Source organism: Aythya ferina (genome assembly GCF_964211825.1).
Source record: "Aythya ferina genome assembly, chromosome: 2".
NCBI lineage: Eukaryota > Metazoa > Chordata > Aves > Anseriformes > Anatidae > Aythya > Aythya ferina.
The window spans coordinates 288682-500322 of record NC_140297.1 but is presented as its reverse complement, the minus strand read 5'-3'; the positions used below and the strand labels follow the sequence as shown (position 1 = coordinate 500322).

At 48.1% G+C, this 211641-nt stretch overlaps 7 protein-coding genes across 34 annotated transcripts in view; 3 read left to right on the top strand and 4 right to left on the bottom strand.

Annotated features, from left to right (window-relative positions):
* AGAP3 (ArfGAP with GTPase domain, ankyrin repeat and PH domain 3) overlaps positions 1-35726 on the top strand; it is a 129413-nt gene extending 93687 nt beyond the window's left edge. For all 3 annotated transcript variants that reach the window (XM_084508968.1, XM_084508967.1, XM_084508966.1), the window contains 7 exons: positions 16430-16603; positions 20962-21123; positions 31232-31386; positions 31900-31990; positions 32609-32831; positions 33904-34159; positions 34421-35726. In XM_084508968.1, the coding sequence (XP_084365094.1) occupies positions 16430-16603; positions 20962-21123; positions 31232-31386; positions 31900-31990; positions 32609-32831; positions 33904-34159; positions 34421-34648 (1289 nt within the window). In that variant the 3' untranslated portion in view covers positions 34649-35726. The remainder of the gene's footprint in view (positions 1-16429; positions 16604-20961; positions 21124-31231; positions 31387-31899; positions 31991-32608; positions 32832-33903; positions 34160-34420) is intronic.
* An 8759-nt stretch (positions 35727-44485) lies between these two features.
* Positions 44486-51204, bottom strand: GBX1 (gastrulation brain homeobox 1). The gene is made up of 2 exons (XM_084512136.1): positions 50636-51204; positions 44486-45249 (listed from the first exon to the last, which is right to left on the bottom strand). The coding sequence occupies exons 1-2, from the start codon at positions 51093-51095 to the stop codon at positions 44729-44731; spliced, it is 981 nt and encodes a 326-aa protein (XP_084368262.1). The 5' UTR covers positions 51096-51204; the 3' UTR covers positions 44486-44728.
* A 17188-nt stretch (positions 51205-68392) lies between these two features.
* Positions 68393-78117, bottom strand: ASB10 (ankyrin repeat and SOCS box containing 10). Of its 2 annotated transcripts, none has more exons than XM_084508355.1 (5): positions 77742-78117; positions 71695-71962; positions 70639-71143; positions 69223-69336; positions 68393-68997 (listed from the first exon to the last, which is right to left on the bottom strand). In XM_084508355.1, the coding sequence occupies exons 1-5, from the start codon at positions 78055-78057 to the stop codon at positions 68812-68814; spliced, it is 1389 nt and encodes a 462-aa protein (XP_084364481.1). In that variant the 5' UTR covers positions 78058-78117; the 3' UTR covers positions 68393-68811. The 2 variants fall into 2 exon arrangements, with proteins under 2 accessions (XP_084364481.1, XP_084364482.1); XM_084508356.1 differs by lacking the exon at positions 77742-78117 and adding an exon at positions 73170-77696.
* Positions 78118-86612: 8495 nt separating this feature from the next.
* On the bottom strand, positions 86613-88478 carry H2BK1 (H2B.K variant histone 1). The gene is made up of 2 exons (XM_084508354.1): positions 87933-88478; positions 86613-87286 (listed from the first exon to the last, which is right to left on the bottom strand). Exons 1-2 carry the CDS (start codon positions 88104-88106, stop codon positions 87050-87052), a joined length of 411 nt encoding a protein of 136 aa, XP_084364480.1. The 5' UTR covers positions 88107-88478; the 3' UTR covers positions 86613-87049.
* Positions 88479-93591: 5113 nt separating this feature from the next.
* Positions 93592-103848, bottom strand: LOC311431122 (ATP-binding cassette sub-family F member 2). The gene is made up of 15 exons (XM_084508353.1): positions 103709-103848; positions 103292-103465; positions 101119-101331; positions 100159-100341; positions 99671-99842; positions 99422-99517; positions 98150-98252; positions 97967-98062; positions 97750-97869; positions 97190-97279; positions 96866-96976; positions 96577-96639; positions 95995-96123; positions 94956-95159; positions 93592-94193 (listed from the first exon to the last, which is right to left on the bottom strand). The coding sequence occupies exons 2-15, from the start codon at positions 103443-103445 to the stop codon at positions 94056-94058; spliced, it is 1872 nt and encodes a 623-aa protein (XP_084364479.1). The 5' UTR covers positions 103446-103465; positions 103709-103848; the 3' UTR covers positions 93592-94055.
* A 358-nt stretch (positions 103849-104206) lies between these two features.
* CHPF2 (chondroitin polymerizing factor 2) lies at positions 104207-108127 on the top strand. Its single transcript, XM_084508352.1, has 4 exons — positions 104207-104615; positions 105178-105742; positions 106155-106337; positions 106611-108127. Exons 1-4 carry the CDS (start codon positions 104341-104343, stop codon positions 107871-107873), a joined length of 2286 nt encoding a protein of 761 aa, XP_084364478.1. The 5' UTR covers positions 104207-104340; the 3' UTR covers positions 107874-108127.
* A 5743-nt stretch (positions 108128-113870) lies between these two features.
* Positions 113871-205189, top strand: SMARCD3 (SWI/SNF related BAF chromatin remodeling complex subunit D3). 25 transcript variants are annotated; one of them, XM_084511986.1, is made up of 17 exons: positions 113871-113907; positions 115048-115582; positions 116874-117067; positions 156895-157112; positions 160214-160256; positions 174669-174791; positions 175298-175339; positions 185956-186078; positions 187404-187499; positions 187943-188044; positions 190005-190166; positions 190481-190578; positions 192772-192876; positions 197714-197849; positions 202379-202501; positions 204513-204614; positions 204713-205189. In XM_084511986.1, the coding sequence occupies exons 4-17, from the start codon at positions 156904-156906 to the stop codon at positions 204764-204766; spliced, it is 1518 nt and encodes a 505-aa protein (XP_084368112.1). In that variant the 5' UTR covers positions 113871-113907; positions 115048-115582; positions 116874-117067; positions 156895-156903; the 3' UTR covers positions 204767-205189. The 25 variants fall into 25 exon arrangements, with proteins under 25 accessions (XP_084368112.1, XP_084368122.1, XP_084368111.1 ...); XM_084512004.1 differs by lacking the exons at positions 113871-113907; positions 115048-115582; positions 116874-117067 and adding exons at positions 146657-147071; positions 150903-151056; positions 151151-151180; XM_084511985.1 differs by lacking the exon at positions 113871-113907 and having other exon boundaries at positions 113959-115588.
* The last annotated feature ends 6452 nt before the right edge of the window (positions 205190-211641 follow it).

Genomic DNA, 211641 nt, shown 5'->3' with positions numbered 1-211641 from the left:
GTGCAAGCTCCCCTTGCCCAGCCCGGCCCCCAAGGGACAGGCCTCACGGGGGTGCTCATGGGGTGCCTCACGGTGGGCTCACGGTGGGCTCGGCCTGCATGTGCCTGAGCAGCCCAGCTGGCTCCAGCATGGGAGCTCGAGAGCTGATGGAGGTACTCGTAGCTCAGCCAGAGGACAGCTGGGTCCTCGTCACTGCAGGACAAATGAGGGTGTGGGGCATGAACGTGAACCCAAGCAGAGCCTCCCACCAGAGACAAGCTCCAAAATGCTCTCCTTGGGCTACAGAACCAAGGAGAGCATTTTGAGCTTGTCTCTGGTGGTGGAGGCTCTGCTTGGGGTGCACGTTCATGCCCCACACCCTCCATTTGTCCTGCAGTGACGAGGACCAGGCTCGGTGCTCTGGCTGAGCTACTCGTCGGGCTCGGCTGCATGCCAGCCCAGCTCTGGTGCTGGGAGCCAGAGCTGGGCTTCCACACAGCTGCAGGACTTGTGCTGGCGGCCAGCAGCACGTGTCCTTGTCCCTTCCAGAGCCAGGAGCCGGGGAGCGTGCTGGCACGGGGCGAGCAGGAGGAGAGCGCCTCGCCGGCACCCGGCTGGCCGCGGGAGCGGGGGAGCATCGTGGCGCGGGGCCCCCTGATGCTCTGCCTCTGCAGAGTGAGGGATTGGCTCCCCCAGGCCGGGGTTGCTGAGCCTGCTGTGATCATGTCACGTCGGGCTCCGTCGATGTTAACATCTCATTATCTTTGTTACTGTAATTACATTATCCGCTGCTTTATGCAGAATTATTCTCTGAGGACTAATTGATGGATCCATGTTTAATTCATTAATCATTAGCATCAAATTCGACAATTACAGTGCACACTGATTGTGGAATTTCAAATGTAATGAGGGAAGAATTAACAAAGAAAAGGGAAAACCTGTTTCCCTGGCATACCGCTGCTCGCCGTGGGGGACAATGACATTGAGGGAAGAAGAGGCAGCAGAGAGCAGGGTGGCGCGGGTCATGGCAGACAGGAGGCTGGTGGGATTGCCTTGTGCCTTTCTCCTGCTTGGGGCTGCACAACACATTCTTCCAGATCAGAGCAGGGCTGATAATCTCATACAAAAGAAAGGGCGCTTGGGCATTACCTAGGAGAATCGTAGCTCTCACTTCCTGAACAAATTTACCATGTCCACCCCACAGCAGTCTGTGGGTATAGGTACAGAGCATCAGGCCCCGAGGTGGTGGGTTCTGTGTACAGCTGCTCCCTGACTGGCAGGGAAAGCCAAGTCAACGTCTGGTGTCTTCAGAAGGAGCTTACTGCCCAAGAGCCTGTAGCTGGTCAGTTCCCTGGGTGCTACACAGGAATTTGTTGTGTGGGGCCCTTGAAGACATTCCACGCTTCTTCTTACAGCGTATGCCTACCTCTCCTTGTCTCTGCACTTCTCTGTGGGACCTTTGTTCCTCCCAGTAATGGGCTGAAGGGTTGTTTGTAGTCTGAGGATGAAGCACAGATCAGGGATTTAGTAGAATTTATCTGTAATTAATACATTTCATCATGAATCATGTATAAAATACTACAAATTCATATTTATATTATAAATATTATAAATTCACTATAGCATTCAGATGGTAACGCCTTACGAATGTTTATCTGGCTGCCTCAAGTAGGAGGATGCATCCAAAATGTGAAGTTGGAGCCACTGCATTCAATGCTGTGCATTGAAGAGAAGCTAGAAATTGCCTGGATTTCACAGGGAGAGGAGGAATCTGGCAGGAGCTCAAAGGGATTACGTGAGGCAGGACAGGTCCTACACACCTTGATGCCCGGTTCTTGCAGCTGGTGGAAGACCAAAGGACTGAGATAGGCTGGATCAGCTCGAGGTTGTATTTTCTAAGCGTACGCTAGAGTTACGATGGATTCGTGTTTCCAAATGTTGTAATTCTGATCTCTCAGCTGTTATTATTTTTTCCTGAAGAAAGGGAACTGAGGCAAAGAGAAGACAAATCCAAAATCCTCAAAAGCATCCGTTGTGTGCCCTAAGTTTGGAGCCTAAGAGCTGCCGTTCTATCCCCAGGAACTTAGTCTTTTTTCAGCCCTTCAGAGTGTAGTTTTGAGCACTGAGCTCCTGTTTATCAGTCCTCAGAGTCCCCACCTGGGCACTCAGAACAGGAGGAACACATTATTAGTGTCTGTTTTTGACAAGTGTTGGTATAAGTGACTTGAACAGTAGCACTGGGAATTTTGCAGCAGGGTATGGATTAGATCCCAGGTCCCCAAAGGAAGCATTCAGCTCCGTAACCTTGGGTTGTCCCCGCTTTCCCTGCTGCCTTCTGCATTGTTCTTCTGGGCACCTTGATCCTGGAAGACGTTTTTCAGAGGTCCTGCGGACTGGAGGGTACTTCACTGCCCTGTCACCCTCAGGTGCGTGCTGGCCCCAGCCATGCGGGCACCGCAGTGCCTGTGCAGGGGTTGCAGTCGCTGAGCAGAGCAGTTGGTCGCAGCGCCGCATGGTGCTGCGGGCAGCGGGACAGGGGCTGTGGAGCAGCAGTGGGTGAAGGTGTGCTGGCTGCACTGCACCCGTTGCTGCGGGTGTGAGGTGCTGCTGTATCCCACAGCACGTGTTCTTGTTTTGTTTCACCTGGAAGGCATCCATGTCGTGTGCTCAGAGACTGCTCAGCCACCTGAGCCCAGGAAGCTGCCCTGGCCTGGGCAAGATGCCGACACGGCTCCAAGGCCATCGCTCCCAGAGCAGGACCAGAGCTCCTGGCGGAGCAGGAATGGTGGAGTGGCCCTGATCCAGTGCCCCCTTCCTGCCCTCTGCAAATGCTCACCTGGGTGTGCAGGGAACGCAGGGTGTATCTCCCGGCTCCTCCTGCTGCAGGGTGCCTGCTGTGGGCTCAGCCTCGCTGCTGCAGGAGCTGAGCTGCAGCCGCAGGTAAGGTGCTGTTGCTGTCTGCCCATGCACAGCCACCAGCAGGAAACTGATTTCTGGACAAGGGGCCCCGTCCTGCTGAAAGGATTCACCATTACCTGTCTGTGGTGGCTGACAGTATTCCATACATCGTAAAAGTGTTCATTTTCTGTGTGTTTTACAGAGACCACGAACTCCAGCCCGTCCCCAGCTCTCACCCAGCAGCACGTGCCCTGGACGTGCAGGGGGATGCTGGGCAGAGCAGCCAGCTGCTGCCAGCCCTGTCTCTGGAGGCTGGCCATTTGTGGGCCACCTCACCAGCTGCCAGGCTCCATGGCCCCCTTGCAGCAGCGACCCAGGTTGTCTCTTGGTTGGGGACTCCCAAGTGACTGGCAGACTGCTGCTGTCTCTCAGTTCTTCCATCTGCAGAGCAGGCACGGTTGTGCAGAGCGCTGCTGCTTCCCGGAGGGGCACTGCAGCACTGGCACTGCAGCGTGCTCTGTGCCCTGCATCCCGGTGGCGAGGGATGGTGCGTTGCCGTGCTTCTGAAATTGCTGAGCAAGGCCGCTGCCACAGGGTGCTACCAAGATGTGCCACGTCACGGTGGCAGTCGTATTTATGGTACTGCAACATACCGCATCCTGAGGTTTAGGATGGTTTTGTCTCCCTTCAGACAGTCAGCTGACTCATTCTAGCCTGTATGTAGGCAGCTGGATGATTTTTCCAGACTAACTCTGTCCTGGTGGGAGGAAGGAAATGCTTTCTGCTAGTGATGAAGTCAGATAAGCAAAGTGTTTGAGGTTTATCTGAAATGGTGAAGGTGTATACCAGCACCGCAGGTCTGAATTGGGGCATGCTGTGGTACATCAGCTGAGACTGCTGATCTGTTGGTTGTAAAGTGGAAAGGCAAACTGAGCTCTCAGCTGAGTTATCCTGGACTCTGCATGAATATGCAAAGTTGTTACCGAGTTGTGCAAATTGGATTGTTCTTGCACCAGCCAGGAGAGGAGAGGTGGGGGTGTATCTGAGGCAGAGCAGCACGGAGCCGCTCAGATGAGATCTGTTTTGAAAACCTGGGTTGTGTACAGTCCACAGCAGTGCCTTGCCTGCCAGCCTGCGTTCTCCAGGATCCATCCTCATCACATGTGCAGACCATTTTATCTGCACTTCAACTATGAGGTGAAAATACTGGTAGTCTATTCAGTCAAACAGAAAAATTACTGCTGCTGTACCATTTTCCAGCCTTTCTGGAGTCTGCAGACATTTGCAAAGATGTTACCGTTCGCAGAGAGCCGATTACCCTACTGCCTTCGGCGTGTTAAGTAGCTTCAGCTCTCGGTTTCCATAAGGCTGTCGTGCTCCTTTCCTCAGAGCATGGCTTGTCTGTGGAGCCGGTGAGCCTGGCACTGGGCCTGGGAGCGGAGCTGCCCACTCCCACCATTTCTCGGAGCCATAAAAGCTGTCTTTTTATCGTGAAAATGAGGTTTCAGCTCCTGCTTGGTGCATGCCCAGGGTTCTGTACGTGCATGGGGAGAAGGGCAGCACCTTCTTGCTTTGGGCTTTATTTTCCAGAAATCTGGCTGCTGTTCTCAATTTTGACCTGCCAGTTGTAGAGGTTTCTGTCCAGAATCCCTTCCATGTTTGCCTGTCTTCTAGCAAGCTGCTCCCGTGTCCCTCTGTTCTGCGTGCACACCCGGAGCCTTGCTGCTGGGGAGGTTACAGCGCTCAGCTCCCTGCACTCGGGCTGGGCATCACGGACCCTCCTTGCTGTGAGCTCTCTCAAAAGGCCACTTCTTTGATGTGTGACAGGCTCTCTGGATAGTCCTCTCCCAGTTTTCACCCTCACTCACAGCTGTCCTCCAGCATACCCAACCTTTCTATTTTTTCATTCTGCAGTCCAACAGCCCAGCTCTCAGCACCTGTGCAGGGATGGGTGGTCAGGCCCGTTTGCACAGCCGCCTGCCTCGTCAGCCCTAGGTTACTACTCACCCATTTCTACTCACACAGGCCCTGCAGCAAGGCCAATCTTCTCAGTCACCGAGTGGTGTATTGCAGCTCCAGTCGGGCCCATCGCTCACCACAGATGATCTTTAGGCCCTGGCCCTGGTGTGACTCACATGCAGTCGGCAGCCTTGTCCCTAGGAGCAGGCAGGGCAGGCGTGCTCAGACCGCAGAGCATCGCTGGGTGGGCTCCATCCATCACCCGTGCTCAGAGGAGGTGCAGCACCTTGATCTGGGTGCTCCAACGTCCCCCCAGGAAGGACCCGCGAGAGCAGCCCTGTGCTGCGGAGGTGGCCGCTGCTGCTGAGAGCATCCAGCCCCATGACACCACCACAACCCGGCTCTGCAGCCCATCGGGGGGCCAGGGGGGCTGTTTGCCCCTGGTCCCGGTGAGACCGTGCCCAGCTGCCTCCCCCGGGGGCACGAGCGAGGCCGGGCAGGGAGCAGCTGGGGGAAGGGGAGCACGGGGGGAGCTGCCAGTGCCTGCTCCCCCCACCTCAGCTCTGCCCTCCCTGACGGGAAACCAGAGATTGATTTTCTCCAGCCCAACAGTATAATCACTAACCCTAATTAGAGATAATTACTGGGACTTGATACACTTATTACTTGCTAGAACACTAAAGGAGCTGAGCAGGGAAGAAGGCCTCGGAGAAAGTGAGGAGGAGAGGAACAGGGAAGAGAAAAGAAGAGGGCAAACAAAACACTGATGATCAGAGCCCTGCCCAGGGACGGTGGAAGTGCCGAGGGAAGCCAGATGGGCTCACGGCTTCGTGGCGCAGGGGAAGCGAGCCAGACCCGTCGGCTGCGGTTGCAGCAATGAGCATTCTGCATTTCTGAACATCTGGCTGGGGGTGTCTTGCACAGGGCACCTGGAAAAATGAAGAGAGTATAATTAGTAGCCACCTGTGAAAATCTCAGTATAAATAACTTGCCCAGTGTTGCCAAGGAAAGCTGGGGTAACAGGGTAGCTGGTATTCTTCCATAGAGGACCGAGGACATTTTCCTCTTCCAGAGTTCTTTTCCTTCCACACAGGCCCCACTTGTGCTGCAAAGAAGAGAGTTCTTCCTGAGGGGCACACAGCCTGGTGCCTGGGGCTCTGTTCTGGTGCTGGGCAGGGAGGTGCCCTGGGGGGCAGTGCAAAAACCCATTGCTCGCAGGAGAGGGGCTGCCATCCTGGGCTCGCTGGAAGTAGAGTTTTTCATAGGAATGAATCCTGTTGTTGAGGCTCTGCCTGGAGCCACAGGGTGGATCCGTGCTCTTTGCTCTACGCAGTCTGGTGGGCAGAAGCCTTCAGCCACAGGTCCTAGGGACCTGCGCAGCACTTCAGGCTCTGATGATGCTGTCCATGCCGGGTCATGATGTTACTGTGTGTTAGCCTCAGTGGGCAAAACAAGCAGGAGTGTATGAAACATGTTATGAGCAAACAGCTTTAGACGTGGAAGTTATGTAAGAAAATAAAATGCAATTCTAGCTTAAGCTGAAATGGTCTTTTCAGCTGCTAGCATTCGTGAGCTGTGTGCAAATGCTTCGGGATGGTTTTTCATCGTTCGCAGCAACGTTTGTGCAGGTCCACGCTTCTGCAGCAAACCCAGAGAGTTTGGGGTTTGCTTCCCTCCTTACTTGAGGTTTATTCCAGACTCAGCTTGCTGCTGCAGACTGTAAATGCAAATGGTGATTTGTGGCATCGCAACTCGTCATTAATGTCAGCCTCCCACCCCAGCCATGGTGATCTCTTTTGGACTTTTCAGCTGCACAGCATTTCTTCTGTTTTGTATTTTAAGCAGTGTAACTTGTACATACATTCTCTGTAGCTTATGATTTCAGGTTTACACAGAGAATGAGTGACACCTCTGGTCATATTAACAGACCAGAAGAGAGAACCAAAACAAGCAAGATTTTTTCATCCACTTTCCGTTTCTCATTCCCAGCACTTTGGTTTGTTTGTCTCAGAAACAGTTTCTGAAGTATTTCACTAAAACATGTTGGAGAGTAAATTACATTATCATGGTGATATCACTGGAGGACTTGGGCAAGAGACACAAGAGGCTCCTCAGCTTTTCTGAATCCTGCAGATTCAAAAGAACCAGTGCAGCCCCTGTGGAAAATGCTGTAGTTACCCTTACCTAAGCAGGCACGGAGGACAAATCACAAAACTAAAAATCAGTAGTGACTTAGGTACACGTAACCCTTGACTCCGTTGTACTGTGTTCAGGCAAAGTAGAATTCAAATCAGACATAGAGTATTGAACACGCAGACACACACACAGATACATGCATGCACGCAAAAATATATATCTGAGCCAATTTCACAACCCTGAAAGCAATTATGAGCCAGATCATTTGGGAGAAAGAACTTAAACAGAAAAAATGTGGAGCATAATTAGGAGTTTTAAAAGAACATTTTACATTTACCAAAAAGTTAAAAGAAAGGCTGCACTGCTTAAGAACATACTAATCTAGGTTAAGAGGAGATGTGAACTGTTCACTCTCCCTCTGTCCAGCTAGTGACAGAATACACAGGAACAAAAGCAAGTGGAAGGGAATAAGCAGTATCGTGCTAAAATATTTCATACATCTGTGTATCTGTATATGCATGTATATAAAAAGCAATAAAAGTAACAGCATAATAAAGTAATCAGTAGGCATTGAGTAGAAGTTGGAAGCTGCAGTAGGTAGATAATTGATAACACAAGTGTGGTCCTGCATGGCCAGCTGGAACCACGGGTAGAGGCTTTCCTGCCATTTAGCCCTTTGCCAGAGCTCTGCAGACTAACATCCGCCACAAGTGATTAATTATGAGCAGCCCTCGAAGTGACCCTTTTGGCTTTGTGGGAAGCATTCCAGCTCCTGACGTTCCCAGGCTTGCTCCGGTTACAGACACACAAAAGGTTTGTTTCACCATTTTATTTGGGTTCATTGCTTGCAGAGCAGTTGTGCACCTTGTGCCGGCCAGATCCCCGACTACGTTCAGTAGCAGCTGGATTTAGGGAAGAGGTTAGATACATTTGGCAAATCAGGCTCTTCATTAAGAACACAGAAACAAAGTCACCACTGAGATAGGAATACCAGCAAACCCACAGTTGTGTGCTGCTCTCCACCGTTTCTCCACGGGGGTATCAGTGCCTCGGCTGATGGGGAAGCTGACACTGCATACCACATCTAAGAGCTTCTTGGCGTGGGGGCTTTTGCCTGGGTTTGTCATCTTTGCTGCCTTTCTCCTCGAGGGAAAGCTTGCTTTCCTTCTCTCCCATAGCCATGTTAGTTGCAAAAAGATAAACCTTGCATTTTGGCTCCACCTCCAGCACAGATCCAAATGCTGAGCTCAGAGCAGCTCCTGTGTCCTCCTTGTGCTTTGTCCTCTTCTGGTCTCAGAGGTGCAGCATGGAAATGCAGCAGCACCTCCTTCTCCCCTGCCACATGCGTTTGGACTTGAGGCTTCCCTGTACTTGGTGGGCCTCTGCTGAAGTGGCTGCCCTGTCCGCAATATTGCGTATTTTTTAGCTCATGCATCATGAGAATAGTCGCTGTTCATGCCTTACCAGCTTCTTAATCTTCATCTTTTGCATGTTCCATGGAGACCTTAAATAACGTCTGAATTTAAGTGATGGATTTAGTGTTTGAAACTCTTCTCTCAGCTCACCTTCCCCCTTCTTTGCTGATTACAGGAGCGTACACCATGGTGGTTGCACAAGGGTTACAAGAAAAGTAACCAGCAGAGTTAAAAACAGTGAAAAGTTTTTTTCAAGTTTATTAGGAACTAATGAATCCTAAAAACAGTGTTGGTTCATTACTATATGGAGATAATAGAACGTGTAATAAAGAAAAAAAAAAAACACACGTTCAGTAAACACTTCTGTTTGGTATGTGGGAAGAGGCAAGATGATGTATCTTATCACAGAATGATGAATTCTTCATATTCCAACTGTAATTAGGAAGCAAATTAAACAGCAGGTAGGAGATTTAGACATGTTTGAATCAGCAAGTGTGAATTATTTAATTCAGGAATTTTAGAAAATCTGGTCAAGGTCTTTCTCAAATGCTTATTGTGACTGTATATTTGGGGATTGGGAGGGCTTCTAGAGGGCTAAAGTTCATGAATTTTGGGTGCTCACAGTAAGAGGTTGAAACCAATAGGTTGGAAAAGGCTTAGAATATCTGTAAAAACAATGAAATGCTTGCAAAATGCACCTTGTAATGAAAAAAACAAGGAGCTCTATTTGCTTAGTTTATCAGCGAAAAGGTTAAGAGATTATTTCAACACTGTTTGTAAGTACCTATATAGAAACAAAAATTTGATAATAGAGAGCTCTTTATTAGATAAAAATATACCAAGATCCAATGACTGATAGCTGAAGCAAGACGATTCAGACTAGAAATAAGGTGCAAATTTTAACGGTGTGAGTAATTAACCATCGGAACAACTTATCAAGAGTTACTGTGATTTCTCTGTCACTGACAATATCATAATCAAGATGAGAAGATTTTCTAAAAGATATGTTGTAGGAGTAAATTAATGGAAGACTCGTGATGCAATTTTACGCTATGCAGAAAAGATCAGGCAGCCGAGGTCTGCTCCTGGCTGTTCCTGACCGCGCTGCCCAGTGCTGTGCAGCTGCTGCCCAGGCTGGGTTCACGGGGTGCCCACATGTACCTGGGTTCACGGGGTGCCCACGGGTACCTGGGTTCATGGGGTGCCCACGGGTACCTGGTTGTGCTCCCACAGGCTCTGTGTGCTGTGGCTGGGCACTTGGTGTGGGCAGGCGTGGGCTGGAGCAGGACCGAGCTGCTGCAGCTGCCCACCGTTCCCCTGCTGATGGAGTGCTCCTGGGGTCTGAGGGGTTTGGGGAGCAGCCACAGCTAATTCCTGCTTGCAGGCTTCTGCAGTTTGCTGGGTTCCTGCTGACAGCACACGGAGCAGCCACCATCTGAACCAAAGATGAGTTTAGTGTGTCAGCGTGAGGTGCTGTGGCTGATCTCACATGCCTGTGAGGTCCTCACAGAGGCGTCTGGACTGTGCAGAGCTGTTTCTCCTGGCGGCTGCTCCCAGCACAGGGCAGTGCTGGTCGGAGCTGGCTGTTACATAACCCCTTACCACATGCATATGTCCAAAAATGTGCTCTCCAAAGACTTCGCTAAGAAAGGAGGGAGATTCTGCTTGTGTCAGAGCATCTGTGAGGCCCAGTGAAAGGCAGTGGCTCCCACTGTGTGCAAGCTGGCAGATCCTGATGGCCTTGCTAAGAAGCAGGGCTGGGAAACCTCAGTTGCCTGCAGTTTGGATCAGTGATTTCACACAGACATTCGCTGCTGGCAGAACTGGGAAGGACATCTGTCATCCCAGATCATGTCCCACCAGGCTTGTGGGGCTGTCTAGGTGCTTGCTTGGCGTTGTGGCCACCTCCCAAGAAGACCTTGCTGTTGTGTCTTTCAAATGACGTGTCTGTATCTTGGTGTGTTTCAGTCTTGTTACCGGTAGGAATAGTTCAAGAGGAAGGAACTGAAAGCAGCAGGTACTGTGTGGTTCACAAAACCAACCTGATGTGGATGCTTCTGGCTCTGGACGTGCACTGGAGGGGTGGGGGCAGCTTTGAGAAAGGCAGCCGTGGGGTGCTCCCAGGATAGCTGCATTCCTGCGCGCGTGGCAGCTGACCGCCCATTGATGGGAAGCGGTGAATTATGTCCTTACCAGCAGGGATTTCACAGGCAGGCAGCCTAACTAGGCTCATTGGCTTTTGCTTCCCCTCAAGAACCAGTTGGCCTCTAGGAACTGAGGAGTTTCCCACCAGCTGGAGGTGGGTTTCCATCCAGCCCCCTGCTTGGAGTGCAGGGCTTCTGCGGCTGTACCACGCACGTGGCTTCTGGGGAGGCTCTGGGACGTGCTCTGGCTGCAGACACCAACAGAATGCCTGAGAGTCATTACACGTGTGTGACTTTCAGTAATTCTAGCTTTTAGGGAGGATAAATGATGATCACTTGGCAACAAGTACCTTAAAGTTTTGTTTAATGGGAGGTGGTAACGGTTGGTCTTTCGGACAGGGTTTGGCAGATAGCTCCTAGTGGTGTGCCGAGAGTGCTATTAGCCTGTTGCAGTGCAAAACAAAGTGAGGTCTGCTCAGCGACAGGGTGCCCTCCCTGGGACATCTCCATCACCATCTCATACCTTATGGCCTGCAGCCTCTGCTGCAAAGCCGCCTCTTTGTGGTGTGTGGAGGAGGCATCCCCCTCCCTGAGCCAGAGCAGGGCCAAGGCCTGTGCTGTACTTGGCCGTATAGCAAGGGGACTTCCCAGGCTGCTGCCCTGCTCGTGCCACTTTCACTTTGTACCACACCCGGGCCCCCCGAACAAACCCTTCCTGCACGCCGCAGCCGCCACTCATCATGTCAGCCCAGGAGAGCCGGGGGGTCCCCCCAAAACATAACCACAGGCAACCGGCCGGCCGTGCCCTAGTCCCTGGGTGGGGGTGTCAGGGGATCAACGGGTTTGTGTTTCTGGGGGCAGCAGAGCATACCAGCAGGCTGAGCTAAGATGGGGTGTCCAGCCAGCCTCCCGACTTCGCTGCAGAAATGGCCAAAAACAGCTGCCACCATGGCATCAGCCAGTGCTGGTGGTGACTTCACACACAGATAAATAGCACTTTGGGATAATCCAGCTGAGACATGATGAACGCGCACAGAACTGAGGCCAAGCTATATCCACAGGATGAGGCCCAGTCTCCTGCTTAGGCAAAGATGATGACCCCATCCATGACTAATTGTGCAGGGCCAGAACACAGCTCCGGCACAGGAACAGAGTGAAGCTCTCTCCAGACAGCAGTGACCGGGTCAGAGGTCTGCGCCTTCAGATTTCACGGTACATGCTGACATGAGCCAGCGACCAGCACTGGGCAAGGAAGGCCGAGGGAGCCCCGGGCTGCCTGGGGGCCGGTACTGTCCCAGGCAGAGGGAGGGGACCCTGCCCCAGAGGGGACCCTGCTCCTCAGCTCCGTGCTGGTGAGACACCCCTGGAGTGCAGGGTCTGGTGTTGGGTCCCCAGTGCAGGAGGGACCTGGACACGCTGAGGAGAGCCCGGTGTGGGGCTGGGAAGATGCCACAGGGCCCGGAGCCCCTCTGCTGTGAGGAGAAGCCGGGAGAGCTGGGGCTGCTCAGCCTGGAGCAGAGGAGGCTCCGGGGATCCCAGCCATGGCCGGCAGCACCTGCAGGGAGGTGCTGAGAGGCCCCAGGCCCAGCCTGGAACCCGGGAGGCTCCCCCTGCCCCCCAGCAGCACGGCCATGCTGGGTGGGGGCCGGAGCCCTGGCCCAGGCTGCCCCCAGAGGGGCTGGGGGCTGCTCCCTGCACAGCTCCAGCAGCGCCTGCCCCTGGGGCTGGGCACCAGCTCTGGGGGCTGCTGGAGCACGGCTGGGACCAGAGGGACCCTGAGGACCCTGACAGCATCAACAGTTCTGTGAGTCTGTGATGTGGCTCACTGTGAGCTTACTCAGGAGTAGGTGTTGGACAGTGGTGGAGGGTGGAGCTGGTGGGTCACGGCTTGGTTTCTTCCGTGCTGCTCACATTGTTGTATTTCAAGGAAGATAAGTACGTCGTCCTTCCCTGAGTGGGGCTATCAAGATTGTAGGTATTTCAGTGTTACTCCTATTAAAAAATAAGTGACTTAGCGTGTCCGTCCGTTTTGTGCTGTTTCTGCTGGCGGTCTGTAGCAGAGCAGGACAGAAGGATGTAGGATGTGGGCAGGTAGGCTACAAGAGTCAGAAGGAATGGAAAGTCACTTTTGCTGCTTGTACCTGTTGCAGCTTGAATTATTTTTTTCCCGAGGTGGTAGGATGTGCCTGAGGATGTCGGTGAGGTGTAGGTGGTGCTCGCAGAATTCTTCCTGCTCCGGTGGTGTCAGTCAGGAAGCCCAGACCAGTGCAGATGTTCTTGCCACCAAGGTGTAATACAAATCCCGTGGAAACCAGTACATATTTCCCAGGCTTTTCTGAATCAGGACTGTTAGTTCTGGGGTGCATATCTCTGCTCTTTGTACTAAATAAATTTTGTTGTGTTTTTGTTAGCTCACTTTTCAAATCCTGCATTATATCCTCATCTTCTTGGTCCTGGGAGTGCTTCCAACATAATGTCACCAGCAAATTTCACCAGAACTTGTGCATTATTTTGCCAAATCACTGTTGAAAAAATGAAATGAGATTTGTCCAAAGGTCCTCGAGTGACTCTGCAAGTATCTCCTTCGCAACAGACAGCACCCATTTGTGCTAACTCACCTTCCCTCAGTTCTCTGTGTCTGCACCTTAATGAAGAATTTCCAGTTTGCACTGAACTAATGTTTTACTGAGGCTGCCCATCTGCCATGCTCCACACTGTGAAAAATGATGTTCAGTTTTTAGGTCATTTTCCATTTACTGCTATGTCATCAATTAGGCTTTTTTTTTTTTTTGAATTTTGAGGAAACAGCGATTGGAAGAGCTTTGCTTGAGGGACTGTAGGCAGGGTCACGGAGAGTTCAGTTCCCGGGACTTTGGCTCAGAGACGCAGTTAGTATTTTACATGTAGCCCTTTTATTTACCTTTCACTTCACTTGACTGATTTAAAAGGAGCTTGTCATGCAACTGCTGGTGGTGTCACTTTCAAAGAGTGTGATTTTGGAGAGCTCTAGGCTTGCTGGGACCGACTTGCAGATCCTCGAGACAAGCTGGAGTTTGGCGGCCGAGAGGTCAGCAAACCGAGGGAGCAGCCGAGCTGCGAGGACAGCCCTCTGCAGCTGGGTGAGTCCAGGCACCTGGTGGAAAGCTCAGGCATCTCCTGCAGAGACTGCAGAGCTTGATGGATGCTGTACCTGGAAGTCATAGCAGCACCGTGTCATCGCAAAATTAAATTTTCAAATTAGCTTTGTGCCTTCGTGACACATGCTGCTGGCAAGGCAGGCAGTGGATCTGGGCGTCTGATGCTGGGTGCAGGCTCCGGGCGCATCGTTGGGTTTCCCACACGTCTTCATCTGCACGCGCTTTGTGTCCTGCGGGCCTGGCACGGGTCACAACCCCGCAGCTGTGGCTGCTTGCCCCAGCAACGTGGTTTGTTCAGGAGTGGTCACTGGCAAGCAGGGCACTCCCTGCTGTCAGATCTCTTCTGTGCCTGTCCTCACCCACCATGGGATGTGTTTGGAGGGTGGCTTGGCCGTGGCGGTGGGTGGTCAGGACAGGGGCACTGTGAGCCCAGTGCCGCGTGGAAGGGCACGTGCCTGCAGTGGGGAGCGCTCCCAGTGCTCAGGGAGCAAATCGGGGCACACCGGGGCTCTGCAGGGTTCTTCCCTCTGCGGCACCCCGATGTTTGCCTCCCTCCCCTCCCTGGCTGTGCAATGCACACCTTGCGCTGCATGCAGCCTGGCACAGGGGTGGCCAGCACTGTCTGAAATGTGGGGCAGCCTGTCCCCTCCCCTCCCTTCCCCTCCCCTATTCCCCTCCCCTATTTCTCTCCCTGTCCCGTTCCATCCCATCCCAGCAGCCTGGTTCCCAGGACCCAGCCCCTCCTGGTCCCAGGAGAGCAGCCTTGTCCCTGCTCCAGTGGCAGCAGGCTCCCTCCCACGAGGAGGCAAGAGGAGATGGATGCGGCAGTCAGGAGCAGAGCGCCAGCTAATTACCCTTCCGAGTGTGTCTTGTAAATTAAGGGCTAATTAGAGGCAAAGTCAGTGTCATGGTTTTACACGTGTTTCTGTGGCGCTGAACAAGGGAGGGAGGGGGAGCGTGCAGCAGCGGGGCTGGAGGCGGGCAAGGCGGCGGCACCGCGCTTGGGTGGCTCGGGGCCACGGGCACCCAGCCCCACGGCCTCGCGCCAGCACTGCGGGGTGCTGGGACCCCCGGTGGGGTGCTGGGACCCCCGGCAGGGCAGGCAGCCCCTGTGCTGTGCAGCGAGGAGCGCCAGAGAAGAGGGCAGGGGCACCCGCCCTGCCTTCAGCCTGTGCCCTGGCCACCCGGCGCAGCCAGTGCCCGCCGTGAGGGGAGGTCTGGGCCTCCTGAGATGAAGTTCTGGTGCTCCGCAGCCTCAGGCAGCACTCTAGCACTGGTGACAGTCGAGTCACATTTTTTAGGTTTTTGTGGAATTGGCAGAAAACATAACTTCTTGTACAATGACATAACACAACAGAAACATAACGTCTTGTACAGTAACGTAACAGAAACATAACTTCTTGCACAAAACCTGGGGCAGCACATGGGGAGTTTACAGTGCCCTGCTCTTTTTGGAAGGTCCTGCCCTGAGGTGCTGGAGGACAAAATGAAGCTGACTTTACATGACACAGGCTCGGTTGAATGAGCTACCCTGGCTGTAGCAGATCCAGCTAGGGATCTGCTCACATGAGGATTCATCTGCTGCCCTCCAGCCTGCTCCTGTGACCGGCCCCCGTTTAAACGCCAGCCTGGTGGCAGCAGCAGGCTGCGGGCTCTCCTCACCCGCTGGGCTCCGCAGCCGGAGCTGCTCAGCACGTCCTGCCCTCGTCCTGCCCTCGGTCCTGCCCTCGCCCGTAGCCACAAGGGCTGGGCTGGAAGCCCCAGCTCAGCACCTGCACCTGCAGGCATGGGAGGAGGACAGAGGAGGACAGGTAGCGTCAGCACAGGGAAACAGACGAAAGGGACGGTTCACTCACCCCAAGATCCCAGAGTGCTTGTTCTGGCAGTGGCTGGAGCTGAATGCAGGAGGGGGTAAGGTGTAGGAAAGTGCTTGCAGTTGGCAGGTTTGGATCAGTCCCCCTGGGGCAGAGTCTTCCTCCCAGACAGATTGCCTGGAGCCCCAGCAGCAGGGGTATCTGTGTAGTACCTTAGAAATTGTGGATATTGTAATCCAGAAACATTTGACCCATTCTGAATCTGTGAGTGATCTTGTCTTCTATGGCTGCCTGTGGTCCCCAAAACATTCCTTTCCTGGGGGTTCAAGCTCCTGAGCTGCAGCTCAAGGGGGTTCTAGCCAGTGGGAAGAGGTGCTCCCATGTGCGATCCCTACAGATGTCTGCTCCCCTGCTTGTCCCTTTGATGTCCTCCATGGGATTTTCCTATTCACTCCTGATGCCTCCAGGCAGGGTTTTTTCTAGGGACATGCAGGCAGTGAAGTTGAGAGAGGACGGGCACATGGGCTGTGGGGTGGGCTGGTGTTTGGCCAGGTGCCTGAGGCTATGGTGGAGATTTTAAGCGCACGGTGAACTCCAACTGCAAAAGCTGGCTGGAGGGGGAGGCTACGTGCCAGGACGCCTGGCTGCGCGTCCCAGCAATGTAGGGAACCCTACGTAGGGAACCAGCAACGTTGGGTAACCCTAACCCCGAGGTGGGATCCACTGGCTTGGGTGTCCCTCTGAGAAGTGCTGTGTGCTGGGCAGTGCCTGTCACCTCTGGGGGTGATGCGCTGGCACCACTTGGTAGAGATGAGCCAGACAGAGCCTGTCACGCAGGGCCACCTGGGGACGTGTCACATCGGGTGCAGGACAGCTCTGCCTTCTTCCATTGTGTCCTTCTTCCAGAACAGCAGCTGGTCTGTGCTAACCTCGTGGCTCTCTTGCAGGTGCTCCCCACTCCACCAGCAGCACCTCCCTGCACTCGGAGCGCTCCATCAGCGGCATCAACCTGGTGGGCTTCAGCTCGAAGCCTGACGGCATGCACCAGCGCTCCTACTCCGTCTCCAGCGCGGACCAGTGGAACGAGGCCGTGGCCATCCCCGGCAGCTGCCCCAACCCCTGTAAGTAGCACTCCTGCCCCGTTCCCTCAGCTGCAGCAGGCGGGGAGGGTTGTTCAGGTGACGGGGCAGTCCTGAGCCCAGGAGTTGTGCAGGGGTGTCAGATGCAGCCTTTGGGAGCTTGCTGGGACTGTCCCACCACCATGAGGGTCAGCCGGCAGCGTCCAGGCTGCAAGGAGAAGCTCTCCCTCAGGGCATGGTGAAGCAAGGACCTCTCCTTCGCGGCAGGACTGCTCTGACCGCTTTCCTTTGCCTGCCCCCCTCTTGCCTCACTGCGCAAGGAGAAACCATCGCTTTCCCCCATCTCCGCTCCTCGTCAGCATCCCCCTCTGCCAGGTTTTGGGGCAGTTGAACGAATAGGAGTAATTCCTGTCTCTTGTGCACACACTGAGCGCGTCCCGCCCCCTCCCCCCACGCTCACTCGCTCTCTGTGATGTTTCAGGACAGTTGAGTGAATTAAAATAATTCATACATTTCCCAACGTAGCCACTTTGCCGAATTGGAAAATAAATGCTTTTGTGCTGCATTCATCACTCCTTCGTTCCTGGCTCTGCCGCCGCACTAAAAAAGCAGTTAAATGCACATCAAGAGTGGAGGAGCCATTTCCATGCCTGCTCGCCCCTTGTAGTTCTCATTAGCGCGGCAGCCGCCCCCCCGCTCGGTCCCAGGGGCTTTCGCAGTTTAAAGAGAGCCTCTTTATGATCATTACCGGAGTCCGACTGTGCGGGCGCCATTTGCAGCTGAGGAGGCTCCTCATTTGTAACTGTGAAAAACTATCAATTTCAGCGCGCCTGATGCAGCGGCTCCATCATTGGCCCCATCAGCTCCCTGCTGGAAGCGAATTAATCAGACTGTTACTGCTGATGGGGCAGCGCAGGCGACGGGAGCGGAAGGGCGCAGCTCTGAGCATTAATGTGCCGCCAGCCCCCCCGCCCCTCGCCTCGGACACGGGGCGCAGCCGGGCCGCCGCCGCTCCTCCAGCACCCGAGGAGTGGGGCACGGGGGGGCTGCTCCCTGCGCTGCTCTGGGAACGGGCGCAGCCCCACGGGCAGTCCCCCTGCCCGGGCAGGGGCACGGGGCACCCCACGGCCTGAGCCCCGCTGCGGGAGCCGTGCCCGCAGTGGCAGCCGCCTCTTGTGGGGCTGCCGGGAGGGCCCCGAGCCGCTGCAGGTCAGCCGTGGTGCACAGGGGCGGCCGGGCAGTGCTGCTGTCGGCACACACGCTACCTTTGCACAGGTGAATTCTGGACAGCCGAGCCTCTGCCTGCACAGCCCCCGTGCAGGGCCTGCAGGGCTGCTCCTCCTGGCAGCCCTCATGCTCCCCCCGAGCCCCACGGCAGGGCCCCACAGGGCTGCGCTCTGCGTTCTGCTCACCCTGGCTCTCTCTGGGGTGTCAGAGAACTGCGAGCCAGCCTCTGCTCCCCAACCCCAGAGCGAGCTGCCTGTTTCATGCAAAGCAGCCACTGACGGGCACGCACGGAGCTGAGATGCTGCCACCTCTTCCCGTGACGCAGAGGGGTGAAATGCCAACTCCTGCTAATTGTGCTTCGAGCTCTGGTGGCCTCTTGACCACTCTGTATGGGTACCACTGTGCCCTGCTGTGCCCCAGGGCCAGGCTCACCCTGCCCTGCTCTGTGTTAGCCACCCAGGGGTGTCACTGGCTGAGCTGTGCTGAAGGGGCTGCAGGTATGAGGAGTGACGTGCCCAGCTGTCCTGGAAACCTGGGCAGCATCAGCATCTGCTCACAGCTCCTGACTCTGTCTCTGGCACACTGGCAGGGAAAGCCAACACCTCAGCACCAGCCTCCTGTCTGCAGAGCTCATCAGGGGCATCGAGGAGGGGCTGGGGCCCGGCAGAGCCCTGCAGCGAGCCCCAGCCTTGGGGCACAGTGAGCAGAGAGTCGTCTCTGGGCTCTTGCCCTGCCCTGGGCTGCGTGCCCAGCAGGCTGCTGGCTGTGCTGGCTGTGAGGGATGGAGCATTTTGGGGGGCAGGTGGGACCCTCGGCGGGGTGCATCCTGTGTGTGGAGCTGGGCCGAGCTGAGCAGCGTGCCTGGCACACGCTGCTGAGCCACCTCGTGCCCCTTGCACCCACGTGTCGCAGGGTCTGCACAGCCCCAGCCCAACCTCTGCACTGGATTTCCAGCTCCCCGCAGCAGGGCAGGATGTGCAACACCTCTCTGCTCAGAGTCAAAGAGGTTCCTGGGTGCATGCAGAGGGTGTGGGCTGCCTGCTCCTCGAGATGTGCTGCCTCCTCCTCTTGCACCCTGGCAAGCTGATGGCAGATGTACAGCTCAGAGCAGACGTGCCCTGGTGCAGTCCTTGTTTGTCCTTTATCGGGCAGCCTCTGCAGCCCACCTGGGGGGACCCAGGGCTGCCATAAGGCCAGCTGGTTTGGAGAGAGGAAGCAGGAGGGTGCTGCTTGTGCACACGGAGGGGTTCCCGTGGTGAGATGGGTGCCTGGAAACCCTAGGGTGGGTTGGCGGAGCTCACTGCTGTCCTGCTGGGGAGAGATCTATTTCTGATCTGGAGGGTGTGTGTTTCCTTCTGCCCCTTCCCCTGCCGCGGGCCCCGGCAGCCCCCAGCCCCCAGCTTTTTGGCTTCAGCTGCTGGGCTGTAAGAAGAGCAGGGACGTGGGAGGTGTCGGGCTCGTTGCAGCCTGCAGGCGCATTAGTGGAAGCTGCAGAAGGACCTTCATGTGAAGCCTGGAGGGGAGCAGGGTGCCAGTGGTGTACGGTTTGGCCCAGGGGTGTCATGAGCAGGTGGGCAGCAGAGTCAGGCTGGATGCACCACGGGTAGCCTCAGACAAGAAAGTTCAGGTCCCCTTTGACATCCAGGCTGGGAGATGAAGGTGCCTCACACCTGCTCCACACATAGTCCTGCTGAACAGCATCAGTAATACATATTTATAAAATGAACTCTGATTTTATTAGATTTCTCTCTCTTAATTGTCAAGGGTGAGCTATTTCCCTGTGGATAAATAACAGAAACACCCTGATAGTGTGTGTCAAATCCAGCAGAAACCAGAGATGGAAAAGCTCTGACACCACATCCTCTCCCAGCCATGTGAGGGGGGCAGCGGCTGCACCCAGACCTCTGCATGGGGCAGCTCCTGGCTGTCTGTAGCCCTCTCTGCCCCGCTGCTGGGCTTTGATCTCACTGCAGCGAGATGGACCAAGTCCCTGGGAGCCAGCCTGGCTGAACTGGGCTGAAAACGGAGAGCGGAGGCAAGGCTGGAGCGGCACAAGGGCTTGCCAAGTCACAGGCAGTCCCCGCTGCTGGAGGGTGCTGCCCTTGTTAGCCACCGTGATTGCTTTCTTCCTTTCAGGTGCCATCAAAAGTGGGAATGGGAGGTTGGGGCTTGATGGGAGATGCCAGGTTGTCGTAGAGAGCTGCCCAGGACAGAGGCGGGATGGGAGCAGGGTGTCCAGACGTGCCCCGGGGGTAGGTGGATGCTGGAGAGACAGGAGTGCATTTCGGAGAGGGTTAACAGTGCAGCAAGGGCTCCTGCGCCTCGTTGCCTTCCCCGGAGTCTGCATTTTTATGCTGATTGGAAGCCTGCGCTGTGTGTGCTGCTGAAATTGAATGTCAGGCTTTTGATTTTGTTGCTGGTCTCTAATGAAATTTGACATTTAATGGTGAGTGCAGCGGCAGCGTGTGTGTGTGTGATCGGAGCTTGATTAGCGCGCTCTAATTGACAGTAATTAGGCAGCTCCCTGATTGTTTCTAATTCTGCTATTAATTGTAAGGAACAGTATGATTGAGGATAAATTTGGTGCGTTGCTGCTGGGGATGCAGCTTCTTCAGCTCCGTATCGGAAGCCTATTGAGACCATCATGCTTAGGTTCCTGAGTGTGGCAACCCCAGTCACCCCGTCTGGCGGAGCGGTGCTGGGGGGAGCAGTGCTCCCACAGCGCTGCTGTGAGTCCCGGGGCTGCGGTCTGCACCTGGAGGGCCCCGAGCACCTCCCGGGCTGCCCCTTCTCAGGGTGCAGGCATCGCCCAGCGGGTGCTGCCACTGCACCGTGCGCGCTGGTAATGTCCTGGCCAGCGTGCCCTGTCAGGCTGCCCCTGGGGGCCTGCCCCAAACACATTGGTGCCAGCGCTGTCCCTGTCTTGCCCGTCCCAGCTGAGTCCCTGTGCAGAGCAGCTCCGGGCTGACCCTGCAGAGCTGGCCCCGAGCTGGGCCGGCTGCTGGAGCTGCTCCTGCCGCAGGGCTGTGTGTGGCTCCTGCCCTGCCTCGTGGGGCCGGGTGGTTTTGAGCCCGGCAGAGCACTGCCGCTGTGCCCAGGACACTTGCTTGTCTCTGGGAGGAGCGGGCTGCCCCTGTCTCGCTGTACGTGACTTTCTTTGTCTTTGTCCCCAGCTAACGGCACCGCCGATTCTCTCAGCTCCAGCCCGAACATTTCCAACGCTGCCAGCCCCAAGCTGGAGCCGCCTCCATCACCGCATGCGAACAGGAAGAAGCATCGCAGGAAAAAGAGCACAGGGACCACTCGGCCCGATGGCCCCAGCACAGCAGCAGAAGGTAGGCGAGGCGGTCTGCTCCCCGGGGGCAGCTCAGTGCGTTGGGCACCAACACCTCCTGGCGGGGGGCTCGGGGCACTCCGAGTCCGAGCTGGCTGGTGCTTTGGCAGGGAGAAGCAAGCAGCCCTGCTTGGTCTGCCCAGGGCTGCTCACCTGCAGTGCCTGCAGGACTGCCATCATGCCTGTGACTGCACAGACTATTAGTGGCAGCAGTAATTACTAACTGTGTTAGGAGAGCTGGGAGCACACCATATAGTTCAAGTGTGCTTAACTGCTGAAGGTGTACAGACAGTTTCTGCCATAAAGCCTGTTAACGGTTTGCCTGTAAATTTGCCACACTTGCATCATTTAAAGGTCCTGTGCTGTCCACCTGCCTCAAGCTGAGGGTTTTTTGGAAAAGTTCATCTGCTTCAGGAAACCAGCTGAAGAAGTATATGTTGCTTTGCCTATGTGAGAATTACTGATGGTATTTCTGTTAAGAAATGTTGGTATCTCTGTGATTTCTGAAGAGGGACTTGAAGCTTGGCAGGGAGCTTTGTGAAAAGTAATCTGTATTTGTCCAGGTAGAGAAAAACTTGGCAACCATGTTCTCCAAAGCCTACACCTACGGTTAGCTGCTGTGGAAAATGCAGTCCTCAGGCTTTAAGATTTGATTTTGCCCTCAGTCACTGTGTCCCACAGCAGCCAATATGCTTTTGTAGTAAACCAAAATAAGGTTTTAATTGGGATGGCTAAAGATGGGGAGAGGGATTAAGTACAAGCTTTTGAAACGAATGACCACTGTAAAACAAAACAGAAAGCGGAGCCTAGCCTATGTCTAACAACGCACACTGCAGCTGTCCTGGCATCTTGCTCCAAATCACAGCTCAGCCTGTAAACAGTGCCCAGGTTTCCTGTGCTAGAACAACTCCTCATCAGTTCTCCCTCCTAGAAATATTGTGGTGCTGATCTGCAGGGGAGTTCAGCAGTTCTGTTGTTCAGTATTTTCTGTTGTAGTTGAGCTTCACCTGAAAAGCGCAGACCTTAGAGAAGACTTTCCCTTCGTGGTGGATGATTCAGACATCCTGAGCATCTCACAGAGAGCAAGAAGTAGGATTTGTACTTACATGTTGTTAAACTGATACTTTTTTAAGTACGGATAGATGTTGACTCTTCAGAGGTTTCACTGCCTTTCCCCAGGTCTGTCCTCAGTTTGCAGTTCTCAGTCCAGTACCTTGACCAACAGAGAGATGTGTTCTGTACATACCTGAAATGTAGGATATCAGTGTGCAGTGATCTGAGATCTGAAGTTACACAAAATTAAATACAATTTCTTAGTGGAGAAAGTAATTACAAACAGGTACACTTTTATAAGGCGGTGACGCAGACCCTGTAATCAGGACAGCTGATTGTTGCCCCCTGCCTTGGCTGCCCAGTCCAGCCTTCCCCGTTTTTCTGTCATTCCACAGGAAGTTTTATTTCAGACATGTGCCCACTTGTGCTTTCCTTCCCCGTTGGGCAGTGTCCTTGGGTCGTGGAGTGACTGAGACTGCACGTAGTGACAGTGCCGTGCCATATAACGTGTCCGAGGGCATCGGGATGTCTTCTGCTACTCCCTGTCCCGGTCCTTGACCATGGCATTGTGCTGGGCAGTGATACCCAGGCCCTGTCTGGGGTTGATCATTTAGAACCCTGCCATGCGTTGGAGTAATGTATTTTTTCCCTACAATGTGCACTACCTCGCATTTATCAACACGGAACGTCATTTCCCAGTGAAGTGTCAGTTACCTAACCTCATTTGTCACTGCGCAGACCTCGCGCACAACCGCTGCTCCTGCCAGAAGCCTCTGGCACCAGAATGGGGAGCAGGAGAGAGACCTGCCCAGAGACCTGCCCAGGGACCTGCCCAGGGACCTGCCCAGGGACCTGCAGCACTGTCACTGGGACACGTGGCAGGGGCTGCTGAGCCTGCTCCAGCACGGCGATGGGGAGGGAGCGGTGAGGACGTGGCTGCGAGGAATCACCAGGGCACGGCAGAGGCATGCCCACATCACGGGCATGATCAATGACTTATGTCACGGGCTGGTGTCCACAAGTACGTCTGATTCTTCACTGAATCTTTTTTTAGCTGCTTTTGAACATTTACCAGCAGTTTTTTTCACAGCGGGATCAGCTGAGCTTTTTGCTTTCACACAGTCAACACGGTGAAAGTGCGAGAACTGCTGTGCACAGAGCAGGGCTGCCGCGCTCTGTGGCCAGGCTGGCACACGCGGGCATCCCTCCGGTGCTCGTGGCGCTGCGGCAGGGACGGTGCTGGTAGGAATGCCACCCTGGGAGGGACATGGGGAACAGCCTGGGGGACAGCAGGACTCCCCAGGAGCCTGCCCCAGCACCGTGCCAGTGCAGGGATCAGTCACTGCCTCCAGGGGCTGACCAAACTCCTGCCAGGAGACCTCGTGGCCACACCAGGGGCCAGGCTCAGCTCGCCGTCACAGCCTGGCCGGTGGTGCTGTCCAGGCACAAGAACTGAGGGGCAGGCGGCTCGGGCTGCAGCCAGGCTGCCTTGGGGTGGGCCCAGCCCAAACCTGCGTGTGCAGGGCACGAGCGACTCAGGTTAGCATCCTGGGAAAGTTGGTGAGGTCTGGGGATAAATTGCCATCAGTTTATCTCATTTAGGAGGTAATCAGAGCCAGGGACGTGCGGAGCAATTGAATCTTAGTTGTTCTGAAGTATCATAAATCAAACGAGCTGTTGCTTTTTTACATGGTCGCATGTTAAAGAGAGCGCAGTGTCAGGCTGCTAGGGAGCATCAGCAAACTATGGCAAGCGTGGTATTGGGCTGCCGGGGATGTCACCAAACCCGAGAGTGCGGCGCAGGCTGTCAGGAAGCACCCACAGGCTGGCAAACGTGGTGTCAGGCTGTCAGGAACGCTGCAGCCCCGGGGAAGAGCTCGTCACCGTCACTGTCACCGGGGTTGTGGCGTCGGGCTGCAGGGACCACTGGGGAGGTCTGCTCGCAGTCGCAGCCCAGCGCTGCCCCAGCACTGCCCCGGCCCGGCTCAGCCAAGCCCAGGGCCCCTGCTGCAGCCCAGCCGCCTCCGTGCCCCACACCTCGGCCCCTTTTTGTGGGGCGGGGGGCCCGGGAGCCACCAAGCATGTCTGACGGCGGGAGCACCTTCGCGACGCTCCCTACGCCAGCATCCCCATGGCTGCCAGAGCTCCGGGGATAATGAACTTCTCATGTGCTTAAAGAGTGATGCAGGGTGCATGGCGAGAAGCTGACAGCCCCTTAATGTGCTTCTCAGTGGCGGCCAAACGACGCGGTTTTGTCTTTGTTTTTTAGTTTTAAAACCCACGGGAAATTGATGGCCAGTAAAGAGTTGTGTTGGGGCGATGTGCGTGATTAATACCAACTGTCAGGGGCTGTCGGAGGCCGATCTCGGCGAGCTGGGAGCGCGGGGCTGAGCTGCGCTTAGCAGATTGCTGGGGATTCCAGCTGCTATTGCTCAGCTCCCGCCTGCCCCACACAGCTTGTGTCACCCGCGCTCCCTTCCGCCAAGCCTCTTAATTCAGTGCTAACAAGTCTCTCCTGCTCGTTACAGCCCCTGCTCCATCCCGGCGGGAGGAACGCAGCCTGTGCCTGGGCATCGCCGGGCCATGGCCGATCCCCGCCTCCACTGCCCCTCTCCTGGGGTCCCTGGGGCCCTGTACGGCTCTGCGTTGCCCCCCAGGAGACCCTTGTAGGTGCACCCCTAACACGCCGGTGTCTGTTGCTGTGAGCACACGCCATGAAGCCATGCCATCAGTGCCCTCCCTCCCCATGTCCCCAGCACACACGCATGCTGTGTCGCCCTGCTGGTGCCTCAGCCCCACGGTGCCACCTGCGCACCCTGCAGCAGGTACCCAGCAGTGACACCCCTGGTCCCTGGGGCGACCCCCCGGTGTACCCTGCATCCCCCAGGAGCATCGTCCCTTCCTGGCTACGTTGGCTTGGCTGCCTTCTCTGTCCGTCCCCTCCGTGCACACACGCACACGTGCACGCACACGCCTGGTGCCCCTGAAGGTGTTCTCTGTTGCCCGGCTGTGTTGGTGTCTGTGGGGGTGTCACGGCACAGAGCCGCCCCAGCCCTGCTGCCCCACACAGAGCCCCGTGGGCAGGGCGGGCAGCCCGGGGTGGTGGGAAGGCTGCAGCTCAGCCTGGGGCCCTGCGGGGGTCTCGGGGCACTGGGACAGAAGCGCTGTGGGGTCTCCATAGCAATGTTCTTGCTGCGGCTCTCCTGGCGGCTCGTCGCTGTGGAGGGGGCCTGTCCCCGTTGCACTAATACAGGTTAGGAATATTGGGTTTAATGATCTGCAAAATGAGGAGGCAGCGAGCTGACATTTACGAATGGTGCTGCATCCTTCTCTTCCCAGACGCCTGCTAATTTGTTGATATCCCAAACACCTCATAATGATGTGGTACAGTGGCAGCTTGCAAACAAGCATCCCGAGGCTGGGGGGCCTGCTGGCTGCCCAGCTCCTGGACACCTCACGGACTTAGCAGCATGAGAGCAAAGCTGGGCCACTGCCGGCAGGAGCAGCCCCCGGTCCCTTGCCACTTGCCATGCTCTGAAAGTGTCCCCTGCCTCCTCCTGGGTGACCACCCCACTCCCCAGGGCATCCAGGAGCACCTCTGCTGCACCAGCTCAAAGGGAGAACGGATGGGGTGAGGAGAGGGCGGCGTGGAGGAGAGACTGGAAGTGGCCAGGACACGGGGAGAGGAGGTGGAAGAGGAGACGGCTGCCCCAGGAGCAGGGCATGGCTCAGTACGGCCATGCCTTGTTTCGCTGGTGGTGGTGGGGATCCTCCACCTCCTTCCTGGACCTGCTCTGGCTGGGGTGCATGGGGAGGCGTCCTGTACCATCTCACACTGTCCCACACCGTCCTGCACCATCCAGCATGGACAAGGCTGCGTCTCTGCTGAGGGGGGCAGGAGCCAGCAGGGGAGCTGGCTGCCAGGGCGGGCTGTCTGTGCCTGGAGTGCTGGCTGGCAAGAGCTCCCTGCTGCCAGCCTGGGAAGTGCTGCCCTGTGCCGTGTGCCTGGCGTGGGGAGCGCAGGGCAGCCCCGTGCCTGGAGTGCCAGGGGAAGCATGGTCCTGCTGCGCTGTGGGGTACCTGCCCTTCGCAGAGCAGGACAGATCCCTGCACCCAGCTGAGTACCAAAGCTAGAGTGGTTCCAGCCACCTCGAAGCACCATTTCTGCTCAAAGCTGTGCTTCCTCCCACTGGGCACAGAGCAAAGGATCTTGGCACGAGCTGTGAGCACAACACTCCTGTCCCCTTCTGCCCGTGCTGCTGCCACTCGCCAGCATCCTCTGCTGCTTTGGCAGGCAGCAGTGACAGGTCCAGCAGTCTGCCCGTCACCTCAGCTCCAGGGCACCTTTGGGCAGCCGAGCTCTGTCCTGACCTGGCTCCTCGGCAGGGCTGTTCCCTTAGCCTCTTCCTTTCCCCCGTGCTGGTTCCTGGCGCTGTGTGCAGGATATCTCAGTTCTCCTGTTTCTTCCTCAGCCCCTCGGTGCTCTTCTGCTGGCCGGGAGGGGATGCTTCCTCCCAGGGCTGGCGTGGTGGCGGTGGGGGCTGCTGGCTTCCCTGCTCTGCCACGGCAGGCTGCTGAAGGGTGAGCCCTCGAGGCTGCTGCACAAGTCCTCCAGCCCTCTCAGCTTGGTGACTCGGCCGCTGGTTGTGTCTGGATGCTGCTTGGCCCCGGCCCGTCCCGGCTGCCGTGAAGTGCCCTCGTTAATTTTGCTCTCATTTGGAGCACTCATTGCTGGGCAGCGTTGGAGCTGGGTCAGGGGGTTAACACCCATTAGCAGAGCCGGCTCGCACCATACTCTGCTCAGCAACTCTTCACGGAGCTCAGTCTTTAAAACATCATCAAAAAATCATCAAGAGGGAGAGAGACAAGCTCGTTCATTTCCACTGCCCACTAATTCTAATGGAGCTGGCATAATGGACTCCCACCAGCACGCCCGCAGGCAGCCTCTGGCCAGGGAGAGGGGCTCTGCCTTCACCCAGGGCCAGCCCTGCCCCTGCCCCAGGGCAGAGGGAAGGACCGGAGCCTTCCCCTGCTGCTGGCACTGCCGGGTGCTGTCCTCCCCGAGCACATGGCACAGGGCTCGCTGCCAGATCTGTACCAGCAGAGGTGGTGCGACTCCTCCTGCCTCATCTGCTTTGTGCTGCCCGTTCACCTGGCCAAAAACGCCCCCACCGCATCAGAGATCTGTGCCGCTCCCCAGAAGAACCTGAAGAAGCCCCGTGCTGTCCCAGAAGCTGATGTCTCACCTGATCCAACTTGTGCAGCCCCTCCAGGTTGCTCAGGAGCCTGTCCCAGACCACCTGAGAAGCCGGCTCTGCACACCACGGGAGCCACCGAGTCCTCAGTTCACTTCCCAGCTCTGCCGGCCCCTGCCTGTGGCTCTGCCGCTGCCATCCCGCAGCTCCCTGCTCTCCTCCCAGAGCCGAGCTGCTCCCAAGCCTCCGGAGAGCTCTGGTCCTGCAGCGCTGTCCTGCCCTGCTGCAAGGAAAGAAAAGGGATGTTTTCTCCTGCGAAAAGGCCCCTTGGTGTGGAAGAAAAGCTGTTGTCCTTTGTTAGTTCCTCCAGGGCTGTGCTGAGAGCAGCAGGCCCTTTGTTCAGAGCAAAGCTGGAATCCACGAGGCACAAAGGAGGAAGGGGAACAGAGGTCTGGCAGTTTGTGATGCCAGCACCGGGGCTTTGGGCTTTGGACCACTGCCGGGGGCTAGGGCCAGGGAACTCCAGGGCTTCAGGATGCCCCCAGCTGCAGCAGCGGGAACGTCTTTCCAAGGGGGGCCAAAGCCCCAGAAATCTCACTGTTATGCCGCTGTCAGGCACGGGCAGCCCAGCAGGAGGGCAGCACCTGCCCCACCTCATGAACATCCCAGGCACAGGACCACGAGACTGGTGCCCAGCCCGGTGCAGCATCCCCGCAGAGCAGCCTCTAACGGGGCAGGCACTGCAGAGCGGGCATGCATTGGCCTCAGCTCTACCAGGGAGCAGGCTGGTGCAGGAAGGCTTGGGCTGAGGTTTGTGCTCAGTGGAGAGGTTCTGAGCAAGCGAGAGAGAGGAACAAGGCTGATGGAGTCACCTGAGCCCATGGCAGGAGCCACGAGCATGTCCTGCAGCCTGCCAGCCTGCCTGCTGCGGTCCAGTTGGGAGCAGGAGCAGCCCCGCAGCACCTGAAGAGCATCAGACAGCACCTCTGGGTCCAGGTCCTGGCTGGCCTGGGCTCTGCAACACACTGACAGCAGCCACAGGTAGCTCAGACCAGGGACGGGAGAGGTGTACTGAGGACAGGGCCCCATAACTGAGGACAAGGCCCCATAAAGCAGGTGCCCTGCTAGCGGCTTTGCCAATCACTGCTCCAACAGGGTGGCCAAATCCAAGATTTTGGAACTGCAAATGCTCTCCTAAGCACCTGGCTAGCCGCTGCTCCCCAGGGAGAGGTGCCACCCCTTCCTCCTTGGCTATTCATGCGTAGCCCCAGGCAGCATGAGATTGCAGCAATGGGTCCTGCAGCTTTTGGGGCCGGGATCTGTGCTCTTGTACCGCCGGGTGGGCACAGGGGCAGGCGGCACTGCCTCGGAGAGCTGGAGCGCAGCCCCGGTCTGCGGGTCCTGCTGACAGGTTGTGACAGGGCAAGAGGTGGGTGCAGCTGCTGGCTTGTGAGTGGGCTGGAGCCAAGCAGGGGCCTGGGGACCCCTCTGAGAGCAGCCGTGGCAGGGTCCTGCATCGCCGGGCTGCCGCTGCCATCGGGTGCCCCCGGCCCTTGCCCAGGATGTGGCAATGCTCACAGGCAGGGCAGCGCCGTCTGGCCAGGGAGGCAGGGGCAGTGACTTGGCTGTCACCACCCATTTCTTCTCCCTCTGTTCAGAAGTTACTGGATGTATATTTTTCTAGAATCTTGTTTTTGAACTGGCTTTTGCAGCCCTTGGAGCCTGCACAGCAAACGTCCTTAGGGTAGGAGGCGTGCTGCCTGCAGGGAGCTCCCCAGAGCAGTGATTTTGTGGTGTCTGTTCAGTGGTGGGAGCTGGAGGGAGGGACAAAAGGTTGGGCAAGCTTCATCTCCCCGTGGGGCAACTGCATCGCAGAGGGGTACAGGTCCGGCCGTGTGACCGCCAGCACCTCCTGTCGTGTCCCCTGCTGCTGCCCCAGGCAGTTGCAGCCACGTTTCCCCAGAAGTCCCGAGCTGAGCCCAGGATGAAGTGCATGAAACAGCTTCCCCTTCCTGTCTGGTAAGGGCAAACCAGTTGGCACTTCACCTGGAGTCATTTGGTCCTCCCTTGAGGCCAAGCCTTGCATTCCTGCACCGGTCGATCCCATCAGCACTGATGACCTCCAGGCCCCACAAAGTCCCCACAGGTGCTGCTGGGCTCGGTGCAGGACGCAGCACGGAGTGCCCTCAGCAATGGTACGGGGCAGGCATCTTCCCAGCAAGGTTTCACTTAGGTTTTAACCCCCAAGAAATGCAAGACCCTGAGCCTGCCGTGAGGAGCATGGCACTCTCCACCAGGGCACAGCAGCAGGAGCAGCCTTCTGCCTTCAGGTGGCTCTGCAGTGAGCAGGTGAACATGGGTGGAAAGAGAAGAGGGGTGGGTGCTGCGCCTGGTACGTGCTAACGCCGGCGGTGGTGCCTCCAAAGGAGGCAAGAGCCTAGCAAGGGAGGAAGGGCTGTGCCTCCTCCCTCTCCCGTTAAGCTGTCCTTCCTCGAGGAGCCTCTCCGGGGCTGCAGGCATTTTCGGAGGGGGTGCTTGTGGACACAGACTGGTCCAGCCCCCACCACGCTGCCCAGCGGCCCCCGAGGCGTGCAGTGCCTGTGGTGGGGCAGATGGGACCCGGCTGGCAGCCGCCTCCTGCCTGGGCACTGCAGGTTCCTCCTGGCTGCCCCTCGCAGCTGGAGCCCTCCTGGCACCCCCCAGGTCTGCCCCGCGGGACCCCCACCCCCTGCCTTGCCACGGACCAGGCTGCGCCCCTCGGCCTCTGCGCTGCCTCTGGAGCCGTGCAGTTGACTCCCTGCTTTTAATAGAGAGCTGGGAAGGCACATTATGGAGATGAGGGTGTTATTTGCATAACGCTAATTAGGTAATTACAAATCATTTTGCTATGAGCTGAAGCGTGTGCTGTGACATAACGTTTATTAGTCATTCCATTCAGGCCCCGCTTAGTTAAGTCATTTACTGCACTAACTACTGAAGTTGGCAATAAAAGGTAAATGCTGGTGCCTGGGTGGGGAGGAGGCAGCGCGCCCCACGTTCGGCTCTTACCCCTGTGGGGTGGGATGGCCAGGGCTGAGCCCAGCTCGGGCAGCCCGGGCTGGGAGGGAGTTAGAGCAGGCAGAGCAGCAGGCAGAGAAGACCGCATTTTAAGCCTGGCTTTTCATCCTACTTGGCTGTTCTGGGGCTATTTCCTTAGCTCCAGGGGGTCTAAGGTACTTCACCAGGAACTCACTGCCCGTGCTGCCAGCTCTGCCACCCGGTGCCTGTGCTCTGACCCCCCCCGAGCACGCACCAGGCAGCCTGCATCTGTAGGGTGCTCGAACCTGCCCTCTGGGTGCCTGCACTCCGAGCAGCCTGTGGGGCTCAGCAAAGATGCTCTCCCCGAAGATGAGAAGTCAGGAGTTCGGTTCCACGTGTTTCACAGCTCGGGAAGGTCTTTAATAACGAGGCTGCATCTTCTGGGACTGCCTCTTCTGGGGCTGCTGGTGGGCACAGAGCCTGGTGCTGTGCAGAGCAGTGGCTGGGGGGTCATTGGAGCAGGCTGCCCCCAGGAGCAGCGGGGTTGTTGGGGCAGCAACCCGCAGAGGGGCTGCTCCCACCACTCAAGAGACCAGCAGCTTTCTCTGGAGGGTGGGATGTGCCACGGCTGCTCATGTGCAGAGGAGCGAGCCCGCACAGGCAGAGCTGTGCAAGCAGTGTCAGGGCTGGGCAGAGCTCCGGGTCCTCCCTGCAGGCTCTGCCTATCCCAGCTCAGGACGCTGCTGGCCATGGCCTGCCCGTGGTCACTGCTGTGCCCCCAGGGACTGCCATGTGCAGCCCTCTCCTTCCCTGACCTGTGCCACGGACGCCTTTCTCTTCCAGAACCAGATGAGCCATTTGAGTTCATTATCGTGTCCCTGACGGGCCAGACGTGGCTCTTTGAGGCCTCAACATCTGAGGAGCGAGAGCTTTGGGTCCAGGCCATTGAGAGCCAGATCCTGGCCAGCCTGCAGGGCTGCGAGAGCAGCAAAAACAAGGTAGGAGGCTTCAGCCAAGTTCTTTTGGGGTTCCACGTCTCTGTCACCCACTTCGCTGCATCCATGCCTGTTCCAGGCTTGCCTGTCCAGGCTGGCTCCAGTCCTGACCCCTCTGCTCCCAGGCAGGGTTGGATCCCACCCCTGGGACTGCGCTGCTCCCTCTTTGGGTTTCTGTCCCCTCTCTGAGTTCCCAGTCCCCTCTCTGAGTTTCCCGTCCCCTCCCCACCCTGGCTGTGGCCCCACGGAGCTCCTTCTCCTGCATTGCTCCCCCCTCCACAGCCCTGCTGCTCACTCCCTGTCCTGGCCCTCCAGCCCTTGCTCCCCCAGCTGCCCCCAGCCACACGTGGGGATCCCTCCAGGCTGTGTGTGAGCACCCCCACAGGGGGTGACCCCCCAGACCCCCCAGCCGTGCTGTCAGAGCATGGTCCTGGTGCTCCCTGACAGCCTCTGGGGGTCGGTGAGAGCACAGGGGGGGCAGCCTGGCCTGAAGGGCTTCCTGCGGTCTCCTTGCAGGCTCGGCTGGGCAGCCAGGGTGACGCACAGGCCATGCAGGCCGTCCGCACCGCGCGTGGGAACAGCTTCTGTGTGGACTGCGATGCCCCCAGTAAGAGATAAGGGAGGGGAAGGGAAGGGAAGGGAGGGGAGGGGAAGGGAAGGGAAGGGAAGGGAAGGGAAGGGAAGGGAAGGGAAGGGAAGGGAAGGGAAGGGAAGGGAAGGGAAGGGAAGGGAAGGGAAGGGAAGGGAAGGGAAGGGAAGGGAAGGGAAGGGAAGGGAAGGGAAGGGAAGGGAAGGGAAGGGAAGGGAAGGGAAGGGAAGGGAAGGGAAGGGAAGGGAAGGGAAGGGAAGGGAAGGGAAGGGAAGGGAAGGGAAGGGAAGGGAAGGGAAGGGAAGGGAAGGGAAGGGAAGGGAAGGGAAGGGAAGGGAAGGGAACTCTGCCACCACCTCCCTTAACCCTGAGGGTCCTGAGGGTCCCCTGCTCTGTGGAGCTGTTTTGTCCCCTCTTGCAAGGAGCCATTCCTCAGGGATAGGAGGTGCCCTGTGACACTCACCCACCTCCATGCTGGTCTGCGGCTCCTTTCTGACCAGCCTGGGGTCCTTGCTCCCTGTGCTGCTGGGGGCACTGCGTCTGGAAGGGAGCTGGTGGGGTCACAGGGGGAGACGGGCCAGTGAGCCCATGCTGCCGTTAACTCTGCCCCACTGATCCCGGTCTTGCCACCTGCAGATCCAGACTGGGCGAGTCTGAACCTGGGCTCCCTCATGTGCATCGAGTGCTCCGGGATCCATCGCAACCTGGGCACGCACCTGTCCCGCGTGCGCTCCCTGGACCTGGACGACTGGCCCAGCGAGCTCCTCATGGTCATGACGGCCATCGGCAACGCCCTGGCCAACGCTGTCTGGGAAGGAGCTGTGGAAGGCTACCCCAAACCCACCCCTGAGAGCAGCCGGTAAGGGAGATGGGGGGGGGACTGCAGAGATGCTTCTCAGGCAACCACACCGGGAGGCTTGAGGGCACCAGGGAGGCTGGGAGCAGCCAGCCCAGCGGAGCGGTGGGCAGGAACCCACAGGCTGCTCCAGTGACTGGGTCCTGCCTGCTGTCCCGACACCAGAAGCCCTCTGCTGCTTCCCCCGTGGGCCCGCAGGGCTCCGTGGCCAGCCGAAGGCACGCGATGGCTGCTGGAGCCACGGCCGGCTGCAAAGCAGAAGGGGTTAACAGAGCCGGCTTGGCAGCGCCGTGTGGGTCTCAGGGGTGCGTCCCTTTCAGGCCCTTGTCTGTCCCTATCGGAGCGACTCTCCTGTCACTCATCCCGACAAGAGCCCATTCTGAGGCTTATCAACGGATAAGAGCGGGTCAGGGGGCGGCGGGAGTGAGCATGCTCGGCGCGGGGCATTGATGGCCGCCCGCCAGATGCAGATGGATAGAATGGCAGCAGATAGCGGCGGCACGGCACGCATCGATCCGCCCGGCCCCGCAGCCCCAGGCGGGACGGACGCTGCCGCAGCCTTTGTTTGCACCAGGCGAGACGGCAGCAGCGATAAGGCCCTCCCGTGGCACGGGGCTGCTGTGCGCAGCAGCTAACCTTTTCTTGCCGCTGGCCGAGGCCCGCACGCAGGCATGGGACAGAGTCCCCAGGCTGGCACGTAATGGACAGGCAGGACAGCGTGCGGGGCGCCAGCGTGGGGTGCGGGTGTCCCTGTGCGGAGTGGCAGCGGTGGGGTCGGGCTGTGGGATGCAGGAGCTGTGTGTGCAGGGCCCTCAGTGCACAGGGCACACCAGGAGCCCTAAGAAGGTGCAGTGGGACCTGTGTGTGTCAGGCTTGGGCCTGGAGGAGAGTGACACGCACAGGGCCCCAGTGACAGACGTGTGTGTGATGGGACACAGCAGGGAGCACGCAAGGATGCCCGCGTGTGAGACACACACACTGCTGACACGCGGTGCGTTTGGGGTAGCGGTGCTGGTGCCCGGTCCCCTGTGCACACAGCAGCCACTGGTGACAGTGACGGTGTCCCACCTGGCAGGGAGGAGAAGGAGCGCTGGATCCGGGCCAAGTACGAACAGAAGCTCTTCCTGGCTCCACTGCCCCAGTCGGACATCCCGCTGGGGCAGCAGCTGCTGCGGGCAGTGGTGGAGGATGACCTGCGCCTCGTGGTGACGCTGCTGGCACATGGCACCAAGGAGGAGGTGAATGAGACCTACGGGGACGGAGACGGGCGCACGGCGCTGCATCTCTCCTGCGCCATGGCCAACGTAGTCTTCACGCAGCTGCTCATCTGGGTAAGGCAGGGCCCCCAGCCTCCACCGCAGCCCTTCTGGGCCTGCCCCGGTGCTTCCCTGCCCCCAGGTCTTGGGGATACCCCTTGTCCATCCTCTTCCTGTGTGTTCCTGCAGGGCACTGCCCTGGCCACCCTTCATCTTTCCCTGTCTGCCCACCCTAGTGCCATGGAGCCCCTCTGCCGGTGCCAGTGCTCTTGCTGCACCAGCCCCGTGCCCACGGGCCTCGTGGTACTGCTGACAGCCGCTTTCTCTCCTGCACAGTACGGGGTGGATGTGAAGAGCCGGGACGCTCGGGGCCTCACCCCGCTGGCCTATGCCCGGCGAGCCGGCAGCCAGGAGTGCATCGACATCCTGCTGCAGCACGGGTGTCCCAGCGACAGCGCCGTCACCACGCTGACCCCCAGCCTGCCCCGCCGCAACACCAACGCCAACAACAACGCCTGCACCACGTTGCTGGCTGAGCTCGGCTCCAGCCCCAGCGCCGTCTAGCTCCCCTCAGGCCCTCCACTCACCGTGCGGCTCCTTCCAGCCCTGCTGGCGTCCAAGGCCACCAGAGCACGTCCGAGGGGCCGCTCACTGCACCCGCTGTGCTCATCCTGCGCCAGGCCCCCTGTTCTGGCTCGGGCAGCCAGCAGCACACTACTCTTTGCCTGGGTCCTGTGTATTCTGCCTGTGCAGCTGGAAAGGGGGAGCTGTGCAGACCCAGAGCTGTCAGCCTGCGGAGGTACCCCACAGCCACCAGGATGGGGGATTCAGTACACCCTGTTCTCATGACCGGTACAGGGGGAGGAGAGGCGGTTTCTGTGTGCCTCCCCACCACCACACTCACTTGTAGATAGTGCAGGGGCTGCAGCGGTTTGGGGATGCTGCCCTCCTGCACAGCCGGTACTGGGGGTGGCGGTCGCTGCACCTGCTCTCCTGGGCAGTAGGGCAGCTCGGACACGTCCCTCCTGCCCTCCTGTGCTGTGCACCCCAGTGCGGGGGGGCAGGTGGGGGGCAGTGGTAGGTGCACGTTTCTCCACCACCCCCGTTTGTTCCTCTATGCTTCTGGCCAGTAGAGGAGGGATCCCCTCGCTGGTACCGCTCCCCTGCGTGCTGATGTAAAGGGAGCATCTCTCTCATGCAATCCCATGGACGTCGACCTTCCCAGCCTCCCTGGTGACCCAGAAGGGCAAGAGGATTGTCACCCTGGGCCCCCCAGCTGTGTCTGTCTGTCTGTAGAGTCACTGTCCCTCCAGGTTCAAGCCCCAAAGCCATACACAGTGTCTCCAACAGCACATCCCCACTGGCTCCTGCTGCTGCCCAGGCGGGGCTGGACTCCGGCTGAGCAAGAGGAGAGAGGAGATGAGCATCTCCCTTGTTTTTGGGCCAAGCCTGCAGCTGAGCGCTGGAATTTCCGAGGCTTTGGACGCTGCTGTGGAACGTCTCCATCACTCGTGTATAAAATGTACATTGGAAATATTTATATGGACACTCTGTATATACTGTTTCTTTGCCATGAATTGCCCTGTGTGTGTTACCTGCAGCAAAGGAGATAAAGGCCAATAAAGCAACCCACCTCCTGCCAGCCTGGCATTTCCGCGTGCTGCTTTTTGGGCCTCCAGTGCAGCCTCCGGCATGTTTCTTCCTGCTTTGAGGAGCTCTGGTGTTTTTTCAGCCCAGACTGGCAGACGACCAGCCCTTCCTTCTCCAGCTCCGGAGCTGGTAACCAGCACGCTGGGCTGAGCTGGGCCCCCCCGTGGCTGTGTCACGGCATCCCCGGGTGCTGTGGGATACCACAGGGACGTGTTCCAGGGAATGTGCAGTGGGATTGGGAACGGGCACATCACAGACGTGCACTAGGCAGGGGACACTCCAGATCAAAAGCGCTGGGACCAGTTGGTCCCTCAACACAGTACGGCGAGTTTAAACAGAGGTGGTTTGGGGCTCCACGGGGATCCATTGACCCCCCCCTTGCCACGCCTGCATCCAGGCTGTGCACTGTGCCATGCTACGGGCTGTGCACTGGGCGCTGGGCTAGGGCTGGTGGTGCTGGGAGGAAAGGACACATCAGGACAGCCCCCAGATCCCCTGCCACAAGTGCTCCACCGCAATCCCCTTCCAGCCCTGCTCCTCCTCCGTGGCAGGGGCTGCCCCACTGCTGCCTGCTGGTGATGGCCCAGGCCCTTCCCCCGGCCCATAACTCATCTCCATGTGTGCCAGCGTCCTGCTGCCGGTCCCCATCCCGGTCCTGGCGCGGGGTCTGACCGTTCTCAGCAGTGCTCAGAGCCAGGCCGGGCTGTCCCCAGGCCCACGCCTGCCCCTCGTGCCCGGCCCCCCGCTGCCCGGCGCACACCGGTGCCTCCACACGCGTGCCCTGGCCCCGGCCCCAGCCCGGTGCTGGGTTTGGTTAATTTCCTGGCGACTGCATTAGCGGGAATGGAAGCCGAGGGACGGCAGCTCCTCTGGGGCCCATTAATCATCCCCCTCAGACAAGCTGCCTTGATTACAAGTGGCAAGAAATTCATTAGGGCTGCGGCTCTGACAACTTTTATCTGCGCGGCTGGATCTGACTCATTAGGCAGCCAAATTAAAGCCATGATGGGCCCTGATGAAATTCACTGCTTGTTTATCTTGTGCGATCTGATACATCTGCCCATACATCATCTCCCGCGCGGGATCCCGCCCGGCCCAGCCCCGGCGCCTCCCTTCCCATCCCAGCCCTGCCCCAGCTGCCGGGGTGCCCCCGGCCCGGGCACGTCCTGCACCCGGCTTTGTCCCGGGGCTGAGGGCCTCAGCCCAGCCCCTCGCCTGTCCCCACACCTCACCTTCAGGGTCTGCCCCGAGGCCAGTTTTGGGCGCTGTGGCTGTGCTGATGGGGGCCATGCGAAGTCAATCCTGGGGCCAAGTGGACATGAGCAGCCCCCCCAAACCCTCTGCCCCCCGTCCACACAGTTCCCATGAAGGCATGCAGCCACCCCCCAGGGCCCCCGCAGCCCCGTTCAGGTTCTGCTGACGATGGCACCACCAACCCAGCCCTGCTGCTGCCCACATCCTGCAAATGATCCCCAGGGAACCAGGGGCTACCCCTCTGCTTGTGCCAGCAGCTCCCCCATCATGGCAGCGGCACTGGGCCCCAGTATTATCCCACTGCACGAGCCCATCTCAGCCCCAGTATGGGTTCGTGTGGTCCTGGGCTGGGCTGAGACAGGAGCAGCTCGGGCGGGTGCCAGGCAGGGCACAGGCCACCCTCTGCTCCCAGTACAGCCCTGCACGACCAGGGGCCCTTATTGCCCGCAGGGACCACGGCAGCTCCTTGGCAGCCGCACACAGACACTACCGCAGCCAGCCTGCACTGTGGAGCTGCAGCAGAGGCTGCGGAGGGGTGCAGGAGCTGCAGGGCAGGAGCAGGGGATGCAGTTCACGCCATCAACATGCCCGTGGTGTGCAGCCTCAGGATGGAGTCCTGCCATGCCTCTGTGTTGGAGCAGCACACACTGCTGGCACCGGCCCCATGGGGCATGGCTGGCCTGCAAAGCCCCACGGGCCCTGTCCCAGCCCCAGCCGAGCTGGGACATTCCCCGGTGACGGTGGGCCAGGAGCAGCTGTGGCGTGGGGCAGCACTGTTCAGCCTCACGGCAGCTGCAGCCACGCACCACCACAGGGCAAGGGGGCGGCTGCTACTGAGCCTTGTCCAGGGCTGCCGCTGCATCACCCTCTTTGCCATGAACAAAGGTGGGACCTCGTGTGCTTCTGCAGGGCAGAGCTGAAGAAGCTGCATGGGGAAAGCCGCCTGCACCATGAGCGGGCACTTCTTTACTGGGACAGAGCACTGGGACAGGCTGGCCAGTGAGGTTGTGCAGTCTCCTTCTCCGGAGATACTCAAAACACGCCTGGATGCCATCCTGCACAAGGTGCTCTGGATGATCCTGCTCAGCAGGGGGGTTGGACTGGGTGATCTTCAGAGGTCCCTTCCAACCTCGGCCGTTCTGTGATTCTGTGCACCAGACACCAGTGGACTCAGACATCCACTGGGGCAGCAGTGGCTTGGTGCTGCATGGCACAGCCCCTCCAGGATGCAGCTGTCCCCTGGGCCATCTGCCTGATATTGCCCTGTAGTGCTATCCCCACCCTCACCACAGTCCCTGCTGGGCTGTCCCCGTGCACCCAGCACCACAGAGCTCCCCAGCACCCTGTGTGCCCAACTGCAGTATGGCTCCCTGCAGTGCAGCAGCGTTATCACAGCTGCCTACGTGATACCTTGAGGAGTCCCGGGGGTGAGGCTGTGCCAGCAGAGGCTCTGCTCTGTGGCTGTGGCAGGCACCCAGCAGGGTACAGCCTGGCAGCTTGTGGGTATTTCAGGGTGCATAGGGGCCAGAGATGGGAAGCAGCACAGAGGCCAGGGCTGAAAGCATGGGAGAAACAGGACAGCAGGGGTGAGGGATCAATGACTGGGCCGGCTGCTTGTTAATTTCAATGGGAACTACAAACCAGGCTTTTTGCCCCAGCCTTATGTCCCTTGAATTAATACCGGATACCCACAGAGCACCTGCGCTGTGCTGACTACCTAGATGCACATTTCCAGGCCTACTGCTGGGCATTTCCCTGCCTCCCCAGCATGGCTGTGCTCAGCGATGGCAGCAGGGTGCTCCCTGCCCAGGCAGCTCGGAGGCCAGGCAGCCACGGGCAGCCTGGGTCGGGGCAGCAGGTAGCAGAGCGCCCGCTGGTCTGTCCTGCGCAAGGCTCAGGGGCTGTGCAGAAGGTGGACATTTGCTGTGCCAGGGCAAACCCATCCCAGCCCTTTTCCAGAAAGATGCTTGTCCCAAAGGGCTCTTCTGCAGAAGGTGTTGGTGAGCTGCCTTGTGCAGGTGCAGGCTGCAGGGACAGACCCGGTGTGCAAGAGGTTTGGAAGGGCTGAGCAGACTCAGCACAGCACAGCGGGTACCGGTGCTTGCTCAGACATGGGGCTGAGCAGCTCCTTCAGGGCACTGCACCCTCCTCTCAGCAGCACCTGAATGAACTGGGGAACAGAGGCTGTGTGGGTTGGCACAGGGAAGACAGCGTGGTTGAAGCAAAGTCAAACATCCCAGCATGTGTGAAAGCCCAGCTCAGCCGTGCAGCACGGCGCCTGCGCAGAGAGCTGCAGGGGAGCAGCCACGTGCCTGTGGGGCAGCACTGGGAGCTGGCGGGTGGGGGAGCTCTGGGCAGCACCCAGTAGGTGGGTGCGGGGACTGTGGGCAGCACTGGCTGTGTGCAGAGGTGATTTTACAACAGATGGCCAGAGCAGAGATCTTTCTGCTGCTCTGCACTTCTGTGTTTCCAGTCAGCTCTGCCTCTGAGAGCTGAGGCATGACAATGTCCTAGCTCCCTGGGTCTGTGCTTGCCAAGATCTGCCACCAGCATACCCCACTACCGCACCTGCACCCCCTGCCCATAACTTCCCCCTGCTTAGGTGGATTTGGCAGCCCTGGCTGTACAGAGAGCATTGGGCACTGCAGGCACGTGAAGTGCTTCACAACTCACCCAGCGCCTGAATGAGCCACGGCAAAGCAGTGGTCCCTCTGGCCGTGGTCCCTCTCACCTCCCAAGCCCCAGTTCCAGCATGCCCTTCACAACTTCCTGCAAGTCTTGGGTTCTTTCCCTTTGGTGCTGAAGGCACACCCACCAGGAGTTTGCTACCAAATCCCCTCTGCAGCTGCACCCTGAGCTCTGCAGGTGCTGCAGGGCTGGCTGTGGAGGCTTTGCAGACGGTCAGAGAGCTCCTGGCCCTTCCCTGGTGCCAGGCTGGTGGGAAGGGAGGTTGTTCCTCTCCTGCCCATGTACCCTAACAGAGACAATTTCTCCCCATGGGAGTATAGGTTCTCTGCATTGCAGGAGTCTTGCAGTGATGACATCCATATCCTGCAGTGATGACACCCATATTGCATGGTGCAATTTGCCTCAAAGGGTGTGCCCCAAGCAGCTGGGTGCATCAACCTCCCACCTCCCCCAGGCTGTGCATCCTTGCTGCAGGGTGGGTACAAGTGTGGTGCCAGCCGTTTCCCCAGACCTTGGCCAGGCACTCCTGGGAGTCCAGGAACATGGTGAGCAGCTCCCTGGGGACACCCCCAAACACACACACACACATCCCCATGGCACAGGCTCCCTTGCAGGACAGCAGAAAAGAGCACAGTGCAGCATTCCTCTGCCCCGCACCGTCTGCTTGTTCTGGGGTCAGAGGGCCCACAGCAGCCACTGCTGCACACCAGCTCTGAAAATAAAAGCATGGCATGACCGCCTGGGAAGCTTCTCTGTGAGCCACTGGCAGCTCCATTAAGCATCTGAGCAAGTCCTGGACAGGCAAATTAACAAACAGCAGCACCAGCACTGTGCTGTGGCCTAGCAAATCTTCATTCAACCTCACTGTTAGAAAATGCTGTGAACCATCTTTGTTGTATGGTAAACCTGGTCCTGAGAGGGGACCACTGAGTCAACAGATATCTCGTGGGACACAATCGCTACGTCTTTCCTAGTTCTTTAAGAACCATTTTCTAGGCAAATGAGTGAGCAGGTCTGTGTCAAATTTGTTCTTTTGTAAAGGATGAAATTGTCCTCATGAGGGAAAAAAAAGGTCTTGTATGTATATGTATATATGTAGAAACATGTAGAAATAAATGCATGCCCATATATATACAATCTCTATGTAGCTACATCTGTATCTTCCTTTTAATGTCTGTGTGTGTGTATGTACAAATGTACGTACCTACACATTTGGGTACCACATAACAGATTTTACTCCCAGACACACGTCAGCAGACACAAGCTGATATGTGGGAAATTCCAGCTTGGTACAAGGAAAAACAAGTACTGGGAAGGTGGTCAGACACTGGACCAGGGGCCCTAAGACCTTGTGGGATTGCCATCCTTGGAGATCCTTGAAGTCAGCTGGACAAGTTTCTCAGCATCCTTAGCCAACCAGGCTGGCTTTGAGCAGGAGCTGGAACAGAGACCTCCACAGCTCCCTTCCTATCTGCATGGCCCTGTCACACAAGGGCCTGTCTTTACTGCCCAGCTTTTCTTTGTTGCTCCCCTCCAGCCCCCCCACACCTCTCACCCCCACTTCCCCTTGTCTAAATGTTGCAGCACCTCTAGCTCCAGCCTTGGAGCACCCTCTGCCCCAGCATCTCTTCTGCCGGGGAGGTGCTGGAGCCATCTCACGCAGTGCCGTTCACTGGAGCGTTGCAGTGCTGTGCTCTGGGCTGTGCAAGAGGCAGCAGCCTCACTGCGATGCACGAGGTTCACGGGGAGCTCCGTTCTGCACAGCGCAAGGAGCACTGTGCTGCTCTGCAGCTCTCTCCAGCACTCCTGGTGACAGCAGTGAATCTGTCACTTCCAGCAGCACCAGGCTGAGCTTCAGCTCTGCGCAGCACTTTCAGTTATATTAACACCAGTGTTTGGAGGGTTGCATTTTGTAGTGGCTCTTGGACTGTGAAGGACCAAAAAAAAAAAAATTATTTATTTTTTTAAAATGAACTTCTGAGCAGCTGAAAGCTCTGTTTTGCTGATCTAGTCTCCAGGCAGTCCATGCACAAGTGTGCAGCCACAGCAGGGGCACTTAGCACTCAGAGTTCATGATGGTGATGGTGTGGTGCAGAGTGGGGGGAGATGGGATAAGAACACAACAAACTGACACTGACATTGGGGCAGGACAAACCAAACCACAGCATCAGCTAGAAATACAAAGTGAGAAAAGGCAGTTCTTGGACCCTAAAATGAGCTTTAAGTCCTTTCAGTGACACTGTCCCCAACCCTGGAGCTGTGGGAAATTTTCAGAGCCCCATATTTAATATTGTACTGCTGTGCCATGCTAGGTTGCTGTGGCACAGACCCCTCGTGTGGGCCCATTTATAGTAACAGAGCACTGCTTATTGCTGCATAATTCTTTTATTATTCGTTCTCCCCCCTTCTCCAGTCTGGCCCAGATGTACGTGTATCAGCTCATGTGCAGGAGCTGATGCAATTGCTGCAAATGGCATTTTGTCCCATTTGGTAGCCGTGTAGGGTAGGTAAGTTAATGTTCTCCCAAGAAGGGAGAAGCAAGGAATACCAGAGCCGTGGTCCTCAGGGGCAGCGCAGCTGGGAGCAGCTCCCCGAGGACATCCACCTCCCCGATCCAGAGCGAAGGCCAACAGATGCTGCTACCCGAGCAGGACGAGCCCACCCTGGGAACACTGCTGCTCTGCAGCTCAGTGGCACAGGGGACCGAGGCAGAATTTGTCCAGCCACGGCTGCAAGAAGCCAGCTGTGCTCTGCTGCCCCAGCAGGTGCTGAGAATCCATGTCATGAAAGGATCCTGCAGAACCGTCTCAGGACCTGCCACAGACATCTCCCTGGAAACAGGCGCCCACCTGGGACATCCAGGAGCACAGCTTTGTTGCAGCAGTTGCTCTGAGCTGCGGCTGCCCCCACACAGGCTAGCCACAGCCAGGAGCCTCAGGACAGGCAGAGCCACTCACCGGTTCTCTGCAGGTCCAGGAGAACTCAGCTGTGCAGGCTGAGCATGGAGCCGTGCTACCAATTAAGAGAATACCTCTGCTGAAAAGGAAAAGGCTGTGGAAGGGGCCTGCCCCAGGCAGCGTGGAGATGTGCCAGCCCTTGCTGTGGCATCAGGGCAGGCACCTAGGAGGGTGCATCTGAATATCAGGAAGCACGTCTGTGCTGTGCACGTCCCAGAGCACTGGCACAGGTTTCTCACAGAAGCTGGGGAGCCTTCCTCCTTAGAGATGTCCCAAAGACACCTGGACATGGTGCTGGGTACCATGCTCTGGGTGGCCCTGCTAGAGCAAGGGTTGGACCAGATGGACCTAGAGGTGTCTCCAACGTCAGCCATTCTCTAACTGTGATTCTGTAATTCTGTGAAGTCAGCTTCTGGCTGTCAGGGGTGCCTCCCACTCTTAAAAGCTGTGTCTCCAAGGGAGGGGTGCCAATGACCAGCTGGACCCCATATAACCCAAACTCCACGTCAAAACTCAGAGAAATCCTGCCTGGCATCCCAGCAGCAGCATCCTACACACTTGGAGAGAGCCTTCTCCCTGTCCAGGAGCCGCTGGTGGGATTGCAATAGGTGTTGCTACCACACAAGCTCCCTGGCTGATGTTCTCCAAACCAGCAACAAAGGCCTTCCTGGCTGGACACCCAGCTGGCAGTGGACCCACATGGCTGCCTGCTCTGCTGACAGTGTGCAGCTGGACCCTGCACAAAACTGGCTCTTCATCAGGCATTGGGGCTGGGTTCAGATACGAGACACCTCCTGGCTTCAGAAGCAGCATCTCATGCAGCGGCTCTCATGAACAGGACTGCTCTAGCTAGCCTAGATACAAGAGCTCAGGGAGACTGAAACTCCTCTCCTGCATCAGCACAGTGAAACCCAGCTCCTGCTGCAGGTTGGAGCAGAAGACACAGTGCCAGTGCCAGCACTGTCTCGTCCACCCTGGCCCTGTGCTCACTGCTGCACATCAGGAGAAGCAGCAGCTGGGAGTGGTGAGACAGCCTGAGATTTTCAAGGAAAGGCAAGACCCTTACCTTCCCCTCCACGCAGCTGTGGGGCAGGCAGCCCGGGCACCCAGCAGTGCCCCAGGGATCAGTGACAATAAGGCACTGGAGCTGCAGGAGGATTTCCCCATTTATTCCCCATGCTGCAATCAGCTGGGGGGGGGAGTGAGGGAGGGGCTCCTCGGGGTTGAGGGAGGAGGAAAGGCTCCAGGGCACGTCTCCAGCAGCAGGCAGCGTGGCTCCAAAGAGCAGGAGGGCACTGCGCCACGGGGCCTTGGAGGTGCCGGCAGCAGAAACGTGCACAAGAGCTGGTGCAGGGCTTCGGGGCAGTCCTGGGGACAGCGGGCAGGGGCAGGGGCTGCAGGGGGATGCAAGCATGGACCTCTGCTCCTCTGCTCAGCCCATGGCCAGCCAGGGCCTGGGACTCGTAGCAGGTCTGCAGGAGAGGGCTTTTCCTGCTGGAGGGTGGCGATCTGACCTCGTGCCGTCTGACCTGGGGGGCTGCTCCTGCACAGGGGCCCGGGAGACTCAAGACACCGGCTACCCCGAGCAGGGCAGGGGACACAGCTGTGTCGGGAGTCCAGGGGCAGGCTCGGCTCGGGCAGGCTGCAGCCAGCGGGGCCTCCGGGGGCGGCGACGGACGGCCCCGGCCCCGGCCCCCTCCCGTGTCTCTGCACCGGCGTCGGACCAGGCCCGACGGCGCCCGGACTCCACCGCTGCTCCCCGCCGTGCCCACGGGCCCCGGCCCCGGCCGCACGTCCTCCCCGGCCCGCGGCAGACCCTCGCGTGGCTCCATAGAAAATAATTTATTGAAATCACAGCTATACATGGGCGGGCGCTCCTGCACAGCGCGGCCCCGGCCCGGCGCGGCCGGAGGCAGGGCCAGGACACGCGGGGGCCCGCGCTCCCCGCGGCTCGGACGGACGGACTCGCTGCCGTATGTACAGAGTTTACACGGAATAAATAAGGGACATGTACAGAGGAATGCGGGCTGCCCCGGCTCCCCCCCCGCGCTGCCGGCGGCCCTCCCGCCCCAGGGTCCGAGAGCCCCGACGGCGCTCAGGGCCGGGCGCCCTGCTCGATCTGCTGGTGCTGGCTGCGCACGGCGAAGCGGTTGACGTGCACGGGGATGGGCACCACGATCTTGGGGTTGCGGACGGGCTCTCCCGAGCGGTTGCTCACGTTGCCCGCCTTGATGCGTTTCCACTTGGCGCGGCGGTTCTGGAACCAGATCTTCACCTGCACCTCGCTGAGCTTCAGGGCGTGCGCGATCTGGGAGCGCTCCGTCAGGCTCAGGTACTTCTTGCAGTGAAACTCCTTCTCCAGCTCCAGCAGCTGCTCGCTCGTGAAGGCCGTGCGCCGCCGGCGGCTCTTGCCGGCCCCGGAGCCCGGCGGGGTCTGCTCGGCCGCGGGGCCGCCCTTGCCCTTGCCCTTGGTGCCCAGCGCGGCGGCGGCCGAGCCGTCCAGGAAGGGCTCCTCCTCGCTGTCGCCCGCCGAGCTCTCCTCCTCCCGCTCGCTGCACGGCGTGGCCGCCGACTTCACCTCCAGCTTCTCCTCGTCCGAGCTGTACGCCTTCCCGTCTGCGGGGCACACAGCGTCAGCGCCCGCCCCCGCGCTCCCCGGAGCCGCGGCCCCGGCGCGGGGGCTCCCGACCCCCTCCGCCCCCCCCCCCCGGCGGCCGCATCCCGCGGGCCCCGCGCCGTCCCCGCCGCCCCGGGGCCGCCCGCGCCGTCCCCCGCGGACGCGGCTTCCCCAGCAGCAGGCGTTGTCGCGGGGTGCCGCTGCCCCGGAGCCCCGCACGCTCAGCCCCGCGCTGCCCGCAGCCCAGACCCGTTGCATGCGCAGGCATCGCGGGGAGCGAGGCACCCCCGGCACCTGCCGCCACCCGCAACCCGGCTGGAGCAGCATCCGTGCCTCATCACAGCAGAGCACATAGCAGTCCTCCCAGGGCTTGTCCAGACCTCTGCATCCTGACAAAATCTGTGCTTGGTCCCTGAGCTCAGCCCTCCCTCTGCCCCATCCCACTGCATCTATTCGGGTTCATCCAGAACAGGGCCGGCCCAGAGGAGCCGAACGTTCCTGGAGACAGCAGCCTGAGCCGGTTCCAGGCAGCAAACCTTTCTGCAGGGCTCCACAGCACATGGAGCATCCTGCTGCCATCTCCCCGTTCCTGGCCCTGCACTACAGCAGAGGTGCAGCCAGGGAACAGCATGCTTAGGCAGCTGATGATCTAGGCTTAGCTTCCCCTGCCATTCTGTGCAGGGGAGGAGGTTAGAGGCTGCTAGCGTCACCCAACAGACAGGACCTCATTCTGGGCCACCCACACAGGAGGAAGAATTCGAACCACAGGAGACATCTGTGTTATGTTGCCTGCAAGAATACTGGTAGAATATGGGGGGGGGGGGGGATCCACCTTCTTGCTGCTTTCTTGTGATCCAAGCCGGTGCCTCCTGAATGGCTAAACAGCCATGGAGCAAAGGAGAACATTGGTGGGAACAATGGGGAAGAAAGAAGCTTGGAAGCCAGTCGCTTCCCTGATAGAAAGGCTCCAGCAAAGACCTCACAGGAGACAGAGGTCCTGTCCATAGCCAGGGGTGATGAAGGGAGAGGATCCATGGTCACCCACAAGGAGATGAAAAAGTTTTGCCATCATGCCAAGACTAGAAGAGATCAGCAAACTCCAAGCTGAACCCAAAGGCAGGAACTGCTGCTGAGCTAGTCCTGAAGCACTACCAGTCAATATAATCCTACACACAGGAGCAGCAGCAGCTCTCCAAACTTCTAAGCAGTCTCCAGGGAATGGCACAAGCACTCTGGGCCACTGGAGCTCCAGAAAGCTCACTTCATTCTCAGTGGGGAAGGGAGGACAGCCCTCAGATGCCTGAAGGTGCAGGGTTGTGAGCACACCAGCAGCAGCTGTAAGAAACTGCCTGAGCCCAGGAGACCTTCTTGTGAGTCTGAATGTTGGGGAGAGCCTACATCCCCTGTCAGTCCTGCAGCAAGTCTGTGACTTCCAGAGAGCAGGTGAGTGACTTTGGAGATCTAGAATTTTGTCTCTGTTCCTCCTGTATTACACAGAAGAAACACCTTCATCTCTATTTTGCTGCAGAAGAATAGACAGACCTTTCTTCATGAGGGCCTAAGGGTAGGGAGAAATCTTCCATATGCACAGGAGTGTAGTAAAGACCTAGAAAATTTGTGCTTGGGGGACTGAGGAGCAGCAGCAGGTGGCATGAAGCACTTTGGCTGTCGGTGCATGGTCTCCTGCAAGCATTAACTCTGCTCAGGAAAATGAGAGCTTTCATTTCTGTGTACCCCTTCTGCCCACCGGAGCACAAGGACTGACAAGGTAAGAAAGCTCTTCTGAGGACATCATTGTCTTCACCAAGAGTACCCATAAGTCCTGCCCTGACTCTGCTCTTCCCTGCTGATGGAGGATGGGATCAGCAGCCACCCTATCAGACAGTACTGATCTGGGTGTTTGCTCTTGTAGGTCCCGACTGGACCAAGGGACTGGAGAAACTCTGAGCTACCAACTGTAATGTGTCACCTTGTAAAACACGTACTATCTCTGGATACACTTGTCTTAGCCAGGCCCCAGATTTTAAAGTCTCTGACTAGTTTGTATCTTACAGAAGATTGAGTTGCCAGTAAGGAACTCAGAACCACATGACGGAGTCTAAACTGTTTTTTTTACAAAGAAAATTGTTATGTTGGTCTGCTAATCACCTGGCATGTCCTCATCAAGGAGGTAGTGGAGGCAGCAGAACCTACCCATTAGGTGGGGAGGTACACGGAGATTTTCAAAGGCCTTTGAGCAGGTTGAGAAGCTGTCACGAAGCAAAGTATTGTGCCTTTGAAAAATCGACAAGAGCGCAGTAGACCAAGAATAAGATTGATCCATCTCTTTGCTCTTCACAAAGTCCCAGCTGTTCATTGATCTTATTATGGACTTGATAAGCACAGTGATGAGAGACTGGTGAGTATTACAGGTAGCAACATTATTCAAGCAGGATCAGGGGAACCCAGATCAAGAACGGGTGTTGTGACAGCCAGATGAGCACTGTGTTGATAAACACTCAAGAGCTCCTTGTCATGCTCATAGGAAACAACTTAAAGCTTCCGATCCTAACTGAACATGGATTTACTACATCAACTAAGGAGACTTTGGATGTTGGTGGAGACCTCTGCAACTCCGGAACAAATGTGCTCTCAGAGGAGGTGTGGAGGACTGAGGGCATTGAATACCATTGACTGCCTGGGGGTCACACTCCTTGTTGTAGCTGTAGTTACAGAGCAGCCTCCAGGCTTTTCTGCTTCTTACTACCAGTTTCCCCTACGTGACACTCCCCTCCCAACAAGTGTGGCAAGAACTGGTAGCAAGTTTGAAACACAGTAGATGCAGAGAGAGGTCCTAAAATAGAGCATTGACTCATTTGACTGATCTGGCAAGCAACTGACTTTGTCTCTGCAGGCACATGTGTGATGGAGGTGCCAATGGAGTCTAGGGACAGAATTATACCCTGAAGAGGGTATGATTGATGTCAGCAAGACAGACAAAAGGAGCTACTTCACATGGTTCTTCTACAGATGAGAGATCTGTGGAACACCTTGCCCCAGGAAGTGGTTGATGCCAAGTTTGTCCCTCCTTTCTGGTGTACTCCAAGGGAGACTAGATAAGGTCAAAGAAGAAGAATTGGTCAGAGGTTACTCAATATAGAGAAACAAAAGCTAGCTTGGGAAGCCACTGAAGTGCAGGTGGCTGGATGCTGGGGAAGTGTCATTTTTGGAAAGTATTGCACGGGCTTGTGCTCTCTTACTTTTCGCTGGACAACTGCTCTTCATCAGGGTCATGGACAGGATGCTAGAGCAAACTGCACTATAGGTGATTTTAGGAATCTCCTGATATGAATCATCTTTCTCTGACTTTCTCAACAGTGAAAAAAAAAACCACACAGCTACCATCCTGGTTTACATCTGAGCTGGTTGATAAAATAAGCCCTATTGTCCATCTGCAAGGGACGGGTACAGTCAGGAGAAACATTAGGTAAAGGAAAAGACAGACACATTTGATCTGACACATCTTCTTGGGCCTGGGCAGAGGAGCCCACACAGCTCCACATGGGCAGAAGGACAAGCATCTTTTGTGGCTCCAGAGCAAGCACAGTGCTGAGAGACAGCCAATATGCAGCAGTGAGCAAACAGCAGCAACAAGACATATTTCCTTCCATCACACGAAGCAGTCACAACAGGGTGAGCCTTAGAGATACAATTTCTCAATTTCAGAAATGTCCAATTTTCAGAACAGCTCATCTGAGTCCCTCAGGAGGAGAGAACATGTTGGGCTTATGTACAGAGGAGCCATGGAGGGAGATCAAGCACAGTACAGTTCATTTCCCTATAGACCAAGAGGCTGTGGTCATACAGACAGCGGGTGGCCTGGGCAGTTCTGCCCCCTGAGGAGGCTTTCCAAACAAATGTGAGTCTGCACTTGGTTTTCAACTCAGCACAGAGGCCTGGGAGCACCGAAGCATCACCAAAGCCTCTGTAAAATAAAGGCAGCAGGGAGGCAAAATGCTCCAGTTGTCCTAAACTGGGTTCCAGGGGTACCTGAATGGGGTATTCTGACCAAAGAAGAAGGCAGGGCAAGACACGGGCTTACCAAGGAGAGGCCAAAGGGAGGATGAAGAACAAGTAGCCGAGCACTGCAAAAAGCACCAAAGACTGCTCAGCACGCATCCATGCCGGGAAGCCTATGAGACAAAGGTGGATCTCGGGGCTGACCAGGGGAGGCAGCTCTCAGGACCGACAGGCCGTGCCAAAGAAAGCCGGGGGCTGGTTTGTCTCAGTCTCCCCGCAGAAGAGAAGCCTCAATCCCTGCGCTGAAGGAGTGGAGGTGGAAGAGAGCAAGAGCTGGAGCTGGCCGAGAAATACGGAGCAACAAGTCACCGAGGCTGGCGCCCGCACATTCGGGAGCGGCACGGCTCACAAAGGAGAGAGCCCCGCGGCTACGCCACAGCAGCGGGAGCAGCCCGCGGCCGGCACCGAGCGCTATCGCAGGAGCGAAGCCGCCGCCTGCCCGCGCCGTCGGGCAAAGCCGGCGCCGAGGCTGCGGGCACAGCGGCACGGGGCGGCAGGCGGGCAGGAAGGGCAGAGGGGCTCCGGGCGGCGCTGCCGCCGGGCCACGAGAGCTGCCCCGCATCGCGGGCTCGGGAGGGGCTGGGGGCGCCGGGATGCCGCGGCGGGACCCGGCCCGGGGTGGGCTTGCGGGCTCGCCCGCACACGGTTCCGGCCGTGCCCGGAGATCCTTGCCCCGCGGTCCGCCCGGGACGCGGCGCCGTGCCGGGGACACTGCGCGGCTGACACTGAGCGGGACCGGGACCCGCCGCGGCCGCCCGGCGGCCCCTCCGCCTCGCTCGCCCCGGGCCGGGTGCCAGCACCTCGGAGAGCTCCGCGCCGCCGGGCCGGGATCGGCTCCGGGAGCCCGCTCCGCTCCGCCCCGTCCCGCCGGGCCGCCCTGCGCCGGGGCCCCGAGCGGCGGCTCTCGCCCTCCCCGCGGGCCGGACGCGGCGGGGGGAGTTTGGCTCCGAGCCGCCAAAGTTGCGCTCGCTGCAGAGCGGCGGAGGCGGTCCGGAGCGGAACGGACACGGTCCTCCCGGCTCGAACCGACGGGACGGACCGGGGGCAGGTCCCTCCCGCCCGCCGCCACGGCCATCGCTGCCCGGCCGTCCCGTCCGCCGCACCCCGGTCCCAGCGCACCCGGCTCCGGGGATCCTACCCCGGGGAGCTCGGAGGCCGGCAGTACCGCCCGCCCGCAGCCATCGCTGGAGAAGCGGGCAGAGCCCGAAGAGGGGCCGGGCGGGCGGCGCTGCCCCCGGCGGGGGCCCCTCGGGGCTGCGGGACCGGACGGCGATCGCAGCAGGCGACTGGCAACCCCCGGCCGGGGCCGGCCCGCGCCGCTCTTACCTGCCAGGCCGGGGAAGGGGTCCGGGAAGTGCAGCGGCGGCTCGGGCGGCCCCTTGTCGCGCCCCGGGGGCAGCTCCTCCGCCTCCAGGCCCTCGGCGCCCCGCCGGCAGCCGGCGTCGGGGTTGGCGCGCGGCGGGGGCAGCTCCTGCGGCGGGTAGAAGCCGTCGGGGGGCTCAGAGAAGCTGGGCAGGGCCGTGGTGAGCGCCACCATGGAGGGCACGGCCTGGCCCAGACTGGCGCAGAAGGTGTTGGTGAGGCGGCCGGCGAAGGAGGCCAGCGGCGCCAGCGGCGGCAGCCCCGACTGCAGGGGCGCGTGGGACAGCGCCTGCGGCAGCACCAGCGGCCGGTACGGCATGAACATGGGGTAGCCGGTGTAGAGCAGGTGCCCGGAGCGCGGCGGCGGCGTCCCGATGAGCGAGTCGATGGAGAAGGCGGTCCCCTGGCCGCTGGGTCTCTGCATGGCGAGCGGGCGCCGCCGGCTCAGCCGGCACCAACTTTCCGGCGAGCTCGGGCCGCCGCCAACTCGCCGCGCCGCCGCCGCCGCCGCCGCCGCCGCCGGGCCCCGCCGCGGCCCCGGCCCCGGCCCGCGCCCGCCGCCTCCCGTGGGCTCCGGCGCCCGGCGAGAGCTGCCGCCCGCCCGCCCGCTCGCTGGCTCGGCGCGGCGGAGTGGAGGCGCGCTCGGAGCCGCCCGCCCGCCCGCCCCGCCGCGGGGGGGCCGGGCCGGGCCGCGGAGGGGAGGGGTGGGGAGGGGAGGCGGGCGGGGGTGTCGCCCTCTGCTCTCATCCATCTTCCGCACATCACGGTCGAGTTCCTCCTTCAGCGCCCGCTCCGCCGGGGCAGGGCTCCCCGCTCCCCCCGGCGCAGCCGGCCCCTGGGAAGGCGCCTCCCCCTCCCGCCTCATCAGCTGTTATTAATGGTGATTGATGATTAGCAATTACGGGGCCAGCACAAGGGCGCTTTTGTGGGGGACGGGACGGGGCTGCGCCGCGCGGCACAGCGTTCCTCGGGCCGCCCCCGGGCCCGGGACAGCGGACGGGGCGAGCCAGCCCTGCTCCGCTCCGGCCCTGCCGTCCCCCGAAGTCGGCCCAGGCCGGCGCTCCCGACGGCTCCCGGCCGCTGGCTGCGGGCGGGATGGAGAACCCCGAAGGACCAAGCCCTCGCTAGGCACCGGCCGGGTCTCGCCGGGCTCCCGCCGCGCAGCGCTGGGGGCAGCGCCCGTCTCTGCCCCGGGCGCGGCGGGGCTCGGCCGCCCGCTGCTGGCCCCCGAACCTCCGCGGCGGGCTCGGAGCGGGGCTCCGCGGGGCGAGCAGCCGCGGGCGAGGGCGCCGCGGGGCCGGCGGGCGGCTCGAGGACGCGCTCTGCGAGCTCGGCCGCGCTCCAGCCGGGGACCGGGTGTCCTGCGCCGGAGGAGGGCTCCCGGTACCCGGCTCCGTCGGGGTAGAGCCGGGCAGGAGGCAGCGAGCGCACGGACTTCCCGAGGCCAGCCGTGGCTGGGGTCTGCCAGCCTGCCTGCGCTGCCCTGTAACTGCACAAAGCCGCTGGGGTCTGCCTCTCCTGCCAGCTCGCGGAGTGTGATGCAGCTGCACCTACGGACTGGCTGCCGATGGGCCCTTCTGTGCGCGATCTGCAGAGTAAGTGAGACCAGCACAAGCTCCTGCACTGCTGTGAGAGCTCCACAGCTCTGCCCTGCTTCGGTGTGCGTCGTGGGGAGCATGGCCTAGCTCCTGCGGGGAGTCCCCATATTAAAGTGGAGTATTTATGACCCCACTCGGCACTTTCACTGTGCTTTTGTCTACTGGTCAGAAGAAGCGCCTTCAGACCAGTCACCAGCACTGTCAGAAGAGGTAGTCACTGGGCATGTAACCCACCAAACATCGAGGAAGGCACAGCCCTGCTTTGAAAGAACATCAGCATCAGTATTGCCACCTTAAGCACTTAGAAGCAGAGAAATGTTGGAGCTGAAGTCATGTCTAAGCTCACTCTGACGGTATCTGCAGTGGCACAGCTATGTGCCAGACCTCCAGCAATCACCCAAGGTAGTCCTCTGCTGAGGACTGCTGTGTCTGCTTGCACTTACCCTCTGACTGGGGGTGCACTACTCTCTGCTTGTCTCCCCAGGATCCCTGGTTACATCTGTGTAAATGCACAGATTTCCATCTTCATATAACCTCTCCTACTCTATTCCCAGGGGGATCTGGGGCACCATTTTGTTGCAGCCTTCAATTATGTGTTCTGTGTGGGACATGATGGTCCAACCATGTAAGTGGACATTTGAATCCTGTGTGGAGCATGTAAATGAAGGTGAATAGGCCCATCAGGCTGACGACATGGTCCTCAACTTTCCTCCACTAAACAGGCACAATCTGAATTCCTACAGAAAGCCTTTCCTTTCTGCATGTTTTTATACCTTTCTCTGTGGTACATCCTTCTAATCTCAAGGAAACAGCCCTCTGTGGCAAGAGCTGCACTGTCCCCAGAGACAAAGGTGTGGAAAAACTAATGCTAAAATAATCATACAGGCTCAAATAAAGATGAGGCCTGGCAAGAGGGATCCCTCTCACCACTCCCATGCAGGCACCTCCCGCTGACTGATGGCGCTTGGATCACCAAGGAAGAGAAGTGCTTGTAGGGCACAGGGCAACTAGCCCCTTCTCTAGGACAAGGGCCCAGGTTCCAGGCTGAGAAGGAGGCTGGCAGTGAACAGCGTTTGGATGAATTCCACCTTAGAGAACAGCTGTGGCACCAAAAGGTATATAAAGTCTGCAAGTCAGCATCCACGTTTTATCTGTCCTTGGCCCAACTCTCCTGTCCCATCCACCATATGGCTCTGTGGGAAAGGAACCTCCACATTGAAGTCATCTTCATGGGCAGAATTTGGGTTCATTTTACTGCTAACTTACTTACATGTAAGTTAGCAAGGTTGAGAGCAACAAGGAATTGCTATCTTATGTGACTTTGCTGGGGAAACCCGGAGAGGTGGGGAATGAAATACAGCTCTCACACAGAAGAACGATTGCCTATGCCCAAAAGGGCAGGTCCTTCCTGAAACCAGTAACGCAAGTTGCCACACTGACCTCTGCAAATCAGTAGCTTACACGCTGCAAGTCCCTAAATATGTCCCCGAGTAGAAGATTCTGCTTACCTGCTCACACACTTGTGTTACCTGCAGCACTTGTCCCTCTGCAGACACTGACTCTCAGTTTACCAATGCCAGGAACAGCAAGGAAAGGATGATCTGGTAGGGAAGGGAAGCCACAAAGCAAGAATTGCAGTAAGGCAGGTGGGGTAGTGGTCTCACTGACAAGGATGAAGTCCGACAAAACTCTAAGAAAAGTGATCAGAACAAATCTGCTGACAGTAACCAGAGTCACCAATAGTCAAATGATCCCCCAGCAAGCCCCAGCTTCCAAGTGGCAAGGAAGTCCCAGAGCAAGCCAGAAAGTCAAGTCAGTGGGTCAGGATTGATGTTGGCATCAGGGATGTACAAGGTCAGACACAAGCTGTACCTCCAGCTTGGGCCAGGCAGAGGCTAAAGGTGAGAGCCCATGCTTAGAAGCAGATCCTTAGCCAAAGACGGGTAGGCCCTTGCTGAGGCCCCCCAAGGACAGACAGCCGCATTGCCTAAGTTGGCTCTGACTCCAGAGAGCCAAACCACCAGGAGGAGGGAAATGGCAACTTCACATGGCCCTGACAGCTTACTCCACTCAGGTTCACTTTGTCTCATGAGATTTGCAGTTAAGTAAGGTAGAAGTTCATTTACCAAATCATAAAACAAAGAAACAGAGAAGGCTGAGGGACTTGAAACAAGGTTTGCAAGAAAAAAAAAAAAAAAAAAAAAAAAAAAAAAAAAAAACAAATATTGTATGCTACTGCACACATTGCACAAGATACAGTTTGAGAGTTCTCACAACTGCCACCCTTGCAGGGTGAGCCAGACTGGAAGGGTGAGGGGTCCAAGCTGCATGTGATAACTCTACCGCCCCTTAGACCTCCAGGGGCTTCCTCTCTTTCTGCATCCTATGTATAACCTTCCACAGTTTTTCAGCCTGGTGCAAATGCAGTTTCCATGGCTTCCACTTGAGGCTCAGACATCCACTGTTCAGTACTCTCCCTGCACATTTCTCCCTCCCAACATGCTTTCCCTGCAGGGAGCCACTCTATTCCATTTTATCAGGCTCCATCCCCCACTTTGCAGGTATCTAGCATGTTCCTTTAACATCCCTCAAGATACACTGCCCAACACACCAGCTACATGAGAAATATTAATTGCAAGTGCACTTTGTAATGCCCCTGGTTTCACTGCACCCTCAGCAACTGACAGCTCTCAGGACCTTGCTGGTTACGTTATCAGGCGCTGAAATAGAGTTTCAGGAGGAAGCCTGATCTCTCCCTTATGTCTGGAGATTGTTGCGTCACAGCTCTGTGTTTATCTGCCTCAGCACTTGGCCCGTGGTCTCACTATGCTGGGCCATGAGTACCTCCTTCCCCAGTCTGCCTTTGCTTCCATCCCTCTTTCTGTCTGCTTTCAGGATTAGAACCTCTGAGGCGCCTTCTTTCTCTTGTCTGTTCCTTGCTGCAGGCACATGAGAATAGAAGTCAGTATACCTGCATTTCTGGAGTCAGTAAGCAAGAGTGGACAGTGTTCTGCTGCTCAGCCCTTGACGATTTGGACAGTGTCTATGCTGAGGATGGTACACGACCTGTCTGGTCAGCACAGAGGATCTGGCATGGCTTCAACTGCTCAGGCACAGGCTTCCTGGGAGAAAACTATCAGCCTTGAATATGTCCTTGCTGGGCACATGCAAAATGGGATCCTCAAAGGCGTGCAGTTTAGGAAAAGTTGGTCACATGCTACTGGGCAGAATCATCCAGGCCAGCCCTCCTTCCTGTACTGCTAACTGCTGCTCCGGCGTGTGGTGTCGAGAGTGTCCTCCTGGACACAGACTGTTCGCTAAGTAGAGGCCAAGGGTCTGCCATGTGCCTTAATCTCACCCTGGGGATTATTTGAATTAATTTTTGCTGCAGCTGTGAAGGGAAAAATTCAGTCTGAGACAGACACAGCATGGCAAACCACAACTGCAACAGTTAAAGTTTAATAACTGACTCTCAAATGAAAGCAGGTCTTTCTAATGCAAACTGCTATGCAACCTTAACTTTATGCCTCTACCTGCTCCACTTACAATCTGTACACAGAATCTAGCACAACAGGACTGAATCTGGTCGTGGCCTCTAGGCATTCCTGCAGTATAGCTAGTAAACATATTAAAAGCAAAGGTAATGTTGCAAAATGAGTCACTCAGAGTTTGGAAAATCTAGAGAACGGGCTAGCTTTGGCTGTGCTGTTGCGTTAACAGAAGCTAGGCTTGTTTTAGGCACAGACTCTGCTGTTCGACTGTATCCATGAAGTGGCCCACTACAAAACAACGCTTGAGCAGGCTCTGTCAGCACACTCAATCTGGTGGGTAACAGCCAGCATGCCAGTCCTGCCCTAGTGTGCAGTCTGGATGCAAGGAGCAGGCAGGCGGTTGCTGCTGGCTTCTGCAAGTGCAGTCTTACAGGTTTCCACCTCATTGCTGAGTTGCCCCCTTGTGATTCTGTCTTCAACTTTGTACCATAAAACCTGTCTGTAGCAGCTGTGGAGCCACCCTCTTATGCCTTGGGACATTGGTCTGGCAGCATCATAGCTGGAATAAGAACCCAGGATCTTCATTAATAGTAGAAGCATTTCTAGGTGCATAATTTTGTTGCTGAAGAGACCTTAGGGACATTAAAAGGCTACTCCTAAGGTCTTGGCCCAAGCCAGCATTTCTGAAATAGGGATAGAGTATAACTTAAAGAGAGGAAAACTCAGAGTGGTCCATTTTAGGACTTGGGGCCAGAACTAGCATGCCATCACAAACCTTTCTGCACAAGAGGTCCTGATGACATGCATCCCAGGGTCCTGAGGGAACTGGCTGATGTAGATGCCAAGCCTCTCTCCATCATACATGTATTTGAAAAGTCCTGGCAGTCAGGTGAAGTCCCTGATGACAAAAAAGGAAACATCTCTCCCATTTTTAAAAAGGATAGAAAGGAAGACCCAGGGAACTACAGACCAACGAGCCTCACCTCTGTGCCTGGGAAGACCATGGAACAGATCCTTCTGGAAGCAATGTCAAGGCAAATGCAAGACAAAGAGGTGATCTGAGACAGCCAGGATGGCTTCACCAAGGGCAAGTCATGCCTGACCAATCTGCTGCCCTTCTACCATAGAGTGACTGCATCAGTTGACAAGAGAAGACCAACCGATGTCATCTACCTGGATTTCTGTAAGGTCTGTGACACAGTCCCACATGACATCCTGATCTCCAAATCGGAGAGAGATGGATTGGAAAGGTGGACCATCCAGTGCATAAGGAATTGGCTTGAAGGTCGAACCCAGAGAGTGGTGGTCAATGGCTCTATGTCCAGGTGGAGGCTGGTGATGAGCTTACACATTAGCAAAAGCATCTCCACACTTTCAAGGTGGAATGCAAGGTCTGAAGTTATTTGGTTGTCCTGGTTGCTCCCATTTTTTATGTTCCCAGCTAGTAGCTTACATGGAAACCACTATTTTTTCACTAATGGTAATACAGTGCAGAATAGCAGGATGACTTCTGCCTTGGTTGCTCATGTTTTACATAGTCTTTCTGAGTGAAAACTTCTCAACAGAGACTGATCCAATCCTAGCATACATGTTCTTTTTTTCTTAAAGTGTATAAATGGCATTTGATGGCATGGAGGTGTTACTTCTCTTTAGATTATGAGATTGGATTGTCTAGTGCATTGCTTCCTGAGCATTCATTTAAGAGTATTTTGTCTTGGGCTTTGTTAGCCATCTTAGTTGATGGCTGGGGCCCCCAGCCCAAGAAGGATGTGAATCTGTTAGAATGGGTCCAGAGTAGGGCCACTAAGATGATCAGATGGCTGGAACCCCTCTCCTATGAAAAAAGGCTGAGAGAGCTGGGAATGTTCAGCCTAAAGCAGAGAAGGCTCCAGGGTAAGGATTTTCAATACTTAAAGGAAGCTTATAAAAAAGACGGGGAGTAACTTTTTCCTTGAGCAGATAATGATAGAACAAGAGGGAATGGTTTTAAACTAAAAAAGGGAAGATTTAGATTAGAGGTTAGGAGCAAATTCTTCACTCAGAAAGTGGTGAGGCACTGGAACAGGTTGCCCAGAGAGGTTGTGGATGCCCCATCCCTGGAGGTGTTCAAGACCAGGTTGGATGAGGCCCTGGACAACCTGATCTAGTGGGTGGCATCCCTGCCTATGGTAGGGGGTTTGGAACTAGATGATCTTTCTGGTTCCTTCCAACCCGAGCTGTTCTATGATATGATATAAGGGCAGAAGTGACAGTGGCCAGTCTTGTGCACCAACCTCTGTGACCTCTGTGGTTCAGCAGAGTGCCTAGAAGCAGCCCTTAAGTTGGGTTTTCCTGATTTGACTTCTCATTTTCCCATGCTGACAAGGGAAATCTTTCTTCCTAGCCAGGAAGAGCTCCCAGCAGGACCTGCAGTGGCTCAACACATGCCAAAGCAGCACAACTCTTGTGAGGCTTTCACAAAGGAATACTTTCTAAGAGATGGTGAGTGAAGGCTTCTGGGTTTACTAGGGGCACACAGGCCATCTAAGGTGCCAACCAACTGTTTCAGCAGCCAGGGTGACATCAGTCAATCCAGGCACATCTGCACAATCTCTCCTTGCCCTTCTGCCCCAGGGTCCACAGGTGAAACAAAAAAAAACACAGGCAATGCACATGTGAAGCACTCCCATCCTCACCAGGTGTCAGGTCTACTAAGCAAGAATTAAGCCATGCCCTATGCCACTGAGTGGAGCTCATTCCTGTTTGTGGGACTTCAGCCTTTCTTGGCACCCCTCGTGACTCCTGCACCCAGCACTGGACCCACACTGTGGGCAGATTTCCTGTGCAGAGCACTTTAAAATGGTCTTAGAGTTCATTAGCAACTGCTCTGACTTGACAGAGCCAACTCAACCTCCATGGCTTTGTGACCTTGAGCTCCCTGGGATCCTTCTCTTGCTTCCTTCCATATCTGGCTGCCTGTGCCCTACAGGAATAGGCTGCTCAGTGGACACAGACCTGTGAGCGTGGGGATATGGGGCAATTGCCACAGTAGTGGGGTCTGCAGGCAAGCACCTAGCAGAGACTGTGGTGATTACAGATCCCAGGTAGCAAGTTGCACTTGTCCTTCTCCAGCCTGACTGAGGGGCAGCAATGCACAAAACAGTAAGAACAGGGGGACAGCCTGCCGGGACTGACCACTTCAGCAGGAAACTGGGGTGAGCACTTCAACTCACTCAGAAACACATGAATTCAAATTGGAAGATAGCACTGTTGCCTGACTTGTCTGCACCTGAAAATGGTCTCTTATTTTGATTTCTTCACTCCTGGATAAAGTAAGAGCCTTCACACATCTCTTTGATGATTGTTCTGTTCAGGAGAGATAACACTTCCTTCATCCTGGGTTTTGACTCCTCCTGCTCTGGGAGAGCAACGCTAGCCAGACACTTCAGATAATTTCTCGGGATCCTAAGGCACAGGGCTGGCTTATATCGGCACTGCTGTGATACTGCCTTATTGTTATTCTGGCACCAGGTGCAGCTGAAAGTTATTACTTTCTTTTGGCTTGTGTTTGTACAGCAGACCAAGACTGGGCATTCCTGGCAACATTCCCAAAGTAATGCCCACACCTGGGCTGCAAAGTTGCCTTCATTTACTACCTGAATAAGCTCTCCTAGGGGCATCGACACACCCACTCCATCTAGGACAGCTCCTCAATTGCATCATGACTGTTCCCCATGGAGATCAGAGACATTGTTCAGGAAGTATAGCTGGCATCAGACAGAAAGGAGAGAAGAGGAAGACATAAAGAAAGAGCAAAGCAAGGATGAGATCTCCAGAGGAAAACTGTCACCTGGAAGTCACCAGGTTCATGAAAAGAAAACTGCTCATGGCAGTCCAGGGTTCTCAACAGGAGAGATGGGGCCCATTTTTTAAGACAGCATACCTGACACATTGTCAGCTCCTGACTTCAAGGAGGGGAGCAGGGGGCAGGGATATCACTGCATAAGGTGCCCTTTAGAGGTTACCAAGGAGACTTTTTCAAATCATAGAATCATAGAATAGAATCATAGAATATCCCAAGTGGGAAGGTACCCATAAGGATCATCGAGTCCAAAATGCCAGAGGGCATTCACTCCCAGGTAATAGGGTGGTGCATGTTGCCATAAGGCAACATACATGTGTCTAGCTCATGAACAGATGGTCTCTCCTAGGAGCTAAGCCTGATACCTCTTGTGCTTTTAGCCTAAAAGAAGCTAAGTGCATTGCTCTGCTCTAGCAGACATGAGCATGACTCTGAATGCTTTCATTTTAGCTGGCTGCATGACACCCATGATCTACAAGTCACTATATGAACATATGTTTCACAGCTATCCCTCACTAGCAAAGAGACTATAAAAGATCATATTCTTGGGGTGCAGGATGCAGGATTCAGAGTAAAATTTGTTATGCAACACAATCCAGGCTGGCACCTGAATAACACTGATATCGCTCTCTTCTGATGAGAATATGGTACTGGCTTATCACAATATCAAGTGGCCCTAAATTCTATACCACCAGCATCTTGTGTGGCTGCTTAGCGTACAAGAACAGTCCTGCTAGTCATTAGGTCTGCATTATCAAGTGTAGGGCTCTCGTCATTCAGTCACAGCACCACTGAACCACAGAACAGTTGAGGTTGGAAGAGCATCTTGTCCAACCCCCCCCCCCCCCAGCAGAATCACCCAGAGCAGGTTGCCCAGCATCACATCCAGGTGGCTTCTGAGGATCAACAAGGAGGGAGACTCCACAACCTCTGTTAGAAACCTGGCCCAGTGTTCTGTCACCCTCACAATAAAGAAGTGCTTCCTGATCTTCAGGGAGAAACTCGTGTTCCAGTTTATTCCTGTTGACTCTTGTCCTGGCACTGGGCACTATTGAAAAGGGCTCCATTCTGTCCTCTTTTCACTCTCCCTACAGGTATTGCTGGACATGAATGGGAACCCCCTGAGCCTCCTCTTCTTCAGGCTGAGCAGTCCCAGCTCTCCCATCGTCTCCTCATAGCAGAGATGCTCACATTATTTTCCATGTTTAGATATTGTTATTTTGTCATGTGGTTTTCCCTTCTTTAGAATATAAAGCTCCTGTCCTTGAGGCTCTTTTTGTTGGCCATTTCCTAGACTTCTCATCATTCTTGATGTCTTCTGCTCCCACCACAGCCTGCCCACTATGCTGTGGTCACACTTCCAGAAGAAAAGATTGATGCAGCAGTTTGTTGCAGACCAGACCCTAATCTGTGCGTGCCATGACAGCTGCGCCTTTTCTGCGCAGCACATGGTACAATCGTTCCCTCAGATCTCAGCCTGCACCATCTCTGGCAGGTTGGGCCTTGCTATGGCTTTTAGAGCTGGGCTTTGCTGCCTCTAGGGGAGAACTTGTTTTTTGTTCTGCTGGAGCTGCAGCTGGGGCTGTTTTCTGCAGATTTCTGCAGTGTTTTCTGCAGATTAAAAAGGCATGATGGCTATTGCTATGAGTCCTTAACAACTCTGGAGTAGTGCCAGATGCAGGATGGCCCTCCAGATAAACCCTGTAAGTATCACTGCAGTTTCAGTACAGATTTCTGACTCTGAATAGGGTTTTCTGACAAGTTATACTTTCCCCTAGCAGTACTTCATTCTACACTATTTTTTTTTTTCTTAATTCTGTTATGAGATCTTTATGTGAAAAATAATGGAATTAAAGAAATCAAGGCACATGACATTTGCTCCCTCTGTCCCTTTCCCACAGGCTCTCTAGCCTGATGCAGAAGGAAACCAGCTTGGTCTGACCAACTCTGCATATTAGCTGAGCTCCCTGTTATTTTCCAGGCACTTCCAAATTGTTTAGTTTCTTGCTGCAATATTCTCCAGGAATAGAAGTGAGGCTGACCAGGCACAGGACAAAATTTAGGAAATCACAGGCTAGTACCAGAAACACACTTGCATTTGGCCTAAGCCCATGCAGCCAAGGAGCCTGAGCAGCAGCCCTGCAGCCAGGAGCACAGTTCTTGGAGGTCGGTGGGAAGGCACAGATGTGAACAGCATTGCTGCTGGCTGGTGATGAGCCAGAGGCATGTAGCACGGGCTGCCAGGTCCTGAGGAGCACCTGTGAGGTACCTGTGATACCTCAGGAGCATCAGCAGCTGTGTGGGAGCAGAGCTGTGGGAAGCATTCAGAGCTGCACAGCTAATGATGAAATACTGCAAGCACTCGGCACCAGGAGAGCAGCTGTAGGACCAAACCAGTCACCAGAGTGAGTGCAGCAAAGAGTTTTGCATGGGCTGCACTGCTGTGTGGGGCTGTGGCCTGGGGCAAATGCTGAGGCTTCTACTGTCATGAGACAAAGACCCTGGGAGAATAAGAATGTCATGGATAACCTCCTCAGGTGGGTCTCCATAAGGACCTCACCACAGCAGTCTGGTGAGAAGGCTGACTGTGTGTCACATCCAGTCCTGAGGTCCTTTGGCACTCCACAAACAGCGCCCAATCCCACAGGGTGATGCATGCACAGTGCTTCAAAATGGCTGAAGTTCCAAAGACAAAGCTTTTGAGTGAAATTGAATAACAGCAAATATTTAAATAAAATTATGAGCTACCATCACCTTTTTTTTTTTTTTTCCCAGAATGTATATATATATATTTTTCTTCAGAAACCAGCATAGGCAGCAAATTCAGAGCAAGGAAGCGGATAAAGCCAGCACAAACAAGAAGTTATAAAATGCAGGAAACTAAGGGGATTTCAGAGACATCAATGAAGTATCTGTGAACAAAGCTGTTAAGGGAAATGTGAAGCTGTTTAATTACCCTGGGGCCAAACATAGTCCCAGCAGTGATGGAGGCCAGTGGTAGACCACTATGGGAGAGTGACAAGGCTATGGATTACAGAGCTGTAATTAAGTAGTCCGATCTCCCTGGGATTGGGCTAAGCACCGTGCAGGATGAATTCTGGTCTGGACTAGGGCAGGACTGAGGATGATTTTTAAAAAAGACAAAGATGAGAAATCTAAATCCATCATGATAAGCTATTCTAAGAGGCAGTTAACTAGTAGATTAATTACCCTTGCTATGAAAAATGTATTTCTAATCTGTGTTTTCCCAGCTTCAATTTCCAGCCATTGGACCTAGTTTTGACTCTAAGTGCCAGTCAGAAGAACAGGCAATGATGAATAAATTCTGCACCTGCCGCACACCTTACCCCTCTCATCAGAAAGTTTGGTAATGCACAGCTGAGGACCACGAGGATCTCCTGGCAGAGTGTTGTCAGCCCTCCCTGCCCAGGACCACAGAACAAGCACCTAGAACTGCATGCCAGACTCCAAGGATGAACCACAGTGTGTCTGCCCACCACATTGCCCAGCTTTCTACTGCCACACATCACTGGCAATCTATCACTCTCACTCATGGCTCTTCTTTGAACCCTGCCCAGTAGGTTGTTGTTGTTGTTGTTTGTTTGTTTGCTTTTTTAAACATGAACCCCAGAGCAGGATTCCCCTGCGGCAGAGATTCCAAAGATTGCAGTGTCTGGGCACCTGCCCCAGGTTCTTGTGTATAAAAACAAGAATCCAATATATATTTCTGCTCTGTGTTTGAAACAGAAATGATGGCTAACATTCATATTTTACAGTGGTAATAATATACTGTCTATTCCATCAGTAATTAAGGAAGATGATGAAGAGAAACTAAGTAAAAATTTTTATAATCTGCATGAGGATAACCTGCATCCAAGAGTTTTTAATTGGCTAATCAGTTCAATGAAAAACTTTTTTTTTCTTTATGACAAATCACGGCACACTGAGGAACTTAAGATAACTGTAAAAAGGAAAATCCAATGTCTTACCAGTATTTAAATGTTATCACATGGGTATCCAAGAAACTGTAGAGCAGTTAGTTCAACATAGATTCCAAGCAATCATGCATAAACAGACAAGGGATGTTCTGGTTGAAGTAGTAAAAGCTAGAGCCCCAATGAATATTATTTACCATTTTTAAGTAAAAGAGTGTCCTGGTTTCAGTTAGAACAGAATTAATTTTCTTCCTAGTAGCTGGTGGAATGCTGTGTTTTGGCTTAGGATGAGAAGAGTGCTGATAACACCCCGATGTTTTAATTGTTGCAGAGCAGTGCTTATACCAAGTCAAGGACACCTCAGACTTTTGCTCTGTCCTGCCAACAGGCAGGCTGGGGGTGCAGTAAGAGCTGGGAGGGGACAGACCCAGGACAGGTCACCCAAACTAGCCAAAGGGGTATTCCATACCATCTGACGTCATGCTAAACAATATATAGGGGTGGCTAGCCGGGGGGAGGGGGCCGGACTGCTCGGGGTTAAGCTGGGCATCGGTCAGCGGGTGGTGAGCAATTGCATTGTGCATCACTTGTTTGTACATATTATTATTAGTAGTACTATTATCATCATTGTATTATTATTATTATTATTATTATTTTCCTGTCTTATTAAACTGTCTTTATCTCACGGGCTTCACTTTCCATTTCTCTCCCCCGTCCCAGAGAGGGAGGGGGGAGGGTGAGCGAACGGCTGCGTGGTGTTTAGCTGCCAGCCGGGTTAAACCACGACAAAGAGGTATTTACAAATGTTTGTTGTTGTTTTGTTGTTGTTGTTGTTGTTTTGTTGGTGGTAGGTTTTTGGTGCTGGTTTTTGTTTGTTTGTTTGTTTTTAGTAAATCTACAAGTTTGATAGAGCTAACTACATAGATACGACATGCTTGGACTCTTGCAAGTCATTTGACTTAGCTCTGCATGATATTCTACTAAGAAAAATTATCTGTCTGCTACAGTCCATGTGATCAGTATTAATGGGCTTGAAGGAACTGAGTAACTGAGAAGAGTTATTCTATATAATTCTTTGACAGGTATATTCCTAGCTGCATTCTATTCACATCAATGCTATACATTATTAGCAATCAGGGAGAAAATAAATAACAGTTTCCAGTAGAATTATTGAGGTGGTAAAAATGAAATGTTGGGATGGCGAAAGTATTAGGTGACACTTGCCTAAGACAACCTAACTGCATTACTTGAAACATCAGGGTCACAAAAAAACTGCTTCATTATACCTAAGTAATAGGTGTAACATATAAGCAAGAAGAATGTGGAGTTCATTTAAAACAGAGACTGCATCCTGGACAGCATTAAGTCTGAGAAAAAATTAGAGGTTTTGACATATGTCATCTGAACACATGAGGTGCTGAATGGGAGTGCATCACTTCCAAAGCACCCCCTCCTGTACTACGTATCATAGAATCATAGAATGGACTGGGTTGGAAGGGACCTCAAGGATTATCCAGTTCCAGCCCCCCTGGACATAGGCAGGGATGCCACCCACTAGATCAGGTTGCCCAGGGCCTCATCCAACCTGGTCTTGAACACCTCCAGGGATGGGGCATCCACAACCTCTCTGGGCAACCTGTTCCAGTGCCTCACCACTTTCTGAGTGAAGAATTTGCTCCTAACCTCTAATCTAAATCTTCCCTTTTTTAGTTTAAAACCATTCCCTCTTGTACTATCATTATCTATCTAATAAAGAGTCCTTCATCCTTTTTATAAGCCCCCTTTAAGTATTGAAAAGCCACAATGAGGTCACCCCGAAGCCTTCTCTTCTTTAGGCTGAACATCCCCAGCCCTCTCAGCTTTTCTTCATAGGAGAGGTGCTCTAGCCCTCTGATCATCTTTGTGGCCCTTATAAATCAAGAACTGTCAAATATGAATCTAAGGTTCCTGAGGCTACTTTATCTGCACTGCTAAGAATAACTCTCACAAAACCATAGTGCAATCCCATTTGAACGCTGGGCACAGTACTAGTCTCCTCATCTCGGAGTGATGATGCACTAAGATCAGTGAAGGGACAGGGAAGTTCTGTGCTTGTGGTTAAGGGGTGGGTGACAGTTTCTACAGTCAAATAGAATTCCAGCCTGAGTAAGGAGAAACATGATGGTGATCTGTAACGTCTTGACTAGTGTGAAGAAGATCATAGACTATTGTGACTATAGTTGCCCACAGATTCTTTGAATGTAAGAGTTAAAAAGCATCCAATGATACAAGGTGACAGCATGAAGACAAATAAAAGGAGTGGATCAACACAATGGCAAATAAGATATGAACTTTTTGCTATAAGGATATCATAATTCTCAAACTTACATGGGTCCAAAAAGCTACTGGTTAAATTTATGAAAGAGGAAAAAAAAATCTAGGGCTGCTAAATATGTCCTTCCTGACTCAAAAGTACCTGGAATGCAAATTAAGGAGCTTGGGACTTGAGGGTCAGTATTCCTAGGAAAGGGCTTTTCCATGCTTGCTTTGTCCTCATACCCTTATATAAATACCAGAATGGGTTATTTAGTCCATCCAGTGTGTCATGTCATACTTTTTACTGAGGAACAGGAAAAATGAAGTAAGAGTCAAACAGATACTTAAGACCAGGAAGCCTATAGGGAGATATTTGGTGGAGACTGATCTTTCAGATTTGGGGGTGCTGACTGATTCTTACCTGCACATGAGCCAGCAGCGTGCCCAGGTGGTCCAGAGGAGGGTTACATGTCCAGAGAAGGGCTATGAAGCTGGTGAAGGGTCTGGAACCCAAGTCCTATGAGGAGCGGCTGAGGGAGCTGGGGTTGTTTAGTCTGGAGGAGGCTTAGAGGAGACCTCATTGCTCTCTACAACTACCTGAAAGAAAGGTGTGGGGAGATGGGGTTGGCATCTTCTTGAAGATAACTAGTGATAGGACTAGAGGGAATGGCCTCAAGTTGTGCCAGGGGAGCTTCAGGTTGGAAAATAGGAGACATTTCTCAGAAAGAGCAGTCAGGCTTTGGGAAGGGTTGCCCAGGGGGGTAGTGGAGTCATCGTTCCTGGGGTGTTTAAGGAAAGGTTGAACGTGGTGCTTAGGGACAGGGTTTAATGGTGACATTGTTGGTAGGGGGATGGTGGTACCAGATGATCTTGGAGGTCTTTTCCAACCTTAATGATTCTATGATTGTATGAAGGGGATAGTAGGAATATGCAATGCTTTGACTGCAACAGAGAGGGGCAGCACGAGACCCAGTGGCTTCAGCTAGGATGGAAACTTCTGTCTAGAAATGGGATGCTTCTTTTTTTTTTTTTTTCTCCTGGGCATAGCATGCACAGGGGACATGGCTCGTGGCCGTGGGCTCATGTTACTTCAGCCAGTCACGAGGGTGTCTCTTGCTGACTGCTCTGCCCAAAACCCCAGGTGAATGCCGAAGCAGAAACAACAGCGCATACCCAAGAGACATTCCCAGTGACCCTTAAATTCAGTCCTATCCCATCCTTATGAAGATGATACTATCTTAGTGGCTGAGTACACATTATTGAACAAACACTACTGCAGGACAGTGCTGGAAAGAAGGACAGTAAACCAGCCCCACATGCACTGGTCTGCAGGCTGTTTTCATGCCAAGGCTATGGGACCTGCTCCCATAAACAGATCACCCTGAGCAGCCATGTGAGTATGGACAGCTGGGAGGTGGTGACTTCAGGCTGAATTCCTGCTCTGGTTCAAGGCAAATGCATTCCCGATGCATTGTATGAGTAAGGGTTATTACCCAGGGTATTCAAAAGCTTTCACTCCCTGCTCCCCTCATCCCTGTTTTGCAGACAGTCTTAGTACATCACCTCAAGCCAGTATCTCACATCCCTGCCCACAGGTGTCATAAAGCAGGTTGCTAATCCTTTTTGAGTTATACCATCTCTACAGTGAGTGTATTACCCAGACACAGACTGTCAACACCAGCTTCCCGGCACTTTGTGAGCATAGGACCACACTTTCCTATTGTATCCCATTAGCATTCATGCTGTGGTGCATCACTGGTTATTGTGGTGCATCACATTGTTATTTCAAGCTTGCTACTTCAGAGCAGCATGGACTAGCTGTGCAAAGAGGTGATAATTAGGGGAGTAGAGCTATACCCTGTATCCACACAGATGCAGAAAAAGACAGAAGCTCTGGGTATGTCAAACTGCTTAGCCTTCAAATATGTGTGTTCCAGTGCCCTGGTGTTGATGTGGACATTAAGAGGCCTGAGACGACCAGTGCACAAAGAGGAGCACATTGTAGTGCTGTCCTAGTGCATCTTCTGCCAGCCAGCAGCAGTTCAGGCATTCCCTGAGGCAGAAGCAGGAACAGGATTAGCTTCCAGGAAATTGTTAAAGGCTGGTTAGTGCTCTGATCTCTTTATAACCTCAAATTTAAATTGCAGAAGCAAATGTTATCCTTTACCTTGTTCACAGTGCAGCACAGCCCAGGCACCAGCATGTGGCCTTGCATCAGGCTCTGGCAGACGCTGGCTGGGCTGTCACAGGGGCCATCTGCTCTGTACCCAGGGGACTAGTGCTCTCAGAGTGCATATCCTACTCACCCCAAACCCAAGTGCCCAGTACTGGCACGAGCACTGTTGTCCTGCCCTAAGCAGGACAACCTCAGACATTGCAACTGCATGGGAAGTGTTTGTTTCGGAGGCCTCGTTCCTACACCCATCACATTTGTTTCTGGTCCTTTGAGGAGCACGTGAATGCATAGGTCTGAGTGCACCTGCTGCTACACAGGGATAGTCTCATGGCTAAGCCCTATCAGGCAATCTTCAAGGCAAGGCAGAAGTTGTACTCTGGTAGGCATAAAGACTAGGGTTTATTCCAAACTCCCTTGTGTACAAACTGTAAACTACTTGACAAAAGACAAGTTCCCAACAAATGCCCAGGGCAGCAGAGCCTCCTGGTTCAGTTAGAATTTGTAGATCTGAGAAAAACTGAGATCAATCCAGCACATTTGCTCCTGGTCCCACAAAATGCCCTAATCATCATCTCTTGCTTTTCTTAGTGAGTCCGGAGCTTGTCTTCTTTAGGCTGGGTGAACAGAATGCTCCAAAATGGGTGCAGGAGACAGAGCACAAGGCTGGCGGGGACAGCAGCAGGTTTGGCAGAGGGGGGCTGACACAGTATGGCAGGAGGGAAGGGGTTATCTGGAAAGGCACAGGCTGTGCTGGTAGGGGTGGAACATCTGAACAGAGAGACAGTGGGACTCAAACCCCAGCCCTTAGTAGAGAACATCCTCAAAGCTGAGCAGCAGGAACCGGTGCAAGGTGCTTGGCAGGTGCAGCTGGGACAGGACTGGAAGCAAACGGCCCTCCAGGAAGGTTCTGAGTGCACAGCGAGCCAGGTGCTGCAAGGAGCGAGGTCTTTGCTCCAGCGAGAAAAGTGACTGGTAGAAACGTGGGTATTTCTACAGGGAGAGAAGAGAGGATGAGATGCAGACAACGCTGAAGATCCTACTCTGGGAGCAGAGGCAAAGCCAGGCAGTCCATTGCCTCAGCTACCCAGGTGCACCCTTTCTACCCCCAACAGCACTGCCCTCTGCCCTGCAAGGCACTCAGCCTAGCCTGGCCCTGTCCTAATTCCCCCAGCACATCCCACGATGGCCTCCAGCCAGCAGCGTGCCTTCTCTCACCTGCACGACCTCCGCTGGAACCGCCTCCACCCAGTCTGCGGAGACACGCACATGGTCATAGCTGTTCATCAGGACCTCGATGACACGCGGGCAGGCATGGCAGTACCGCAGCACCTGCACCAGGGAGACAGCGGATGAACCCAGCTCTGCAGGACACACTTCTGTCTTCTAAAAAGCTGCGCATACTCCAAAACAACCTCGGTAAATCTGGAGAATGAGCATCCTTCCTTTAAACTGCCCTGGGAGATCAAAGCCACTGATGGTGGAAAGCACCAGAGCACTGCTCCTGCAGCCAGGGCGACCCCCCAACCACACGGCTGGGCCCTGCAGCCTCTGCTCAGCTGCAGGGGCTGACGCATGGGGCTGGGATGCAGCGCCCTTCACCTGCCCTACCACTAAAAGCAGCTCACAAGCAACCACCTCCCTGCTCCTTACCTCGCATCTGGTCAGAACAAGAGCTGTTTGGGGCAAGGACAGACCCCCCATTTTGTGTGCAGCTCCTGCTACAACATACCACGCCTCTCACAAGGGCTACGCAAGGGTCTCAGGGCTGTGTTGTGCCTGTTCTGCACAAGGCTGCAGACATCCTGTGCCTGTGCTGTGCACACTGGTAGTCCCAGTGCTGTGCTCATCAGCTACTACACCAAGCCCCAGAAAGAAACCACAAATATTTCATGTGATACAAATCTCCGTTGTGTACCATGCCTACGTTTTCACAACATAGGTGCAATGAACACGCTGTGTTGGTGTCTCTTATGCCACCAGCACGGTCTTGGGAGCACACCCTACCCATGCATAGCTGCACCCAGCAGAGCCCCCGCGGGTCTTGGTTCCCACTCCCTATGGCCCAGGCCAGCAGTAGCTGTCAGAGTCTATTCCGGCTGTACGAGTGATCCTCATTATCTGGCGTTAATAGGAGATTAATTAGTGTTAATTGTTGATTTTCCTGTATTTTCCCAAAGGGGAGAGCAATCTGCTGATCTCCGGGCTGGGTAATTATTGCACTGCTCAGGAATTAAGACAAGAAATTAACCCTTTGTTTGCTGATGTCTTGCTGAGGCAGCATGAGCTGGAGGGTATGCCCCAGAGAGAAGAAACACCACCTGAGAGTAAGGGGGCTGGCACTTTCTAGGGCAAGTGATTATGGAAACTGTATAGGGACTGCCCATACAGCTTGGCAGACAGGTGTGGGAGTGCCCTACAGAAGAACACACTCTTGGAGAAAACTTCAGGGAATCCTTTACCAGTAACACCCCTTCCCTCTCCCCCAGTCCTTGGAAGAGTCAGGAAGGACAGCAAGCAAGCTGGTGCAGAACAAGCACTGCTGTGACAGGCACATCCTTCTTCTCACTGAGGCCCCAACGCTCATAGCTTTCCCTTCCCACCACATGCCCAGTAGAGCTGTGAGCCCTGCACCTTGAGGAGGGAGCCAGGCCAGATGCGGATGGCACCGTAGTTGAGCAGGGCTTGCACCACAAGCTCCGGATGGTGATCTAGCTTGTATGCAGTTGCTTGCAGGATATTGTGCAGTGCCGTGTTCCCACTGTAGTTCATGATGTTGACGTGTGCACCCCGGGCCAGTAGTAACTCTGCTATTTGAGCATTGGCATTCTTGCAGGCCAAGTGAAGTGGGTGCTGACGGTCCCTGTCTGCAGCGTTGATGCTAGCACCACTTTCCACCAGCAGCTGGCAGACCCTGTAGTAGCGCTCCATGTCCTGGGGCTGGTGGGGCTGAGCACAGGCAGCATTCAGTGGCGTCTGCCCCTCCTCATTCTTTGCCTCCAGCTCTGCCCCATGGCGCAGCAGCAGGCGGACGTGGTCTATTAGGCCATGCCGTGCTGCCACATGCAGTGCTGTGTCACATTCCTCTTCTGTCTGGCTGTTCACCCTGGCACCATGCTGCAGCAGCTGCTGGACACACCTGTGTGGGCCAAGAGCACTCAGTGACAGACTTTGCTCCCCGGCTCCCATCCTACCTGCCACCTTCCCACGTCCCCTTCTCTGTACCATCCCGTGGCTTTCACATTTCCCAAGAGTCCCCAAATCCCTGTTCCTCCTACCCTGGAGCAGTGGTTTTAAGCCACTATGACTGGTTAGCAGAGACACTGTCACCCTAATTCCACCTAACTTTCCACAGGTGTTTAGTAAGTGCCAGCACACCCAGAGTCTGCACCCACATCCATCTGCACATGCATTCCCAAAGTTTTGCAGTGTGAACCATCAGCTCTGCACTGCTGATGGGTAGCAAGGAGGCAGCACCAAGTTCAGTTGCATCAGCTCTGAGGCCTGGAGCTTGACATCATCTGTCAGACATCAGAGGTGGTCCTGGTCCAGGAGCATGCAGTGAGGCCACCCCATGCAGCAGCCATCGCTGCAACCACCAGCACACCTGCAGGGATGAGTAATGACCCCTTCTACACAGGATGAGGATCAAGGAGGGGAGGCCCCTTGCAGCCTCTGAGCAGAACTCACTCGATAGATTCTGGGCTCTTGCAGAGATGCATGGGCTTGTAGCCATCCTCAGAGACAGCCTCGGGGTCAGCACCAAAGCTGAGCAGCAGGCTCACGCAGTCAGTACTGGCTGCTGCACAAGCCTCATGCAGGGCAGTCTTACCCCCCGGTGCAAAGTTGACGGCAGCGCCCCTGAGCAGGAGGAGCCGCAGGCAATCTGTGTAGCCCCGGCTGGCTGTGATGTGCAGTGGCGTGGTGAGCTCCTGCTCATAGCTCAGAGACCACAGTCCTGCAGAGAAAGAGGGGTCAGGGAGTCACATCCAGCACTGGGCCCAGCGCTGTCCTTTTGCCCAGGGTACCCAATGTACATCCTCTCTTGACAATCTGGGGTTTCCTCTCAAGGGACTGCCTGCCTCTTCCTGCTAGTCACCAAGGTCCCTGCCTTGGGACCAGCATGTCAAAGGCACAGGATGGCTGGCGTCTGTCCCTGAGGCTGCACAGCCTTTCAGGAGCAGGAGCCTCAGAGCCAAGGCCCTTCCCAGGGGTTGGACTTTTCACCTGCAGCTCATTTATGCAGCAAAGGGCTTCTGTTGGCAGGAGAGCAGTGGATGAAGGGCCCAGGGGCACAAGCAGGGCTGAAAGCAGCAAGGCGGCTGGGAAAAGCAGCATGCACAAAGCACCACAAATAGAAGAAACAGGCAGTAAAACAAAAGGATCCCAGAGCAGGCTGCCACATACCCAGGAGACAGAGATGAGCCCTGAGTATGGCACAGGCACGCAAGCCTCAGCAGAGATGGTCATCTAGGGCCTACAACAGAACAAGGGTCTGAAACCTGCCAACTCTCAAAGATGCTGACCCAGCTAGAACCACTGCTGCGCTGGTGCAGTCTGCTGGCAGTCTGCAGCTGCTACAGAAAAAGGGCTTAAATCATGCTTCTTGCTGCCTCTCCAGGCTGGGCTGGAGGTCCTAGACTGCAGGATCATTGGACACTGCTTTGCTCTCATCTCTTTTTTGCAGAAGCAGTATACACCTAGTGTTTTTGTAGAGCTAGGTTCAAACTGAACCACCTGAAGGACGCAACACAAGGCTTTGACAATTCCTTGCTCAGCACAACCCACAGTGAGAATCAGAAGCCCCTGTAGCCAGCACAGGCTGCCCACAGACCAGGCACTTACTCAGTGCCAGGCTACAGGTCTGGTCACAGAAGGAGCACAACCTGGAGCCTGAATGTCCTGCATCAGGTGAGGAAACCCTGAGTTTCTCCTAAACTTGCATAAGCCCCTGCTAGAAGGGGTGGGTATGCAGGACACACCTCGCACTCCCAAACACATGCACACAGGAGGACCCAGCTACATCCCAGTACTCTGACTCCCATTCCCACTCCTTCATAGCCAAAACAAGACCCATGACACACAATCCCGGCAGCAGTAACGCCCTGTAGCATAAGCAAATGGCTCTGAGCGCCTGCTCAGCAGGCCCCGCTGCCCCCACATACTCAGCCGGCGGAAGTTGAAGCGGTAATCCTTCCACTCCTCCAGGTTGCTGGTGTCAAACACCGCACTGGGACTCAGCCGGTGCTGAGGGCTGCTGAGGACCTCAGCCAAAGTCCCCCGGTCCCCAGCCAGCAGGGCCTGCCAATAGGCCTGTGCAGGGCCCGTTGCTTTCCGCGTGCAGATGGGCTCCTGATGCTCATCCCTTCTGCCTGTGAGGCTGCCCATGCTGCAGCGCCCAGCCTCAGCAGAAGCCAGGGCTGGCCTTGTTGCTACCTCCACTGCCAGGCTCTGAGCCTGTGGGCACAGCCACACCAGTGCCCTGTGCTCCGTGCCGAAGGGCTGCCTGCCTGGGAGTGAGGACGTGTCACATCGCTGCTTGGCCCAAGCTGGAAGCAGCTCAGGTCTCAGCCGCTCTATTCTGGGAAAGCTTGTGACCAAGTGGCTGGGCCAAGAAGCAGGGCAGGACACTCCTGACAGGCAGCAGTGCTCTGCAGCCACTGGCTATGCAGGAGAAGCCCCCATACAGGGCAGGGCAGGGCAGGGCAGCAGCATAGCTTGTAGGGTAGAAGACGATACAGAACACCACTAAAAGGACAGAAAGGGAGTAGTCTGCATCGTCATCCAGTTGCTGTCCAGACCACAACAGCACAACACAGCTGCCTCCATGCACCCGCAGCATCCATCCACCCAACCCTCATCTCCCTCAAGCACTGCACCCTCATTTTCTAGTTCCACCCAAGGCCATGGCACTAGACAGGTTTTTAAACAAGTCACAGGAGAGTTCTTTTTGATCAAAGCTTACAGCCAAAGGACTGTTAGAAATAATGCAAGAGTGGGAAGGTCATTACAAGAGAAGTGAAAACATAGATGGTAATTACTCTTTAGACTTCTACCTACTTTTCCTTGAAATTCAGCCTTGCAGAGAGCTCCTGCACAGTTCTAGTACTGTTTTTTGTTTTGTTTTTTGTCCATCCTCTGACAGTTCCCTCACTGTTTTCCTTTAACCCTAAGCAGCATTTTTCCTGTCCCCACTTAGTGGCAGAAACCCATCCTGCCCCTACGTTGGTTACAGAACAGCACACTTTGCTCACAGTTCTTGTCACCATATTTTTTTCAGACCACGTATTCTAACAAACACACTAAACTGCTTAGAAGACCAGTCGTATTTAAATTTTTGTCATAGAATTATTCAGATCTTGGAGCTAAAAACACGTTAACTGACCCCAGCAAACCATCAAGCAACAATTACATTGGAGACCAGAGAAGAGTATAAAATTGGGAACTTTACCCTTCTCAGTAATGGGAATCACAGAACGGCTGGGGTTGGAAGGGATCTCTGAAGATCATCTAGTCCAACCCTCCTGCTGGGCAGGATCACCTAGAGCATCTTGCACAGGATGGCATCCAGGTGGGTTTTGAGTATCTCCGGAGAAGGAGATTCCACAACCTCACTGGGCAACCTGTTGCAGTGTTCTGTCACCCTCACAGTACAGAAGTGCCCCCTCACACTGAGCCAGAACCTCCTGTGCTTCAGTTTGTGGCCATTGCCTCTCATCCTTTCACTGAGCAAAACTGAAAAGAGACCGGTTCCATCCTCTCAACGCCCCCCTCAGATAATTATATGCATTGATGAGGTCTCCCCTCAGCCTTCTCTTTTCCAGGCTAAACAGGCCCAGCTCTCTCCGCCTGTCCTTATACGACAGGTGCTCCAGTCCTCTAATCATCTCCATAGCCCTTCTCTGGACCCACCCAGGTAGCTCCATGTCCCTCTTGTACTGGGGAGCCCAGAACTGGACATGATACTCCAGTTAAGGCCTCACCAGGGCTGAGTAGAGAGGGACTGGCCTGTAGTTGCCTGGGTCCTCCTTCTTGCCTTTTTGAAGACTGGCGTGACATTGGCTTTTTTCCAGTCCTCGGGCACCTCTCCTGTTCTCCACAACCTTTCAAAGACGATGGAGAGTGACCTAGCAATAACATTGGGCAGCTCCTTCAGCACCCATGAGTACATTCCATTGGGGCCCATGGATCTGTGGACGTCAAGTTTGCTTAGATGATCTCTGACCCAATCCTCTTTGACCAAGGGAAAGTCCACCTTTCTCTGGACTTCCTCTCTTGTATCCAGGGTCTGAGATTCCTGAGGGCTGATCTTAGCAGTAAGGACTGAAGCAAAAAAGGCATTCAGCAACTCTGCCTTCTCCATATCCTTTGTCACCAGGGCATCCATTCCATTCAGCAGTGGGCCAACATTTTTCCCAGTCTTTCTTTTTCTACTGATGTATATGAAGAAACCATTCTTGTTGTCCTTGACATTCCTTGCCAGATCTAATTCCAAATGGGTCTCTGCTTTCCTTGTCACTTCCCCTCACACTCTGACAGTGTCCCTAGATTCCTCCCAAATGGCCTGTCCCTTTTTCCACATGCTGTAAACTTCCTTAAAAATAAATGATCACACTCTGTACTGACATTCTGCAGCATCCTTTTTATGTGCAGACTTCAGTACTAGTAGTCTAGGTATAATGGAGTGCATGAGAGGGTAAAAAGAGGGAAGCCCTTGGCAGATTTCCTTACCTCATGGGATCCTCAATTTCCCCAAAGATATAAACAGGTATACAACAAGGGAATGGGTTTCCCAATCATAAAAGCACAGCCAGGGAGTCAAAAGACTGTATGAGTTAATGTCAGTAACAGTGTACAATTTACAGCTCCTCTGGGCTCCTTAAAATATCATTAGGGATGACTCAAGAAATACCAGGTCACTAGAATCCATTTTTAAGGTCACTGTCTTGGTATGTTTTAGGAAATTGTCCCTACACATCAGAGTAAAGTGTAACCAAAGCCTTAGGTATCTTGTCTGATACATTTTGCAGTATATTTTTGGTCTGTGCTTGATGAACAAACTTGCTTGCTTGGGTTTTTCACACCTTGAATATTTGGTGATAAAAGCAATTTCTGGGTGAAGTTGTTTTACATGAACTGTCCAGTTTTCTTTGGGGCACAATTTTTTACAAGCAGATTGACTTGCTGTTAAAGTGTTTTTCAGCCCAACACCAGGTGTGTGTTAAAAATGTGCAATTAATAGTTTTCTGACAAGTGGTCTCACCAAGTTATTACACCAAGGGTAATAACTTTTGTATTTTCTTCCTAAGTAGACTGTAACAATTCAAAACACACATGTAAAAATATTGGAACTCAGCAAATAATCTTCACCACCTAAGAAGTATCAGCATTTGCATCTGTAAGCCTACCCTATCTCTTTGTCTCTTGCTAGGATGAATTCCCACAGAACTTAGTAATGATCAAGCTTTATCACTGTGCTCTATAGCCTTGTGTCAGGACACTTGAAAAGAGCCCACACTTTTGGCAAGTGACCTTCATCACTGGCTCTTCCATTCTGACACATTGGGGCTTTCACCATCAGCCCTCTGCATAAAGCAGTGATGTAATTATGTCCCCTCAACACTTGACACTGTCTTAAATTCTGTGTGTCTGCCTGCACCACACTACTATCACGCAGCAGCAAGGACATACACACTTCCAAACTGCTAACTTTGACAGAGCCTACAACAGTTATGTTGCTTATTGAAAAGTTTGTAGATGACACTGATGAGCATGTAAGCAAAAGGTATTGAAGAGCATAGAAGCACGTGTGGTAGCTGCAAGATGTATTTGGGCAAGTTATGATGAGGTGCACAGATAGGAGGAAACACCAAGGATGACCAGCTTCTACCTCCTGTCACTCAGGACAGACTTGCTTGTACCATCTCTGAGATAGATGAGATTTCTGCTCACCTTCTCCAGTCCATCTCACAGAACAGAACAGATTGACAGCTTGAGGGGTGCAACCTCTACATGTGAAAGAAAGCAAAACTAAGCTTGGTGTGAATGCTTCTGTTCTGGAGCAAAGGTGGTGTTAACCCTCCTACATCAATCCCCCTGCAGCTTCCTAAAGGCAGTGTTTGGAGTAGGGATCGCAGTGGCTCTGCTTCACACTTTAAAGTCACCAGAGCAGAATTGTGACTTGGTGCCCAAGCAGAAGCCCACAAGGCTAAAGCGCAGCTATACCTATTACTCAGGGTATAGGCTGAGCTGTGCATGAAGGACACTGCTACAACCTGTTCCCAAAGCATGTCACAGGCTCCAGTTCCTAATGAACAAGAGTAATAGACCCAACTTAAGATACAAGAGAGAAAGAATCCTTATGCCACCTGATGTGTTCTCACCCAAGCACACTCATCACATAACACATACTTCACTTCTATCCCAGCAACCTCTAGCAGGACAGTCCTGATGTTTTTCTGCTCCTGAAGCCTTTTCAAGGACCATATTCTCACCACTTCCCAGCAGACATACCTCTGATCTCCTTTAGAAAGCTAGCTATATATTGTTGTATAATCCTAGAATCCCCCTTCCTCATCCAAAAGCTGTTTTTTTTCCCCCAAGTCCCTGTTCCACAACTCCATCTCCACCACTGTGTATTCCCCTCAACAGTTTTCTCGGCTGTCTGTGCTCTTTCTCTGGTCCCTGTTCACAGCATTTCCCACCACTGCTGACACATCCCAGTTCCACACACCCACCAAATTTCCTACTAGTCCAGCGCAGCTCATCACCCTTGGTCTCAATGATGAGATTAACAGCTGCGTTCCTGCTGAAGTACTTCTGCACCCTCTCCAGGTCCCCAGTGAAGAGCGCGTTCTGGACGAGCAGGTCCCGGCACTCCAGTGGCTCCGAGCGGCTTCTCAGATAACCCTGGCCAGCTGGGCTCCGGCTGCACTCACGGTGGTGGTATTGGGGTCTTACTTGTCGAGAGTACTTCCACTGATCCAGCTGCTCCTCATCCATTTGCACTGAGTGTTGTGCAGCAGAGGTGAAGGGAAAGGTGCAGTCCGTCATGTAGAATGCACAGGACAAGCCCAAACCTCACAATAAATAAGCTGCAGCCAAGAGCTTCTTGTCCAAGGCTGTGTCTTTTATGGGTTGCTCCCAAGTTCCAGATCCCCAGCGCCTGGCTGGATTCAGGCACAGGCCTGACTCACCCAGTATAAATAGTCCTGCTTGGCAGCTCCCCTACAGCACCTCCCTGCCGTCCAGGAGTTTATTTTCAGCTGCTGGATGCAGGCACCAGCACAGATGAGGCACATGTCAGAGACAGCAGACATACAGTTCCAAAACACCTGCCAAGGGCAAGGACACCTCTTACTAGATCAGGCTGCCCAGGGCAAAATCCAACCTGGTCTTCAAAACCTCCAGGGATGGGGCATCCACAACCTCTCTGGGCAACCTGTTCCAGTGCCTCACCACCTTCTGTGTGAAGAATTCCCTTCTAACCTCTAATCTAAATCTTCCCTTTTTTAGTTTAAAACCATTCCCTCTTGTCCAATCATTATCTGCCCAAGAAAAAAACTACTCTCCATCTTTTTTATAAGCCTCTTTCACGTACTGAAAAGCCACAATGAGGTCACCCCGCAGTCTTCTCTGCTTTAGGCTGAACATCCCCAGCTCTCTCAGCTTTTCTTCATAGGAGAGGAGATCTAGCCCTCTGATCATCTTCGTGGCCCTCCTCTGGACCCGTTCTAACAGATCCACGTTCTTCATCTAGGGATCCCAGATGTGAACACAGCACTCCAAGTGGGAGCTCACAAAGGCAGAGCAGAGGGGGACAGTCACCTTCCCCCACTCGTGGCCACTCCTCTGTTGATGTAGCCCAGGATGCAGTTGACCTTCTGGGCTGCAAGCACACGCTGCTGGCTCATGTCAAGCATTTCATCCACCAGAATCCCCAAGTCCTTCTCTGCAGGGCTGCTTTCAATGAGTTTTTCTCCCAGTCTGCACTCATATCTGGGATTGCCCCAAACCAGGTGCAGCACCCTGCACTTGGACTTGTTGAACCTCATTGGGTTCACATGGGCCCATTCTCAAGCTTGTGCAGGTCCCTTTGGATGGCATCCTTTCCCTCTCTTGTGCTGACTGCACCACTCAGCTTGGTGTCATCTGCAAACTTGCTGAGGGTGCACTCCATCCCACTGTCCATGTTGTTGATATTAAACAGCACTGTTCTCAAGAGAGCCCGCTGAGGGACACCACTCACCACCAGCTTCCACCTGGACATAGAACCACTGACCACCACTCTCTGGGTTCGACCTTCAAGCCAATTCCTTGTGCACTGAATGGGTTTGACCTTCCAATCCATCTGTTGCGTTTGGATCAGCCACTGCCAGGTCTTTGAACAAAGTGAGAGGACAGCGTGGCAAGAATGGGTGGAGAAAGCATGACAGAGAACAGAGAGGCTCCTCTGTTAAGATGAGGGACTCAGAACAACAGCCCTAACTCACAGGAGCCCCTGAGGAGGTGTATTCCAGCCTCAGGGCGCTTAGAGTACAGAAAAGCTGAATTCCTATAGAGATGAGGAAAAGGACAAACTAAGGAGAAGTCTTAGTTCCTTTCCAGCCTGTCTTTCCAGCTCCTGCTGCTCCTGTAACTGGAAGCAGTGGGGTTATGCTTACCCCAGCCATGGCCCTGGGCACAAAATCCAAACGTAGTCTTTCACCCATTCATGCTGTCTGCAACCATCCAGGAAAGGGGTCCTGAAGAACACTGGCTGCTGGGCTGAGGCCAGGTCCCTAACCATCACATCAAGCACACTGGGAGAAGGCAGGCAGTGCTTTTCTACTCAGGAAGTTTCACAGACCTTGAGGTGAGAAGGTGCATGTTTCTTTGCAATAGCTACTGCTACAGAATTTCTTCTCGCCACCATGACTAACAACAACAAAAAAATAGTCCCACAAAACACAACCACACACAGCCTCCCCCTTCCCAAAAAACCCACTGACTTCCTCCCAGCAGAGCATGTTCTTCATATTTAGCAGGACTCTGGCACCTGCCCTGGTCCCACAGCAGAAGAGGCCCCTTCTCAGTCTGCCTGACACGCGACAGGAGGGAAGTCAGGACCATATATGTTCCCTCAGCACTGTCATCTGGCAGGAGTTGTCCAGCTACTGGCGCAGGCTTTAGCTTCAAATCCAGTTCACTGAACCCACCACATGCATCGTATCAGGTTGCATAGCCTGCGTGGGGAAAAAAAGTAGACTCCTCCTCACTGGTTTTGTATATTACTTTGTATATCAGTTCCACGGGGGCTGTCTGATGTAGAGATCAGCAGCACCCAGTCCTCCATCTCCAGTTAATTCAGGGCCTTTAGCAAGTCCTTCCTCAGATGCTTTGTATTTGCCTGTGAGGAAGAAAAGGGTCCTCAAAGGATCACAGTAAATGGGATCATGTGCAATCTGACGACCCACGGCTGATCACAGACATGTACAAGGATGTCTCCTCATACATCCAAGGAAAGAAGATGTACATGCTTGAAAACTACATATTGCAGTTGTGTTCAGTTATCTTCTAAACACTGTTGCTGTTATCGCAAGAGATTTGTTTTAGCTCTTACTAAATCATTTATTTGTTTCATCATTAAGCACGCCTTGTGTTTGGGCCAAGATGAACAGATTGAAATCAGAAACTTAACAGCATATTTCTTGTATGGTATAACAGAGCCTGTGAGACATTTTGGAATATCAGGTACTCAGACACTGTAGTTCAGAGGATCAAGTTCTGGCTGCAGGTTTGCAGGGGGTCAGCAGCCGACCATGATTGGGAAGGCACTCCCTAGAGAGTGCACGAGAACCCCTGCCAGAAGCAGGGACCACTCACTGGCTGTTGGTACATCTCCAGCTGTCACAACTTCCCCACAAGAGGCAGTAATTAAGGACAAAGCAAGGAGAATAAAGTTGAGTTGAGCTCCCTTACTTGGATACTTTGTGTACGGGAGGAGGACAAAGTGGTACCAGGAGCCTTGTAGTCCAACGCAGTATTTCTGTTTTGCACAGGCCGGGAGGAGAACGGGAGGGCACCCATTCAGCAGAGAGGAATGGCAGCAGAAGGAGAGCGGTGATGACACCCTCCCATTCAGACACTCACCAGCACTCAGGGAACCACTGCTGGAGCTGCTGCTCCATCTGCTCCCTCATGCCTACTGTGTCCAACTCATGCAGCTTCCCATGGACATACAATAGCATGTGCTGGTACTCAGCTTCGTAGTCAGCCCTGTGTGGGTGCTGCAATTCTTTCCCCAGCTGTACCCACAACAGAGCAGCTGAAATCCTTGGGTTTGCAGGGTCCTGCAAAAACACAAGTGCAAGAGCTTGCTGGAGAGTAGGCATGGCTCTGTATTGACCATGGAGCACAGGTGAAGGACATCTGGGAGACAGTCCCGTCACCAGGCAGGCCACACATATCCCCATTCCAAAGGCCAGCACTCCACCGTGCTGGCCACGTCCCCTGCTACTCTTGCTGCAGATAACACCAGGCCTGCCTTATCAAGTAAATTTCTCCCTTGTGCCAAGCAGAAGCAGCCATGGTGGGGAAGAAACATTAGGAGCATCAGAAAGAGGTTGTGTGGGGAGCGAGCAGCGTGCGTGTAAACGAGCCTGTAACGAGTTTGTAATATGCATGTGTGGCACGGCCTGCGCAGCGTCATCACAATGGCATAGGCACTTTCCCGCCTCATTGCCTCCCAAATGGATTTTAAATATCATTCCGAGGACACAATTATTTAAAACGCTGAACTAAACACTCGCTAATGGGAAAACGGCGTGTGGCCTGCAGCAGCCATTCCTCATGGGGCCACTCTGCCCATGTCATCCCCTTCTCCAGCCCCACACCCTTCATGGGGCCACATGGAAGCCTCCTCTTCCTCCCACCCAGAGACCATATAGGATACCACTAGGTAACTCTCTGAAGCCTATTGAGTACATGGGAATACATTTTTCACTCTCCTTCCATTTCTGTCCTCAGGTCACAGAGAAGCTCTCTGCTCTGCCCCAAGTTTCTCAGCACCAGGGGCACGGTGAGCCTGCTACTGGGGCTCTGAACAGTCCCTGGCTGCAGCTCCATATGCAAGTATCAGGGCCTTAGCAGGCAGCAGGTCTTTCAGTCTTCCTCCATGTTTGGCAGGAGGCAATGCAGGGCAAGAACAGGCCATTAGAACAGGCATGCTTTCTGACCCACATTGTTATCTGGCCCTAGAAATTACAGATATCAAAGAAGACTGACTTTCTCACAAAAATGACTTGGGAATAACTGTCCCATTCCCGCTCCACAGTCCTTGGCAGAGGAGATGAAGGAAGCAACATTATTGTTGGCTACATCCAGGACTCCAGAGTGAACAGAGTACGAAGAGAGACAACAAACAAGGAAACAAACTATTTGCAACAATCCTTGCTGGGGAGAGCATAGATGGAGAACAGCTCTAAGAATGCCATGGATCCTTAGTCCCTTTACAGTGTTGGCAGTATCAGGAATAACAAAGCCTCAGACAGCAATGTGTGTGTTCATGGGGGATTGTCTGTCTAGCCTTTGATCATCATTCATTTCCCATTCTCCAGGCAGGGATTCTGGGCTGCCATGAGTTAGGGACTTGACATTATTCGGAGAAAACACCATCTCAGACCAAACCAGAATAGGGAAGGGACATAGACCAGCACTGACCCCACTCTCCATCTCCTGCAGCTGAGAATAGAGAGGAAGAGAGTCACTGTCCCTTGCTGTGCTGGTACCCTGGCTGCACTTCAGAGGTTCATCCTTTAATAGCTTTGGCATCACCAGAGCTATCCATCACCAGCTTGTTTTCCTCTGAGTGCTGAACCATTCCTGCCTATGCTATTTGGAACAGCATCTAATGATGCACCAGAGCAGCCACCTGGCAGCACTGCTGCCAAGGGACACAACAACATGGGAATAGAAATGCACACAGGTCTGCACACTGGTGCTAGCCTCCATTGCCCAAAAAGCTCCCTCCCTCCAGACCTGCCCCACTCATCACAGACCAGTAAAATGTGCCCCATGGTCCTCCACCCTATGAGAGAAAAGAGCACAGACTAATAAGTCATTGTTCTTATGCAAAAAGAAAGCAGACCACACAGGAATTACTGATATTTTTCTGAACACTTTGCTCGATTCAGTTTATCAAGCTATAGTGTTCTTTTGGAGGATTTGAGAAGTGCACCAAAGCAAAAAAGAAGCTGCTTTTGGACCATGGGCATGTTCAGTTTAGTAAGATCAAAGCAGGTGGACATGGGGCCAGGAATGTACAATGTGACAGTGCTGCACTGCAGTAATAAGAGCTCACTGGGACACTTGGAAAAAAGACAGACTTGCACAGACTGAGGCAGTCCCATGACACTTTGGAAGAGTACCTGCATGGGCTCCAAGCTAACATTTGCTTCTTACTGGCTTCTGGATCACTCTTACAGCAACCAATTTCCCTGCTGTTTGGCACAGGGAAAATCTCCCTCCTCCCAAAACAACTTCATTCAGACCTCTCATGATCCAACAGAGCACCAGGGCACAAACAGCCATGGAGCCACAAGTCCAGTCTGGAAGAAGCTGAGCTGTGAAGCTGTCCTCACAAAAGCATCAGAGAAGCATAAAGAGTAGCCCCTCCAGAGATAGACCACATACAACATCTTGTGCAGGTTTATCAGAGCAGCTTCATGTGGACATGGCCCCTGCACAGGGGCAGTCGAACCTGCCCCCATGGGGGAAATGCAGAAAAGACAATCTGGACAGGTTCAGTGCAGAACCAAGCATCTCCTTCTGCCACCCAAGCTTGATGCATCTGTGCTGTAGGCCCTTCCATATCTGAGAAAACAGTGATGTAGAAGGGACATGGGGCCAATCACCAATTCCATCCTTTTTGGTCCCTAGGAAAAAAAAAAAAAAAAAAAAAAAAAAAAACAGTGTTGGAGACATGAAGCAGGAGTGGGATACACCAATTGCAGTATTGGACAACCAAGCACCTGCACCACTAAAGCCTTACCCCTTTGGGGCTCACCCAGTGCTAGATGCTCTACTGGACCTGTCAGGAGACTGCCACTCTTGTCTCCCAGTATAACAGCACCTTGCCCACACAGTGTGCCAGCTACCTGCTAAGGAAACCAGGCTACCACAGAGGGTAAGTTACATGGTCCAAAGGCAGTCTGCTTGGAGCTAGGCAGCACCAGGCTTCTGCTCATGAAGAAATACGTTTGAGATCAGGCAGTCGGAGAGAACCACCTTCAGGGCAGAAGCAGAACTGCAGTTCCGAGCTCTGTACGGGCACTCTTCCATCCCACAAAAAGCATGACTGCACATCTGGGGCCGGGGAAACCAAAGTGCCGCTGGGGAGATGCAGACGCTGTGGCATAGGGAGCAACAGCACAGCCCAGGCGAGGAGAGGGACTGCTGACCTTTCAGATGCAAAATGGCAGCATGCCCACAACCCGGCTCTTCAGCTGGACTCTCCCAGGCCTGTTTCCAACACTCCACATCCCGTCGAATCTCCCCCATGAACCTGTCTCACAGGCACCCCAGGTACATCTGCTCTTCCAGCTGCACCAGCTGCACAGCCATCCCACAGCACGGCTGGCTGCAACTGCTGGAGGGAATAAAGAGACCACAGCCCTGTCAGGTGAGAGACTGCTCTAACACTTGTGCTCCAGACCAGTTCCAGTTTACGTGGCAGGGCGCTACAGGAAAAGAGCACTATTCAATGCTGTCCTACAGTCAGAAGGAAACAGAGCACCCAGTACAACCTCATCATCCCCCTTCTCCATACTGGAGCAATAGGGCTGGGACCAGAGGTGATGTGTTCAGTCCCAGTTCTGCCACCTCCTGTACTCCAGGAGCATCTTGTCCGTGGCCCCGGCTGCTGAGGCACACTGACCCTGATCACACAGACAAGCACCTGTCATGGCTCCATAGCTCATGAGACTCGTCACCACCTCACAAGCCCTGTGAAATCTGAGACTGCCCCACACACAGTAACCTGAGTTCCACCACAGCTCCGGTCCTCCTCCTCCTGATACTCCTACCCCTGTTTTTGCTGCCACTGGGAGACCTTGGAATGGGAACATCCAGTCCCACCATCAAGGTGGCAAAGCTCCACTATGTCTCAGCTCAGAGCATAGCCCACATCTTTCCTCTATTCTACCACAGACCCAGAGGTAACAGCTCCATGTAGAAACCTGGGGGCAGCTTTGTAAATCAGCTCACCACCATTAGTCTGGACACAGCACTCACTCTCAGCCCTTTGGGCTGCACAAGCCCCACGTAGACCACTATAGCAAACAATCCACTAATGTTCCCTTCAGGGCCTCACTCGGGTAAGAAGTACCTGGGATTACAAACTTCCTTGTCAGCTTGAGAAGTGGCCAGGACCAGTCATTAACATAATGATCTGAGGCAGAGCACAGGACCCTCAGTCCCAGCACAGTTTATAACCCCGCTGAACAAAGCTCCCTCTAAAGCCATTGGAAGCAATAAGAGAGATGACATCTAGTTCTGTAAAGAAAATCCCCTTTTTGTCTCCTGCCAGTCCAGCTGCTTTTTGCACTATTTCTTTTCCCCATACCTGAAAGGGAGAATTTTTCACTAGGACAAAATAGACTTTTGAAAATTGCTTATAAGAAAAACTCCACCCACTGTAAACTTTCCCCGTGTCAGTGGGACTTCTGTCTCTACTCTGGTACAAATAGATAAACTGAATGCTGATAACTTGGACTGGTGCAAAGAGGCTGTTCTGGTTTCAGTTAGGACAGAGTTAATTTTCTTCCTAGTAGCTGGTGGAATGCTGTGTTTTGGCTTAGGATGAGAAGAGTGCTGATAACACCCCGATGTTTTAATTGTTGCAGAGCAGTGCTTACACCAAGCCAAGGACGTCTCAGCATCTTGCTCTTTCCTGCCAACAGGCAGGCTGGGGGTGCAGTAAGAGCTGGGGGGGGACAGACCCAGGACAGGTGACCCAAACTTGCCAAAGGGGTATTCCATACCATCTGACGTCATGCTAAACAACATATAGTGGTGGCTAGCCAGTGGAGAGGGCCGGACTGCTCGGGGTTAGGCTGGGCATCGGTCAGCGGGTGGTGAGCAATTGCATTGTGCATCACTAGTTTGTACACATTATGAGTAGTAGTACTATTATTGTTGTTGTTATTATTATTTTCCTGTCTTATTAAACTGTCTTTATCTCAACTCACAGGCTTCACTTTCCCATTTCTCTCCCCATCTCAGAGAAGGAGGGGGTAGGGTGAGCGAACAGCTGTGTGGTGTTTAGCTGCCAACCAGGTTAAACCATGACAGAGGCCCAGCACAGTTGGGAAGCACTATAGGAACCTCCAAGGCAACATAAGATTTTTGCAATCAGTAGCCCAAAAACTGAAAAAAGGAGTTTGGAGAACTGTGGTGGAACCCACCCTCTTCGCAGAATGACCCTACCTTTCTTCAAGAAAGCTCTGAAGCCTCTACTTGGTTTTATTCATTTTCAAAGAACAGCTGTCCATCCAGTCCAACCAAACAATCCTGATGTCCATAGGTCAAACTAACCTTTGCATTATAAATTATGAGGCAAAGACATTATCTGTGTTTTTAAAGTGTATTTGCAGATTTTGCTTTTACTGTTACATCAGACCAAATACCAAATCCCACAGGACTCCACAAGAAGTAGAGTCACCATCCATGATCTACGTTAACAATTTTCTGAGAGCTAGATAGCTCAGAAACAACTATGTGCTACTTGGGTGCTCTAGTTAACATATAGAACTAATTAAAGCCAAAGCAATTCTTTCTAAAAATTAGAAGTGACAAGACTGTGACATTATCTATTAAGTTGATGATTTGATACAATCTTCTCTATATAAACCACTTCAATTACTTATGTTCCAAACCTTTAAGTTTAGGCTGCACAGGCCACACCAGTGCCCACGCCCAACAGTGACACCCCCCCTCAACACAACCCCACAGAGCCATGACAGATGGGGTGCAGCCAAGGCAGAGAGGTTTAATTGCAGCCCAGTGGTCACTTGCTGCTGGTGTACTTGGTGACAGCCTTGGTGCCCTCAGAGACAGCATGCTTGGCCAGCTCGCCAGGCAGCAGGAGCCGCACAGCCGTCTGCACCTCACGGCTGGTGATGGTGGAGCGGTGGTTGTACTGGGCCAGGTGTGAGGCCTCTGAAGCCAGCCGCTCGAAGATATCATTGACAAAGGAGTTCATGATGCTCATGGCCTTGGAGGAGATGCCAGTGTCAGGGTGCACCTGTGAAACGGTAACCAAATGCTGTGTCATATCACCATCACCAGGCAGTGAGACCCCACACTCCCAAGAAAAGGGCCCTCCTTCCTCTTCCCCTCCCACCCCCTGGATTCTCATGTTGCATTCCAGTTCCATTGGACTGAAGAGGTCCTTGTGGTACTGCATTGGCTATAACATTGCACTGCCAGGAGCCTCTGAACAGTCCCACAGGGAAAACAATCCTACAAGGAGCGTAGGTGCCCCATTGCCCCATGCTATGGCCACCTCTCCAAAGACTTTCTCCTCTCCCCAACATAGGCTGACAAGTCTCAAAATCTCCAGAAATTATGAAGTTTTTAATACTTACTCATAGGGAGGATGACAGGTATAACTGATTTCTACTCAGTTACTTCCTTATACAGAGCCATACAGTAGAGTTCATTCTGCCTATGAAACCCTTTCTGATCCAGATCCGTCTCATCTCCTACTGAGAGATTTGTTGCCACACCCCATTTTATACTCAGCTGGAGTTCTATACTGTCTCACTCTTTTTTTTTATCTCACTAAAAAGCACGTTTTCCTCTTTTCCTTTTTACAGAGCTAACACACAGTGAGCAGAAGTAGTTTTACATGTGAAACAGTTCTTACCACTAGAGAAACATTTACTCACTTGCTTCAGTACTTTGTAGATATAAACTGAATAGGTTTCCTTTCTCTTGGGCTTCCTCTTAGACTTCCTATCTCCAGAAGTGGAAGCATGACCACCACGCTTCTTCCCAGCCTCTGCACTCATCTTAGCCCCTTCCCCTGAGCAAGCTCTAACAGAGCAACCATGAGCTACCATGGGTTAGTTATATAGCAAAGGCAGCAGTCCTTCACATGCCTCAGGTGCAGTCCCCAGGGAGTGTGAGGGATGCACATCTGTGGCTGATGATTCCACTTGGCACTAACCACAGGGCAGCTGGCCTTAAAGGCACTTGGAATTAACTGATTCAATTAAACTTTCAGACCTGAGAAGCTTGAGGGTAATACTGGCAAAGACATGCATAAGAACAGTAGTGTCCCATTCACATGGGGCAGAAGCACCAGAGAAGAGCTAATTCTGGGTCTGATGAAAAGATGGTTCCTGCTTTGGTGGAAGGGTGTAAAGTGAAGTACTCAAGGTATTGGATCCAGAATCAAATGTGTTGGGCCGCTGTCCTGGTTTCAGTTAGAACAGAGTTAATTTTCTTCCTAGTAGCTGGTAGAATGCTATGTTTTGGCTTAGGATGAGAAGAGTGCTGATAACACCCCGATGTTTTAATTGTTGCAGAGCAGTGCTTATACCAAGCCAAGGACATCTCAGCCTTTTGCTCTGTCCTGCCAACAGGCAGGCTGGGGGTGCAGCAAGAGCTGGGAGGGGACAGACCCAGGACAGCCACCTCTGTGCTGTGGCACAGGTGGTACAGTCAGTTGAGACTCGGTAAATGATTGTAACATTGGTCTAGTGACTGAATGATAGCATTGAACAACCTCCTAACAGCCAGTGTTCCTCCCACAGTAGATTCTGACTCTGTTCTTATTGGTGGCACGCACTGGGCACGAACCTGCAGATAACATCTCACCCAGTCTGGGCTGGGTCATCCTGCCTGCTTCATACAACAGAGAATCTTCAAGGGAAGGACGGAAGGAAAGCAGTGGGAGGAGAGGGCCAACATCCTGAGTGTGTGTTTGATCTGTCTTGGAAACCAATGATCACACTAGTGGTGATAATTATGACGCAGAAATTAGGCTGTGCCAGGGAAAAAAGGAAAGAAAAAAAAATCCAGCAACATAGTAGAGCTGTGTTACTTTAGTCTGAACAGAAGAGAAAATGAAGCCTTTCTCTCAGCAGGCACCAAAACACATATTTTGCAAAATTGTAATACTAATATATACCTCCAGCTGAGGGGACGTCCATATCTCTGCAGTGCCCTGCACACTGTCTCCTATGCAGGGGCTTACGTTATATTGCTCACATGGCAAATCCTTAGCAAGTCTCATCTTCCAAGGGCTGAGCCTGGGAGACATCCTGCATCAGTCACTGTCGGTAGGGCCAATAGCATTTCACTGAATTCAGTTTTGTTCTAGGTCTGTCCTCGTGGGGAGGCATCTGATGGCCCCTCCCTAGTGCAAATAGAAGTCACAGTGACAGAGGGATTTCTTGCACCCATCAACTGAAACGTGAATGAACGTGTGGGACATGCATGCCAGCACATCTGTGGAGGGGAATAAGAGGGAAGAAATGGGAATGTGGAGGCTTGGGCACAGAAGGTAAGAGGTAGCAAGATCCTTCTGGGAATAGAAGTAGCATATACATTGATGTCTGTCAACATCAAGAGATAGTGGATGGTTCATACTGGGAGGAAGGAGCTGGCAACATCACCACTTTTCTTTTGCAAGAGGCCATGCACTGGTTAAGTACAGCACAGGGCTTCCCTCTCTGATGTATGCTCTACCCACCAAATGATTTACCAAGCTGTAAATGGTAGAGATGCTTTAGCTGGGTGTGGAGTGTTCTCTGTGACTGGAACTATTTACCTTTTCCGTAAGTTAGAGCACGCAAAAGATCTCCAATGCTAATGAAGTTTTTATGTGTTATAAGTGATACCTGTCCCCAGCTACAGCTGTGTCTGGCATTGGCAGTTATACACACGTATTTTTTCTGTATTGTTTTTATTGTTTTTGTTTTGTTTTGTTTTGTTTTCTGAGAAAATGTTAAGTTAGAAGGAAACCCTTTGATGGACATGGATCAGTGACAGCATTGAACACTGGGATCCATCATATAGCAAGGATGGAAGCTCATCCACTCAGCAGTATAATCAAATTTGTGTTTCCGTATTTATGGAATTAACACATTCTTACTACTTTTGCACAAATCCGTTTCCCTATATTACATGTGCTAATGGCTGTCCGTTCTGGAAGCTGTGTTTGGCTTGACTTATCATTGTACTACTTTTGTGATGTATGTATTGACCACAGTGATGAGGGAATCACACAACTGCACTTGAAGTTATATCTGCCACTTCTAGTTGTAGCTGTGTTATAGGCAACTTCTTTGTCAGACTACAGGCAAGAGTAATTGTGCATAGGCTCTAGGACAGTTCTTTTACCATTCAAGCAGATAAGGAGCAATTTTCTTAATTTGTCTAGATACAGTTTTGCTTTTGTGCATGATTAGACAAGCCCTAGCTGAAACACTGCAAAATGCCATTGCCCTGGCTAGTGTCTGCCTCTCATACAGCAATCAGTACTCCAGGACATACGTCTGCCAGAGCTGCTTCAGTGCAGTCTAACAAACTGTCACCACTGAACAGGTTTAAATCAAGGCTGAAAAACTAGATTGCTAAAACATGCATAGATATTCAATTTTACAAATCCTGGCATACTGTGACCTCTAGTGCATTTAGAGCTACTTCTGCTTTGAACATGTAGCTATGGACTTGTTTGCTAAATCAGGAATCTGTCTGCAACTCAATTTCTTCTCTTGCTTTGTAGCAGCAGACAGCTAACATAACTCTCCTATTTGCTTGTGGTGCTTTTACTCAGGCAGGCATCTGAGCTGCACCACCACCACTCTCTCACGCCTCCTCCTCCAAGGGAGAAGAAAAGAGAGGAGGAGAAAATATGATGAAAAGGGCTCAAGCGTTGAGATAAGGACAGGGAGATCACTCAACAATTATCATCACAGGCAAAACAGATGCAGCATAAGGAGATTAATAAAATCTATTACCTATTACTAACAAGCTAGAGCAGTGAGAAACTAACTAACTAACTAAATAAATAAATCTCCCCTCTACCCAACCTCTTCTGTGACCTCCCCCTGAGTGGCGCAGAGGAACAGGGAGTGGGAGCTGTGGTCAGTCCCTGATGCTTTGTCTCTGCCACTCCTTCACCTGCCCCTGCTCCCTGTGGGGTCCCTCCCACGGGATGCCATCCTTCCCAAACTGAGCCTGTGGGGGCTGCCCACAGGCAGCAGCTCCTCAAGCACTGCTCCCACACAGCTCCATCCCCAGGAGCAAACTGCTCCAGCACGTGTCCCCATGGGTGGCAGCTCCCCCCAGCCCCCTGCTCCATGTGGGCTCCTCTCCACGGGCTGCAGCTCCGGCCCGGGGCCTGCTCCTGCGGGGGCTCTCCATGGGCCGCAGCCTCCTCCAGGCCACATCCACCTGCTCCACCAGGGGCTCCTCCACCCATAGGGGGGCTGCAGCGTGGAGATCTGCTCCGGGTGGGACCCATGGGTGCAGGGGAACAGCCTGCTCCACCAGGGGCCTCTCCCTGCACAGGCTGCAGGGGAACTGCTGCTGTGTGCCTGGAGCACCTCCTGTCCCCCTTCACTGACCTCGGTGTCTGCAGGGCTCTCTCACCCAGCTGCTGTTGTGCAGCAGTTTTTTCCCTTTCTCTGCTTTCCCAGGGGCAAACAACATTGCTCATTGGCCCAGCTCTGGGCAGCAGCGGGTCCCTTTGGAGCTGTCTGGAACTGTTCCTTACCTAACATGGGGCAGCTTCTGCTTTCTCCTCACAGAGGCCACCCCTGCAGCCCCCCACTACCAAAACCTTGCCATGTAAACCCAATACATTGCTCCATCGCCTAATAAGAATTCTCCAATCACACCTGCTCTCTCATTCCAATATTACTATGCCCTCCTCAGAATTTACCACTCCCAGAGAATTCAGTCTAAGATTATAACCTGCATTTATTATTGCCACCATGGTCCTTGAGTACACAGATACGAAATGTGCTGATAGAGTCACTGCCAAGCCTTTACTAAGAATAAGCAACAGCAAAAGGAACAGCTGTAGCCTCAGGCAAGACTTCCAGACCTCATCATTCTCATAGCTACTTTGCAACCCTTTTCAACTCACCAACATCTTTTTAAAACCTAGAGAGCAGAACTAACGAAGACTTGCACTCATCGATTCTCATTTTAAATTCTGTCCTACCAGTCAGTCTTACCCTACTTACTTGTGTGCGGCTTGCTTTTTCTCCTTTACTACCTCTGTTAGCTTCCAGGTACCACACTATGACATACTCATTCAAGTGACCTTTCAGTGCATTCTAGACTTCTCTGCAAAGCTAACTTAAACAACATTTATATTAATCTGCATTATTTTCGTAGAAAACACTTTTTTCCCCCTCAATCTCCAATCATTGCTAAAAACACTGAAAAAAATAAATGTTCTGCAGTATCTAGTGGAAGCAGCTCTTCCTGTGACATTTGTCCTGTGGATGATACACGATGCTTCCACAGCAGCAGTCTACAACTTTGATGGTCCCTTTGGAAAAAGCAAGGGAATACTTCCATAGAATAGCTCAGGTCGGAAGGGACACCTTAAAGATCATCTGGTTCCAAACCCCCTGTTTATGGGCAGAGAAGACTTTTTTGAGCAAAATTACTTTGTTCAAAAGGCCAGAGCCACAGACAGCATCTGAGAAACTATAACTACATTTTTGTCTTGTTCTTCAAATTCTCTGTCAATGTGTCCTGTTGGAATAGGTTATTGGATTACACGAACCTTTCGTATGACCAGTGCTGCCACACACGTGTCATAAGTAATGAAAATGATAGCTCATGATCATAAGAAGGTATTTAGTTTGATTTGCTACTTTTTTAGTGCCTTCTCATTGTTTTAAAAATACATGAAGAAGTATTTTATTCAATAAATTATTCAAGCTGCTGTGGCAAAATGCAGTTTAAACAACAGCTTTTAAAAAAATTGTCAGGAACAACAAGAAAGAAAAGTTAAACTAACTATAGCTGATTAGTCTTGTTTAGTTAAACCCGGAAGGAAGAAATAATTAGTTCATAGTCCAAAAATCCAGATTTAATAAGAGCCTCATATTAGATCCACAGAATTCAAGATGAAGGAAAAAAGATGCATCTAAGTTGCTCTGTTGTAGAGAACAAGTGCTGGTATTCTATAGATCTATGTTGACTCTCTAATTTCAAATCTTCGGAACCCTTTAAAGTTGTATTTGTTAACAAGAGGAAAAAAAAAAAAAAAAAAAAAAAAAAAGCATGTGTGGCTTGCTCCCCCTTCTGTCATTATCTGGAAAACCCAGTGTTCAATGTGTGAATTAGCAGTTTTCCCAGCTTCAAGAATCGTCATACTCTGCTCTGTACAATTCCAGAGCCCAGTATTCACACCTTCATTTATACCACAAATTCTGGTCATAACAAGAGGACTTTGGTAATAGTAAAGAAACAAACCCTCACTTCATATGAGAGCCCTGCATCCTTACTCGTAAAGCTCAGTACTGGCTGATTTGCCCCAGCATGCCCCAATAACTACTACAGCTCACAAAACAAGACTGTTCTTCCCTCTTTATTGACTGATCAGGCAGATCTGTTAATTACACTGTTAAATAATAGTTAAAAACAAACCAAGGCCAGAGGAGTTTGAAGTGAAGTATCTAAACCGAAGCAGAAATTGGGAAGGAGGAGGCAGGGTAAGCTGGGCTGGGGTCTTCACTTCTGTATCACTGCAACTCAGACACCCTAACTGCCACGACCCCAGACCGTTAGATTCCAAGGCCTGGCTCAGATGGGACATCATCTAAGTATGGAAATGGTTGCCCAAATGCAGCCAGATCAGGAGAGAAGAGATCTGTCCAGATACAGAGGTGCAAGGCAAGTCAAGGGAAAGCAGTATTGCAGCAATCCTAGAACACAGCCACAGAGATAGCAGCAGTCCCATTCCAGTCGGCAGGTGAGTGAGTCATGTTGGCCACTGTCAGTCTCCACAGAGAGCACCTGACCGACTGCTCTAGAGCTCACACATTGTGGGTCTTCTTGGTGAGCTGTGGATCTTCATCCACCAACTTTGACTTGAGATGTTCCTTATAGGCGAGGATGTCACCTTGCCACTTTGTGATTGTCTGCTTCTCACAGACCCAGATCTCCTGTGCAACCTAGAAGCAAATACACAAGGAAAGGAAGGTTTGTAGTGCAGCATTTTATAATCTTACCAAAAATATAAAATTAACCAAAATCTACTCTCTGAAGGAGAGAGAGTCTATTAAGCAAGGAGAGAGTCTATTGAGTTTTACATATTTGACTACCAAAGATATCTGCAGTGAAATACCCCACCTGGTGTTTTCTGAATAATTTATACAGGATTTTAGAACTAACAGTCCTTGAACCCTCTACATTTATTTTTTTCGTTCATGGAATAAGAAATTCACTTCCTGCTAAGCTGGGAATCGGAAAAGGTAGTTCTTGACATGAACTACGCAGATATGCTGCACTGCATATCGCACAAAAATAAAATTGTATCTGAACTTGCAGACAAAGCTATAGTTGATAAATCAACACCTGATATTTCTGTGTATATGGAGTGACCTCCTTAACATGTAGAGATGGAGTGATAAAGAAAACTGCTAGAACTACTCCAGTATCATGTAAAACAATCTAGTTAAAGCATCCACATGTGTCATGATTTCCATTTAACTTACTCTTCATTTTTAGCACTTTTTTTTTCTTTCACATGCCTACAATGTTTTCCAAGGTTAGGTAATTATTCCACATGAACATGGCAAGGGAATCATATGCAGTGATATTTCTCACTCACATATCTTTTCAGGATAAGGAACAGCTGAAAACAGTTGAAAACATCTTGCTTTAATTACTCAGTGTTGGAAAGTTGGTTTGCCAAAATTCACCACTCTTCTTACCTGCTGGATGAGTCTGAAGTCATGGCTGACAAGCATCATTCCTCCTTCAAATTCATTGATAGCATCTGCCAGAGCATCTATTGTTTCTATGTCCAAATGGTTGGTGGGTTCATCGAGGAAAAGCATGTGAGGATTCTGCCAGGCCAGCCATGCAAAGCACACGCGGCACTTCTGCCCATCAGAGAGGTTCCGAATGGGGCTCACCTGACAAACACAGACACTATTTGCAGCTCTGCAGGGTACCTTACAGCACCAGCTCCTAGATGCCACACTGACCACAAAATATTCACAGTTCAAACTGTGTTTGCTGCAGCTACATGACACAAGAGGACAAATGTAGGCTTACAACTAGACTAGGCTTCCTTTACCAGCAAAACAAGTGAATTCCAAAGGCTTCTGAAAAAGGGGTGTCCATAGCAAGATTCAGCTTGTGTTAGAGGTTCCAAAGGAAAGTTAATTGAGATCTGCCTAATGTTCATTGCATCCTGACAAAAGCCTAAACCTACTCTCAACTTCTTGAGTGACAAATGGAGAACAGTGTAAAAATCAAGGCTAACTGCAGTGATGATGACAACTCCCACCAAAATGTAAATACAGGAGGGTGGAGTGTTTAGTTAGAGCACCACTAGAGATTCAACGCTCATTTGCTTGAACCATGTGTTCCCCACACCCAGCTGAGAATATGTTCTGGCATTTCTGACTGGCATTCATCTCAGAAATAGAGATAAGCAACCTGGTTCAAGTTATAATTGAAATATAATTGAGGCTAGCACTATGCCATAACCCTTGTTCCTTCACCTGGGTTCCGAGGAGGTCACACATTTCAACCCATAAATTGCTGCAACGCAAAATAAGTTACTGTGAGCCATGAGTTATTTTTTCTCCAATTTTAAAGACAGAGATGGAAAAATCATTTAGATGCTGTGGTGCACCATGCTGCATTCTGCATCACACTGCCAGGTATCTGTAGAACAACAGAAAATGCAACAGCTCTACTTCCTTAATGCATAAAAAGAAAACTTCAACAGCTCATACTGACCTGCTGCTTCCCTGTCAGACCATATCTGCCAATGATTTTTCTCATCTCCTCCTTCTCCTTGATCTCTGGGTAGCATTTCATCATGTATTCCAAGGGCGAGAGGTCTAAGTCCAATTGCTCTTGCAAGTGCTAACAGAGAACAAAAGCCAGCTTCAGGCTGTGCATGCCACCCATCTCCCCCCTTATACCTCTCTGGTGCCAGCAAAGCAGCAGAATCCATGAGATGATAACCCCACCCCTGGCATGTTCACTGTGCTGAAACGTTATGGAAGCAGCCTCCATTTCAGGAGCAGGAGTGCTGCTTCAGAATAGCGTGCTTGTCCAATATCAAGCATGGGACAACCATCTCTCCAGTAAAAGGTGAGAGGCTAAAAAAAAGGACCACAGCAAGCCACTTTTCAGGGCAAAAACATTGGCTAGAGTCCATTCTGCCAAAAGAACAGCTCCCTCCCCAAGCTCAAGGCATGGAAAACCAGCAGCAGGATGGGCCTTTAGAAGCAGAAATAGAGGGACAAGATTCCCCGTTCCTGTCAGTTTTTTTCCTCAGCATTTCATGTCCATGGTAGTTGCTGTAGGGAGTACCTGGTGGTATCTACCAATCTTTACATGTGAGTGCTTGCGGATCATCCCGTCTGTGGGCAGCAGCTACAAAGAAAAGACAGAAGTATTTCACCATAAATTCCCTTCTTTCACTGTATGCCAGCCCTCTGCATGTCTGAACATATAGCATGACAGCAAAAGCCCTATACTGCAGCAAAACTTCAGGATTTCCAAAGTCTGATAGGGGTGCTCTCACAAATAAATGCAGCTTCATTGAAGACTACTCGAAGAATAAAGGGACAGAACAGGTTAGACAATGCTGGGAGCATACCTCTCCTGTGAGCAGTTTCAGCAGTGTTGACTTTCCAGCTCCATTGGGTCCAACAAGAGCTACACGGGTATCCAGGTCAATCCCAAACTCCAAGTTATTATAGATCCATGGCTGCAAACCACATAAATTATGACATATTATGCCTTTCCATTACTACTTAGACTCCACATGCTGCACCTGTAAAGCTCTGTCTTCAGCAGACTCAGCATTAACACTGCCAAGAAATCTGATCCACCTGATTAGAAAACTTACCCAAAAGCCCCCATTACAAGGCAGAGGATACAAGTAAACTCCATACAACCCATGCACACTCGCTATACTCACCCCGTCCTTGGTGTATTTGAAGCTTACATTCTGCACCATGATGACAGGAGGGGGGATTTTTCCACAGGGAGGGAAATAGAATGACAAAGTCTGTCAACATAGAATATCCACTTGTTAGACACCCTGGAGCACATACAGATCAATCCCTTTATTTCACGCCCTGTTCCCTCTGGCAACTCACTCACAGGTTTATCTGCTGGCTAATGATTCCCTATTTCTTTTCCTTTGAAGCAAATGGGTGCTTATACTTTTCAAATTATCAGGAGCTGCTCTGAGCATCCTCCCTGATCTTCTCCAACTTTCAGACATTCATTTCTGTGTCTACAAAATGGCCTTACTGGTATGACAAATCCCCTTCTCTCCATTGGAAGAAAAAAAAAAAAAGTCTCCTCCTTCCACTCTTCAGCAATATCCTATATTCAGTACAGGAATCTGGAAGGGAATCCTACTTTTGCTCTCAGCTGTGTCAGCCATTCCTGCCATCGGCTAAAGTTCATTTTGCTTATCTGGCCCAACTTTCCTACACTGATCTCTAGATGCAATCCCACATTTGATCCCACCTTATCGTTCACCACTCTCTCTGTCAATCCAGAAGCCATCATTTTTTGAAGGGTCTTCTCCTTGCTCTGAGCTTGCCTGGCCAGTTTTGCGCTACCATGACCAAATCGCGCAATGTAATTCTGCAACGAAATACAGAGTTAGCCAAAAGCCATGATACAAAGGCTAGAGGTGCATGGCTGCATAGGCAGGAAGATGTTCATGCAACTAGGCAGATACCTTCATGTGTGCAATCTGATCTTGTTCCCAGTGGAAACGCTTCATTTGGTTTTCTTCTAGTTCCAAGCGAGTCTTTACATATTGATCATAATTTCCCTAGAGAGAGAGACCACAAAACATCAGACATGCCCCAGAGCAGAGTTCCTCTGTTTCTGTTAGTTGCACAAGACACCATTCACTCACTGTGTAGTACTTCAGTTTGCGGTTGTGCATGTGGATTATGTTGGTGCAGACACCATTCAAGAAGTCCTGGGAGTGGGATATCAGCACAAGGATCCGCTTGAACCTGTGGCACCACAAAACTTAATAGAGACCAAGCTAGGAAAAGAATTGCTTGTTGGCCCTGATGGTGACAAAGGATTTACATGCAACAGATCTCTCTTGTTTACAGCCAGATTAAGAACAAAAAGATAGAAGCCTTAGAGATGCTTCAGGAAATTTGCAGTAAAGCAGCAATGATCAGCTTTCTAAGACATCCTTCATCATAAGGCACTCTTCATCCATATTCATGAAGAGTCGAGAGCTGGCTACCTTTGTGGTGGATTACTACTGCTACTGATGCAGAACTCCATTGGTGTCACACTTCTAAGAAGTTTCAACTTTTGCTTCTCATTTTCACCTTTTTACAGCCTGCCATCTCTTAGGTTCTCTATCACAGGTTCGTTTCCAAGTTGGTAAAATGACTGGCTAAAGCCTCTTCCCAAAAAGAGAGAGGTTCAGATTACTTTCCTAAAACACCTGATATATAAAACAGACAAAAGGTTCAACTGACAGCTGAAAGAATCATCTCTGTAAATGAAAAGCCCTTCTCGTGCTTATACACACAGTCCTTTTAACACACAACCCAAATAACCTAGACTTCACAGCTATTCCTAGATCTTTTGCCTTAAGCATTAACATTTTAACTTTGTTTAACAAAAAACAGTTGCATCCACATACTAGAACAAGATGAAACCAACAGATACAGACACTACAGTTGAAGAGAAAAACAATATGCAAAAAGCTGTGCTGGAGGCCAGGTCTAGAAAGTTTACACTACTGGTACAGCACATGGTTCTGGTACATGCCTCCCAGGTCTGCTCCTGGCTTTCAGGAAGCAAGTTTAACCTGTACCAGTATTTCTCACTTTTTTCACTAAGGAAGAGACAGACTTATCTTGAATTCTTTACCCTTGCATCAAGAACCGTAACATTTAGCAGCAAGCACGAGGTATCATAGAATCATAGAAATACGAGATTGGAAAGGACCTACAAGATCATCTAGTCCAACCGCCCTCCTATCACCAATACTACCCACTAAGCTACTAAAAATATGTAAGTACAATTAGTAATGCAGTATAGTTACATAGCCACAAGAACTACAGACAGTTACTCTTGTAGCACTTGCTCACGTGCTGACAAGATGTTCCAGCAGAAAACTACAACCTACGGAAGCTGCAAACTCCTTCATGCTTACGTTTTCAGCTCTTCTTCCAACCACACACAGGCATCCAAGTCAAGGTGGTTTGTGGGCTCATCTAGCAGCAGCATGAATGGACGAATGAAGAGGGCTCTAAAAGGAGAGGGGAGATGACAGCACAGGGTAAATGCAGGTACCCAAAGCCTCTCAGCTCTCCTCTGAGTTCTTAGAACTGTGTGTGTGGCTTTGCAGCATCAGGATCAGACAGGCATTTTCCCAGGAGGCAGCAGGCAGCATACCACTCACCTAGCAAGAGCCACCCTCATTCGCCAGCCACCACTAAAGTCCTTCAGCTTCTTCCTCTGCATGGCTGGTGTAAACCCCAGGCCGTGCAGGATACGTGAGGCCCGTGCTTCTGCCTTGTCAGCGTCCAGCTCCTCCAGACGTTCATACAACTCCATGAGTTTCTCACACTCCGCTGAAAAAGAGCCTGTCTGTCAGCACTTCTAACAGTAATTGGCTCTCAGCTGCACATCTGTACAGCTGAGATAGCTCATAGTCCATCTGCTTCATCACTAGTCAGCCCCATCCACTCCTATGACTTAGACGCTTCTTAAGAAGTCGCATTGGGTAATTTCATCTAAAGAAGTGGACTTTTCAACTAGTACCGGGCAGCTGGGAGAAAAAGTAATATGTAAAAACTCTGCCAAGGAACCCAGGTAAGACCCTTTCTTCAGTGGGAAGGGAAAGTGGAAGAAATGTCCCTTGTCCACAGGGACTCTGAAAAGCTTTACCATCCTCATGAGCCAGACGCTCTGCCTCTCGTTCTAACATGGCTCTCTCTGTATCCACCTCCATCACACATTGTAGAGGGGTCTTGTCACTGGGAGGCATCTCTCGGGTCAGGTGATAGATGTCAATGTGCTCTGGAATGGGCACTTCTCGTTTCCCAATAGCTGACAAAAGCATGGATTTCCCTGTGTGCAGACAGACACTCCACAATTATTTTTATTCAGTAAGATATGTCACAAAGAAACAGACAAAATGCAGTCAGATCCCACTGATTCCCTCGTTTTCCAACCCAAGAAAATCCTTAGGAATTTCTTGCCTATGAGGAATTAGAGACCTAGCAGAGCCATTGTAGTTCAGCCCTTACCCAGACTTAGGGAGCTGTATTTCTGCTGTGTATTTCCTGCTGTCTAACCAGGTCTAACATCTGTTACCAGGACACCAGACTCTACAGACTTCTAACACATAGGAACGTAATGAACTTATCACTAAAGAGCCTGATATGACCTCACCACTCTCACTAGCTCATCAATTACACCCATATTCTGCATCTCTCTATGTACAGCACCAGCTTCTCCAGTGGTTAGACAGCTGTTTTCCCATTCAGACTAGATTTCCCTACTCTTCCATACTATGCAAGTTCTCTGGCTAGTAGCATCATCACTGATTTTATTGACACTGTTAAACAAAGCCTCCATACAGGAATCAGAGGTTCACAGAGCCCAGGCATCCCACTCTAGTCTCCACAGAAAGTCTAAATGCTTAGTCCAAAGGCAGGATGCAACCCCATAGTCCTAGTAGCAACTGGTCTTGCTGGGTGGGGAGATGTGGGAGGTGAAACCATCATGCCTAACAGTCTTTTTTCTGGCTTCCAGCATTTACCACCCGAATGTGTCCAGCTTCTCAGCAGCACAGAACCTTCACCGAGCTCCAAGAAACCCGTCACTCTGTGCCCTACAGCTTACCAATTCCATTGAGTCCAATCAGGCCGTAGCGCCTCCCAGAATTCAGCTCAAGTTTTGTATCGCTCAGCAGCTCCTGGCCATGGAAGGTCAGCGAGAGGTTAATGATGTGCACATCAGTGCTGTTGGGATGGGAAGCCAGCACTCCTGTCACAGCACGGGCAGCAGCTTTCTTTAATTCAAAGTCCTCCATCTCCTTCGTAAGAGCATCCACCTCTATATGTAGAGACAGACCAGAAGGATTACTGAATTACAAACACACGAGAAGCCTCTGGCTGGGGGGGGGGGTTGGGACCAGATGATCTTTGAGGTCCCTTCCAACCCAGGCCATTCTGATTCCATAAGCCCCTAAACCAATATCAGCAGGATGAAAAAAACAACCAGTGTCTCTTTCTACAAAAATATCAAGGAAGCCCAGAGATGATGGCACTCAATTTTCAGCTCAGCAAATGGACATCAAATGGTCTAAGAGGAAGTTTCACCCGCTCTAAAAATAATAGCTGACCATTAAAACCCGGTGAGTAGTCAGAACAGCCAACCTGTTGTCCATGCACAGTAGGACTAACCCTCAATGCAGAAAGGGCTGGGGCAGGGGAAGGGCTTAAACACTTTTGGTTGCAAGTTTAAAGGCAGGGATGGCCTAAATAGAACTTGGGCAGGAAACAAGCAGCAGGTAAGATGTGAGAAAAGAAGCAGCAACGTTAGAAGAGGCCCTACCAGCTCCTAAGGTAACACGTCCATTTGTAGACTCCCTCTTCCTCTCCTCCTACAGCAAAAGCAAACATTTCCTGCCTTGCTAACGTCCCTCTTGCAGCCCTGAGTTACAGCCCGATTTTTACTGCTCCGCGAGGCCCTGCCTGCCAGCCGAAGAAGCGTTAGGGATCGTAGCAAGGCTCGGAGCAGAGACCCGGTGTTCAGGTCAGCAGGGGACACCGCCTGGCTGCCTCCATCGCACGCAGCCCCTACAGACGGCAGGGCCGCAGCCGCTGCAGCGGGAGGGGAGCAGCCGGCACGGGGCGCGCCGCCCCCGCCGGGCCCCCCCCGCTCCCGGAGCGCTGCAAGTGCGGGTCCCGCGCCGCCGCCGCGCGGCCCGGGCTCCGCCAATCGGAGGGCGACATGCAAATGAGCCGGGGGAGCGGGCGGCGATTGGCCGGCTCGGGCCGGCAGCGGGCCGGGCGGGCGCCGAGACCCCGCCCGCGGCCGGCGGCACCGGGCGGGCACGGGGCGGGCGCGGGGCGGGCGCTGCCCGCGGGCACCGCCGGGGTCCCGCGGTCGGAGCGCGGCCGCGCAGCGCCCGTGCCGGCGGCACCAGCAGGCAGCAGGCTGGCGAGGTTCACGGGGGTGCCGGCACAACCTGGATCCCGGGGAAGCATCCTCCGGTGTGACCCCCGGCCTCGGGCTGCCCCGGATCCGGCACCCGGTGCCTCCTGAAGCACCGCGCTGCTGACACACCCTGAAGTCTTCGCTGTCTGGAGAAAAACTGGCGTGCCCGACAGTCCATGGGTCACCAGGCAGCTGAACCAAGGACATGAATAAACTCTACCAACGAGCTTTACCTTGCCTACTTCCCTCAGGGGGGTTAGGCTCTGCAAACCAGGTGCACCCCAGAAAAACAGCTGAGCTGAAGTTCATAACAACAGCATTATTTTTAGTTAAGAAACCAGACCCTACAGTAGTGTCTGCAGAACAAAAAAAAAAAAAAAAAAGAAGAAAAAGAAAAAGCGGCTCTGGACATCAAATACCAGATCAGGACAGTATCAGCTTGGGAAGGAAATGATGCCACCAGCACCCTCTGCCTTCAATCAGCAACCTCAAGAGAGAATCTAGGGAACACTTCAGCCACACTGTACAAAGCCACCGCACAGCTCACAGGTGTCCTGCTGGCTCTGAAGGGAGGGAGCAGCCCTGACAGCAGACCCCGCAGCGGGCCCGGCCCAGCACAGGAGCAAGCCCGCAGGGCACTCCCTGAGGAAGAACAAGCGCCGCGATTCACCAGTTCACGGGCACGGCCAACCGCGTACGGCTGCTGCCCGCCAGCAGGCCCCGGCTGCACGGGGCACACAGACCGACCGGGCCGACCCCACGGGGCGCAGCGCCACGGGCCGGGCACCCCCCGGCGGCTGCGCTCGCGAGTCCCGGCGGGGCCGGGCAGCACCGCGCCGCGGCCGCCCCTCACCTGGCAGCGCCGTTCCGTTGGCCTCCGGGGGCCGGGCCTCCTGCGGCTCCGTCCCGGCATCGCCGTTCTCCTCCGGGGCGCGGCGGGGCCGCTGCCGGGCCTTGGCCGCCTCCTTCTTCTTGGCCGCCTTCTTCTTGGCCAGGTCCGAGGGCATGGCGAGGCGCAGGGGAGCGGCTGCGGGGGGACACGGGCCCGTTAGGCCGCGCCGATCCGGGCCGCCCCGCCCCACTTCTCCGCCCCAGCCCGGAGCACGCGGCGCCGCCGGGCCCGGCCGAGGGCCGCCCGCTGCGCTCTGGGCCGCCCGCCCCGCGCCTCCGCACCCACCCCCCCGCCCGGCCCGGCCCGGCCCGCCCCGCCCTGCCCCGTTCCGTTCCGTTCCCCCCCGCCCCCAGCCAGGCCCGGCCCCGCCGCCCGTACCGGCCGCTCGGCGCTTTCCTTCTGTCGCAACAGGACAGCTGCCACCGCGTGCGCACGCCCCGCCCCCCGGCGCAGCGGCCAATCGGAGCGCGAGACGTCACCCGCGCCGGGCGGCCGCGCCGCGCTGCGGAGGGGGGGCCGCGCTCCCGCCCCCGGCCGGCCCCGCGCGCGCGGGCGGCTCCCGGGCACTGCGCGTCCCGGCGTGCACCGCGCCGCCCGCCCGGGCCCCGCCCCAGGCGCGCTACCATAGAGCCGGCGCGGGCGGCGGGTAGAGCGGCCGCCGCGGCACCATAGAGGAAAGCGGAAGCGGAAGCGCGAAGGTGGCGATGAGGCGGCTGAGGTGGCAGCGGCGGGAGCGCGGCCGGGTGGCAGCCGCTGGCACGGAGCTCCGGGACGGGCCCGGCCCTGCCGCGGGCTCGCCCTGCCCGCCGCTGGGAGCGCCCCGCGGCCGCTGACCCGCGCGCACTGAGGCCGCTGCCCGCAGGCCCCGCCGCCCGCCCCGCGGCCCCGCGCCGGCGATGTCCCAGGGCCGCCGGAGCGGCTCCGTGAGCCCGTCCTGCCGGTAGCGGGCCGGGGGCCGCTCGCCGGGAGCGGACCGGAGCGGAGCGGACCCCCCGCGGCCGGGCACCGCCATGCGCCTGGCCGCGCTGCTGGCCGCGCTGCGGCCCGTGCTGCCGCTCGTGCTGGGCCTGTCCCTGGGCTGCAGCCTGAGCCTGCTGCGCGCCTCCTGGAGCCACGGCGCCGGCGAGGACCCGTGCCTGGGGGCGGCGGGCCGGGCCGGGCCCCCCGCCGGCGGAGCGCAACCGGAGGCGGAGGATGGGCGGCCGGGCCAGGGTCACGAGGACTTCAGGCCTAGGATTGTGCCGTACTACAGGGACCCCAACAAGCCTTACAAGAAAGTGCTCAGGTAAAATCAGTGCTTTTCTTCCGAGGAAAATAACTTCGTGTGAATGACGTTTGGAGCTCTACAGCTTCAAATCAGTTGTTTAAAAAACAAAAAAGTTGTAACAGCATGAGGTAATGGCCTAGTTTGCTATCTTGAAGGAGTGCAGAAATGAATTAAAAAAATCTTAGACTGAGATACATGTGTCTAATATAATGTGTTAAATTACACTTAAAAACACATTAATCAGTCTACTCATTAGACTTCTAAGCCATTAGTAATAACTTGTATCACTTGTTAGTAGTTACCTCTATTTTTTTTTTTGACTTGCACAGTTTCCAGGATTGCAGAAGTAATGCAAGGCTGTAGGTTCCTTGAAGGAAGGAAGTGTTTTTTAAAAAACGTGACTTTTACTAGTGAGTCTGCTCTTAAAGCTCTCCTTTCAGGCTTAACTGTTCTCGCTATCAATAGATTCTAACAGATAAAGACTTATGCCAAGTGATGGAGCAGTTACAGAGGTAACTTAACTTATGAGGATGTTCTGACACTAAATTAGTGTACTTCAATTTTTATCCTTCCCTTACAGAACTCGCTACATCCAGACAGAATTGGGATTCCATGAGAGACTGTTTGTGGCAGTGCTGACTTCCAAGGCTACCCTCAATACGTTGGCAGTGGCAGTGAACAAGACTGTAGCCCATCACTTCCCACGCCTGCTGTATTTCACAGGGTTGCGCAGTGCCAAGGTGCCTCATGGCATGGTGCTTGTGGCCCATGGAGACGAGCGTCCTATCTGGCTGATGTACGAGACCATGTACTATATCCATCAGCACTTTGGTTCTGACTACGACTGGTTCTACATCATGCAGGATGACACCTATGCACAGGCTGAACAGGTCAAGGCTCTGGTGACACACCTAAGCATTAACCAAGATGTCTACCTGGGACGAGCAGAGGAGTTCATCGGGGGAGATGAGCAGGCCCGCTATTGCCACGGTGGCTTTGGCTACCTGCTGTCCCGCAGCCTGCTTCTGAAGCTCCACCCGCACCTGGACAGCTGCCGCAATGAGATCCTTAGTGTGCGCCCAGACGAGTGGCTGGGGCGTTGCATCATTGATTTCCTGGGTATCTCTTGTATTTCCCAGCTTCAGGTACTACCTCCCTCCCCAGCTTTTTGTGTTAGCTAAGTCTGACAGAACCCATGCTCTTGCTAGTCCCTGCTGCTCAGCAAAGGAACTCCTCTGCGAGCCCCCACTGGGTTAGGAGAGGAAAGGGCTGTCTGGTGTGGTGGCACAAGGGAGACACCCATAATGAAAGCTGAGAAGTTGGGGGAGAGAGCACATGCTTTGCTTTTTGGAGGGTGGATAAAGGGTGCATTGGTACTAAGAAGTAAACAGGCATGTAATTTATGGAGGTCGGGTATGGAGGGTAGCTGTTGTGTTCTTGTCTCTGGGTACTGCACTCGGCACAGAGAGAGAGGCGGATGCATGTCTCAGGTGAGGGAAGGCTTTGCTGTGAACATTAGAGTTCCATGCCAATCTTCCTGGCTTTTGTTCACTTCAGGGTCAGCATTATCACACTTATGAATTGGCCAAAAATGCTGAGCCAGAAAAGGAGGAAGAAGAGGAGTTCCAAGCAGCTCTTGCTGTGCACCCTGTTTCTGACGTGACATTGATGTACCGGCTGCACAAGCACTTCAGCAGGATCCAGCTGGAGAGAGCCTACCAGGAGATCCAGGAACTCCAGGTATGTGGTGAGGGATATCTGTAAATATTGCTCATCCAAGCAGGTTTCCTTTTCTTCCAACTCTGTCATAGAAGATTGTTTCTGTTTGTAGGTGGCTGTCAGCCAGGCACAGGAGATAGTCCTGCATCTTAGAAGTAGCACTTCAGATACCATGCTGTCCAAAAGCTGGTGTGATGCTATCAGGATATGCTTCTAGGTGGTGATGCAGGTCTGGGTGGGAAGTGGACAGGACCTTCCTTGAGAAAGTGTCATTATGTGTTCTTTTTTGCACAGATGCAGATCAGGAATCTGACATCACTGACTCCTGCAGGTGAGGCAGGCTTGACGTGGCCTGTGGGGATTAATGCCCCATTTCTTCCAAAGACACGTTTTGAGGTAATCAGCTGGGACTACTTCACTGAGCAGTACCTCTTCTCCTGTCCTGATGGCTCTCCCAAGTGCGAGCTCTCTGGAGCCAGCAAAGCAGACGTCAGTGACATTATTGAGTCAGCACTTGAGCAACTTAACAGTCGCTACCAGCCCTCACTTCGCTTCAGCAAGCGGCAGTTGCTGAATGGCTACCGGCGTTTTGACCCCACACGGGGCATGGAGTATACCCTGGACCTACTGCTGGAGGCGGTGACCCAAAAGGGCCACAGTCACGTTCTGGTCAAACGAGTGAGCTTGGTGCGGCCCTTAAGTAAGGTAGAAATTATTCCCATGCCATATGTGACAGAGGCCACGCGGGTGCAACTGGTGCTTCCATTGACAGTACAGGACTTGGATTTTGTGGCGAACTTCCTGGATATGTATGCTATGAACACACTGGACACACATGATAACGCCTTGCTGACTTTGCTTTTCATCTACCATCCGTACGATGCTCAGCGAGTCAGCCAAGTGGATGTATTTGCTGGAGTCAAGACCATGGTAGCAGAACTGGAGAAACGCTATGCAGAAGTTAAAATCCCCTGGATTAGTGTCAAAACTGAGGTGCCATCGCAAGTGAAACTCATGGATATAGTCTCAAAGAAGCACCCTGTGGACACTCTGTTCTTCTTGGCCAGTGTCTGGACGGAAATCAACATGGAGTTCCTGAACCGGTGCCGAATGAATACTATCAGCAATTGGCAGGTCTTTTTCCCAGTGCATTTTCAGGAGTTCAACCCTGCACTGGTATACCGTGGTGAGCAGACTGCTTCCTCCAGCACCGACTTCCTGAGGGACGGGCACTTTGACAGACATTCCTTTGCTGAGGCCTGCTTTTACAACTCTGACTACATGACAGCACGTACCAAGCTAGCAGCTGATATCCTGGACCGAGATGAGGTGCTGGAGGGCATGGAGGTATTTGATGTCTTCCTCCACTATTCTGGTTTGCACTTATTTCGGGCTGTGGAGCCGGGGCTAGTGCAGAAATATGCACTGAGGAGCTGCAATCCCCGGCTCAGTGAGGAGTTATACCACCGCTGTGTCCTCAGTAACTTGGAAGGGCTTGCATCACGCTCACATTTAGCCATGGCCCTCTTTGAGCAGGAACAGGCCAACAGTACTTGAGAGACTGGGAACATCAAGAGTTACTCAGCACCTTAACACTTGTCACTTTCCATCCCCTTCCTGGCCTAGCCGTGGGTGAAGGGCATGTGAGGTCAAGGGAGGAGGGAGGCTTTCCTAGCCTTGCTCTGCAGCACAGGCATGGGCTGTGGAGAGAGGCAGTTCTTGTGGGGTTTTATTTTTTTTGTGTGGACTCCTTTGTTTTGTTTTTGTTGTTTTACTGCTTTTTTTAATCAATAAAGATTTCTTTCCAAGCAGAGTGATATAGCTTTAAACTTTATAGGCTCTGGGATGAGGGATGGGAAAAAATGCTGTGGAGTTGATTTTAATTTAAGCTATGCAATTCTGACAAGCAGTGCAGGTGGTGAATATGAGATGTGTACTGAAGCAAGGTTACCTTGGCTATGCTACCCTTGGTGCTGTTGTTCCACCCTATCATGTTTGCCTTCATGCATTCATTTTCAAGGAGACAAACACAGTTTGTCTAGTTTGCTACTGGACAAAACTGTTCAGTGCATGTCTATTTTGTTGTTTGCCTCCTGCAACTGCAGAACATTGATTTTGCTTTGTGATCTGGGAAGGTAAAGGAACCATCAAAGACTGTGAAAACAAGCAGCTGTAAAACTTCCTTGTTATGAGTGGTTGCATTCTTCCAACCACTGTTTTGCTGGTCCATTGTGATCCTAGCAGAAGAGGCATTTGGATTGCATAAGGAAATATTTAAAATGTTATGTGTTGAAGAGAACACGAAAGAGAGAATAGTGTAGATATTCTCTTACATATACTTAGATACTGGAAACCATGAGTAGTGTAGCATTAGCTCCGATCTGCATGCAGCACTCCAATCAGATCCTAGCTGTGGAACAGATTCTCCCATTTTGTCCATTAGAGCTATTAGAGGATTTTCATATAAGAAAACAACTCTGTCAGGAAGGATATTTGTATGAGAATTTATTTTACGTGAAGTCAAGGCACACAGGTGGTGTAATTCTCAATATGAGAAGGTATTTCCAGGCTCTTCTGTCACAGTGAGCCATTAAGTTTTTTCTGTGGCTGAGGATTTTGTGCAGCACAACACAGGCCTGAAGGCCATGCTGGACTTGCAAGCACAGCACAGGTCTGCACCTACTCCAGGTAACTTACCTGGAAAGGAAAGGAAAATCATTTGAATGCAATTATTTAATTATTAAACAGGTTACAGGTTCCCTCATAGACCAGGAAGCACTTCAGCGCTGTACAGATGACAGAGCCCTAGCACAGGATGCTCAGAGAGGTTGTGGAGTCTCACTTCTTGCCAATCTTCAAAAGCCACCTAGATGCCCAGTGCAGCCTGCTTTGAGTGGCCCTGTTGGAGCAGGGGTTGGACCATTCTACCAACGTCAACCAATCTGTGAAGTTACAGAACAAATGAATCAAGTGAGTTCAGAATTGTTTGGCATATCAAATAAGAGCCAGTTGTTGGATTTGGGCGCTTCTCGTTAGGTCGAAGGGGGGGCAGCTCGTCACCCATTGTTGTTTGACCTTTTAATTGATGTTTTGCAAGCAAATGTAAGATCTCTATTGACAAAACCTGCATGTGGTATAAAAAATGTGTACTGTGGAAACAGGTATTAAGAAAGGGTAACACCAGAAAGTAGTGCGTAGCAGAGTAAGGTTATTAAAACAGATTTTGTCTTAAAACATTCAAATACAGTTACATGCTTGGTGTAAATAAAGGCATACCACTTCCCCAGAAAGGATGTAACAAAAAGAAAAGTAAGTCTGAAAAGAATTTGTACTGATGGCGATTAGGTTGCCAATTGGCATTAATTTAACCAGGACACACTATTTTAGGCTCTAAAATACAGAGCTCTCACAGCCCTGAAAAGTTTACTGTTTAAGATATGAAATAATGGATTTATACAGGTAGACAATCTTGAGGAAACAAGTGTTGTTGATTTGAGACAGCAATAACGCCCCTGAGAGATGCAGAGCTTTCTGAAATCTGAGAGATGCGGAACTTTCATTGCATAAAAGTTGTGAGGTGATCTGATTGGAGTGTACAAGTACATAAACTGACTAAAAATGCTGGATGCTAAAGAGATTTTTAATTGGGTGGGGTTAAGGGATAAGCACCAGAACCAACAGCTTTGAACTGAAACAAATAATTTCAGCTGAAAATAGGCATATGCTTATAGTGATGTGATTAACTAGTGAAATTACAAAGCAGTAGTTTTTCTAGTAAGTTAGAATTTGTCTGGTTTGTTACAGAGATCATTGGGGTCCCATATGAAGTGACCTGTCATACGTACAGGCAGAATTATTTGTCCTTCATGGGCTTAAATTTCATGACTAAATAGTGGATGAAAATTGCAAAAGAGAAATTGATCAAAGGCTATTAAGTACAAAGCCAACACCTCTGTCACAGTTGGTCTCTGAATCAAAAAATACTGTGAGCTAGGACAGCATGGCAGGAGCTACTGCTATAGGTCTGCCCTGTTTTATGGTCTTCTCTAGGCATTCATTATTAGCTACTGTCAGAAACAGAATAAAAGAGTCAGAGGTACTTATGATTTGACCCTGCACCAACGTTTTATGTCATTATCTGAAAAGAAGGAACGGTCTTTTTCAAGGACGCTCTTTAGTTCAGCCAGAGATGATGAACTGTATGAAGGTCATGACATAGAATTCTTGGACTGTACCGGGGTCATGGACTGGTCAAGAAGACAAATCACTGTGAGTGTAAAATTCAACTTTGTAAAACTCAGAAAATGCATGCCCTCATTAGCTGTCTGTTGTGTCTGCAACTGTGTTTATTCTGTTGTGCTCCAGGTACATGTACTGTTGTGTATACTTCACTTTCTTCACGCTCCATGTACTTGAATATTCTTTCTTGTCTTCAGTTGCAGTAGGGGTAACTTGCTCCTCTGGATGTGCAAGACAGGCTTGCTTAACCCTTACCGTGTACATCAATCTTCTCCAAGACTCTGGAATATAAATAATGTGACCTTTCCAGGTAAGGGGGATGTGCAGCCCCTCTCATCTGGGCAACCTGCATGGTTTGCCACTCTACTCCCCTGCCAGTCCTAAGCAGCTCAGTTGTGTACATATAATCCCTAGAATGGCTGCAGACATCTCAGTCACAGCCAACAGCATTCTGAATTTTCCCACTGCAAAGTGGTTCACAGCTTGTTGCTGGCACTCTGGAATGTGTAAAAATAACCTGCAGGTGGTCTAGGCTGTTCCATAGGCAAGGTTTGGAGTTACTGTAGGTCAAAATCAGATGACCAGATACTGAGAACAATATAATCTCATCAACAGGTACATATTTCCCTGTCAAAATCAAAGTATTCTTTCTCAGCACAGTCCTCTATTCTTTACTCCAGAATGAAGACTTATTTTCTGAGGAACTTGCTCTATTATTGAGCTTCGAGAATTACCTAGTCACATAGCTCATGAAACATACTTTCCAGTACTTCAAAACACAGCTGTGCTTGCTTGCTTAGTTTCCTGCTAGTGGTCCTGGTCTGAGCCACCTAATCTTTCTTACAACACCATCTCGGGGCCCTCATGAGTCATGTCCCTTAGGCAAAGGTAGTCACTCTCTCTTGCATTCCTGTATCAGATTATCTTTCCTGGATATACACAGCCCTTACATATCTTCTCAATATGCATTCTAAGCCTTTTCTTCCAGGATGCTCAAAGATGGCAGTTTCTGGACTACAGGTAATGCAAAAAACTTTATATTTACTACTGTATTTCCAGTGCAAACAGCTGTGGCAAGAAGGCAGCTAACAGTGTTATTGGCTGCGTTAGGCAAAGTATCGCTACCAGGTCAAGAGAGGTGATCCTTCTTGGAAGTGGTGAGGCCACACCTGGAGGGCTGGGTCCAGCTCTGGGCCACCCCAGTACAAAAGAGACCTGGACACACTGGAGTCCAGTGTAGGGCCACAGAGATGCTGCAAGGCCTGGAGCCCCTCTGCTGTGAGGAGAAGCCGGGAGAACTGGGGCTGCTCAGCCTGGAGCACAGGAGGCTCCGGGGATCCCAGCCATGGCCGGCAGCACCTGCAGGGAGGTGCCGAGAGGCCCCGGGCCCAGCCTGGAGCCCAGGAGGCTCCCCCTGCCCCCCAGCAGCACGGCCATGCTGGGAGGAGGCCGGAGCCCTGGCCCAGGCTGCCCCCAGAGGGGCTGGGGGCTGCTCCCTGCATAGCTCCAGCAGCGCCTGCCCCTGGGGCTGGGCACCAGCTCTGGGGGCTGCTGGAGCACCGCTGGGACCAGAGGGACCCTGAGGACCCTGACAGCGTCAACAGTTCTGTGAGTCTGTGAAAAGCTTGAGAATACATGTATGACATGCAGGAAAAACACATTCTGAAGGCACATCAATATATATCCCCAATTTGAAAATACCCAGTAAGATATGAATCCACCTCATAATCTTTCCAAGATTTTATTTTCGTTTTTAGGCTTACACCATTTCTGAACACCTGGAGTTGGAAATATTGCTTGGCTTCTGCTCATCTGACACTCCTTTTAAACTAAGTTGTTTCCCTCTACCCCTTTCTCATAGCTCTTTGGAGCATCACACAGAATCACTCACTCTGTGCCCATCCGATACTAACTCCCCTGCTCACCCCTCATTGTTTCCAGTGCTTCTCCAACTTAAGTCAGACTCTCTTCAGTGCCTCTTCAAATTATTCCTTGAAAGTGTGTTTCATACATATTTTCCACTGGATATTCACTAACGTTCCTTGTATTTTCTCATTATTACTGGCATACTGTATCAGATCTACAGCCCACCAGACCCAGCGTCCTCACTTAAGGGCTAGTACCAAAAAAAAAAAAAAAATTAAAAAAAAAGGCAAATTTAGGGTGATAATTCTTGGCAGAGACGAGTTTTGGATTTGACATGTTACACATGCTTCGAAGCCTTTCTCTTCCCGCGTTCACTTTTAAAGCACGGCTACTCTGGGCAATACCAGTCCCGAATCTCTCGCCGTGTGCCGGTCGCTCGGTGCCCTGGCGGTGCCCGCGGCCACCCTCGCTCGGCACGGGGCAGAAGCGCTGAGCGCACCCCCGGGGACCTCTCCGGAGCCGGCGGCCCCCGGCCCTGCCCCGCGGCCCTCGCTCCCCTCCCGGCGCTGCCCGCCCCGGCCCCGGCCCCGCCGCCGGGTGGGTGCGGGTGGGCGGAGCGGGCGGCGAGCGGCGCGGCCGCCGGGTGGCCGGAGCAGGGCGGGCGGCCCGGGGCCGGCTGTGCGGCGGAGCCCGAGCCGCCCGACGGCCGGGAGCGGAGGGAGCGCGGCCGGCGGCGGGGCCGCTGCCGCCGCTGCCGGGCCGGGTGGCGGCGGGCGGAGGCGCTGTGGTGCGCGCGAGAGCCGCGGCGGCGGGGCCGGCTGCGGCGGCGAGGGGGCTGCGGCGGGGCGAGGGGCGCTGCGGCGGCGAGCGGGTGGCGCTGTGGGAGCGAGGGGCGCCCAGGCGGTGAGCGAGGGGCGCTGCGGCGGTGAGAGGGGGGCTGCGGGACGGGGGCTGCGGGAGGGGGGCGGTGGCGGCGGGGCTGGGGCGGGGAGCGACGGGCGTGCTGGGGAGCGACGGGCGGCGGGGGCCGTGGCCGCGGGCCCGCAGCTGCCCGGCCGTTTCCCGAGGCTGCCCCTCGCCGGAGCGCTGTCCGGCGGCTGCGGGGCCGGCGGCGCCCCGGGGCCGGGAGCAGCGCGGCCGCTGTCCCCGCCCGTCTGCAGGAGGAGCTCCGCGCCCCCCCCCCCCGGAGGGTTCGAAGCGGTCGCGGGGACCGCGGAGCCGCCGGACCCTGCAGCCGAAGCGGCGCTAACACGCGAAAGGCCGGAGCGCGGCCGGGCAGGGGGCCCGTCCCGGTCCCAGCCCCGTGCAGGCGGCCCCGGTGCCGCGCTGCCGGCCCTGCGCGGGGGGCGCTTGCCGCGCACTTTGCAGACGGTCCCTGCGCCGCTCTCCGCAGCGCCGCGCAGGCGCCCCGCGCCCGGTGCTGGAGCGGCGGCCCCGGCGCGAGCGGGAGAGCGGCGCGGCGGGGAGGAGGAGCGTGGACGGGACGGTGAGCGCCTCGCCCCCGGCCCCGCCGCCCCTCGCCCCGGCCATCCGCCCGCCTCCACCCCGCCCCGGGCGCCCGCGGGAGCTCCGGCCGCGGGACGCCTCCGCCCGGCCGCTGCCCCCCGCCGGCGGCACCCCGGCGCCGGGCGCGGACCCCGCGCTCCGCCGCTGCCCGCGGGACGCTCCCGGCGGGGGGGGGACCGGCGGAGCCCTCGCCGCCCCCGAGGGAGCGGACCGCGCCGCCCGCCCGTGCCCCCTCCGCGCCGCTCCGCCGCCCCCGCTCGGCTCCGCCGCGCTGCCCCTGCTCGTCGCGCTCGGGCTCGGGCTCGGCGCCGCCGCCGGCCTGGCCCCCAGCGGTTTTCTTGTCGCGCGCCCCCCACACCCCCGGAACGGGCTGCGGCGGCTTCGCCGTGTCGGAGGGAGCCGGTCAGATCGCGGCGGGGAAGGCAGGTGGAGAGGGGGAGCCCCGCGCTCGTCTGCCGCCCCCAAACGGGGGCTGCGAGCCCCCTCGGGAGCTTTTTCCTGCGCGCGGTCGGGTCCTCCCATCGGAGAGGCGAGCGCTCGCCCAGGCCGCCGTGGGGGGGTCCTGTGGAGCAGAGGGTCCCCTTCCCCAGACCCTGGCCCCGGGGACACGCTGCGCCCCAGCGCTGCCTCGCAGCCAGCTGACGGGTGTCTGCAGCGCTCCGCGAGCATCCAGCCTTCTGCGTGCGGGAGACACGCTCAAATAAAAAAGGAGTTATTTGTCATGCTGCCTTTGAGCTGGCCCCAGTTTTCTTTCAGAGGGTAACACGTAGTCCCAGATACTTACTGAAAACAAGCTGACCCAAATCTGACCGCTGCTCTGTATGGCCCGCATCTCCTTGACTCCCACTTTGGCACCACCTGCTGCTGGAGGTTGCCGCTTTCTCCCTCCCTCCTGTCCCCTGGGTCCTGAACTCTCTTCCATTTCCCCTCTCAGCGTGACCTGTGGAGGAGGACCCTGTGTGCATCTACCCCTGGAACTGGTCTCCCACTAACACTTTTAAATCATTTTTTGAGTGAAACTAACCTCTGCCCTTGAATGGAAAACACTCATTGGAAGTGGAGACTTCTGGCACATATCCTGGGGTGACTGGTGATTTTCATAATCTCCTACCTTATGCAGATTGACACTCCAGGAAGGCCCATGCTCCCTGAACTTCCTTCCAGAAGAGATCAACAGCCAAACTGCGATGCAACATCTACTTTGCTGGCTTTCCTCAGGATGGTGGGGAGCAAGAGCTTCTTTGATTCTCCTTACCTCCCCTTTGAGAAGCACAGACACCCACCTAAGGAGAGAGATCCTCTGTGCCAATTCCTGCTGGAGAGACTTTTGTTTTTTTTGGAAGCTGCTGCTCTGTGCTGCTTACTTTGCTAGGAGATTAGGTCATTTCCAAGCCCTAGCCTTCATCCAGGCTGTGACCTGGTATTGTCAGCACTGCGCTTCTTGGAGACACCAACTTAATAGCACTGCACATCCAGAGGAGTCCTGCTGCTTCAGAAAATAACCAGTTCCCTGGTGCTGCCTCAGGAACAATCAACAACCTATTGTTCACCATAGGGACACCACCATGAGAAACCAGCCCTTCTTCCCTGGCAGAATCTCCTGCTTTCTGGCTGTGGGGAAGAAACTCCCAGCCTGGCCCTGCTCCTCAGGCAGGGTGAGGGTGAGATTCGTGGCATTGTCAGCCTTTGGTTTCCTCCTTTTCTGCAGTGCTGCAGTGATTTTCCTTTCTGTACCTCATGTACTCTCTCACTTTGCTCTCCTGGCCCAGCCCTTCTTCCTTGCACTGCTTCCATTGCTGTGTTCTAACTCAGCCGCTGCTTTCTGAGACTCTATCCTTCCTTATCTTTGTCTCTATTCTAAGTAGAATTCACCATAATCTTTCTGCCCCTGTTTTGGCCTTGCTGAACTGAGAGCCTTGTTACAGTCCCTAATGGAGCTGTTTGCTCTTATGCTGACCAGCACTGCCTAGCCTGGCATTGTGATGCTTGTATTTCCCTTTCTTGCCTATCTCTTCTCTGAACAGCTGCTCCTAACTGTATCACTAGGTGTGGGCTTACGCCCATGAATGCTGTGAGTGCTGGTGTTCACATCTGTTCTGCTGTAATGCTTCTGTCCTTCATCACCTACAGTGAAGAGATGTCAAAAAGAACACTGTTCTGTATGGACAGGTACAGCTGGCTCAGCTCTTCCCAAGGAGCAGCTGTCTTTTCCTTCTTACCTCGGCTCACCTGCTCAGGGACCTGTCATGAATATGTATCCACTGAAGCTGCCTGACTGTACCCTGGATCTGTGGGATCATTAGTTATCCTACTCTACAACACTCTCGCCAGCCTACCAAGGCAGCTGATAGTGCCTGCTGAGATGCTATGGTAGTCTGACAGCCATTAAAGATACAATTTTTTAAGAGTGAAAGCAAGCTGACTTGGTTAAAGTTCCTGAGCTGGCCTTCTTTCCCAAGGTTGCCAGGGATGTCATAGGGCAGAAATGTAATTGAGAACATCCATGTGAGAAAGTACCCTTGCTTCTCGTTTAGACTAGACAAATTGCAGGGATCTCTTCCAGTCTTAACCATTCTGTGGTTCTTACTAAAGTAAGCCTCAACATGTTGACAGATTATAGGCAAGTGTTGTACTTCCATATTTTCTCCCACCTTCCCAAATATAAGCTGGCTTCAGTCTGAAAGTTGAATAGCTTGTAAATGTGGCCTAGTGCCTGGGCAAAAGTACCTTACTGGCAACATGGATGTGCACCTGTCTGCAGTTGTCTGCCGGGAAGTCTTTAATCGCTGTCTGTTGCATCTTTCCTTTCTTGATCTTTCTCTCTCTCTTTCTCTTCCTTTGACTTGTGCTGTCTTTGAAGTGTCTCATGGGTTGGTCTGTTCTAGGAAGTTCTATTTTTATTATATACTGCTTCTCTCTCACTCCGTATGTATTTTCTTTTTTCAGAGCTGGATCCAAATGCATCTTCGGCCTGCTGTCTTAAAGCTGTTCCTGCTTCAGGTCGTTTAGAATATCTTCTGCTAATTCATCATGACATAATATCTGGTTTCGTGCCCCATCCTGTTGGATAAGTTTGCTGTTCACTCTTGGTCTATACAGAGGTGACTCCAGGTGTTCATCATCTACCTAGTTGGGTACAGGTAGGTTTTAGCCCTTTGAAAAGTGACCTGTTCTAGGTGGGAAGAATGTGACTTATATTGATACTGGAAAATATTTGGACATCTGGAAAATGTTATTTTGTGAAATAAGTTCTGAATTGCCTTCTAGCTGCTATTGATCTCATCTGGTCTTTTTATTAGTCAGCTTCTCTTCTGATAGTTTCTACTACTGCTGTCAGGGACGCAGATGATGAGGCAAAGTAGACTGGTTCAGATCAAGTAATATTAGAGAATGCAGTTGCTAAGAGCAGGCCTAATAGAGGAAAGAATGAAGAAGATGAAGTAGCAGATATTCTCTCAGGTGGCTTATTATCCAAGTAGCTACAAGTAAATGTGATTAGTTCATGTCAGATGGTTATTGATTTATAGGGTTGCCCTGTGTTTTACAGAGATTTAAATTAGCTTGGTTAGCTCTTACCAGCTGTTAGGCTTCTCTAGTGCCTGCTGTTGCTGGATATGCACTGGTCATCTCTGTGATAAGGTACTCAGATCTGACTCTCCAGTCTACTTTCTACCATTAGTTCCAATCCTCTTGTTGCTTCCACTAGTAAATAACCAGCTTCATCCACCTATCTTTTCCTCAGCCAATGCACAATACATCTGTAAGGGACTTTCGCTTTCCTACAGCTGGATCGGTGCCTTTTTGCCTTTTATAGCCTGGACAGGTCATTTCATTGGTAGAGTGCCTACTAGTAAAACAAAACCTATTTTGCATTGGAAACAAGTAGACTAACGTATAACTTTCTGATTTTAAGATAAATTATGTTTGTTATTGCCATCTTGTTTGGCCTGTTGACAACCATATTGCTTAGTCTGCCGCAGCATAGTTATGAACTTTGGACATGGCTTTTTATCTGTTGGCTGAGCTAAGGAAAGTCTGGTACAGAGAGTTACTATTAGTAGTTTACTGATCATGACTTACATGAACCTAAGAACTGTGTTGCACTAAGTCACACCAAAGCATCCTGTCTCTGAATAGTACTAGATACGTGAAAAAAAAAAAAAAAAGAAAAAAAAAAAGAACAGGAAAACAAGGCAAATACTGAATGTTTTTCCAGTCAATTGGAATCAGTAGTTTGGGCTAAATAGTCTTAGAAAATCATACAAATTATTATGTCTGCTTTTTCAATGTTAAGTTATCTTCACTGGAAGGAATTGTTCCATTTTCCTGGTCTAGAGTTGTCTAGCTTTATTTTCAGTGCATTTACTTTTCTGTGATTATGTTTTCTGTTACTATTCTGTCCTTTTCTGTTCAACTGAATGTTCTCTTGGATTCTGAATACAAGGATGACTATAAGACCATTCACTTTGGCCTTTTCTTAAAGGTAGTGGGCACTCGAATCCAGTTTACAGCTGTTGCTGGTTAACGGTATGCCTTTTAGGAAGGCAGTTTGATAGTTCCTGTCATTCAGGCTCCAAATTACAGAAGGATGAGGATACTTGGTGGAGGGGGGACCAGACAAAAAGGTGTGTGACTGCAGGGCCTTGACAAAATAAATTGTAAGTAAAGGCAATGAGAATAATAATCTGTTAATCAGAGGAAGCTCGTTTTTGATTTTCTTACTTGTGTTTGTACTTGTGGATGGTGTTGGTTCAGGGTACCTATTGAATGCAAGACAGCAAATATGGCAAAATGCTTTTTCTAACTAATGCCTAGGAAAGTTTATTTCCTTTTCAGCTCTGATTCACCATTCTATTTGTTTCCCTTCCAGTAACTGTCAAATGCTGTGTCCTCTATGATGAGTAACTTGTTAGAAGCCATTGATATTAAAGTTAATGCAGAGTATACCTGCTAATTCAGTCTGACTTTCTGCAGACAGCTTGCTCCACAACCCTGTCTGAAATCAGAAGAGTTTATGTATTAAAACTCTTTTAATTGATCTTAATCTCAATTAAAGATAAGGTGTTAACTTTAAACTTCAGTACTCTTAATCACTTGGAGCTCACTTCTCTTCCAGTGTGATATTGCCACAGTGGTTTCCAGAGTACTTGAGTTAACGCCTGGAATTTGCTGATCTCCCCTTAAATTGAATAGCATTCAAGCAACTTAGCTTTTCTGGAAGGGTGGGATTGGAGGAATTGAATGGTTCTGACTTAAAAATATAAAGCATTGAGAGTTCTGGCACTACACCACAGGAATTATTCAGGTTTTTAATTTATACAGAAATGTCGTAAGTGCATAGAAACAGGCAAATAACTGCAACTTTCATACTTTTTCTTCTGGCTTACAGAATTATTGTTGTGTTATCCATAACATGTTTGTAACATAGATAGTGGCTAGTAGGTCTTGTTCAGGAGGTGTTACTCAGAGGTCATCAAATGGGGTTTGCTTGATTTTCATGAATTGACAGCCTGAGTTGCTCTTGTGAAGAGTGGGGCTGTGGTCAGTCCCTGATGCTTTGTCTCTGCCACTCCTTCACCTGCCCCTGCTCCCTGTGGGGTCCCTCCCACGGGATGCCATCCTTCCCAAACTGAGCCTGTGGGGGCTGCCCACAGGCAGCAGCTCCTCAAGCACTGCTCCCACACAGCTCAGTCCCACGGGGTCCATCCCCCAGTCCCAAACTGCTCCAGCATGGGTCCCCCACGGGTGGGCAGCAGCTCCCCCCAGCCCCCTGCTCCATGTGGGCTCCTCTCCATAGGCTGCAGCTCCGGCCCGGGGCCTGCTCCTGTGGGGGCTCTCCATGGGCTGCAGCCTCCTCCAGGCCACATCCACCTGCTCCACCGGGGGCTCCTCCACCCATAGGGGGGCTGCAGCATGAAGATCTGCTCCAGGTGGGACCCATGGGTGCAGGGGGACAGCCTGCTCCACCAGGGGCCTCTCCCTGCACAGGCTGCAGGGGAACTGCTGCTGTGTGCCTGGAGCACCTCCTGTCCCCCTTCACTGACCTCGGTGTCTGCAGGGCTCTCTCACCCAGCTGCTGTTGTGCAGCAGTTTTTTCCCTTTCTCTGCTTTCCCAGGGGCAAACAACATTGCTCATTGGCCCAGCTCTGGGCAGCAGCGGGTCCCTTTGGAGCTGTCTGGAACTGTTCCTTACCTAACATGGGGCAGCTTCTGCTTTCTCCTCACAGAGGCCACCCCTGCAGCTCCCCACTACCAAAACCTTGCCATGTAAACACACTACACTAACCACTTTTCTTTGATTCTGTAAGTATTCTGTTAGTGATGTCTGTTATATTCTGTCTGTCCTACAGGCAAGGGGTGCAGGTTCCAGCAGTGCCAGTTGTGCTTATGTAGAAGAGAGTGCCATTGTAATTGTCTGAGAGGAATGTCAATTTTATTTTATTTTTTTTCGCTGTGCTCCTAGCTGGAATGTGCTATGTGGCAATGCTTTGTAGGTGTTGTGGTTTAACCTGACCGGCAGCTAAACACCACACAGCTGTTCGTTCACTCTCCCCCCTCCCTCTCTGGGATAGGGGAGAGAAACGGGTAAGTGAAGCCTGTGAGTTGAGATAAAGACAGTTTATTAAGTCAGGAAAATAATGACAATAATAATAATAGTACTACTAACAATAATGTGTACAAACAAGTGATGCACAATGCAATTGCTCGCCACCCGCTGACCGATGCCCAGCCTATCCCTGAGCAGTCTGGCCTCCCACGCTGGCTAGCCACCCCTATATATTGTTTAGAATGACCCCAGATGGGATGGAATACCCCTGTGGCCAGTTTGGGTCAGCTGCTCTGGGTCTGTCCCCTCCCAGCTCTTGCTGCACCCCCAGCCTGCCTGCTGGCAGGACAGAGTGAGGAGCTGAAAAGTCCTTGGCTTGGTGTAAGCACTGCTCTGCAACAATTAAAACATCAGCATGTTATCAGCACTCTTCTCATCCTAAGCCAAAACACAGCACCCTACTAGCTACTAGGAGGAAAATTAACTCTGTCCTAACTGAAACCAGGACAGTAGCATAGTTTGTATGGTGACAGCTTTTGGCCGCCGGTTCTTGTTCTTGTTCTTTTTTTTTTTTTTTTTTACCTTCCCTATATAAATTAAAAGTCCTTCAGTACCTGAAATTTCGTGAGTTTGTTTGTACTTACACTGAATGTACTTAAACAGCACAATGGTGTCAACTCAAAACATTGTGTTTAGTTCATTAAATATGTTGCATTATTTAAGACTTTCATGGTCAACATGTTTCAGACCTCTGGATTGTTTCAACTTTTCTGTGAATTGTACTTGACACTACTTTACCCAGTGTTCCCACATGGACTTCTCTAGTGGCAAAGGCATGTGGAGAAAATCATCCCTCTCTCCTTAGTTTCTTCTCTTCATAAATCCAAGAGTTTCTCTGACTCTCTTTGCCACAGTAGGATAGGTAATTCGGTTTGAGTTGTTTTCCCACTGTGGTCCCTACTTCCAGTTCAGAGTTTCTGCTTTTCAAGATAAAATCTCTTGCTTTAGGGGGATGTTCTTTATCCTTTGTTCCTAGATTGTTCCTTGCATTTCAGTACACACATTATTTGAATGAATCTGTCTTAATAAGATGTTGTTTAGGTCTTGATACAATAGATCTGTCCTACACTCCAGTTTACTAGAGGTGATTTTGTATTAATTTCCCATATGCTGAATGACACTGATGAATATTGTCTGACTAATCCTTCCCTGTGGAGGTACCTTTGCTTTTAACTACATTTCCCAACTGACACTTGCTCTTTGCTTTGTGACAGCAGATTGGGGACGTTATTGATATTTCATAGTGCTTATTAAAAAAAATAGTCCAATACACTGCCACCTCCCTAGAACAGTCTTTCAAATATCTCATGATTAGTGCTAAGCAATAAGCTGCCCCTCACAGAAGGTTTGTGTTAGTTCTCAGTAGAGTTCGGCTTTTGTTCTGTGGGCTTTGCTTTTTGGAAACAAACAAGCAGGGACTGCCAGGAATGCCAACACTAGGTCTCCAGTATTACATGTTGGGTCCCAACTGAGTGTGGTGGAACATATGAGACATCTGCTGTTACAGCTTTTCTGTGGACTACTGGCTACTTCCTCTCTCAGTCATCCTCTAAAGTATGTGGTGGTGTGTGTCTTCTGGCTGTATGGCATGTAAAGTTTTTGCTGTGTGGTCTTAGGGTCAAGAAAACTGGATGCTCCATATGTAACTGACGCATTTATACATCTTTAATGTCTCTTGGCAAGTGCCATAGGCTAACTATATGCTGCATGAAAAAGCTTATGTTGATTTTGATTTTATTGCCCCCTGTTTTTTTGGTGGTCACCTAGATCTTCTGTAACAAGGTAATGTACTCCTAGTTTTGTCTCAGTAGTAGTCTTAAATCTGTACACTTTTCTCCTCAAAAAGTGTACAGCCCTTTTTTTTTCCTGAAAAAAAAAAAATCTTTTTTCAGTTCCTCTTCATAAGATAATTATTTCATAGCTGGTTTTCTTATATTTGTATCTTTATTAATTATGCCGTATACTTTCTTGAGATGTGACCAACATTGCCTACAATACGATAAGAGGAAGAGAGAATTGCTGTCTGTAATACCTTCTGTCAGGCTGTCTATAAATCCTTCACATTTAATTCTCAGTGAATGCTTCTATCAAGTACTGCAGCCATCTTTCTGTGCTGGTGTATTTAACATCATAAATCGTACACAAAGTTGTAATTAGTTGCATCCTGTCTTTTGTTCAAAGAATTAGTGTCCTGTTTGTGTCATAAGTATGCCATTGCAGAGAAGGAGTCAGAATGTCTTCTGCAGAGGCAAACAGTGCCCCACAAGTCTATTATGTTCTTATTCTATTGTCTGTTGTGCCCTTGTTCTATTAGGGTTAGAATTCTTCGAAGAATCATGTGAATAAGAGCAGGCCTGTCAGTGCATTGTCCTTAAGTCTTTTGAAAATGCTCTCAGTGAGGTTTCTGAAGAACGTAAAGGCTAATAAGGGACGTATATAGTCAATAAGGAAAATTCCACATAAATAGTTAGGAAAAGTAGGAAATATAAGTGTACACAAAAGGTGAGAGCGCACCTCTCCTTGATTAAGATTATCCTCTCAAGGATATTTTCGGTGCAAAGGGGATAACAACGAAATAGGCAATGTGCTAAACAAAACCACAAAGACACAAACTGCTAGTTCAAGGGATAATGGAGACAAAGACCAAATGTCTGCAGTCACTCAATGATGAGCTATTAAGAAACTACGGGCATAACTTTGGAGAGGATTTCCCTGGACTTGGTAATTGATAATAAGGTGGAAATAAGAGGAACATCAGGGTTTGGAATATTTGAGGAGGCTTGTGGAATTATGCAAAACTTACTAGGAAATGTTTGGGGGGGGGGAGAGAAGCAAAGTGAGAGGGTAGACAGAAGAGGGTATGAAAAAGGTCACTTGCATGCACACAGTAGCTGGTCAGTACATTTTTCTGGCTGAGACCTGTGCCTGATTGTCACAGTCTATCCTATCTTTCTATTAAATCTGTTCTTAACTTTCTGTGTAATCTCTCTACCCTATGTGTGAGTTCTCTAAAGAATAGGTGCCACAAACTGGCAAGACTGACGTGAGTGTATACCAGCAACTGGAGTCAGACCCGGGGGTGCAGCCATCCCTGGACTGTGGTGTCGGCCACGGGAGAAAGTGGTTGTCTCAGTGTGAGTAGCTAGAGGGCCCATCTCTTGGGAGCATCTTCACAGATCTCAAAGACTTTGTGTCTGGAATGGCAGCTACTGTGGGGACCAGCATGAGTGAATTTGGGGCCAACAAGTGAGTCAAACTGGGAGTGTAGGCACCCCTGGGCTTTGTTTCTAGCAGCTGGAGTGAGGGGGAGTCTCAGGGCTAGCCAGAGCAGGTAAGGATCTCAAGTTCCACCACTGGGTCTGGCATGTGTCCCAAGCACCAGCTACTGTGGGGGACTGAGGTGAGTGAAATGAGTGAGTGTCTCAGCAGCTGCAGGTCACAGCCCATGTACCAGGTGCCAGCTACAGAAGAGGAGCGTGTGTCTTTCCTAGACCTGGTGTGTGTGGCAGGGGTGGTATGTGTAATCTGCTGGCAGATCTCAAGCAAACTGAGGACTTGTCAGTAGATAGGTGGTCCAGTGTCTGGGCAGGCCTATGAGATGAACAGAGGGCTTGTACTGTACTTGGGGTCCGCAAGTGTGGGGCGCTATATTGGGCAAAATCGGCAGGCTTTGTAGGAGTGACTCTATAGCAGAAAGTCACAGATTGCCCTGTGCTGGTCATAGCTGCTTCCAGCCAGCTGAGCAATGTACAAAATGGATCCACCACACACCAAAACTAGAACCAATCAGAGGAGCACAGGACACCTCTCTGAAAATATTTAAGAAAGGGCGGTAGTTGCCAGGCACAAGGGGAGACACCCAAGCAGAGGCAGGAGAGATGCTGGAAGAAAGATGCCCAAGCAGGGACAAGCAGTGTTGCTGGAGCAGAGCATGAGAAGTGCAAGAGCAGAAAAGATATCCAAGAAGGGTGAGGAAACACCAGAGCAGAATGGGAGAGACACCTGAGGAAACGGAAGGTGTACAAGAGGAGTTGCTTGATTAGGAGTGAGGACACAAAAGGAGAAGGTGTACCTGTAAGGCACTATGGCCCATTGAAGAACCAATTATGAATAAGAAGCAAAAGAGCTGAAAAAAGAAAAGGAACCCCTATGCATTGACCCCCATCTCCTGCACTTCCTGCTGCCTCACCAAAGGGACTGAATGTGACATCTGGCAGGGGGATTGGAAACTGAAAAGTGGGAAGGGGAAACATCCAGAGTGAGACTAAAGTGTTTTCCCTATGTGTTATCTTTATTCCTCAGTACTAGAATCAGTAATTAAAGGTTTGTTAGTTGCCACTAAATTAAATTAAGCAAAATTCCATGACTGGAGGCTTTTTTTGCCTCTTGTTGCGGTTTAACCCAGGCAGGCAGCTGAACACCACACAGCTGCTCACTCACTGCCCCATAGTGGGATAGGAAAAGAATCAGAAAGTTAGAAGTGCAAAATCTTGTGGGTTGAGATAAAGGCAGTTTAACTGGTAAAGCAAAAGCTGCTTGCAAGCAAAGCAAACCAAGGAATTCCTTCCCTGCCTCCCATCAGCAGGCAGGTGTTCAGCCACGTCCAGGAAAGCAGGGCTCGTCGTGTGTTACGGTTTCTTGGGAAGACAAACGCCATCACTCCGAAAGTCCCCCATTCATCCTTCTTTGTTCCAGATCTTATTGCATGATGCGTATGGGCAGCTTTGGGTTAGGTCTCCCAGCTGTGTCCCCCCCAGGTCTCGGTACACCCCTAGCCAGCTCAACAACAAGGCAGCATGAGAAGCAGAAATGTCCTTGGCTCTGTGAGAGCACTGCTCAGCAGCAACCAAAATGTCAGTGTGTCATCACTACTAGTGTCACCAGAAGTCCAAAATGCAGCATCAAATGAGCCTCTATGAAGAAAATTAACTATCCCAGCCAAAATCAGAACACTTGCCATGGGTGTCTATGAGATGGGTGTATGACTACCTGCATCTTTTTGCTAGCAAAGTAAAAGCAGGACTGGCTGGCAAGCTGGAGACCCATGGAGTGGGTATGAGGTTGATATCCAGGTATCCAGGCTGGGGTATCAGGTGGGCAGAAGGGGTGTGTGATACTCAAGGGATCCATGAATGTTTATGGGCTTTTGAATCTAAAGAGTGGCAGCAGGTATGCTTTCAGTAGTTAACGTCAATCCTGGTAAGCTGGAGAGGAGTACTTGGCTGCCTGGTACTTATGTTTTTTGTGAGAACTGGCATGTGGGTACTGCTGAAGGCACAACAGTCTTCAGACACCTTCTCAGTGTAACTGCTGTGTCAGCATTCTCCACATGTCTGAGTGTGTGCATGCAAACTCGGACTCATTAGTGACTGAGCCTGCAAATGGGAAAACAGCAGCTGTGTCCACTGGCCTGGAGCAGAGACTGCGGAGTCTTCAGGCACACTGGGCTGGAATCTCTGGGCTCTGGCACTGCTTGAGGGGTGGTTGCTCGTTGGCTGCATCCCTTAGCAGGAAACAGGAGTACGGATAACTGTTCAGTTTTCGTGACAGAAGGACTACCATTTTGGTCCCCTGTTGGTGGCCAGTGTATTATATAAATGATTTCTAAAGAGGTAAATAACATAGCAATAAAATTAGCTGACGATGTGGCATTATTCAGTGTAGTAGAACCTAAACCTGTTTCTTAAGAACTTTGGACAAGTTTGAAAAAACCTTGATGATAATATGTCAGAATGAACGTTGATCTTATCGATGTTTACATGTATCTTAAGTGTGGGAGACAGAGGGATTTGGCCAACCTCTTTTCAGTGGTTTGTGGGAACAGGACAAGGGGCAATGGCCACAAAATGGAGCACAGGAAGTTCCGCACCAACATGTGAAAGAACTTCTTCACAGTGAGGGTGATGGAGCACTGGAACAGGCTGCCCAGGGAGGTCGTGGGGTCTCCTTCTCCGGAGATATTCAAGGTCTGTCTGGACTCCCACCTGGGCAACCTGCTCTAGGGAAACTGCTTTGGCAGGGGGTTGGACTCGATGATCTCTCGAGGTCCCTTCCAACCCCTACAATTCTGTGATTCTGTGAACCGAATGTTGATGAGTTTATATGTAAAGTGTGTAGAGAAAATAAGTCTGCTAATGTAGCCATGTTGTTGTCCAAACTATCTGCTTTGTCTCGGGAAAGAAATCTTAGCATCTTTATAGATCTCCACAAATATCAATTTAATGTTAGCCATTAAAATGGAAAATCCAATGTTAGATATTATAGGAAAAGAATCAACAAAACTGATTTTTTTATTATAAAGCTATGAAACTCCATGGCTTACCTATATGGTGAATGCAGTTCTATATCCCTTAAGATTTATTAAGTAGTAGAAATCGTAGAATTCTAGAAAAGGTGATGAGGATAGTGAGAAGTTGGGAGATTCCATCAGAGGAGGTATGTGAGAATTCTTTAGAAAAAAAGACAAAGACAAGTATGCTAGAGATCTATAAAGCCATCGGGGGTGGGGAAAGCAAGTTGCTATTTATAGAATATATGGACATGTCATGAAATTATCAGGCAAGAGGCTTAAAACAAACACAAAGGGATATTTTTCATGTCATGCCCAATTAGATCATGGCATTTATTACTAAAAGATGTTTTAACTCTATACTATAGATGAATTTAAACAAAGGTGTTACATTGCTGGCTGTTAAACATGGTAGTCCAAGCTCAGGAAGTTAATAAACTATAACAGTTTAAAAAAGGAAGGTTATACAAGAGGAATAGGTATGTCTTGTTTCTTGCAATAGTAGTAGTATTGTGGCTATGATGCTCTATCCATATATTCAAAAGACAAAGGTTTTAATGCAGTGGAGTATGGTTATTTGAATATCTGATGAATATTTATTTGAATCTCTGATGTAGCTGCAGAAAAGGCCAGTCACAAGCGGTGTCCGTCAGGGGTCAGTCTTGGGACCTGTGCTCTTCAACATCTTTATCAATGATATAGATGACAGAATCAAGCGCACCCTCAGCAAGTTTGCAGATGACACCAAGCTGAGTGGTGCAGTTGATAAAACAGAGGGAAGCGACGCCATCCAGGGGGGCCTGGACAGGCTGGAGAATTGGGCCCATGAGAACCTGATGAGGTTCAACAAGGCCAAGTGCAAGGTGTTGCAATTGGGCTGGGGCACTCCCAGGTATTTTTACAGACTGGGCAAAGAAGAACTTGAGAGCAGCTCTACAGAGTAGGACTTGGGGGTCCTGATGGACGAGAAGCTGGACATGAGCTGGCAGCGTGCACTTGCAGCCTCAAGGCCAACTGCGTCCTGGGCTGCATCAAAAAAGGGGAGGCCAGCAGGGAGAGGGAGGGGATTGTCCCCCTCCACTCTGCTCTTGTGAGACCCCACCTGGAGCACTGCGTGCAAGCCTGGTGCCCCCAGCGCAAGAAGGATGTGGAGCTCTCGGAACAGGTCCAGAGGAGAGCCACACAGATGATCAGAGGGCTGGAGCACCTCTCCTATGAAGAAAGGTTGAGGGAACTGGGCTTGTTTAGCTTGGAGAAGAGAAGGCTCCAGGGAGACCTCATTGTGGCCTTCCAGTACTTGAAGGGAGCATATAAACAGGAGGGGGAACGCCTGTTTACATGTGTTGGTAGTGGTAGGACAAGGGGGAATGGTTTTAAATTAAGACGGGAGATCTAGGTTAGAAATCAGGAGAAAGTTTTTCACTTAGAAGGTGGTGAGGCGCTGAAACAGGTTGCCCAGAGAGGTTGTGGATGCCCCATCACTGGAGGTGTTCAAGGCCAGGCTGGATGCGGGTCTGGGCAGCCTGCTCTAGTTAGTGGTTGACAGCCCTGCCCAGAGCAGGGGGGTTGAAACCGGATGATCTTTAAGGTTCTTTTCAACCCAGGCCATTCTACGATTCTATGAAAATAAATTTATTATTATTTTATTTATTATAGTCTTTCTTGAGCATCTGGTACTAATTATTGGCTAAGTGGACGTTTGGTCTGAGATCTGATGCCAGAAATGTGTATTTTTCCACAGTCTTCATTAAAAATACAAGGACAGTAAGTGATAAATACTTCTTTTATTCCAAATGTCAGTCCTTGTTAAGCAGCTTTGAAGAAAATAAAGCGTTTAAACAGTATAGCTGTAACTCCCCCCATCTTTGAGTGTGTGGTTTCTTTAGTGTATTAGCTCTCGGAACTTACATAGTTTTCCCATACCTGTGCAAGTCGTCTGGACTGATTTAAAACTGAATATAAAAATACTTTGGTTCTGTTTATGGAGTGTACTTTAGATGGGAAGAGGAGTGAAGTTAGAACTTTTTTTGGGAAATCAATTTTCACCAAAATAAGGCAAAACTTCAAAAGCCTGATTGTGTTTTTCTTAGCAAGTTGTGCTGTGGGTGTTCTGTCTGATGTGGATAGTTGGGGTGCCTGGAAGCGGTTGGTAAGATTAGGGTTTTCTTTGAGTTTCTTACAAGTATGAAGGTGCTTTGGAGGGAAGCAGAACAGAGATGTCTCAGATTATATCATCTATTAGGCCTGGATCATAGAATCACCGAATGGTTTGGGTTGAAAAGGAACTCGAAGCCCTTCTAGTTCCACCTCCCCTGCCATGCACAGGCACCTCCCACCAGCCCAGGCTGCCCCCAGCCCCTTGGGCACTGCCAGCAATGGGGCATCCACAGCTCCTGGGGGCAGCCTCCTGCAGTGCCTCACTGCCCTCAATATGATTAATATCTTCCAAACATCTAATCTAAATATACCCTCTTTTACCTTAAAGCCATCACCCCGTGTCCTATCCCTACACCCCCTGCCCAAGAGTCCCTCCCCAGCCCTCCTGCAGGCCCTGAAGGCCGCTGTGAGGTCTCCCCACAGCCTTCTCCTCTCCAGGCTGAGCAACCCCAACCCCCTCGGCCTCTCCTCACAGCAGAGCTGCCCAAACCTCCGAGCATCCTCGAGCATCCTCGTGGCCTCCTCTGGACTTGCCCCAGCAGCTCCACATCCCAGTGCTGGGGCCCCAGAAGGAAGGCAGTGCCCAGGGAGGGTCTCATGAGAGCCTGCTGGTTGCGCTGCTGCTGGTGCAGCCCAGGGCATGCTTGGTTTTGTGGGCTGTGAGGTCACAGTGCCCGCTCCATGTAATACTGAGAAAACTCACTCTTACTGAAGGGCTGGCACTGAGCTAGCAACATGTAGCAATCTTGCTGTTGTTCTTTTCCTGATTATGCTACGTTAACACAAATAAGTTTATTTCAAATGCCTACAAACACAGCTAGTTACAAGTGAATCTTATTGTGAATTTTCTTCACCTTTCCTGCTTCCTTCTTTGTAAAATTGTTTTCAACTGCTCTGCTTTCTTCTTTGAAAACGTTTAAGTTATAGTCTCACATAATTCAGCTTTATTGCTAAATTCCATTTAATAAGCTCCCAATCTGTCCTGGCTGCTTATTCCTGTTTCTTGTAGTAGTTTTTCTCCCCTCACTGTTTTGCTGTAGCAACTTGTGGGACCTGTAAATGAGGTTAAGACTGGTTCTCAACCTGAGCAGTATTCTCCCATCACTGTACTTCTCTGTTACCTCTAACTTGTGAAAAAAATATTGAAACATGAGGAGAACAAGGGATGTGTAGCCCAGCTAAAATAAGTGAGGCAGTGTTCTTCAGCTAGTGCTGCTTTTGACCTAATCATTGCTCATGGAGTCTGCTCAGCAGTTTTTTTATCACAGCAACCAATTGAAGAGTAGCAGCTTACAAACACCAGTAATTGTACATTTCAGTACTGTACATTTCAGTACTTGTTAAATAGCTGTTACTCAAAACGCTTTTTATTTTATTCTGTGATTTCTCGGTTTAAATTCTGTCACCCTGCATTACTAGTACATAAAGAAGACATGGTTTATTTGATTAACTGTCTATGTCTATATCTGAACTAGTCCTCATAAGTTTCATTTACAGTGAGTAGAGAATTATAACATTTTCGTGATGATTGCTCATATTTTTAGGATTTATGTGTGCATGAAAGGCATGTTACTTCAGGTCAGTGAAAGAGCATATGCAGAAGTACTACAATCCATGTTTGTATACTTATATATTGAATCACAGAATATCTGAGTTGGAAGAGACTGACAATGATCATCAAGTCCAACTTCTGTGTCTCAAAAGGACCACCCAAAAAATCAGACTATGTGTCTGAGAGTGTTGTCCAAACACTTCTTGAACTCAGGCAGGCTCGGTGCCATGACCACTTCCCTAGGGAGCCTGTTCCAGTGCCTGACCACCTTCTCAGTGACGAACATTTTCCTGATAGCCGGTCTGAACCTTCCTGTCACAGCTTCAAGCCGATCTCTTGGGTCCTGTTGCTGGTCCCCAGAGAGCAGAGCTCAGCACCTGCCTCTCTTCTCCCCCTTGGGAGGAAGTTGTAGACTGTGATGGGGTCTCCCCTCATCTCTTCTCCACGCTGAACAATCCAAGCAATTTCAGCCACTCCTCATATGTCTTCCCCTCTAGACCCTTTACCACTTTTATTGCCCTCCTTCGGACACTCTCTAACAGTTTTATATCATTGTTATACTGTGGTACTCAGAACTGCACACAGTACTTGAGGTGAGGCTGCACCAGCGCCGAGCAGAGCAGAACAATCGCTTCCTTTGACCAGCTAGCAATGCTGTCCTTGATGCACCCCAGGATACGGTTGGCCCTTCCGGCCACCAAGGCACGCTGCTGGCTCGTGCTCAGCTTGCTGTCGATCAAAATCCCCAGATCCCTTTCTTCTGGCTGCTCTCCAGCATCTCATCCCCCAGTCTGTATGACCAGGGTTGCCCCTTTCCAGGTGCAGAATCTGACACTTGCTGTTGTTAAACTTTATGTTGTTGGTGATTGCACGGCTCTCTAATTTGTCCAGACCTCTCTGCAAGGCCTCACCACCCTTGATGGAGTCAACAGCTCCATCCAATTTGGTATCGTCCATGAATTTGCTTAAAAAACCTTCAAGTCCTTCATCCAAATCATTTATGAAAACATTGAGGAGGACTGGTCCTAAAATGGAGCCCTGGGGAACCCCACTAGTGACAGGTCAACAGCCTGATGTAACCCCATTTAGAAGAACGCTCAGGGCCCAAATTGCCAGCTAATTGCTCATCCATCTTATTATACTTTTATCTAACTGTATTCTTGTCATTTTGTCCAGAAGAATACTGTGAGAGACAGTATTGAAAGCTTTACTGAAATTCAAAAAGATTATAACAACAACTGGCTTCCCTTGATCAACTAGATGGATGCAGGAGCTGAAGGCATCTTCAGCAAGTTTGGTGATGATACTAAACCGGGAGGTGCTGTTGACTCTCTCAAGAACAAGAGGCCTTGCAGAGGGATCTAGATAGACTGGAGCATTGGGCAGTCAGCAGCAGCATGAAATTCAGCAAGGGTAAATGCTGGGTTCTGCACCTCGGATGGAGTGACATTCCAGTGTTACGTATAAGTACCACCTCATGACAACACTCTGCAGATTTGCATTTTGTTGGAGCTTTCACTTATTTTACCTTCTATTCTGCATTACTTCTGTTTTTTATCTTTCTTTGTAAAGCCAGTGGCAGTGGTAAGATTTCTTAGATATCACAGGCTCAGGTAATTCTCCTTCTGAGGCTCAAAACTCCCTTTGAAGAACTCTACTGCTTTGTTTACTCAACAAAGTCCTCAGGGGCTGTGCAGTGCAGGGGTGGATGTATTTCTTGACTGGTTTAAGCACTTGTTACAGACTATGTCTGTGAACTGGTGTTGGAGCTGTGCAGGCACTGAGGTTACAGAGTAGAGTCTTTGGATGCAGGTGTAAATATATGGAAGGAGATGTAAGATGACATAATTAATGCAGTGATGAATACTGGGGAGGAGGGGGAATGGTTTTAAACTGAAAGAGGATAGATTTAGATTAGATGTTAGGAAGAAATTCTTCACTGTAAGGCTGAAGCACAGACTGCCCTGAGAAGCTGTGGATACCCCATCCCTGGAGTTGTTCAAGGCCATGTTGGTTGGGGCCTTGGCCAACCTGATCTAGTGGGTGGCATCCCTGCCCATGGCACGGGGGTTAGAACTAGGTGGTCTTTAAGGTCCCTTCCAACCTGAGCCATTCTATGAATGCGGACTCTTTACAGTTGATGTATACATTAGGTTCCTTTTAACACCTGTAGTTTTTAGTGTGGTAATATACAAGGATCATGTAGTCAGAAACAAAGATGAGTTTGTATCGTTGCAAATGGCCTTTGGGATTGTGGTAGTGAAGGAATTAAATAGTCCAAGAAGGATGCCATTCTAGAGACTTTATTACATTTTACTGTAATAAAGGTTCAGCTTCAAGTAGTTGTATTTCAAAAAGACTGTTGGAATATGGAAATGTGTTCAGAAGAGACATATAAAGAGATTAAAGGTGTAGTTAAAACTGTTTTAGATTGCGTCCTTGTGGTCACTCACTGTATTTAGTTTACCCGTCAGAGTTTGATAGAGGGATTTTGTCCTGATCTTGAAGAATCTAAATGAGGAAGATAGCAATGTCATTTTATCCGAGGGCATGGATTCCTAGTCTGATATATGTAGCACATAGTAATTAACTTGCAGGATAAATCTGCTCCTACCTAAACCTTCCCCTGCACCTGAAAGATCAGGAAGATTACTTGGGGTTCTATGTCACTTACCCTTGCCCCCAGTACCCTAGTCCCTCTTGATTTGTTCCATGACTCCTTAGGCAGTGTTGTTATTTGCCATGTGGATGAGCAGCAAGGGGTGATGGTTCAAGGCCTGGACAAGCCTCAGTGGTGTCCCTGCAACATCCTGGATCAAGGTCTGTAGTTAACAAACCTCGTGTGACAGCACGATTGGCAGATGATTGCAGAAATGTGTCCAACAATTGTCATGCGCCTTTTTCTCTGTGTGTTAATGCATGGTCCAGCACAGGTGGCTCTGAAATCTTCCTTAGAACGTGGAACTTGTTCCCCTTGACTGTTAGGGCAATACACTGGTTCTGTAAATTTGGATATACAGGTGGAGAAGGCGCCCTTCTGCTGACAGAAATCCCAAGTTTCAAGGCTCCCCCAGTATGGGAGACTCCATCCATTGCTTCTTTGAACAATAGTCTCCAGCTGTTCCTCTTTCCCTGCATCAGATGAGCAAGGGCTCACTATTTCCATATCAGTTGCCACTCCCTCCCCAGACTGCTAATTCTCAACTGCCAGGCTACCATATTTTGTTTGATTGGCTTTTTGTTTGTTTTTCTTCCTAAATGGACGGGGTAAAATTTGTATGAGGGAGGAAAGAGTCTCAAAAGAGAATCTGTGGCAGTCAGGTGGACACTTCTTGCCTGCAGCCCCTTTTGCTCCTCCACAGAAGCTTGAGAAATGTTCCGCTAAGCTTGCGGTGCTGCTCCTGCCTTGTTGCAGTGCAGATCCTCCCTCCGCTCAAATCCTGCACTGCAGAATTTTGCATCAGTTAACTGCTAAAGGCTGCCACACAGGGGCAGTAGGAAACTGCATGGGGCACTCCGTCTGTGCTGACCATGGCTTCACTTGACTGACTGCAAGCTCTGAAGCGTTTTAGTAATCAGTCTCTTTGTCTGTGCACTACCATCCAGCGCTACTGCCCTCCTGAGGCCTCAAGTGTACAGAGAGCCCTTTGATTTTTACAAACATGTTTTCCATGTAAAAATAGCAGAAGTGGTGGAATATGGAGGAGAGATGAACACTGGAATTTCCACACAGCTTTTCTTTAAGTACAGATCCATACCAAAGGAAACCCCTGGAGAGAAAGGAATTGTTTCTACTGCATGTTAGGTCAGTGAAAGTGAATCCAAAAAATTGCCAGAACAATAGCAGGAAAGACTGCCAGGCATATGGAGGTGTTTAATTTGGCAATGCCACTTTAAAATGTTGGTATCAAAGCCAGTTATTGGAAATAATCTGTTGCGTTATATCAAAGTGCTTAAAGCAGGTTCTGAAAAACAGGAGCAGGGAGAATGATGGACATGTTTAACTGGGAGGGAGGTGCTTGTGCCTATGCAAAACTCCTTATGATCTTAAGATGCTGAAATGCTTTGGGGACAATGTTCACCAGTCTGAAAAAGCAGAGACTGTGTCTCCTCGGCAACAGGAAAGGCATGCATCTGTTCCCATGGAAATACTCTGCGAAGGCTTTACAGGGAAGATTCTGTTCAGAGCTCAACAGCGCAGGCTCCAGGCTTCTTGTTGACTGTACCTGAAACGGAGGCTGTCTGCACTAGGTGCTCTGATCCTGCAGCTGACAGAGTGAGCTATGAATAGTGTGGCACTGTACCTGGCTCCCTGTGTAAAACAAGGCAATTGTGCGCTGTTGTTCCCATCCAAGGAGTTTCTTCCTCAGTCACAAATTGCCACTACTTAAGACTTGTTTGCAACTTTTCATAAGAAAAGTAGCTGAAGAGGCATCAGAATTTCCTAGTACTAATTCTTTCAAAAGAGTAGACAGACAAATATGAAAAAAACAGGAAACAAAGTGTACACAGAGAGTCTTTATCTGGGCACTCCTTTCTTATGCCTGAAGGGAGAAAAGGAGAGCTGTGTAATAGTGACAGGTCTACTCGCACTAGATCTACCAAACAAGAAACTGTTAATACAAATTATATGTAACAGGCACCACTTCTTCTAAACCCATTGTAATGCTCTTCTAAAGGAGCAGACTTAGATCTAGCAGGGATGAAGGGATGATAAGCGGGATCCAAACATTGTTTGTTTGTTTGTTTTAATATGTGGAATGCAGACGCAGTAGTGGAACAGTGGTGAATTCAAAGTGACTGCAAAAATTTTAGAAGCAGCATTCTGTATGTGTTTGTATATATTATGTATAGACATTAATAAGCAGTGTTTGTTCTTCAGTTTTTAAGTTTCTTCATCCATCCATCCATCCATCCATCCATCCATCCATCCATCCATCCATCCATCCATCCAATCACAGCCTCCACTCCTGAGCTATCACTTCTTTAGAATTCAGTGAATGTTCAGGATCAGAAAGGATATAGCGCAGCACTAACAGTTACTGTGTAGGTGATATTGCAGCTTTCTGTGAGGGGGAAGAGGTTTAGGAGCTGGTAACTGCACTGTTGCGACAGGAATCAAGAGAATTTGTTAAATCTTTGTAAGTCTTAAGAAGAGTCTTAAGTCTCTTTCATGCTTTGTCTTTGGGTCCCTGCTGCAGTCAGGTTCCTAAGCATTTTTATTTTGTGAGACTGCAAAAGGATTAGAAGCTGAAAGACTGTTAACTATTTTAGATGTATGTAGTCTATTCTTCAACAGCTGCCAGACAGAATGGAGTCATTTTCTGAAGGTAGTCTAGACTTTGGTTTGAAATGTCAGAGAGCTGTGTCCTGTAAGCATGCAAGAGGGTCCACTGAATTGGTACTTTGATAGATAAATGGGGTTAACGTATAAAGGAGGACATAGGAAAGAACAATTAAAAGCCTTCAAAAAAGGCCATAACAAGGAGAAGGGTGTAGGCCTGCAACTGATTGTTCTCTAACTTATTTCTAAAGATGAATTGTGATTGTTGACTTTTTGCAACAGCTTGGTAGAGGCAAAGCATCCCAGAGTTAAGTGAGATGATAAATAAATGGGAAAGCTGTTGTAGGTGGGGTAAAATCAGCAAATGGATAAGACAGAGGGATGCAGAAAAAGTGGATTTTATCAGAGTAAAAAGTACTTGCCAAGTTCAGAACAGACAGAATTGTAGTGGCAGGAATTTGATTAGGAAGAGAAAGGATTAACCCAAATGGCAGAAGGAGGTGGAGAAACTGGGAAAAAAAAAAAAAAAAGGCATTAAAACAATCTGGTAAGTGGAAGAATTGTTACAAGTCAGATGAAGTAGCAAAGGAATCAGTTATGTTATAGACAAAAGAAGCTTTTCTAAAGAACAGAACTATGACAAGCGTTTTCTTTGTAACTTTTTTCTTCCTATATTCTGCTTGCCTTATTTCTTATGGGTGAAATGTTAGTGGTTGACTTTCCATTACATATACTTTACACTATATTTTTAACTTTGTTTTATACTTGTTTAGAGTAGGTAAATATCATACTCCAGGTTAATATCTGAGATCTTAACTACGTAAATTTAAAGAAATAATCTTTATAAATATATATATCTTTGGGTTTATAATGAAAATTTAGAAATTCTTTCTCTGTATAACCTTAGCAGAGAGTTGTGCCTATTTGCCATCACTTTTATAAGTAACATTCAGCATTGCTGTATCATATGTGCACGTACTTGTTTGTCTGTAGCATCTGAGTGCTAGGGAATCTCTTTGAAGAATGAAGCACATTTGCTTCCTAAAAGAGAATAGAGTAAAATTTCCTACAAGAACATTGTTTCTATGGTTTCAAGTTGCAGGCTGAGTATAAATTGGTCAGGAAACAGGTGCTGCTGATGGGGTGCAGAGAGTAGGAATTTGGTGGCTATTCAAAATAAGCATGGCTAGACAGCTGGTGCGCCAAGTCCACTGCCTATCATGATGATTAGTGCTCTCTCTGTTCCTGTGCTCCCTTTCTATTTCCATCTGTTAACTTCACTTCTAAACTATAAAGGCCAAAGACCATATAGTTTTATCTGTTCCGCCTAGTACTCTCGAACCCTAGACACAACCAAGCACCAAGAATGGGAAGAACTGTGGAATGTGACAGGTAATATGATATAACATGCACTGAGTAACTCTTTTCCCTGCCACAGTTCACATCCACACACGAACACACCTCTCTGCTATTTGAGTCTTACCAGCATATTCCTGCAAATTATTTTTTTTTTGAACACTGTAATGATTCAACTTATGTTTCTTCTACCCTCTGCAATTTTAAGGTGCAGTTAACAAGTCCCTTGTCATTTAGATCTATTTATTTTTCTTCCTCTGGGAGTACAGGCAGTATATTACTGTGCATATTGTACAGTTCCATGACCTTATTGCCAAATGCAGTTTGTTGCTCTGAGCTGTTCTCTGTCAACTTGCTGTGTCTATAGTATGGTGAGAGATGAGGAGGGGAAGCACTGTATTGTGCTGGAGATGGATGTTTTCCAGTTTTGCAACACTCAGTTGCTGAAAAAGAGCCTGTTTGAAAACTTAATTGTCCAGCTGAAGCCTGAGCACTGTAATTATGTCCCTGTGCCATCAGTTGCTGTGCCTAGCGTTTCCATATTCTTGTGATTTCATGTATGTATTTATGTACTAGGAGAATGGAAAGCTGAAAAGGTTAGAAAACTGTCTTACCTTCTACTGTAGACATATAATTCTTTCACCTCAGGATTTATCTTCCACTGCCTGCTTGTGTTTTTCCAGCCTAAATCTTCCAACATTTTAGACCCACTTGCTTTTTTTTCAATCCTCTGTCCTTACTGGCTGTGAAACTTCCCCAAAATCTTTTGAGAATTTAATCATGTCTTTTATTCCCTTGTTTAGATCTCTGAAGATGGTAAAAACAAACAAAATAACAAAAGACACAAAATACCCTCTTGTGTATAACAACCATTGTCAGAGTCTTTAGTAGCTAATTTTTCTTCCACTTGTTTTTATCATGTTTACAACATTTTGTTTATAACCTCTCAGCCAATTTTTATTTTGCTTAGAAGTAACATACAAATTATGTTCATGTTAAGAATTTCAGACATATGTTTTACTACATTACATTCAAGTTACATTTGCCATTTTACCACTGGCTGCCATTTTCCAAAGTCATTGATGTTTGCTGTAATTATGTACCGTTTGAGATTAACATTGACTTTTCTTGGGGGTAATCTGTTTGTAATTGTTGTAATTATTCTGCCAAATAAAATCATTTAAAAAGACACTTGGGCCTTGTCTGGCAATGCTTTTTTTTTTTTTTTTTTTTTTTTATAATCAACAATATTACTTACCACTTTCAGTTCCATTGTGCTCTAAGTCTGTTGTGGTTTTATTCACTTAATAATTGTTCTACTAGTTTAGTTGAAATGAGAGGTGAATTTATTAGCTGGTCTACGCCAAGACAGCTCTGTTTTCCTTCTTTGGTTATGTGCTTTCTCCACTCTCCTAGTGCTTTTTCTTAGACTCTTTCTCACGTCTTATATAGCTTTGTTTATTAATACATTCTTCAGTCAGTATTTACTTATTATCAATTTGCTCAAACTATAGATACTTCTCAAATGATTTTCACTGAGACCAAGACGTAATTGTATCATTATTAATATTAATCAAAATGGGCTTTCAAAAAATCTTTTTTCCTGATAAAGAAATAGGAAATCCTGTTGGTTTTCCTATATTACAGAAGGGCAAGTGTACTCTAGACAGTTGCATTAGTCTGATCCTAAGTTCATACAAAGCTCAAGGATAAATTTTGAAAGGGAAAATAACTGAGAATGAGGAAGATATAATGCTAGATAGGATTAAAAAAAAAAAAAAAAAAAAAAAAGCTAATGTTTACTAATCTAATAGTTTTCTCAGCTAATTTTCTAAGCAAAGGAAACAGTATATGTCTTATTTATCTAGACTTCAGCGAAGCCTTTGATGCAGTGCTATCTGAAAATTTTGTTTGGATTCAGAAAACAGATAATAACGGAAGAATTGCAAGGCAGGTGAGGAAAGATGACAATGAAGACAGATTGTAGTTTCTTTAGGATTTATCTCGGGATTGATGCTGTTTGATATTTTTGCTGATGCCTATGGCACAAAAAAATAGGAAGTGTAATAATGAAATTTGTTGATGATGCCAATTAGGCAGGTATCATTGAATCAGAAGAGAGTAAGTTATCATATTGAACTAGATGTTCAATATGATGAAATCATATTTCTGGATGAAATCAGATGAACTCTGAATCACAGAATCATAAAATGGTTTGGGTTTGAAGGGACCTTAACGATCATCTAGTTCCAACCTCTGATGACAATACAGTGCACAGTCATGCTGTCATGGACTTGTAACAGGAATCAGCACTGTAAGCTGGAGGCTTACCTAATGACAGTGAATTAAGAAGGCGAAAAAAAATAGTGTATGAGCCCAGTTGCAGGAGAATTTGGGGTTATTACCATCAAGAATATAGTGGAAAGTAGCTGGGAAGCTAGGAAAGTTTGACTGAGTGTTCTGCTGATGAGAGAAGTATTAATACCATACCAGTACCTGGCCTTTGAGATTACAATCCTGTTTATCCACGTTCCTGACAGGTTAACTGGGGCTGACAGAGGAAAACCCAATGGAATGATGAGAAATTGGCATTTTTATTTGAAGAGACCAAATACAAGTTTCACTTGTTTAACGTAGCAAAAGGATGGCAGAGTGTGGTTATGACTGCTGTCTGTAAATGCTTCAAGACATAAATAATAAACATAAAGAAGAACCGCTAGGGACAAAGCTGGTAGAACAAATGAGAATAGCTAGATGTACTTAAAAGTAATTCAAATAATTTTTTTAGCAGATGTCCTATAGGAATACCAAGCCTTAAAGTTCAATGCAGTAACTTTATGTCTGAAAAAATTATATACTACATAGCTGCTTTTGATTATACAGCGCTAGACTTTGACCCAGTGGTTCCCCCATCTGTGTTCTGTCCATTAGTCATGGCAGGTGAGTTCTTCATGATGCTGCTACCAAACGTACTCCAAACTGATCATTCTGATCAACAATCATGAAGCTGTTCAAATACCAACTATCAACTACCTACCCCTTTTTGGTCTAGGGGGCAATAAATGTATGTGTGTAGGGGGGCTGTTGGCTGGTCTTTTTTTTTGGTTCCCAAGGATTCCCTACCAAGGATTCCTCTGTTTTGTCCACCTTTGAAAAACAGAAATCCATACCCCCAACAGTCTCCTCTATTTTCCTTGGCCCTTGGCTTGGAAATGAAAGGATTAGCGTGGACTGCATGTACCACTTAGCTTCTCTGCTAAGAGGACGTGAAAAACCATGCACAGATATCACTGGACATGCTGTGGAAAATATATTTTGGGAGGATGGGAAAGTGAAGGCAGAGGCACAGTGGGGCCTAGTAGCTTACTGTGAGGTCACAGGACTGTGCAGGGTTGAGTAAAATGCAAGTATAGTTGATATTTGCATCCTATATTGTTACATATATTTTCCTCCATCTTTTGGTGTCCCTGCTCTTGCCTGTGATTGCTTTTAAAGTAGTCAGGACATAAGTTTTTAATTATGTCTGTCTCTGCAGAATATTATTTGGAACCTCTAGAGACAACACTTTTCTTTGCCTTTATTTATTTTTTATTGCCTTTATTTCAAGTCTTCTTTCTTTATGCATTCTACAAATTGCTTCATTCCAGATAGATTTGAAAAAACAGTTAGTGAAAAGATCTAATTTAAAAGGGTATGTCTATGACACAGTTACGTAAAATAGTAGTTGAAGATCCATGAGTCAAGAAGAATGTAAAAGGCTAGAGTATAAAAGCCGTATGATACTTGGTAAGTTTCAAAGGAGAACTGGCATCAATTTGCATATGCAAATTCTTTATTCCTATATTGTTGTAGCAATCAGATATGTATTCTTTTTCCAAAATAGAAAAAAAATTAAGAGACCGTTTTTGATCAGCTTAAGCTTGTTTGCAGCAGATCTGCACAGTCTGACAAGAAAAAACATTCCAGCTAGAGAAAAGCCGTATCTTTGTCATGTGAAATTCCATACAGTTCATGGAGGCAAACAGAGCAAAAGGGACCTTTGGGAGTTAGTTATTTGTCCTGACCCAAGTTAGAATCAACACCAACTACATCACTCTGAGCAGATGCTTGTCTAACCTGTTCCTAAAGACCTTCAGTGATGGAGATTCCCATCCTTTAAGTGTTCAAGGCCAGGCTGGATGGAGCTTTGAGCAACCAGGTCTAGTGGAAGGTGTCTGTACCCATGGGACCATGGCCAGGGGGTTGGAACTAGATGATCTTTAAGGTTGCTTCCAACCCAAACTATTCTGTGATTCTATGAAACATCTGTACCTTTCCTGCTGTACTCTTCCTTAATATCTAATCTAAATCTTCCTGGGGAAAATTTCAATCCATTAGTTCTCGTACTATGGATACGGAGAGTAGCTCTTTTTCGATTTGCAGCAGCATTTTGGCTGTAATTTTCTCTTTCCCTCCTTAGACTTTACAGTTCTTGTCACACTTACTGTTCTCCCCTGAACCATCTTTCTCCCACACAGATTTTCCTTGACACACGGAGTCCCAAATTGCAAAGAATAGTCTGGTCGAGACAACAATTCAGATAGCAGAAGAATTACTTCGGAAGGGAAGGGTTTCTCAGCAATATTTGAAAAATTTAATTTTGCAGCTTTAGGGAAATCTTGAGCTGCGGCCATTTGTGCCCTGCAGAGGAGGAGGAGGGGTGGGGAAGAATACAGACAAAATGTGCAGAAGAAGAATATGAATCTAGAACCCATTGTCACTGCTTATGTTGCCACCAAGGGGATGAGAGAAGTGGGGCAGCTCTCACTGTTACTGCTCTTATGGCTTTTTTTTTTTTTTTTGTCTCTTTTACTTTGTGTCAGTGTAGTACTGTTAATTCACATTCAACTTACGATGTTGTACCACCAAACATTTTTTTCTGAAAAAAATAGTCAGTTGTTCTCCTTCCTCTGTTTATGTATTTGTTGATTCCTGTCTTGATGTGGAAGCTTGTGCCGTTTCTGATTGAATTTATCCCATTCTTTCAAACCATGTCGCCAGCTTCTCAGGATTTTAATTTTGATCCTCTTTCACAGCATACCTCAAACCCCTCCAAACTGTATGTTGCTAGGAAATTTAATAAGCATGTTCTCTAGTTCATTATCTGTATTGTTAACGAGAATACTAAATAATTTTGAACTCAAGTACATATTGTCATTTCTTTAGAATAAGCAGAGCCTCAATCTAGGGACATTTTCTGTCTGTTTCTCAGTACATTTTCTACACCATATTGCATAAATTTCAAAACTGTTGAGAATAACTTTCTGAGCCTTGTTGACTTAAGTGAAAACTGTATTCCCCTTTGTAGCAAACCATGTAGCAAACCGTGCCCCTTTGTAGCTAACATTATTTTCATGTACTTCTTTAATTATGTGTATGTAGATCAAAAAAATGAAAGCTGCAAGCATATCCCAAAACAACTTGTACCTTATCTTTTGTAGCCTGACCAGTGTAGTTTAACAATTTTAAAAGCTTGAATACCAGTATAGAAGTAAAAAAAAAAAAAAAAAAAAAAAAAAAAAAGAAAAGGTGGCCTCCTAAAGCTCAAGTAAGGAGGAAGAATGTCAGGCTTTCCTTGAAATGAAATGTGTTAGGAATATAGTACAAAGTGAGGCTGGAGAGAGCAATGGAGGGATGAAAGGAGGTCCCCACAGTGTGCTCGGCCTCCAGGAACTAGTAAAGGCACTATACAAGCACTGCAGAGTCAGTCCTATGCCACTGTCATGTAGACCACAAATGGCTGGGAGCTGCCAAGATAGTCATAGCAGCTGGGGAAGAGAACGATACTGGGGTTGAACCATGCACTTTTTTTAGAACACAGTTGTTATCATAGAATCACAGTATGGTTTGGGCTGGGAGCAACCTTAAAGATCACCTAGTTCCAACCCCCCTGGGCATGGTCCCATGGGCCATACCTTCCATTAGACCAGGTTGCTCAAAGCTCCATCCAATGTGACCTTGAACACTACTAGGGATGGGACATCCACAACTTCTCTGGGCAATTTGTTCCAGTCTCACCACACTCTATTTCTTCCAAATATCTAGTCTAAACCTACCCTCTTTTAGTTTAAAGCCACTGCTCCTTGTCCTATTACTACACTCCCTGATAAAGAGTCCAATAAAGACTAAAGATAAAAAGATAAAGATCTGAAGATAAAGTTTTCTATGCTTTTATGAGAAAATGTGGGAAAAAGAAATTATTTAAAATAAAATTGTATGAAAATTTGGGAGAAGCCATTCTTGCGCTGTAAGCTTCATCCTTTTGTGTCGAGGTATTACACTCTCATTGTCCTTCACAGCATTGTGGTGTGTGGAAGAACACAGGAAATAATTAATTCTTAGCTGGGTAATGTTGGTCAAGGTAATTCCATCCATATGTATCTTAGTTTCCACTTTAAAAAAAAACAGTATAAATATATATATGTTTTCTGAAGTACTTTGAGAGCTGCAATAGTACTAAGAAAGAGCTGAGTCTTACTCCTACATAATTGGTTTTTCCTTCAGGACTTTTACTCATGCATTCTGTGGCTGCAGTGGATGCCATTCCGTAACTGTCAAATGGCTGACCTTGTAATCTGACATTCAAGAAATCTCTTTTTCTTACAAGAACGTCCAGGTAGAATACACTACATACGCTATTGTATTCCACCGAAATTCATTAACGCTTCCTAACAGATCCTCGTGCTTCATCATGCAATGAAAACGCCGGTTCTTCATGGGGAGGGGAGCAGCTGTACCTCATTACCCTAACTGATTAGGTATTATATATAATATGTTAAACAAGAAGTCCTAAAACCTGCATTCCTAACGCCAACCGTCTTGGTTCCGCAGCGCTGGCCACGCAGGACCGGGCCGGGGCCGGAGCCCGTGCAGCGGGCGCTGGGGGCAGCGCTGCCGGCCGCGCCCGGGGCCGGCCTCGGAAGGCGGGCGCGGGGCCGGGGCTCGCAGCGTGTCCGCTCTGCCCGCTCCCCGCAGCCCGGCTTCGGCGGCGCCTTCTCGGGGGCGGCTCCGGCCCGGCGCTGCCCGCAGCCCCGAGCTCCGTCCCCAGCGGACCGGCGGAGCCGTCCCCGGCCCGCGCAGCGTCCCCCTCCCCCCCCCCCGCCGGGCCACGCGGCCCCGCGCCTCTCTCCGCACCCCGGCCGCCCCGGGGCGTGCGGGCTCTCGCTGCCGGTCGCAGCCCCCGGGGCGCCGGCTCGGCGCGGCAGGGGTTAAGGCCGCTCCCTCCCGCCTGCCCGGCCGCCTCCGCCCGCGCGTCCCCCGCTAGGCCACGGCTGACCTTCACGGCAGCCGCGCCGGGCATGCGCGCGGCCGCGCTCGGGGCCTGCGGGCGGCCCGGCCGGGGCCCGCTTGGGTCCGGCGCGGCCCCGGGCGGGCGGCACGGCCCGGCCCGGCTCGGCTCTGCCTCGCCCGGCTCGGCTCGGCGCCCGACCGCGGCGCGCTCGGGACCGCGGCTGGCGCACGCCCTGCCCGTGCCGGGCGCGCCGTTGCCGTTCGGTGCCGATGGTGCTGGCGGAGGAGCGCGGGGGGACGCGAGGGGGGACTGCGCGCCGCGCCGCAGCCGGCAGCCGCGCCCCGCCACAGCCGCGGCCGGGGGCGGGGGGGGCGGCGGCGGCCTCGTCCGCCGGCCTCGTCCTGCGGCGCGGAGCCCCGCGGGGGGCGGGCAGGGCCTCGTGGTGCGCGGGGCCCGAGCCGCGGGGTGCGGCGCGGCCGGGCGGCGCTGCGGCTCGCAGGCGCTCGGGGCTGCTGGCGGTTGTTTGCCTGAAGCCTTCTGGAGCAAACCGCTACTTGAGCGTGCCTCGAGCTGCGCGGGGCCATTTCGTGAAGTAGCGTGGTAATGGGGTTCCTCGTCAGGGACGGGAGTAGCAGGCTCTGCACGGGCTCGGGTCGGCAGCCCCACCGCGGGGAAAGCTGCCGCTTCCCCACCAAGTGCGGCAGCCGAATGTTGGTGTGGACTTTAAAGAAAAAGCCTGTCGTCTTGCAGGGAGGTTGAGAAGGGGCTCACAAGATGGGAGCCAGTGTTAACTGTGAGTTCTCGTGATCTAAAAAAAACTTGAGTACACAGTCCCAGTGCCACCTTGCCAAGCATGCTGACACGTAACAGTTTGGTTCCAGATCACAAGTACCATCAATTCCAGTCAACCAGAACCTCAGGAACCATTTAGTTCATGTCCTGAATAAGGTTGTGCTGCTTTGCGAGGCATACTGCTTCTGAAGGACTGAGAGGGGGAGGGGAGATGTAACACCCACTCTCCCGAAATTTCTGTAATTCCTGTGGGTATCGCAGCACAGCAGTGCCTGGGTTGGGGTCACCCTGAGAATCAGTGGAGATTGTTGTCTTCATCCCCGTGTTCAAAAGGCCGTATGATCTTCATGATCTGCTCTTCACTGCTAGCAAATATGGTGCCTTTCCTGAGCTTGTTTTTATTACTGGTGGAAGGCAGCAATTTATTTATTTGTTTCAGATCTGATTCTCCTCTGTTTGCAGTCTTGCCAGAAAATTCACAGCCCCTAGACAAGAATTTCAAGCAGAGGAATAGAATAAACCCCTCTCGTAACCTGGCAACATCTCCTCTATTGCTGTGTCAGGCAGACTGGGAAACATCAGCCCCTCGCAAGCTGCAGACACACATGGAGCTGTCGGTAAGCAGATCGTGCCCCAGGCCACTGCTGCCTGCTCTGCCATGTTGAAGGAGCCAGCACTGCTGCTTGCGGAATGGCCGCTGTGCTGCCGGCACCCGGTGCCATACTAGCTCACGTCCAGGGCCACTGGAGCAGCAAGCGGTCATGGAGGCAGCCCCTTCCTGTGGGTGGCAGGTGGGCTCCACATTCCCAGCAGTGTTCCAGGATGACATGCGTTGCTGTGCAGGGCTTTGTGTGATAAGCAGCGAGCTGCTGATGTCTCATGGCAGCTGTGGTGTTAATAATTTGTCTGCATCTGTCAGTCACCTGGGGGTCTCTAATGGATCCGTCACAGCTGTATCAAAGCATCCCGAGGGCGGCCACCCCGCCAGTGAGGCTAGGAGCGAGGAAGCGAGGCAGGCGCTGTGCCGTCGCCATGCTGCCCCCCCGCCCCCTGCCTCCCGCTCTTCTCACACTCTTTCTTTCCCCTTGCTCTCACACGCTGTCCTTCCCTGTTCCCAGCTCTCTGCCTCCTGCTGTTTCTGCCTTGTCCGAAGGGGATAGTTCTCAGCCTTGCATGCTGGAAACGCTGCCAGCGAATGTTTCTGTGTGCTGCCTGCCAGGTCCCTGGGGAAAAGGCCTGGAAATGCAGCGCGGGAGGAGCAGTGGGAGCAAGGGAAAGCCATTGTTTCTCACTGCTCGCCTGCTGCATTTTCTAATGGGAAAACTCCCTCCGCGAGGTACCGAGTTTATGTCGCTGTGAGGCTGCCCCCTCCCCCTTGCCCCAGAATTTACCATCCCCTCGCGCTGAGGAGGAGAGGCTGCAGAGCCACTGCGAAAAAGCTGAGGCGTGTTTTCAATTTGCCTCCTGCTTATCTCTGGTGTTTGGACAGAGAGGTTTAAAAAGCTGGATTTTCTGTCCCTGCAGAGTAAACACACACAACCCAGCAGCACAAACTATTTCTGGCTTATCAGTGGAGGAATGCAGCAGCTGAGGCTTAGCGCGAGTGGGCCGTCAGCAAGGCCCTGAAGGGGCCCCCTCCCCACTCCGCGCTATTAGAAGTGTGAGAGCCCAGCAGGACTCAGAGGGGAGAGTTGGAGAAAAAGGCAGAAAAGGGAAAGAAAGAGGAAGAGAGAGAGTGAGAGAGGCTGAGCAGACCCTGATGGCTACAGACGAAGTTACAGGAGGGGCTCGCAAAGCTACGAAAAGCAAACTTTTTGAGTTTCTGGTCCATGGGGTGGTGAGTCGGGAAAGTTAGTGAGCTGGCTGGCTCTGAATAGAGGGATGAGTGGAAACTGGAGGCTCTGTGCTGGGCTGGATCGGCTCCTGCAGTGTGCTCTTGGGGCGGTGGTAACTGCCTTGCCAGCAGAGCACCGGGGTCTGTGAAACCCCCAGAATATGCACCGATTCATTGATAATATCGGCTTGTGTCTGGGGGGTTGTGTGCTGTGATTTTTGCTTTGATTCTCCATGACTGGTGAATGGCATGCTATTGAGCCTGACCATGGTGCAGAATCTGCACTGGATCTGACCCAAATGGGCTTGTAGGACACTTTGTTCTGTAATCAAACTTGTGTTTTGAAAAACAATTCTGATGCAAGCCTGATGAAGTCTTGTGGTACTGCGCTCTGGTTCTTGTCTTCAGTCTGGGCTCTAATGTATCCTCTGGCTACTTAACAGGTGACTTTCAGGGGCTTGAAGAGATTAGCTGGCAGATCTGTAACAGTCTATGGGCACTCATCCATGAGAGAATTTCAGGGTGCCATGCTTATTAAATGAATACTTAATGTCTTTAGAAAGATGTCCTGCTTTTGTTTAAAGAATTAAGGCTTCGATCTCCATTTAAGGGGAAATGCTAATCCTGTTTTTCTGCCATTGGAAATGATGTTCTTTAAATGTCTCTCTAATGGTTGAAAGCAATCGCCATTTACAGCATTTGGATTTCTTGTATTGATATACATTTAACAAAAATAAGACCCAATGGGTGCAGATATTGTTTGGACAGAGATAGTCTGTTTTCTCTTGAGGATTCTAGCACCTTCTGTGAGACCTTTTTGAAGACATCAGCTGGACAGTCTTGTGCAAAGGTCATAGAAATCTGGGGGAGCTCACTGCAGGCCTCTAAGTTATCTCCATAATTCAGGCTTACCCCAGATGTGTTGAATCCAGCTTGTGTCCTTCAGATCCTGAGTACGGTGAGGCTTGCGAGGCTGAGGACTTCTCAGTGGCATTCTGGTTTTGTGAGAACAGCGAACAGGTGATGTGGTACCAGTGTACAGGAGCAGTCTAGTTTGCATTGCTAGATGGGCAGATGGGCAGGAATGATTGAATAGCAGGTGTGCGGGTCTGTAATGGTGGTTTCATTGTGGACATGTGAGTTTATTAAGATGACCATAGTTGGGCAGAACCATAGGCAAGGTGGAAGGGGTGTGTGTATTTTTCCTTTTCCAGGGCTTCTGCTGGTATTTGCACACCAGTGGTCTTCCTTCAGTAACAGGAAGAGTTGCTGAGTTAGTTGGGTGAATTTGCTTCTTTCCCATGTAGGTGTGAAAGAAGCATGTTAGCCTCTTAAGCATGGGAATTTTTAATTTGGACCAGAATAAATGTAGTAGAACTTATTTCCATTATTTATCTGGATGCTAGAAGAGTCAGACTTGTCAGCACTGGGTGTTTAGCTACTAGTGGCATCGTACTTGTATATGTGTATTACCCTGCATACCTGCTTTTGTTCATCATCTTTTCATTACCTTAGTGAGGCTAGGGATTCTTGTCTGTTGTTCTCTTGCTGGAACACCTCTTCTAAGACCCTCTTCTCCTGTAGTTCTGCTTTTGCTTCTGTGTTTGTTCTTCACCTCTAGTTTCTTCCCGATCTCAGAATCAGTTTGATCAAAACAGATTGAGGTAGTCAGTCTTCCATTACTTACAAAAGATAAAATAAAATAAAAAAGTTATAACTTCATTTTATCTCTTCAAGTCCAGTATCCTACCAAAGGGAATGAGCCATCACAACCATTACCCTGAGTTCACACATTGCAGAGTCTGGTTACCACATACACTATGTCTGCACCTGAATGAATTAATTGAAAATTCAAAATGAATAGCAAACTTTTACAGAATTCCTTGGAATCAGATTATGCCCCCATTTCAGGGAAAAACTCCCTCTCAAATTATTTATATTTTATCTTCAATAAAATTATTTATTTGGTTATTAAAGGCATTATTATTATTTTTCAAAAATGGGGGTATGTAAATAGGGGTGGAAAGTTGTGAGAAAAATTCTGTTATGTGAACACTTAAATGGAAAGGAGAATTTTGTGATATTTACTAAGGACAGTTAGATTTTGGATTCATTTGATCTTTCTGGAAACATATGTTCTTTTGCTGAGGTCACTTTGCCCTTTGCTCTTGTGCATTTCATCTTGCCTTTGTTCTTTTCCGTATTGCTAGCTTAGAAGATGTCTTCTTCCCTGTTTGTGTCATTCAGATAGGATGCCTCTGTAATGTAAGATCTCTTAATGGTTAAAAATCTTAAGTGCAATACTCTATCCTGCTTAAATTCTTGATAGTTCGTTACACCTCTGCTCAGCAGTTCTTCTAGAAAGAGTAGATTTCTTTCAGTTATTTATTTTAACAATTTTCTAACTCCTGGTCTGTGGCATCAGGGTCCTGCACATTGTTTCTGTGGGAAGAGAGAAAGGAATTTTTTTCAAAGGTTTCATCCCTCACTTTGTCATTTTTTCCCCTCTCTGCTCTATTTCTAGCACTTTTATGGATATATACAGCTTTAATGACTACATTTATGCTGATTTATCTTATTCTTGATGTGTTTTCTACTGTCCAGTAGTACGTTTCAGGCTTTCTTTGACATTTCCCTCTGGGTGTTCAGCTTTTACTTTAAATTCTGTTGACCAAAACCAAGATATTAATCTCTGCAGGCCATTCCTCTTCTCAGTTTCTTCCATCCTCCAGATCCTATCATAGGCCGCCCTGTTGGCTGGATCCCTTCACTGGATGTTTTCCTTGTCTCCTTTTTCTTTTTTTTTTTTTTTTTTTTTTTTCCTTTCTTTCTCAAATAAGTATCTTCACATATAGCCTTGAGAAGATCCATAGTGCAGATCTTGTCAAAGCTTTTGTCCAGATGTCTGTCCTTTTGTGACTCAATTGCAGCAATCTTCTCTTTGGTACCGTGTACTGTTGACCTTGCCGGTGTCATCTTCCCACAAGAAGCTGCTGAGAAGTTCGTTTTCTTGTCCAGTTGTTCTGACCTTTTTAATTTGTTTTCTTTTTTCTATTACCACTTTATCTTCCTTCCAAAACCAATCTTCTTTCCTTTCATACACAAGATATACCTATAAAGGTCTATGTCCCTTTTTTAAACTATCAAGTCGTATCTGTATTTACAATATACTTGTTGTCAATTCAAATCACTTTCTTCCCTTAGTTATTCTTATTCTTTGCCCCCTGTGCTGTGCTTGGGAAGCTCTTAAAATAAGTCCTTACACGTATTTAGTTTCTGCTAATATGTGCTTTTACATAGCTTCTGCTAATCTTTACAGTTTAATACCAGTTATGCATTAAAAAATAGATTAAAGGACGGGTCTGGCTTTCCAATGATGTGTATGGGGTGTTTAATAGATTCACCAGTGTTATGGAAAAGGGGATGAGCAGTGAATTTCATAAACAAATTTTGCATCTTCTCATACATAAATGAACTATAACCATGCAGGAGGAAGTCTTGGATGTTATTGTGGGCTGCCTAGTATATAGCAGCAGCCACTGGTACTAAAAAAGCAAGTAAAATGTTAGCTTCATTAAGAAATGGGGCAGAGAATAATACAGAAGGTATTGCCAATCTGTTGGCGCATACTTATCAGATTTACTTTTTTTCATTTTGGTCTCGTGTAGCCATGCTCATTTGTGTGATAAATAAGCAAAAGGAGGGGTAACTCAGGGAGCAGTGATAGTGGGAGGCCTGTGAAGACTTCATCAGCAAGAGAATGGGAAATTTGGAGTGGTTAGGCCTTGTAGGAAATGATTATTTTTTTTTTTTTTTTTGGTCATAATATCTAAGGATAGAGATTGATTAGGAAAGTTGTGAAATCTCTGACACTGGAGGCTCTTAGGAACTGGTTAAAGGAGTAAACATCTGTCTAAGATGATGGAGATACTGGTGACACTTTATTCAGGCTAGGAAGAACTGGATGACCTCAAGGACTCATATTTCAGTATGTTATGGTATTTGTTTTATTATAACAGGAAGAACTAGAGATACTTTCCCCAAATTGAAGAGTGGTCTATTTTCTTTCAGCTGGTCATCAGTCTGCAGAGATCACTACCAGAAGTAGTAAGGTGAAGAGATTACTAGGTTTGAAAAAATTGAACTTCATTAATGAGAAATATCTTACTAATTTTTATATTATCGTGGATATAAATACTATCTTGTCAGAGCATGAACACTAGAAAGGGTAAAAGAAAGCCTCATGAACCATCGTCATTGGGCAGTTTGTTCCACTTTCCTAATACAGAGTGGTCTGTACATCTGTCTGTGCTAGGACATTTTCAGAGAACAGTTTCTGGAACGAAGTCACTGGTTTACTGCATACGTATTTTCTGTTTTGTTCAGCAAGGAGATGCTTGGGGTGTGTGCAGGGCAGCCTGAGGAATTCAAGTGATGTTACCACAGTGAAAAAACGTGATTGGGAGATGGTACTTAAAGAAGTCTGGTGGAGTAAAAACATTGTACAGCATTCAGTCCTTTCAGTTCAAACCATTCTCTGATTCTATGTTGACTTGATTAGTCTTTTCTTGGTTCTAGCCATGATGTTGCAGAGCTCTGTTCTCTCTCCCTTCCCAAGACCCTCCCAAACTCGTTTACAGAGTGAAGAGGCATATTCTCCTAGTTGTTCTTCCCACAAAATCCACTCCGTATCACATTAGATCACTATAGTGGGTGTGATCAGATCTACTAAAACCAGCAAGCTGATGGAACTCAAAGCTAGTATATTGGCTTTGTCTGTTTCAGTTCCAAAGGCTGGTTTTGTTTTATTTTTTTGTTATAGTTGTTTTGTTTTTGTTTTAACTGTGTACATTTGAGTGCTTTGGGGTTTGGTATCTAGTTGTTCAGAGTTCTGGATGGACGTGCGTGAAATAGAAAGGTGGTCACTGACCTTGTGTCTCAAGTTACAATTCACAGTTTTGTAAATGTAGTGTTTACCAAGTTAAAGATTTTTGGATTGTTATGAACATTTTTCAAAATGGGTGGAACTTGGAAGTCACAGCTGTGGAGCACTTGGACCCTGATTCTAGGATATGAGTGCTTTGGGGAAATGGAGGAAGGTAAATATAGTAGATGAGCAGTAAGAATGGAAATACTGATATTTCTGCTTACTAAGTCTTTAAAAGACTTAGAGACATTTAAAAAACAGGAAGCCATATGAGGTCATACCTGTAGTTATTAGAGGAGAGGAGAGAAGATGTCTACAAGTTCGTTTCTTATACTTAAAAGAATCTGTTTCACTGTTGGGGAACCATTTGTGCAGTCAGGAACCTGTTGCCACCAGGCAATATTATATGTTGATGTCTCTTGAGAAAAACGTCTGCAGTGGAAATATATAGAACACCTCTCCACTGCTGTTTCAATTCTTCCATCAGAAATTACAAGTTTACTTGAAGAATGACAAAGAAAAGGATGGAAAAGGCAATTCTCTAATGTAACAGGATGTTTAGGAGGGAAAGAAAGTAGAAAAGCCAAATGTGTGGCTTAAGAAGCTGTGCAGTAGAAGGTAGTGAAAGAGATTTAGCAGCAGTTGTTGGGGAGGTGGTCTTTTTGCACTGTCAGTGTGCTCAGTTTTGGAACGATGTATGCTAGGCCAATGATGGACTGTTTACAGATGCAGAAGCAGTGAGGAATGCAGGCAATCAACAGAATTCTTAGGGACCAGCATGCATGTGTTAAATATTGGTTGTGTACCTTTCTCTGTGTGCTGTACTGTTTGGCCTTGTCTAGCTGCTTTGCGAGCAGACGAACTCAACTCATTGCTTCGTCTGCTGAGAGCTGTAAGCGTGGTTCCTTCAGCTGGGGACATACTGTGGTCTTCCTTGTTTGTTATGCCCCACAGTGCTTTTGCCCTCTTTCCAGTAATGTTTGAAGTAGTGCAGAGTAACACGTGTATGGAATCAATAGAGGAAAAAAGGGGGTAGGTCTGTGTGTGTGGATGGAGGTTGAGTAGGAGCATCTGAGATAGTGATCTCCTAGGAAAAAGAATGTGTTAGTACTGTTCTGCTCTGCAGCCTCCACCATGGATGATATTTGTTCAGGACAGCTTCCATTCCTCTGATAACATGAGGAAGAGGGGAGAGAGAGATCCTAAGCTGTAGCCAGTGGCACTTCACAGATCTCTTTCAAAAGATGTAATTGTACTGTAATACTCTTTAGTGTTGTGGCAATTTCTTTTTTTTTTTTTTTTTTTTTTTTGTTTTTTCATTTTGTCATGATTGTGAAAACCTGTGGTTTTTTTCTGCCACTGTGTTCTTTCTCACGTGTTTGAGAGCAAAATAAACTGTTAGGTAAGGTAATTGCTTGTGTGTTCTCCTTTTACAAAAGTTTAGCTAGGGAAAGCATTTCTATATCTGTTGGGAGTCTGGTGGGCTTATGTCAGTGAGATGGCAGCTGCATAGTGAGTAAGATTTTATCTGTATATGATACTGGAGATAGGAGTATGAGAAGTTAAGGGAAAGAGTGAGGCACATAAATGAGTGAGATTGCATATGCTGTCCACAGTGTTGCTGCTCTTGCTAGAGCTGTCTCATTTTTCTGTTTCATGCTTTCTCTACCTTTCTCTGTTTTACTGCTTAACAAAGGGAACTGAAGAAAGTTCAAAGATCTCAAATTTAGATCAAGACTAGATCTGGCTTGCTGATCTTGTTCTCCAGGCTTTAAGGTGTTCTTTATGAGAATCAGAGGAGTGGGTTTGCAGTCTGGTCCTTGTGGCCAGACAGTCTCCAGAGGAGATGAACATGAGATGACTATGTCCAGGATCTTGACTCTTCTGAATGCCTGTCAAATGTCCCAGGATGATTGACAGGCAACAGCCGGCCTAATAGTCTGTTCTTTGCTGGAAGAAGGCCACAATTTGTAGATTGACAGACAACAGAAAGATCTTAAATACAGTCTCAAGTGTGAAGCCCATTCCAGGCCATTTGTTTCTGCAGACTCTGCTTGGGTCAGGGAATGGGAAAGAAGAGAGTTGCTCTGTTCCAGCAGTCTTCATAGCTCAGTGTTGATGGGAGACAATGTTTTCAGCTCTGCACAGAGCCTCAGTTTTGCCTCTTTGCTGTCTCTTGCTACTGCTCTGCTCAATGGTCATAACCACAATCAGTCTCCTACATGAATACTTCCTGAATCCACCTGCTTGGCTGATGTTGCTGGTCTCTCTCCTATTTCAACATTCCCTCTCTGCCCAAACCAGTGATAGCCATTGCTTCCTTACTGATTGTTTCCCTTCTTTCTTTCTTCCTTTTTCTTCGTGCATCCAAACACAAAGAATATTTAAGACTTGTGATGATCAGGGAGGGCACTGAATTGGGGTTTTGGGGACTACAGAGAACTTGGGTGGGTAATCTGGAGAGGCAGCTAAGCACTGTTGCTTCCAGCTTTCAGCCAGAATAGGTGCTTTGTTACTGTAAAATGTAACAGTCAGAGCATAATATAAGAGCTGCTTTTCTGGCTCAGAGGAAAGGTCCCTCCAGGCCTGCAGTGCTATCCCTAACAACAACCATAACAGATGGCTACAATAGACAGAGAGAAGGGCAGGTGTGTAGAACATCAGTCTTCAAAAATTTTTGATTGTGCACCCTTATCATTAAAAATTCTTGAGCATGCACCCTCCATATGTATGTATTTATTTATAAATTCTATATATGAACTCCCGTACCACTACGTACATTATAAAACAAACAGATATATATATATTTTTTTTTTTTTAAAAGGATAAAGATGAAACTCCATTTAAAAAAATGTTAATGGTACAAAAAAATATTTACTTCTTGCACCTTGGTGGATTGTCTTGTGCACCCTCTGGGGTGCATACATTCCACTTTAGAGACCACTAGAACACTTCTTCTGTTTACTTTCTTGGTCTTTGACTGTTGATAACTCAGAGAAATTTCTGAGCCAAACCTGTTTCCCATGTCTTCAGCATCCCTTTGAAAAGCAGTTCCATGGGTTCACTACCCACTGTGTGGCAAAACACCGTTTTGTTTGTCTGTGAGCCTGACTCCTCATGTGTTTCTCTGATGGCCAAGGTTTATGTACTAGTAGGGGCAGTGAACAGTCAATCCCCATCTGCCCTCTCCAGGCCACTTGTGATTTTGCAGAGTTCTTGCAAATGCCACCTTAGATTACCTTCGGTCATCTGTTTCCAGGTGGAAGAGTCATAGTATATTTGATTTTACTTACGTGAGTACTATTGCATATCTTAATTTTTCCATACCATTCTTTGTATTTTTTTCATGTCTAATCTACACTCAGCAGAAAACAGAACTGAACACAGTATTCACCGTACTGGCAAACCATGAACAATGGTGTAGTGATGTTCTCCGTTCCTTTCCTTGTCATTTCTATTATTTAATGGCTGATGATTTTTATAGAGGTGTCTATGTAAAAATCTTACTTTTGTTGGGCAACAGTCAGCTTAGAGTACGTTGTTCTGTATGTGTTGATTGGATTGATTTCTTCCATGTAAATCACTTGTAATATGTATTGAAATCCATTTTCATCCTCCTTTTACTTGTGCAGTCAGTCTCCTTAAGTCCTCCTGCAGTTCTTTGAAGCTGGTCTTCATCCTTGCCAGCCTGAATAACTTAACATCATCTACAATTTTTTTGCTTCCTTACTTTCTCTCTCTCTCTTTTTTTTTTTTTTTTAAGGTTGCTTCTGAATATGCTGAAAAGCATGGGTCCCAGAAAAACTCCTTTTATTGTCAGAAACATTTACTTTTTCCCCGTTTCTATACTTTAACCAATTACTTGCCTATAACGGATGCCATGGCCTTTTGGTTTCCTTGGAAGACTTTCTAGAGGGAGTTTAGAATTTCAAAAGACTTTTATGTATGATCATTCTTTTTCATGTGTTGGTTTAGATGCATATAGTGTGTGTGCATGTCTGTATTTTCACAAATACATAAATATTTATAATAAATGTTTTGGTAATTCTTAGAATGAAACTAAGTTCTCTCTGTTTTAAATTAAGTTTTATGAGTGGCAATTATTTTAATGGTCTTTTACCTTGAGGAATATAAACTAGGATTTACCATTGACTTTGCTATATGTCTAGTACATCATTAAGCTTGTGGTCTCACCTAAAGTGTCTGCTCCAGAGCATGCTGAAGTCAACATAAATGTCAGGACTTTCAAATGCCTAAAGGAGCTGCTGGCAAACTGTCGCTGTCTCTCTCTCTCTCTCTCTCTCTCTTTTTTTTTTAATTATAGAGCCTTGATTGGAAAGATGACCTTTTCTTAAAGAATTCTTGTCACTTCATGAGCTTACGGTGCTCTCCAGTGTAGGTGGAGGCAAGGGCTCTTAATGGAAAATGTTTTAGCATAGCATTTCCGTAGTTCAGCTTTGCTTGTTACAACATCCCTTATGAGCAAAGCAACCTGCTAGTCACTGCAAAATCTGAAGTGCTGTGGATGTGAGCTTGCTTGTGGCTTTGTTTAGTGTGTGGACTGCTCCAATTTGAACTGTGTATAGCATGCCATGTCAGCTTTAGTCTGAAGGTAGAGCAATCTACTGTAATCTGGCCTGGGTGCTACTGACCACTGAGTGTTTTCCCTAGCCTAGAATTTCTCATCTCTGTTTCCTGTCTACTTTATCACAGAGTTCCTCTTTACAGTGTCCATGAAATTCCTATTCAGATCTCTTGCACTTTGCGTTGCTGCATAGTGTTTAGAAGGATGGTAAAAATTGGGAACTTGCTGGAGCTAGTGTCTGGTTATGTACAAATGTTGCAGCTGAGGAAGCAGGGACCAAACTGGCTCTTCTTTCTGTTTTGCTTCTTCCCTAGCGACCTGGGATGCCATCAGGAGCTCGAATGCCCCATCAGGGGGCTCCCATGGGTCCCCCAGGTCCCCCATATGTTGGAAGCCCCTCAGTGAGACCTGGGATGCCCCAGACTGTGATGGAAACAACAAGAAAACGCACTGCGCCACAGCAGGTCCAGCAACAACAGGTGCAGCAGCAAGTGCAACAGCAGCAGCAAGCTACCCAGAATCGAACTAGGAGGTGAGTATTCCAGGAAGGAAGCAATGGAAAACAATTTGAGGAAGAAAAATTATTGATCTCTGTTTAGCAATAGGTAAGACCATTAAGATTGAATGAGACAGACCAGAAGATTTATATAATGTCAGTTTCTTAAAACTGGCAAAAAAAAAAAAAAAAGGTAAATTTTACTCTGTATTTTGTGAATGGTCTCTGAACAAGTTGACCATTACTAATTTCTTGTTTTGCAGTTAAAATGCTTTTTTTACCTTGCAAGTGTATTGGGCTATAAATCTGGCCATTACATTTAGCTTGTAAAGTTAATGAACAATTCTTTTCTAATATACTACATCGATTTTATAATTTGTTGTCTGCTTTGTATAGTTTCTCTGATTTCTGACTGGCTAAGAAAATGGTTTATAAGCAAGGGACAAGTGGAAAAGATTGTTGGTTGGTAATATGAACTCTTGTACTATGGTCACTAAGCAGACTGTTCATAACACTTGCAGTTTTCCTAGGCATTGCTACATGTAAAGTAGAGAGATAATCATGGGAAATAATTTCCCAGAATTAGAGGGACTTCTAAAATGAGCTTTGTTTTTAATTTATGTCCACTTCATGCAGTGCTGAGTGCACTCTCTCTTAAATAATAGTTCTCCAATTTCTTTTTGCAACTTATTAGACCTTATCAGAAAGGAGTTACCAAGTGTGAGCCAGTTCCCAATAAACAGATAGGGTGCAGTCTGCCTTTGCAGTCTGCAGATAGGGGGCTGTCTGCCATTTGCAAAGTCATTATAGGTATATATAGATTCAGACATTGTTCTGGTGGTGTCATCATATCTACTTGTAGGTAAATGTGACTTCCTATGCTCAGTGCTTCAGGAGCCCTGCTCTGTCCAGGGTGTATGCCTTGGGTCAGCAAGCCAGACTTGGGAATGTTTGTATCTGGGATGCATCTGGAAAGGACTCCAATACCGAGAGTATTAATATATTAAGATTGAATAAGTTTAAATACAGAAGGAATGTGTGTGGGTGCAGCATGTGAGCACAAGAGATACATGTGCGTCATGGAGGCCTTGCCCAGCACTAGCCAAAATGCACATTCCACAGTACTTCCCAGGAGATTCTTCAGGAAACTGCAGAAAATAATGCCCAGCCTTTAAATATACAACCTGAAAAATGGCCACAACTGGATAATTGAATTAAACTTCACTCACCAGTTTCCAGGGATCATTAAAGAAGAATAGTTTGTTACCTAAAAGTTGATGTCAAAAGCCACAGAATAAAGCAATTCCCCCTCCCAGTTCTTAATTTTAACATTTACAGCAGTAATCACAACTGTGGTGAGGGCAGCTTACACCAGTGCTTGTTAGGTACTCTGAAAAGTTTCTCTGTTTCTTCTGCCATGCCTTTCCTCCAGATAATGTTTTCAGTGTTTTCCCCTTGTTCATTTCTACCTCCCTGTCATTTCCCATTGAAACTTTCCTAGTTTTTCAGGCAAACTTTTCTGGCACCTTGGGTCCCAATTCTTGGATTAATTGAGCCCAATGTTGTATGGCACAAAAGGGCCAAGATGGTGTAATCTTCCTTTCTTGGCAGGTTTAGAAGACTAAAAGCAGGTAAATCTTTCTGTAACAGACTCCTGGAGAACTTTTGAGAACCATGTTTTTTGTGGGGTTGCCTTGTTTGTTATTTTCTTTATAACTGAAAGCATAGGGGTTGCTGTGGGTGCATATTCCACTTCCTTTGGGAGGATGCGTTTTGCTCAGGCATTGCTTCCAGAATCTGAAGAGTTCAGTGCAGATTTGATTTTTGTCAGTTGTGGAAGGTCTTGGAGATTTAAACCATGTAACGTTCTAGTCCCATTATTTCTGTGCTTTAAAAAGAGACATAGTTCACCTGTGAAAGTGGATACAACTGTGTAAATGAATTTTCTACCCCAAGAGAGGATGTAGTTTGCACCTCCAAGCAGAGTTTCTCAGGGTTGGCTTATGTGGAGATGAAGAAGAATCTGTTATTTCAGGCCAGGCTTACTATTAGCAAATGCAGGAAGGGAGTATGCTGCACTGATGTGTGTGGAAACAGCCTTTATGTGGACATGGCTGATGACAGACTTCCAGGATGGAAACAGTAAGGAAGGGCATCCTTGTGACATGGCAGACTGGCAGCAGGCGGTTGTCTTTCTCCCATTTTTCTGTCACAGATGGAGTGATTCATCTCCTCTTTAAGATAAAGGCCTTGCAAATTACAGAGGTGAAGAGTAAGGCCTGAATTCTCTCTTGGCCTTGCTAGAGAAAGCTAGGTGACAGTTTGATGGGAACAAATGCTTTTTAGAATCTGAGGAATTCAAAAGACGATATATTTGGCAGTCTTCCTAACAGTACCATTTCTTAGGCTTATATAAATTTGGCTGTATGCATATGAACAAAAGGAGTGTTTTTAAAAGCATACATATGTAAATGTGCTTGTGTCTGGGTATGGACACATTATGCATATGCCCTAGAGGAACGCAGATATCTTCCCACATACATGTTCATAAAGATGAACAAGCATGGAGACATAAACTCACTTACCTTTGTAGATCACTCACTTCAGTAAAACAATTGTGTATACGTAGGGAAGGGTGCATATATTTGTGTTTTCATATGCAAATGAACATCAGCACTCAATTTTGGGCATGAATGAATACATACTCAGATCAGTTTGAACAAGTTCATGTTTTCAGTTTACAGGCACTCACCTCTTGTGTGTGTGCATAGGTATGTCTGTGCACACTTCCACACACGTGCAGTGTCTGTCTCCATGCTCTTTCTGTATCTATAGACGACATGCACATGCACTTGCATACATTGCCGCCCTGCACCATAGAAGATGCTGTGATCAAAGAACTTGTGCACTTCTTTCCAAGATGCATAACAGACAGCTCTGATTTGTTCTTAGCTAACTACCTCCCCAGGCTGCTGAGAGAAGGGGTCCTAGGTCCTGGGCATGGGTGAGACCCTTTTGCTGATGCATGCACAGCTGTGCACCAGCATGTGGAGATGTCAGGATAATTTAGCAGGTGGCCTCGTTACTCCTAGATCTGTCACCATGGTAACGTGTTTTTTTCTTTAAAAAATGTACAGTGCCAAGAGGAGGAAGATGGCTGACAAAATTCTCCCTCAGAGGGTGAGTCGCTTTCATTTCCTATTCCCTTCACAATCAGTTCAGCATCTTAGTGTAATTAGAGGGATTTTAGAAAATACTTTCACTTTTTGTTTAAAAATCTAATTAAAAAGTAAGTAGGCAGTGGGTGAAAGTCTAGAGAGCAAGGCTGGGGCTAGGGCTGGGGGCTGGGAGTGTGGAGTACAACCCGGCCTGTCATCCTCTTGCATTGGGTTAGCTGTGCCAGCACTGCCACTTGCTGGATGGACAGTGGTGCTGGTCTGTGAGGTACATGACTTGATGATGCTGGGGCCCTCTGGATCTTAAAGATGTTTTTGATCAATTTTTGAGGCTGGCCAAAAATTGGTTCGGAGTGCAGATGTTCCTGCAGGAGACGAGCTTGTTGTTAGGTCTTTCTGGCCCAGTAGACCTGCCAGGTTCTAATTTTTGCAGTTGTGTCTTAGTACGAGTGAATCCACATAAACAACAGAGTTCAAGGGGCCTGTACTGTTCAGACAGATAATAACTCTTATCCTTGCAGGTATGTCTAGGTTTTAGTGGGTGTCTATGCTTGATCCTCAATGTTTAAATGTTCTACTTCCTTCTCAAACATCAGCATTTCTCTCTACTCTCCTTCTCTTTCATTATTCCCAGACTTTTCTGTTCCTGTACTCTCTGTAGTACAGTTCCCCTAAAACATACACGCTCCCAAAAAGCAAGGTTCTTTAGTCTTCTAAACACACACACTCATCACACTGTAGTCCCAGTTTCTTTGGCTTCTGGTGCTCTTTCTGGGCTCAGAATTCCTTTCACAGTTATGTGGATCTCCACTTCCTCTTCAAATCTACCTTTCAGCTACTAGTGTAAACCCGAACTTGATGGCAACCTTCAGATTCTCTTCTGTGACATTCCAAAGGTACCTAGTTACAACCAACTGAAGGTGAACCCACTTTGATACTCCTGATACCAAATTATCACTTCTCGTGTTGTAACTCCTGCCACCCCCTGAAAGCACAGTCTTTAGTAGGTTACCCATTTGTTTTTTCATGCTGCTGTCTTGAAAGAACTAAGCTACCATGAAATTCAGACCTTTGAACTACTTGCAGTCTCCATGCTGTTTGTGTTGAAAGTTTCATTCCTGCTTTGCTTGTAGTCTGTACTTTCTTAAACAAGACATGTAGCTGCCATTCTGTCTCACAAATTGTTTTCAGAGACAATTATATATCCTGTATGGTGAAACTATCATTGTAAATGTGTGTCCATTTGAAGGCTTTTTTTTTTTTTCTGTCCTGGTGCCTTTATAAGATGAAAAGGTCTCAGATAGAACAGAGGTAACCAAAATTATTTGGCAACAGAAGACTTATGCCTCTTTAGCAAATCCATGATAATTTTTAATAGGTAGAGCATACATTTTGATATGTCAAAAAGCTATACACAGATACTAGCACCTTTCAGAACCACGCTGTTACCAAGTCTTCCTGCCTTTCAGTATCTTTGTTGCTGTCAGCCAATAATTTTAACTGATGCAATGATTAGACAACACAAATTGCTAGAGTCCTGTCTGCAATAGAGTTTTATGAGTGCAGTTGAAGTGGTGGTATCAATGATATGATTTTGTGTCTGAATTAAGGTACTCCATTAGGCTGCTGTCTGTGTATCAGAACCTCCTAACTCCCACCAGTCATGAGATGGGAAGATGCTGTGTACATTAGTGTCCTGTCAAGTGGAAGATTTGCACTGGTGGGTATTGAAAGCAAGCAAAACACAGGGTAAAACTTCTAGCTTTCCAAAGCTAGTTCTAGATTATTTTCCAGCCATTGGGCATCTGTTTCCAGCTTTTTGCAGTCTCTTGCCTTCTGGTAACTGTGATGGAAAGAGGTGTTGATATTAAACACATTTTACTCTTGAGAACCAGCTTACGTAATAGAAGATGGAAAATGAGGTGAGTTCTCAGTGTTGGTTACTATGCTAGTCAGGAAATTGCACAGATGCACTGCTACTGGACTTCCAGACTCTGATCAAGCTTGTGCTTCATTTTGCAGCATGTTTCTAGCTGGGAAGGGTTGCACATATTCTACAGTTTAGCTATTTGACAAGGACTTTGTTTTGCATAGATATAATTGTACAAGAACAGTTCAGTCTAGCAAACTATTGTGTATAGGAAGATAGGATTATCGAACCCCAGGGGACCTCCTGGCACATCCAGTTTGATTCACCTGCCATAGAAGCCATGTCACACAGTTGCTGTCTCAAGACTAGCTAGCTTCCTTACCTCTGAAATATTTTAGATTTGGCAGCTCCCACACTTTTTTTTGGTTAGGCTCAGCAAAGCAAGTGGTTTTAGTTTTCCAAGTAAGAGTGCCTCCCTATGATTCTAATCATCACAGTCCTTCGTTGTATCTATTCCACACTAATTTCACACCTTTTGAACTTCTTTAATTTTACCTCTCAGGAGACCACAACTATATATAGTATTCTAGATTACCAGTATCACCGATACTTGAATAAAATTAATGCATTTTTGTGTCTACTGGAAAGAGGTAGTGATACCCCATTACGATCAGATTTTCTTTATTACGGCCTTCCTGCATTGATATAGCATGCAGTCATTCTATGACTGACTAGTACTCAGAAATATTTCTACTTCTTTTCTTTGTAACTGGCAATTTCCCATATTAGAGTAGGAATTGTTGGTATAGAATCATAGAATCATAGAATATCCTGAGTTGGAAGGGACCCTTAAGGATCATCAAGTCCAACTCTTGACACCGCACAGGTCTACCCAAAAGTTCAGACCATGTGCCTAAGTTCACAGTCCAATCTCTTCTTAAATAATAGACTCTAAGGAACATAATCTTGTGCTTTGTAATATTATTGTTCATCCCATTTCTATTATACAGTTCTCAGCTTCCTTATACTCTTTGTACTATCCTCTGCCTTGTATTGACAATACCACCAAATTTGTCATTATTAAGTTTTGTTAACATACTTCTAATCTCGTGTCTCGGTTTCTACCTCAAGCCACATCTGCCTTTAGAGAAACATGACTGCATACCAGATTGCCCCTTTTCTTTCTCCAGGGCATTCTTCCTCATTACTGCTGGTCAATGTATGTCTTTCTCTTAGTTCTGAGTCATTGCGTGTTTTCCAGGCTCTGTGACTGTGATTGACTGTTCTGTTTTTTCAGCTTCTATGCCTACTTTATAATGCAAGAAGCTCTACTAAAAATTCTTCTGACTCCACAGCTATTCATGTCTTTGCTTTCACCCATTAAGCTTGCTGAGTGGAGCACAACTTCCAGACAGCAAGCTATGTCTCCTTTGGTGGGATGCTTGCGTCGTACTATTGGCTACACTTTCTCAGTGCTTCCCTCTGAGGACTTCTTGTCTGTTTGTGTTGATGGGTTTTCGTACACTCATCCTTCAATTTTCATCCTCTTTTCTTCACCTTTATAAAGATAATCAGTCAACTCCTGCTGCTGTTCACTGACCACCATATAGGAGTCCTCTGCTGAACTCTCATACCATAATAGCTGTCCTGTTGTTGTTTATTCACTGCATGTCTGTTGTCCACCTTTTTCTCTATCTGTGTCAACCAGAAGTGTTACTGTGAATCTGCTGCTATTCATTCATAAGGAAAAAATGGTGAGGAATGTGATAATCAGTGGCAGCCTTAGCTTTAGCAACTGTGAAATAATGAAGTTCAAAATCCTGAAGGGAATGAGAAAGAGAACAAGTAAAGTGTAGACCCTGTATTTCAGACAAGCAGAGCTTGCATTATTCAGGGAACCGGTAGGTGTGATCCCATGGGAGGCAACTCTGAAGAGCAAAGTAGCTCAGGGAATCTGGAAGGTCTTTAAGGGCAGCCTCCTTCATGCCCAAGAGCATCCAGATATGCAAGAAAATGTGTAGATTTATGAGGAGCCCAGATTGATAAGCAGGGAACTTGGAGTGCAGCACCCAGTATCAAAAGGCAGTATACAGGAAGTGGAAGCAGGGACAGGCTAAAGGAGGAATTTGGAAACATTGCCTGGGCAAGTAGGGATTGGTATCAGAAAAGTCAAAGCTCAGATGTAGTTGAGACTTGCAGGCAACATCAAGGACAACAAGAGCTTTCACTGGCACATTAGTAATAAAAAGCTGACCAAGGAAAATGTGGGCCTGGTGCTGTATGGGGTAGGTGATATAGAGATGAATGACACAGATAAGGCTGAGTTACTCAGATCCTTCTTTGTCTCAGCCCGCACTTAAAATGTCTCCCATACCTCTGTGATCAGTTAACATGTTCAAAAGTAATGACCAGTAATAGACAGGGATTGAGCCAGGGATTATATGAGGTAACTCAACCCGTACAAGCCCATCAACAGGCTGCATCCACAGTGCTAAAGGAACTGTCCGATGTCCTTGCAAGGTTATTCTCTATCACCTTTGAAGTGTTGTGGAAATCAGGATAGGTCCTTGATGACTAGAGAAGGGCAGTTTTTGCACCCATCTTCATAGAAGACTGAAAGAACAACCCAGGGAACTGCTGGCTAATCAGTCTCACCTTGGTCCCTGGGAAAATTGTTGAGCAAGTCCTATTTGAAACACATTTTGGGGCATGTGAAGGAGAAGGTGCTAACTGGGAGCAGTGAACATCGATTTACCAAGGGTAAATCATGCTTGACTAACCTGATTGCATCTTCTATTAAAATGACTGAATCTGTGAGCAAGAGATAGTAATGCATATCATTTACCTTGGCTTTTGAAAAGTTTTCAACATTGTCTGCCACAATATTCATATATCCAAGTTGTTACATTTTGATCTAGATGGGTGGACAACCAGACAGGTAAAAATATGGTTGGATGATTGGACTTAGAGGGTAGTGGCTAATGGGTCACACTACAAGGAAGGCAGTGACAAGCTGAGTACTGCAGTGATATGTCCTGGCAGCTGTTCTGTTTAGCATCTTTATCAGTGACCTGGAGGAGGCAGTTGATATGCTTGCTCACAGTATTTGCAGATGATGGGGCGGGGGCAGCAGTTGGTACACTTGAAGGCAGGCTGCCATGCACAGGAAGCTGGACAGGCTGGAGAAATGGGCTGACAGGAACATCATGAATGGTGGCTACAATGGTGATCTGGGCTGTTGTGTCCCCATGTCTTACATTCTTTGCTTCTAATATTTTGACTGTTCAAATACATTTAATAATTTGTGTTGTCTTCTCCCAGATCACCATGGTATAGATCCATAGTGCTCTGTTCTCTATTTCCAGTATTGCCGTTGAATTTCACTTGTAGATTCTGTTCATTACATTAAGTTATAAAAGCTCCAGAACCATTCCTCTTCTTTATATCTGTCATTTTATTTGTCTGCTTATTGCTGCTCATCATGCCTTGATCATGACTTGATTAATTTACCCACAGTGAGTTTTGGTCACTTCCATCAGAAGCTGTGATCTCATTAGCATCCCCTGGTATAGATAAATAACTGCTTGCTTTATTGTGCACTTCATTGTACTTGTTCAGTACTGTAACATTTCTGCAGCCCAGTCAGCAAACTCAGAAACAGCTTTTTCTGCAAGTGTGTTGCAGTCTTTTCAGGTCATTATTAACGTAAAATGTTAGTGCATTTACATCTCTCTTTTATGCTTTCCTGAATCATTTAAAGAAAAATACCAAGTCAAAGATGTTGAAAGATGTAAGGTTTCATATATCGTTTGGCCACGATGAAAACTGAATCACTGTCTTACTGCCTTTTTTTTTTTTTTCCTTCCTATTTCTTCAGGGTACCCATGGCCATTAATTGTTTTTTATCTTTGTCTCACTGAATTCCTTAAAATGTTGTTGTGAAGGTCCCTCTAAGCAACACTTTTAAGCCTAAAATATCTTTTTTTTTCCTTTATCCATTTTGACATCTTCAAGGAATGGGTGGGACAAAATTTTCTTGCAAAGTGACACAGCTCAATCTGTTGATACTTAGAAGGCTAAATTTGAAATTCATATGGTGCTTTCAAGTACTCCTCCAGCCACAGCAGTAATGAGCTTGGAATGGACACAGTAGATCAGTCTTGACATAATGTGTATCTTTCTCTTTAGCCTGGCAGACTAGAGCAGAGTTGTTTCTTTGGTGTGCTTGAGAAAGTTTAGCCTAGATTTAGATGCCCATGACTCTTTATTTCATAACTGGGAAATGTTCATGATATTCTGCTCAAAATGTTGTAGGGGAATCAGAGTAAATCTCTTTAAAGCTTACATGTATGTTTTAGCTGCTCATAACAGGCATATCTGTCCTGATTCCATGGTTCTTCTTTACTTTAAATCAAAATACTATTCATCTTTTTGGTTTTATTCCTGTAATTCTGTGATTATAAACAACTAAATATTTTATCTTGTCAAATTCTTTTTCTTTAGCTAATGTTTTGTTTTGTATTTTTGATAATGAGATAGCCAGACTAAAGGTAATATTCTAAATGAATTTACAAATGCATCATGCCCCAACATGATTGCATATTAGGATGATGATGATTATGATGGAGCTGGGGGGTAAGTAAGGAAAAGAAGTAAGAGTTAAGGAAATGGCAAAGCAAAAGCAGAGGAAAAAAAGTTTTATGAATTAGAACACTATTTTTTGGGAGTTGGGAAGTGTAGACTGGGGATTCCACCTCTGTGCTAAGGAATGCTGGATTAGATTACACTCTGCTGCACTTTCATTACTGGGCAGCTTCACCTCTGCTTTGTCTGACTACACTGTCTTGAAAAGTGATACTATGTGTTATCCCTGCTTCCCAGTAGTCTAATCCAGAATCTCAACACTTTGATGCTTAGAAACTTTTCAGATTTAAAATCTTAATTAATCAATGTTCAGCTTAAATTCATTTTTTGGAATAGCATATCTTTAGCTTAAAATCATTTTTGTTTCTGAGATAAAAGAAAACTTTCAAATCTTTTGAAACTTGAAAATCAGAATTGTCATATGACTCGCATTCTCCTGGCTTACCAAATAATATCTTAGAGCATGGCTAGAAAGTATATATATATATACAGCCTGCATCTGCAGTATAAAACACATAAGCATGCAACTCAACACTTCTTCTCCAAGCCTTGGAAGCCCTGAGAAAATAATTTTTGACATTATTTATTTAGTAGGAAAGGCAGCCAATGAAAGTCATAACTTTCTGGGGAAGTTTTTATGACACTAATTTGTTTTACAGTGCAATGGGGACTTTGTGCCGAGGATCAGTGGTGAGATTTCACTCTGGTGATCTGCATCCTAGTCAGAAGGGAATATGATTCTTGAGAAGGGGTGGGGATGGATGGACAGAAAATTTTTTGTCTGTGAGTCTGTGTGTCTGTGTTCGTGTCCATCTATCCATAGGGATGGAAGAGGGGAAGTCTGCCATAGCACTGGTGGGAGGAAGTGTATGTGTACCCTAAAAGAAGTGCTTGAAGCTATGACTTTTTAGATTTCATTCCTCAGTTTGTCACAGTGGTTCTGGTTTGGTTTTGAAGAACATGCTCTCACAGTTCACACTACTCAATTCTTTCTCTCTATTACATTCCTTATGTATGTTACATTACAGTTAGTTACCTAAACTGGCAGCACATCCAAAGTCTGTTATTAGCATATTTCATTAGCTCACTTTTGGGGATTTTTCTTCTTTTTCTTTGCAAGGTTGGTACTAAGGCAGTTGGCCCCGTGATCAGTCTTTAATGAACTCCGGTGACAGCTGTAGGCTGATAATTCTCAGCTCAGTTCCTCATCCTGACCTCTTTGGCTAGGTGCTATGTACTGTGTAACTCTTGCACTAAACACCCTATCCTCTTCATCCACAGTTCCATGCACAGTGCTTCATAAGGTGCCTTACTCAATTCCTTATAAAGTTATTGAAAGTCATTTTCACCCCTCTATGATGAATTATCTTGGCTTGTTACTGTATTCCCACAGTTTTTCTAAAGCTTTATTAAAATTGGCACTCCAGTCCATATTATTCCTATCTTGATTTTGAAAGATTTTAAGGCCACCAAAACATAGTTTTTAATTAAGTCCCGCTTTATTCAACCAGAGGTGTAACTGCCCTTTCCAGTACACTCATGAACTTAAGTGTTTGCTTTGCCTGCCCACAAAGACTTCTTAATTATTTCTGAACTTTTACTTTCAAGAGCTGTTTGTCTATATCAGGATTCTGATATATCTGCTCATAGATAAAACATAGGACTAGAAGGATCTCTTGGTGATGAACAGAGTACTTCTACAATGAATCACATTCTATAAACTTTGTCATAACCAGCAAGGCTCTGTCTTAAACATGAATTCAAGGTACTGTGGGCAAGAACCTGCTGGAGGGCTATTCAAGAAAATCATGTTTCTGATCAAAACCTTCCTCAGAATTCTAGCATGGGGTTATTGACAAATCTCTTGATACAAGAAAAAATGAGCAGATTGGATCACATAAATTTTCAGATTTATACAGATAGTAGATTTGTACAGATTCATAGCTGCTACATCTAGCTGTATAAAAAGATAAATTGCTTCAGTAAACAAACTTTATTGAGAGTCCCTATTGCTGTATGGATTCTCTATTCTCATTTACTTTCTGTCATTGTTGATGTCCTCCATGTTTTTTGATTCAGTGATATCCTTAAATACATTAATGGTAGTTTATCTTTTTCTAGTGATTCCTTCAGAACTCTCCTGAGGAACTGCAAGCCTTGTCTGCATATGTGCTATACGTATTACCTGTGCATTTTACTTGAAATTAAATGTTTTATATAAAACATGCATTCACAGTTGTGCAGTATGAAGTAAAAAATAACTGTGATTTAGTCTCTGTTACATATAGAAAAATGTAAGCTGGAAGTGACCAGTGGAGGTCATGCAGACTAGTCCTTAAAGACAAAAAAGATTCACTGAATATCAAGCAAAAACATGATTTGGATTGATAATTGTTTAAACCTTAGTAATCACAAAATAATTTGGAACAGCCGAACTTCTGAAGGTCATGCAGAGCAACCGTTTCTCAGAAAAAAATGGTTCAAGTGACGTTGTTCAGGAACACGTCTGGTCAGTTCTGAATACCTCCAAGGCTGAACATGCCACGGAATCTTTTGGCAACCTGTTCCAGTGTTTTAGTATCATCATGGTTCCTTCTATTGAGTCAGTTTCCCATGTTGCAAGGTGTATCTGTTGCCTTTCATCCTGTTGCTGTGCACCTCCAAGAAGAGCCTTGCTCTGTCTTCTCTGCACCTTCCCATAGGGCAGTTGCACTCAGCAATAGGCTGTCCTCTTCCCTGCCTTTTCTCAAGGCTGGACAAATGCAACTCTTGCAGCTTCTCTTGGCAGGCATGTGCTCCAGCCCCCAGTCATCCTTGTGGCCTGCTGTGGGGCTCACTCCAGTACATCACAAGTCTTTCTGGTCCTGTGTGCAGAAGTCCAGATGCAGTTTTCCAAGTTTGGCAAAGCCTCTTTCCTTGGCTTGATGGCATCTCTTAGGCTAATACTGCCCATTTTGTGGTCAGCCTTTATCAAAGCCGGGTTACCTCAGACTCATTCTCCACTTACCGTCCATGAGGACCCCCAGGTCTTCTCCTGCAAAGTTGTTTTCTACTCAATTGACGCCCACCTGTACCAGTGCATGGGGTTATTCTAGCCCAGGAGCAGCACTTTGTATTTGCCTGTGTTGAACTTCATGATGTTGAAGTGCCATCCTCTTTCTGCAACTTGTCAAGGTCTCTCCCAATAGCCCTGCTCTCCCAGCTCTGTCCCAGGCTCAGGGGCCAGGGAGGCCTGAGGGCACAACCTGCCAGGAGAAATGGAGACAAAAACAGCACTCGCCCTTTTCCATAGCTTTTGACTTGAGCAGCAGACCCAGGTCGTCCTTAGTCTTCCTTCTCCTGATGACTCGCTTGCAGAAGGCTTTCTTGCTGCCTGAAACATGCCTTGCTAGGTTCAGTTCCAGCTGAGTTTTGCCTTTCCTAATTTCCTGCTTTTATGCTTGGGTGCTACCATTCTGTTTCTGCTGGGTAGGGCATCCCTACTCCCACCTCCATACAGTCCTTTTTTGCACTTGAGGCCCGTCAGGAATCCAGTGCTTAATTTTACTGGCCTCCTGCCAGGCTTGCTCAACTCTCTGTGCATTGGTCTGGATCATTCCCCTTTGCTTTGAAAATATTGTCACTGAAGTTCAGTTGACTTCCCTAAGTCCCTATGTCCTTTGGGGATCATAGGATATCATGCTATAGAATCTTTCCAGGCAGATACGTGAACATGTTAAAACCTGCTCTCCTGAAGTCCTAATCTTGCTTCCTTCTCAAAGGATCCCAAACTCCACTATCTCATTTTTACTGTAGACAGGGCTGTCCTTAATCTTCAAATCCACAAACAGTTCTTCCTTCCTTGTTTGTAACAGGTTCAGCAGTCAGCTTGCTTATAACCTCTGTCAATAAATTGTTATCAATCCAACTCAGGAATCTCCTATAGTGTTCATGCCCAGTGATAACTAACTGGATCTCAAGGTGGTTAGTCCCACATGAGCATGAAGGCCTATAACAATGCGACTTCCTCCAGATGTCTAAAAGGCTTTGTCTCCTCCTTGATCAGGTGGTCTGTAGGAGATGCATTCCACAGTATCAGCTGTTCCAATGCAACTCTTAGCATTCAGATAAAGTCTTTGCTTAGCGTGCTTGTTGTCTTTACCTTCCAAGACGTCATACTCTGCCAGTCGTAAAAGCTATCCCATGATGTTTCTCATATCCAAGAGACTGTAGCATTGCAGTTGTTTATTGACTTCCAATTCCATTTGTTTGTTTGTTTCACAAGCTGTGTGCTTTTGTTTGCAGGTAAACATGGTTGGGCTCCACACTGTGCTGCTTTTACAAGGAAGGTGTGAAAGCCCTTTCCCATCATGATGTTCACTGCTCCCTACCTCACTGCCCCCATTCTTCTACTTTTTGCATTCTTTTGTCACCTTCAGTAAAAAAAATAATAATAAAAAAATAGTAATAAATAATAATCCATGGTAATAAAGGATAAATGTGTGGAAATTAATAGCATTATCTTATTTCTAATTTTTAAATTTTTACATTGAATTTTCACAGTAGGAAAAAAAGAACTCCAAACCCAAGAAAGACCCTATCTTACTAATGTTAATAAGAATTTGCTTCAGTTATCCATATAATTCTAAGAGAAGGTTTAATTTACATGCTTCAAGACCTCAGATGATGAGATGCTGCTGCTAGGTGATTTTTGTTGCTTCTTAAAATAGATGAAGGCCAGAATGGAGAATTCAGCTCTTGAAATACTCTTTACACATTTATACTTACAACTTTTGTTTAAAAAAAAAAAAAAAAAAAGAGAGGAGACTTGCACGTAGCTATGAGCTTTTCAGTTATGGGAAACAATGCAAGAAGAAACACATAGGCTGCACAGATCCTATCAAGAAAACAAAAATGAATTACATACTACTGGATGGAGTGAGTGCAAAAATATCTTCAACTTTTTGAGCTAGTATCTAGGAGAAACAAAGAAAATATTATTTGTGATGTGTTACTGTTGGAGTTTGCCTTTAATAGTCATCTAATTATTGAGGGGAAACTGGGAAAGAGTATGGGATTGGACCATTATCATGCTACCCCAAAATTATTTGAATACTAGGCTGAGAAAGCAAAAAGACTGTAAGAGCAGCCAAAACTGAGCTGAACTAGAACTTTGTTCTAGTTCAGTATCCTGTCTTCACTGTGGTTGTAACACATACCTACAAGAGGCTACAAACATGGGCAAGTATGTATAATTCTTCTCCCAAATACTTTCCCAACCTACAGCCATTTGCAGTTCAGGGAATTATAAGCAATATTAACTTTGTTGGCTAATTTTAGAGTGCTTATGCTTTCATAAATGATGTTTAACATCCAGTTTGGTTATAGACAGAATAGGAAATAGGAATATATTTCTAAAGGGTATAAAAATACCCTTTTGCTTGCACATGGTAAGAGATGTAAAAGTGTGGAATAGAAATATTTATTGATGATTACTGCTGTTTCTACAAACTTACTAGAAATTTCTTCATGTCCTGGGTCCAGTACCTTAAGAATCATAGGAGAAGTTGCATCACAGCAGTAGTATATGCTTGATCTTGAAGGCTGTGTGGGCCAGCTCCCTGCTTCATTGTGTGCATATGAGTTCATGAACTGACTGTGCCATGACTCAGAAGTAAAAGGCTGAAACTGGGTCCAGACTTTTTAAGTGACAGCAGTACATACAGCATGATTCATTTCCTCTGTGTTGAAGGAGCTGAGGAATCTTTTGTTCTCTGTGGGATAGAGTCATGGGGGTATTTTCTTGCATCCTGAGATTTGTATTCACTATGGGGAGGAAGAGGAAGTATTTCCTAGTTGTCTATTCTGCAAGCTGTCTGGCAACTCCTTGATGTTTCTATGGCAATGCTTGCTCTTTGTGATTTTCTTCTAAAAATGTTTGTGTTCTTTTATTATTCTGTTGATAGTAAGAGTTTGTGGAAGAATACAAGCAGTTAAAATACAGTGGTTCAGCTAAAGCTGAACAGAATTTCATGGAATAAAAACAAAGCATTTATTTGGCTCACAGTTTCTGTTTTTCCAAAGTGTCAGTCTTGCTGCAAATAGTACAGGTGTTCTAGCATCTCAAATCAAACAAACAAATAATTAATGTTGAAAGAGACATTTATTTGGTAGTCTTGATCAGTCTAAATATATTAGGCAGTGATTGCTTCTCTTCACCCTGGGAAAGGAAGTGATGACAGAACCTGTCAACCCATGAAAAATGTATGAGCAGTATGGAGAAGGTGCACAGGGAATACCTGCTCAGTGCTGCTCCGGCTCTACAAGAAGATGGCAAACAAATGGCAGGTTCAAAATGAGCAAAAAGAATATTTCATGCACTGCCTGTATAGAGGTTCTGGAACACTGCCTGAGGCTACTGTAGGTGCTAAAGAACATCAACTTTCAACTTTTCAAAACATCAACATTAGGGCAGATGAATTCTTGGAATGACTTGGTGCAGTTGTTCTTATACCATTGCAACAGTTAAATATTTTAATTATACAAATGAAAGCTGGAGTATCATAAAAATAGACAAGGCAGTCAAGTAGAGTTTTTTATACGCAACATAGAGTTCCCTTTTTGTGGTTTGCTTTCCTGAGTTACTCCAAATTAAGAACTAACCTTTTTGTGTACGGTTATATTTGCCCATTTCTAAGCTCAGGTCTTTTTTCGGTCTTTCTATTTACATAGAGTCACAGAATGGTAGCGGTAGGAAGGGACCACTGGAGGTCATCTGATCCAGCCCCCTCCCTGGCTCAAGCAAGGCCTCCTAGGGGAGGTTCCCCAGGACCGTGTCCAGACAGCTTTTGAATATCGCTGAGGAGGAAGACTCCACAACCTCTATGAGAAACCTGGGCCAGTGCTTGGTCAATCTCACTGTAAAAAAAGTGCTTCCTGATGTTCAGGGGGAACTTTGTGCATTCCAGTTTGTGCCCATTCCCTCTTGTCCTGGCAATGGGCACCCCACTGAGAAAAGCATGGTTCTGTCCTCTTTGCACCTTCTTTTCAGGTATTTGCAGACACTGATGTGATCTCCCTTAACTTTCTCTTCTCCAGACTGAACAGTCCCAGCTTTCTCAGCCTCTCCTTGTAAGAGAGGTACTCCAGTCCCTTCATCATCTTTGTGACTTTTTGCTGGGCTTTCTCCAGTACATCCCTGCCTGTCTCCTACTGAGTAGAAACTTCTGACTCTATCTTCCTCCTAACCTACTTCCTATCACCTCCTCTGCTAACTTTTCTGGAATAAGGAATGTAAAATGGGGTTTTATCAATAGAGGTAGTGTGGTTTAGCCAATATATTAAATACTAATAAACGTTAGCAAGATTGTAAGTTAATGCATAGCTAGTCATGTTGAAAATTAAATTTGAAGGTCAATTTCACCTCAGCCAAGAAGATGCAGTAACAAAGGTTGCCTTCCTAAATTGCAGTTTGGGCTTATGATGGGTAACACTTGTGGGGTTTTTTGTTTGTTTAAAGAAACACAAAGAACATGAACATCCACAACTTTATTTTTAATCTAGAGAGGTACAGCACTTTTTTAGCTTAAACAGGATAAATTTAAAGTACTTTACATTTCCAGCAGTGGTTTCTAGGCTTTTTGTAACTAATCCTCACTTGAAAAAAAATCAGCAGTAGCTCAGGACTTGTGGATCCATTTGAGGTCTTCCAAAGTTCATTAGCTCTAATTCCATGCTCCAGCTTTTCAGTCATATGCTTCTACCATGCCACTGAGACCTGTCCCACTAGTTGGGTACTGCTGTCTTAGAGATAATGCCTTCTGAGCACATCTGTCTAACAGCTGGGAAGGTGTCAGTATTACTGCTCAGGAACGTAGCAGATTCTTGCTTCCAGTGCTTGGATATTCCTTGCTTCATTCTCAGATCCGGGAGCTGGTTCCTGAGTCCCAGGCCTACATGGATCTGTTGGCCTTTGAACGCAAACTAGACCAGACCATTATGCGGAAGCGTGTGGATATTCAGGAAGCGCTGAAGAGGCCAATGAAGGTATGTCATGAAAAATTTCTAGATTGAGTTAGGGGAAAAAATTACTCTTTGTCTTAAATGGTGGAATGATCTTTCCAGTAAATGTCCTGTTAACAGAGACATTTTTAAATGGATCACACAAAGCTCCTAAGAATAAGCATCTGGGAGCAGAGTGTATGGAAAAATGATGGAGAAAATTCTGTGGGTATTACCAGCTATAGCTTCTCAAAGCCTTTAATAAATGGAATAATAGCTTCTAGATAAGTAAATACTGCTGGAGGAATTTTGTATTTGAATGTTTAGAAAGGAGAAAATAAAGGTTTAGAGGGGTGTGCTGAAGAGATATATTAAATTTCTTATTAGAATTCAGTTAAAATCTAAAATTGTGGAATAACAAAACAATGGGGAGAATTACAGAAAAGTTGTTAAAGTTCTTGCAAAAGTGTATACATTTACATAGTCTATAAAAAAAAAAGGATGATTCATATAAGAAAAGGATGGGTTAAATTTTCTGCAATTTCTTTTAGATCGAGTCCAGAACTTCCCTGTTCATGTATCCTACTGAAAAGGTATTTTCCTCAGCATTCTGATGCTGTTTCACTGAATTGTTAAAAAAAAAAAAAAAAAAAAAAAAAAAAAAAAAGGTTAGGAAGGAACTGTGGAAATCCTATAATGATATAATGGTTTGGGTTGGAAGGGACCTTAAAGATCATCTAGTTCCAACCCCCCTGCCCTAGGCAGGGACACCTCCCACTAGACCTTGTTGCTCAAAGCCCCATCCAGCCTGGCCTTAAACACTTCTGGGGATGTAGCATCCACAGCTTCTCTGGGCAACCTGTTCCAATGTCTCACCACCCTCCGAGTGAAGAATTTTCTCCTTGTATCTAATCTAAACCTACCTTCTTCTGGTCATCTAGTTCAACCTCCTGCTCAAACAGGGTTCAGCGTTTTGATTATATCTAAGGACAGAGGTCTAACAGCTTCTTCAGGCAGCCTGAATGTTTGGCCACTCTCATGGTGAAGAATTTCTTTTCATATGTTTTAATTAAGTTCTTATTGCTGTTGAATGCACATATTCATATAGTAAATCCTGTAGTATGAAGGATTTCATGGTTGAATACCTGTGAAGTAAAGCTGTCATCCTTGTCTGTGGTGGCTGTTAGCCCAATTAAGATTCCATTCTGTTCGTCTATGTACAGTTATCTTATAAGATGTGGAAGGCTTTTACATCTAATGTTTTTCCAATTGAAATTTATGAATCAAAAAAATATATATAGAAAAATTAAGTTCTATGAACATGCATGTTTTACAAATAGGAAACTGAAGTTTGGATGGTTTAAATCACAAGTTTGTAGTCCAAAATGGTTCCATATAGTAGATTGGACTCTCAGCAGGAATAGCTTGTGTTAGCTTAAAGTGCATAAAACACCACTATTTTAAAACAATATGGAACCTGACCATGTTTAAAAGGAATAGAAAATTTAGACTTGCAGGAAGATATTTACTCAGTGGCAAACTCTTTACCCATGGAATTGAACAGTGCATGTGGCTCCAGCTGTAAGCTAGACAGTGGAGATTTTCAGGGCCTATAATGGGGAAGAGTATAGGAGGCACAACAATACAGAAAACATATACAAAAAAATCTGTTTCTATCCAGAGCTCAGCAAATGCATTTTAAATATGAGTTAATGATCTAGGTTACATCTGAATCTGTTTCTAAAGAATAATCAAACAGATGTTTCTTAAATTTGTGTCTAGATTTTGAGTGTAGCAGTTGAAAAATTCAAGATCTGTCAAAATAGAGCTAAGCCTAGATAAATTTGAGGTGTTCTGAAGTTGAGTGTTTTCATTTTATTATGGTTCAAACATTGGTAACAGCAATAAAACTTATATCTGCACTTCCATCCTTATCAAAGCTCTCACAATTTTGAAATATTTTTGTTAGAACAAAAGTTCCCAAACTGGGATTGTAATCATGGAAAAAATTTAAACTTGTCTTAGATATGTGATAATATATAGGAAATATGCAGGACTACTCAGAATTATCAGTTGTAAGTGCAATAATTATATTGGTCACAGTGATCGGGTTGTAGCTAGGAAGGGTCTTTGGAAACCAAAGATGGCCTGTGTCGCTCTGGATTTTTGTTTTGTTTTGTTTTGTTTTGTTTTGTTTTTTTCCCCTCTATGTTGGTAGATTACTTATTCTGTAGAAATTTGGGGTGGAGATGATTCAAACATTTTTGATTGAGAACAGTGCATAAAATACGCTGTACCTGTCTGTTTTTCTTTGATCTTGTGTGAACAGCTAAACTGTTGAAATAGATGACAGCTGTGGGTTTGCTCACAAAGTAAGGAGGAGACCTTATTTTTTTTCTGAGGTTGGTTAAGGGGAGGTGATGGCCTTAAGCCACTGCTAGCTCACTTTACCACTGCTAACAGCCCCTCTTAGCTGCCAAATTTTCCAGTCCAGTTCCTGTCTTACCTTTTTTCTACCTCTTAGGTACTCTACTCTTCCTATGTTTGTATTACGTTCTCGGACTACACCTATCACAAGAGTCTCAGAATTCCTAATAATAGAATCATTAAATCATAGAATACCCCAAGTTGGAAGGGACCCACGAGGATCATCGAGTCCAACTCCCAATTCCGCATCCACAAAGCAGCATTTGCTTCATGCCACTTGTGGCAAGAGTCCCTGCACTGACATTATGAAAGAGCTACCTGTTAATGTGTTCAGAATTCCAGAAAGGATGTTGGAGGAGGGAGTTAGGCAGATGGGAGGTATGGACTGCAGTGTGAATTGATGTACAGATACAGCAAGCTCCATGGCCTGAAGGAAGCAGAAGCCATATTGTTTAACTCAAAATGAGTGGATATAATTAAAGAAGAATGAGTTAGTGAAAATATGGACAGCTGGGGCCATGGTGAACATTAGGAGTGGGATTTACTGGGTCAAGTACAGCCATCTACACTGCGTTTATTTGTATGCATGTTAATCACTTTGGGCTTCCTTTACAGTCAGATTTAGTCAGTGTAGGCACAGTTCCTCTCATATAGAAGTATATATCGATATAGAAGTATATAATTATAAATATTGAAGTAGATATTTAAAATAAGATAGAAAAAATGTGCCCTAAAAAGTGCCTGTTTCTCTCCATTGTCTAAGCCTGGGATAACTAGTCAGTTGCAAAAGCAAGGCTTCCACTCCAAAACAAGCCACAGACAATAGTTTGATTTCTGACCCAAACCAGAGACTATCACTCTTTCATGGTGAACTGATGGGGGAGTTTGAGTTTACCATACCTGTGTGCAGTTGCAGTACCTCAAACTAAGTGATGTGCTCCGAGATTCTTCATTCTCAGGTTCAAAAAGAACCTAAAAGGAAGTGTCTGAATATAGACAGTGTCTAAATGCATCTCCCTGGTTTTGTAGATTGAAATTCTTTCCTCATTTTCAGATTTTAAGATGACTAAGGAATTGCTGTCGGATTGCTGGTAGAAGGGAATGTGCATTTTTTTCTGAAATTCTAAGGTTTCTGCACATCCCTCTGTCCTCTCAGGAGAGTTTTTGTTTGTTTGCTTGTTTGTTTTTGTTTTCCTCAGAATACATTGTGTACACAGCATCTCATATCTGAGCTTTGTAGTTCAGTCATTCTAAGAAAGTCCCGTGTTTTCCTTCTGTTGGGTTCTAAATGTAGAGCATCCAATCCTATGTTGATTATAAAAGTCTTGTACATAATATGATGTGACTAACTGGGAAAAAAAAAATCTTAAGTTACTAGTTAGAATTTCCAGTATCAATAGAAAAGTTCTGATGTTACTGCAGAAGACCCTAATGACATCCCACCTGATTGTTGAAGCTGGAATACATCATCATCAATGTTCAAAATTACATCAACGTTCAAAAAGAACAGTTCACACTAGAGTGATTGGGGGGGGAGGGGGGAGGAAAGCTTCTGGATCACTTAGGGAAAGGAAGATACTTCCTGAATGTCACCTGGGTGTCACAAAGAAGGTTGTGAGGGACGGGGAATGACTGGGAAAGATTTTGGTAGAGGGGGAGAAAAGTATTGCCATTTAGGCTAAAGGACAATGCTGACACAAGAACAAATGGGGAAAAGGTGACTGTGAATAAATGTTAGGCTTGAACTTAGAAAGAGTTTGTACTTTTCAGAGGAGCAAAATTCCTCTAAGTCAGGGAGGAGTAACAAAGACCTTGTTTTTTAAATTGTATCTTCATGATTTTCTGAAAGGCATTGCATGATTATGACACGTCACCTGCACTTCACTGTTGCCCTCAGCTCAGTGACCCTAGGGCTGTTGGTGTACTCCATCAAGTACTACAATGGTTTTGATAAGGTATGTTAGAACACTTTAAGAGAAATATCTGTACAAGACATTTAAAGTAGAAATACATTGTAGGCAAAACAGAATATATGGCAGTTTCATCTTTACTCATCAGCCATAAAATTTTCAAATTAAAAAAAAAGCCAAAGAGCTTACAGTTTCCCTAGTGTGAGAAGGTAAGTCTGGCAACAGATCCTCTTGATTATACTCTTGATTAGTAGGTGGTCATACATTGGAAGAGATGGCTTATGGCTTGTGGTTGTCTTCCCATTCCTAGCCTTAACTTGTATGTTGGTCTTCAGTCACCCAATCTTTGAGGGTCACCTTGGAGTCAGAGGGTTTTGGGTGAATCCACCTCCTTTTGGGTACTCCTAAATTTGGCCCTCAGAGTTCACAGTTGTCTTCCCTAGTCCTATCTGGTGATTCTTACATGTTGTTACTGAGAGGACTGTGTTGCCAATGGTACCACACCAATATGTGTTACTGAATTACTGATTGAATTATTGGATGGGTAGTTACACGCTTTCAGAAACTGTGCCCACAGCCTAACCATACTATCCTGCTTTCAACTCGTTAGGACTGAATCAAGCCACTAGGGTAAAAAGCTTATCATTCTCAAAAAAAGGCAAAGTCTGCATGCATTCTAAATCCATCACACGCTAACTTAAGTATTTGATGAGAACATGCTTAAATCTTTCTTACTCACCCCTCTTCTCTCGGCTACAGTGACAACAGGAATTATAAGGCTGGTGTAGATCCAAGCTCGTTACTAGTAGAGACCAATTATAGAATCACATAATCACAGAGTGGTTGAGGTTGGAAGGGCCCTCCGGAGGTCATCTTGTCCAGCTCCCTCCCCTGCTCAAATGGGACCACCTAGAGCAGGTTGCCCAGAACCATGTCCAAACGGCTTTTGAATATCTCCAAGAAGGAGGCTCCACAGCCTCTCTGGCCAACCTGTGCCAGTGGTAAATACTTCAAAGGAAGGTGCCAGAAACCCTGCAACTGTAGGTAGCAGCTCCACCTAAATTCCAGTAATCAGAGATCAGTTTATATTAAGACACAAAAAAGTTTGATGTCTCTTTTAAAAAATTTGGTATATATTGGTATGACTGGATATTCCTGGGATCTGTCCATACATAGCCACTCCAGCACCTTCTCTCTCTCTCTAGCATTCTCATTTTCTCTTTTTTTCCCCTTTTCTCTTTTTTCTTTTTCTTTTCCTTTTTTCTCTTTTTCCCCTTCTTCTCTTTTTTTTTTCTTTTCCTTTTCCTTTTCTTTTTCCAAAAAGCTTTGTCTTCAGTCCAACATGCATTAGTTCAAAAATAGACCAGTTGAGACTGAGAAGTGAGTATATGTATGACCATTAGAGCAAGATATAAGAGACATAATAGATTTTTCATTGTATCAAGTCTTTAAGTCAACACTGGATGTCCTTTAAAGAGAGCTGTCCTGTTCAATGGATGTTGAGAGTCTGTTGCACAAGAAATTGAACTAGACAAAGTCTTCTGGCTTAAAAATCTGCAAGTTTTAAATCTATGTTCATGTAACAGTTAGTTCTACAGTTTAATTACAGTTCATTAGGCTTTGTATAGCTATCATGAAACATTCCTCCATCGGCCAGGTTTGAATTTATTGTCTTTTGGCATAATTTGTGTTCTGCTGTTTTGTGTTGTGGCATAAGAAAAATGCAAACATCTAATCTTCTTCTTCAGATCAGCCTGTATTTCGAATATATCTTTCAGGTTCTTCAATATTCTCTTTTTAGGTGAAAAAATTAAGTCTTCCCAATCACTGTACAGAAGGAGTTTTTCTGTACACCTGGTCATTCTTATCACCTGCCAGGATACACATTGTGCATCTCTTCCTCAGCGAGTACAGTAGAAAACTGCAAAATAAGACGCTATAATTGCTTTTGCAGGCTACTGGTCATAATATTCTCCATTTTATTCCTCAACAATATTTTTTTACCCTTTTGGAGTTTTTGTTGTTGAAGAACACTTGTAACTAGTGGCCATTGTTCTTTTTGTCTCATCTGATACTTTATCTTCCACTGTTTTTTTTGTTTGTTTGTTTGTTTTTTTGCTTCCTAAAAAGTTTGTGAGACCACCAGTCTATATGCAAAGAAAGAAATACAGATTTTTTTATGCTGTATTGAGGCACATGGAAATTCAACCTTAAGATGTGCATAGAGCTCAAGACAATACTACCCAGGGGTTTGGCAGCCAGATTTCTTTAATTCAGACAACAATAGATAGCCAGCTTATGACTGTGGTAAGACAGAGAAGAAGCTGTAGTCCTGCTCCAGCATTTCTGTCAGCCTCTTGTTTTGATCTGTTTAATTCCACATGAGCTCTCCTGCCATTTGTGCTGCTGTCACAGGTGAGACCTTTGCAGCAGTTCGTGGCTGACCAATCTTCTGTCACTGGTGGCTCTTTTTTCCTTTTCTTATTCACAAGGAGAAATTGTAAGTAAAATACAATGCTTTGGGGAGTTGTTTTTTCTTTTTAATATGATTGCAATTTAAAGTCATTTTGCTGAATACAAGTCAAAAAAGCATGTTAAAAGATGTGTATCTTAAAAGAATAAGCAGATTAAGCATTTATTGATTTTTGGTCAAGATTTGATTTATAACATCAATCAAGTCTACATGAAGTTCCCCTCTCATTTAGCTTTGTCTTTGTGGATGGTAAAACTTCAGTGTGTTTGAAGAGATGAAATGTGATGCTTCCTTCTTGCTATAGAGCATTATCTTTTCCCTCTAGTTTTTGTTACAAAGTACTGAGAGTCCTACGTGTAAAAAACAAGGCCACAGTTTGTTTTTTGTTTTTCTGTTCTCTGAGAAGCCTCCATACGGAGGGAAGGATAGATTTTAAGTCTTTGGTAGAATATGTATTGCTTGGAATTTCTGCAGAATTTCCTTCTGTAGGAAGGAAAGTAGCTTCTCGTCCAAGAATATTGCACTGCTGTATTTAAACTGCAAAATAACCAATTGTACCTAACTGACATAGGATCATTTCTTGCCTGGATGAGATGGAGTTGCTTAGCTGGAGATAGAAGAATATATCATTCTCAGAGCCTTCTGGATTTGCACTTGACATTATTGTGGAACCTCAGAGTACTGTCAAGAAGTGAATTTGAGCGCAGTGATTCTGGGTGCGTCTTCAACGTAGGAGACATTATGATCTGTACAGTGTCTGTAGAACCCCAGCCTGTGCTGTCTTCATATTCTTCTTTCTTGAATTCAGTTTTCTTCCAAGACTGGACATCCTTGTGATAGCGTTATTGCTGTAAGCACTGAAGTCTTAGCTCATTGGGTAGATCCCTTCAGGAAGGATTCATACTAAACCTGTGTTTATAAAAGTATAAAAGGATCTTGCTTCATCAGGTGAGACAGTAGTGGCTCAGAATTGTCAGGAGAAAGTCGTGACAGAGGAAATGGAGCCTACTGATCCAAATAACATCTTTGTAGGGCTATGATTCTGATGTTTTGCTAGAGATTTCTTAATGTATTTTCTTTACATGCCAGAAGAAGGAAAAGATGGAGCAGTAACCTATAAAGTAACAAACAGGAGGTGAACATGGTGGCTGCAGCCTCAGAGAGGTAGTTGTGGAGGCTGGCACATTTCCAAGTCAGTACAGTGCTGCACAGAGAAGAATGTGTTTGGCTGTTCAAGCAATGTTCATTGCCCAAATACCTTTTTCACTTTTTTTGGGGGGGCTGCTTACCAGAATGTCTTTGGCAGATCTGGCTGCATTCTGCAGGTCAGGTCTAGAGATTTTGATTGTGACAATTATCATCGCTGACACATGTTTGCAGTTCATTATGTAAATTCTCTTTAAAGGGTGGTAGCACAGCTGCATAGAGGAAGGCTGGTGTTTGCCATGTCCTAAGGTGAATTTGGCCTGCTAGAGCCCTCACAGGGAGGGGGAGATTGTTCCATATGGATTGCAGGGCTGGGTAGTCAGAGAGGCAAACAGGGTAAAGGACTGCCACATAGAAGAAGGCTGAAGCACAAGCAGAAATTTGGAGATGTTTGAGACAGAAAGCAGTAGCAGAAACACAGCTGGATCTTAGAGAATAAAAAGATAGAATTCTCTGTGTCTCCTCAGAAGTGACTCTGCAGAGTTTTCTGCAACCCAGCAAGTTACTGAGAGTTGCTAGACTAAGGGCAACCATGAAGAAATTATTATTACTATTACTATTTTATTTTTTTTAAGTATTAAAAAAGAAGGAAAAAAAAAAAAAACACCAAAAAATGTGAGTTTTCTTTCTTTATGATCCCTTATGCCATTTCAGGTTCTAATAAATTTTTAAATTAAATTTAAAGCCCCTTTGCTGTTGGTGTTCTATTGCAGCTGTGCAGTTGCTGTTTGATTCCTTAGGTGTTTGTTATGAGTCAGGATCAAGGATATTTCTTTGTGTTGCATATATGAGATAATCATTGTCTTAATAGTGTTGCAAATTTGCAGTATCTGTTTGATCAAACTTGAAGACAACCCACAGGGTGCAGGTTACACATTTCGCTTATCAGATGGAATATCTTTGCTTAGTAGAGACTAAAGGCTCGGCTTTCCACCAGATTTACTGGTTGGCAGTAGTGACTACAACTTTAAAGATAGTCATTACATAGGATTTTTATTCATAATTATTCTAAGTTCCTTTCTGATGGCAGTGTAGAAGTGGGCTGACTTATCAGGGTTACAGTGAGGAAAGGATTATGTTTTTAAACTTGAGAAAGAGAACTTGTTGCATAGAAAGAAAGACCGTAAATTGAAGAGAGAAATGTAGGAGAAATTAATGATAAGCTGACTCTGACTTTGGCAGAGCAGGGAAAGTACAGGGAACACAGCAGGAGACCAGTCCTGAAATGTAAGCTGCACCTGACTTGTGCGTGACTTGAAAGAAAAATGGTAACAGTGGAAAGTATTGAAGGAGAGATTTTTGTATTATATAGTGGAATTAGGCATTGTTGCTAACTCTGGTGAACTAAGGAACCTAGAACCTGAAAGCCAGGAGAAAGGAAGACATCTAAAATACTCAGATGTGAACAAGAATGTTATTGCAGAGAATGATCATAGTGATGAGACGTCAGGCTTTTGAGGAAACAGATACAGTTCCTACCTGAACATGGAGAGGTATGAGGAGTGGGTGAGTTGCCGGAGTAAAAGCAGTAGTGGACATAATGCATTGGAAATCAAAAGAAGAGGAAATAGAATCAGTGATATAAAACTGAAATATCTGTAGAGCATCCAGAAGGAACTATTAAGGAGGAAAAAAAAAAAAAGCTGCTTATATACATAGATACAGTTTTGCAAATAATCCAGGTGGGGATAAAATTTAAGACAAACATAAAATTTGCAGGTTAATATGAAGAATTGTGAATTTAGAAATGTGAAGTCTTTCACTAGTCCTTCACAGCAAAGAAAGATTCTGGGGTGTTAAAAAAAATATATATATATATAGTGAAAGAGTACTTCAGCAACAGAAATCGTGTAGGATGGGATGCAGAAAGAATAAGGATTTCCAGGATTTTTTTAAACCTACCTGCCTGTTCTCACCTGTGTCAACCCGTCATTTTCTAGACTCTTGGCACTTCTGAAAACCCTATTCTATCTTGCTGCATACTATTGACCCTCCATTTTAATCAAACCTTTCTGTCACTGTGTCTCTGGATTTGTAGTAATTTTCTTGTTCCATGTGGGCCATACAGCTCTTCCTCCCATATTCCGCTGTGCTGTAGCAGGTTTTCAGTTCTCTGACCTCGTATATGTAATTTGCATCTTCTGTTCTATAGACTTACATCTCTCCCGTACCTCTTTGTGTGTGTCTACCTCTGTGTGTGTGTGTATGTATGAGAGCTTTACAAGACTGCTCCTTTTTTATGTTAGGTGAAGGTTGTTTTGACTGCATTAATTTGATGACTTCAGCCTTTTTGCTATTATATTATAGACAGATATTTGAGATTAGAATCTCAAATGAATTTGGGTGATATCTCTTCAGGAATCCATGCATCAATCCGTGGCCAAGTTTTCCACATAGTGCATGGGAGAGAAGGGCACTGAAGAATAAGGTAGCCATAAGACAGTACAGTGACTGGGAAACTCTCAGATAGCCTGTAAAAATGACAATAGGTAGGCATGATTCTCTCTCTTAAAGACTTGAGCACCTAGCTTAGGGATGAAGCACAGTGCCTTCCTCCACACAGGTCTCACAGCATGTTGGAGCTGCGATCTGTTTGATTAGAGTGAAAGAGAGTTAAAAAGGAAGGTTAGGAAGCAGGGACACGTCAGTGTCAATGTCGGGGCAAGAGGGTGTGGAAGACTATACCAAGCTCTACATGATGGTGGAATGAAGATGGACGGAGATGTGTGGAGCATGTAATATGAAGCATTAGCTGGATTTGTGAATGCCATTTACAAATCTGAACTGATACAGCTGTGAAAGACATTCACGTAGCAAAAGGTGTGCAGCTGAATTTTATCTAGCTAGTATCCAGGAAGAAAGGGCATTGTGTGGTGCTTTTCTTAAAATGATTTCTCAAATATATAAACCAGAAGTACAGGTTAGATAGCCCTCAAGGGCTTGGCCCTGCAAACTCCTGCCTTTCTCCACTTACAGCAAATTCTTAGTGTGTTTATATTACCAATTGGTTTTGAAAAGAAGTACCAGATTCAGCTCTTCAGTGAATTTTCTTATGCATAACCAAATCTTAAATTCTCATGTAACCTGGTCCAACATGCAGATTTTGTACTAAAAGTGTGATATTTCACGTGGCTGCCTCAAGTCCTGGACTTAATCTGGATATGTACTTTTCTTTTTTCTATTTGTGTAACAGCAAAAGCGGAAACTGAGACTTTATATCTCCAACACATTTAATCCTGCAAAATCTGACGCTGATGACTCTGATGGCAGCATCGCATCATGGGAGCTTCGAGTGGAGGGGAAGCTCCTGGATGATGTAAGACTTACCTGTGCTTCAGTGGGGCTGGCAAGGATCTAGAGATTGTCCTGTAGGGTTGTGATGGACTTTACTGGGGTCATTAACTCAGACATCTCCGAATGGCAGCATTGGCTTGTTTTTGCTGGGAAGACACCATGTCCAACAGAAGGAGTGAAGGATACAAAAACATAGTGGGAATGTTGGAGAGAATTGGGGAGGGCAGCAGGAAATAGAGCAGACTTAAGGACAGAACAGGTACGATGAGTGGGAGAGAATACTGCTTGAAAGATATGGCAGGATTCAGGCCACGATAGGAGTGGTAAGTCAGGTCTAGAGCAGGCCATTGCATATGGTGAGTGCAAGAGGATGTATGGATGGTCAGAGCAAGGATGGAAAAAAGGTTTTATTAACTAGGTGATCAGAAACCCCTGTGATGGATTTCACTTTCCTCTGGGAGGGCTGAACTTTCCTAATAAAGGTGTCACCTATTCACTTTACAAGAAAAGTATTTGGTAAGATAAACAGATGGAGATTGTACTTGTGTGGAGACAGAAAAATGTTTAAGACATGCCTATCTTTCTGGAGATAACAATACATGAATCAGGATCAGAATCTTGCTAGAAAATGGAGGGTAAACAAACTGCAGCATCTGGAAACTGAAGTTAGACAAATTCAGATTAGTAATTAGAGCATAGATTTTAACAACAACAAAAAACTTTATTGGATAAACTTGCCAATTTTTATTGTGGATCTTCAGTTACTAGCAAATTTTAAATCAAAGAAGTATGTACTTCCAAAATATCTTCTGCATTAGGTAAGAAATCCATTTAAATGCTGTGGACTGTATTCTCCAGAAAGTCAGAATATATGACATAGACCTCCCAGCTTTTAATTTAGACAATATAAACTGCACAGTAAATGGTGAATACTGCTAATTAAATGAAAAGGCAAAATGTAAAGGAAGTACTTTTACTTAGGGTATGACTAATCTGTAAAAACTTACTGCTATCTGATAAGTCAGAACAATAACTTGGCATTTATTAAAAAAAATACAAACTGTTAAAATAAAAGGCATACAGTTATCTTGTTCACATCAAAAGACAGTTCTTTATGATAACATTAAGACAGTCAGGGAAATCTTTCCTTCAGTGTATACTGTTCTACCACTTCTAGATTTTTGCATATTTCCCTGCATTTATCAGAGGGAAATCTCAATTAGATTGTTCACTCTTGTGATCTATATGGGAGTTAAAGTTCAAGAGAAAGAGAAAGCTCGAAAAGGAAGCACAGAACACGGGGTAATATATGCAGTATATGCATTTCCTTTTGTTTTGATTATACAGCTAAGCAAGCAGAAACGGAAGTTCTCATCATTTTTTAAGAGTCTAGTCATTGAACTGGACAAAGATCTTTATGGACCTGACAACCACCTTGTGGAGGTAAGAAGTTAATGCACCTTTGCAACAAACCCAGTACTATAACAGATGAACAGCTATGTGCCTGTTATCTGCCTTGTTTAAGTTACCTTGCATTCACTGACTTATTTAAGGTGTTTTCAAAGGTTTCAGAATTACAGATGTAGTAGTGATGTAGGGTATCTCTTAAAAGAAGAATATATGTAATTAAAACATTTGTGCGCATTTGTCCTGACAAGTAAAGCATACTAGCATCACAACAGGCTGTACTGTAAGAGCAGAGCAAGAAATGGTGGAGATTTTGCTCGTTTGTTTGTTTTGTTTTTTTGTTTGTTTGTTTAATTGCAAGATCTTAAGGAGTCTTGTTACTTGTCTTATTCTTGCTTGGAGTGCTGTGCAAGATTCACATACAGTTTCCCATATCAGTGAAAAAAAACTGACCATGTTAATTTTATTTCCTTTGGCAGTGGCACAGAACTCCCACAACTCAGGAGACTGATGGCTTCCAGGTGAAAAGACCTGGTGATGTCAGTGTGCGGTGCACATTACTCCTCATGTTGGATTACCAGGTCAGTGTGTTGCTTTTGCTATGGAGAATACATCCATTGCAGCATAGAACAAATTCATCAAAACAAAGCAAATTCATCCCCTTACATACCTCAAAAGATAATATATTTGGAAACAAAACTTCACGTGGTTGAAAGAGGTTAGAATGATACCAAACTGCCAGATGATTTAAAATATTAAGGGGACACAAAGTAAGTTTTTACTGTAGTCTAGCAAAATATTATTCTTGGCATGATGGTGATTAGTAACACCTGCAGAAAGTATATGCATTTCCTCCTCAGGCTTCTTACAACATAGTCAGATAAGATGCACATGAGGTGTGTGTGTGGGGGGGGTGTCCTACACATTGCGGTTCAAAAGAGTGGCTATTGCTAGCGATGCCTGAACCAGCTGTGTAGCTGTGGCAGCATTTTTTTCAGAGCAGACCACACAGATTTCTGGGGTTATTAAACTTTGGTTACATTGTCACTATAATCTGGTATAAAACGTTGCCCTGGAAGGGATAGACTCAAGTCCAGGCATTTCTTCTTCCTCTTTTGTCAGTACTAGTTTGATTGTATTAGTAATATTTGTGGGCTGAACACACAACAAAAAAAGTTAGGGAATTGATTCATTTCAGAGTTAGCAAAGCTTAGTTCCAAATCAGTTTTCTGATTGCAGTCACGGGAAACAAACAAAAAACAACAAAAAGCAAAGGAGGATAAATAAGGATATTCTGCAAAAAGGGAAATAAAGGAAATGGAAACAGAAAAGGAAAGGGAAAGGGGAGTGGGAAGGGAAGGGAAGGGAAGGGAAGGGAAGGGAAGGGAAGGGAAGGGAAGGGAAGGGAAGGGAAGGGAAGGGAAGGGAAGGGAGAGGTCACTGTCTTAAGGAAAAGGATAAAAATGCACTGCTGCGAAGAGATAGGATCTCCCTTTTCAATGGCAGTTCAGTCTTAGATACTTTTTTATTGTATAACTTTAAGAATTCATTGTGCGCCATTCGCTTCCGCCTCCCCAATGCAAATGGCATCTATCCAGAATAAAGACACTACATATAATGTTTATAGGAAATTTTACTTATCTTAGGGAGTGTGTGAGCTAACTGGGATACCAATAGAGCCAGTAAGAATCCTTATGGCTAGGAAAATATCATTAGAGTTTGTTATGTTCACCATTACTATAAATTTATTCTTTTAAATAGATGTTCTCTTATCCTGAAGTCTTGTCTTGTTATAAATCTGGCTTTGGGTGTCCAGGCGCACCCAACAAGGTAATCCTTGCTGAAGAATGTGACAAATATTAAACATGAGCATGGGTACACCTGAAGAAGCACCAGACTCTAAGGTATCTAAGGAATTAGAGATGTAAAAGAGAGTAATTGAAGAATTGTAACACAGAGGTCAGGAGAAGAAATATATTCCATTGAGTAGTTGTGGTCAGGTAAATTTTCTGTTTTGCAGCAGAATGTTGGGAACATGCTGGGAAAACAGAGTACCAAGGGAATTTGTTGGTAGGAGGCAGCTGATCAATTGTTAGGAACAGCAGAAGCATCATCCTGACTTCATGCTCCCTATCTGGTTAATCTCCAGTATTTCAGAGGAAGGACCATTCTTCTTCATCTCCTGCTTCCTAAAGTCAGATTATGCATGAACAGTAAACAGGAAAATTATTTTCTGACTCTGCAAGCACCTCGTTATCTAAAGCATAAGCACCTCGTTATCTAAAGCATGTGATTCAGGTAGTCTTTGTGCATAGCACATGAACAATGTTTGTCTTTCTTTTTCAAATGCTAGACATAGCTGTTCCAGAGCATGACCGTGGTACACATCCGGGTAGTTTACATTTCTATAACCTACCACTGAATGGGGTATTTCACCAGAGGAACAAAGTCCCTAAAGAACTGAAGCTGAAAATCTCTATCAGTGCATGCATCTACTTTTTTCTCCATTGCCATCTGTCTCTTCTTCTCTTCCTGTTGCAGCCTCCACAGTTTAAACTGGACCCACGATTAGCACGTTTGCTGGGGATACACACACAGACCCGATCTGCCATCATCCAGGCTCTCTGGCAGTACATCAAAACAAATAAGCTGCAAGACTCCCATGACAAGGAATACATTAATTGTGACAAGTACTTCCAGCAGGTAACTCCTATTTGGACACAGCTATTCAGAGGCAATCAATAATATCCATCTGCAAATTTTGGATGGACAGAAATTACTGAATTTTGTTTTCCCTTAATAATTTGCAGTTTCTTCAGTGCTGAATGGCTTTCAACAGACACTGTAACAAATATAGTAAATGCCTCCATGTGCAGTGTTGTCAAAAAACACATCAAGGTGGTTCCTCACTCCTAAAAAAGTCATAGCCTTTCCAAGAAGAAAGGGTCTAATTGATTTACTTGTTTAATTGCAAATTAGGTTTTGGACAAGGATAATATGCTTTTATTATATTCCAGATCTTTGACTGTCCCCGGCTAAAGTTTTCTGAAATTCCTCAGAGACTCACTAACCTACTGCTGCCACCAGACCCTATAGTGATAAACCATATCATCAGGTAAGCTGATCAGTCAGCTCAGCACTGTCACATGCAAATCATACACTGTCTAAAACAGAGAAACTGCTATGGTTGCCGGGACCAGAATCCAGGTTTTCTAACATCCAAGTGAGTGCTTTGGACTGTGTGTTAATTCTTTATGTCTGTAAAGTTATGAATTATTTTCAGTAGAGTGGCACCAATTCTCTAGGAAAATGCAGTATTTCCTACATCTTTTATCCATACTAAAATGTCATTGGGAAAGTGGGCCAGGTTTCTTTCTTAAAGGGATTAAAAAAGAGTTCAAATCCACTCAGAGGAAAAAAAGAGGAATTGAATTACGGTATTGTACATCATGGGCAATCATTCTAACTGCTGAGTTATTATGTAAAAAGTACAACAGTATAACATTTCAAATACAGTGGCCACTCCATGCATGCTTCGTTGGGATTGGATCGGCTCTTTGGGTGCTAGTCCTACTCTAAGAATGACAGCTAGACAGAGATCCTCAAGAGAGTTAAGCTAAAAAAATGCCTAGATTCAGAGAAGGTCATCATGACCAAGATACTGAGCTTCCTGTCATCCTCGTCAAAAAAAGGTATATTTCTGGTGGAGCTAATACACAATTTTCAGGTATCTTAGGACACTTCCAGCACATTCCATATTTAACGGACAGCTTGGAAGGATGGAAGAGACTCTTGGAGATCACAAATTTGCTTTTGGATATTTCAGTCTTTCCTAATTTCCTTGGGGTCTTGGTCAAAACTCCGATTGTGAGTATTTAAACAGTATCATTAACTGAGCTTAGGGATTTGATTTCATACAGAATATTGACAACAAATATTCCTGAACATGCTTAAAATGCAAAGAAGTCCTGGGGGCAAGATCATGTCTGTTAGATAGAAGCTAAAGAAGAGGACCTTGTGTGTAGTAGCTTCTCTGATACACTGTGTGCATCATGCAGCACCTGGCAATATTACTCTGCAGTGACATAGTGACATAAAGCTGTGGATAGGGGGAAGTATTAATGTGCTGAGAGTAGGTGATACTTTTGCAATAGAGTCTTTACAGTCTCAGGCAAAGCAAATAGAAATCTGGCACTGAATGTAATGGGAGTAAGTAAATTTTCAGACTGCTAAAGGAACAGAATAGTGTAGAGTAGAAGGTATCATTTGTGGTCATCTGAGGCTCCTCCCCTCCCAACAGCATTTTAGTCCTGCTCTTCAGACACCATCCATGCTTTTTGTTAAAGAAAATAACAAAAATGCAATGGAAATTAAATAGAGTTAAACAGAAAGCTGTTAGTATGGGTAAATACTTTAAATGGCAGATAGACTGAAAGAGGATGCAGTAGAAAATAGTAGTGTTTTTATCTCTGCAATACTGAGTGCACCAGATTTAAAACTCGTAGAAGTAAAATATTCTTACCTGAGCTCAATCTAGAGCTGGAGCTTTTCTTGAATTTTACTCCTCATTGTTGCTGACAGACTTGAAATCAGAGGTAGAAAGAGAAACACATGACATTTCCCATTTCTGCAAAGAAACAAGTCATCTCCCACACTCTTAACATTGCACAAGAATACTACAAAGCGTAGGTCTCCAATATTCTTATATTGCAAACAAGTTAGTATTTGATTCCTCCCTTTTGATTACCATCATGATTTATATAAAAATTAAAAAAAAAAAAAAATCTTACATTGAGTCAGTATCCCATGTTACAAGGGGTATCTGTTGCCTGTTGCTGTGCACCTCCAAGAAGAGCCTTGCTCTGTCTTCACTGTACATAGGGCAGTTGCACTCAGCAATAGGATCTCCTCTTCTCTGTCTCTTCTCAAGGCTGGACAAATGCAACTCTTGCAGCTTCTCTTGGTGTAGGCATTAGGTATTACAAAGCCCTGGAAGCAGTAGTAAAGGACTCAGGAGCACAGGTAGATTTTTCATCAGTCCTGCCAGTCAAAGGGGAGGGGATTAAAAAGGCCAGTTGAATCTGGCAAATCAACAGATAGTTGCGTGACTGGTGCCGCAGGCAGGGGTTCAGCTAGCTAGACCATGGGACTCTCTTTGAGAAACCTGGTCTGCTGGGGGCTGATGGGGATCCACCTGTCAGAGAAGTGGAAAAAGCATCTTTGATCATAGGCTTGCCAAGCTGGTGAAGAGGGCTTTAAACTATAGTTGCCAGGGGAGGGGAATCTCAATCCATCCCTCTCCTCCCAGTTTGATGCCAGTGTCAGTGACAGATGCCCAGAGTCTGGAGGAGGGTCACAAATCAGCAGAAGAGAACCTGAAGACCAGCACAGAAGAAGTCCACCACTCCAGCCAGTAAGTCAGCTTCATCACGGGCCCAACTTAAATGTCTGTATGCTAATGCACATAAACAGATAGAAGCCTCATGTTCGTAAGCCCTGGTTCTCATGGAGGACTTCAGCCCCCCTGACATCTGTTGGAGGGACAGCACAGTAGGGCCTAGGCAATCCAGGAAGTTCCTGGAATGCACTGATGACATCCTTCTCCAAGTGACAGAGAAGCCAACAAGGAGAGGTGCTATGCTGGATCTCATTCTCACAAACAAGGAGGGTCTAGAGGGGAATGTGAAACTCAAAGGCCACCTTAGCCGAAGCAATCATGAAATGGTGCAGTTTTGGATTCTGAATGAAGCAAGGAGGGAGCACAGCAAACTTGCTACCCTGGAATTTGGGAGAGCAGACTTTGTCCTCTTCAGGGATCTGCTTGGTAGAGTACCATGGGACAAAGGCCTGGAGGAAGAAGTGGTTAAGAAGTCATAGAATCACAGAATAATTTGGGTTAGAAAAGATCTTAAAGATCATGTAGTTCCTTGGGCAACCTATTCCAGTGCCTCACCATCATCTGAGTAAAGAATTTCCTTCTTAGAGCTAATCAAAACCAACTCTTTTTAGTTTAAAGCTGTTATTCCTTGTCCTATCACTACACTCCCTGACAAAGAGTTGAACAGTTTCCCAGGGAAGTTGTGGATGCTCCATCCCTGGAAGTGTTCAAGGTCAGGTTGGATGGGGCCTTGAGCAACCTGATCTAGCGGGATGTGTCCCTTCACATGGCAGGGGGGTTGGAATTAGATGATCTGTAAGGTCCTTTCAAGCCCAAACTATTCTGTGATTCCATGTGCTCCAGTCCCTAGCCATTCTCATGGCCTGATGAGGGGCTCACTACAATATGTCATGTCTTCCTGGTCCTGCACTCAGAAGTCAAGATGCACAAGTGTGGCATAGCAGGGAATAGGTTCTTTCCTTTCCAGAGCTGATTTCTGCTCAGTTGATGCCCACCTGTACCAGTGCATGGCATTGTTCAGAGCAGAACTTTGTATTTGCCTGTGTTGAACCTTATGATGTTGAATTGCTGTCCTCTTTATTCAACTTGTCAAGGTTTTTCACAATAGCCCTGCTCCCCCAACTCCGTCCTAGGCTCAGGGGCGAGGGAGGCCTGAGAACACAACTTACCAGGACAAATGGAGGCAAAAACAGCATTGAGCACCTTGCCCTTTTCCATGTCTTCTAACACCTGAAGGTTATCTTGTCCAACCGCCTCCCTGGCTCATGCAGGGCTCCTTAGAGCAAGTTGCCCAGGACTATGTCCAGGCAGCTTTTGAGGATCTCCAAAGAGGGAGATTCCACAATGTCTGTGCCAGTGCTTGGTCACTTCTCACAGTAAAGATGTGCTTCCCGATGTTCAGGGGGAACCTTCTGTACTCAAGTTTGTGCATATTGCCACTCATCTCTGTCCACTTCAGACCATTGAAAAGAGCCTGGTTCTGTCCTCCTTGCATACTGTCTTCAGGTATTTATATCTACAAGGGTAACCCCCCCCCCCCCCGAGCTTTCTCTTCTCCAGACCGAACAGTTCCAGCACTCTCAGCCTTTTCTTTTAGCAGAGCTGCTCCAGTCCCTTCATCATCCTCATGGCTCTTTTCTACACTCTGTCCAGTATGTCCATGTCTCTCTTGTGTTAAGGAGCCTAGAACTGGGCACAGGATTCCAGGTGTGGACTCACCAGTGCTGAATACAGAGGGAGAGGATTATTCCTCTCAACCTGCTGGAAACACTTGTAATGTAAATCCATCCGTGCAAGACCTCCTTCTCCCCAAGATCTAACAAGTTCAATTAGATCCTGAGTCCTTTTTTTTTTTTTTTTTTTATTACTACCTGCAGCAGGTGCACACAACCGAGATATTTCAAAAATAATGTTCTGAAGGAGCATTTTTATATTACAAGTGACCATGACTGAAGTATGATTTATCAGCTACTGGGTTGACAAAGTTTTCTTGCTAAGAAATTTCAACTTAAAGCTAAAGAGAAAATGGCAATTAAGCCTAAAACCCAACAAGTTAAAGCCTAACACAGTCCTCAGGGTTAAAGCCTAAACCCCAGTCCACAGGATACTCCACCTCCCAACCTGGAAGTTTGAGACAAGGAGCAGAACTCCCTCAAAGTTCAGGTGGAAATAGTTAGAGACCTGCAGCTCCACCTGGACTGTCACAAGTCCATTGGGCCAGATGGGATCCACCTAAGGGTGCTGAGGGAGTTTGTGGGTGTGATTGCTGGGCTGCTTTCCATCATCTATCAGCAGTCGTGGTCATCCGGAGAGGTCCCGGATGATGATTGGAGACCTGCTAACATGACGTCCATCTATAAGAAGAGTTGTAAGGAAGACCTGGGCGACTGCAGGCCTGTCAGCTTGATGTTGGTGCCAGGGAAGGTGATGGAACAGGTCATCTTGAGTGTAATCACACAGCGTGTGCAAGACAACCTGGGGCTCAGGCCCAGTCAACATGGGCTCATGAGAGGCAAGTCCTGCCTGACCAGCCTCATCTCCTTCTATGACCGGGTGACCTGTCTGGATGAGGGAAAGGCTGTTGACGTGGTCTACCTAGACTTCAGCAAGGCCTTTGACACAGTCTGCCAAAGTATTCTCCTGGAGAAGGGGGCAGCCCATGGCTCAGGCAGGTATACGCTTTGCTGGGTTAAAAACTGGCTGGATGGCCAAGCCCAGAGAGTGGTGGTGAATGGAGTGAAATCCAGCTGGCGACCAGTCACAAGTGGTGTTCCCCAGGGGTCAATGTTGGGGCCCATTCTCTTTAATATTAATATTTAATTAATTATTTGGATGAGGGAATTGAGTGCACCCTCAGTAAGGTTGCAGACAATGCCAAGTTAGGGGGAAGTACTGATCTGCCAGAGGGTAGGAATGCCCTGCAGAGGGACCTGGAAAGGTTGAATCGATGGGTAAGGGCCAATAGGATGAGGTTCAACATGGCTAAGTGCCAGGTCCTGCACTTCGGCCATAATAACCCCATCTAGCACTACAGGCTTGGGGCAGAGTGGCTGGAAAGCTGTGCAGAGGAGAAGGACATGGGAGTATTGGTTGATAGTCAGCTGAATATGAGCCAGCAGTGTGCTCAGATGGCCAAGAAGGCCAACAGCATCCTGGCTTGTATCAGAAGCAGTGTGGCCAGCAGGGCTAGGGAAGCGATTGTTCCCCTGTACTCGGCTCTGGTGAGGCCACACCTCGAGTACTGTGTTCAGTTTTGGGCCCCTCGCTACAAGAAGGACATCGAGGTGCTCAAGCATGTCCAGAGAAGGGCAGTGAAGCTGGTGAGGGGTCTGGAGAGCAAGTCCTGCGAGGAGCGGCTGAAGGAGCTGGGCTTGTTCAGCCTGGAGAAGAGGAGGCTCAGGGGCGACCTTATCGCTCTCTACAGGTACCTGGTTTAACCCAGCCGGCAGCTAAACACCACACAGCCGTTCGCTCACCCTCCCCCCTCCCTCTCTGGGACGGGGGAGAGAAATGGAAAGTGAAGCCCATGAGTTGAGATAAAGACAGTTTAATAAGACAGGATAATAATAATAATAATAATAATAATAATAATAATAATAATACAATGATAATAGTACTACTAGTAATAATGTGTACAAACAAGTGATGCACAATGCAATTGCTCACCACCCACTGACCGATGCCCAGCCTAACCCCGAGCAGTCCAGCCCCCCTCCCCCGGCTAGCCACCCCTATATATTGTTTAGCATGATGTCAGATGGTATGGAATACCCCTTTGGCTAGTTTGGGTGACCTGTCCTGGGTCTGTCCCCTCCCAGCTCTTGCTGCACCCCCAGCCTGCCCATTGGCAGGACAGAGCAAGAAGCTGAGATGTCCTTAGTATAAGCACTGCTCTGCAACAATTAAAACATCGGGGTGTTATCAGCACTCTTCTCATCTTAAGCCAAAACATAGCATTCTACCAGCTACTAGGAAAAAAATTAACTCTGTTCTAACTGAAACCAGGACAGTACCTTAAAGCAGGCTGTAGCGAGGTGGGTATTGGTCTATTCTCCCACGTGCCTTGTGATAGGACAAGGGGGAAGGGGCTGAAGTTGCACTGGGGAGGTTTTGGTTGGAAATTAGGAGATATTTCTTCTCAGAAAGGCATTTCTTCTCAGTTAGGCATTGGAACGGGTTGACCAGGGAGGTGGCAGAGTCACCGTCCCTGGGGGTGTTTAAGGAAAGGTTGGACCTGGTGCTTAGGGACATGGTTTAGTGGGTGATACTGGTGGTAGGGGGATGGTTGGGCCAGATGATCTTGGAGGTCCTTGCCAACCTAGATGATTCTATGATTCTATGATTCCTCAGTCCTAGGTGCAGAACCCTTTACCCTTGCTCAATTTCATTGCTGATTGCCCAGTGTTTCAGTCTGTTTAGATCCCTCTGCAAGGCCTCTTGTTCCTAGAGAGTCAACAGCACCTCCCAGTTTAGTATCATCACCAAACTTGCTGAAGATGCCTTCAGCTCCTGCATCCAGATCATTGATAAAAATGTTGAACAGAACTGGCTGTAGAACTGAGCCCTGGGAAACACTGCTAGTGACTGTCTGCCAGAGAGATGTAGCCACACATCACTACAACACTTTGAACTCTAGTGTTTAACCAGTTCATCACCAGCTACCAGCCAGTTCACCACCACCGATATATATATATGATGCATGTATACATAATATGTGTAAAGGTACCCTGTTCTTAAAGTCTTCTCACAGCATCTGCAACAGTTTTTTTGAAAGAGTATTTTCTGGTCTGGATGGCTATTTACTCTGACTCATTATGCCAGTTTTCACAATCTTCTATTATCCTCTCCATAGTGTTGACCCTAATGATCAGAAGAAGACGGCTTGTTATGACATAGATGTAGAAGTTGAAGACCCATTGAAGGGACAGATGAGTAGTTTTCTTCTCTCAACAGCTAATCAACAGGAGATTACAGCATTGGACAACAAGGTACTGCCCCAGTATCACGTGGCATATGTATACACGTTTTATAACTTCCTGAGGGTTTGGTGCCGTATATCAAAGGGACTAATGTGAGAAAGGGATTGCTCATTTAGATGTGCTTTCAAGGGTTGAATAAGTCACATGCAATGGAAATACAGTGGGGTGGGTGGGGTTTGCTCTTAGGATTTAATCCAGGGCCTGATATAGTTGTAAAAATGTTACAAGTGTTTCGCAGGCAGCATAATGAGTACCCTGGCAGGCAACACAAATTATGTGCCACTCTAGGTGCTGTAGGATTTCAGATCTTTCTGAACTAGTTAGTAGATCTAGTGTGCTCTGTGGAAAACTAACATGTCTTGTTTGCAACTAAAAACATGTTAGAGCAGGCAATGTGGATCAAGCATGGTCTTCCAAGGTATGTGTTAGGAGAATTAGGCTGGATCTTACAGCCTGAGAGAGGCAAGGCTGCCAAAGCTCCATTATCCCAGATCCAACCAGCAACGAGGCTGAGCATGTATTCCCAGTAGGCATGCACACACACACATGCACCCGTGCGTGTGTATATGCCACATATATATATATACATGTATATATACATGGCCAGCCACACAGATCAACACGGTCAGGATACAGAGAGACCTCACATGAACACAAAGATAACCAATAATCTCATTCTGGTCCTCTCTCTGGCTGAACTCCGTGGAGGGCCGCTAGTGGGGGTATGTCCCTCTGGCAGCTGGTCTCGGACACTTTGTCTACCCACTAGCTGCCTCTGGATCCCAGTCTCCCAGTTGCTGGCACTTGGCCATACAAGCCCCAGAGGCTGCAGCCCCACTCCCAGTGTTCATACAGACACAGGCACATCCACACAGGCATACACATCCACACAGAGGCACAAACATACCCATATACACACACATACATTCGCAGTTGGCTGGGAGTCTCTTGGTCCCCCAGTTGCCACTTCCCTGTGGTCTTACCCTTCGATGTGTGCACACATACAAACACCACTGGGTCTTGTCCCTAGCGACCCTCAGACCCCACGGTCCCTCCAGTGGCTGGCTGAGATTCCTTTGGTCTGTCTGACTGCCAGCTTCTCCTGTGGTCTCATCCTTACAGACATATACCCCACCATGGCTCCCAGACCACCTTACCTACTTGCTGACTAGTTCAGCTTGTTCTTTGCCAGTGCTCACACATTCACGCATCTGCACTGCTGCAGGTGCCAGCACTGAGGCACGTGGGCCTCCAAACCATGGTCTTGCTGCAGTTGCTGGCACATAGAGCTCCCCCCATGCATAAAAGTAGAGTTCCTCACTCAGGAGAAGAGTTAAAAATGGAATCTGGTAACACAGTAGGACAGATAGCTCTGGTCAGGCATAGAGATGGCTGGACAAGCATATCAATGAGCAAATCGTTTACACACAACCAGTGATTTTTAGCCCTTTATATATCTATTTTCCCACAGTTGTGCCTCCCTGAATCACGTAGATCCATCCCTTTTCCCGCATTTGATTAATTCCCTAAAAGTGCCATGTCAAGTGCAATCCCAAGATGCTGTTACCCTAGATCCTATAATGTGTCCCATAACACATAGGCAGCAACCCTCCAAAAATGCTCTGGTGTTCAGACTTTGTGGATGTTGTTGTTGGATTGCTCCATGAAGTTCAATATTACAAAAGGAATCATTTAGCTCACGTAGGTGGATATTCTATATATTTTAAGATGGAGCTTCAGCTTTTAACTTTTTTAACTTCAGTTTAGCAGTGCATTTTATGTTCAAGATGCCTTTATATAATCATTCCTGCTCTTCAAATTTGTATAAATGGGCAGAGTTTGACTACCTAGCCTTTTCCTCAGCACACAAGTTTATCAAGTTTGTCCTCAGTGCACAAGAGACCCATTACTCTTTTTTTTTATTATTTAATGAGGTTCCTTAGTTAACACAGTCAAATCACCACCTAGTATTTTACATCCAGATCTTACTTTCTTCTAATCTGGCACAAAAAAAAAAAAAAAAAAAAAAAAAAAAAAAAAAGATGCAGCTTTGAAAATATAAGAAGTAGACGATTAAGACTGGCATCACAGATTTTTTTTTCTTTTTGTTATGCTGAGAATCAGAAGCAACTAAGGAGAGTAAAGAAGGTGTTTGGTAAGCATAGCAAGCAGCAGCAGCCTTCTTCTGGATATAAATAAGGTGGGATTACAGTTAGCAAGACCAAAGAGAAAAATGTAATTGTAATTAAAACGTATTACAGGAATTTTAACTTCTGCATCTTATGATATGAAAATCTCTATCTTAGAAAAAATATGAGAAAAAAAAATTAAAGTCAGACATTATTTGGATATGGGAACCAGAGATGCTAAAAAATTGAAGATGAGAACAAAGTTGCCTAGGCTGAGTTAGAGAAGTAGAGGGAAAGTTTTGATACTCAAAAGACTTGGGGTTATGAAGAAGGATTAGCTGTGGAAGAATAACAGGAGCAATTTTTTTTGCGGAAGTGCAAATTGATAAGTCTGTATCCATCCTAGTTGCCCCATCCCTGGAAGTGATGAATGCCAGGTTGGATGGGGCTTTGAGCAACCTGGTCTGGTGGAAGGTGCCCCTGCCATGGCAAGGGGGGTTGGAAGTAGATGATCTTGAAGGTACCTTCAAGACTATAGGTCCCTAGAAGGTCCCTAGACTATAACATTTTATTGAGAGGTCATAGTGTCTTGCTATATTGATATGAGGGAAAGCTAAGAGAATCTCATATTCTTTTAGTGTGCTGGGCATTGCACTGCTGCAGAGCAGCTCACTAGACTAGCTGCAACTGTAGAAAATTAATAGTAGAAAAATCACTTGGAACGGTTTTGCAGAATTGTTTCCTGGTTTATTGAACAAAGATTATGTGCACTTAAAATAACCATACCTCTCTTATAGCAGTGGTGAGCTCTGCAGGCTGCATTAGGGATTCATGTCAAGGCAAGAGGACCATTAGCCAGTTTTTTGCACAAGTGTAAATGGCTGATTTGCCCTGGCAAGGGATAAATAAAAGTGGTTCCACAAACCAAGGGAAGAAGTGTGATATCATGGACCAGAGATTATTCATGTGATACAGAGTCATGCTAAGTTTCTGTTTGTTTACATCTAACACGAATTTGTTAAACTGTTGTCCTCATACTGTTTTAAAGAGAGTTTGGATACCAGCAGTCCTGCAGATTTTTGGTAACCGTTGCAAGATCTGTTGTTCTGTGGTTCTTGGAAAAGGTCAAAGCAAAAGGTTTCAGCAGAGCAGCTGCTCAGCCAGTTAGTTTCCAGCCTATATGTGCTTTCATGCAGCATGCTAAGGATTATTATGTTTCCAGTCCAGCTCCCCCTTTACCATGTCTTTATCACCTTTTTATTGAGCATTTTCTGCAGCAGAGTGCAAGCTGTGATTAGTGAAGTTACTGAAGTCACTTCTGGGTAAGTCATCTAGTGGAAAACTGGTGCACACCAATAGGAGATTTCTCTCTAGCATTGGCTATATCATTTTCCCACATGAGGAACGTTTTAAGTTGACAGCCGTTCTCTTCTGTTAACATACCATACAGTTCTGCCTACAATGCCCTTAGTGGCATAGCCAGATCATGGGAGGATTATTTTCCTCCCTCTGTGTCTGGCCACAGTAGATGTTTTGGCAAAATAGATGTGGACAGGAGATTTAACAAGATGGGTCTGCAATCTCAAAACAGAATTTTAGAGAAACAGGATAGTAAGAGGTTGCTTTTCTGTTTGGGTATGTGCAAATGATTCATTACTTGTCCTCCCATTGATCACAATTGATTTTGTTTTCCAGGTTGATTAACATACCTTGACTCCTCTTTGTAGTGTATATTCTTCCCTGCTAGTTAATGACCATTTCTTTCATAATATTTTTGATATGACTCATTTTCTATAAACCTTCCATACTCATAGTTTCTCATTATTCACACTCCTTTTGTAGCCATGGTGACGTTAATAGTCTTTCTTACAAGAAAAATTCTAGAAGTCATGGCTGTTATGTAAGTTTATTTAACATGGATTTGATTGGGCGATCACTAGAACAAAGTTTAGGCATCACCACAGGATATTGAAGGTATAATGTTGACTAACCAAGGGAGTAACTGCTTTCTTGCATTGGGCAATATGTAAAGACATTATATAGCACCTTTCCAGAAAAATCCCTGACTTCCCAAAAAGACTGCTTATATACAGGAAATCATTGCATTATACAGTGACATGACTTAGCTCTTCAGTATTGCATGTAGCGTGCCATCCAGTAGTTCAGTGCAGGAAGTGAAGAAGAATCCTGTATGTGCTTATGTTGCAAAAATACATGTGAAACCAAAATGTAATTGCAACACTAGGGTTAACTCCCACTCTGAAGAGAAAATTCCATGGGATGAGTCTTTGGTGTAGAATTGTCACCTTTGTATATTACAGAGAACTACAAAGACATTAACAGGACTGACCTCAGGGTTGCAGAAACATGAGAGGAATTAAAGAACATCTGCTTTATTTTTTTCTTCAGATTCATGAGACAATCGAATCCATAAATCAGTTAAAAATACAACGTGATTTCATGCTGAGTTTCTCCAAAGATCCTAAAGGATACATCCAAGACCTTCTTCGATCCCAAAGTAGGGATCTTAAGGTGAGCTACGGTTGAAGAAGAATGTAGAAGTGAAACCAGAATGTAAGAACATTAGTTAAATGTGTACAGATGTATAGCTAAAATATCCAGGATGGAAAATTGGTGGAAAAAACGATGAGTGTAATACTACTGTCCCAGAGCAGAAAGTATGCAGGAAAGACCGGTTAGGCTGTATTTCTCTTCTAGTGGATTAGCAGTGCATAATGGGGATTGTAGGTGAATTTGTGGTTAGACAGTAAGATCAAAGTGCAGAGATGTGTTGGTGTATTCTGTAAAATTAAAGCTGTATAAAACTAATCAGGAGGATCCTATAGCAAAATAACACTATTTGGGTGTTTTATTAGTTTTCAAAATGTAATCTTATTTAAGAAATAGCAGAATAAGTATCAGATGCCTTTGAGTTTAGTTTTGAGAAACCCAAGGTATGTAATGTAACGAATTTCATTTGTTTGCCAGCCAAAAAGAATATTTTTCTCATAAAGTTTCACACTTTGTATCTTTAAATCAGACACATCAAAACCTGACATGTTAATGAAGTCAGGAAATCATTTTTATGTAATAATTATCTTTCAAATATAAATGTTTTGTTTGTTAATCAATAATCTTGCAAGGATTTACTGTTAAGATTATGATTGTTGTTATTATTTATATTCAGAAAGGGAATGGACATCTAAAAGAATGTTTAAATATACCTGTAGCTTGAAGAGCTTACAAACTGAAGTGTGGTGGTGGTGCTTCTCTAGTTGCATATATGGAACAGTTGTTCAATGCTCTCCCTGACTGACATCCAGTTCCAAAAGGGCCTTTTTGGTAATACTCTGCCCTGCTGGCATCAAAACTGACATTGTAAAACACTACCCTGCAGAATATGCCAATAATTTTACATTTCAGTCTGACATGAATACCTTCACAATTTCCTGTTGTTTACAGTTGTGCCAACGTTCTTTGGATATATCTGCAAGTAAAATATACAGTGCTAGGGTACTTTTCCTGGGACCCTGGAACTAAACTGTCAGTGCTGTTAAAATGTTAGAGATTTGTGGCATTTAGCCTGGCCAGTCCTGAATGACTCCTTAGCACAGCCTAGAAGCAAATGTTAGGAGCTGTTCAGTTTGGATGTGGACACCTTGTTTTGGCAGTAACCATGAATCAGAGAATCATAGAATCATAGAAACACAAGGTTGGAAAGGACCTACAAAATCATCTAGTCCAACCGTCCTCCTATCACCAGTACTTCCCACTAAGCTACTACATCATATCTTGTAGCACCTTGTCCAGGCGCTTCTTGAACACTGTGAGGGATGGTGACTCCACCACCTCCCTGGGCAGGCCATGCCAGTACCTGACCACTCTTTGAGAGAAAAAGTTTTTCCTGATACCTAATCTAAATCTCCCCAGGCACAACTTGTGGCCATTTCCTCCAGTCCTATCATTAGTTATCTGAGAGAAGAGGCCAATCCCCTCCCCATCACAACCTCCCTTCAGGAAGTTGTAGAGTGCAATGAGGTCTCCCCTGAGCCTCCTCTTCCCCAGGCTAAACAATCCCAGCTCCCTCAGCTGGTCCTCATAAGACTTATTCTCCAGAACCCTCACCAGTTTTGTTGCCCTGGACACACTCCAGGGCCTCAATGTCCTTCTTGTAGTGAGGGGCCCAAAACTGAACCCAGTACTTGAGGTGCGGCCTCACCAAAGCTGAGTACAGGAGGACAATCACTTCCCTGCTCCTGCTGGCTACACTATTTCTAATACAGGCCAGGATGTCATTGGCCTTCTTGGCCACCTGAGCACACTGATAGCTCATGTTCAGCTGAGCATTGATCAACACTCCCAGGTCCCTTTCCTCTTCAAGGCTATGTCCAATGCATGCCATTGCCCATTTGCCTTGGGCATAGAGATCAGTCCTGAGAATTTTAATGCAGTAGTGTCATTAATTTTTGACTCTAGGTAAATGTAAATGTTTCTCCATGTGGTAGAATAGCTATAGTGAAAAGTATTTTTATTTTTGTCACAGGTGATGACTGATGTAGTTGGAAACCCAGAGGAAGAACGCAGAGCTGAATTTTATCATGAGCCATGGTCTCAAGAGGCTGTGAGCAGATATTTCTACTGCAAGGTGTGAAGGAATTAGCCACGTGGATAGTTCATAAATGAGTCATCCTACCACTGAACAATAGAATCTGCTGAACTGCACAGTTTCTCTTTTTCTTTCAGATTCAGCAGCGCCGGCAGGAACTGGAACAGTCTCTGGGAGTGCGCAACACATAAGTATTGCTCAAAAGATCCCATTGGCATCATGACCACAGAACGAGTGGACTTCTCAGTGTTACTTAGCTCACTGTTACACATGGACCTGCTTCCTGACTGGATGGGAATGTACCATCAACAAACCAGTCAGAACACCAGCTTTAGAGTGACCTTTGAAAAAACTGCCCACGGGAGGTGTCTCAAACCATTCCAGGCCATAGACAGCAGAAGATTCCTGTGCTCCATACAGGTGTCAATGTTAAAGAAGATTAAAGATTCATTCATCAACTTGCATCATTGAGTTCCAGTGGAAAGTTCAGACACTACACAGCAAATCCTTATGGGCTATGCATAGAATCATGGGTGGTATTGATGGGGGAGGTTGAGTTGGGTGTTGTAGGAGACTACAGATTAAGAGAAATAAAGGTAATTCTCATTCTGTTACCTAAGATTCTCAAATAGTAACTTCTCTGGAATAAGACAAGATAGTCCTGATAGCTGTGGAATGCTTTGCATTCCTGAACAGAGTTTTCACTTCAGCTGGACCAGTGTAAGAAGCCATCGCACCGTGTGAAATAACAAACTAGGATGATTTTCAATCCTAGAATGAAGAGCCTCTCTGGAAGGAAAAAATATAGTCAGGACATTTCTTCTGCAAACTTTAATACTCCCTCTTTCCCTTGCCCCTGCAGTGAAAGGTAGACTGAATTATGTATCACTAGACAGTCTCATGGGTACGATCAACGTGCAGTACGAAGAGGAAGAAAACTATCTCCAGCATGAGAGCCTCTTAGGCATTCTTAGTATCAGTGGGGTTAGAAAAGCTGAAGTTGAAGCAAGAAAAAAGGCATTCTTAGAAAATGCAAATAACCTAATGGTGCTTTGCTGATACCTGCCTTGAACACAGTGGATATTAACAATAAGCCTATAGGTAAAATATGAGATTTCTTAAACATTTCTCTCCTTGTGTGCCATTAGGGATCAGGACTGAAAAAAAAACTTCCGTAACTGTTAAGTTGATTTAGAATCCAAGAGGCTTAACTTCATGTAACATGGCAGTTTTCTCTTTACTTCAAGATGTCAACAGAGTTCCTGGATTAGTCTCACATTTTGATCATAGGTAAACTGCCTCTTCCTATTCAGTTCCCCCATACATGATATGTGCTAGTTGTATAAGATGCTGTTGAGTTTTGAAGCCTTAAATAGCATAGAGGAACTATCCCTTAGAAATCACCTTATTTTCAAATATATGACAAATTCAGACTATCAGAATTACAACATATTTAGCTGGAACCAGGGACATCTTCATTAAATCCTTCCCCCCATTCCACCTTTTGTAGTGCATAGATTGGTTTGTAGTTAATGACCCAGCATGATTTCTAGTCTAAAAAGCAGCTGCCAAAGTATAACTGTGTCCTGATAATGTAGCACTCGAAATCCTTTTCTAGGCTTCTCCTCTTCATCTCCTTTCTTTCACTTTCCTGGAAAGAGAGTCAAGTTCACATGTGTTAAGGAAGGGAGGCAGCTCTTCTAAGTAATTAATTTTGCTATGGTATTGTCCTTTTCTCTTCTGCTGTCTTTGCTGATTTCTTTCATATTTGAAAGAAAAATTTCTTCTGTCTAGTCACAGAAGAGAGAGTCTTCCCTCCCACCCCTTTATTTAATACCTCTGCTTTCACATTACCAGTGCCATAGCTTTTACTCTGTCCACTGCGTTCAGAGGTGTCTTGAAAAATTTACATATGATTGGTCATATGATGGCAGTACAACCATGCAAAACCACTGGTGTAAGGAAAAGCACAGCTGTACCTCTTTGCCCAAGGCCTTTTCCTGGGAATGGCTTGGCTTGGATTTTTTTTTGTGTGTTATAACCTCTTTTTACACTAAAACCTGAAATCCTGCAGTCTTAAACTGGTAGAGACTGAGAGGTTGCCAAACAGTTAACAACTTAAAATCTTATGTGCTGTAGGACTCTGCTAATTGGACTACCAGCAAACACTGAGGGAAAACAGTGGGGATCATCTGCTACTGTGCTTCCGTATTTGTTATGCTGCTGTGTCAGTTGTGTGCATGCTGTCCAGTGTATAAAACTTTTTCTGTATGTGGTAAACAGAGCAGCTACATTCAGGGGATGTATTCAGATCTCCAGGAGTAATAAATGCCGAGAAAAATAAACGAGGATATGAGAAAGGAATGGGGTGGGATAGATGCCTGCAGGATGTCTGCCAGTGAATTTTATTTTTGAGAACTTTGCCATATGAATGGCAAATATTTGTACAGAAAAAATCCAGTCATATGCCACAGCTGGCAAAATAATGGAGCCCAATCTGCTTTTAGAATCTCTCTTTAAAAATAATTGTATGGGTCTGTTTCCAAGCCTCTTTCAGAACAAAGTAATGAAACAATGTGTTGCTGACCAGTGGATTCCAAGTAGCACCACTGGAAGGTGAAGCAATGTTAAGCACCAATGCTATGCTGAAGTGTATACACACATGCATGTTTGTGCACACGCATGCTCGTGCATGATTTGGCCACTGTACATAGCAATCCAAAATTCGAAAATACAAATCCAAAATTCATATATCTCACTGTACATGTTCTTCCTGACCATAAAAAGACTTGTCACCAAAGAAGAGTCTTAGGAATAGCTGTCAGGTGTCTTCCTTTTGATTAAAATGGTGTTTGAGATTTTGATTCTTTTATTCCGTGCTCGGAAGCAGTTTGAGCCTTTTACTGAAGAGACATAGAGAGAAATGTTATCTTCCATTCCAGGAGTGTAGCCAGGAGCTTGCTTTTAGCAAAAACAGACATTATATTCAAGGAGAAACAATTGGACAATTCTGGGAGGAACTGGACCAAATGCAGCTTGGGCATGTGGAAATGAAAGTCGGTAGTACTGAATAGGCATGTAATTCCAGCAGATTTTGAATGATAAATTTATTTTAATTTCAGGATGGTGGGCTTTTTTTGGGTGTTAAAGATGACAAGACTGTTATTTGTGGTCTTTGGTTTCTGCCACGGTACGATACAAATCTGTGCATACTGCAATAAAAAATATATATATATGTGCATAGATGTAGTTAAACTTATAGATGATAATATAGATGATTGTTAGAAAATATAGCATAAAACTAGGACAAGGTTAAAACAATTCCTGGAGTACCAGTAGAAGGGAAATATATCTTGGAGCTCAAGCATTGGCATGGCAGTTAAAGGAAAAACAAGTGTTTGTGGAAGCAAAGTGCCAGAATAGAGAGAAGAATACAGCAGTGGTAAAAGGAAAGAGAAAGGTGGGAGCCACTGAAGTGCCATTAAGTCAAAGCACAGGATAACATGCAGATTAATGTTGGAACTAGCACAGTCTATGTGATTTTGTATATTTTGTGTGCATGTGTATATGTATACATATAGAGGGCAGGAGCAAGAGTCAGTCTCAACTGGTATAGAGCTTGGGAAATGGGCATTCAGGGTACAGCCAAATGTTCTGCATTTAAGTTCTGAGACACATTGCCAAAACTTCTTCTACTGTTATCAGTAGGGATTCAGCTATTTCACTTATCAGCACTGGCAGTTCTAGTGTACGCATGGTTTCAGCTGACAGCTTTTTTACACCACACTGTTTAGAATTTATTCTGATGAAGCTGAGTGAAATTATTGGTGTATATCCTAGGGCTTCGAATTTTGCTTAAAATGTAGTCAGGTGGTGGTTTCTTTCTTTTTATTTCTTTTCTTTCTTTTTTTTTTTTCCTTTTTTCTTTTTTAACCTCTTTGTGTTGAGAGCCCTTTTAATGGCAGTGCAAAGAGATGAGTGGGGAAAAAAAAGGCTCCTTTCTTTCTGAATAAGGAGGTCTCCTTTCTGTAACTGCTCTGTTGTTTAATAGGCTGTATCTGTTCTGCCAGATCCTGTATGATAAACACCTTTTCTGATCTCACTGAAGAAAAGTACTCCATTAAAAAGATAAAACTGTGGGTTTGGGAGTGAGCAAATACATGCATAAGGAGAGGTGGGGGAGAGACTCCCTCTGCTCTGTAGTCACCTTATCTTCACTGTTGGATGCTGAGTGAGTCGTAGAAAAGCTTTTAACAATAAATACTTTGTTTATTTGTACCTCTTGCCCTTACCTTATGCCTCTTAAAAAAGAAAACTTAATTTCTTTTGTGTAAAAGTAATGCTGGAAGATTTTTTTCACACATTTCTTTTACAGAAAATTTTACCTAAGGATTAGGAAGATCTCACTTTCTATGTGAAACTGCTTAGAGACCTGGGAACTACAGATCAATCCAAGGCCAATTAATGACACACATTTACACCAGTCCATGGCGTGGAAGTGATACATGAGATGTTACTCTCTGGGCTCTGCTACTGATATGAGGGATAATTTGGTACAGTTGGTTTCTTCTTACTCCTGATGAAGACTCTAATGGTCTCAAGTTTCTGGATTTCTGTCCACATGTATGTGCACATGCATAAGGAGGGGCATACACATACAGGTTTTAAGTAGATTTGACAACAATGAGAGCTGTCTCACCAAGTTTAATCTTCTGGTGCTGTTTCCATAATGAATAAGTGATGAAGATGGGAAATCCTTAACATTGGAGAGGTCCGGTTTCTTGCTTGGTCATTCGGTGTACAATTAGCACCATTATTATTAGTTTTAATCAATAAAGAAGTTGCAGCTGGGGCTAGAGCTTGGATGCTGAGAGGAGGCTGGAGAAAGCTATGCAAACAGCTAGCAGACTTCCAACAGAGGTTCCATACAAACAACCAGTAATATTAGAAACATTTGACAGGATGAACAAGCTGCAATTCACCAGCTCAATGAAGAGTTTTTATTTGTTTGTTTTAAGGGTCAAAATTTCTTAGGTCAATAGACTGTCAAGAGAGAACAATATCAAGAAGTGGGGTGGGTGAAGACTAAAAAGAAGAGAGAATGTAAAAAAGGAAAGGAAGGCCTAGAATTATTTTAGCAACTGAGTGAAATGGGAAGCAGAAGTAGTAACCTTTTTTTGAGAAGAAAGCAAACAGATGTTAAAAACTCATAAATGTCTATCTAGAGACTCCAACTAGAGTGGGGAAAGTTCTGTTTGGAAGTTTATGTAGGAAATTTCAGTATCTGAGACAAAATTTAATTTTGCACTTGAAAAAAAGTGTTTACGCAATTCCTGGAAAGGGAGTTTAGTGGAGGACTTGTTACTGTTAGATCAGAAGTTGGACTTGGTGACCTTGGAGGTGTCTTCCAACCTAGATGATTCTGTGATTCTGTGGAAAAGCAAGTAGCAATAACAGCAATCATATCTTACAGTAACAACAGTCCTATGCATTTTTATCCCCTTCATTTTAGAGCAGCAACAGGCAGGCTGTTTTTCCAGGATTCAGAGAAGGAATGAAGATTTACAGTTTAGTATCCTGACACTTTTTTAGTTTTCTCAGAGTAAACTGAGCACTACTGAGTACAATGCGAAGAATGTGGATAAATGCAAAAAGAGAGATTAGACTGATCATATGATAGTTGCTCTTTGCAAGCGGAGTTGGAAGGCAGAAGTTAGATAAACTTAGATAGAGTAATTCTGTTACAAAAATTGGGTTCAACTCAAAATTAAGACATAGTCAATGCAGAGCTAATCAAAGTATCCAAATTTTAGGGCATGAAAAAGCTGGGTAGCTTGAATATAACTACTTAAGGCTGAGGTACTTTGCTGTCAAAATTCACTTGACCAGCTTGCAAGCTTTAACACCTGGTTCATGTACATCCACAAAATTTTTGTCCTCATGAGCAGTGATTCATACTACATGCCTTCTAAAACTTGAGGCTGATTGTTACCCTTTATTTTAGTCTTCCTTCTCCCAACACAGCTGGGTGCATACTAGTCACTGTCAAACTTACACACTTTGCCCATTGTTCCAGGGTCTCAGTGTAAGCTCAGGTAGGCCTGGTCATTTGGCTCCTGTACGGGTTATATTGCAGTTGTGCCTGTTTCCTGCTTGGCTGTAACAACACCTTGCTGAGGGGCATGTTACTCCTGTCAGGTAGACTGACTTCAAGGCTTGCCTTTAGATGTGCCTTACAGCCATGAGCTTGTCTGATGAGTTGGACTCCTGGCTGAAGATGGCTACCTGCTCCAGGTTTGTTTTGCTTGCCTTGTTCTAGTACTGCTTGGCTGGCCCTCGGTCAGGGAGGCCTCTGCCTTATCAGACATGCTACCATGCTCTGCTGCTGGCTGTGTGTCCTAGGGAGCAGTCACCCACCTCTTACTGCTCCCTGACAGCCGCTGTGTCTTTATCCTCCTGTCTTATGTGTGCTGTGCCATTTGCAGGCAATCTTCTGTGCATTTCATATAGCTCTATAGGTTTTAAGTAGTATGTTCCCTTTCCAAATGTTGTACCTATTCTACCTGAACACTGTCTTTATCACCTTTCATTTCAATCACTTAAATGGACTGTGAAACACTGTGCTGCTCCTGCCCTGTGTTCATGCTTCAGTTGTTCTTGCCCAATTACTTTTTTTTTTCTTGCCAAATTACTTTTTTTTTTTTCCCTTTTTTTTCCCTTTTTCTTTTTCCCCTTTAGAGTGTGCTTAGACTTTAGACATGTTATGGTTTAACCTGACCGGCTGCTAAGCACCACACAGCCGTTCACTTACCCTACCCCCTCCCTGTCTGGGATAGGGGAGAGAATTAGAAAGAAATGAAAACCTGTGGGTTGAGATAAAGACAGTTTATTAGGACAGGAAAGAAATGGATAATAATAATAATAATAATAATAATAATAATAATAATAATAATAATAATAATAATAATAATAATGCATACAAAACAAGTGATGCACAATGCAATTGCTCACCACGCGCTGACCGATGCCCAGCCTATCCCCGAGCAGCTGCCCCCCCACCCTGGCC

Excerpts from the sequence above, each read along its gene's own strand:
- GBX1 (XM_084512136.1), bottom strand. The coding sequence starts at position 51,095 with ATGCAGAGACCCAGCGGCCAGGGGACCGCCTTCTCCATCGACTCGCTC. Across the intron at positions 45,250-50,635 it reads CCCCTTCCCCGGCCTGGCAG|ACGGGAAGGCGTACAGCTCG; the intron begins GTAAGAGCGGCG and ends TGTGCCCCGCAG.
- ASB10 (XM_084508355.1), bottom strand. The coding sequence starts at position 78,057 with ATGACGGACTGCACCTTTCCCTTCACCTCTGCTGCACAACACTCAGTG. Across the intron at positions 71,144-71,694 it reads AAGAGCCCAGAATCTATCGA|GTGTGTCCAGCAGCTGCTGC; the intron begins GTGAGTTCTGCT and ends TGGCCCACACAG. Across the intron at positions 68,998-69,222 it reads TTCCAGCGGAGGTCGTGCAG|AAATACCCACGTTTCTACCA; the intron begins GTGAGAGAAGGC and ends CTCTCCCTGTAG.
- H2BK1 (XM_084508354.1), bottom strand. The coding sequence starts at position 88,106 with ATGGTAGCTCATGGTTGCTCTGTTAGAGCTTGCTCAGGGGAAGGGGCT. Across the intron at positions 87,287-87,932 it reads TCTACAAAGTACTGAAGCAA|GTGCACCCTGACACTGGCAT; the intron begins GTGAGTAAATGT and ends ACCGTTTCACAG.
- LOC311431122 (XM_084508353.1), bottom strand. The coding sequence starts at position 103,445 with ATGCCCTCGGACCTGGCCAAGAAGAAGGCGGCCAAGAAGAAGGAGGCG. Across the intron at positions 98,063-98,149 it reads GCAAACTGAAGTACTACACA|GGAAATTATGATCAATATGT; the intron begins GTGAGTGAATGG and ends CTCTCTCTCTAG. Across the intron at positions 96,977-97,189 it reads TCAAATACACCAAGGACGGG|CCATGGATCTATAATAACTT; the intron begins GTGAGTATAGCG and ends TGTGGTTTGCAG.
- CHPF2 (XM_084508352.1), top strand. The coding sequence starts at position 104,341 with ATGCGCCTGGCCGCGCTGCTGGCCGCGCTGCGGCCCGTGCTGCCGCTC. Across the intron at positions 104,616-105,177 it reads CCTTACAAGAAAGTGCTCAG|AACTCGCTACATCCAGACAG; the intron begins GTAAAATCAGTG and ends CTTCCCTTACAG. Across the intron at positions 106,338-106,610 it reads AGGAGATCCAGGAACTCCAG|ATGCAGATCAGGAATCTGAC; the intron begins GTATGTGGTGAG and ends TTTTTTGCACAG.
- SMARCD3 (XM_084511981.1), top strand. The coding sequence starts at position 145,573 with ATGATCTTCATGATCTGCTCTTCACTGCTAGCAAATATGGTGCCTTTC. Across the intron at positions 174,792-175,297 it reads CGCTGAAGAGGCCAATGAAG|ATCGAGTCCAGAACTTCCCT; the intron begins GTATGTCATGAA and ends AATTTCTTTTAG. Across the intron at positions 192,877-197,713 it reads GAAGTCCACCACTCCAGCCA|TGTTGACCCTAATGATCAGA; the intron begins GTAAGTCAGCTT and ends TCCTCTCCATAG.